The following is a 267,251-nucleotide window of genomic DNA, read 5'->3' as shown; positions in this document are numbered from 1 at the left end:
CAAGGCGAGGCTTCAAAAATATTGAGAGCCTAAAACAGCTGCAATCACCTACTCCACTATGTCAGCATATGTAACATACTTACTAAACAGATATCAAAGCCTGTGCACTCTGTTGCTGCCTTACTTCTAATGGCAAGATAGCCGCATAAGTGAGCACTTCCTTCCCTCCCGACAACTGGCCGTTTGTGAGAGCAAAATAGTCTGGCAAACACATGTGGGAAAGAATAGACTTTTGTATTACAATATTCCCATTCAGTTCTGCTGGACAAAAGAATTGAAAGTCAGACTTTGCTCATGTTGGACGTGTTCAAGAAACCCAGACAACAAAAACAAAGATTATTGGCTAGCTTACCATAGGTTCTCCCTCAATAGAAATCTTAGCCACATTATTCTTGGATAGTCAACCAAATTGGACTTAAGAGGGCTTGGCAATGTAATGTCAGTCTGGTTTGGGAGAAGCTGCACTCTGTGCTGTCAGTGAGGGATTTCAGCTCAACATAAAACTCATGTTGGACATGTTCTTATTATATGGGAGTGATGAAATGTGTCTTGTTTGTTTTTGGTTTCCTGCCAAATGAAATAAGACATAGATAGTCAGACAGATAGATAGATGAGCAGTATGTTATGCTATGTTTGGAAAAAGGAGCTATGCTTAAAATCACAAGCTAAATACAATTGGTTCATATGTCTCTGGTCTGTATTACGTTCATATTTCATTTGAACGTCACCAGACTTCTCAAGAGGTTTTAGTCTGCGGTGCGCACCAAGATTTGAATGATAGTGTTCACACTCCCTCGAATGCTCAGTAATAGAACGGAACAGTTTTATTTATTTATTTTGAGTCATGTTAATTGGACCCACATGTCAAGTGTGAACACAGCCTTGATAACTGAGTTCTGAGTAAACCCGTATGAGGCATGCTTCGCTTGAAAGGAACTAACGGGTAAAAGATCTCATGGAATTGATGACGTGAGGGGGGAATACAAAGTATGACTACTAAGTGCGGTGGAGGAAATGTCTGATTGGATGGATGGATGGATGGATGGATGGATGGATGGATGGATGGATGGATGGATGGATGGATGGATAAGTTTTTTATTAAAATGTTCACTAGTTGGTTCTTAGTTGATCAAAAACAGTTCATAGAGAAGGCCATCAGCATGAACATAGTGAGCTCACAGATTGAGCGGGGAGCAGAGGGAGGGGGAGACAGTTTTTGAGGAATCAAAACTGTATAAAATGGAACTTTTAATTGGTTAGTCGGTAGGTGAAGTCGCATAACGGCTCACACTTTAAATTGTAGGACCACTGATTTGGACCTAAAGTGAAAGATTCTTTCACAATGATCATTGTTCCTTTGCAACAGCCCACAGTCATTCAGAGCATAGCACTTGTACTCAAGTAATGCTCTAAGGTGACTTTATTTTCTTTCAAAGTCATTTTCTGGTAGGTTATGAGTACTTTTACTTACGTATTGTCTCATGTGACCTGTTATTAGGGGAGTAGGTATTATTGATCATTCTAAAGTGCCCTTCCCCATGATATAAGTGCCAAGATTTTAAATTAATTTTTGGAAAAATGTAGAGAAACAGCAGTGACACTGACCTTGTACAAACAAAAAGGACTAAAACGTCAAACGTGATGTCGTTCAGGGAGCTATAAAGATGCCTAACAATATTCTTATGCAAACCTTTGGGAGTAGTGAGCAGATCTGAAATTCCGCCCTGAAACTACGTGTGTCTGTTTTGTTAGAGCCAAGTCTGGAGGAGATGAGCACGTTCACAGCTATCTGTTTCACAGCTGGGGCGGCCATGTCTCAAAAGATCAATCCCCTCCCCTGCCACTTCTGGAAATGTTACTGGGCAGGACACTGAACACCTATATTAATATAACAAAGTGTGTGTGTGTGTGTGTGTGTGTGTGTGCGTGTGCGTGTGCGTGTGCGTGTGCGTGTGTGTGTGTGTGCTCGCGGGCACGTGTGTTTGACTGGGTGAATGAGAAACAGTGTAAAACTTTTTTGAAAAGAGACCAGGTTCAAAGATGCTACTGTATATAAGTGCAGATCATTTCTTATTCCTCCTTGTGGCTTTAGCTTCCATCATTTGACCAAGTGGTGGTTCTTTATAATATTTAAGCTTTCAAAGTGCAAGATGGTGTGCGGTATCTCATAAAGTAACTGTCAGGACCTAAGGGACCCTCTTATATCAACCTCCCTGTTATACCGGGCTGGAAAGGTCAAAGCTGAAAAAGCATGGGTTATCCCCTGTTAAACACATCCACGCTTGCCACCCCCAGACACATGTTCCTCATTACGTGTAACCCCACGTGATTAGACTTGGAAACATTTTCAACATGACGTCAGGATAATATGCGTTCGCTTCTGGTAACGATGCAACACTGTGAAGGAATGGGGGCTTTACTGGCCTGGGTGGGATAAAAAGCAAATGTGCTGAATAAATCCATACGTGAGCAGAGCATGTTTGACGACACACAGCTGGTGTGTCACCATCTCATCTCTTACAGTTCAGAGCAGGACAGAAGAAAAACACTGTTTTTAATTTTGTGTTTTGTAATAGAGGTTTTTTTTCCAACAGATCCCGACTATGGATGCGCTCCACACATGGTGGACCTCAGTTAGCTGCTTTGGCTGTTGTCCAGTTTTGAGCTCTTCTTGGGTGCTGGGACACGTTATCCATTTGTTGCTTTTGGCAGAGAAACACTCAAATCTCAATGCAGCAGTCAAGGAAATGGTTCAAAAGATTCAACCATTCTTCACAGCTGAATGTGTCTAAAGATCAAAGGGCACTGAAATTTTGTTTCATGTGTATTTTATTTGACTTAAAACTGATTTTCAATATTGATGCCAGGATAAGGGCTTTTCTCTATGCTACAATGTTCCTTTCTAATGTATGAATGTGATGGCGAATTCTCTTGATATTGAATGGTGGGATATAATAAATGCATTTACATTGGTAGATCTACTGTACTTCAGTGAAATTTTGTGTTACTTTACCTTCCACTCCTTTAAACCAGCATTCAGTCACATTTGTCAGCGGGGGTAAAATAAACACTCGCTCTAGAGCCACTGCAGTTATTCTTACAGGCTTGGAAGATGGTATTAAAGTGAAGGGGGTCCGGGGTTATTGAGTTCAGTCTTCAGTTTACATTGTATGTGTGACTACATCCCACACTGTGAACCTTTACAATAACGCAGTTTAAATTCTGCAGTTTTAAATGAATTCAGTCAGGCACTGAACAGACCACCCTCACAGAAATACACTGAAACTGGTACCAAGCCGACAAAATTATCTTCTACTTTCCTGGCTGCCAAGATAACAGGTCCTCCGCATGAGAACCCCTTTGTTCTCTGTATGAGGTCCTCCATGGAAATTGCTTGGAAAAAGGGTAGGTACTTTCAAAAAATGCTCAGGAAGAAGGATATGAACCAAACCTTTCAATGAAATCATTAATGAGTAGATGCCACTACTGTTGATTTCGGTCACTCCTAAAATCTCACCTGTAGCAACCACTACAGGTTGCTGATTGATCCTGGTTAGAACTTGGCAAGATGGACTTTGGTGCCTCAATCAAAACAAATTATTTTTACACTAAACCAAAAAACAAACAAACAAACAAAAAACTATGACCTAGGAAAAAGAAATACACAAAACCATAAAAAATGTTTCCACCCTTAGGTCTCTCTTAAAAGTTTTGTTTTCTAGTCAGTTGCCAACACCCCCCCTCTGTTGCCTAGGACTGAATTAATGAATTAATTGTGACTATAACCATTTTCTCACACGACCGAGGGAATCTGTGTTCTCGCCGCAGCCTGCCACTACTTGAGTTTGTCTTAGCTTTTTCTTCAGGTTGCTTTTCAGTCAGAACAACATATGAATTCAGCTTTGCAAATCTTCTCCAAAGACTTCAAACTCTTTTTTCAGAGCCCTTTTATTAGTTTCAGTCACCTCTTAAAAAATTGTGCTATACTATGTCTGGATGTAGTATATAGCACATCATCTTCCATGGGCAGTCAGGATGATGAAACTGTTTAAGCGATTGTGCTGTTGCAAACAAACATTTGTTTCTGCATCATACTGTGTTTTCCCCTGCCCCCAACTGATGGTTGGCCTTGGTCTTACACTTGGCTGCCAAGCTCTCAAAAGGAGGCATATGGGCGTAGAGTCCACGTTAGCCACAGCTGCATGGGACTGTGGGAGTCACCGCAGTAACACAACTTGAATAATCATACCAGTTATATCACCTCACAATATTAAATCTTGCGTTCGATGTTGGTTGTCACCATTGAGCCACAGGAGACTGGCAGTTTTACTGCCTGAACTCAGTTAAAACTTTTTTAAAAAGCTCATCAAATACATTCCTGGTATCAACGTGGTTAACTATTGAAAACATATGGGTTAATGTACAAAACTGTTGCTTTTTTAACCCATTCAGGCTTCATCTGACAAAGCCTTCTGAGAGTTTTCTTGAAAATAATAACATGAAATGAGAAAAAGATAAAAGTTTGAAACTGTTACGAGTGCATCACGCCAACGCTTAAAAGATAAAAGCACACATTGGTTGCATCAAGTCATAATTTGTTTTAAAAAAAGAGGAGAAAAAAAAATCCCCAAAAACTTTACATAAAACATCAACTTTTGTAAGAGCTTCCCAAAAGACACTGTCTGCCATGCATGTTTTCTCATTACTCTGGGTAATTGGAAGCTGCATCTGGATTCATTTGACCTGCATTTCAGAAGAGCGGCTGGGGTCTGAGTGCTAAATGTTGAGTAACAAGAGGAGACTCAAAGTTTAAAATAAAACTGATCCCCATTAAAGCAGAGCCAAGTAACTTCATAAATGTTTAGCTCTGAAGGTTCACCTAAAGTTGTGATGGTCAAATAGTTTTTATTTTCTGTTTTTCCGTCCCTTGATTTGTCATTCTCTTCCATAACTAAGAGTCTCTTAGTCACCTCTGCCAAGATGTCCAGGGTAGCTCTTTATGCCAGCTTCATTTTATAGTTAGGGCCCGAGCACTTACAGTGCGAAGATCCCTATTGTATCTGTAGAAATGTTTCTTTCTGTCTTTATTCTTCTGACAAAAGGAGGGCCTTTTTGCCCCCCTAAACATGCTCCAAAAGTCATCAAATTTTACATGCAAGCCAGGCCTGGCGAAAAATTTGATATTTAATGTTTTGCATTAATGGGCGTGGCAAAATGGCTCAACAGCGCCCCCTAGAAAACTTTGTGCCTCAAGCCCCACAATACGGTTTGACGTACATGCACAAAAATCGGTACACACCTGTATCATGTCACAACTTATAGAAACGTCTCTTGGCGCCATGACCGAAACCGAACAGGAAGTCGGCCATTTTGAATTAATCGTGTAATTTTGGCGCAATTTATGCCATTCCTTCGGCAGTTAATACGGCCCGAACCGTAATGTGCACCCAGGTGTGTTATACATCAAAATGTGCGTCTCCATCGTGCGACAACGCGCATTACTTTTCTCTTTCAAAAGCGTTACCGTGGCGACGCTAGATGCCAAAAAGAGCGCCCACCCTTCATCTGATTGGTTCATAATTGATAGTCCCCAAAAGTCACCAAATTTTGCATGCAAGCCAGGCCTGGCGATAAATTTTATACTTCATGGTTTGCATTATTGGCTCAACAGCGCCCCCTAGAAAACCTTTCTCTGCCATAATCATTTATCACTACCTCAAACTGCTGCACCTTAAAATGTTAAAATGTTAAAATGTTTATACTGTAGATAGTAATACCACATTTGTTTATTGTTTATTTGTTTATTGTTATTTTTTTACTACCAAAGAGCGAAATAACCGAATCAAATTCCTTGTTGGACAATGTTCGAACCTGGCCAATAAAGCTGATTCTGATTCTGATTCTGATTCTGATTCTGATAACTTTTGAACGGGTTGTGATAAAGACATGTGGGTGGTTTCATCAGACTCGGTATTGAGTCCTTGACCTTCATGGGCCTAAATTAGCCCCGCCCCTTCTTCTGATTGGTTGTCCCTATTTTCTGCTATATCTTTTGAATGGTTTGACATAAAGAGTCGTGGGTGGTGTCATCGGACTCGGTATTGAGTCCTTGACCTTCATTGGCCTGAATTAGCCCCGCCCCTTCTTCTGATTGGTTGTCCCTATTATCTGTTATAACTTTTGAATGGTTTGACATAGAGTTGTGGGTGGTGTCATCGAACTCGGTTTTTAGTACTTGACCTTCATTGGTGAAAATTAGCCCCGCCCCTTCTTCTGATTGGTCGAGATTTCATAGTCCCTATTTTCTGCCATAACTTTTGAATGATTTGACATAGAAAGTCGTGGGTGGTGTCATTTCTGATATGCTTATGGGGGGCGGTGGCCATGAGTGCGAGGGCCCGTTCATCGCTGCTTGCAGCTTTAATTATAGTTATAGTTATAGTTTTATTTGGATCCCCATTAGCTACAGCAAAACTGCACCTATTCTTCCTGGGGTCTGACACATAAAAAAGTGAAAAAAAAGAAAAAGAAAATTGTGTATTGTAAAACAATACACCATTTTCACACCAGGATGGGAGTTCAAAGTTACTTTGAATGGTTTTGGTTGACAGTAGGGACAGGAGCCAACTAGAGGAACATAACCCTTCTTAAGAGTAAGGGAATCTTCCTTCAACTCAATTTGAAAATTCAACATGAACGAAAGTCCTTCGTGCTGCTTTGAACTGTGTACTTATGCTCTGATATCACAATCAGCTGCATGTTTTATAGTCTCACATTAACTACAACATGGGTGATTGTCTCAGCTTTCAGGCGTGCAGACTGTTGCGTTTCAGTCATTCAGCAAATTAAGATACTGGTATCATGTCCCAATGAGCACCTTGTTGCTTGTTGTCTGGCTTCACAAACTGTCAAGCAAACAGTAGCAAAGATGGTCTCCTCAGATGACGTAAAACACACATTTTTTTTGAGCACATAAAAAGTAGTGCACAGAAGTGCATTTCAACCTTCATTTCAACCTTCATTTCAACCTTCAACCTTCAACACTGACTTCAATATGCTTATATGTGATAAAGTGATATTTTTGGCTGCTTCCATCTGCTGCAGCTGTCTTACTCAACCAGTGTGCTTGCGGTATGGTTGAATTATGAACTGCTATGCTGAAATGAGATGACACTGGGAGAAAAATGTGCCTACAGAGACTTTATTATATGCATTTGATTTACTGTCCGATATCATTTCCTTTTCAGAAGCGTGTCTGACTGAAACATGGGGAACAATTAACAGAATTACTGCATTACTCGATTACATTGAGTGATGAAACCATAAATGTCAAGGTTTGAAAAGGGCTTGTGTTATACAACTCACCAAATATGAGACTGAATGCTGAGAATCAATGTCCAAAAGGTCCACCTGGATAACATTAACAAAACACAAAGTTGTGTATACATATATTCAATGTGTATGTTTTTCAAAAATGTGGAAATAGTAGAGTATTCAAAATGTATCACATAAACTCAAAATGTTCCCACAGAGCATAACGAGTTTTTCACCTTATGAGCTTCTGCTTATTATAGATACATGGCCCAAAGAGCTTTTTAGTCATTAAAGCCTTTTATCTATTATAACAAGTAGTTTCCAAGAACACTGCTTGTCCTTAACTATGTAATCTCATTCATCTGTTTGTTTTTGTTGCTTTTTTTACACTTAGCTAGTGAATGAGAACCACCTTGAGGAGATTAGTTTGAGAACGTGCTTGAGACAGCAGTTTTGTTGTAGTAAGAGTCAAACACTGTCAAAGAATAAGGGCTGCAGTATCTTCTTTGAATGTGTGATTAAAATGAACATATATTAGGCACTGGAACATGTTGGCTTGAGCATTTATGTAAAATGGACTGTCTGGATTCGGTTCAAAATCTGTTTGTGTATACTGCAAATTTAATGGAGCTTATTAAAGCATGAGGGGGTAAAATTGTGCCATGTTTTGAATAAAATATTTGCAATCACATCTGTTAAAATGCTATAAATATCATTGCTGTGGTCCTTCAAAATGATAACAACACAGTGATTTGAATATTCTGAAATGAGAGCAGTGATTTCCACGCTGGTGAAGCTGTGTAAAGATAAACAAAAGGGAGCCATGGAAACCTAGATGTAATTACTGCATGTTGTCAAAGCCCTCAGATTTCTCTTTGGGTTTTCATGGATGCATTCACTGCCTACTGTGGCACAGACGGAGAATTTATAGCTGCTCTGTGAAATGAGTGCCCACAGTGGAGATCATTTATGGGAAATCACCCTGCACTGGATTTTCTTCTGGTAAAAGAGTAAAAACCTGTTAAGTTTATAAGTATTACACGCAATGTGTCATTCTTCCCTAGTGGTTCCTTGTCTTTTTACTGCCAAAGGCCACTTTTTTCACCATTACTCACCTGTACATTATACTTTCACTCTTAAATAAGTTTCTTTTTGTTGCTCTGCAATCACTGTTACTCAGTTTGTTGCATATAAATTGATTCACATCTGGAGTTTAGAAAAAAAACAGTCTCAAAAAATGTTGAAGCCCTTTATCCAGCCTGATTGTGGTGAGAGGGAAATATCAGGGTTGAATGACAACTGAGATATTAAGGTTGGGAGTATACGGAAATGCTTTGGCCGTACCACTTTTAAGGATTTTAAGCTTAGCTATTTAATGATTAACCCAGAAGCCAGCTTTAAGGTACATGTATATGTTTTTTATTCCCGATTGATTAAGGGAGCTGTAAAAAGTCATAGGATCTGCACACACTTTTATGTTCCAACCTTCTTCCAAGGACATGGGCGGGGTCCCTTGGCCACCTGGCATTGTGGCTATATGAAATCTGGTCAAGTCCGTCACAAACATGATGTTTGCATTTGGCTCAGAACTCAACATTATCATGCTTCTTTGTGAAGATGAAAAAGAGAAGCACAGACTTCAGAAAACTGATTCCAAATTTGAAAAAAAAGTAAGCTTTTACCATCCATTTGCAGATTAGAAACAGATGGAGTCCAAACTCAAAACATAGCACAAAGACCCATTCTTTTGAAAATATTACGGGGAAAAAAAGCAAGAGTATGACTTGAGGGAATCGCACACCTAACACATAATGAACTGGAAACTGTCTGTTGATGCGCAAATCTTTCATCATCGAGGTTTCTTCACAGCACAGTTGGAGAAGCCAGTGAAACTTCATGTGAATTACTGCAGATCCATCTCCCAAGCTGGTTGTCTGGTAAAATTATAGCAACTTCATTTTGTTGAAGGTTTATTGTGAAGGCGTCTGGGAGGCAAAAGACACTTAAGATTTCCTCCAAATGAAAAACTGATGTGGTAACCGCAAACAGAATGACACACAGCTTCAGGGTAAACTGAATGATTCATTTCTAGGCATGTGTTTAATAAATATTAGGATATACTCAAGAGCAGTTCCTTAATTGAAATCTGATCACACTTTATGCCCACTGAGTCAGTCAAACATTGTGGGAAACTAATGGTTTTGGTGTAAGTCTATATCTAATATTTAATTTTCTTGTGACTTAGGAATATCTGAAAAGTAAAAGTAAAGAAAAAACAACAACATATAGTACAGACCAAAAGTTTGGACACACTTTCCCATCTGTTTAAAGCAGCACTATGTAACTTTTCCACCTTAAAGGGGACATATTATGGCATTTAATGTATATTTTAAAAAGGCCTTGAATGCCTTAAAAACAATCTAAAGCTTGTTTTTTCAACATACATCAGAAATTCAGCCTGTGAGCCATGTCTATAGTTTTACCGCTTCTAACCCCTTTTTCTGGTCTCCATTCTAAGGGAAGGGGGGGGGTATGATAATGAGGCTCTGCGCTGATTGGCTCCCTGAATGACGTGTAGCAGGGGAGGAGCATAAGCCTGGCATTCAGTTACACGGATCTTAAAGCCTGATTTACGGTTCTGCGTTAAATCAACGCGTACCCTACGCCGTAGGCTCTGCGTTGGCGAAACGCAGAACCGTAAATCAGCCTTTAGTCAACTCGTCTTCCCACAGGACGACTTACAACCACACACACACACACACACACACACACACACACACACACACACACACACACACACACACACACACACACACACACGCATACAAGTGTGGTATTTCAAAAATAGAGCGGGAGCAAAACTTAGTTTGATTGTGCTTCATTTAAGTTATTACATTAATCAAACCCATAGAAATCTCCATCCTCCGTTTCTTCATTCATCCGAGCCTGATCAATCAGACCGGGAGAACTGCACCTGCGGGCAGAGCCGCGCTGGCCCAGTGCTTCAACAGTAAACGAGCGGCAGCCGACGCATCGGCTCCCGCGGCGGTTCCTCCCGGAGGAACCACCGCCCGGTCTTCGGGCAGAGACGGGTTTTCGGGCCCGCCTCTGCGGACCACGGAGCCTACGCCGTAGGCTCTGCGTTGGTGTAACGCGGAACCATAAATCAGCCTTTAGCTTGGAAGATCTGAAATTAACAGAAGAAAAAAAAAAAAAAAGGTCCGTGAGCGGCCCCGGAGCTCCGAGCTAAGCTAAATACTTAGCCCATGCAAAGATCATACTTGTAGACAAATACAAATAACATAAAAAAAATAACGTTCTTACCGCTGACTCGTGTGCTGTTGCCGGGTCCGTGCTGTTGGTACTGATCCTTTTATAAGGGTAAGTGTCGATGCAAAACCTCATCTTAACTGTCCCTCGCTGTGGAAACAGCCACCGCTGCTGAACACTGGCTGGAGCTCCAGCTGGCGTAGGTGGCTGGTTGTGGGCGTGGTTTCAGCAGCGGGGGCCGACCTATGGAAATGAGCGCCTAGGGTGACGTCACCCTAGGCGCAGATTCAGAATGGCTCAAAAAAAGGTCACGTGACACTGGAAGACTCAGTCAGGGGGGGGAGCAGACCCAGCAGAATTCCATGGTATTTTATCTTCCCTGTGCTGGCAGGGTGAGGGGAGACCACTTTATATATGTTAAAACAAGAAAAAACGTGTTTTTCATAATAGGTCCCCTTTAATATCATATTTCCAGAGTCATTGTGATGGTACATCAACTTCCAACAGGTTTAATGACACCTCTGTCATGGTCTGAGGGGGTCTGTATCACCTTCACTGGCACTATGTAACTTTGAGGTGCATGGTAGGAACCCTTCCACACTAAAAAACTACAAATTTTTATGGCTTTGACGGCTTTACGGCATACGTCACTTCCCCCTCCTTCCCGATTCGTAGTCGAGACGAAAATGGGCGGGGCGTGGAGTGCAGAGCTCAGGAGAAGCTGGTAACCCGTTGCTGTGTTGTAGCTGCAGCAGCTCCACACACAACAGACGTGGGGAAAAGATCGCTAATGGTTTAACTTTTCATCGCTTTCCTGCTTGGAGGCAGAAACACGGAGGCCAAGTATCTGAGATAACAAAGAGTCTTCGGCTGAGTTGGATAGCGGCTGTAACGACCAAACATAACCTTCCACAGTATAGCACAAACAAACACTCACACAGACCGGGGTCGGATCATTCATACAGGTTTTATTCCCCACTTCTCGAGCTAAACGCAGTTGCTGGCCAGCTCTCTATGCTGCCATTAACCCCGATCTTCAGATAAAACTAGTTTGTTGAGGAAAAAATATTAACTCTATTTGTAGCTGCAGAGGAAAAAAACAACCTCATGAGGAAAACTAAAATATTGCTCACGCCTCGGAGCCTCTTCAGCATAATATAGCGGTCAAAAAATAAAATAAAAGTAAGAGTAATACAAAACATGTACTGTATGTTGTACTATTATACTAATTTATTGAAACACATGGCGAGTCAAACATTTACCAAAGCAGCTGCCAAACACTCCTAAACAAGGTAGCCGAAGACGCTGGTTGTGCAGAACTGCGGCAGTAAGTCGTCATCGGAGCTCCACTCTTTGATAGGGATTTCATATGAACCCAAACCGTTAATAATCATTATTTTCTCCATATACCGCTCCCTGGCTTCCTTGTTTAAGGTATCCCGGTAAATTCCAGTTCCTTTCCAGCAGTTTAACATCTTTTTTTTTGCGTTCCGTCTGTTCACTTGGTGAAACAGAAAAGTAGTTTTGAAAGTCTGTCCCGTTTTCATTCGCTATCAAAACAAATGCACGCGACGGGGACAGGGGTTTTCTGGCAGTACGCGCTGGTGCTCATGGGAAATGTAGTGTCCTTTCTGGTAAAACACTACCACCTTTGTCCAAAGGAGCCGCCAAACTCAACAAAAGCTGAAAGTTACATTGTGCTGCTTTAAATGAGAAAGTGTGTCCAAACTTTGATCTGTACTGTATAATGTATATCATAAATGTACATTCTAGTTCTGATACCAGTCAATGCTGTAAATACCTGCCACAAAAGCCAAGTTTAGGTATTGTACCTTCAAGATTATCTGATGAGCTGCTGGAGTGACGCGAGTGGGAAAGGCTAAGATATACAGTAGATCTGCATGTGAGTAAGGTGCTGGACAGTGATATCTATATTGTGAATATAATGGCGTGTGACCGTGTGGTACAGACTATTTCACACGCTGACAACACCAGGCAGGCTGCATCAGCTTATTCTCAGACATAAACCATTGATTTCCAATGATACCCTGCAGTCTTGTGCATTTAATCAAACTGTCCTTACATCTTTACTCACACATAAACAACAAGCACCCCTGCTATTTTCTCATGCTGATTGATCTCATTGTGAAGTTTCCTCATTTCCGTGCCTGGATAAGTTTCAGCCACAAGTCTTTTTGAAGTTGTTGGCAGGCATTACTTACTTTTGGCCACACAATCATACTTTACCCATACAACCACGGGACTCTCTGTAAATGTCTCCCATTTGAGTTTCAGTCTTCATTAGAAAAACATTGCATTCTCGATGCTGCTCTCACTGTTTCTTAATTTCATTGTTGTTTACTGTGAATGATATAAGTGTCCAAACTATCCTCCTCATCACTACATAGTGCATTATTCCAGACTCAGTGAGTAGAAGAGCTCTGTGTAGGGAACGATAACATAAACTCAGACGGTAGTTTTTTTTTTTTTTTTGTCAACACGGTTCAATGCATCATTGCTGTCGCACCAATTAAATATTTTGGATCACCGGCGGCTGATGTAGCAACCATCGGTCATACATTGAATGCACCATAAGGACTATGATAATTCATAATAAATATCTAGACAGCAGTACAAAATGGTGGACCTTCTGTGCAGGTCATTATTTGGTGAGTAGGATGTGATTTCAGAGAGAGACTGAGAACTTGTGCCTGCGTTCCTGTTACCTGTGGAAACTCACAAAAGATTACTATGAAGTTGTTCAATGCCACAGTACAGCAGGTGTGGGTTCTCAAGTTTTTTTTTTCTTTTTTACCACTATCAAAACAATATCTGCTCTGTTAGCTATGTATTTATTTGCAGCAAATGACTGCCTTTCCACGGGGCAGAACAGTTACTGATAAATTGCATGTTCAGTGGTGCAACACGACACATCTGAATTTCTCCCAGACCAAACTCTTTGCCCAACCCCCAACCCCTGCCACAAACCATCTCTTCTCACAGAGGATGCTTTGTGCAAAGGATAAACATTGTGAAAAGAGAAAAGAAATGGGAGAAGAATGAATTGGTTCCATCCTCTCCCCAATCGTGCTGAAAAGACCCCTGTTTGACATGGAATAATCTTTAGATGGAGTGAGGGTTGTAAACTGCTTTAATTCCTCAGCATTGTCCTCGTTATCATTAACCCTCTCTCTATGCCACATGCTGATTTATATTCCCACACATGGTAACATACTCCTAAAGCTTCGCTTTCTTTACTTGTGCTTTCAGGGACATTGTAGAAACAAACACAAGACATACATGTCTGGGGGAAAAGAGTCATGAATGGCCTCTTCTTTTTAAAAGTTCACAAGAACAGGGAGCATTGATATGTTTAGAATATTAATTTGAAAATAACATACTTAATAATGATGTTTTCCTCTAAAAGTGGAAAGCAAAGTATTTGCTTAACAATAGTGACATTGTTGGTTAAAATTGATTAGAAAAATAAAAGAGGCTGTGATCACTCGTCAGGTTCATGCAAAATAGCTAAAAGGATTAGGTGAAGAAGACTGTGATCAATTCATCAATCCATACATTTCCTCTGAGCTTTAGCGTACATGTGTAAACCTCCCATTCAGAATGTAAACATTGTTTGAACTGCACTGTCCCAGTGCTGGGAACGGTGGTGAACTTTGGGGGGCGATGTTTTGAGACCACCCCAAATTTCTAAGGCGCCAGTGCAGCCTAGACAGGAAAGCAGCCCCCTCCCAAACCTCCAAAGGGGCTCTTGAGCTGTGTCATAGGACAGTGCCCAGCTGCTTCTGTTTTCAATGAGGTCCTGGGAGATATCAGCTCAAGAGACACTCGTCATTAGCTGCTCTCCTGTGTTCAGTACCGGTGACATAACCTGCTGCACAATGGTCCTTTTGTTTTCTTTTGTTTTTTCTTTTCAGAATGAAACAAAATCAGAATATATCACTAACATTTATTTTGACTGTATTTGCAGCCAGCTTGAGGCTGACATGAAGCCTCTTTTGAAATCTCAAGATTTATTCTTTCTGATGGGAAAGACCCTTTTTCCCAAAGAGAACCACATTTATTAAGTAGAATGCTGATCCAGGGTTTGTCCTGAATCCCAGGATTTGTCTCCTCCAAAAGAAAAATATTCAACTCATCTCTTTTAGCTCTGCTTTGAGCACAGCTTTTGGCTCCTGCAGGATCGTGAATTTAGAGTGAGCACTTTTCATCCTCTTTACTTCTTTTACAGAATGTTTCCCATCCACCCTACAACTTTTTGACATTTTATTTCTTTTTTGCTACCACATAGAATACTTTTAGGGTAAAAGGTCTGAAGTATAGGTCAGTCTAATGGGATCCTCAGACATTCTCACCCGAGGGAGATCTTTCTGGCCTGCAATAGGCAGCTACAGAGTATGTAATGACTGTCTTCTGACATTAGACATTAGACATTGAATACCATATAATTAAAACAAGTTAATACAAAAGAACAAACTACATCATATTTTTTAATCTTATATGTCCCCAAATAAAGTTCTCATTCTGAACACAACATATTTTGAGGATGACAAAGTTTCACTTGTTCCTCCTAAAAAAGGACAGAACAGGTTTTAAGATAACAGCAAACTGTCCATGATGGCCAACTGTCAGGTGGGAATATCAAAGGTGGTCTTTGTGTTTGTGTCAAGTTTTCATTTCATCTCAGAAGCTATGCTCAAACGTCAAGAAAGTGCTAAAAAGCCAAAGTGAGGACAACTAGCCAGTGACTATGTCTGCTGTCAATCAAAATACCACACCCCAAATTATATATACATTTGTCACTTTAGTTAATTGTACCTGATGTAGTACAAGATAATTATGCCTCTCTAAAATTGTCATGAAATCTAGCTATAGAGACTGAAATTGTTTTTTAAACCAGGCAGTAAATATGTTTATTTCTTCTGAAAAGTAGCAAAATGAGAGGACGTGGATAAGCATTTTGTGCCGGTCCCCAGTGGTCAGTTGAGGAACTGCAACTAGACTTGACGCTAATCTTGGAAGCTAAAATGTTGCACTTTGGGCATTGTGCTCATAGACTGTAAAAAGCAATGGACAAAGCATTGAGTCACGTGTCCCACTGGTTTCTGAAGCACGGTTTTAAAGGCCATTTTTCTTTATATTGAGCTCAGCCATGTTGTTTGGGAAGCCGACTGGAACACGTGCACCATATGTCAATCAAAGTTAGCTTAGGCTCCAAGCACTGTAGGCGGATCACTGCTAAAATATCTCCAGAGCTGCTGGCAGATGTTTACAGCAATTTATACCACTGAACATGTTGACTCAATGGTGAAATCAAAAATTACTGCCATGTTTAGCTGACGCAGGTTAATACAAACTTCTGGTTGCATCACTAAGTACGGTAGCATGATGATAACGGATGAGGAAACGGTAACGACTAGCCATTGGCTGAGCCAAATGTGATAAAATCATGCTAGAAACAAATTTAAAGCTTTAAATAAATGTTCCTTCTGTGGCACAAAAAAATTCATCTCCCTCAGCAACCTGATCTCACAAAAACAATATTTTCCGTGGCACCAACACGGAAATGGTATAATTCCGTGTGAGCACCACGGATATTGTACCTATGCGAAGTCAATGGGATCCGTTGTCGTGATATATACACGGATTATTACAGTATTATTATGTATATATTATTCTTTATTGTAGTGGCTAAGTTATGAGTTTTTGACATGCAAGTTACTGTTTGTTACTGTCAGTTTGAAAAAGCATGTTTTTAACGCTGTTTTAACAGTGTTTTAATGGTGTTTTAATGGTGTTTTGTTAACAGTATTTTGATGGCAAGTATTTAACCGTGTTTTCTAGTATTTAACGTAAATTCGAGTATTTAACCATGTTGTTTGCTGTCGCCATGACGACGGAGGTGGCGTAAGTGATGTGAAATTATTATTTTTAGCAAAAACCACAAGCGTTTCCTGCTTCTAACCAATCATAAGTGGTGCAATAACCTAACCAGACCTTAAAGCGACACTACGTAACTTTTCCACCTTAATATCATATTTCCAGAGTCATTGTGATGGTACATCAACTTCCAACAGGTTTAATGACACCTCTGTCATGGTCTGGGGGGATCTGTATCGCCTTCACTGGCACTATGTAACTTTGAGGAGCATGGTAGGAACCCTGCCACACTAAAAAACTACACATTTTTACGGCTTTGACTGCTTTACGGCATACGTCACTTCCCCCTCCTTCCCGATTCGTAGTCGAGACGAAAATGGGCGGGGCTTGGAGCGCAGCTCCGCAGAAGCTGGTAACCCGTTGCTGTGTTGTAGCTGCAGCAGCTCCACACATATCAGACGTGGGGAAAAGATCCTAATGGTTTAACTTTTCAACGGTTTCCTGCTCGGAGGCAGAACCACGGAGGTCGGCCAATAATCTGAGATAACAAATTAAAAGAGTAAAAGAGTTGTCGGCTCGGTTGGATCGCGGCTGTAACGAGTCCGACCAAACATAACGTTCCTCAGTAAACAAACAAACACGCACGCGTCGGATCAAAACACAAGTTTATTAAACCACAAAAAAACAATCACAGACCGGGGTCGGATCATTCAAACGGGTTTTATTCCCCACTTCTCCAGTTAAACGCAGTTGTTGGCCAGCTCTCTGCGGTGCGATTAATTTTGTTGAGGAAAAAATATTAACTATTTGATTTGTAGCTGCAGAGGAAAAAAATAATCTCACGAGGAAAAAAAAATATTGCTCACGCCTCGGAGCCTCTTCAAAGCAGTCAAAAAGAAAGAAAAGAAAAGTAAGAGTAATACAAAACATCGAGTCAAACATTTACCAAAGCAGCTGCCAAACACTCCTAAACAAGGTAGCCTAAGACGTGGGTTGTGCAGAACTGCGGCAGTAAATCCTTCTAAAGAGTGGCACTCCGACGAGGAGCTCCATTCTTTAGTAGGGATTTCATATGGATCCAGACCGTTATTAATCATTATTTTCTCCATATACCGCTCCCTGGCTTCCTTGTTTAAGGTATCCCGGTAAATTCCAGTTCCTATCCAGCAGTTTAACATCTTTTATTTTGCGTTCCGTCTGTTCACTTGGTGAAACAGAAAAGCGTCCTGTCTTCTCTCAAAACAAATGTACGCGACGGGACAGGAGTTTTCCGGCAGTACGCGCTGGTGCTCATGGGAAACGTAGTGTTCTTTCTGGTAAAGCACTGTGCTGCTTTAACCAGAGCGTCGTCCAGCCAAAAAATATCATTAGGGCCCGAGCATTTACAGTGCGAAGGCCCTATTGTATCTGTAGGAATTTTTCTTTCTCGTTTTTCTGACGAAAGGAGGACCTTTTTGCCACCCTAAACGTGCCCCAAAAGTCACAAAATTTTGCACGCAAGCCAGGCCTGGCGAAAAAGTTTTAATATTTAATGTTTTGCATTAATGGGCGTGGCAAAATGGCTCAACAGCGCCCCCTAGAAAACTTTGTGCTTCAAGCCCCACAATACGGTTTGACGTACATGCACGTAAATCAGGACACACTTGTATCATCTCTCAACTTAAAGAAAAGTCTCTTGGTGCCATGGCCGAAACCGAACAGGAAGTCGGCCATTTTATAATTAATCATGTAATTTTGGCGCAATTTTTGCCATTCCTTCGGGAGTTAATACGGCCCGAACCGTAACGTGCACCCAGGTGTGTTATACATCAAAATGTGCATCTCCATCCTGCGACGATGTGAATTACTTTTCTCAGTCAAAAGCGCTACCGTGGTGACGATAGACGCCAAAAAGCGCGCCCCCCCCCTTCATCTGATTGGTCCGTATTTGATAGTTCCTACTTTCTGCCATAACTTTTGAATGGTTTGATATATAGAGTCGTGGGTGGTGTCGTCAGACTCGGTTTTGAGTCCTTGAACATAATTGGTGCAAATTAGCCCCGCCCCTTCTTCTGATTGGTCAATATTTGATAGTCGCTATTCTCTGCCATAACTTTTGAAAGGGTTGTGATAAAGACATGTGGGTGGTGTCATCGTACTCGGTATTGCGTACTTGACCTTCATTGGCCTGAATTAGCCCTGCCCCTTCTTCTGATTGGTCGATATGTGATAGTTCCGATTTTCTGCAATAACTTTTGAACGGTTTGACATAAAGACTCGTGGGTGGTATCTGAGCCAACTTCTATTTGTCACGGTTTGGTTTCAGTTCCTGTTATATTTTGTGAAATATTTTGTTAAACCCGTGTCTATGTTTCAGTCTTGTCTTGACTTCCCTGGTTCCCGTTTGCCTTAAATGTCTGAACTTGTGTCTTGTCAACCCTTCTATGTAGCCTACTGTATATCTGGTCTTGTCTTTCCCTTGCTCCCTGCTGGTCCGTACTGTTTCCTCTCTCGATGTTTCCTGTCATGCTCGGGTTTTTTGCAATCCTGCTCAGAAGCGTTTTTGGTTTTGTTAAAGGAGCTTGAGGCTCCTTTTAAGAAATGAGACTCTAGCCCCTTTCACACAGAGATTCCGCAATATTGGTGTAAAGAAGTCCTGCCAATACGCCGCCTTTGTTGGTTCACACAGAACCATACAACGCCGGCATAACGCCGCTCCCGTCTGTAAATTCACACAGCATGCCGACGTTCCGCAATCAGAGGCGTGACGACAGCGTCAGTCCGACCGTCATGTCAGCGGCATGCCGGCTGTGTCATTCACACAGACCCCGTTTCGTCTCTGTGACGGCTCTGTGACTACCTCCGCTGCCGGCTTATTGGTGGGGCCACTTGGCCCCCCCATTCCGCCTCCGTGACTTTCACACAGAACAGCGAGGCGGCTTAAAGGCGCAACGTTCCCGCCTCGAACTGGCTGTGTGAAAGGGGCTTCTCTCGCGCCACCCTTCACCACGACCGCCGTTGGGGGTACTGCAGCCAACAGTGAAGCCGGCACGGGAGAACGGGGAGAACGCACATGCAGCGTCATGTGATGTCACATCCGCAGCCCAGCGCGGGAAATTCGGGACCGAATTGCAGCACATTTTGCAGCACACAGCTTGTTCAAGGCAAAGGAGAGATACGCTAGAGGGCTCATTCTTTTGGGTTTGGAACGCTTCATCTGACATTATTACTAGAAAACTTAAAATGTATACAAATTTTTTTCATAAATCTTGCCACAATCCGGCCTCAAGCTCCTTTAAGATAATAAATTTCCTTTTTGGAACTCCTGTCTCCTCGTCTCTCCTGCGTTTGGGTCCTAATCAACCACATTGTGACACCATTGGTCAGTCGAGGAAGTAGCAAAAAAATCTTAGTTCAGCATGAGACTCAACCAGGAAGTTAGATGGTTGGCGCTTGGCATTATGCCACAAGCTCCCCCTTCACTTGAAAATGTAACCCACCTCCAGCCCCCAACTGGCTCACCAACAGTGAAGTTTTACCCTGTCTGATACTGTTATAAATGAGCAATATATTGACTAGAAAACAGCTTTCGGAAGAGAAGCAGTTATCATTAGTCTAATGGCTTACAAATGGCATGTCATAAACAGAAGCCATTAAACTAATCATTTACAAACAAACCTCTATATAAGTGTTTATTTCTTTTTAAATATAAATGATGTCAAGTTTACAATATCATGCAAAAATGGAAATGAATGTATAGAGTTTGTTTTTTTAGAAATAAATATTTAAAGAAGTATTAACAAGGCAAGCTTATTTCTATAGCACAATTCAACAACAAGGTGCATCAAAGTGCTTTACAGAGACATTAAAACATCACATAATAGAAATAAAAAGCATGATTGAAAGTTTAAATAAAAAAGGAATAAAATAAAATTCAACAAAACAGAAACAAAATTTAACAGGAATATAATTGTGACAAAAACACAACATTGAGAGGAAAGCTAACTCTTGTTGCCAAGAACTGTCAGGGTTTGACACTTCCCCCCCAGTTTTTGACTTTCAGTTTCTGTCTTGCCCCGCCTGTGTCCCATCTGCCCTGATTGTGTCTGCACCTGTGTCTCGTCATGTCTCGTTATCCCTTCAGTATATCTTGTCTTGTCATTCCTTGGTTCCCTGTCGGTCCGTACTGGTTCTTCCTCCATGTCTCCTCGTCGTTTTTCCCTGTTCCTGGTTTTTGTTCATCCTGCTCTGCAGCGCCTTGTGTTTTGCCTTTTTTTTGGATTAAACCCTTTTTGTTGAGAACTCCTGCCTCCGGCCTCCCCCTCTCTCCTGCATTTGGGTCCTTAGAAAACCAAACCTTAACAAGAACCAGTGGAAGGAATTAAGTAATAACATACTGCACATGAGGATTTTTACAAGTGGAATATACAGTATCTTGTCAGTGATCCATAATACAGCATCTGATGAGACAGCCTAGTCTCAGCCTAGTGAAATCCCTTCACATGTGCTGTTGTGGGATCCAGCACAACTTTCAAAGTGAAGTATTTTTATGGACCCTTTTTTGTGTGCTTCAAAAGTCATCATGACCCCCAAGAAGTAGGGAGGAACTTGTCAGAATGGAAGGAAAGAAATGGGAGTATTTTAATGTGAAATAGATGTTTTGAGAAGCTCTTTTAATGCCACCATATCCCAACCAAGTACACATTAATAGCTAAATCTTTTGAATAAAAGGTTTTAAATCATAAATATAATTTACTTAAAAGTGAGCTAAAAGGTAATAATGATGGGAAGAAAAGTGTTTAAAGCAAAATGTAAAAAGGGGTGGTTGGGATGGGGAAACAAATATGATCGTATTCGCCTTTTGAAACTGTACACTCTCCTTTGGTGACAGTTTTGCAGGACTCCTGTGCTTATAATTGATATCATAAAAATGCTGCCTCATTAGTAAAAGCTGGCAGAAAACACTACAGACGTCATTCTGTGGTGCTTTTGATTTAACCAGTAAGTCGTACTTGCCTGGGGATTTGAGGAGGGACTGTCAAGGACCAATAAGCACATAATAAATGGAGGATGTACAAAAAAAGTCATGACTTTTTTAGTACATCCTCCATTTATTATGTGCTCTTGATTTGTGTTTCCTTCTTTTCATTCATTCATTTCATTACACTATTGTCAGTTATTAAAATTACTCCAGTCAGTCAACTCACAGTGCAATAATTAAATACATGTAATTGATGATGATGATGAATTTAACTTGTAACGCACTTTACATTCAATGAATCTCAAAGGTGCTACACTTAGACCATTATTCATTCATACAGATTTTCACCGGTGATGGCAAGCTACATTTTGAAGCCACCTGGGGCAGACTGACAGAAGCCTGGCTGCCATTGCGCGCCAAACGGCCCCTCCGACCACCACCAAACATTCAAACACATTCACACGGGGCAAGGTGGGTAAGGTGTCTTGCCCAAGGACACTACGACAGCAACTGGGACGGAGCGGGATTCGAACCGCCAACCTTCTGATCATTGGATGACCCGCTACTGCCACCTGAGCTACTGCCGCCCTGTAATTATCAGGATTATAACAAATATTTCTAGTTTTGTGTCTGTCACTCCCCACAGATATACCAACACTTAGAGATGAGTTAAACCATCCTTGGACTCGGATCTTAAAGGTAACTGATGTGGCGTTTCGATTTGTATTGATTTTTATGCACCGCAAGCTTGGCAGTTGTGTGTACGTTGGCAAGGCAGAGATGGGGACTGTTCTGCTCAATTAAATACATCAATGGACTAATGGGTTTGATACCATGTAGTGGGTTGAACAAGAGAGCCAATGGATGCTTGAGAAATGCAGAGGTTGTCACATTTTTTGAAAGTTAGACATGAACAATCAAGTTCAGGAAAATCTCATGGATTTGCATTAAAGCCACTATGCAGCAATACCAACTCTGACCAGATGGGGGCAACATATCGCAGGATATTTCTGGTGTCAGATTGGGATTTAAGACTAAATAAAGTGCTCTTTCATTTGGATGAAATTATATTACATGACGTGCTGGGGTTTTCCCCACCCATTAAAAAACTATTGTCAGCGGCGGAGCCCTGTGATAGACTGGCGACCTTTCCAGGGTGTACTCCTTCCTCTGCCGGGTAATGAGCTGGGATAGGCTCCGGCAGACCCCCGTGACCCTGTACAGGATTAAAATGGGTATAGAAAATGGATGGTTGGATGTCAGCGGCACAACAGCTCAATATACCCCCAGGTGGTCAGAGGAGTTTTTGCTAGTTTAAAGGGGACCTATTATGGCATGTAATATCTATTTTAAACATGCTTTGAATGTCTTAAAAACATGCTTTTAATTGTTTTTTCTAAATAAATTAGAAATTCAGCCTCTGAGGAATGTCTTTATCTTCCCATTCTCTAACCTCATTGTCTATGCGGGATTCTGAGTGGGCGGGGAGGCTATGATAATGAGGCACTGTGCTGATTGGCTTCCTGAATGACATGTAGCAGGGGAGGGCACAAAGCATCGCTCTGGGCAGAAGAGCAGCCGGCTGCGTACACTATTACACTGTGTTCTAACTGCATACGACGCGAGCGAGCGTCAGCGACCAAAACAATTCCATTGCTTTATTTTCTATTGCAGGGGTTCTTAACCTTTATGACCTTGGGGCCCAATTTTTTCAGTACAGAGTGGCCCGGGGCCCATTAAATATTAACACTGTATAGCAGGGGTATTCAACTAAAACTTTAAGGTCCATTTAGAAAAAAATGTACTCAAGCGAAGGTCCAGAACATCATAATATATACATATATATATATATATATATATATATATATATATATATATATATACTTAACATGTGTAACTTGAATTACACATATTTCTTTCTCTTAAAAATAAAATAGATTTTATTTCATTTTTCAAATGCTATCTTATTTTATTTCTCTACCAGCAGTTTGAATTTCCCCTTTTCTTTGTTAATTGTCTCAACACATTTTTATACTAAATGAATATAAACACATCTTAACAATTGAACAGTTTTGCCGTTTCTCTTTCTTCCCCTCTAATAATCTTATGCCCCCACTTTCTGTCGTTCAGTGAGAGAACTGAGCTCTAATTTCGCCTGTCAGGACTTTAAATCTGGGCTGGATGGTGTCAGGTTCTCATGCACATGAGAAGGTGCTCATTGTTGAGCCTGGAACGATACTTAGTTTTAATTATGTTCATTGTGGTGAAAGCTGCTTCACAGCTGTATCTGGACCCAAACATGGGCAGGATGTTTTAAGATGGTCAGCTTATTTTCTGTGACTTCAGTTCAGACTTGAGTGGATATGTTTGATGAAAAACTTTGTGTTTTGTTTCAGTGGCGTTTCACTTTTGCACTGTGAACGCCACGGTCTCTGAATGTATGAGACCCACTGGTTTTGTCCCAGTGTGAAGACTGAACAACGATTAATCTGTCCATTCCGGGTTGAACTTTCCTTTCCACCTGTTACGCTTCTCAACTCTGTATATAGTCAAGCTAATTACCGTATTTTGACGACAATACGGGCGCTGTGTGGAAAGGAGCACCCTCAGTGTGTCATTTCTGGATTTAAAACACACACAGCGCACCGTGTGGAAAGGCGCTATCAACACACACACAAGCATACAAGTGTGCATATTTAAAAATACAGCAGGAAAAAAACGTATTTTGATTTTACTTTAGGTTATTTACATTAATAAGTCAGGACTGCGCGTGTCAGGTTTCATCCGAGCCTGATCAGCTGCGACGAGCACGAGCCCGCCGCTCTCTGGCTGCTGAGCAGCAGAGTCACTTTCCGATGCTTTTGCTAGCCCGAACAACAGTCCAGGCCACACATCTACATCTACCATCCTTCAGCAGTAACGACGGAGCCGCCCGAGCGGCACCGACCTCCCTGACCGCGGGGACGCGTCGGGATAAATGATCACGCCGCGCTCGCTCCCCGTTGGTGGGCGCAGACCCAAGTAATCGATCCCTGATCCTGGCGGATCTAAACGTACTCTGTGCAAAATGAAGGATTTACTCTGTAAATACACACCATTTCTCTTACTATTACACGTAAAGCTAGCTGAGTGTCTTCTCCTCATTTGGTTGGGAGTTGCTATGCAGTCCCGCGGACCCCGCGGCCCAAACGTACAAAACTGATTTTTTTTTGCGACCCACTAGGTGGCGCTCGCGGCCCAAGTGTGGGCCGCGGCCCTATGGTTAAGAATCACTGTTCTATTGGACTGTCCAAACTGGCCGCGAGTGACGCAGTGCTGCGCAGCGCGACGCAGCGCGCCATTTTGAGCTGAACATTTGTCGGACGCCCTGCTTCTATTTTCTTCCTGTCGCTCGCGTTGAAAGCCGGTTGAAAGCGCTGTAGGAAGCGGTCATTTCAATACAAGAACCTCAATAAAGTGGCAGCTGGCTGGAGGGAGATCGCCAAGGAGCTGGAAGTTTCTGATAATAAGATATAATAATAAGATAATATATAATAATAATATAATAATAGGATAATATTTCTTTCTGCCACTTTATTGAGGTTTTTGTAGTGAAATGAGGAGGTATCATAGAGATAACTTCTCATTTCAACTAACTGGATCAGCCATTCCTCATCCATGACTGTTTCCTACAGCGCTTTCAACCGGCTTTCAATGCGAGCGGCAGGAAGAAAATAGAAGAACATTTAAATATCAGAATATCAAGCTTGTTTTCTGTTTAGAAAGTACAAACGTAGGAAGATTACAAGTACTCACCCATCTTTTACTTGTCTCTTTACTCTTTTAGGAGTTACTTTAGGAATTTCTTTCAGGAGCGCAAGGGCGGGTAGTGCGGTGAATAAAGGCGGATTTATGGTTCCGTGTAAAATCGACGGCATAGACTAGGGCGTAGGGTACGTGGCGACGCGCACCGTTCGGTGTGTGTCGCCGCGTACCCTGCGGCGTAGGCTCTGCGTTGGTGTAACGCGGAACCATAAATCAGCCTTTTAAAAAAACGAGTTTCAGCTGTCAATCAAAATAACGTGGGGGGCCCATAATGCTTTCAGTGTGGATAGAGAGCGTCCGATGCCACGCAGTGCGACGCGATAGTCGGACGCTCGCGTGCAGTTAGGACAGGCTGTTAAACCGTGTCCTAACTGCATGCGATGCGAGCGAGCGTCAGCGACAAAATCAATTCCATTGCTTTATTTTCTATTGGACTGTCCTAACTGGCCGCAGCGACGCAGGGACGCAGGGACGCAGCAACGCAGCGCGCCGTTTTGAGCTGAACATTTGTCAGACGCCCTGCTTCTATTTTCTTCCTGTAACTCGTGTTGAAAGCCGGTTGAAAGCGCTGTAGGAAACAGTCATGGATGAGGAACGGCTGATCCAGTTAGTTGAAATGAGAAGTTATCTCTATGATACCTCCTCATTTCACTACAAAAACCTCAATAAAGTGGCAGCTGGCTGGAGGGAGATGGACAGAGAGCGTCCGATGTCACGCAGTGCGCCGCGATAGTCGGACACTCACATGCAGTTAGGACACAGTGTTTAGTTGTGGGCGTGGTTTGCATTTTGGTTACGTAACCAAAGGAAGCATAATCTGAACGGCTGGTAGAAGCCACATCACACTGGATGGATCATCCGGGCGGCTGTACAGACACTGCAGAATTTGGTTGCTTTCCTCCTTCTCTGAGTTGGCAGGCTGAGGGGAGACCACTTTATATATGTTAAAGCAAGAAAAAACGTGTTTTTCATAATAGGGCCCCTTTAAAATACATTTTTTATTCAACAAAACTGAACATTTTTATAAGATGTAATGCAAATGCAAATTCTGCTAGAACTTTAACCATTTTTGTGTTTCTTTGTTTTATTTATTTATTGGAAACAGTGGAATAACACATTTAATACATTAAATACACATTTATTTCTTTAAGTGACAGCTATGTTTACTTTTATTTCTTTAATTTCTATTGAAACGAATTGGTGTGCGCAGGAAGAAAGATGGGTGGTGGTTAGTTTTGTGGTAAGGGAGGAAATTGGAAAAAAACAGAGACAAGGTTGCCTATCCCTTGTCAGTGAAGGTGCTCAAAGCCAAGGATGCAACACCCACAAACTGACTACAGAGCTGGCTGCCGGGTGGAGATTTCTGACAGAAAACGTTGGGTTCACAAAGAAAGCAAACTCTTTCTGTAATTGATCTCTCTTTTGGGTTTTCACTTTACAGAACATAATTCCCCAGGATTACACCATGTGCACACCGCGTTCCCTACTGGGGTATAACACTTACTGGTTTCAGAGCATCAGTCTGGTTCTAGTCTATTCCTCCGCTGTTCCCACCAGCAGTTGGTAATGTGACTAAAGCACCTTGTCTAGCCTTGATGTTAAACACATTATTGATGATGTTGTACAGGTGAAAGAAAGGGAGAAAGAAGGTCAAAATATCCTGGTCTAATGTTGCCAGCTGTCTGGTAAAATAGATTTCAAGTAGGAGGTTTCAGGGCCAGACGTAACAATGTGGAAACACTAAAGTCACTGATATTTTCCCTGTAGCAAGTAAAATAAAATGTATACTAATCTGTATAAAAGGCTTGAAAACTTTAAACGTGCTGTTTGCTTACTTTGGACTCAATTTAAGCACACTTTTTTCTGCTTTATTTCCCCTTTTTATATTCATAAATCAAAAGTCAGGAGTTGCAGAGTTGCCACAAACTGTGGTAAAATAACACTCACCATAGTGGTTAAAAATGTCGGATTGCTCGAGTACATGACACCACAGCAGAGGAAGCATGTCACAAATAGTAATGGAAGTGTAAAACTTTTCAGCATCAAAGGCAATTTTCTGCCTTAGCTCAGTACATTTACATAAAAATGTTGGTGGCATTAAAAATGGCAACATTTACTCATGCTGCTGTGGGTTGACAATGAGACAACAGGAGATGCATAAGTTTCTTTGTGTGTCCACAAGCAGACAGCTGCAGCCACCATGAATATGCAGCTGTTCTTATTATTCTGTTTTCTAGTCCACCTGGAGTCCACTTAGAGGATGTTTTCTATTGCTGCATAATCATCTGGCATATGTGGACTCAGTCCGGTAAGTTCTTCCATCAATATTTGCTCATTTGTTCGTTCCTACATCCCTGAAAGCCAGATTTTACAGATGTTAGCATGATGACGGTGGCAACTGACCTCCTTCTACAGCTTTTGTTTCCATTTCGAAGAGCCAGCTTATTTTGATATTGAAAAATACAGAGGCAGTTCAATTTATTTTACAAAGTAAAATAAATGTATCATAACCTCAGACATTTATGCAGAACTCAAACCCATTAAAGGAGACATATATGCCCTTTTTAAAAAGTTTATATAATTTGCTGAGGTCCTAATAGAATATTTATGACAAATATTCTGGTCAAAATACTCTGATATAATACAAAAATACACTTTTATAGCATATCTTTTTAGTTCTGTTCACAGCAGCTAATATTAGAGGGTGCCGTTAACTACTCAGCTCTACCAACTTATTCTGCTAAGCGTGCCTCTTTTGAAACTGGTGTTACAGCTTTAAACCACAAACCCCAAAGGTGCAGCAACTACAAAATTATGAGAAGTGGAGTGTATTTAACAATGGAGAAGCTGAATAATTTCATTCTGATCTGAATCCATGATGTCACATTACTCCGCAGATCTGAGGAGTTGAACAAATAATAAATCCACATCTAGAAGAAAAAGCCGGAGTGGTTCGGACATCTGGTTATGATGCCTCCTGGACATGTCCAGCCAGAATAAGGCCTGGAGGGAGATGCAGGACATGTTGGACTGATTATTTTTCTTGGCGGGCCTATGACTGCATCAGTACCCCTCCCAGAGGAACTGGAGGGGGTGGCTGGGGCGAGGGAGGTCTGAGCATCTCTGCTTAGGCTGCTGCTCCGACCAGCCAAATACAAATAAGTGAAGTTATCGGATGAAATGAGAAGACAAACAAGATCAAGAGAGCATTAAAAAGCATTGATAAGAAAACACAAATTAAACCAATTAAGATAAAAAAAGAAATAGAGCAGAAAATGAAAATAAAGTACAATGAGATTCCAAGATTATAACATAGTGCTGTTGCATTGTACATGTGCAGATGTGCTTCTCTCCCATCTCCCAGTCACGCACATTTCAGGCTAAATGAAACTTCTCACAGAGCTTTGCTGACAGCCTTTGGTGGCTACATTTCTGTTTTTCCAAGTCTTTGATCTTAAGTATTTAAAGATACAGCAAACATAAGACAAATCAAGGATTTCTTGGATCCAATTATTAGTGGCTCTTACTTTCTGTTTCAAACAAGTACACCAACCCGCACTTTCAAATCAGAAGAACTTGCCTTCGAAACTCACGTCAAGTTAAGCAGAGTCTACACATTGACTGTATGCGTGTTGTGACTGATTTCAGTCGTACTGCAGCGAAAAAAGGTGCTTGTTTTCACAGCAGGTGAGGATGGAATCTGGGTTGCCATCCTGTACTGTTTCACAGAGCTGATTCAGCAGAGACCGAGGTTACGTTTGTTCCAGCCTCTTCTGAATTATTCTTAGCATGAGCTGGTTCACTCTGACGAAGTGATGTGCTTTCAGAAACAGGAAGATCTCGGAGGAACTCAGCAGGATTATACAACTCAGTGGTCCTGCCAACTTCTGCACTCTCAGAGATATGATATGCATGTCATGTTTCCAGTAAAGAGATTTTATTCCCCCCCGGTAACGTCAAACACATGGTTAAAATGAGTGCAGGAGAGAAGAATCGTTTTGACAAATGAAACTGTGATATTAATTATTGATGAATATTTAAAAATGTGCAAAAGGCAGGGCATTAATATGTTTTATGTTTGTGTATTTGTTTTATGTAAAGCACTTTGTGCTGCATTTTATGCATGAAAGGTGCTCTAGAAATAAAGTTTGATTTGATTTGATAACACTTTCTGCATAATGTATCTTTTGCATATGTTTTCAGTTGTTTGAAAAGTCAGTTAAAAGACACCCAGGGCTGGTTAGGTTGATGAACTTTAGCAATGATTCAACTTCAGACAGGTCGTTTCAAAAAGTCAAGGAGAGAACCTTTGTTGACTCTTGCTGTTAAAAGGGACACGAGAGATTATAGTTCTGATATTAGTCAGGAAGAATATTTATCTGATAGGCCTTTGGGAGAGATCAGGATGAGGTTTAGTTTAGTTCCAAATTAACCATTTGCTCCAGATAATTTTCAAATCTGGAACATAGACAGTGGCCAATGATGTTCAGATGTTCAAATCTTACAAATCACCAGCATCTGGAGGTAACAACACAGACAATAACAGTTATTTCCATACGCGACTGCACCTACCTCCATCCACCCATTTTTCTACTACCTGTTTAATCCTGTACAGGCTCACGGAGGTCTGCCGGAGCCTATACCAGCTCATTACAGGCCAGAGGCAGGGTTACATCCTGGACAGGTCCCTGTATATCTTATCTTATTTATTCATTTCTTTCAGACTGTCAGACTGGCACAACCTACGCTAGAACAATAACTTCCAGCACATCACAATTACTGCAGTGAAGAGCTGACACTAGGATTTGCATGTTGCTGAAAATAGAAAAAGTGAGCGCAGTTCTCAGCAGAACACTTGTGAGCTGCTATTTTCATTCATGTACAGGAAACTGGTTCATACAGTGCTCATTTAATGGCAGTCTGGGAACAGTATGGGAGATGAAACCCTCGCTAGCTGACTGCCAGACACTATGGGTAACTGACAGATAATTATTTCATATTTTGCAATATAAAATATTTACAATTTAAAGGTTTTTCTTAAAAAAAGAAAAGAAAAAATGACATTAATTGTGTATCATCAGGAAATTTGCCCTGTGTAGGGGTCACAAGACAAAGGAGCTTGCCTAAACTCATGCATTTAACCCATCTCTAGTCAAACTAGGAGCAGTGGTTCAGGCTCATTTTCGTCTCCCTTGTGATTTTCATCTGATTTTTATTTTCCTTTTATAATTTTGATGGCTTTCAAATAAAGTTTTGCACAGAATGTGAAGTCATTCTAACGGTGGATTTGACTCACGATACAATTATAGCACAACATTTTTCAATGTTGTGAAGCGCAGACTGGCATCTCAGAACAAACTTGTATAAAACTAGCGACTCAAGGATATTTCTTTTAAGAGGTATACTCTGTTTACAGTACGTGATCACATGACTTAGTGATGTAGCTGTCCATCTCTCCTTTCATTCACATCTGAAGGTGCCGTAAAGCTAAATCCTTCCGACAGCCTGTCGTGGGAGTCTTCCGTTACATAATTGCAGTTACTCGAGCGTGTAAATTCCTTTTGAATTGTTTATTTTACTTAATTAACACCAAGGTTTACACGGTCGCTTTCTGAATGATCCACATAATCTAGGTTAATTTTACTGTCAAAGTGCCAAAAACTTTTCATCATTACACTACTAGCTACTGAAGTTGATTAATGCAAGCATAATCAGAAGCTTTTGCCTAAGTTGTTTGCTCAGTCTCTTTAACGTAATACGGACAAACTATGACGCTATGAGTCTTTAACCTAACATACATGTGTCATGCTGACTAAGAGCCTTACCATTACTGCACACCGTCAAAGGATACTGTACATAACTGATGACATGACACAAGTAGGTGGTGTAACATTACGCAGAGTAAATCAGGAGGAGCATGAGTGAACTTGATGACCCTCTGCAGGATGAAAAAGTAATGAAAAGGGAAGAATAGCAGCGAAATGTACGCCCTGCAGTGTTCTTGGTCAGTGGTCCCCACTGCATGTGCTGTCATAAAAGACACATCGCTTCACTGCAGAGTGCAGGCATCAAACATTATAGTCGGCAGCTCGACGCAGGCGGCTATATCAAGGTCTTCTATTGTTTCAGAGCTTGTGCAATTATGCCAGCAGCATATCTGAGCCAGGTGCCTTCCTCAGCGACACCATTTTTAGTAGCTGAATAATTAAGATGAATAAAGAATGTATATTTACATGATAAAGATAAATATAGATTGTAATTTTTGGGCATGAAAGGTAAACAGTTTTATTGCTTTGCATGGTGATAAAATGCACAAGTGACATTTTCTGTGTACCTGAGGTGTGAAGGCAGTGTGAGACATCATTCTCCCAGCTCTGGTGTAGAAACATACTGTAGTATGGAGCAGCGTTCACTGATCAATTACTCTCAACGCTTACCATGGAAATGATACAATGACTTCTCAAAGAGTTCATCTTTGTTGAGATGTGCTGATTCGGTCACAGCCTCACTCTCTATTGGATTTATATTTTTGTGAAATAGTGGGGAGGAGAATCTATCCTGTAATTCTGTGTAACGTTAAGTGTTTTTTTTATGTTCGCTTGGCACAAGTTCCAGCTACAAAATTAAGTGCTCAACAAAAATTGGATGATTATTAGGTTTCATAAATGTAAATCCCAGCGTAATTCCTTGGCCAAATTCCCCTTGTAGCTTTCAGCCTATCAGCAGCTGGATGAGGAGACGCCATGGATCGCTGGAGCAACAAAACACCCACAGGAAGCTTGTCAGGGCTCCATGACCGCACAGGCAGGCTGGGCAGGACTGCAGACATGCACACTGAGTCACGAAGCACTAGACAGCCTCATGCATGGCTTTAACATGTCTGCTCTTGACACACATGCGAACACACAAACGGTTGTGCATGTCACTGTAAATGAAATGGGCCTCTAAACCTGACAGTTCTTTAAATTATGTGAACCTCATCTGAACTTTAATCCTAATGTATGCTGGTCCTTATGTGAAAAACACACAGAAACTGAAAGCACGGAACACCTTACACAAGGGTTCAGAGAACAGTTTTCTGCCAAAGTAAAGTTGTCTTATGTACTATTTTATTGTTGTATTTTGGCAACTGTTGGGGCCGTGTTGGTTAGCATCTAACTAAACAGTTATGGTTCTGCGTCAAAACGATGCCGTGCCTACGGCGTGTGGTACGCGTCGACGCAGACCACACGCCGTCACTGACGCCGTCACTGACGCCGTCACTGACGCCGTCACTGACGCCGTCACTGTCGGGGCGACGCAGACCAAACGCAGACGAGAGGGCTGTGATTGGTTCGCTTGGAATGCATTTCCGGTTTCCGGTTTGAAGCAGTCGTGAACTTTCAGCGCTCTTTTCTTCGTGTATGTGTGATTTTTTTTTGTTTTGTTTTTTTTTGCACAATAGTTGTCCTTATCTCTTTGATTCACTGTGACCAGTAAAAGTCGGATAAACCATTCAGGAAAAGATCGCAAATTTGTGGTCACGGGGGGTACTGTACCGCAGTGAAATGGAGTGACGGAGAAGTCCGAAGGGTTCATGACGGCGTCACGGCGACGGCGTCACGGCGACGGCGTCACGGCGACGGCGTCACGGCGATGGCGGCGTCACGGCGACGGCGTAGGCACGGCGTTGGTTTGACGCAGAACCATAATTCAGGCTTAACTTTGCCATGGTTTAACAAAATATTTCCCACTTCTGAACCCAAAGGTGAATGTGATTGGAACGAGAACAGGTTTATGTGATCCATGGTTAATCTGGCTGGGGCCTGGAAATATCCTACCATGGAAACATTAACCCATCAGTGTCAAGAAATCAACTGCTTTATGTGCAAAAGAGATTTCATATCCACCGAAAAACAATATTTATCCACTGTCATAAATAAAAGACATCTGTTGAATCCTGTCATCAGTGAAGCATTTGAAGGGAGGTGACGTATTTTTTAATTAAAACCATCCAACCAAGCACTTACTCTGGCTTGTGCTGAAATCATAATGGCAGGGGCTGTACGGTATTCGAAAGCATGCATATTTGCAACATTTTGGGAGAAAATTGTGATGAGAATATGATACATATATATGATTTATATGTATTACGATATATAAACCAGTATTTCAGTGTATGATATTAATGTGTAGAATCAATGTCCCCTGACAGCTAAGAGCATAGCTATACAGACGCTAAAATGAAATAAATAAATAAAAACAATAAATGAAACAGATTATTTTTAATCCGGAAACAAACTACACCCTGCAACAAAAACAACACTCCATCTAAAGTGCAAGTAAGGTTCCATTTGATTGGCCAAATATAACATTGATTTTGGTATTGCCCATGACAATAGATTTAGACCAACTGTGCAGCCCTTTTATTGATGCACCAACAGTCTTCATTGACCAGATGAACACTGCGCTGAACCTCAATCCTGCTAGCCAGGAAGGGTCACTGCTCCTGACGACTCTCCTCACGGCAATAGAAGACACTCGGGTCAGAAACAGACCTTCCCCAGAAAACCATCAGGTACTGTCGATAATCTCATCATTTATGTGTTAGCATGCGTCATTCATGCTCTTTTCCAAACTGTTTTGTGATCATTCTGAATAAATAACACCAATATATATGATTCACTTGGTATTTAATTTAGTTGTAGTACCCTACAGTATGTAAGCCTAAATGAGGGTGAATGTAAGCAAAATTAGTGTGTAGGGTAAGATACGTGTCATCTTTTGTTAAAGAAATGACTGACTCTTCTTAAAACTTACCTGTATCGGGTTTAAGTAAAAAGAGGCCTCTAGTGGTTGTTGTGGAATGTATTTTAAGGACGATGCAGTTGAGCTAAACCTCAGCTGCAGGTTAAACCACATGTGCAAACAGCAGCGCGGTAGGGTTTGTCTTATGTCATGCAGAATTGAACACAGGGTTAAACTTTCAACCTCAGCTAAGTTAGCCACAATTTGCCCTTGTGATGTATGGCTTCTGTTGTTATGATTTGCACTCATTTCCAGTCAGCTCAGATATTTAAGGCTATGAATCTCAGTCATTGTGAAACGTGTGTAGTCTTCATTCCCACTCCCATCTTCAGCCAGGAATTCATTATTTACAGATTTAAAAAAAAAAAAAAAAAAACCCATTGTTTGCAACGTAACAAATTAGATATGACATTGAGTTCGACGAAAGTGCAGTCTGTTTAAATCTGAAACTGAGACACCTAATTAATCAATGAAAAAAGAAATCTGTTTTATTTGATGGTGTCCGTTCTGGCATGTGTCACCAAAAAAACTGCTTGTTGTAAAAGACCAAATCAATCATTTTAATAAATTCAGTGAAAAAAAATAAAACACAAGACAAAGCGCACACGACTCAAATAGCAGGATGGCATCAGGCATATCCAGTTCCTCACAGCCCAGGAACAGCCCTCAGAAGCCTAAAGCAACTCATAACTGGCATCATTACTTTCGACCACACAGCCAAAAAAATCTGGATCCACATTCCTTTCTTGAAGTTACATGAACAAGGTCCTCCAACACCACCTGAAACTGTAGAGCAATTACATAAGTGTGTTTATTAAAACTGTCATACTAATTCTGTGACAGTGCCTTTTATGCTTTAGTCAATTATTGTAACATATTTTCCTTCATTTCTACTTTCATTCTTTCACATCGGTCTCTCTTTCAACTTCACTCCATCAGGCTTAGATTTCTCCAAGAATGTGCGTACACATGGTCTAAGGAATGCATGAGGTCCACGGTACACACTCTTCCCCTGTAAATACCAGTTTGTGTGTAAGAAACCGTACATGCCTTAGTTAAACACATCTGGCTCTTTTCTGTCTAAGTTCTTGCTGAAGATCTGAACACTGACACACATTTGTCCCTAATTTCAGACTATTGGTTTCTTTTAAGTACCAACGATCAAAAACACCTGCAGAGATGTATTGTATAGCATTAAAAGAAGAAAACACTAAAATGCTTTGTGGTATTACTGGAAATGAGCACGTCCGACTCTACAGTAATGACACATCGTGCGCCAGTGGCATGATCTGAGCACGCACAGTCAGAGCTGTGAGGGTGACATTTTTGAGGAGGCTTGTAAAAACTACTCTCTGTGAAATGTTCAGTGTTCAATTATAAAGCTGAAAACCTTCTTTGAGATCTTTGGATGTAGAAAGTGCACATGCGGTTGTATGAAATTGTGCCCTGGTGTGGTTATAGTTCTTTGCTCCAAGAATATGAAGCCAATATTTACAAAAATCAGACAAGCAACATACTGCAAGAGAAAAGGGTTCTGTAGAGATGAGGAGCAGCTTTGAGAGTCTGTGATATGTTCACATTAAAGGAGCTTGAGGCCGGATTGTGGCAGGATTTATGAAAAAAATCCGTATACATTTTAAGTTTTCTAGTAATAATGTCAGATGAAGCGTTCCAAACCCAAAAGAATGAGCCCTCTAGTGTAACTCTCCTTTGCCTTGAACAGGCTGTGTGCTGCAAAATGTGCTGCAATTCCGGGCCCAAATTTCCCGCGCTGTCCTGCGGATGTGACGTCACATGACGCTGCATGCACGTTCTCCCTGTTCTCCCGTGCCGGCTTCGCTGTTGGCTGCAGTACCCCCAACGGCCGCCGTGGTGAAGGGTGGCGCTAGAGAGTCTCATTTCTTAAAAGGAGCCTCATGCTCCTTTAAAAACCAAATGTCGCAATGACAATTGGAAACAAACAGCAAGTAAAAAATGTAAAAAGAAAAAAAAGAATATGGGGGGTCTTTAATCAAGAGCATACTGTTTAGATTTGACAGCATTAGTCTGTGTTTTCACTTTCAGATATTATACTACCCTCCAGGGGTGGCTGACCCATAGTGGGCGAAAGTGCGTCGCCCTCCCTAAGCCACAAGGAGTTTATTTTGCGGTTCGTAGTCTTAATATTGTCCAATCAGCAACCTTCCTTCTGCTGATCCCACAACGGCATTCAGGCAGCCTGAATGTCGCTTTCCAACCAGAAGCCCCGCACCCTTGGGACGATTTCGGGCAGATTCCAAATCGTCGCAGGCGCTCTCATGGACTTGCATTTTGAGAGACTTATTTTCCAAATTTTGACCCTTCCATTCATTTCTATGAGGTACGGGAGGGCTTGCCCCAACGTGATGTACATATTGATGCGTACTCGGATGATATGAGCCGCGCTTGCGCATATCAAAAGACCAATGTCATCAGGATGCCAACGTGAGCAACTCAATCGTTTCTCGGAAGCAATTACCCCTCGTTCATAGAAATAATGTGGATAAATTACTATAAGAGAATCAGGACCCCCCTGACCAAATTGAAATATCAAAAAAGTGACAACAAAAGCAGGGAAAACGTACAATCGCGGATTTAACCGGATCTGGTACCAGCGGATGACGTGGCTAGCAGGGTGTGCGAAGTGGCTAACGCTCTTTTCTGATACCCCTGTGTGCTGATTCACCCCGACGCCAGCAAGAACACACTGTCAGATGTCACTGATATGTACCATCCCTCAGAAAAGGTGAAGAAACATGAGGATTTATTACCTACTGTAACAGTATTACTGTTCTGTAAATCTTTGAAAATGACAATGATATACTGTCTCACCTATAACACTTTTGACCTGTCTTCTTTCAGGGAACAAAGCTCCCTTCAACAACAGCAGCAAGAAGCACCAGGTGCCACAAGGTCTAGGAGAGCCTTAAGAGAACGACAACATCTGTTTTTACAGGGTTAGATTCAATAATGGATGGTAGTTATATTTTTACTCACCCATTACTTATTCTTTATACTCACAAAGATACAGTATAATAGCATGACTAACCAAATGCCAACTTTGGTGCTTTGAGACAGTAGATTCAGGAGTAGATCATGGCCAAATTCATGCCAGCACTGGTACAGTTTTTTTTTTTTTAATTTATAATTGTGTGACTATATATTTTTATAATTTTAACAGGTCTGTGACACAATCCTTGGCCATGCCAGATACAGTTTCTGCTTCAGTCACCGTCACCTGGTGAGTGCGGTGCTGTAAGATGGAGATCTGTTTGACCAGCATCAAACAACATTGTCCGAAGAGGCTCTGACTACCACTGTGCAGGAATACCAGGAGAAGCTTAGGACTGAAACTTCTCTCATCTATGAAAGTCCAGACTTCAGGGGCTGCTGTGGCGCACTGGCTCTGTACCAGGTTCTCCAGAGCTACAACCTCCAGGACACTCTGAGACTATGGTGCTGATGAACTTCAACATAACCACTCCAATGAAGACAACTGAAGCTGAGAGCGGTTTTTCCACCTTAAAGAGAATCAAGACATTCCTGAGAAATACAATAGGACAGGAACATCTGAATGCTCTGGCCACGCTGTCCATAGAGAAAGAACATGCCTGATTTCAATGAGAGGGTTATTGATCACTCCCCCTGCCTGAAAGAGTGGGGAGCAAAATTCCATTATAAGTAATGTGTTACTGTATAAATAGTCAGTTATGTTGTACTCTCCAAATGTTGAATTGTAAATAGTTGTATTGATTGCACATTGTTAGCCAATTATATACTTTCGATATGTTCTGGGAAGATTTGATCAGTTCCAACTTTTATGATAGTATAAATTGATTTGACTATCACTATGCCATCCATGAAAGGCCACCCATCAGCACATCAGTCAACTGTCTGAAGATGAAAATCCAGTGGATATCTGAGTCAAGTGCTTGGTTGGAACAAAAAACCTGCAGCCACACTGGCCCTTTGAGGAATCAGTGTGAGATGCCTGTTGTAGATAGACTGGGTTGACAGTGTTGTTGATGACCACGGTGGAAACGTTTTATTTTTGTTGAACCAAATTTACTGTCTTTTAGACATTTGATATGCTCTATTTTCAATCTTGTGGTTGAATAGGAAACCCAAATTAAACCGTGCAATGTAACACTGTAAGTTCGCTATCTGACTTTTATCTATTATTTCTTAACCCATTGAATGGGTCATCTTGTCCATCCTCGTTACCCCACTTGAAAAATTTGTCAGGACCCACCACTGCTACCCTCTCTCTCAAAACTCTGCGCTCAGACTCAAAAAGTACCCGCTTGCGTGCAGAAATGTTATTTTTGTTCTCAGAGCTGCTGTTCTGCTCTCAAATCCACAGCTGCTCACATAAACCTCCCCCTCTGCAGTCTCAGCCCCTCCCCTCTGGTCTCAGGATTTTTCTGCTCGCTCACGGAAGTTGTCTTCTCAGATTTGTCTCTTTGCTCTTGGACTGTGCGGAATAACGCTGTCAAAATTCCCAGAGCCAGTAGAAAACCACATTTGATCCTGACCAGTGAAATCACATCTGGTCACCAGTTCACCGGGGTTCGCTCGTTTTAGTCACTGACTCCCCCTACAGAAGGCTTAAATTATTCCTGACCATTTTTTCTTTTACTTTAAGAGTTGTTAAACAACTCATGAAATGAATTATCCTAGTAAAATAACAAATACGCTTTATAAAAACAAACATTGACCAAAGATTACCGACTTGCTGTTTCACGGATTGAGGAGGAATTTATTTATAGTTTTGCATTCAAATTATTTCCTTGACTTTAAAGCAACACTGCAGTTTTTTGTTTTTGAAGCACCCTACAGCTCAGTGGCGGTACAACACTGTTGCAAACTACAGAAGAAAAACAAATTGTCGACTGACAGGGTAGAATAATATTTTATAACCTCCACAAAAAAGCTAACAGAGGGATCAAAAATGGGTAAAGGTTTGTATTAGTAGTTTCTGTGTGTGTTTTTAGCAGCTGTACGCTAACCTTCATTGTAACACAATACAATTTGGATTATGGATGTTTATGGTTATTGAATCGTACACAAGTTACAAATTTCTATTACAATTTATGTTGTTTTTCAAAGTTTCTAAATTCCAACTCTTACGCTTGAGTTATGGTTCTGCGTCAAAACGACGGCGTGCCTACGGCGTGCCTACGGCGTGCCTACGGCGTGCCTACGGCGTGCCTGCGGCGTGTGGTTTGCGACGCAGACCACACACCGTCACTGACGCCGTAACTGACACGCACCTCCAGAAAATTGTAACTACGCGGCGAGGCGACGCAGACCAAACGCAGACGAGAGGGCTGTAATTGGTTCGCTTGGAATGCATTTCCGGTTTCCGGTTTGAAGCAGTCGTGAACTTTCAGCGCACTTTTCTTCGTGTATGTGTGATTTTTTTTGTTTAGTTTTTTTGCACAATAGTTGTCCTTATCTCTTTGATTCACTGTGACCGGAAAAAGTCGGATAAACCATTCAGGAAAAGATTGCGAATTAGCGGTCACGGGGGGTACTGCACCGCGACGAAATGGAGTGACGGAGAAGTCCGAAGGGTTCACGACGTAGGCTCTGCGTTGGTTTGACGCAGAACCATAATTCAGGCTTTATTTGAACAGATTTCAAACATTTACCAGCTGATGATACAACATGCAAATATTTACACCTAATCTGACGGGGATTACAAGGGGGTGAATAAGACTCCATAATGAGCGACAGATTCAAGTATTGCACACCAAATTAGCGGATCAGAGGAGTGGAGGAAGTGGAGGCAGGAAGACACCAGGTACAACCACAGCAGGGGGACGGAGAGGACCTGAGGAGGCTGCAGAAGCTGCAAGCGATATGGTAACGTACAAGTTTGTTTATTTATTTTTTTTATAAATACCGTCTCATAACTATGTATTGACTGCTTCAGGTCCAGGAGAGACTACCAAGCCTGATGTTTGAGCATGTTGTTGGTGCTTCCTCCAAGACCAGACTTCACTGAGACACGTCTGACATGCTTTAGGAAAAAAGTTAGTTTCCCAAACTACTGCTGTTTTGGCACTTTTCCACTAGTACCTACTCGGCTCTACTCATCTCAGCTCGGCTCGACTCGGTCGGGTTTCTTTTCCATAACAATTCAGCACCTGGAGCAGAAGTAGGCGGGTTGGAGCGAAGCTGCTGTGACGTATTTGATTGTGTGATCTAAACGAAGAAGACAACAACACTAAAGATGTAGATAATGTAGGAGATGATAGATCTGCTGCTAGGTCTGTGACTTGTGTTCGATATCAAGTTAAAAAATGAGAGTGAAAGAAGCTTCAAGCGGCGACGCTTTTTAATTTTTTTTAGTTTGTCTTGGCGCTGCTGAAGTCAGCTGAGAGCCGCGAGCAGCTATGGACTGACAGAGCTCCTGGTAGATCTTGTCGTTCCTTATCGCCGGTCTAGATCCCTTTTTAATTCTCTCCTCAGCCACCAGGTTTATGAACATCTGCACCTCAGAGTTAGATCATGAAACAGACTTTTGCGCTGCCATTGCCTGTCGAATAAAATGAACAAGAAGCCGCCATCAGAGTTGCTCTTCAGCTGATGTCACATCCTGACTCAGACGTCTGACTCCCAACCACCTGACCAATCAGTGGCATGTAGCGTGATGATGCCAGATACAGCCCCACTCAACCCGCTTAGAACTGGGCTGAGTAGGTACTAGTGGAAAAGTGCCATGTGGTAAAGAGTGAACATGTTTTTTAACCCTATGAATCAATACACTGGTTTCAGGTTGCACCAACTTATATTAAACAAACTCCCAGAAAGCCTCAGATCAGCTGAATCTGTTTATTTAAATCCAGGTCTCATGTCCCGAGACTGCCTACTCCTGGTTTCTAATTACATCTTAGACATCTTTACGTTTAACAGATGTACACCTCACAAGCAAACGTAGGGTCTCCGGAGGGGGGGGCACTGTCAAATGTGGCTACTGGCATAGCCACATGGTGGCCTGACCTCCCTCTCCCCATTTCGTTTTAACTGCATTAGTCACACCCACTCGTCCCTAGGGGGCAGGAGTGAGGTCTTCCTACACCCGCATTCGGCCTTGGGTGGGGGGACCAGTGGAGGTACTGATTGCTGGCTCACTTTGGGGGGGATGCTGGGCTGTGCCAGGCCTCTAGGGGGGGATGGGAAGTGTGACAGAATGATTGGCTATGTCTTTGGCAGTGTTGGCTGTCGGGGTTGGCCACGTCTCTCAGGGCGGGCAAGCAGGCCTTTCGCTGGGTGGGGGTGTGGCCCCAGAGGGTGTGGACCTCTTGGCCCTGCGATCGGCCTGTGGTGGGTGGCTGGTGTCCGGCGGGGGCCTGGTCCGTCACCGTAGGTTCCCTGGCTGCCTTCTTCTGCAGTCATGGGGGCTCCATCCAGGGTTCCACCAGGGGCTTCCTTCTGTTGCCTACTGGGCGGGGTTGGGCCTTGCTGGCGTGGGATTTCCTCCTTTCCCTCTTCTAGTCCCCTGAGTGGGCTGCTGGTTGCCTAGGTCCGGGCTTCTTCCTTGTCCGCTGTTGTCTGATGTTTGTCTGCCTGTTGTGTTTTCTTGTTTTTGATATTTGCAGCCGATGTAAAAATCAAAACTGGCTTTTAACAGAGCCTTCTAGATTCCTCCCATGTTTATGGGATCACATGAGACATCCCATAAACCAGATTACAAATACCTTGGTTTATCTACGGCTTAGGATCATCAGCCAGTGGTTCATCAGTTGTCCAGATGTGTTGGTAGCAGTCATGGAGCAGGAAGACCATGTCACTGCAGCTGAAGAAATAGAGCAAATTACTACAGACCAAAACATTTTTAATAACATCAATTATCAGAAATGATTGACAATATCTTTCATCCAAGGCAGGATACAGTCTGGTTCCTCACTGTACCAGTAAACAAGTTGTAACCATTTTAACAACAATCAATATGCCGCCGATATAGTTTCTTTCCTTGTCCAGACAGGTGAAAATCTAATCACTGATAACGGAAGTGATGTTGGTAACTATCATTCTGAGTCCCTGGATGACAACCAGTCACACAGGTCACATGGTTCCCCCTTGGCATAAATCACAGTCAGTGTCAGCCTGGTTCACACCAAGAGGAGGATGGAGATGAAGATGGAGGTTGCTCTGATGAGAATCCAAAGAAAAGTAAAAACTCTGTGTTTATGGTTTCCAGCCTCAAAGAATCCCACGTTTCTGTAACAGTTGTATGAAACGATCTAGTCAGCTGTGTGATAACTACTAACTAAGAGATCATTTAAAAAGAAAGAAACAAAAACACATAACAATATCTCAACTTGTTGCAAGCAAATTGACAAATTGACTGATGTTTGAGTGAGGAAGTAAACCACTGTAGTGCCTGTTAAATATTCAAGCAAGATATTGGTTCATCATCTTCTTGACTTGGTAAACTGTAGTGTAGGTCAGTCAGGAGCTAACTCCAGAGGTCAGATTCATTGATGGCTTAACTCAAGAAGACCAGTTGATTTAGAAATCATGAAAATCAATTATGATTATTTAGTGCTACTTTAAGGTCAATCTATAACCTAATCCAAACCATTACAAAATGTAATAATGCCAAGTAAGTTCTTGATACTACTGTTAAAATCTGACACGAGATAACGGGGACTCATATCACTGCAACAGGAAGTCAATAATCTTTGTTCGTTTTAATAAAATTTGATTGTTATTTTCTTAGAAAAATGTATTTAATGAGTTGTTTATCGACTCTAGTCAAATTAAAAAATGTTGCATGCAAAATTATAAGTAATTAAGAAGACAGAAATAACTGAAGACTTCTGTAGGGGGAGTGTGTGAATAAAACGAGCGCACCCTGGCACACTAACAAAAAGATGTGACGATTTCACTGGTCAGGATCAAATGTGTTTTTTTATTGACCGTGGGAATTTTGACAGCGTTATTCCACAGCAGTCCAAGCGCAAAGAGCCAAATCTGAGAAGACAACTTTCATGAGCGAGCAGAAAACTCCTGAGACCAGAGGGAAGGGGCTGAGACTACAGAGAGGGAGGTTTGTGAGCAGCTGTGGATTTGAGAGCAGAACAGCAGCTCTGAGGACGGAAATAACATTTCTGCATGCAAGCGGGGACTTTTTGAGTCTGAGTGCAGAGTTGTGAGAGAGAGGGTAGTATACTATCTAAACAGTATGCTCTTGATTAAAGACAGTAAACTGACAGAAACCTTCATCCTACTTCCTCCGTGGACATAATGGGCTGCCTTGGCATTCCTCGGGCACAATGTCAAATGTCACAATCAAAAAAATCCTTCACAAATGTCCTTCACAAAAACCTTTACACCATATGACTTTCTTCTCTATATGTCGGCCATCCAATACTGAAGTTTACAATACTGTTACATTGTTATGTGTAGCAAAACATTGAAATATCCAAAGTAATTATGTGCATATTGATCAAAACAAATTCGGTCACCTCAGGAATATAGAAAAAATAAAAAAACGGTGATGAATTGACATTGTTCTGGGACAACTGTCACAAGGTTGAGCAGAAGACCAACCTGTTCTCCCTCTCAGCCGCTCACATACCAGTGCTCGGTTTGAATGAATGAGGAGTGAGGACACCTCCAGAGCATGACTTTCGCATGTGCAGGATTTCCCAAGATGGTAATGTAACAGCTGTACAACGTATCACATTACTGCTATTTTTCATATTTTCATATGAAAAATGGCAGTAAGGTTTTCCTCAGTTGAATGAATTTTATTGTGCATTTTAACACCTAACCTTAATGTTTTGCTGACTTTAAGGTTTGATGTCTTACCCTGCCCTAACCAAGAACCTATATTGCCTTACATCTCCATGTTTTCTTTTATCGATGTCATCACCATAGAAGTTTTCCTGTTTCAGGTGCATCAGCAAAGAAGAGTGAAAGAAGGATAACAGGCAGCATACTGCTGTCGACCTGTTCCCTATGTGTACGACAGTGAGGGCAAAGGCGGTCATAATTGGCTCCAAGGCCCTTTACTTAGCATGACAAAGCTATGTGATGATTCAGGAGTGTGTTAAGAGAGATGTTTTCAGAACTGCTCACCTGTCAGTAGAAACTAAAAGTAATGTTTGAGCATCTTGGACAAAAAAAAACAACAACAAAACAACTCCAAAGGCTACAAGATTGTTTCTCAACATGACAACGGATAATAGTACAGGCTACAAGAGTTTATAGTGTGCCACAAAGGCAAGCTGCTGCAAAATGTCTGTAGGCTGTGGCTGGACTGTGCATTAGAGTCATGACGGATTAGGGGACATTGAGAGGAGTCCAGGTGACAATCTTTGGCTGACTGCTTTTTTCTCTGCCCGCCCAGGGGAGTAATTTCACACTGTTGAGAGGCTGCTGCGCACATCTTTCAAACTGAAGAAGGAAGCACAGCCGAATGTAGGGTAGCAGTTTATTTCCCATGAGCATACCTAATGATAGGTTTGGGTTTTGAGAACTTACATGAATTATAGAGCTTGAGAGTGTTCTGAAAACTACTTCACAATATGAGATGAACTCTGTGGGCAAAAAGAAAAGAGAAACTACATCTGGTATGTTAGTTTAAAATTAGTCTCTAAAGCTCTTGTCAATTGTCTTTTTCCCTTTTGGTTTTCTCCTCTACTTCCCTCTGCAGAGAACTGCTAATGGTGGAAAATGACTCAGCAGGAGTTGCAGATGGAGCTGCAGCAACAGCGCTGTATTTTTTCTGAATAAATTCTCCCAAGTATTATCCATGGATTAGCTTTTGTTTTTGAGAGATCATCTGAATGCCATTAGCTTGTTTCTATCGACATATCTAGCATCAAAGGCCTTAATTAGCCCCTGCCCAAACATATATAAACACTGACATTAAAAAAATCTAAGGCCAGAGGACTTCAGAAGAACGCAAGGGAAAAGAAATAGCCGAAAAAGAAGGTAAAATCACAATATCACAGCAAAATACTTTTACCACATATAGGCTACCTGAGAGATCATTAACTACATGGCCGCTATATGACGCCATATGATCAAAGCCACTGTGCAACCATATACAGTCCGTAGACTATAAAGCAGCTGCCTTACAGCCTATTTGGACATACCCCCTCCATCTTACAGAGAACTGCCCTGGGCATTTGGGATGCTATAAACATGCTCCATAATGTTGACTATGAGGCTTTGGCTCCTGTGCTAATATTTACTCCAACACGGGTTTACATCTGTCCCTGTTTGAGGTAACGAATAAGAAAAAAGAGAATGCCTGGGGCTATAATGGGGCACAAGTTCCATGAAAGAGCACAAATTGTTCTTCTTGTTACTACAGGTCAAATGTCAAACGCAAACATTTTGACGTTGGGGGCTGCACACAAGCAAAGTGGTTCGCAACAACTGAGAAATGACCATAAAACGTCAGGGACAAAAATGCACTCAGTCCTTCTAAATGAATATTCATTTGAAATTATTTTGAATTCCACGAATTGAGGAAATGCAAATGTGAAATAAGGTCACCTGTGTTAACAGCGGCCCATTTAATGGGAGGCATTTGTTTCTGCATGAAACATGCAATAAACAAAAGATAGAGCACAACTTACACAACTGTCTTGTGAGCAAATCTGCCTCCACACAAACACCTCCACAACTTCTAATTCTCAACTTAGTTTAATGTCAACCTTTCTCCGATACCTTACAATAAATACAGTTAAATATTACTTCATGCTCTCAGAGCAGTGTGAAACTCAGAGTGTGGAAATGTGTCAGACTGCTTTGCGATGCCCTGAGAATCAGAAAAGGACTTATTATTTTGTGCATCATATGAATGAAATTCTTAAATCGCTCATCTTACAACACCCTGTCTCATCATCTTCTGCTGCAGGGCGGCCCAGTCACGTACAGGGTTAGCGTTAAATTCCACACTTACCACAGTCTGTCACCCCTCACACACAGTGTAAGGCAGGTCAAAGGTCAAAGACAATTAGTATCATTCAGCAAATGTGACAAAGCTGCAGACCTGAGTCAATATTGACTTCCTCAGAGTTCCTACGTTTTTCCTCGTGGGAGATTTGAGGCCACAATAAAAGGACGGAAAACTCCGGACCTTTCATATTCCCTTTTGTTGCTAAGATTATTAACCCCTTCCCCCCGACGGACCTGGTACCGGGTCCAGCCGCTGTATGCACCAGTTCATGTCTGAAAAAGTTACTCAAGAGCTGTCAGGGTAATTCTCTTTCAACTGTTTCTCAAACAAGAAGCCCTAATGCCAATATGTCAAAACTCCAAGTATGTTTTGTCAACAAAGTATTTGATTTATAGTAACTTCAAAATACATATGCGACAAATGATGGCGCCCCCAACACGAGCAACACCTGTAATAAAATGCAACAGAACGCAAGATTAGTTTTCTCCACCCCAACGTAGTGGGTATCATATGAAACTAGAAAAAGCTACACTTTCAGATGATACCGAAGATAATCTTTTCTGGGCCGACCACTTCATGCCAATCTCGAAACAAACAGAAAACCAAAATTCACATTTCACAGCCAGCACATCAGATTGCGTGTTCATCACACTACGACAGCAAATCCCAAAACTATTCTCACCAAAAGTGGTTTTCCTTACTGTTTCGTTGTCATTTTCAGTCTATCCACACCATTCTTTGACCAAAATTCACGGCTTAATCATAGTAGTAGTAGTGAAACTGCTTCATCTGCCGTCATTTCATATCCTGCCGGTCGCAGCCATTTTGTTGACTTCTCGTGGCTTTTGGGAATTTACGTAAAGTTTATTGACATTTTACATGTCCCAAGCTTTCAAACGAGATATTACACTTGAACGAGACTTCATCTATCAGGCCTCTACCGTTGAGCGTAAACTGTGGAACGCGGCAGCCATCTTGGATGGATCATTGACGCACAGTTGCACAGCCCATAGAGACCCGCACAGAGCGCAGTGATCTTTGGATTAAGATTTTACATTTACAAAATCATGTATCATGAAATCATCAAAGTATTTTATAGCCATATTCCAGAGGTAAAAAACACATTTGGCAAATTTTGGCACAGTAGGCCTATAGGTATCCTTTATGCATATATGCATTGCTATCATGGTGTTTTCCTCTGTGCAAACTGAAAAAAAATTAGATGAGGATAAAAATGTAATTGTTTTCATGGATTATCACAATTTGCTCAGGAATGTGAACATTCACAATTTTTCTGACATTGGAAATGTATACTGTGAGGTCTTAGCTATCCATTGAGACCAAGATTATGAATATGGTCCCTATAATTGTGGAGATGTTGATTTAATTGGGATAGGCCTGTTCAGGTGAAATTCACCACCAAAATTCCTCGGGGTTAACAGGAGAAAGAAAAACTTTTTACAGTTAAGAAAAAAGGCAAAACTTAATGAAAGGATTCAGACAAGAGAGAATGAGTACTCCAGCTTCTCCTCCAGATAAGGGCCTTTTGTAAGAAAAAAAAATGCTTGTCACTTGCTGAAATTCTACTTTGAGGAGGTTTCCGCACTTTAGACATTTTTTTAGTGGCTCTGACAGGTGTATTTACATAAACTAATGACGAAAAAATCACTTGCATCCTCTGAGTTACGTGACAGATCCCAATAGGAAGGAGAAAACAGTTTCATGCCTTCCTCTGCTGATCCACTGTAGGCTTCAGTCTCCTGCAGATGTGACTCTACAGGCATCAAGATGACAGCTTTATTCCACTCGCTGCTTGTCCACGCGCAGAATTACGCTCACACAAATGAAGATCCTACACCTGGACAGACTCCCTTTTTTTCCACCCGCGCACCAACAGACTTGAAACATTCCTGCTTATTGTGAGCCTTATTGAGTTATGATTGGTTGGTCAAGTTGACCTCCAAACATCATCAATCACTTCCCCCTGAAGGTTTTTTTTTTTTCTCTTTCCTGTCTCTGAAGGGCCGGTGCTGTGATGTGTGTCGCCAGTGCAATAATGCCTCTTCTGTGGATGGTAATGAGGTGGGACCACCCCCACATTCAGAGACTGAGCCACAAGAGACCATAAAAACAGAAAGAAAACAAAAAGCATCGGGAGTCTAGTTAAACAATAGACCATGCAGCGCTGTATATGTAAGGAGCCATTACCCTCCACCGGGTAAGATGTTTCTCAGCCCACTCACAGACCTGCTCAAACTATTCCACACTGAGGATTACAGCACGCAGCTCCTTATCACCTAACAAAACTACATTGCACTTTTATCACTCCGGGTAAAGACAGATGCTGTAGATTCAGCTTCATTTTGCCCCATTTGGTATTCACTGTACAACTTATAAATAAAGTTTAAACAGCAGGTGGAGCTCTCTGTACGGTTAATGAGCCCAGAAGAAGACTCCCCCTCTTCACAGTCTATTCTGAAATAGATTGCCTTTTTGGTGAACTTACTGTATAATCTACAAATATTTATTCAGCGCCTTCAATTTGAGATTTGCTTGGCTTTTTAAAGCATCCCATGACAAAATATGATAAAAGTGTCATGATCCCTGTGTTGGGTGTTGGTAGATGTACTTTTACAATCGCATATGTTACAAATAGTGCCTGAAATCAGAAAGAATATTGTTTTAACATAGTAGCATCTGCATGGGTAGCTCTGGGCGGCTGTGTCCGTGCACACCCACATCTTGATCGAATTGTTAAACAGTGTTTTTCAGGCTCTGAATAATAGATTTGTTTCCCCTTCTCTCCACATGCATTTTAACATTCAGGCGCAGTGGGTAATTATGTGCAGTGCACGGATGTGAACAGCAGATAGCACCATTGGCCACATCATGCATCACTCTCCCCCGTCTGCATGCATATACAAATGTGGTCGAGTACAGAGGTGGACTGAAAGGTGTATGTGGATGCAATCAGTGCTCTCTGGATGCTCGTAATGTGCATGTACCGGTGTTTCTCTCCTGACCTTTTTAGTCCCCAGCACAGCATTTTCTGTTTAAAAGCTAGAGAATAGCAGATACATCATGTTCTGTACATTATGAAGAATTCAAACCACGCAGCTTGGTTCTCTTTCCACAGGAAAGCGAGTTACAGTACATCAAAGATGCACAAAAGAAAAAGGGCGCGTGGTGGGGAAGGGCGGCGTACACATATTCAGCATCCAAAAAGCATTGACGATTTGCTGCATTGCATAATGTTACACTAGAGAAAATCATTAGACAGATGCGTGCTGTAACAATGTGGCAAGAAAGCTCGGGTATGATGGCATGCTCTCAAGAACCAGCAGACCCTCAGATGTATGTGACTGTGTGTTTGTCTGTGATTTTTCTTTTGGTCGGGTTCAACTGAGGCTCAGTCTTTTGAGTGTACAGCTCAGAAATGCAGATTTTGGGTTTTTCCCAGCCAGGCTTTTTTTTTTTCTAACAAACACTGAAAAAATCTTCTCAAGTGCTGAACTTGCATGCCGTTTTAAGGTACTTTATTTTACTTGTATTTTTGTTACATGCTTCTTTCACAGTACTTTTACTAACCCTAACCCTTTTTTCTCAACTATATTTATTTATATGGATTATATGGAGTTGCATATATCTGTGTACTTTTACACGAGGTATATATATATATATATATATATAGAAATATGAGCCTAGCAGTTTGGAAATGTACAAATGTACAGGGTTGTGTGATTGACAGCAGCCGTGAGGTGAGCTCTGGCAGGAGGAGACAGTAAACAAGTAAACAAAGTTAACCCTATTCAGATAAGAGCATGTCAAATTTTCAGAAAAAAAAAGTTGAATATTTGGTTAGCCTATGAGTAAAAGAAAACACAACATTTTCTATATTCTGAGGTTTTACACATCAAAACCCAACACTGTAATATTAAGACATTACATTACAGGACATGTAGTGTCACTTTCTATTTATCAAAAACCACGACAAACTGTAGAGATAGTGATGTTAAAAAGAACTAAACCCCCATGACGCAATAGCTTGTAGAATCCACTTTACCAGGAAATCTTTAAGTAATCACGATGTGTATGATATTGTCTCTGGCATTGTTAAAATTTTGCATCAGAATATTAAGATTTTGTGGACGTTAATTTTTAAAAAGATTTGAGGTCAGGACTTTTACATTTTCAGACATTCATTTGTAGATTTCCTGGTGTGCTTGAAACAGTTCTGTTGCCTGACCCAAGAGTAAACCTGACATCTGACTCTAGATTAGTTAGTGGACAGTGGAATCGTAGCTGACTCAATGATTGCGAGGTTTCAAGGTCCTGTGACAGCAAAACAAGCCCCAATCAACACCCTTCCATCAGAGCGACTGGCAGCCGGACCAAGGTTATTGTGCTGACCTAGTGTGTTTGGTTTTCACCCAACATGGTGCTGTGCATGATAACCAAATATTTCCCCATTTTTCCATGTCCTGCAGTTTGCCATGTTCTTTTTAGAAATAAGAGCCTTTCTCCTAGCAACTCTTCTAAACACACTTGTTTAACCTTTTTGTAATTACAGTATAATGTCCATCCAGTCACCCATCCATCCATCTGTCCACTAACTTTCATTCATTCATGTTCAGGTCACTGGGACAGAAGCCTAAGCCTCTTCCAGCTTGTCCAGGGAAATAAAGAGGTGTTCCCCAACCAACCAAGATATATAATCACTTCAGTGTGTGGAAAGTTGATGTGGAAAGACTTTAATCCGGGTCCCTCCCAAATGACAGAACAATCTAGCATCCCTGCAAAGAAAACTTCTTGCAGCTGCTTGTATCCATGATCTTGTTCTTTTGGTCTTTGTCCACAAATTGAGACGATTGCAGGAGAGGAGAGAGAGTAACATACAGTAGATGTAACCAATAAACTTTGGCTCTGCTGTCTCTTCACTTACTGAAAGCAATACAGAGTCCACATTATTGCAGACGCCAAACCGATCCGCCCCACTCCCAACCAGTTTTGTTTGTTCTTTCTCATACTGTTCATGTCTTACCTGTTTATTATACATATTTGTCTAGCATACACGTGTAGCATGTGGTAGGAAGGTTTGGTAGCCTCTTGTTGCTGCTTTATATCTCTAGCCGTTAAAGACATGTTTATTGTTACTGATTGTTGCTGACTTTGTTTCTCTTTGGCATTATGATCACACACACACACCTGAAATCTCCAGACCTCCAAAGTGTCAAAGGTCTTTTATTGAGGTCTTCATCGCACTGCGCCTGCATTTTGACCAAGTTTTAATCAACTAAGTAACATCAAGTTATACTGCTAATGTGCTGATGCTCATGTGAGGTCCTGCTCCTTCTGGGACCTAATGAGGATGAGATGAATGTGTTACATAAAACATCATATTTATTGTCTCTGTTTCTGTGTAGTCCACTAGAAAAACTCAACTATAATAACGTCTACATTTTAGTTTCTTTTGACTTTTGAAAGTAGGATGTTTGTTCTGCTCAGTTCTCTTATAGATTCAAAGTAACTTTTTAATTAAACTGTAATTAAAAAAGTGAAAGTCCTTCTTATATCTGCACACTGTATTTGAAGAGAAATCTTTGTCTTCATCTCTCTACTATTGAATGACATACAGTACACCTGATGAGTAAAATCATTAAGGGATAATGGCTTTTGCCTTAATTTACTTCACTAATGTCATGAATCCAGAACCGAGAAGGTGACCTTAACGTTAAGTGCAGGAGAGGATCTTTGTCTTTTGAGAGGAAGGTTGCTGAATTGTGACTGTTCTAAGTGTATGGAAGAAGGGTGCTTTTTACTCTTCCATTTGATAACGTTGGTTATTCATTGAGTTGGGCTTGTGACACACCAGGGAGTCAAGTGTTATGATGTTGAGTTTGCAATTGTCAAAGTGATGCAGGGCTGTGAAGAACCATATCACTCCTTTTGTGTCCTCTGAATAAAGCACTCAACAATAGATGCAGTTAATGAGTTTATTTGAACAGGAAAAAAGAAATGTTGAAGGAAAATTGACTTGATAGCAAATGGAGGAAAACGTAAAGGGGCATGAATAGAGGCATTGGCTAGAAGTCATCAGTGTTTGAAAGTAAATGGAGCTTTAGATTGAATCCTGGACAGATTAAAAAAACTGAATTGAAACATCTAAAGTCATTTAAACTCTCCTGTGAGGTATCTAGCGGATGCACGAATCCATGGCGCAATGGGAAGTGAAATATTTGATGCCCCAAACAAGCTGTTTTATTGATATGAAAATGGATCAAAATAACCCCATTCAAACAAACTCGATTAGGCTGAAGCTGTTTCGCTGTATAAAACTGATTCAAATGTATCCAAAAGAGTGCATGTCTGTTGTTAGTGTTGTAGCTGCTGTTAAAACATTCTAACCATCCTTCTACTGTGAAAATCTGATGTACTGTAATGGTAGTGTTTAAGCCCAGTGGGTCTTTGGCCAGTACAGAAAACATCAGGGTATACTCAGCGCTCCTTACCCAAAAGTCACCCTGATGCTCAATCCTGCTTTGAGGTCAGGGGCTCCGGCTAAAGCCTCTGAACTGGTAACATGAAATTACTTCTTTTTTTTAACCACAATATTTAAAAGCTTACCTTGGGACTGCATTCAGTGGACCAGTAAAATGAAGAAAGTATGGTTTTGTTGATCTAAAGCAGCATTTTTCAAGTTTCTTGATATCATCCACATTTGGAGGTCAACATTTCCCTTGGGTTCTTGTTGTCTTGTCTTTTGACTCTGCATGTTCAGCCCCCTGGTTCCCATCCTGATCCCTTCAGCTTGTGCTCTTTTCTTTCCAGAAGGAGCAAAATGTTGTTGAGAAATACTCTTAATTCAGTTGCAAATTTCCTCCAGCACTACCACATCTGCTGCCTCCTAGCTCTGCATTATTGATCATGCAGCAGTGAGGCCAAAAGGCCAGACGCCATGTCAGAGTCAGAGAAGCATTGGACAAGCTATATTTAAATCAGGGTCGGCACTGTTGTGTGAGAAGAAGGCAGAACAGTTCTTTAAACATTATTAATGTTCAAGAACGCCAATCAATATCAGAAAAAATATTGGAAAGATTAGTTTTCTGCTAAGTGGAACAAATTAATAGTGCTTGCCCACTTATTACATGATTGCATGTGCCATGTTGTAGTACTGCTGAAGGTTTTACGGTACACTCAGGTATCATGTCATCAGGTTTTACAATGCTTCCCAATCAAATGTACTGAGTTGATACATTTTTTAAGTCTACGGATACTGGAGGAGAGAACAGATATGTAAAGAAAACACTGCATCCTTACTCAACAGCATCAAATAGCAAATTGAATATTTCCCCCTTCTTTATTAAATCATAAACACAGACAATATTAAAGAAACCTCATCCTCCTTTTCTCAAAAGATGAAAACATTTTCTGTTGTTTAGTAAAAATGCGTGACTTGCTTTGGTCAAAAACTCTACAAGAATAAATAATGGGCATTCATCCCAGGCAAATCCAGTACAATAACTTTGTACGCATACCCTCAAACAGTTTGGAGTTACTTTAGAATGATAAATAAAAATATCATGAGCATCATTAAATGAAATGATACTGTCTTAGGTGTTCTGATTCATTTAATGTCTGGATGTTCCTGAATTTTTTCAGATATGTTGATGTTTTACAATTTTTCCAAAAGGCAGACGGAAATCTTAAATCCTCATTCTGGTCAGGAATGGAACCCAGAACTACAAACTAAGCTGCAATAAACATGACTTTTAGAGATTACTTGTGTTTTCAACAACAGCAAGTGCAGAATTCCAGCTACACATGGTTGAGATTGGATTCAGCATTTAAAAGTTATCAACCGGTGGACCTGTAACAACAGTGATTACGCAACAATATTTCTATCTGGCAGTTGGGCAAAAGTTGAAAATGCTTCATGCTTCCTCCCAACTGAATACACAATTCTTCCAAGTCATTATGAAAACAAAAACTAAAACAGTTTGTATGAGGGAGAAGCTGAACGCTCCTTCCTTCATGTGCGGTCAAAAGCTTTTCAAAGTGGTTTGATGGTTCTCGTCTATATGCTGCTCTGGGCACCCATGACTAAAAGAAAATGAGCCAAAAAATAGTGAATAAAATGACCAAATTTGCACAAATCCTTTGCCGTACAAAATAATACTTTAACAGAACCTAGGAAAGACATTATGGCCAATCTGTGGTAAAGACTATTTCCAGTAAAGCTGTAAGCATGTTCTCGCCGTGACTTCAGCGCCCACACCCTGGGTGGGGTTGTAAAGGGCCTTTCTGTGTGGAGTTTGCATGTTCTCCCCGTGTTCCCTTGGGTAGCTACTGTGAGCTACCCTCACAAAAACGTGCTACAGTCCTGGGCTACACATGCCCCCTCTGGCCAACCGGGGCACCAGATGGAGTGGGGAGGATCTGGCCGGAATAACTTGATCCTTCCACGCGCTACGTCCGGCCGGAGAAACCCCACCCTGTCTGGTGAAAAGAAGAAACTCCTCAGGTTAAGGAGGAGACCTGAGCTCAGTGCAGGGCCCTCCCAGGGTTGGTAGAGGGTGCAATGCCCAGGACTGACTTAGGTAGGAGCACTGGGTGGTAAAAATGGGAAAAAATTGGGGATAAAAAAAAAAAAAAAAAAAAAAAAATGTGTTTAACATTTATGGACCTGCACAAATGCAGAATTTTTTTAATGTTATCAGATTTGCAGTCTAGAAATAAGTATTTTATGCATCACCCAGTCCCAATTGCCCTTTTCCCTGGAGGATATAATTGGAGTGATGAGCAAAGTAGTGATAAAAGAAATTGTCTTACTACTTTTTTCTTTTTTTTTTAACCTGTGCTTGTGCTGCCAGTGTTCAGATGCTGCCCATGTTTCCCAGACTGAAATCTGCCATTTCCGTATCTTATCAGCATATTGCCATATCCCACTGGCTGGACTGATGGCATCATGATGCATAGTCGGAAGCTGTCCATCTCTTGAATGCACAGGTACCATTTTGTCTGTGGTAGAAGCAAGGCAATCCCCACCTTATAATATAGTTAGTTGAAGCCCTAAAAGGTCCCACACCGTACAGTCCTGTAGAGTTTATGAGAGGTCTTTATTTAGCATAAAAACACAGCGGCTTGTATGTGTCAGCACTACTTTAGATAAGTCCAAAACACGGAAACCATGCACTTTTAATTAAAAAAATCAGGAACTCAGAATTTTAAACCTTCGACTAGGAAACCTCAAAGACAACGTCAACTAATTTGTCAGTAAAACTATAACTGCCTAAGGAAATTTGCTGTTAACACTAAGCATCACAAGAAAATCAAGAGTTCAGATTTTCCATCTTCAAAGTAGCTACTACAAATGCAGTGACTTTTGAGCAGAAATCAAAACGGGAGACTGAATAGACTGATGTGCATCGTTGCCATATGATAAATATATGCTTTATAGCAATCCAATCCTTCCATTTGTCATTCAGCTTGATTAGATATTGATCTAGATGCTTTTTTTCGCCTGCAATGTACACTGCTACCACACTTTTGGTCCCTAAAATTGACTATAAAAGCTTAATTATTATCCAAGTTTCATTAAATTTAATTTGCTGTGAATTTGAGAAATTGGATATAAAAGGTGATTTGGAAATACAAGTACTTCTACAACCCCTACAGCTCCCTCATGTCATCACACACATGCATGAAGTATTATATCTGCACTGCCCAGATAGTTAAAGTCATACTGAAACTTTCATGAAATCTAATTTCCTTTAAATTATTCTTCTATCTGTGTCTTTTATTCAAGGGCTTCAGTCTACTAAGACAATTCTTAAAGAACTTTAAGGTGCAGGAATGATTAACTCAAATGCTAGCACAATTAAACCCTGTAACCAGCGCCGGGTCAAAGAGGAACTCACTTGTGTAGAACTTTATCCCATAAATTGAAAATGTTTAAGGGCTAACAGGAAAAAAACAATGAAGGAAAGACTTCCACCCAGCTTTTGTTTTTCATTTACTCGTACAAGTAAAATTTCCCACCAGCTTGCTGTATTCTATGTAACTATGAGCAGTTGTACTGATAAAACCAAAACAGGAGAGCACCTTTTGAATTGTCAAATGCATATAGATGGAATCTGTAGGATGTTGTTCACCGCAGTGTTTTCAAGAACAGACAAAAAATGGTTTGCAGTGTGATACATCATCCTGGCAACTCTCACTCTAGGCAGCGCAACTTCTGCAGTACCGTCTGCAGCATGATGTGAAGAAAATCTCCAGCCAAAACATACAAGTATTTACATACTGTATGAGTCATCATTCCGTTACTGCCACACACCAGTTCACTAGATGATGGGGGGGGGGTTTAGCTCAGGAGACACTGAGCGGCAAAGTGAGCGTGATAAGTGTGTTTCTGTGCGCGGTGATACCGGCGGCAGCGACTGAGCTGTTCAGTGTGACTGGAAGACCAGATGGAGTCAGAGATAAGATCGGCTGTTTGATTCCCCCCTGTTTTCCCCTCCTCCAGGTGTTTTAACAGCATCCATGCACACGCTTTGACTCCACTTTTGACAGCCATGGTGTTTTTGCAGTCTGTCTCTTCGATTGACTGATAAAGAAAGAGTTTAAAACCAAAAGACGGGATTTAAAAAGCGAATTCACTCACTAAGTGAATTACAGAAGGCTGAGGATTTGAATAAACCATAAAGCAATAAGGTTTGCAGTGTAACAACTGGGCTGATGTTTTCACACCACCGGATATAGAGAGAGCTGTCGAGGCAGTGTCTTCAGAATCTCATTATGTGACATTCAGAATTCATGGCTGGAGGCTGCGAGAATTTACCAATTATGTGTGGGACATGGAGCAACACTGTTTGACTTGGATGCAATGCATATGCTTGGCTCCATGGCAGCACAAACAGAGAAGAAACTTAGCCAGCTGTACAGCTATCAGGGTACCAACCATTTAAAGCCCTATGTGACCAATTCTTCACTCCATCTTCACTTAAAAGCTTAATATTAATGTTTGGCTTATGCCTTATATCCAAGAAGTTGGAATTATAGTATGTGCAAAGATGTTTAAGCATTGCTCGTGTCCACACTAATGATGAACAGCATAGGCACCTCTTTAATTATTTAATGTGGGTTTTTACAGGAGAAAGCATAAAAGGAACAAAGATAAAGCACATGGCTTTATTTTGCATAAGAAAATATGCTTCAGAATTAATTGGAATTTATGTTTGAAGATAAAGGAAATATATGCTCAAGTGAGATTGGTTCAACGGAACTGGCATCAAGTATATGTATCATTCAGTATATGTATACGAGTGAATTACAGTTAGCCACTCTGGCAGACACTGTGTGTCACCATAAAACAAGGGTTGTCTGCAACACGGAAAAGACTGCCTGTTCAAAATCTGCCCTGTTATTCTCTTGTACATGATTTAATCCTACAGAAGAAGAAGAAAAAAACAACACAAAAGAGCTGGCAAGACTTAGCCCTGCAGAGCATATGTACTTAGTTATTCTCATGAGAAAAAGTGAGTCATTTTAATTTTGCTCAAGATTCAGAGCGAACTGACAGAAATGACTGCACTTCCATCCTTCTTGAGCCCGTGTCTTTGATCACTTCATCTATATCTTTGTTAAATGATGTGTTTTCTGAGCAGGAAATGCTGTGGTTTTGAAGTTGCTGGTTGGGTTTATGTGTGGAATTTGCATGTACTCCCAAAGACAAGCATGATAAGTTAGCTGATGGTTGTGAGACGGCCTACGGGCGTGAGTCTGTCTCCTCGTGTCAGCCCAGTGAGACTACAGCTCTCTCCGGATGTGTGTCGAGATGGGCTCCAGTGGTGGTGACCTTGTAGGATGAAGCAGATATGCAATGATAATGAACATTCATGGGGTTTTTTTTTTCCATAGTCCTTTTTCATAGTTAGTTATGTATTCACATGAAAAACACATTTTTATATGAAAAAAATTGCAATTAAGAAAACAAAAACATATGTTTTTAAGTGTTTATTTTGATTTTGTTTAAAGCTATGACCACTGGCATATAAATTTGTGGAACTGATCAAAAGTGTGCGTGCATTTTACAGAGACTGGTGCTCACCTGGTGCACATTTGAAAGTGCTCCTATTCTGAATTGTAGTGTATATTCACCATCTACTCGTTCCTACCGGCTTCATCCTGGAATAGCTTAAGTTGATTTGAGCTGTTTTATATTAGTCAGTAAGGCAAAAAAAAACATGAATACGAATCAGAAGATGTGTTCATATAAATAAACAAAATAGAAACAAAAGGATGTGCAGCCAGCAAAGGCAGCCTGGAGGCACCGTTAAAATCCTACTGAAGCTGAAATAAAAATAGATATTGCCAGAAAAAGAGGGGGTCACAAGCTATCAAACTATCACTGTGTGGGTATTCTCGTCTGTGCTTACTTGTGTGCCTGTTTTGGAGGGAAGTCTTCGACAGGTCAGAGAATTCTTTGATATAAAGACTTAGACGCTCAGACAGAGCACAGGTGACAGGTATGAATTATGCATGACAGCGGGAGGTAAGGCTGGATATAAAAAGAACACTAAGACATTCACACATACTGTACACACATAGTTTACAAAACCGTACAGTTTGGCTGCCGGTGCAACGAGTAAACAGGCAGACAAGCACAGTTTGCAAGCTGTGCCATTTAAAGGCGCATTAACATAAGAAAATACACGATTATGCATACAGAATACACATATTGGACACAAACATATTTGCGTGAGCTATTGTGCATGTACAAACAACCCAGAAGCCTCTCCTGCCACGGCGGACTGTCCTCCTTCTCCCACAGGCTCAGAGGGCAGTCTGAGGCTGCACTTCAGTGCCAAACAACAGCGAACAGTCTGTTGTTGTGGTCGGGGCCAGCTAGCAAGAGACGCAGTAAAATCGCTTCAGTGATCAAGAATTACAGACCTCAAATCAGCAGCAACATGGCATAGTTGAAGGAGTTCACATTTTCACTTGGTACAGGGGTTGAACATCTCAGTAATTAGCAGGAGAGATTTAATCATGCACATTAAAACTGAATTTGTGTCCATTCCTTGAATGCAAGTTAATTGTCTGGTATAATGGTGATTTGATGACTTTTACTTTACACTTAATTTTAATAAGTTCTACACTGGACCAAGCATTTAACTCTGTGAGTGCCAAACACCTTTAAGATCTCAGAGAAGGACCATCGCTACTATAATAAAAATATTATTTTGTCTTTAGGGTGATGAACTTGTTAACAAATTCTACGGCAGTATTTTCAGATCAATTTGATTTCAAATTTAAATCTGACCAGTTTACAGTTGTCATCAATTCACACTGTTCTCTTGATTTTGTATTTGTTGCACCTCTTCTTTTAGGTTAATTTATTTAAAGGGGACCTATTATGGCATCTAATACCTATTTTAAACAGGCCTTGAATGTCTTAAAAACAAGCTTTTGATTGTTTTTGCTAAATAAATTAGAAATTCAGCCTCTAAACCATGTCTTTATCATCTAATTCTCTAACCTCCTTCTCTATGCGGGATTCTGAGTGGGCGGGGCTATGATAATGAGGCACTGTGCTGATTGGCTGCCTGAATGACGCGATACACCGCTACGAAAAAAGGGCGGAAGCTCCGGCCGGCGGAGTTAGTTGTGGGCGCGGTTTCATGCATCGGAGGCCAACCGATGTAAATTGCTCCTGTCGTTACGTAACGACATGCGTAGAATCTGAACGGCTCGTAGAAGCCACATCACACTAGATGGCTCATCCGGGCGGCTGTACAGACACTGCAGAATTTGGTTGCTTTCCTCCTTCTCTGAGTTGGCAGGCTGAAGGGAGAGACCACTTTATATATGTTAAAGCAAGAAAAAACGTGTTTTTCATAATAGGTCCCCTTTAAGCCACGTTTATTCTCCACAGACATGTATCATACATTTGGCCAGACGTGTGAGCCTTTTTTTCACTAATTGACTTTCTTTAGGCATTCCTATGTGGACGGATGCAAATGAACGTTTTTTTAAGGTCAAAACTACCTCAGGTGCATGAAAAAAACTTTTTTTTCCGAAATGAAAATGAAATGAAAGTTCAGCCAGATAAAAGCACAAGCACAGACACAACACATTTTTTAATCAACCTCCTGATCTTAGGGCAGAATTTTGTTCATTGTTTGCTGTGTTTGTTACCAATGGCGTATGCAGATTTAAGAAAAAAGAAACAAAAATTGCTGGTGCATGTATTGATATTTCTTAATTTATCTCTTTTAGAATTACCTTAACACTAACAAAAGTCTGAACTTCAACTTCTTTGGACCTGCGGATTCAAACTGATGATGGCACCAAAAACATTCACTGACAGAAGCCAAGTGCAAAGCCTAAAACAACAGAACCAGCTGACATATGAGACCTATGAAGCCCCACTTCATCTCAAAAGGCTGAAGAGGATTAAAGAGGAAACAGAAGGAGCTGCAAGGGTGTGCACAAAAACAAGCGTACGGGACTCGGGGCTGCCTCTGTGAGCTGGTACCTAAAGAACTGCACAGAGTGCCTCATAATTAGCCTTTCAACAGGCTGGACACTTTTAATCTTAATCTGTCTCTTATCTCTGGCTCCAGACGAGGGAAATTAGTGGCCTTCAACCCACCACTTGGCTTCTCTTCGTGCCTTGGCCATTTTTCTTTATTACAGCGTTACAGGACCATGTGGCTCCATGTGATACCAGAGCAGACCATGGTGACTTTGCCAGCCTTCCTCTTATTTTGCCTGATGAATACGTTCCCCCCTGTGGACTTTGGGCTTCAGTCATATTGATTTTGCAACTTGAAAGGTTATTTAATCCCGTTAAACTTGTGACCACTTGCCTGTTGTGCTTCTTATGTGTGCTTGTATGAATGCATTCCCACATTCACATACATAATTAAGGCAGACATGTGATGCATATGTGCTTTCTAGGTCTCAAACACTTGTTTTAAAAAATGTGTTTCCACTTAGTATTTTCTATAAGAAATCTTAATCTTACATCTGGCCTTAATTAAATATAATTAATACATTGCATACACATGGATTTACTCCACTTATAACGATTTCCTGATTCACACTTCATAACTACCCTTCAGCAATTTAATGAAATCTCTCTGTGCATTAAATAGTTACAGAGCAGCTCATAGTCATTCCATTCACGGAACAGAAATCCCAGAACAGGCTAAGCCAAAAAACAAGAGATAAATAAGTAATGAAACAGTGAGAGTGGAAAAAAAATGGAAGACAATATGACAACATTGAGTGAAAGAAGAAAAAAAAAAGCATTTGTGCATCTTATCTATGAAACGTTTCACCCCCCCCCCCCCCCCCTTTTGTTTTCAATTAAAGATATAGTCTTGTTCTTGTCTCACGAGAACCACACTTTCCACTCAGCTCTGCTTGCACCATCTGATCGCTATTTCATTAATGTTATTTTTATGCAAATGTATGTTTTTGTCTTTCTTCATGTCCTGATGAAGCTTCTGCTACACTTGCATAACTGCCCACCTTGGTAACGTGCAGGAAAATAACAACAAAAAACCCCAGATAAATGGCTGAACAGTTGTGAATGCTCTCTTTACTTTCTAATAATATGTGAAAATAATGGCTTGTATTTTTTTCCTCCATCAGATCCCTCACTCATTTTTGTGGCGAAAGGAAATTCTAGGATTTCCTATCCCCATGAAGTATGTGACTTCCTGTTAGTAGGGTTGTGTATTGAAACTGTGAAAGAAACAAATAGCCGTTTGTTGCTTAAAGATAACAGCCAAATTGCTTGATTGGGAGGTAATTCATTTGCAGAAGCAGTAGCAGGAGTTTGTGTTCTGTTAGTTTTATTTATTTATTTATTTATTTATTTATTTATTTATTTATTTATCATTGATTAGACATGAAATTGTCCTTTCTTTTTATCAGCCTCAAAGGCAGATTCTTATTTTCACCTGGGAAGTGCCTTGTTCAACATTTGTCTCACTGCAGCCTGGCTGAATGCTTGATTCTGATTTGCTCCAGGGTAACCACGAGCTTCCAATAACAACTTTTTACTAAGTGTTTCGAGTGAAATTGCTTATTTTTTCTCTAAGTGCTCTGAATCAGACTTCATCATTAGGGCCCGAGCACTGATAGTGCGAAGGCCCTATTGTATCTGTAGGATTTTTTTTTTTTTTTTTTTTCTCGTTTTTACTTTTATTTTTCCGACGAAATGAGGGCCTTTTTGCCCCCCTAAATGTGCCCCAAAAGTCACCAAATTTTGCACGCAAGCCAGGCCTGGCGAAAAATTTGATATTTAATGGTTTGCATTAATGGGCGTGTCCTAATGGCTCAACAGCGCCCCCTAGAAAACTTCGTGCCTCAAGCCCCACAATATGGTTTGACATACATGCACGAAAATCGGTACACACCTCTGTATCATGTCGCAACTTAAAGAAAAGTCTCTTGGCGCCATGGCCGAAACCAAACAGGAAGTCGGCCATTTTGAATTAATCGTGTGATTTTGTCGCAATTTATGCCATTCCTTCGGCAGTTAATGCGGCCCGAACATAACGTGCACCCAGGTGTGTTATACCTGTACATCAAAATGTACGTCTCGATCCTGCGACAATGCGCATTACCTTTCTCAGTCAAAAGCGTTACCGTGGTGACGATAGATGCCAAAAAGCGCGCCCCCCCCCCCTTCATCTGATTGGTCCATATTTGATAGTTCCTACTGCCATAACTTTTGAATGGTTTCACATAAAGACTCGTGGGTGGTGTCATCTGACTCGGTTTTGAGTACTTGAACATAATTGGTGCAAATTAGCCCCGCCCCTTCTTCTGATTGAACAATATCTGATAGTTCCTACTGTCTGCCATAACTTTTGAATGGTTTGATATAGAGAGTCGTGGGTGGTATCATCCGCTAAATGTCCAGGCCTGAAGAATCTACATGCAAGTCAAACAAGCGCTTCCACTACAGCACGCCTGAACGTGCACAAGGGTTCGAGGGCCCGTTCATCGCTGCTTGCAGCTTTAATTGGCATTGGTATTGGGTGACTGCAAACCCCTGAATCATATTTAAAAAAAAAGGTTTAAAAAAGATCTGACTATCTAGTTCACTATTTAGCACTGAGCATAATCTTTCATTACCTCATCCTTCAACTGATACAACCGTCTATTTTTTGTAAATGTCTTTATATTAACTGAACCATGATTTGGACCACAAATTTATTAGCTGGCTGTCGAATTATATGGGTTTCCTGTTATCTGTACACAATATTACTGTGTACAGGTACTGCATGCAGCATTTTATTAGTGTTACACATAATTGAGCTGAAGGGTTATGTTACACGCACAAACACGTGACTTAATTTTATTTCAAATGAATCTACGGTGACAATTTCATGTGATGGACTTCCACGACCCCCTACAATTAATCAAGGCATGAATTCTACAAACAGCGAGAGCAAAATTGCATTTAAAGGGACAAAATAAAAAAAACAACATTGTCAACCAGAAGTAATTATATTTTCTTTTCATTCTAGAAGGCATGGAAGAGTTTCCGTGGAGATGACATATGAAAAAAAACAACCTGTGACTATTATGTTGTTAATATTAGAGCTGTGACTGTAACGAGGATTTTAAATTTGAACTACTAACCAAGCAGCTAACTGAGCAAATCAGGGTTATAGTGTGTTGTTGTTTATAATGTTTAGAAAAAAAAAAAACAAACAAGAGAACGACTTTACAGAGAACTTGCAGCCAGGCAGTTGTAAGAATACTGATTGGAAGACAAGTGTCTTTGTGTGATACAGGACTTATTTTCCATTTTTCTGGCAAATGTTTTCCTTTTGATTGATATTAACATGGTTTGTTAACAACATCCCCTGCGAAGATAGGGTGAGCCTAAGCATCCTAAAGGTTATTTTAGTGTCCTTGTTATAAAAAAGAACAAAGACAGAGAATCCAAATGACTCAGTAATTAAAATGTCATTAATTTGTGGTTTCTTATCAGACCTCACAGACAGCTCTTAATGCAGGCCTGCGAGGAAGATAGAGCTTCCTTGTTCCCGGACAGCGCTGCACGCTGCCACCACTTTCACATCACCTATCTCAATAATAGGATATATGGCTGCAACAGACTGCACGGACAGACTGCTAGGCAATTCTACAATTAGCAAACGCATTTCTTTCTATGGCATACCGGGATTGGTTTGCAGGAGTAGTCGTGTCATGCAGATATCTCATTAAAGAAGTAAATTAGGTTTCATGATCAATTGCTTTGATGATTCATGGCCCTTTTACTTCAGAACACAAACACATGTTCACACATGAACCTGGTGTTCAGTCTGCCTTGTGAAAACACGCAGTAATGTGCATACACATTAATCCCCTATCAGACACATATTAACTGGGAAAGGCCAGCTTATTTTCGGAGGGACATTTTCATTTCAGTGTTATAAATGAAACTGTGGGCAAATATGTTCAGTTACCTTCTCTGAATAATTGTACTCATGTTATATAAAATAGTAGATCATTTTCTCTTTCTTTATTTAGGGTTCCATTCCACTACACCCACCTAATGAACATTCGTAATAAAAATACAGTTGAGGTATCAAAGAAACAAGATTTCATGTCATGGAAGATGATATAAGACACAAAGGGTAAATATATATTAGTATTCTTGCCTGAATGCGGAGCATACAGTATCTGCATTAACCTGACATGATCATATGTTCTTCTCGTATTCTTTTCTGCCTTTGGTGAAGGAAATGAAAATACCTGAATGGGATCTTGACGGCAGATCATCGGCTCTTTTTATTTTAACGGTAACAAAAGGTTAGAATTATATAAATATAAAACCCATATAATCCCAATTCCAAAGAAATTTGGGCTCTTGTGTAACATGTAAATACAATGATTTGAATATCTCATAATCACATATTTTATTTACAATAAACTACAGAAAACATCAAATGAATTGACTGTTTCGTGACAGATATTGGCAGATTTTTTATTTGACACAGTAGCAAGTCTAGAAACCCCCAAGATCTGAGTTTAGAGAGGAAGAGTTTTTTTAAAAACCAAAGTGAAAGCATTTACTTATGATAAAAAAAAACTGAGTTTAGTTTTCCATAGCAATAAAAAAGTGATAAAACTAAATATTTTCTCTGCTACAGGATATAACATCATCAAAAGATTGGAATAATCTAGAGAACAATCTGCATGGGGGACACGGCTGTGGACACTGTTGGAGTCTCATGATCTCCAGGTCCTCAAGTGGCACAAAAACAAGCATGGCTCTTTAATTAAAGTCGCTGCATGTGCTCAGGAACACGTTTGCAATCTCCAAGAACACAATACATAGTTTTAAAGAAAATGAAACTGGCATATCCAGCAAAAGGAATGAGCAATGCTGAAGGCTGCATTCAGGTTTTAGAGCAACACATGCTCCCATGTAGACATGTATTTCAGAGAAGGACTTTCATCTTCCAGAAAAACAACAATAAACCTTATAATTGATCTCTTACCAAAGTAAAAGAGACTACAGTCTGGACTGTCCTGCCTACTAAAATGTATTGGTACGTCATTAAAGAGAAGACATGAGAAATGAGACCCAGGACTATTGAGCAGCTCAAATCCTACATGAAACACAAACCAACATTCCTCCCTGTAACTCCAGCAACTGGTCTCCTCTTAAAAAGAAATGAAGATGTTTCACATCAGCCTGTGCCAGCATTTTTTTAAATATGTGTTGCAGGCATTAAATTCAAAATTACTTTTTTTCTTAATATGGTTCATTTCCTCACTAAAAAGATTAAATATGATTTGCTAAATTCTGTTAGAAATGAGATATGGTTTTATGAGATTTGTGACTCATTGTATTCTGATTATCTACATCTACTGTGTTCCAATACTATCTTTAAATCACAATTATCATTACAGAAACTGCCAGATATGAAATATATTCCAGTAAACTGCAAGCAGAGGAGAAAAGCATACATCAGACTTTTGAAGGATAGTCTTCTCCTAACCAACTAACTAGCTAAGAAAAAATGATTAAAACCACACAAACAAACTAAAAAAAGCCAGACAAAAAAAGTTTTATCTTTTTAAATCCACCTGTTTTAACTCAATTTATCACATACTGACTCTGCATCGGCATTGCACAGGGTATCGCTGAGATGTATTTATTTTATTTTTTGTGGTAGGAAACGTTAGTATGTGATGAATTTCGAATAAGAATGTTTTGGACAAACCTGATATTTCTCTTGTATCTAATGTTGCCATCTGATGGACTCCGGAGTCCACATTCTTGAACTACAGCCGACTTCTGATCTGATCTGGCTGAATGTGCTGCATTGGACTCGAGGCTCATGATTCCATGAGATCAGACTGGCTGAGCTATAAGTGGACACAGCCAATGCAGTTCTCCCCCATCCTGGGAGCTGAATACTTGGCATGGTCATTCCTGGTGGAGTCTGAGCTCCCAGCCAGCCTGAAGAGGTCATGACAGGAGGCCTGGCCTGGGCAGATGAGAACACAATCGAGGACAGCTGCTCTGGACAGATGCCGCTATTTAAGAGGGAAGTTAGAGGCTTCAGCCATCCGTGCTATTAAGTTAGGTTGCCAATGCAGTCACTGCTTACAAAACTATCACATACTTGTTTAAAAACATTTTTCCCAAACACATACAAGTCAGACACAAACAGGCAGCTTTATTAAAAACTGCTATTGTAGGTCAGTTGATGATACCATCTCCAAGTGGCTTGTTTAAGAATCACAATTTGGCTACTATTTCAACAGAATTATAACAGGCTGTGATAGCATCACCTGACAAAAAAAAAAAAAAAAAAAAAAGATAATTAAAGGTCTGCCCCATTAAGAAGCATTACAATCAGCGGACAGACTAAGAATATCTTGAAAGTGAGTTGTCATGTTTGTCAAATAATGATCGGTGTCCTACCTGTCACAGTACCATGTTGTCTTTTTCTCAAATAACTCTTCAAATCAGAGTGACTTTTCAGCTCACTCACAAGGAGCTCTATGAGGGGTGATTATTGTATGCTTTCACTGCCATCTTTCACACTGCTGAATCTCCAGTCATGTCCCCTCATTTACAGTATGTTACAGAGCGCTCTGATTGCTGATTGACCCGTCTGAGATTGCAGGGGAAAGCTTATTTCCTTCCCCTACGCTTACTGTCTTCATCCTCCCATGTCTTTCAGGATTTAATGTTTTCTCAATTGGTGCTTAAGTTCACAATGACACGCAATACATCCTGCATCAGAATTAAAATGGTAAAAGAAAAATTGAGTATTTTTAATAAATCTACAGTAGAATTACAAAACACCATTTTTATTGGGGATTAAAAGATAGCACGGGTCTTCCCTGAGGCCTAGATATAGTTTTGATGTCAGAGTCATATTTCCTATTTCTGTGAACAATGTATCATCCCTGTTATGAGCATTAACCAGCAATCAGCTTTTATCCATAAAATATGGAGGATTCCTTTACAGTTTAAGTACAGAGATGAGGTTAGCACTTGTTTCTTTTTATTTCTATTTAATTTGTGTTTTTCTGTCCGGCTGTCAGCATCGAGTCTTTCATTTTTGTGTTTTAATGGCATTCAGCATTTAATGGCAAAGATGAGAGGGCGGTTGGTTTGAAAGGCTCACTAATGCCACACCCATATGGCTCATTGGGTGTTCACACCAATTAGACCTGGTCTCTGCCATCACAAATGGTAAATTAAAAAAAGGAAAAAAAGAAAAGTTTAAAAAAACACAACGTATGAAGATTAGGTTGATTTTACATTTCTACTAGGATTTGAATAGTTGTTTCTTCATATTACTTCCTTTGAGGACACAGTGTGTTCAGATGTTATGTGTTGCCAGAAAGAAAATACCATGATTATGTAAATGCTGGTATCTTAAAGCAGCACAATGTAACTTTCAGCTTTTCTGAGTTTGGCGGCATCTTTTGGACAAAAGCGGTAGTGCTTTACCAGAAAGAACACTACGTTTCCCATGAGCACCAGCGCGTACTGCCGGAAAACTCCTGTCCCGTCGCGTGCATTTGTTTTGAGAGAAGACGGGACGCTTTTCTGTTTCACCAAGTGAACAGACGGAACGCAAAAAAAAAGATGTTAAACTGCTGGAAAGGAACTGGAATTTACCGGGATACCTTAAACAAGGAAGCCAGGGAGCGGTATATGGAGAAAATAATGATTATTAACGGTCTGGATCCATATGAAATCCCTACTAAAGAATGAAGCTCCTCGTCGGAGCGGCACTCTTTATAAGGGATTACTGCCGCAGTTCTGCACAACCCACGTCTTACTACCTTGTTTAGGAGTGTTTGGCAGCTGCTTTGGTAAATGTTTGACTCGCCATGTGTTTCAATAAATTAGTATAATAGTACAACATACAGTACATGTTTTGTATTACTCTTACTTTTCTTTTCTTATTTTTTGACTGCTTTGAAGAGGCTCCGAGGCGTGAGCAATATTTTTTTTTCCTCGTGAGATTATTTTTTTCCTCTGCAGCTACAAATCAAATAGTTAATATTTTTTCCTCAACAAAATTAATCGCACCGCAGAGAGCTGGCCAACAACTGCGTTTAGCTGGAGAAGTGGGGAATAAAACCCGTTTGAATGATCCGACCCCGGTCTGTGAGTGTTTGTTTGTGGTTTAATAAACCCGTGTTTTGATCCAACGCCCATCTGTGTGCGTTTGTTTGTTTACTGAGGAACGTTATGTTTGGTCGGACTCGTTACAGCCGCGATCCAACCGAGCCGACGACTCTTTTACTTTTTGAATTTGATATCTCAGATAATTGGCCGGCCTCCGTGGTTCTGCCTCCGAGCAGGAAAGCAGTGAAAAGTTAAACCATTAGCGATCTTTTCCCCACGTCTGTTGTGTGTGGAGCTGCTGCAGCCACAACGCAGCAACGGGTTACCAGCTTCTGCGGAGCTGCGCTCCACGCCCCGCCCATTTTCGTCTCGACTACGAATCGGGAAGGAGGGGGAAGTGACGTATGCCGTAAAGCAGTCAAAGCCGTAAAAATGTGTATTTTTTTAGTGTGGCAGGGTTCCTACCATGCTCCTCAAAGTTACATAGTGCCAGTGAAGGTGATACAGACCCCCTCAGACCATGACAGAGGTGTCATTAAACCTGTTGGAAGTTGATGTACCATCACAATGACTCTGGAAATATGATATTAAGGTGGAAAAGTTACGTAGTGTCGCTTTAAAGTCAAGATTTAATATTTTGTCCATCCGTCCATCCATCTTCTTCCGCTTATCCATTCCCGGGTCGTGGGGGCAGCAGCCTCAACAGGGATGCCCAGACTTCCGTCACCCCAGACCCTCTTCCAAGGGGAGTCCGAGGCGTTCCCAAGCCAGCTGAAAGACATAGTCTCTCCAGCGTGTCCTGGGTCTTCCCCGGGGTCTCCTCCCGGTGGGACATGCCTGGAACACCTCCCTGGGGAGGCGTCCAGGAGGCATCCGATACAGATGCCCAAGCCACCTCAGCTGACTCTTCTCAATGTGAAGGAGCAGCAGCTCGACTCCGAGCTCCTCCCGGGTGACCAAACTCCTCACCCTATCTCTAAGGGAGCGTCCAGCCACCCTGCGGAGGAAACTCATTTCGGCCACTTTTATCCGCGATCTTGTCCTTTCGGTCACTACCCAAAGTTCATGACTGTAGCTGAGACTGAGGGTTCAGGGGTGATAGACGTCGCCAAGGGGTGTTTGACCAAACACGAGGGAGGCAGAACTTTCCTTTACCAGTTTATTAGGCTGGAGGAATTTGTGTGGTCTACACAAGAAACAAAATACAAACAATATTAACACCAAAAATTGTCTGAATAACGAAATTATAAACAGTTACATCTTGATTAGGAAAGACTAACTTAATACATGAAAATATGCAGCGAATCAACAAAAAATGCAGTCACTTAAAGGTAAGTACTGAAATGAGAGGCTTGAATGCATATAGCGGTCTGTGGCTCCATCTAGTGAGTGACGCATTAACAGCGATAGTAAGTAACACATAAGAGGCTAAGTAGGCTGCGTAAACATCACACTGCGAGAATAGCTGATTGCAATGTCAGGTTAACTACTAAAACTAACAGAGGTATTCAGCATGCACATAAAAACAGCATATTCAGGCAGTTTAACCAATAGGCAAGTTTAGGAACATAGTAATAACGCATATTACACTTACTTTTGCCTTTGCACGCACACAACAAGCTGGAACTAGTAATAAAACTGGTGCTAAGTTAACCAAACAACTCTTTCTGCTCCGGTCTCCTTCTCATCTCCTCCCAGGGACTTCCAACGCAGCAGGTTCACTGCGTGTGCAGTCAGCCCTGATTGGCTGCTGCCACTCAACGAGCACATGAGAGGGGGGGGTGCGATACACATGCACACCGCATGTCCACTCTCACCTCAGAGTCTCTTAAACAATGACCATAGGTGAGGGTAGGTGCGTAGATTGACCGGTAAATCGAGAGCTTCGCCTTCCGACTCAGCTCCTTCTTCACCACGACGGTCCAGTACATCGACCGCATAACTGCGGACGCTGCACCGATCTGTCTATCAATCTCACGCTCCATCGTTCCCTCACTCGTGAACAAGACCCCGAGATAGAAAAAGAGTCGACCAGGTGCTTGTTAGGGTGTGACCGGTGTAAAATGGTGCTCTTGGTTCGGACCCGGGAGACAATCTGGAACAATAGAAGCTGAAGATCCAGGCACTCGAGACGAGGTGGATAAAAAGATAAAAAAGCCTTTATTAGAAGAGGGCTGCCAACATGTTTCGGCCTATCTGGCCTTCATCAGGGCAAAAGCAATACAGAGGAAAGGAACCCATATAAATAACCACAGGTGTTGTAATGACCCTGAGATACTTGAACTCCTCCATCTGAGGCAGGACTTCTCCACCCACCCGGAGAAGGCACGCCACCCTTTCCCGATGGAGAATCATGGCCTCGGTTTGGAGGTGCTGATTCTCATCCCTGCCGCGTTGCACTCTGCCTCAAACCGCCCCAGCACATGCTGAAGGTCCCGGCCCGATGAAGCCAACAGGACAACATCATCCGCAAAAAGCAGAGACGAAATCCTGAGGTTCGCAAACCGGATCCCCTCCGGCCCCTGGCTACGCCTAGAAATCCTGTCCATAAAAATTATGAACAGGACCAGTGACAAGGGAGTCCAACATGCACCGGGAACAAGTCTGATCTACTGCCGGCAATGCGAACCAAACTCCTGCTCCGATCACATAGAGACCGGACAGCCCTTAATAGAGGGCCCTGGACTACATATTCACTGAGCGCCCCCCACAGAATGGCACGAGGGACACGGTCAAATGCCTTCTCCAGATCCACAAAACACATGTAGACTGGTTGGGCAAATTCCCATGAACCCTCGAGGACCCTGCGGAGGATATAGAGCTGGCCCAGTGTTCCACGACCGTGATGAAAACAGCATTGTTCCTCCTGAATCCGAGGTTCAACTATTGGCCGTATTCTCCTCCACAGTACCCTGGCGTAGACTTTCCCAGGGAGGCTGAGAAATGTGATCCCCCTATAGTTGGAACACACTCTCCGGTCCCCCTTTTTAAAAAGAGGGACCACCACCCCGGTTTGCCACTCCATCGGTACTGTCCCCTTCCTCCATGCAATGTCGCAGAGGCGTGACAACCAAGAAAGCCCTACGACATCCAGAGACTTGAGGTACTCAGGGCAGATCTCATCCACCCCCGGTGCCCTGCCACTGAGGAGCTTATGAACTACCTCAGTGACCTCGGCTTGGGTGATGGATGAGCATGTCCCCGGGTCCCCACCGTCTGCTTCAATGGAAAGCATGTCAGTCGGGTTGAGGAGATCCTCGAAGTATTCCTTCCACCGTCCGACGATGTCCCCAGTCGAGGTCAACAGCTCCCCACCCGCACCGTAAATGGTGCCGGCAGAGTACTGCTTGCCCCTTCTGAGGCGGCGAACGGTCCACCAGAATTTCTTCGAGGCCAACCGAAAGTCTTCCTCCATGGCCTCACCGGACTCCTCCCAGACCCGAGTTTTTGCCTCCAGGACTGCCCGAGCTGAGGTTTGCTTGGCCTGCCGGTACCTATCTACTGCGTCAGGAGTCCCACAGGCCAACATAGCCCGGTAGGATTCCTTCAGTCTGACGGCATCCTGTACTTCCAGTGTCCACAACTGGGTTCTAGGATTGCCGCCACGACAGGCACTGGAGACCTTGCGTCCACAACTTCGAGCCGCCGCGTCGACAATGGAGGCAGAGAACATGGTCCACTCGGACTCAATGTCCCCCGCCTCCCCCGGGATCTGAGTTCTCTCGGAGGTGAGAGTTGAAGAAGTCCCTGACAGAGGGCTCAGCCAGACGTTCCCAACAGACCCTCACAATCCGTTTGGGTCTGCCCGGTCTGTCCAACCTCCTCCTCCGCCAGCGCACCCAACTCACCACCAGGTGGTGATCAGTTGACAGCTAAGCCCCTCTCTTCACCCAAGTGTCCAAGACATGCGGCCGAAGGTCAGATGAAACGACAACAAAGTCGATCATTGACCTCCGGCCTAGGGTGTCCTTGTGCCACGTGCACTGATGGACACCCTTATGTTTTAACATGGTGTTCGTTATGCACAAACTGTGACTAGCAACAGAAGTCCAACAACAAAACACCGTTCGGGTTCAGATCGGGGAGGCCGTTCCTCCCAATCACGCCTCTCCAGGTATCACTGTCATTGCCCACGTGAGCGTTGAAGTCCCCCAGTAGAACAATGGAGTCCCCAGTTGGAGCAGTATCAAGTACTCCTCCCAGGGACCCCAAGAAGGCCGGGTACTCCGCACTGCTGTTCGGCCCGTAGGCACAAACAACAGTGAGAGACCTTTTCCCTACCCGAAGGCGCAGGGAAGCGACCCTCTCGTTCACCGGGGTGAACTCCAACACATGGCGACTGAGCTGAGGGGCTATAAACAAGCCCACACCAGCTCGCCGCCTCTCACAACTCCAGAGTAGTGGAGGGTCCAGCCCCTTTCAAGGAGCTGGGTTCCAGAGCCCAAGCTATGTGTGGACGTGAGCCCGACTATCTCTAGCCGGTATCTCTCAACCTCACGCACAAGCTCCAGCTCCTTCCCCCCCAGCGGGGTGACATTCCATGTCCCTACTGAGAGGGTTTTGGTCCAGGGATTGGGTCGTCGAGGCACCCTGCCACGACTGCTACCCAGTCCACATCTCTCTCACGGTCCCTCCTGCGGGTGGTGGGCCTACAGGAAGGCGGGCCCACGTCGCTGTTTCGGGCTGAGCCCGGCCGGGTCCCACAGGCAAAGGCCCGGGCACCAGGCGCTCGCCTACGAGCCCCAACCCCAGACCTGGCTCCAGGGAGGGGCCCAGGTGACGCCGATACGGGCAACGTAACGATCCTTTGGTTTTTCTCCTCCATGATTGGCTTATGAACCGCTCTTAGTCTGGCCCGTCACCTAGGACCTGTTTGCCATGGGAGACCCTACCAGGGGCGTAATGCCCCCGACAACATAGCTCCTAGGATCACTCGGGCAACACAAACCCCTCCACCACAATAAGGTTCAAGGAGGGGTTAATATTTTGTATCGATTATAAAATCAAAAGAAGCAGCAGATACACACTATGAAACCTTGCTCAGCATAAACAGATAGAGATTGTATTCTACAAAAACACATGAAAAGAGAAATTTCACATATCTGACTTTGTGCGGAAAAGTAAGAGCTACTTTATTTTAATATCACAAGTTTTTATTTGGTGAAAAGTTTTGTATTTTTATACCTGCATTTGATCCAGTTTGCCGCTGTGCTTATCAGCTGTACTGCAGACTACCCTTTGTTTCTTTCGCTCTCGACAACTCAAAAGCAGGAATTAATATTAAAAGGAAACAACACTAACTATTCCTGAAGCATGTCAATGAAACATGGTGTGTAGACTCACTTGTTCAGCTTTATAGACTCAATATAGAGGGCACAGCATCCATTTCAAACACCTACGGGGAAACTATCACCATCTAATAAAAATGTCCCTGAGGGTCTGATCATGAATAAGATAACTTCCTTCCCCTCTAGAAAAACCTTGAAATGCCTCTCAGCATCGCTCTGATGTTAGAAGACAGGCTCAATGTGGTACAGGCCCAAGAAAAGGCTTCCTGATCTAATTTGGCTTAGTTCTTACCTCCTGCAGCTCAGACAAGCTGCACTGACGTTTGAAAACATTTTTTTAAGAGAACAAAAACAACAAATTATTCTGTTTGAGTTACTGGACAGTGAAATGTCCAGCTCGAATGTCCACACCCCAAACCCAGAATCAGCAATGTGGATGGATGGATGGAACGATTAACAGAGCTGTACTATCATTTCTGTTCACATAACACTCCAAAAGCCTGTATCTTTATACGTAGCACTTTTCTCCTACATCATCCACACATTTACACCCATCAGAAATAACGCAGCATTCAGTGACTTGCTCAAGGATGCACTGAGACTGAACCACTGGCCATGAAATTTTCCAATGACCGCTTTAACCTCCTGAGGTAATTTATTATTTGTAATTACCTACAAATAATAAATGCCCACAGAGCAGCACAGGGTAGGGCAAGTCGACCCCATCTTAGAAATAACATAAGAAATTCAGTGATGTCAAAAGAGAGTATAGTAGAGGCACTGCTCCTCCACTAGTTGATATAGTTTAGGCAACTGGTTGTCTCCATGGGTTCTTTAGCCCTGGTCTTCAGGACCAACTGCCCTGCATGTTTTAGATGTTTCCTGCTCAAATACACCTGACTGGATCACCATTAGCTTGACATCAAGTACCACACTAGTCTCTTAACTGTCCACTAATTTGAGCCAGATGTGTTAGTGCAGGGAAACATCTAAAACCTGAGGACCAGGTTTAATAAAAATAATAATAATACATCTTTATTTCTAAAACCAACCCTCCAATAAACTCCCCCATAGAACTGATTAAAATGTCATCAGGCTGGGCATTGGGGGACCAGAGAGGAAGCACCATCACGTGGAGCCCTCTGCAACAGCAAGGGGATGCCACCCCAATCACCTCATCTATCACGATATCCTCCCTGGAGAGCTGGAGAGGGTAGCATGGATGGAAATCACAAACTGCAATAAAAACTTTAAAACAGTCTCTTTTTGGTTAAATTAATAAATTAGTTACTAAAAAATATAAATTGTGGCAGCTACACATGCATCTCACCAGATATCTGTCAGGAAGGTTGGAGTAGGACCCAGATGCAGGAGAGCAGGAGGCAGGAGTTCTCAAAAACTGATTTATTCACTCAAACAAACAGTGCTGCTGAGCAGGATCGAGAAAAACCAAAAACATGGACGTGACAAAAAACCTGACGTGGAAAACATGGAGGGAGCAAACAGTACGGACCAGCAGGGGAAAGACAAGACTAGATATACACAAGGGTTAACGAGACACAGGTGCAGACGATCAGGGCAGATGGGAAACAGGAATGTCAAACCAGAACTTAAACACGGCTGCGTCCGAAATTCTGTACTTCCACCCTAATGAGTAGCAAAAACAGTTTGAGATTTTTTAGTGCGTCCGAAACATTAGTACGTACACAATAGTATGCATACTCATTCCGGATAAATGTATTAGTATGGATTGATGGACACTAGCTAAGCAGAAACTTCCCTCAATGCAATGCAGCGGTGTTTGGTCGCCAAGTGCTGCGCAGAAACGTATACTGTATGTCATAAGTATAATATTAACTATAATAATATTAGTATAGGCCTACAATATTAATATTATAATATTCGTATACAATAATATTATATAATGTCATCTTGTTTCGGCCAGGATAAACGGGAAAGAGCGGAGCGGTGCTGCTACTGCTGCTGTGACAGGAGTTGTTACCATGGTAACAATTCCCCCTCCCAACGGCAGGAAGTGCCGTGTGCGCTCTGAGTAGTACGTCCGAATTAATGCATACGACTGATATTTACTCAAAAGTGTGCCGAACCTAAGTATACTTTTTGAGTATATACTGTTTAGTATGGCATTTCAGATGCACCGATGGGCTTCAAAATAAAGCAGGAAGTGACAAAGCTGTGACAGATATCGCTATAAAGCAATATGCTGTGCATTCACATCGAAGGCGTCACGGACGTGATAGGCGTCCAGCTGCCATTCCCTATGAAAGCTCGCTGCAAGAGGTGTCGGGAGCGGTGCGATGGAAGAGTCCAGAGCCACAATTTGAAGTTGAGAGAATCTCAACTTTATGCAAATGAGCAGCAGCGATGCTGAGGCAGCATCCAATCACAGACCGGGATTCCCAAAGCAAGAAGCCTCAATGCACATTGTACTTTTGTGTACACACAGACATACACCCATTGACATGCATACATGAGCATAGCTCTAAACACACAAACGTATTTTATCAGGAATTAACCTATTTCATCTAGCAAACTGATGTGTTTGCTGATTTGATCTATGTTTTTACCTGAACTCTGCTCATGTGAAACACTTAACTGATGGTTGAGGAGCTGTATGGTCTGAACAATTTTATTTTGCTACATCAATCCAATGCAAAGTCATTAAAAACAGTGCTTATTGATCACAAAACACAGTTTAAATAATCTGACCAAATTCGCTACTACCTGGTGAATAGGTCTGTGGTGCTCACCGCAGACAGACTGCCAGCCGTTCACCAGGACCAATGGCTCGCTGATGGTTGATGTCAATCCTGTTGATCCGGGGACCAACGTTGTTAAGGAGAACATCAAACTCACATGGTGAAACAGGAAACCGAAGATGTGCATGTGCTATATATAAAGATATACAGTACGTATACACTTTTTTCCCTCAAATTCTTCAGTGCAGCTTGAAAGCCCTGCCTACAACAAGCGTCTGCTGGCGTCGGCAGTCGTCGGCCAGTGGCACGATGCAAGTGTCCTGCGACCACAGGCGATTTTTGACTCTTTCGGTGTGAATCCCCGGTAATGAAACGCTTGAAATCACAGTGCACATGTCCAACACGGTCTCGGGAGATTGCTGTGGGGCACAATTGCGAGGGCCCCATGCTGAGACCATGCACATTAAACATTGTGATCACTTACGTCAGTACCTAATGTACATACGTTTTGGCGAATGGTAGGATGTGTAGCAAGCTGTTATCCGCCAAACCAAAATAGTACAGCGCAAAAGGGTCTACAAATATAGACTCTAAATTTATATGGATCCATTCATACAATATAATGTACAATTGTAACGTCTGAAAACAGCCCAACCATAATTCTGAAGGCACGGCTTTTATTTTGGCGTGGCGGCGTGCCACGATCATTTACATGGAGTGGAAACACTGCATTTAATACTGAGCAAATTTGGGTTGTAGGCAGCATCACAGAAAAATTAGAGGCTACATATGCCTGTGGAGTCTTTTGTGCCCCACTGGACTTTTCGTGCCAGATACGTAACTGGGCACCTATGTGCAAAAATAAATAAATAAATAAAATGAATGGTAATGAAGCATGTAATAAAACTGTCACTATTTGTTTTATAAAAGCAGATTAGGAGATCCAGATTAACACAAACTGTTGGGGTTGCTGTGTTTTGGGATCCAGAGATTTAAAAATGAATTCCCAAATCTCAAAGATACAATCCAGTCTACAGTCATGAAACAAAACACAAGAAAACTGACCCAGAACTCTTTTATATCAGTTCTGATGCAAATGTTCACACCACAATATCAATACCTTGAGGGAGCATGATTGTATTTATTAGATTTTAATTGGGTCCACAGAGAATCTGGAGAAACATACCAAATTGAAGCACTGACCAAAGAGATTGTTTAAACAAAGATTCACTAGCCTACAGGCCAGAAAAGATGAGGACCATCTCAAAATGTCTGGAATTTCTCGCATTTATTCAGATGTACAAAGCTTTCAAGTCACTGTTGGTAAAGTAATGCTTCACTTAAAAAAAAAAAAAGTGATGCCTCACTTTTTCTCACCGGGGCCACACATTACAAAGACAAAAAAAGATTATTAATTACTTTTTTTTATTACTACATTTTAACCATTTCAGAACATCACACCTTCAACCTTTATTAAATGCCACGCTCTGCTCTGATTAAATATTGAGTTATCTACAATGGCAGGAAAAGTAATTATGTTAAAACAAGCTGTTAAATCAGAATAGCTTGTAATAAGAAAACACATTAAAGTTGTATTCTATACTGCCTTAAAGCGTCACTCGGTTTTATTTGAGCAGAAGTGATTTTCGATTCTCTTCTATCCTGATAAATGCTTGAACAAGGTGAAAACTGAATTTACAGAGTAGTGTAAGATACTTAATTTTGAAAGCATTCAAGTTTTTAAAGACTACCTATCCAAATTCACTGCTGTGCTCAAACCTGTAATCATAGCTTTCAATACCGAATATTTTAAACTATATTTTTGCTCAAGCTTCATCCAAGTCATGACGGAGATGTCTCTCAGAAGCTCTGGATTCTCATCTCACATAGACATGAGGCTTACAGGAGCTTGCATTATATGTCCTTCATAACAAGGATCTCATCTCCATAAGAAATAGCATTTTTCTTTTCTTTCCCTCATCAACTCAAGCGCAAGCAATAATCTTCAGCTGTTAAATTCCACCCTTTTCTAACTTTACAGTACATAGCTGGTTACATCTAAAAAAAACACATGCTGGTCGTTACTTTAATCAGAAAGGGCAATCTAGAAATGTCAGTGCCAACGAAACCCACACTCCAGGATGACAGCTGATCTTTTACTAATGAAGTCAACAGCATGCAGTGGTATCCCTGTGAAGAGTTAGGATATACATTTCAGTTCATTATTCTAGTCCTCACCAGACGCTTTCCTTTAATTTAAATGTTGATAAAGATATGAGTGATTACTATTATTATCTGAGTCCAAACAAGCATACTATTGAAATATACCCTAACATAATTTCTTAGAGGTCAGCACTGTGGCTTCAGAGCAAGAAGGTTCCTGGTTCGACTCCTGATTCTCATGCTTGTACTGTATGGGTTTTCTGCGTGTACTCCAGTTTCCTTCCAAAGTCCAAGAACATGTAGGCTATGTTAGGTTGATTGATGATTTTAAATTGCTTGTGAGTGTTAGCCTGTATGGTTGCTTGTATGTGCACCGGGCGACCTGTCTAGGGTGTACCCCATCTTATTGCCTGTAGTGAGCACGGAGGCACCTACTATCGAAACGCTGCATAGGATTAGGCAGATATAAGGAAAAGAAAATGAATGAATGATGGTTCGGTGGTTATGACAGAGGTGTGACAGAGGAATCTAAGAGGGGCTGTTTTTGCAGTCCACCTCTGTCATCGTCAGTGAACAATTACTCAAAAGCTTTGTTTCCAGAAAATTAGAAAAATAGACTAGACTTACACTAATTTGCTAGTTTTAAGATAGAATTCTAAAAAGTATTAAAATAGTCTAATATAGGGCCGCTCGGTGGCGCTCGGTGGGTTAAGCGGCGGCTCATATACTGAGGCTACAGTCCTCCTGCAGCGGTCGCAGGTTCAAATCCCGGCCTGCGCACCTTTGCTGCATGTCATCCCCGATATCTGCAACTTGAATAAAGGGCAACTAGAGCCCAAAAAAATCTTTAAAAAAAAAACGTATTATTATATCATTATTCAATACTTAATCATAGTACTACTCCGACAGGTTGTTAAAGGAAAAATGTTAAAAATTTTTGCTTGCATATTAAAAGAGACATTTTTCAGAAATTATTTTATGTCCTTGCAATTATTTTCTGTGCATATTTTATATATTGGTGACACAAAATGAAGGTGAGAAAGACAAAGTCATATGTATACAGGGTAAACCAAAGAGCAATGTATCACAAAAACATAATTAATGTTCATTTTTTCAATTAAAGATTTGTAACGAATCACTTGCCAGTCTCTTTTGGTGCCAGTACGTACGGGTCGGGGGGGGCTGGCTGGTCTTAGACACAAGTAAGGGGGGCTCCAAGGAAAAAAGGTTGGGAACCACTGGTCTAAACCAGTATTTTCTTGAAACAAGGCTTTCTTTTAGTTTTTTAGAAATTAGTTTTTACAGTGTGCAGGAGGACAATGCAAAGTTAATATAGACAGGCCTATGTTTGACCATAACCCCCATTTAACATTTGATCATAATTTAACATATCGTAGTTTCAACTTTGAACCAACAAGAAAACAATGCACTTGGTGCATTGTTTAATTCAATTCAACTGAATTCAGTAATACTTTAATAATCCCCAAAGGGAAACTCTATTACCGATATATAGCCATAATAAAAAACTCATTGTTTCTTCATCCATTAACTTGCATGCAACCTTCATGATAAGCTTGTATTTTAGAGTGCATAATATATTTTAGAAGTATAGTCCCTTGGACTACAGATTGCGATCATGGTTTCTCTAAGATGTCCTTGTGATACTTATTTTCCCCTCAGCATATTTTGCTCTTGGTCTCTCCTTGAGAGTTGTTTTATCTGTCTCACTGAGACTTACTCATCTCACAATGCATGTTGAGTACATTGGGGAAGGACAAAGTACAGTTCAGTGCTTTCCAGTGCCAATGAGATGCAATTTCTGTCTTTCTTTAATGCTTGGGACTAAACTAATTAAAGCTGCAAGTAGCGATGAACGGGCTCTCGTACCCTTGTGCACGTTCAGGCGTGCTGCAGTGGAAGCGCTTGTATGACTTCATGTAGATTCTTCAGGCCTGGACATTTAGCGGATGACACCACCCACGACTCTCTATATCAAACCATTCAAAAGTTATGGCAGAAAGTAGGAACTATCAGATATCGACCAATCAGAAGAAGGGGCGGGGCTAATTCAGGCCAATGAATGTCAAGTACTCAAAACCGAGTCAGATGACACCACCCACGACTCTCTATATCAAACCATTCAAAAGTTATGGCAGAAAGTAGGAACTATCAAATATCGACCAATAAGAAGAAGGGGCGGGGCTAATTTGTACCAATTAAGGTGAAGGAGTTAAAAACGAGTCCGATGACACAACCCACGACTCTATGTCAAACCATTCAAAAGTTCTGGCAGAAAGTAGGAACTATACAAATATTGACCATTCAGATAAAGGGGGGGCGCGCTTTTTGGCGCTTTTAGGGGGGCAAAAAGGGGGGCAATTTCGTCGGAAAAATAAAACCGAGAAAAACGAGGGAAAAAAAACAACGACAGATACAATAGGGCCTTCGCACTGTACGGGCCCTAATAACTCACTTGTTAATTCAATTCAACTAAGTTCAGTAATACTATATTTATTTCCCAAAAGGATGTTGTATAACCAGGGCTGCACATAAGTGGGCCGCCAGAGCGCATACGCCGTCAAAATCCACAGTGCGCTGTCAATCTTGTGCTGCGAAGCGCTTTTGCGTACCAACAGCTGGGGCTCATATTATTGGTTGTGGCCAGACCAGAATACTAATATTAAAAAATCTATTGCGAGAGCTTTTCCCCAGAACTGCCACTCAAAGTTGGTACTGGCCAATCACAGCGCGTCCTTACTCCCCCTCCATACTCGTTGCGGCGGTGGGTTGGGCAGGAAGAGATGGAAGGATCTATCATCACAAGCAGCTTTACTGAACAAACCCCGACACGTCTCGTCAAAATGTCCAAGAAGCAAGCGCCATTAAGTAATTATTTTGGCGTTCCAGCACCACCAACTACAAAGAGACGCCAAACTGAACCACTGCCCGAATCGAACAGAAAACATGTGTTCGCCGAGAAGTGGCTGCATGATGTTACGCGGCGACGCGCACCGTACGTCACGTTCCCGCGTATCCTACCCCGTAAGCTTTGCGTTGGTGCAACGCGGAACCATAAATCAGCCAGTGTCCATCACTGTATGCAGCAGTTACCTGCACCAGCAAGACGCTGCTCTCTGATTATGGCTCAAAGTTTATGAAAACCCCAAATAAAAAATAAATTAGAGAATATTTTATGAAATCAATAAACAATTCCATCATCAAAATTATAACAAATAAAAGGTTCAACATATCTTGATTTGCATGTAATAAGACTAGGTAATATATTAGTTTCACCTTTTAAGTTGAATTATTGAAATAGATTAACTTTTACACCATATTCTAGTGGAATTATTGAAATAAATTAACTTTTACACCATATTCTAGTTGTTTATTGAAATAAGTTAACTTTTACACCATATTCTAGTTGAATTATTGAAATAAGTTAACTTTTGCACCAAATTCTAGTTGAATTATTGAAATAAGTTATCTTTTACACCATATTCTTCACCTGAAGCAATATTCTACACCTTGGCTGATGTGGACATACATAGCATAGGAGGCTATTTCAGCTGCTATATGGTTGTCTGTCTGTACAGTCATGCAAGTTCAATGCTATTAAAGAACATGTTTTTTTTATATAAAATAAACACATTTTTATGCACTTTAGAAGTTTTGGGGCTTTTTTTTGGCTCCTGCGCTGCTGAAATCGGGGCGTCCTTTATTTCTATTTCTGAAAGTTGGCAACCCTAGGTGCAAAATATGCCATGAGCATCCCAATCTGGCCGATAAAAACTGTAACTTGTAACTGTAACTGTATCTTTATAAGTGAATAAATATCGTTTTGCCTATAACTTATTTCTGCAGCCCTGTGTATAACCAATATATACCCAATATAAACATGTCATTCTTCTTCTGTCCATTAGCTTGCAGGCAGGTAATCTCCATGATGAGATTGTATTTTATTGTGTTAAAGATTTTTTACATGTAAAGTTTCATGACATGAAAATCATGATCAATGTTCCTTTAAGATGTCCTGGGGAGACTTATTTTCAACAAAGTTTTGCTCTTGGGGTCTTTCCTCAAATTGTATTAATTTGTAGATTACTCAAACTACTGTATTAATTTAAAACTACTTATTAATTTAATGATAACAGCAAATAACATACAGTTCACACACATCATGATTCAAATTGTGTACAATAAATACATAAACAAATAAATATGTAAATTTAAACTATTTGGTCAACCAGATAAGCAGTTTAATATGGCTTGTGTTGTGTTTGGCAAATAAAACATTATTATTGAGTGTTGTCATTGTGGTTCAAAAAAGATTTTGGTGAAAATGTGATTGTGTGGTTAAAGTTAGTTAAAGCTTAAAGGAGACCTATTATGAAAAACACGTTTTTTCTTGCTTTAACATAAAGTGGTCTCCCCTCAGCCTGCCAACTCAGAGAAGGAGGAAAGCAACCAAATTCTGCAGTGTCTGTACAGCCTGCACGGATGAGCCGTCCAGTGTGATGTGGCTTCTACGAGCCGTTCAGATTCTGCTCAATTTCGTTACTTAACCAAAATGCAAACCACGCCCACAACTAAACCGTGTCATAACTGCTCTGTCCATCTCCCTCCAGCCAGCTGCCACTTTATTGAGGTTTTTGTAGTGAAATAAGGAGGTATCATAGAGATATGTAAATTTCTTTTTTTTAAATATTTTTATCCCGGTTTTTTCCCATTTTTACCACCACGTGCTCCGTCCCCACCCCATCTGGCGCCCCGGTTGGCCAGAGGGGGCATGTGTAGCTCAGGACTGTGTACATGTTTTTGTGAGGGTAGCTCCCATTAGCTACCCAAGGGAACACGGGGAGAACATGCAAACTCCACACAGAAAGATCCTTTCGCCAAACCCACCCATGGTGTGGGCACTGAAGTCATGGGAGAACTAACACGCACTTCAGCACCCACAGCGTCCCCCGGCGGGAATCGAACCCAGGACCTTCTTGCTGTGAGACCACTGCACTACCAGCTGCGCCACCGTGCCCCCCTTCATAACTTCTCATTTCAACTAACTGGATCAGCCGTTCCTCATCCATGACCGTTTCCTACAGCGCTTTCAACCGGCTTTCAACGCGAGCGACAGGAAGAAAATAGAAGCAGCCGGTCGCTGCCTCAAAACGGCATGCCGCGTCGCGCTGTGCAGTGCTGCGTTGCTGTGGCCAGTTAGGACAGTCCAATAGAAAATAAAGCAATGGAATTGATTTTGTCGCTGACGCTCGCTCGCATCGCATACAGTTAGGACACGGTGTAACTCTGCCGGCCGTAGCTTCCGCCATTTTTTCGTAGCGGTGTATCACGTCATTCAGGCAGCCAATCAGCACAGTGCCTCATTATCATAGCCTCCCCGCCCACTCAGAATCCCGCATAGAGAAGGAGGTTAGAGAATCGGAAGATAAAGACATGGCTTAGAGGCTGAATTTCTAATTTATTTAGCAAAAACCAAACCAAATCAAAAGCTTGTTTTTAAGACATTCAAGGCCTGTTTAAAATAGTTATTAGATGCCATAATAGGTCCCCTTTAAAATCTACAATTTCTCATTAGAATGAGATTTTAAAACTGCTTGAAATTTAACATAATTGGTAACATGAATTACAGCTCATACCCCCATGCCGGATCATGCACTTTTCAACTTTTGTTCCTTTCCATTTGCAAGTTCAGGATCCGCCTGAATGTCCAGAATGTACCAAACCAATCAGGGGATGGAACCAAATGGAAAGTTGATGATAAAGGCAAGCAATTTCAAGAGAAGTGGGAAACTGCAGGAGTTTTTCTTTAATATATTGAAAAAGAAACATGTCTTGTGTGCCCTGAGAAATCGTCAGTTTTCAAAGATTTTCATTTATATAAATATATCAACAATGATATGGAGCCATGGATTGTAGAGCCCTCTGAAAGCTGCTGAACTCAAACATTGCATGCAGCTACAGCAACATATGTTTTTCAAAGCTAATCGCAAATCGATGGAACTGCAAAGTCAAACATCATCATAAGAGCAGAAGCAGGGATATCGCTGAGGGCAATTTTCTGAAAAAAATGTATCATAAAAGTTTTTGATATAGCATGACAAGACAAAAAAATTTTGGTTTCATCATTTCACTTTAAAAACCATGAATGCCAGTTGAACTGGAAGCGAATTTACAGTCAGGGCTCAAAGATGAAGCACAAACATGAAGCACTGTTCCTGTGAATAAAATAACAGAGAGAACAGACAGTGCACAGCTTGTGATTTTCCTTCATAGACTGGACACCCTGTTGTTTGCCAATGAGGACCTTTTAGATTTAAAATCTAAGAGGAATAGGGGTTAGCGAAACAGGGTTATTGCGGGATGAACTTGTGGGTTATAAAACAATGCATGTATTATGTGCAGAGAAGTGTTGGTCTACCTCCTGGTGTTGAACAAAGAAAGGCCTAAGATCAATTGTAAGGGCTTACCACATGGTTTGAAACAAAGAGGCCGTCATCATGACTCAAAACCTTAGCAAGCTTTGCTCCATTTATGATACTTAAGCCCCTCATTGGGCATGGACCCCAAAACCAAGCAGGGGTCCGCTGATGCACAGCAGCACAGGCTCGACTATAAAGAGCGACTCAGACCGACCTGGAGCTGCGGTACTCACGCTACATCCCCTCATCTACACGGAGACGAGGAGAACAAGAGAGAGAGAGAGAGACACTTCTCTGTTCACCAAACCGAGTGGAACGCTGGTCTTCAAACCATCATTTCCATCGCCTACAAAGCACTCCACGTAAGAGGCTGTTTCTGTGTCTGGGCAGAGAAACTTAGTTAACATATTTAACTACTTCTGTGTTACTATGTCGCACACGCTGTGAGCCGGACCACGGATCCCGTCACAACTGTGTTTATTAGCTACAGCTGCTGAGGTGTGTTTGTTTATTTTATAGTTTGTGTATTGTTGCATCCACGTTGCCGGATCTCGTTGACGCGTTCTTCCACAGAAAACTAAGCTTTTCCTCATTTCCCAGTTGAATGACCAGAAGGCACACGTGAAGTTATTCTTATATTTTGGGTTTTACGCTCTGCTCTTCTTTCTCTCATCCTTTACTAACCCCACGCATGTACTTTTATCTTGGGCACAAAGCCTCTGATTTCCTTTGTTCTCACTGCCACTTTGAATCACGCGAGAATCAGTCACTACATGACTTCATCCGCCATTTCTACAATTGACACAGTGTGTATGAACAATGGTCACACACACACACACACACACACACACACACACACACACACACACACACACACACACACACACACACACACACACACACACACACACACACACACACACACACACACACACACACACACACACATCATGTATATACTGTAGACTGCCCAGGAAGTTTCTGTTTCATGTTCAGTTAGTTTTTTGCTTAAGTGTACTTTAGTTATCAGAATTTTCCACTGTATTCCAAGTGTTTCACCATCTTTAATCTAATCTTATTTAATCTAATTATTAATAGGTAAACAAGCACCCCCTTTGCTCAACAGAAAGAAGGGGAATGGCTGGTCATGGGAGGGAACAGGGACGTGCAGAGACCTTTGGAGGGGCAGGTGCTGAAATTTAAAAAGGGACACATGGAACATGACTTTAACACTTTCCGACAATAAGTTTGTTACATTTATTATTTTGTTACATTACAATAAAAAACTCCATTGTGTTTTGTGTTGTAATACCTGCTCTGAACTTCTTAAACCTTACCCACAACAAATACCCCGTATTATAATAACAAACTAAAACTAATACTGAAACTAATGGAAAAATACAAAGCTATAATAATAAGTCTAGATACCCACTAATCAAAACTAAAGAAATGACAGAAAAACATTACAGATCTGAATCATAACAAACATATCATCCATACAACATAAATAACTGGTATACATGTGCTACCTGCTGTGCTCTGTTATCCAGCTGGTGATGGATCCACTGTCTTTAGCACCTCACTCCACTCCTTTTCCCTCTCTCAACCTCCTCTGCTTACGAGGCATGTCTGCACAATTAAATATCCTGATAAATAAAATAAAAATGAACTATCACCTAGTCAGAGGAGTTTAAGTGGTGGAGAATTCTGATATGAGGATCTACCATTTCAAACACAGCTTTTATCCATGTGAAACTGTGGAGGATATTTATAGAGACATTTACCTGAATCAGAAGGTGAAGGACCTTGTTGAGCTTGAGGATGAGAAGACAATATGCTTTTACAGTATGTGTCTTTTAACTAAGCATCTCAGCACGCTGAAGCATGGTCCCCTGTGGAGATCCAGTGCTGTTGACCACAGTGTCAGACGTGATGTCCTTCAGCCTGACATACTGTGATCTGTCAGTGAGGTAGCTGGATATCCAAGCAACCAGGCCAGGGGCCTGTACTACGAAGCAAGTTCAACATACCCAGGATATCTTTTCCTTATCCAGATTCACTAACCCGGACAATTGCAATCACGCTAAGCGGTCACACGACGGTGGTTCAACTCGGTATATCAACCCAGGTTTCTCCAATCTGGATATGAGCGCGTGCACATAAAAGGGGCGGTGTTTTCAGCGCATGACCAATCGCAAGCATGGAGAAGTCCGCTGTCAGAGCAGCGAAGAGCAAACAATAATTTTACGGAAATATGATGAGTATAGGCATATAATACAGGCAAAAAGCAACACAGTTGCAGCTGCAAAATGCAGGAAAGACAGCTGGCAAAAGATCGCTGACTGTATAAATGCGTAAATTCATAGGGATATAAACATATATTTGAATATTCTGGGAATCTTAATCTTAAACTGTAAACCACGATCAGCAATATTAAAATAATAAAAGGCTTGCAATATTTCAGTTGATTTGTAATGAATCCAGAATGTATGACATTTTTTTGTTTTTGTAATTGCATTACAGAAAATCACAATATTCTAATTTTCTGAGACAGTCCTGTATATATTGGTTCTATAACTATTGTTGTTGACCGATAACTTGTGCTGATGCTGTACCAAAGAATTGGGTTTTTTTATTTATTTTATTTAATTTTTTATTTTTTCAGGAGGGGGGTATTTAGTATTTTAAAGTGACTTCTCAGAATGTTTGAGGGACGAAATTGAAAATCCCTTTTTTGCTATCCCCTTACAAATGCATCTTCTTTTTGATTTCTTCTTGATTTATTTATTTAATTGGTATTAGTTTTGGATTGACAGTACATCGGATTTTGGGTGATGCTTTGTTTTATTTATTCATTGATTGATTTATTTTTTATTTTCTCCTCCACCTCTTTTTTCTTTTTTTCCTTTTTTTTTGGATCGTTCATACAGGTACTCATCAGGGAAAGCAAAGGGGTTTTGGCGGTCCCTGAATACGCGTTCTCTTCGGAGGGATCCTCTCAGGATCCGCGCACCGAGCTCCACTGGATTCTCTTCGAAAGGGCATGCCATTTTCCAAGAGAGCTGATTGGTGAGTGGGCGGTGCTTTTATACCCGGCGATCTGTATCTCGAACATAACCTGCTCCGGAGCAGGTTAGCTGTTCAGCATAAGTTACCATGGCGATGTACCCCGGTGAGAAGTGAACCACCGTCGTAGTCCTAAAAACCCAGGGTTAAACCTGAAGTTACCTCACTAACCCCAAATCCCGCTTCGTAGTACAGGCCCCAGGTCCACTCTCATCCTGGGGAGTTTCTCCTGGAGTGCAAGGGGTTGGATTGTCTTAAAGGCACTCGAAAAGTCCAGGAACATCACATTAGCATCACTAATCTTAGCTTGGGTAATGACTACACAGACAGGCAGAGCCAGACCAGGGACAAAAGAAACATGATGAGAGACAAATCCAATCCAGACTCAGATCTTTACTCACTACAGAAAGCGATTGTGGCAGGGTGCAGGATTGGGGCATGGTCTGCAGGGGAGAGAGGGAGTGCGGGGGAGTGGCGCACAGGTGACGCGGCTGGAACAGCTGATGGTGCATAGGTGTGTCTAATCACTCTCTGTGTATTTCAGTAGTGTGCAGGCCGTGGAGACGGGAGAGGAAGGACGCAGAGCAGAGCTCTGCTGCGAGGACAGAGCTACTGAAGGTGCTGTGTGCAGATCTGTGCCTGGCTGAGTCCTAGTTCACGCCTGTGTGCTTGAAATAAAAGAATTAAGAATTCCTCATCGAAACCGTGTGTCTGCTGTCCTGTCTGGTGACCCCCGTAGCACGAGCATTGCTACAGCGATGATAATCAGCAAAAAGCTCTGAAGTCACATGCCTACATGAGCCAGAGCCAGCTGAGATGAAGCAGGAGGGAACGGCAGCGGCACAAGTACAAATATGCTTGATATTATTATGGAGCAACCAAACTTTAGCACAATTGTTAGTCAAGATTTGCCCACATGAGCAAACTGGCAAAGATGGATAACAACATAAAGCAGTTGGTCATAAAGCTGAGTTGCATGTGTAATAGTTTTGCATTTTAAGTTTAACACCTACAAATCTGAATTTCGTTGGTTAGTTTTGAGACCTTAAAGATCAAAGTAAAGGATCTTTTTATAATTTAAAGTGTGCACTTAATTTTCCTTTATCCTGTCATCCAAACTGATAGACATAATTTTATGTGTAATAGCTGCGGTGAGACAAGTTATTCATAAAGTAGATCCTTATTCAGATTCATTTTGATTAATGTGTCAATTGACAGTTAAAAGGCCTGACAACAAATAACAGGCACACAAAATGAAAATAGTTTACCAAGGAGAAGCAAAAATATACAGTACAGACCAAAAGTTTGGACACCATTCCCCATTTGTTTGAATGAGAAGGTGTCCAAACCCCCCCCTCCACACACACACACACACACACACACACACAAGCACACTACAGTTCACACAAGTTACACTCATAGACACACACGCAGTCACACGCATCTATATAAATAGAGGATCCAGGTGAGGAAACGGTATCAGGGAGCCATCCACGCCAGGATGTCTCATAACTCGCAACCACAAGGGGGGGCCTCCACAGAGACCACCCTGGCCCGGACGGATAGAGGAGTCCACATCACAGCGGTAAAGCCTTGGTGCAGAGCTCCACAACCATCCAGGCTAGTACCACCCCCAGGACGACCCCCAGGACGACACCCTGCAGGCCAGAGTCACTCCCAGCATGGAGGCTCCCCATGAGGAAACACTGGAGCCAAAAGCTAAAAGAAAGCAGGATAAGATAGGCTATGAAGTTTTAGCATGTCTTGTTTTAGCAAGACATGCTAAAACAAGCATAAGAACAACTTAGAACCATAAAACCTGGGTTAAAACAACAAGAACAGCTAGTTAAAACAAGGGTATACAAGAAAGACTAAAAGAAATCAGCTAGAAGCCAAATTAAAAAGGTGGTCTTGAGCCTGCTTTTAAAAGCATCAGCAGTCTCTGCGGCCCTGAGGTTCTCCGGCAGGCTATTCCACAGACGTGGGCTGTAGTAATGAAATCATGCCTCACCGTTGGTTATGGTTCTAACTTTGGGAATGATTAAAAGACCGGTGCCGGAGGGCCTCAGGATATTTAGGGTAAAAGCAGATCAGACAGATAAGAAGGCCAGAGACCGTTAAGAGATTTAAAAACTAATAAGATAACCTTAAAATCGATCCTGAAGCACACAGGGAGCCAATGCAGCGATTTTAAAACTGGTGTAATGTGATCCAGCCTTCTTGTCTTCATCAGCACACATGCAGTTTTGTAATAATTGGAGACTAGAAATGCTCTTTTTGGGAAGACCAGAAAGCAGGGCGTTACAATAATCAATACGACTGGAGATAAAAGCATGCATCAACACCGTGTTTGCCCGAGAGAGAAATGGGCAGACTCTGGCCATGTTCTCATTCTCAAGGTGATAAAAACCTATTTTTGTTGTGTTTTTGATATGAGGAATAAAATTCAGCTCATAGTCAAAGATAACACCCAGATTCTTTACACAATTATGGTTTAAAATCTTGTAGTTTTGGTAAAAGTTTCTATCTCTTGGCTTCAGGACAATACATAATTAAAAATTCTGTTTTGTCCTGGTTGAGCTGTAGAAAGTTATCTGCCATCCATGACTCCATCCATGATTAATGTACACTCAGCACCCCAGAAATGTAAAAAAAAAGTTTGCAAATGTATTAAAAAAGAAAAACTGAAATATCACGTGGTCATAAGTATTAATATTAATTCTCATCTACTTTGTTTACAATAGTACATTCATGATTTAGTGATTATTATTATTCTTAAGGCTTAGTGGTTAGCGTTGTTGCCTCACAGCAAGAAGGTCCCCGGTTCGACTCCCAGGCCCAGCAGGGGCCTTTCTGTGTGGAGTTTGCATGTTCTCCCCGTGCTTGCGTGGGTTCTCTTCGGGTACTCCGGCTTCCTCCCACAGTCCAAAAACATGCGTAGTAGGTTTATTGATTAATCTAAATTGCCCGTAGGTGTGAGTGTGCATGGTTTGTGTGTTTATATGTGGCCCTGAGATAGACTGGTGACCTGTCCAGGGTGTAACCCCTGCCTCTCACCTGAAATGAGCTGGGATAGGCTCCAGCAGACCCCCGTGACCCTGAAGGATAAAGCGGGTATAGATAATGGATGGATGGATATTATTCTTTTTTTTATTTTATTGATTTAATGTTCTGCTGTTTTATTTTTTGTCCTTATGTTCAAAATAAAATATATCAATCAGTCATAATCACACAGACATGAGAGAATCCACGATTTTAATCATCACAACATTTAAAATATTCCAACATTTACAATGTCATCTATTACTTCCCCATAATGCTATCCAACAAGGGTCAGTGCAGTGAATTTTAACATTAAATGGTTACTGCACTGACTAACAAACCGTAACACATACTGACCAGAGTAACGCATACAGGCTTTTAAGAATATGGTTACAGTCAGGCGACATACAGTGATACGAACAGCGATAATTTGAATCTTGCAAACCTTCTCACAGCTGTATTGATAGAAGATGATGGAAGGGAAGGGATGGAAGGGAAAGAGGAAGTCATTTGGTATAAATAGAAAATATGGGACCAGGGTAAAAGAACCATTAGACAAAAATACTGTCCTTACATTTCAGACTGTTTATTAATGAATGATTGAAGTCTTTGGAGTCTGGGTTCCTGCAGATGCCACACTAGTCGTCCTGTTGATTTCCCACTCCATTCTTGGTCCACTCTTGAACAAGACCACAAGACACTCCTCCATTTGAGGCAGCACCTTGCCAACAACTTTGCACTTTATACTTGTATCGTCTGAGAACCACAGGCTCACATTTCAAGGACCTGATTGACAGACAGCTGCAGATAACACGGATAGGACCACATCATCTGCAAAAAGAGAGATGAAATCCTGTGGCTACCAAACTGGTTCCCTTCCACCTCGGCTGCAGCAAGAGAAATTTTGTCAATAAAGTTATGAACAGAATAGTGATGAAGGTCAGCTCTAACGAAGTTCAACTCCCACACAGAATAAATCTAACTTTCTGCGGTCAACCCTGACTATATTTGTGTTGTCTTCTAACAGTAAGATACTTGGTTCAACTAATGTCACTAGTTTTTGAACCATTTAACTGTAAATGAGTTACCCTACATGACAAGTCAGTGAAGACAGTGTGAAATTGTTTAAGACTGAGAAAATGGAACTTGAGGTGATGCCATTTTGTAAAAAAAAAACATTTTTTTTTGTCTTGGACAAACTGAAGTAATAAGAAACACAGACCATATTGTTTTGGTTTATGTGTGGGATTTTTCCACTCTGCAGGAGGCAGCTCCTTTTCCTTTGGTCCCCTGTGCTTTTGCTGTTACATCGTTCCCTGTCTGTTATATGTGGGAACAGCAGGAGAGCATTTGATATGATCCAAACTCTGTTATTTTTCCTCACTCAGTAATGTAATGTTCTACATCCCATTTTGCACAAGATCCTGATGGGAACAAGTTGTTATAGCCACTGTTGTCAAGACAGCTTTTGTCACATTTAAATAGCATGGACTCAGGCGACACTCCTGGTTACACATTAATTCAGTCTGTTTTTTTTTTTGTTTTTTTTAATCAAATATAGACTTCTGAATTATCTGATGCTTTCACTAATATGTTTTTTACACCCAGTACAGTGCCGGAAAATTACTTAAAAAAATCAGTTATTATTCAAATTAAATTAACACTATTCAAAAAATTATATACAATCAAGATTGATTACATTTTTACAATTACATTTACATTGCAAGAGTTGAAGACCATTTATTTCAATGGGTTGGGTATCAATTACGTACTTCAAATGAAACAGTACAGTCTTTTTGAAATCATCATTCATACACAATTGCACTCATATTCAGAAATTAAGTAATATTATATTTTTTCCAATAAAAATCCACTTGGAAGAGTGTCTGTTCATGTGAAGTGGCTCAATTTAGTTCTTTCCTCAGGTCTCAGTTCTTTGTTTTGGCAACACAACACAAAATAATCTCTCAGTCGTACAATTAGTATGGGCACCTTTAAGAAAAATGGTGAGCAATTAAATTCTCCACTTTTTAAAAAAAATCTTGGTGAAACAAAATCCTTTTTATGCACCAGTCTTTTGTTTTGAGTGTGATTCTCTTCACCCCGAGTTTGCAGTGTGGTGAAAGCTTTAATCTCTCGACCCATTTAATCTGTTTGCAAAGCTAAATTTAATCGCCAGAGTAAATATGTCTAGCATTTTGATCGCAGTAATAGAATCACGGTCCTTGAATGAGAAGAGATAAATGAAGTGAGACTGAATGGGAAATTAAAGGACAAGAAAAAGACCCCCAAGAATAAAAAAATGCTGAAAATAAAAAATGTGTGGCTGCTTCGTTATGCTTTTGAGCTCTCTAAAACAACAGTCTTGAAATCAGAGGAAGAAGGAATACATTGCTGGGATATATGCGTAATGTAAAATATAATGAAGTTAGAGATGTTTGATGTAATACTTTGAATAAAAGAAATAGCATAATAATACAGTAACAGATGGCAAAAATGCATTCATGATATGAATCGATATTAAATGACATTTTCTAAACTAATGATTTAAGTGTTAATATTCAACTGTCTAGAATATGAAATGTTTATTTTTAAAAATCTGCTCCGCCATCTGCCCCAATGATCATCAAACCAATAAACACAAACGATAAGATTGTTTTTCTAAATTAAATAACTGCAATTAGAGGGGAAAAATGCAACACCTTATTTGAAACCTGGTATCATGATGTTAGAGAGAAAACTTAAAGGGAAATCTCGAGCTCTATATTGATTTAAAGATAAAAGAGCAAATAGAGACATCCATTTAAGAGGGTGGTGCTTCCTCAGAGAAATGGGTTGGTTTTTACTGATCTCACTCTAATTGAAAGGACAACCTACTGATTGGTTTTTAATCAGCTTTTTATTGCCAAGTCGCTCCACTCAGCAAGCATATTACCTGCCCCTGTTCCGACACTTGGACATCACAATTTTCACCGGACAGTTCGACTTTGAACGCCGTATGTCAGCGCTGTGACTCGGACTCGGAAATCCGGCCAGAACTGTGAGATCTCACCTCAGGGTCACACAGAAACTGGCAATGCCAGACCACAGGGTAGCATAAAGCCAAGAAACATTTACGCAAACATTTTTAGCAATTAAATTTCAAACCGAAGGTACAGTAAATGTAATACAACAGTAAACTGTGCAAACCATTGTACTTTATGGCTTTATGAGTGTAGAGATGAACAAGCATAAATCAACTTTTTAATGTGAAAGTGGGTTGGCAGTCTCTTTGGGGTGCTTGGTGTGAAAATAGCATTAAAGTAACTATAAAACCAAAAAGTACCTCCAAAACCAAGGTTAACACCCAGTTAAATTCATCTGAGGATGTTACCTTGATATCTAAGTACTTGTGGGCCGTAACATCTGATAGCTCTGACAGTTTAACATTGACAATCAGGAAGATGAAACAGAATACATCCTATGGGTAGATGCTTTTTGGATGAAGGAACTTCAGATTAAATAAGACAAAGAAAACACACCATTTTCACATATATGTTTTTATTTGTCAAACTGAAAGAGTTTTTGTTTGAAGCATTATCTTTTTTTTTTTCACTGTACATTTCTCACCCTCCTCTGCAGGCTTGAACTTAGCCAGTATTATATGAGCTGTGTTTCCTAGATGGTGGTTGACACGGAGACAGGAAGCAAGAAATATGCGAACAACAGACACAGAAATACAAAGACACCATGGCTTTCCCCATTGCTTCCCTTTCTGGGAGTTTTACAATGCACAAGACAACGGATGGTGCGTATAAATCAAATGTTATTAGATCTTTATGATATGCAAGAACAGAATGTGCCTGTGGACATCTTTGCCGTACTGTACTGCTCACGCTCATACATCATGCAAACTTCCTCAGAGCTCTGTAGCTGGCCTGCACCATGATATGTGCTCACAGGGAGCCAACTACAGAGCTCAATCAGGGTGGATGCTGGCCAACATACAACCGTTTGGCTGTAAAGCTAGAGTCAAAATCTAAAAAGACAAAAAAAAAAAAATCTGTGAGACATAATATATTTATGCTTATTCTGTGCCCATGAACCCACATAGTGAAAGCCACTGATTCACATAGAGAACAATTTTGCACAAAATGAAAAGCTTGAGCAAAGGCTTTCAGTGCAACATACACAAGTGAGATATTTCTGTCTTAAAACACTCCAGGACCATTATAATCTACAAATACACCATATATAACAATATAACTTATACTGTTTATCCCAACGCAGTTTTATCAAAAGCAGAAATCTATTGGATGTGGTCACTGCCAGTTCCCCCAGGAAATTGAGATTTCATGTGATAACAGGAGAAAACACCCAGACACACAAGAATATTGAGTAATATTATATTTCTAAAGGTTTTCTTGCTCTGCTCCCTAATATTTGGAAGAGTCAGACATATTTGTGATGCCAGTTTTGATTTGTGAGTATTTGTGATCTTCAGAGATCAAAGCTGTCGAAAAAGGCTGATGCTTTAAATGATCATTGTTTTCCTGTAAATGTCTTACTTTTTTCTGTAATCTCAAAGAAGTTATGATTTAAACATATATAATTATTCATTTTTTGAGATAAGATGAAACCTGGTGAGTTTATAAAAAAAAAAAACATGCATTAAAGTGGATGTGGCCCCTTTCAGGTCTTATTGTGGCACTAAAGAGCTTTGGAATAACTCGTCAAAAAGGGAACCCACTCGAGAAATTCCTGTCTGTTTTTATGCACGGAAGAACAGCCTGTGAGGTTTGACACTGCGATTAAACCTCAGGATTTGTTTACTTCTTTTTCTATACCCAGCCAAGCAGCGCTGTTCATTTATAGCAGAATGCAGCCAACAGTCGTATGAATAAAGGGAAAACTGCATAAACACCAGGTCTTAAACTTTTAATTACTTTACTATTTTCAGCCACACTGTTAATAGAGCTTGAGATCCCCTGAAGAAAATGCTAGTTTAGAGCTTTATTTTGTCGGCATGGCAATTATCACTGTAGATATGAAAGAATGCTGTTCATGTACTGGTATCTTGGACATTTGCTCTCGTTTAAACATAAGGAAATGTAAATAAAATGATTTATTGTGTTAACAAAATGTCTTCAAGAATGCAACGCTGCATGTAGTATTATTTAAATAATTGCTGTCCCTTGTCCCACATTGTCTCCCCATAGTTACTCTATAAAGGTGCCTGAACATTAAACATTGTGGGTTTTTATGAATGCTATCATCCTGAGGGTTATTTTGCCCTTTCTTTCTTTTTCTTTCTTAGCCGATTCAACTTCGATCTTTTAGACATTATGAGAACACTAAATGCAAATTAGATTTTTTTTTTAAACTAAACAAAAACAAAAAAAAAAAAAAAAAAAATAAATATAAAGAACTCCAGACAGTAATATTTTATAAAACATCCTGCAACAATCAGAAGGTTACAAATAAAAATTGAAGATCCTTGTACGAGCAATAAAACATTGTAACTACAGCTCATAAGTTTCGGTGCCGCAGTACAGCTGTTAACGGCAGCTTTCTTTTACCGTCCCACATGTCGGCCATCTTTTAAGTAAGCGTTTACATTGCGTTGTGACGTTTTTTGGACAAATTTAAAAAACGCACATTAAAAATAGGATGCTAAATAAAAGCCGTTTGCTCTGAGGCCTGAACATTTTAAATGATTTGTCATAATATACATTTATAATTCACACACCATGCAGTTTCTTAGTCTTTTACATATAATACAAGAGCATTTATATTGTTTTGATTGATGTAGCGATGCAAGTGTCTTTTAGGGTAAAAGCATGGCTCGAGGAGGTGCTGAAATCAATTAAAAATCATATTTAGGAATGTGCTAATATGTCATCTTTACATGGTACCTGCGACAGTTTAATTATGATATGAAGTTGGTTAATTATGTGCAGTGAAGCACGACAGACAGATTTCACATCTTTGTTAAAAAGTGACACTGTACAATAGCTTCCATGACAACAAGTTAAAACCACAGTGAGAACCCCTCTCTGACTCCACCCCAACTCCTCCCCACCCATATATATATATTTATATATATATTATAGAAGTTCATTCCAAACAGGATGGCAAATCTTGAGTACAATAAAAAGACAAAGATCACACCTTAAATAGGAAACTGAAGAACAAAAGTGGAACAGGGGCAGGTTGTAAATCATTGTACAAAAGAACAAACAGTAACCCACCACAACTAAACACTTATTCTTGAAAAATCCATCGGAAATTGATTTCTTTTTACAGGCTGAAAAGTTTGTATCTGAAGTACTGGATGATATACTTCAGTATGCCAAGGGACAGGGGATCATGGCCAAAAAGATGAAAGAGAGGACATCACTCTTGCTCTGTGCATCCCAGTATTTCTACACGCAAAGTGATCCTGCCGTACCACGACCACGGGAGGAGCCGGACGAGCCGAGCGTAGATCGGTGGTTCTATCACGTTCTTTCTGTGTGTGTCGTTGTCAAAGTTGCCCTGGAACACCTGGAAAAGATGTCAGCATGGAAAGAAGTTGTGAGATTTTCAACAGAATAATCTAAAAAACAAAACAAAAAAAAAAACGTATTTGATAATTGATGGTCTATTAATCTGAAACTCCTGCAGGAAAATCAAAGGGCTTTAATATTTGAGCAATCCAAATGTTTTGAAAAGTATGTGAAGTGACAAGAGACAGCAACTCAGATGGCCGAGTTGAATTCTGGTTGAGTTGTGGTTGGGTTTCTTTGTTCCCCTGAAGACCTCTTGCCTGAGGAGATACCAAAGAATGAGGCACAGCCAATAAGGGCTTCAATTAAAACACGGCCTGTTTGAGAACATTCAGTGAACTCAGCCCTATTCTTTGTGCTTTTCTTTCATCCGTCACACGACTGTACATCAACAATTTAGCTCCTGATAGAATTCCACATTTTTGAAGTGGCACAGCTGGAAGCATTGCCTTTCAGAGTTTGTGAAATACATCAACTGCTATTTCTCCCACTTAAACAACTGCATTAATTACATGCTCCTTTGTTGTTTGGCGCCTTAGTTTGTTTTTTTTTGGGGGGGGTTGATAATAAATGGAAAAAAAGGCTTCCTGGAGTTTGTCGTAAAATAAAAGCCCTGTTTCTCTGGTACAGACTGCATAAAACCAAACATGTTGTGCAGCAGACTGATATATATTCTGAATTAACGCACACAAATTCTGATTTAATGTTCCCAATCATATCTGACACAAGAGATTCAACCTTGAAGTTGCACAGATTTCAGTGCATGCACTGCATATTCATATCAATTCACGAGACATTAAGATCCTTTAGATGAACCCTGAAACAACAGTTTGTGACTCAACCGACCGCCAAAGACAGAGCAAAATAGCATAATCACTGCGCTGGGACAAATGCTCCATTGCTGAATATTAGAAGGTTTGCTGTGTGCTTAATAGAGAGTAGAATGAAGCATATTAGAAATAAATGTATCCTCAGGGAGTGCTCCACTGAAGGATCCAATCACTTCAATTAAACAGTTATCATCATGCCTTTGAAATTGGGATACAGTGGGAATCAGTATGGTGTAGAATGGAAAATCAGCAGTGTAAATCCAAACACAATATCATCGTATATTGACAATAAATATTTAAAGATTGATATAACTTTGCATAAGAAAGTTTGTTTAATTTAATTTAATAAATAAAAGCACCTATTGCATCATACATTTGGATTTAATCAAGCAATTCTAAACCATATATATATATATATATATATATATATATATATATATATAGCTGTGACATACTACACTCATTGAGCAATTGTTTGTCCGGTAGCAGAATAATATCTTATAATTAAATATTCCCAAGCAAAAATGCAATGATGCATCAATCTATTAAAGCCACTCTCTTGCAAGGACGTGTGTGATTTTCCTATCAATATGGCTGTGGCGGTACACACTTATTCTTAATGCAGCACTTTTGGCCCAGCCATTTAAAATTTTATTTTTTTTTAAGTTTTCAGGGCTTTCGCATCTTTCTCTCACTGAATGCGGCAGGTGGATGCTTTTAGCAGTTTTCCTTCTCACGTCTATTGCAAACATATGCAGGTCACCTTCTCATCGTGCATTCTTTTTCATCATGTTCCTCCTGCAGTGAAACCCACCCTGTTCCGTTGTTCTCATCTGCACTGTGGTGCAGAGCTTAGTCTGTTTTCAAAGTTAGTATGGACTGACAAGCAAACAGCACATCATCACATGACATCCTGCTCTTTGTCATTACTCCCCCTTTTTCTTACGTACACGATTTCATCCTTTATTGCATGTTTTTAGTAACTTTCAGCATGATATTGTATCTAATGTCCCTTCAAAAATCTTCTATTCATCCTTGCCTTTTTGTGCCTGTCTTTTACATAGAAGAGTTTGGATGAAAGCTTAACTTGGAGCCATGTGTGTTTTTGAACTGCCGTATGTAATGATATGGTCTTTGTTACCCACCAGGTGGATCCCGATTAAGCACGTATCTTTCAGGATACTAGCTCTATTGTTCCCCTGTATAACTACCTCATCATAACTGGCAACACAAAAGACTCCAGGATCTTGAACATGCAGTTAGGGGGCTCATGAGATAGCGGCCTAACCTCATTACTGCTGACTGAACTGGACATGATCCCTTTGTTACGGAGAAGCCCTGGGAAACAACTTCCGTCTTCCCAGGATGTTTGGCGTGACATTTAGTGCCATTTTCTTTGATTAGTCAACACGTCAAATAATGAAATGCCACACGCTCCAAATATAAAACAGCCTTGATAAGAAATGTGTCCCACAGGAAGTGTGTGCAGCACCTTATCCTGTTTTGCAAAAGTTTTTAAGCATTAGGTGTATATTTGTTACATGTCGATATGTGTTTTATTGGTCTTTATATTGTCTCATGCTTCAACATTGATTATACTGATGAGAACTATAATAAATGTAGACTGAAGGCAGTCATCAGAGAGCATCTTTTTTTCCAAACATTTGACAGTGGTAGATGGGAAATGCGTTACATGCTGTCATGACAGCAGTGTCACACCTGATAATATCACATGTAGCTGATTTGACAAGGTGACGTGCACGGTGTAGGAAGAGGAAATATAGAAGAAATGTCTTTGAAATAGACTTCATTGAACTGGATATACAGTAGGGTATATTGGATAAAATTAAATGCAGCACCAGCAACATATTTGAGAAACAACTTGGACTTGCTGTGCAGAAAATAATTGAGACAGGGTAAAGATAAAAGACTGATGGATTTGGTTCCCTGGATTAGTAATCAACCACACTGAAGTCTGAGGGAGCGTACTGTTAAGAACGCATAAAAAGCATCACGAACTCTGCATGACTTTTTTTATTTTAGACAAAGGTTTTGCTTATCCCACAAATATGGAATCTACAGTCTTAAGAGTATTTCCAACCCTGTGAAGAAAATGTATTCATTACTTGACAGTACTCCTAGAATTCCTTCTTCCATATTCCAGCAACAATTGATCAGTTGTGTTCCAGCTTTGGAAATTAGCTTTCTTCGAAGTTACTGTCATATGGGATTCTTAAAAACATCAGTCATCGAAGCAGCCCGAATGTAATTGCTCTTAAACCAAAACAGACTTCTAACCTGACCTTTGTCAGTTTTGGGGGATTTATTGTTTTCAAAGGTCTTTCTACAAACCCTTAATGCTATTGACTGAATGTTTTGAATGGATGTTCATATGCTTGTAGCTGAGTTTGAGCAGTAGCAGGACTTTAATGCCGATAGAACGAGCCAAATGCTAATATTCAGTTAATTCCTTCATACAACTGTAAACAATATGATAGTGTTTCATTATTAATGAATTCTTGCAAGCATCCCTGCTGGTAATTCATAAGAAGATAGTTGAATAAAAAATAAAATAAAAAACATAATCCTTCTAGCAGCTAACCTACCTAGTCCAAAAAAGAGGGAATTACAAATGCGTCATTAGTGTGAAATGTGAAATATTAAAACAAACCAGCAGCGTAAAAGCTAAGAGGTGTTTGTTTATCTACTATTACATGCTTTCTGAAGTTTTTGACTTTGCCATTTAGCTGCATAAGAGCCCCTTCAAACAGCAGCGGGCAAGCGTGAGCGCTGCCCTCTGTGCTGCATAAAGCAGAATTTAAAAGTGCTTTATGAAAAATACTTTACAAGCAGTGCTTGGAGCTGAGTCAATAAATGCTGCCCAGGGTTCTTATTTTGCCAGCTTGCACTTGCAGATATATGTACATTACATTTTGAATGGGGTTTATACATGCAAAACAACTGTTTTAATGAGTGCTGAGGAGGATTCATGGATATTCAAAATGGAAGTTCAAAAATGCAACAGCATGCTATGCTGGGTCGTGGTAAGTAGAGTCCTGTGTAAAATTGTGTAGTGACAATCCCACAGCAGACAGCGACACAGACAGTGACAGCAGTTTACAAAGACAAAAGTGGTCTTCAGAAGTCTGCTATAAAAGAGATTAATAAAAGAGAACACAAAGTGAGCTGAATATGGAGCATTAAATAGACGACTGTGCAGCCAAAAGACAGAGGAGAGCACTTTTAATGCCCTTGGACTTTTGTTGTGGCTCTGTGAAGACAGCTGTAGTTTCACTGTGTTCTCATCTGTGTCAGGCCAAGCCATCAGATGTGGTGCTCCCACTCCAGATTTTGTCATGCATAGCTGCAGTCACTTTCTCTTAGATCTTTTCTTTTAGGCGTCTGATGTCAGTGGAACTTTGCAGTTGCTGGTTGTTTTCAAAGTGCATGCTTTCACCCTCTACTTAATAGACTTGTGGTGTCTGCAGAGAGGCTGGGTCTGAGAAATGTAACATAGAAAACACTAAACCACTAAATTAGGCAATACGGTGAGCTACTGTAGGTACAGTATTTGGTGCGCACGCAAAACTTGTATACTAACTAGAATATCTTAAATACTTTGCTCTTCTGTCATTTCAAATGCAGTCTACTCTTGAGATCAACCCTTGGCTTGTGCAACCTTCCAACAGCTTGTAGGTCATTAGTTTACAACATTTGGGCAGCGACTTACATCAGATATGCAGGCGAGATTCCATATTTGAGTTTCTGAGTAAACCAAAAGGGTTGTTGTAGTTCCAAGTAGATCTCATGTGTATCAAAACAACTGAATTTATTCTAAGCCAACGCAAAGATTAAACTACAATCAGCAACCAAAACAGGTCCACAAACCGATCCAGAAAGTTACATCGCCATTTCTAACTATTGATTCTCGTGGCTGGTGGAGTCAGGAGTGCAGGCTCCGGGAGCTCCACTGCTGTCCAGTCGCTATTATTTAAGGTTACTGCACAGTTTATGTCAAAGGAGCATGTCTGTTTGCTCTCTGCCATCATGTTACTTAGTTTTGGCTGCGATGAGTTAGCTTTGACTTCAGTGAAGATGAGGCTACCAACTAAGCCTATTCTCTAATCCTGTGCTGGACTCTCAGCTAATATCTTTTAGAATCACAGAAAAACTAAATACAGTCATTTTACAAGGAATGTATTTATAGCTGTCACCCTCTGCCTTAAAAAAAACTGAAAGTTTACCTGGGTAATTAACCCCATACCCCCTGTGAAACGTTAAACAAATCAACTACTTTCCCACTACATTGTCCCTTTCAGCTTACTGTACGAACATGAAGGAGCGGTGCTGCACAACCAGCGTGGTGACCTTGGTGTGGAAAGTATGTAGATGGACAGTTATTACAGCAAAGCCATTACGAGCAATGATGCATCGTCAAACATGTTTCGCTTTCAACTGAGCCTATTTGGGATTTGTGTAGAAACAGATGGCAAACAAGGAAATCTAACTAGATTTGGAATCTATAGACGTGGACGATGGACTGTTGTGTTTTTGGTCTGCTTTGACAACATATGTATTCTGATAGAGCCTTCTCTCGATCTAGATATAACTGCCTGCAGGTTCTGCCTCACAGGAGCTGGAGGGGGAAGCTGAGAAGAATACTTACAAGCCTCTGCCACTGTGCTCGAGCTACACACACACACACACACACACACACACACACACACACACACACACACACACACACACACACACACACACACACACACACACACACACACACACACACACACACACACACACACACACACACACACACACACACACACACACACACACAAGTATATGCTAGCCAAGTGAAGCATTGTGGTTTGGCAGGAGGAGTCTTGGGAGTCCAACAGCCAAATGTGTCCTGTAGCACTAAGGGCTGCTTCAGCTGACTGAAGGAGGAAAACACCTCCAAGAATCACACATTTAACAGCCACTTGGCTATTAGAGGTCCTGCTGAACATGCTTCCTTTCTAATACAGAGCAGACTTTATCACAATGTCTGGGTGTTGTTCTGAAGAATATGACACAAAGATGAGCATAGATGTTTGTATGGTTATTGAAAGGGAATGTACGTACAGTAGTTTACAGCAGCAGATTTGTGAAAATGTGGGTAAGAAATAAATATACCGTTTTCCTGTCTCAGCCGCTACTTTCCACTTCTGCTATGTCAAGTGAGGCTTTTTCAGGTGTGTAGTAGGTGCTCAGTACTTAAATTACTTGACTGAAAATCATGCTGAGCACGCACTGGCCCATAGCCAAATATTCTCACGGGAGCCCTAAACTCATGAAGCAACAAATCTGAACTTTAGAGGTGAAAAAAAAAGAAGAAAGTTCTGGGCATCGTCTACAGAGCTGCAGCCCCTACAAGGATAACTACATAAACTGACGGAAGCTTTTAGTCTTAATAAATCAATGCTTTGAAACTATCATGCTATGTTAAATAATCGTTCTTTAAGAAAGCCTAAGTTTGAATTAGAAATTGTATTTATAATTTAACAAATAATTCTGACAAAGGCAGCAAATCATATCTGCAGCTTCTGTTAGGGACATCATCAAGGATGAAAAAAGGATGGTTACTGGTAGACATTAAGGCATTAGAAGCACCCAACCAAGCTTTTAAGTATTTAAGTATTATTCATAATCAACTAGAATGTATTAATAATTAAAAGACAAATTGAAAAAGGCAAGACCAAAGAAAACTTGCATTCATGTAACTTTTACTTGTACTAATAGTTTTGGGTGCTTCTTTGTCCTCATAAAAGAAGTTGCTAAGCCTCAGAATGGGCTGCATTCATGCATGAAGTCTTTCCTGCTGCATATGAATATCTTATAAGTATTAAGATTTGAATTTTCTGTGCAAACTTTCCAGGTTGTCAAAATATATCATGCATGAAGACAAGTCTCTCAGTGAAATGGAGCGACATTTACTCCACCAAACAGTTTCATTAAAGCCCAGTCTTCATACAGTATATTTGTTTATCCACAAGTTTACAAAATCATTTATTACTTACAAGATATGTTTACTCTATGATCTTAAAGTCTTAGAAAGAACAATTTATAATTAAAGTGAAAACTGAAATGAAGCTATAATATAAAACACCAAAATCAGTGAATAAAGGTCATGTGACAAAAAACAAACTCTGTTTCAGGCTTTATGTATCATGTCATAATCAAAAATAGTCTAGAACTTATCAGATCTTATAATTAAGTAAACACAACTATGACATATCACATTGTGCCATCATTAATTTAACAAAAACTCCCAGACCTCCCAGCAATTTCAACCCAAGCCAGACCATGCAATGCTTAGAGATGTTACATAAACACCCAGGAGCTATATCTCTTTTCAAGTCTGAATTGCAGCTCAGGTTCGGTTTGCAAGTTGCATTTCAACAAGTACAATGTCCTTGAGAAGTGGAAGTGTTTGGCAATGATGCACATCACATCAATGTCAGTCGAAACCCCTCGTACCAACTGTCAAGCATGGTAGTGGAGGGGCATTGATTTAGGCTTGTTTTTGCAGCACCTGGGAACCTTGATGAAGTTATTGAGTTGACCACAAATGACTTTATCGTAATTTTGAGTCACATGTTAGGTTCTCTGTTCTACATCTAAAGTTTGGCTGAAATTGGATTATGTAACAGGACAATGAACACGCCTGCAAAACCTCAACATGCTGGTTGAAATAGGATAAAAGCTCAGACTTCAGTCTGATTTAAATGCTGCATGCCGTGCACAAACCTGCAAACCTCGAGGAACTGAAGCAAAACGGCAAAGTCGCATGATCCAAATATTCCTTATGAAAGCTAATGAATCATCCGGTATACTTAGTTCTTTTTCACAAACTGCTTTAGGATTAAGCCTTGATGTTTCTTAGATACATTAATGACCCAATGTATTTGGTCATGTGCTGTTGTACATCCAAATTAAGATCTGGTCTGGGCCAAATGTAGTAAAATCTTAGATTTGAATAGAGGGCGTTTTTCTCTCTTTTTCACAATTGCTTGCGTGTGCATTTTGCTTATCAATATCTGCAATCAATACATTAGCATTACATGACAAGGAAGGTGGGCTTATCTTTCAATAGCACAGCAGAATAAAACAGAAAAACAAACCCAACCTCTTATACCATCAGCCTCTGAAAGACAAGAGGGTCTAGTGTTCGACACAACCCTGTGCCTGCAGCTGTCCTGATATCAGCAGCTAGGCTTCTGCAGCTCTGCACTGTCTGTTGTTGAGAGCAATTGTGATGGACATGTGAACTCTGTTGAAGGGCCGTAAACTAGATTTTCAGTGTAGCACTGACCAAGTCAGGCTGACAGAAGGGTTTTATCTTATCCCAAGCCAGGCAGAGGCAATATAGACCAGGCAGGCTGAGCTATAGATAGGACAATGTCAAAGGGAAGTGGAGAGAGGAACAGTACAGTTTCCAAAATGGATATCTTTATAGTTAATATTCGTCTTTTTGTCTTCTGCCTCAGGTTTACTTCCTGTCTATGTATTTTTAGACCCAATGACTGTTTTTGGTTAAAATCATAATGGGCTATGAAAGCAACCTACCTTGTCCTTCCCTTGTTTCTCATCTTGGTATACAGTCCACCGCTCCCCATCATTGCTGTAAGCAAGCTTGTATGAACCAACAAACTGGACGTGCCCAAAGTCTTTAGCTCCTTGGGTGATGATGCCCGTAATCTTGGTTGGCATAAGCAAGTCCACCTGCGAGAAGCAAAGGCAAAAGAGCAGAATTTAGAGAAATTAGATTGCTTGAGAAACTTGGCAAATTAAAGTGTCCTCACTTTCAACAATCAAACCTGCATTCTTCTATTTTACATTTTGATGTCATCAGTTGATTTACTGTATAAAGACACTGGAAGAAAGTCAAGTCAGTTTCAATAATTCACAGAATATTGAACAACAAGCCTAACTCCACAACTGCACCTCAGCAAAAAAGAAAATGCACGCTGCAGCAGCTTCTGAGAGCCATACTGCTCCATTTGGGTTAATTTTTAATAGCATCTCATTTGTTGGAAACAATTTACTGTGCAAAGGCTGTTGGTACTAAACCCCCCAAAACTTAAACATTTATTGACCCTTTAGCAAACATTTTTCAATATATATTTTTTTTATTTTAGAGAGTAAGTACTCAAAGCTTGTGGTTTGATACCAAAAACAGTTTAGGCTCCGCCCTAAAAATCATATCAACGCTTCAGCGAGAAGAAAGGGCCTTGCTATTATGACTACATAGGTTCAAGTTTTTTTTTTTCTTTCCTCCAAGTAAAATGTTCCCACTATGTTAATTATGCTGGGTGAATAATGTATGGGAACAGTCCAAAGTAGAAGTTAAGTGACAAGCTTTGCCTGCTAACAGCCAATCTGGTGGAGTGCATTTCTTATATCATAATGGTAAAGGGAAGAATTATGAAACACATCACTCTAACTTATTGTTCTTCAGGATTTGGCACTGATAATGTAATTTTCATGCCTATTCCACACAGTGAGAACTGCCAAAGTACTTTTACATTTGTGGAGCACTTTAAAAACAAGGCTTGTTGTTGGTTTTCTTATTCAACAACAAACATTTCCTACTTCAAACATTAAACATTTGCGACATGAAAGGTATGAAAACTCTGTGGCTTCCCATGAGATAAACAGTCTTTGAAGGCACTTTTTTATTTTTATTTTATAAAAATGTCAGAAGATAAACTGTGAATTATTAATAGCGTTGCCTGACGATATTAATAGCTTAGATGTCACTGTAAAACTGACTTACTCATCACACACATCAGTTGGGCACCAATTTACCATCAACACGGGATGACTTAACTGGGCTGTGCTTACCATTTGTCTGTGACATGGACTGTGGCAAAAAAAATAAAATAAAATTAGGAGCACAGATAGAGCATGTGAGACTAAAAGATTTATTTATGTATTTTTTGCTGAATTGCCTGCACAGAACGCAGAGACAACCATTCATCACATTAACTGGCCTGGTCAGAGGCCAAAATACACTATGTCATGCTGCTCTGACAAAACCAAAACCGGGCCGTCCCCTTGCAGATTAAATAAGTCAAAATATCAATTCATGAGCTATGCATGGTCTCAGCTTTGCTCTTGAGGAATGGCAGAACACTGCAGTGTATCTTGCACAACATCTTTGTCGTGCAACTTGGTGGACTCAGGTTACTCCCTGGGTATTGTAGCTTCTCTTAAACATTAACTTATAGTTATGCTTATAAAAAAAAACTCTTTTAAAAAAAAAAGTCTTGTAAAACCTTTGATTGAGTTAATGGAAGTAGAACAAAAGATTGCATGTGGACAGTGGTAATACATCTGTGGGTACAGGTATCCTTCGCAGTGCAACTGCACACATGTTCTGTTTGTCGCTATGAAATAAACTCTGCACATGCATCCACTTGTCTGTAACAGACAGCGCGTTGCCATTTCAGCTGTGGCAGCTGTGGAGAATATTTTTCTGGGATAAGAATACATTACAACAACAGCTCTCTTTTAGTGACAATAATGTCTCCACAAACCCCTTGAACAAAGGGGCTAGGAGGAAATGGTGGCAGGTGCTGCTTGGTTGATTCAGAGGGGCATGACACCTCGCATTGGGAGGCTTTGATTATGCTCCAGTTGCAGAACATTGAAGTAATCTCATTCCACCCTAGCAGTCAAGTCTGCCACCAAAACAAAGGCATGCTTGAAGCGAAACCTGTAATTGCTGTCACAGGTAGCGGTCAAAAAATACGACCGCCCCTAGCGACGCCAGCCCTCAACACTTTGATGGCCCAAACTGAATTAGAGAGCGAGATAAGCTTGTTAAAGCAAGGTCTCTACTCCAGCTCCCACCTTCTATTCTTTCTTCTATCAAGCTCTCAACCCCAATCGCTCCTCCGTGAGGTTTTTAACTCACACAGCCTGGGAGTGTGTAACGTGTTTGTAGCAACCTTTAAATGCTTGTGGCCTAAATGTTCCAAAGAAATAAAACAAGAATCGATTTCAGGATTTTGCTCTCTGTATCAGAGATGACAAAATGTGATTCATTTAGCTCAAATCTGAGCTCATCTTCCTACTTAAAACAAATTAACACATCCATAACATAGATAGGGGTCAATCACTTATCTGTATTTCTCTTTGATGACAGCGTGCAACATTTGTGCACTTCTGCCAGACAAACACTTCTGGCGTCTATCCTGCTCATTAAAATGAGACTTGGAGTGTAAATCTTATGTTCCTATTTGAAGTGGCTTTGCCATTGCAGGATAAAAGATTAATGCAGCAAGACGCAGCACTAAAAAGAGCTGAATGAGGCCTGGTTTGCCTTTTTAATGAACACACTACATGCATGCATTGCAACCTGCTAACATTATCCCACCAGCTGTGCATATTTTCCCAGAAGTGATGAATATTCATTTAATCTTCAGTCTCATAGGAATGTGCGAGTGTAATGTATATTTTCTCTATATTCTCGTAGCTCCCAGAGGAGAATTTGGCAATGTATGCACACAACTGACAGGAAAGAGAAGGCTGACGCTACGGTCCATCAACACCACACCACTGCAACGATCATTACAGCATAAAGCCAAAGTGAGATCATAAAAACACAACATTCCAGTGCTCGTCTCGCTTTGTTATGGCATGCCAGTTTAACACTTAAACTCTGCATGGCCATGCAAGGCCAAGGGAAGACTAACATGCAGCCACACAAGAGTAATAGGACAAGCCTTCTGGCTCTAACTTAAAGTTTGCAAACACAGTAGCCTACTGTCCACCTCTGGGATATCATTTAAAAGATATTAATAAAAAATGGAACATGTACAGCTGTGGAATGTCTCCATGCAGCTGATAATGTCAAAAAAATGTTAGACGCAAGAAGAATCTCCCCCCTCGTACACTTTACTCCCACCGGCGTAGGCTAAATGCATTCATGCGCAGCCACGACATCAGCTACATCAAGTGCAAAACTTAAAAAAAAGAAAATTAATGAATAAAATAAAATGCTTGTTTTCAGAAAATGAAAAACAATCGGTATAATCAACACAATATGCAGGGATCTGTTTGAATAATTCCCTTTGCAAACTGTGCCGTTTGAAAGGGAAACTCCTGTAAATACACATGCAGCATCAGGGCAGGTGCAAAAATCCCTGAGTCTGTGCCTTTCAAACACCAGTTTACCACTGTGCTAGAATAGCAGATATCATAAGTATATTATTTTTTTAAACACCAAATCAGTGTTTGAACCAACCACAAAACCATAGTAAATCCTCCCTCCAGTCATTCTCATGCTACCCAAGCAGAGGTCTAATGAAGGCTCCACAGAGAACCAGCACCACACTGATGAAAAATGAAAATCACGATGAAAAGTACCGAGTTCAGGCTGGATTACCTCCCGAAACATTAGACATGCAATATCATTCAGAATGAATCAAGAACTTCATTTCAAATGCCGAGCACAGAGGCGGCACACAGGAGCCAACTGTCTGTAGCCTGTCAATACTTTCAGTTTATTAATTCTATGATACGGCTTACGTTGTCAAGCAATTATACAAACCTAAGAGTTCAGGGTTCTGCAGCTTTTCTAAACTGAATTCAACCTGACAGGTTCTAACTCCCAGCGACAGGAAAATAATTTGTTTAACACATATTAAAGAGGGTGATTTGCCTAACTTGCTCTCATTTACCGTTACCTATCTATGCGGTATCAGATCTGCCTGCGCTGTGAATGTGTCAGAAAAAACACGATGTGCTTCTACAAACCAAACAACTTTGTAAATGCTTCTTGTACATCTAAAAGTGCTAACATAATGAAGGAAAAGGCTGCAGGCAGACAGTCTCCAGACAGATGGATGTCTGAGTGCAGCACTCTCGAGTGTAAAGAAAAGCTCATTTATGTCACGATACCTCTCTGAGTGAAAAAAAAAAAAGAAAAAAAAGAGACAACTCAGTATATAATAGCATAACAACAGAGACGACACCTTGGACTTTGCCATTATTAGCATTTATATTTTGGAGAATATGCGTCACAGACCACCTGCACTGCCCTTTTACAGGCGTTTAGTCATAGCATAAAAACTCCACTACTGTGATTTTATTGTCTCTTTGCTGTTGAAACTCAAACGATGGTAATGGAAACACCAGCTACTCAAGGTGAATCCAGTAACATCACCGTGTTCATCCTTGGTCAGAAAGCCACTTACCTGCGACACAGGAACGAGGGACGATGTCATGGCCGATGGGGTGTAAAATCATGAACCAGAGGGAAAATGAGGACACAGTGGCTGGATTACATTTGCATTAATGGGAAACCAGATACAGCCTATTACACAGATAACACCTGTTATATTTTACATTTTTGTCTCTTAAACTCTTGTCGTTTTGCAAAACAATATGCATTAACGCCATGATGAGTATGTTGTGTACACACTGCACGCCAAAGGGCCCAATCACAGCTCCTGTGGTCTTCTAAACACATTTCTGGGGAGGTGCACATCAGGCCATGGAATAGGAAACGATTTGGAAAAGTATCAATCAAACTTTACCTAACAATCATAATGACCAAAATACATTCGATCAAAACTCAAATTCATTAAATGTGTTTGTTTTGTTATCACCAAAGAAAACAGCCTGCAGCTCGTCACAAACTGCTGCAGCCCTGTGGGACAAATACATATGACAACTTATTAAATTGCCAAAAGAGGAGGGGGGATCACAAATAAATGCTGGTTACTATGAATAAAAAAAGAACGGAGTCTCATGGCCAAGTTAATAACATGCCTTTACGCCTTCAGGCAACATGTAACATCAGGTAGTAAAACATATTTAACAACCATGACAAGGTTTTACTATGAACCCGCACACATTAACCATATGGTCGACCCAACAGATAAAGAAAATGTTCTCATGTCTGCAAGTTCAAGTAGTTTAAAAACAAACAATGATTTGAACATATGCAAGTGTCAGTGGTTGCAGTTAACATTATTTCCTTTTTTCAATTTGAACACAACATAAACATACACACACAGTCAATGTCCTTCATAGCATCTTATGTGATCTGTGTTTTTCCACATGAGTTATTGGGATGTCAGAGGATATGAACGCCCGCTGAGCCCTCACGCAGGGATGAGAAGTTCTGTAGGCAGTCTCCGAAGTTGCCGTGGAGATTCCGCATCACAATGGGAAACCGTCAAAGGTCACAAACACCACTCCAGACAGAATTTAAACTGTATGTACTGATCTCCAGTGTGAACTATAAATCAGAAGCAGCTTTCTCAAAGTCTCGTCTTCACGTGACATGCGGCCTGATGTCAGGGATACGAACGCCTTAGTCACGGATCAAAGTGACTTGTTTTTGCAGGGCATGATGAGACTCAGCTGGCCAGTGCACGTCTGAGGCTCAAAGTACAGGGGTTATGAATGAGGGTAAAGCACAAGGCAGCGACTCAGTGAACTGCAAAACATTTGCAAACACACACAACTTTGAGATCCAGATAATCACACATGGATCGAACATTGCAATGCATTAAACATCTTCCAACCACCTCCCTCTTTCTCTATGCTTTTATATTCAAGCCAGCACACTTGAATGAAGCATTAAGGATCAGGATCAGGATGATCAGGATGTTATTGAGTGCAAATTCTTACAAACTCTCTCTTAAAAAGCAGCACAAAGGCCTTTCAGTCGTGTTGAAATAGTTGCCTCCTGTCCCTGCTATCAGCAAAAACCAGCCGACATAACTTTGGAAAGCTGCGACGTTGTGACAACTGCAAATCGTTTTACATCACCATGCCACACATCAACATCAGGGAAACAAGCTCACAGTCAGTCAATAAAGACAGAGGCGACTGATTTAAAAAAAAAAAAAAATTATGGGAGAGAAGACAAGCAAATTAATTTTATCAAAAAAAGGGGGGAATAAATCTGTAATGGCAAATCTGATCACGCAAAAGCACAAAAAAATCACGCAAAAATCTGATCTCTTACTACAGGAGAACTACACTGTGTGATTTTTCAGCCCTTTTTACATGAGAAAAAAGAATAACCATTTTACTCAAACCTATAAACATCCACTGTTCATCTGGAGATGGGAATGGCTACCGCCAGCATTCAGTCCTGCGCCGCTGGTGTCTGTCACCTCCGATCAGCAGTAATGACATCATGAAACCCGAAGGACGTGCTAATTTTCAATGAATCTGCTTCACTCACGGCTGCAAGAGTCGGCGAGGCTTTGAGACCATCAACTTACAGGCAAAAACAGACATGATGGATTGATTTTTCTCTTATGGACAGCAGCTGGTAACTCACCCTTAGCCCTGCTGTGATGATAAGTTGTGCCATCTCATCAAAAATAACTGAATATTTCTTTTTTTAAATATTGGGCATGATATGAGGCTACATTTTCCTTTTCTATATCTTAAAATATTCCTTAGCTGTTGTCTTTAAGTTACGTGGATGGTGATTTTATCAAATGATACCTAATATGATTAACAGGATACTGTGACATCACAGACTCAGAGCAAAGAATTATCCATCTTCCTCTTTACTAAACTTCACATACTGCATTTGATGTACTTTGGAAGCCGAGACCAATTTTAAAAGAAGATTCATTCCATTTGTGTTGGGGGTGGGTGGGGGGGGGTCTCTTGGTAAAAAAGGAGAGACAATAACCTCTTGTGATGATACTGTGGTGCATAATATACAGCAAACGGATGGCGCAAACGTCAACCTTTTTGCTTGTGACACAAATACACATGTAGCCATTTCTTTTTCAGACCAGTTTTTCCCTATTTATATCTCAACATAATAAAACAACAGTTTTCAAATCAAAAGGGCATATTTGGACTATAAAGATTGCTTTTAATTTATTTCTCACCTTTTTGGCGCAAAGCAAACGTGACATTTCATCACAGCCAGCTGATAAAACACAGGCACTAACACCTGGACGGGCCTCCACCAGGCTACTCAGAACACAACGCTATGAAATAGATGAAGCCTTACTTCAGCATGCCGAGTTACGTCCAAGGGTTGCAGGAACCATTTAAAAGAATTGATCATGGCAAAAGGAACAGGAAGGAAATCAACCTTAGTGCTCTGGATCATTTAAAGCCACTACAGCAAGTAATACAGCATCCACAGAATCAGTCGGGCGCTTCCGATGTCAGTATGAGTGAAGCGAGGGAGTATGATCCGATTGCATAAAAAATGGCTTTGACGGGCACTCGACAGCACACTTGGGGGAATTTCACACTCTGCTTAATGCTCACTGTGGCTAGACGTGTGACGGACCCTTGCTGATGAAGTCTAAAGCAGTCTGTCCCCATGTGTGATCTTGATTAAAAGTCCCATTTTTAAATAACCCTGAAGGAAAGACAACAGCTTTCTGCTGAAACAGTAAATACTGCAAGTTTAATATTAAAGTATGGTTTTCACATTCTTAAAGTGATGACAAAGGTTTTGAAGGTATTGCAAGAGAGACAGGACTTCAAAATAAAACTGCCTATGAATCAGCCACCAAATTTGTATTGAAACTTTATATCTCCTGAGTAAATAAGAGAATAATTCTTTTTGAACTGTATAGATGTGGGTGGGGGTTAGCCGGCTTGTCATGAGATGCAGCATATACACTATGAAACCAAAGATACACATGCACGAAGCATTGGACCCATTCTCTGCTACACTGATTTAACATCTGCCGCATTCACTTCTGACAGTTCCTGCAGATCTTGTGATTAAAGCAGGCGCTGCTGCAGACTCATGAATCAATCATCCTAAGATAAAACAGATAAATGCAACCGGCGCTAGCCGACAGGGAGTGAGGAGGACAGAGGCAGGAAGAGAGAGATGAGGATCAAGTTATAGTGTTCAGAGATAAGATTGCTTCCGAGGATAATGAAAACAAAAGAGTTGCATTACACGGATTCCAGACCTGCACATTTAAGAGCACATGTGGAGGGAGGGAACACTAAAACCACACACTTAAAGCCGAGAACAAGATGGAATTATTGCTCCTTTTGAAACTCTATTTTCAGGCTAATTGAATTTGCATACGGGTTGTGGGGGAACTGCATAAATTGGAGTAAAGAAAAAGCCATACAGGGTACGACTAAAATTAGAAATGTGGTACGTTTTCAGATTAGTGTGGATTCTTCTGAGATTGTTATATTATGCTCTTTAGAATGATTTATGAACATCAGTAATATACAGTTTCATAGATATACAGTATCAGAGTAGTGCCATCTAACATCCGTCTCTACAGAAGTCTGACAACAGCGCACAATAATCCTCCTTCATATGGTGCCCCATATTCAAAACTTGCCAAGTCTTACAATACTCTCCAGACTGGTTGTGGCTGTGTAAATGCTGCAAATTTAATCCAGTCTGTCTGAAACTAAGCTGCCGCATCTGCCCAAGTTAGTGCTGGCAGAGGGGTTTGCAGTCATGTTGACCGTTATCCCGGTTTACAAGAGAAGTATCGCCAGATCTTTTGACATTGAAAGAAAACAATTGGGAAGAAAATAGATAACAAGATGTGAACCAGTTAATACATTTCAATTGGATATTGTATATGTACTGCAAATAACTGAGTGTTATTGCTTGCCATGTTGTCAGAAAATCTTAGTTGTCTTTGAGAAAAGAAAAACCCATATAGGGTATAACTAAAATTAAATATATGTGGTACTTTTTCAGATGAAATTACTGTCAAATAAGTACAGATGAGTGCTTGAGTCCTGAATCAATACAAATTCTTCTACCGGTAGTTTTTTCAAATGCAGAATCTATGTTCCAAATGCTAACTTTCATTACTAAGGTTTGAAATATAAGGTATTAAAGAATAAAACCTAAACTATCTGGTCCCTACCACATCAGAAAATTAAGTAAACACAACCTCAGCTGAGGTCCAGCAGAGGGCACATTACATCCTTTAATTGTTTATCTAATAAAGTCAAGAGGAAGAAGCAGAGCGTGGAAAAATGAAGTACACTCTTGCTGCTTACACAGGAATTAAGAAGTGAATAAGCAGCCAGGTACGGTTAATCAAATATATTTGATTAAATGATCATCAAGAAATGTTAAGACGCAGAAGCTTTGGCAATTTGTTGGGCAGGTGTGCTAACAAAATGCCAATAAAAAAAAATGTTGGCTGTTTTCGTAGAGAAGCAAGTGTTGCTGTTCATCTTGGGAGCTTATTGCACTAGTCAACATTTGAAGTGGATAAAAAGCAGTTCATCATGATGCCTCATGACAAGACCGGATATTGTACAACATTCTTAAACAACATGCAAGTGTGTTTTTGATCCACTTCAAATGTTGACTGCTATATTTGGAATTCATCGTTATACTGGGAGAAAGGGTATTTACAAGTAGTAAATGCTGAAGAAAGGCCCAGCCTTTCCCAAAATGGATGTTAGAGGTATTTCACTCCAAGATCCGACCCTGCAAATGCTCTGAGAAAGTCCCAAAAACTTAAAAACTACATCTTGGATTGCAGAGACGTACGTTAACATGTTAAATCATGAAGGTCATAATAGCAAAATCAGAAAAAGACTGAAAACATGACATTTTGTTTGTAAAAGGCATCAGGTGAAAGCTCTTTTCTCTGAAAAGATGATACTGTGCCATAAGTTTGCAAAGTTGTATCTGAACCACTTCGGAACAACGTCTTTTGAAAATATACCTGAGTGGGGTTATTTAACCATAATGCTCAGAACCAAGTTTAGTGAAAACCAAGTGCCGTGTTGGAGGGCGCAGGAGTTTTGGTTTGTTTTGCACATGCAAGACCTGGGTCCCCTGAAGTCATTAAGTTAACCACAAACATATCTTTAATAAAAATGAATTCTAACCCTTACATGTTATGCACTGTAGGACAGATTTATACATATTCTTTCAAAAATCTAGTTCTTGCAGCTTGAAAAATGTTCTCACCTCATTAGCCTTGTGTTCTTCAATTTATTAGTTTAGTGGTATTATCAGTTTCCATGTGTAGCCCAGTAAGTAAGACAAATAATGATAAAAAGCTGTGCAGCCAGTACAAGAAAGAGTAATTAATGAGGAGAAAAGTGCCTTTATTTAGAGTTGGCAAGATCCACTTATTATAGCCTACTATTTAAACAAATAAGTACACAAATAAAAGCAAATACTAGATTTAGAAGATACTTTCTGTATGTTTCTTGGGTGGATGGGTGAGTCCATTTTTCCATGCAATTAATTTCAGAATAGTACTTGTCTTTTGTCCCTGAAATAAAGCCATTATCTTGTTATTCTAGATAATCAACCTCCCTCTTAAGTCCCTCCACGCTACAATGCCTTTACTCTCTGTGGGAACTTTTCTGTTTTTAGAGAGGACACACTTTATCTTTGCTGAATAAACACTTAAAATGAGACCAGAATTTAAACGGCACACATTAAAGCTATACTCTTCCGTGAATGTGAAGGGATAAAACAAATGCCAAGCTAATTCTATTTATCAAAAGAAATAGACTTTGGAGGTAGCAATTTGTTTAGTAAGCTGTGCTCAGCAAAATTCATGAAATGATACCCGGTTTGATTACATCAGATGTATGCTCACAGGCACTGAGCGGGAATCAATCTAGCATCACATCCACTTACTGATGCTTTGAGCATTTGATCTGCAGGGGACAATGCTTGAAGTGAAGTGTCAACATGCACCGATGCTTAAGGAGCCATTAGCAGACAGCTACGGTACTTCACTTTGCTAATATATTAATTCAGTCATGTGCAAATGTCAAGGACTTTTTCAATTCAAATATTTGAAGGCTAATAAATTGACTTCAAGGTAATAAGCACAACTTCCAAATTCGATATAATGTAAAGCATTTTGAAACACAACAGACGTTTTAATGATACTGAAGCTAATTCACTCTTCAGTCCACAGAACAATTTATTTTACCTCTGACTTCAGGCTACTACCAGTTAGAATAATCTCATCCTTTTGCTTAAATGATTTTAATTTCTTTATTATATGTATAGATTATGGACTTATAATGAGGTTTTCTCCATATTTAAAATAACCAGTGATTCTGAACTATATGTATTTATGAGTGCACGTTTCTATCCAAGTGACCTATCCATGACCTTGAAAGAAGTTAAGCTTGCATGGAAAAAATGATGGATTGATAAAAAAAAAACATGATAAATATGAACACGTCATGTTTGAAATTGTCCCCAGGTAAACATAGTATTTCACACACGTTTTGTATCAATGCAAAACTAACTTCAGCTATCAGGACTGTTTTTACAAAAACTGATATTTCCCCCTCTACATTTTGAAAAATACCATCATTTACATGACCCTGCATAAATACGCTGTTAAGGGGTGCTATGAGCAGCCAAACCTACAGGCGGCAGTGTAACGAGAAGCATAAAGTCAATCGGAATCCTGGAAAAAAACATAACTACAGAGTAACTACAGTGGCCAAACAAATTGTAAACACAGGTCCCACACATGACGCTGGTGACGATTCTGTCGCATAATGTGATGTTCTGAAGCCTAAATGTCTGTTTCCCTCTGTTTACAAGCAGACGTGAAGACAGAGTTTTGCAAATCTCCAACTTTGGCCGGGGTTTTCAGAAATGATTGTTTTTGGTGACTTTGAGCTTCGTTTTCATGTAAACGAACGGCCAAAATGCATGAAAACACCACAGTTTTTGCTACGCGTAAATGGGGCCTTACTTTGCCTTTGAGGCCCATCAATGTGTCATTGTGTTAGCAGTGGTCATTTTCTGACTCACCAAAGTGAACTGGTGCCTTCTTCAAAGTATTTTTTGTCTTGAGCAACACGTTTTGGAAACAGACATGTTTCATATTAAGTAAGCCAAGAAAAACGTGAATCTTTTTCACTAATCCAAGCCAAATCAACCAGTTTTTGGTTGCCATGAGCAACTAATGATAGGATTAACGATACAAACAGCGTTCTTGTGACCAACAAGACAAGGATGAAAGGAGAAGGACAGGGTGATGCAAACAGACCATTTTAGTTTATAATGGGTTGTATTAATCTATGATACTGTGCACAGCCTGAATTTGACAGAGTTATTCACACTTGGCCTGCTCACAGTCTCAGTTGGTGTGACCCTAGCCAAATTGGACCCATGAGAAGTTTAATTTTTAGAGCTTTTATCTCGTGAATTAAACATTTTCATTTGCCTCGGATGAACAATGTGTGGTGACTTTTTCACTTCTCAATTTAGGATTCTAAGTTGGTTAAATCATTAATGCTAAACTAAAGGAAATCACCCATCCAGATGTAAGTTGTTTTTTTGTTTTGTTTTGTTTTTAAACCTTTCCAACACCAGAGTGATTTCTGATGTCCAAAAATAAAGTAATTAATTCATTAATTAAAAAAAACATACTATAACGTACAACACAGTCTTGTTCCAGGTCATAATGGGTGAGGTGTGTTTAGAAGCAATCACAGTGATGACCACAGTGATATTATGTACATAAATGAGGCTCCAGACATAGTGTTCATCCCTCTATCCTGAAGGTTGTGCATCTGTAGGTGGTGTAGGTCGTCCTCCAACCAGTGTCAGCAGTTTGAGCTCTAGGCTGCTCATGTGTCTAAAATGTCCTTGCGCAAGATTCTGAACCCCTGTGTTCCTGTCATCTAGTCAAAGCTGAGCATATTGAGGCTCAGTTAACCCAGCTGCTTTCCCATTGTCACTTCCAGAGCTTAATAGAGTCAATCAAACCCGCCCTGGCCCCTGATTTCAGGCCATAGTCTTTCATGGGCTGAAGGCGGTGTCAAGGCAGGAGGGGGATTTTACAATTCAGAATTTCTCCAGCTTGTTTAATGACTTTATGGCTACCTATGTGACATATTTGCTTTACTTAAAACTATCATCAACATTTGTCACAGAAACAATAGATCCAGTCTATTATAGATCCGCAACGAAATGCCTAGGTCAGAGGGGCAGCACGGTGGGCTATCAACCCCAAAATAGGAATAGTAAGAATTATTTAGCGTATGAACGGAGGTCAGGGCGAATGGCAGGTTTCACCCTCTGCCAGATGTGGTTTGATAGTGGAAAACTGGCTAATATGTTCAACATGTTCACACAAGATTAATAATATTTATAAGTGTGAACCATTTCACATTGACTCCCTCTTTGCATGCCGACAGCGTGTTAATTCAAGGACAGTTCTTTGAATTGATGCATCATTATAAGAGATATGCACTCTGCAATATAAACATCTGAGCAGGTATGAACTATATGGAACCTTTCATATCCACAGCATTGAGCTTCTTCTGGCAATAATGTTCACAAAGCCTGACCTGTCCAATCAACTTAAGGTCAATTATGTACCTCTTAATACCACATAATGCTGGATTCCTTGTTTTCTTGCTGTGCTCAAAACAGTGAATATTGTTTTCGATTCAAATTCAAAAGTTTTCTCCCTTTCGGCCTTAAGGCTGAATTATGGTTCTGCGTCACACCAACGCAGAGCACACGCCGCAGCCGTGACGCCGTCGTGAACCCTTCGGACTTCTCCGTCACTCCATTTCGCAGCGGTGCAGTACCCCCCGCGGCCGCTAGTTAGCAATCTTTTTCTGAATGGTTTATCCGACTTTTTCCAGGCACAGTAAATCAAAGAGATAAGGACAACTATTGTGCAAAAAAACAAAACAAAAAAAAAATCAAATATAAACGAAGAAAAGAGCCCTAAAAGTTCACTACTGCTTCAAACCGGAAACCGGAAATGCGTTGCTTCCAAGCGAACCAATCACAGCCCTCTCTGTCTGCGTGTGGTCTGCGTCGCCTCGACGCGTAGTTACAATTTTCGGGAGGTGCACGTCAGTGACGGCGCAGGTGACGGCGTGTGGTCTGCGTCGACGAAAACCACACGCCGTAGGCACGGCGTCGTTTTGACGCAGAACCATATTTCAGCCTTTACAATTGTGTGCAAACTGAATTTAGAAAGTCTGAAAAACAAAAACTACTCAAATTTCAGCCAGACCTGAACCACAGTAGGAGGTGTTTTGGAAAGAAATGCAGATCAGATTTCTAAAATTCCTCAGTCTGGACACTATGATCACTTATAATGTATTTTAAAGTGTCTCTTGCATTAGTTGTAGCAAATCAATGCCAAGGTTTTCCAATGAGGGAGAGTGTCTAAAGGCAGTTTGACAGATGGTCTATTAACCACAGTGGAGGGCACGCCTGGCTGGAAAACAGGAACACTTTTTTGTCATGAACGCAGTAATCCATGCTAAAATAGGCTATTTATGTTTGCACACGCAATTCACGTCCTTTATATGGACAGATTATCCTCAAGATCTGATTTCACAAACAAATTAGATATGTCTGAAATATGAACATGGGATCAAGTCCGTTGGTTTATGCCAAAATTTTTTTAGACAAAGCTAAAAAGTATTCATGTTGGGAATCATCATCTCAACCGACTAAACCCTTCACAGACAGATTTAACCAGAGCCAGGAAACAAATGGCTCTAACCTAATTCTGTCATACAGTGGTAGTATGCTCTGAGGATTTCTAACTTCTGCCACAAAAAAAGGCAAAGAGCAGTGCAATTTGTTGTCCTTACACCCTTTCTACAGTATATCATTTATCTGATTTCCTGGGGCTAATACAATGTGTTTTGGGAACTTTGACAACGTTTCATTTCTGTACCAGTCAACGTGATGCACAATGGCCTTCGTGTTCATTTGACATGTAAAATAACAGAAACATGTGAAGAACCATTCAACCTTATTCCTAAGTACTGGTGGAAAGAAAAAAATAGGAATCCACAATAGAAGAAGAATAATGAATGCTGACAAACTCGTGCTGGATTGATCACACCAGCAGCAGGTGCCCGTTGGGCCCTTTGGTAAAAAATCCCAGCTTTATCTGTGACAGGTCACTTTTCTTGTGTTTCTTCACGTTGTTTCCCTGTCTTTCTTGATAATCCCCCACTGTGCTTTCTCTTTGCTTGTGTTTGCTCCTGCAGAGAAACGCTTTTCTTCTCCATGTGCATGCATTAATTATTTTCTAAACAACCCTTACTTACCTCTTATGCATCTGTCTTAGAAAACATCCACACCCACTTTAAGCTTTAACTGTGTGCACTCTAGGAATGCTAGGATACATTTTCAAAAATCTCTAGGGTTTTAGTAAAAATCTATTAGCCATCGTTCAGTCATGGTGCCACCAACTGAATAGCACTAAGTATATTTTGGGAAAATCTATTTTATAAAGAGACATAATTATTTAATTTTTTTTTTCTTCAATTTTGTAGAACAGAAAAATGCATGTTTATCATTTTAACTTCCTAATACCTGGTGCAATTTTCTTTGGGGGGGCCCCATTGGATATCATGGCATACACAACAAAACACAGGCCAGGTCTTCGGAGGTTTGACATAGGAAATTAACCACCACCGCCCTGCTTTGTGGGCTGCAAATTAAGTGATTGTTTTCTTATCTTTAGGAAGACACAGCCATGCCTAACAGACCATATACCGTGCATTATGATGCATAACGGGTTCACATGTCATTACACCCTTTCTTTATTTACTGTAAAGATATGTTACAGCACTTTATGAATAAAGTCTTTTTAAGAAATCTACTCTGTGAATAATGTGGGTTAGACTCAGATTAATGTAAACTTAAATGACACAAGAAAATAAACACGTATTTCTGATATGTTCATCAATATTGCCATGTGCATGGTTTTAATGGCTCTTCATCAGTCGAAAGAACAAATTTAATGTTTTTCTGTCAGTGGATGTAGCTTCTTAGAAACTGTTTCCTACCGCTTAACACACAAGATGTATTTCATAATTCAGCATCATAACTAAAGAAATTATATCTTCGCCAAGTAATTTATTAAAGCAACATAATTATGAGATTCGACTTGAGGGGATGCAATCTCTGGATTCCAACCTTGCCTGTTTCCCTGAGGTATGTTTATCAGAATCCACCAAACACTTCCACAGTCTCGAACGCTTCTTGTTAGAACATTTGTAGCAGGAGACGCTGCATAAACAGGAATGCTGTGAAACTAAAAAGTAGCGCCTGTCTCTTTTTGCAATTTGGACATGTTAAGGCGCCTAATTAAGTAATAAGTTTATGACATCTGGACCGTTCGGCGGCTCAGTCTGACAGCTTCATCTTGACTTGAGAAAACATCTTGAAAGATTCTATGTCAGTCTCCCGCTGTGTAATGTTATTTCCTGCCAGGCCACAAAAACCTTTGCTTGGACGGTACCCAAAAGCTCCAGTTCATTGTGTTTTTGTTTGTTTTAACCAAAAGTGCCCTGTGATGAAATAATAACTTAAAAAAAAACAACTAACTTTTACATTTCATCCAACATCTGAGATTTTGTTTTTACTCAACTTGTGACGTACTTTTCAACTCCTTAAACGTTTGTACTGTTTCATTCCTTAAAATTATCTAGCTGTCGCTCTACACCTTTGCAAAATTTTTAAGTTGATCTCCATCCAATTTTCTTTCTATTGCCTGCAGCTGAACAAATCTGTTCACCTTCAACTTGGCTCAAGTACTGTGAAACTACTCCACACTAACAGTGATGAATTATGTGGACAAGTCAAGAATGTGTCGATGCATCAGTGGTATTGAATTTTATGACATTCTCTATGATGTAAGACAAGTCGCATTCATAGAGAATGTGAGTCTTTGGCTTGAGCACTAGTTCTTTTCATGTTTTTGTAATGTTAATGATTAAACCTGCTCCAACCTGCAAGTTGACCTGGTTTGCTCCTTTTTGGAATGAAATGCTCAGCCATTATAGGTATGACAGCTCATTTTCTTCGCATCTTCAGCATGTATAGTGTTTGCAAAGATCCTTCCTCCCACTCCACAACAGAGCAGCTGTCTTGAGTAATAGGAATACCTATCTCATCATTAAGGCTGATTAATTCCATTAGGCTGTGAGGTATTAAGTCATTCACTAATGGCACTGAAATTCAATTACTCGCCATGGGAACCAGTAAAAAGAAGATGCCGATTGTGATACATTAACAAATGCACATACGACGATAATAAACTATACAATCTACTCAGTTCCAGCAGCTGTACCAATATAAACCTGCAGCAGTGTGATATATGACTGTATATGATTATTGTTTAGAGTACAGATATCATGGTAGCCTACTTGAGATGGAAGCCATTGATTTTCTATACAGACAGCATCTGTATAGCATCTCTTCTTTCCTGCCAGTACAGCACGTAATATGAGAACGCAAGTTTTCCTTTACCCGCAACAATCAATTTCTCTCAGGCCAGCTCCATTGCATGGACGGAGCTTGCTAAAGTACCTCTCTGCCCCAACGTGCATTACTGCATACTGCATCATCCTCTGCAGAAAAGAAGCTTTGAACTTACTACAAAAAAACATGTCTGAATCAATACCTAACCAATTTAATAACAACTAGACAAGTCAGAAAGATTATAAAGTGTTAACCGTGTCACTGCTAGCGAGGTTTCATTTGTGGAGCGAGCGCTTGAGAAAGACAAAAATCAAAGAAATCACTCTGATCTTCAATCCCCTGAGAAGGTGATACGTCTGACCATTTCTTCTTTGCTATCACTTTTACAGCTTAAAGTAAGATTAGAAGTCTCACACTAAAAGCAAAGAGCATTTACTGCCTTTTATCAGGAAAAAAATCCAATATATGTGGTTGTATGTGAGGGCATATTGGGCACCGTGGAGTCTGGTCTGGATTGATATCTAGTCTAAACTCCATCAACTCACGTCAAGTTTGCATATTGTTAAACAGAAAATTGAACACTCACCGAGACACGCACCTTGCCCTTTTTAAAAAACATGTTTCAGCTATCAGTTACTGTAGTGATAACAAATATATTTGCTGGTTTCATAGAGATAGATGGCTTGGATTCAGCCAGAGATAAGAGGTCCTTATTCGACAGCTGTAAAAGGGAATGTGGGTGTTCGATTTTAAAAGTCTGGTATGGAGATAAACTGAGATCAACACCGAGTGTTGACTGTAACTAGGAACAACACTAAGAGCTGGTTAAAAGACATAGAATTTAAGATATACTTTAAGATATAATACTACTAATTTACCCAAAAATCTAATATTTTCTCACGTTCTCATACACACACATTCAGTTTGTGGGTCAGGGAATTATGAGCTACAACTTCAGCAGAATGAAAGTCAGTTATCTGTAAGAACTTGGCTATTAAACTCCAAGCGGATATTGATTTCTCTCTACGGCAGATAACATCAGATTAAGCTCAGATTATAACTTACTTGAAGCCACTGTGACTGGTCACTGTGTCCAGCTGTCCAAGCGTTGACCTTGCCCTGTTTGTCTAAACGGGCCTTTCCTGGCTCCCAGGTGAACATGTCCATGTTGAGTGTCCTGAAGATGCTGGAGGCTGTGACCTGGTAGTCCTGGATATGGCCTGACTTCATGCCCAGTGGTTCAGAACAGCCTAAAAAACAACATGAATACAGAGACTTGGTTGTTACCTTTTTAACCCCACGCCAATGCCCTTCCAGGTTGTTACTAACATTAAATATGTAAGTAACATCCAGGAGAGGAGTTTCATATCATCCATTATTCATTTTTGAGGAAGATCAGAGTATTCAGCCCGATGAATAAAGCTCCCTCACCTGTTAGCTCACAACCAAGTAGCTCCATCCGTAAGGTGCAGTGCCGTCTGCAGACTTGGGGGTAAATGCGCACATACTGGGCTTCAATCGGGGGTGTGAAAGAGTTGGCTGATGGAGTATTGTTATCAATATTTCCTCTGAAGATCTGTCGTAAGGGATGGGACACCATAAAGAGATGGGGAGGATGGGGAAACCGATCAGTTTGCTATGATGTTACAATCTATCTGCCGCTGTCTCTTGTGTCTACTCCACACGCTTTAAATTGCTGTCATTCAAGGTCAATGAGCAAGAATTACAAGGAAAAATCGACAATTTCTCACATCATTTGATCCCACTAATTCATAAAGGGAGTGGTGCATTTTCATTTGGTACCCCAATTATATTGCTATACCTTCTGGAGAATGTGACTCTAATGATTGGAGATAGTGTGATACAAATTTTGATTAGAGCTCAAGTTACGCACAGAATCATAATTATGCATCCTGTGTGAATGACAAGAGAAAAAAAAGGATGTTAGAATTTTGGAGAAGAGGGAGTTTTGTAGCAAATGGAGAACAGTCATGGATTGTTGTATACAATAGAAGAATGCTTTTTGTCTTATTTGATGGCTGTTCATCCCAGAAATGGTATAAAAATTTAATCTAAAAGTCGTACAATTGAAGAGGGGGAAGGGGCAGCAGGGTGGGCCCAGTCTGTCCTAGCTAATTAAAAAGCCATCACTTAATGTCTTCCACTGTGTCTTTGAACGAGTGTAGAGTTTGAGTGTGCATATTGTGTATATAAATATATATGTGAAGAAAGTATTAGATACCAGTGCACTAGAGTGCATCTCACCGTGTCCTCATCTTTGCCCTTGACTTTGTATGTTCTCCATGTCTTCCCGTCATCACTGTAGGCTACTTTGTAAGACTTGACATACTCCGGGCTACCGATGCGCTTTGCACCCTGGGTAATGACTCCTGTGACCCTCATTCTCCTCTGGAGGTTTATCTGTGGAGCCCAAAAAGAAAAGGCAAAATCCGGAAATTATAGCTTAATTTCTTTGGCACACATACGCAGTAAATGCGCGTCCATGGGCACCAGAAGTTTGATCATGCTTGTCATGGGAGTAAATTCACCCCATTGAATACTTTCTGTCAGGCCCATCCATCTTATTCAGAAAGTCTGATATCAAATGGAACATTTAATCAATCCCCATACACCACATCCAGCACAACAGCTTGTGCAAACTGCTAATATGGTGCCAATGATAAGCAACTTGATGAACCAAGAGGAAAAGAGGGGAGCAAGGAAAGAGGGATATTAATGGTAATCATAAAATCTAAGTAACACCTCTGAATCTAAGTGCACCTCTGAAAAATTGTCACTTTTGTATCTGATTTTCCCGTCATACTAATAACATAGTGGCTACCATTCAGTATATACACAACAGAAGAATAAAATACTGCATGTCTCATAATTTGCATTTTTACAAGTAAGGCAGAGTCATAAACATTGCAGAAGATGGATATTTGTATTCATGATCACTGACACATAAGTTCAATGCCCTGTAATCACTGAAAGAAAATGTATGGGATAAGTTCACTTCTTCGATATGACCTGCAAATACCAGAACTTCCGTAGTATCTGACCTGTGGGGTAGTCTATTTGCACATCTGTATCCACATATAACACAAAACAAAATCAACAAAATAAAAATAATTGAATACATAGATTACCTGAAACTATGTTTAAAGACAGCTGGAGTAATAATTACTAAACATAGATCAACAAACAAGTCAATTAATCAGAAAAGCAGTGTCCTTGTCTCTAAAATGACACCTGATTAAGTTTCTGTGAGAATACAAAAACCATTGTTTGACATTTAGACTCTGTGATTGGCATCCAAGAAAATAAAACCCTCTCTTTCTTCTCAGGCCTTATCCTGGATAAAGAACATGAAATGTGTGACAGATACTAGGAAAGCAATGTTTGACCTGATGACACCATGGTAATTTTGTGCAGGTAGGGTCCAGTGGGAGCAGTATGAGAACCTATAGAAGACCACCACATGTGGAATCATGAAAATTAAGCACATGATATGGTGGAAGTGTCATGATATGGGAGTGTGTTAGTGGAAAATATGTTAAGGCAAAGATATTTATAGATGGCACATGAGTGACTGTGAATATGCCATAACATTGGTTGAGCTTTCTCTCTTCACCTGTCATGGCTTCATTGCTTTGCACTTTTGACATGCAAACCTGAATTATTAATACACATACTAAATATTTCATAAGACACAAAGAAATACAAAGATAGTACTGTGGAGGAGGTGTGGTTTTTGTGTGGGGTTTCTCCAGGTCCCCTGGTTTCCTCCTACTGTCCAGATTCATTCATGTCAGGTAAAATGGCCATTGTAAATTCTACAATTGTACATGGTTGTCTGTCTCTATGTCAAAGCCCTGTGATCAGCTGTCAACCTGTCCGGGGGGCACGCCGCTTCTCTCCTAGGCATTCTTGATTGACTGACATAAGCTTATCACAGTCTGGCTCCTGGCTCCTTCTTCCATCCATATGGGCTTAAACAAAAGCCAACTTCCAATTACACAAGTTGGAGCAGGTTTCAAAATCTTCATGTATTGTTAGAGTACATTTACCAAATCTATGTGCACACAAAACAATCTGTTATGGTTGACAATAGCGTTACTCTTACTGCAATTCTGGTTAGCTTGTGTAAAATACTATATAAGAAAGCTGATGGCACCTAACGACAGCTTACCTCGTTTTGACGAAAATATAGAGGTGTTTGGAAACTTAAGGACCAGTGCTATTATAGGTTAAAAAAAGGCTTTCAACAATAGTCATCTTCATGAACTACGTCTATAATTACGATTAAGTGCAGTGGTTTGTGTTACCATGTCTTATTCACACTAAGCTCTCCAGACAACAACATTCTCAAGTAATTAGGACACCAGAAACGTATGATTTGTTAGAGTAGACTTTTTAGCACTGTGTTTTCTATGTATACCTTTCCATCTACAGTACTGTCTGTATGTTTGTGAGTCCTAAATCTAATTTAAAGTCTTACAGATCCAGCGTAAGAAAAGAGCTGCTTGTGTTCACCAACCTAAATTAGGAATGTTTATTAATTCAGCTGTATTCCAACCTAAATTCCACTTACATAAGCAAACCTTAATTACAGTGTTTTTATTGTACATGCTCAAACCAACATATTTTGTTAATTTCACACGAAGAGCTCACTTAAAACCTCAAATCTCCATTGACCCTCACTTTCACATTCATTACATTTCTTTGCTCTTCTCCAGTCTTATCCAGAGATAAGTACTTCTTGCATGAATTAGAAACCATGTCACTAAAAGGCCACTGCTGGGGTAATTGGGGGTGATCCCTCACATTTTTAATGACCACTCAGAAATGCACCTCTGTCACTTCAGCTCTAATAGAGATGCATTTCCATGTTTAAGTGAAGCATCACTGGAAGCAGCTTACTTTTGAGGACCTCTATTTGGAGGCATATGTTTGCCATTTAAATGGTATACGCCAATTAGGTAATTACTTCAAATGCATTCAGAGGATTACAGATAAAAATGAAAAACACAGGTGAGTGGATATAGCAGATTTACTACTTTCAGAACCCAAAAAGGTTCTTATATATCTATGTCTGCTGGGGCATGACCAGGCCCAGAACATAACCAGACTTTCCATATATATATATATATATATATATATATATATATATATATATATATATATATATATATGTGTGTGTGTGTGTGTGTGTGTGCGTGTGTATGTGTGTGTCGCGTGTGTGTTTGTGTGTGTGTGTGTGTGTGTTTGTGTTGTTTTAAAGTTTAACATGTATTTATTTTTTCACTTTTTTACTTTGTAACCAAGCATTTGCAGATAATGACTCTGAAAATGCAGCATTTTTATCTCAACAATTTAATAACAGCTAATAGCTAACTTGTCAAATATTAATATTGATAAATAATAATAATAATAATGATAGAATTAAAGTGGAAAAAGTGCAATATCCAGGGTAGAATAAACAGGTATATGTATGTACAGGTATACAACTGAAGAGTGTAAATATTTCAAATGTGTACCTTTTAGTTTAAGATGATATGGAAAAAATAAACCAAAGCAATCTTCATATTCTTTTGAGATGCACTCTCTAGCCAACGTTATCACGTCACTTCCTCTGAGCCTTTTTACAGCAGGAATGGCATCACCCTGATAACACATCTACATTAGATAATGAGGCATTACTATGAATTAATTCATTACTAGCGAGGAAAATACTATACTTTGAAACCTTTTCACCTCAGTGTCAGAGTATGATGTTGGGATTAAAGGAACAGCTCTAGGTTGGCTTAAATAAAATATATCTGACAGATTCCAGTTTGTTTATGTTTATTAGATTTCTTCAGTGAAGACCAGGGTTTGCTACAGTGTCCCGCAGGGTTCATGGGTAGGGCCAATCTTACATGCAGCTCTAGGGAAGTATTATCCAGAATTACAGCATTAATTTTCATTACTATGCTGATGATACGTGGCTGTATTTGTCTATGAAGCCGGATGAAACGGACAGGCATGTCTTAAGGACATAATGGAATGGATCTCCACCATCGTTTTGTTTCTAAATGCCAATAAAACTGAGGGATTTAATTAATAATATAGCTTGTCTTTTGTATCTTTGACAATATATCTGCCTCGCCTCTCTCTAATCTTCATTGTCTCTTTCTGATCTTGCTTTCCCTGCTCTACCCGGCTGGCCTTATGAGCTGGGTCCTGCTAAAGGTTTCTTGAGTTTTTCCTGCCACTGTTTGCCATAATGTTGGAGGGGTACCTCACTGTAGCTTCTTCTCTTAACAATGGGAATGGTTAAAAGGGGCCGGAGGACCTGACGGTCCGCGAGGGTTCATATGGACAAGAGCGGGCTGGGGCTAAATTGAATGGCTTACACTGTCCCTACAGCTGAGGCATAAACATATGACTCAAAATTGATCTTTTGAATACTTTAATGAATCCATGATGTAAGGGTGTGACAGACATGTCATTAAAGTCTCAATAGATTGTATCAACCTCTGAAAAAATAAAGATAATCCATCTATGGTCACTAACAAATATGTACTAAGATTGAACTGATAGTTTTGAAGAACAAAGACACAAAATCATTAGGTTTAAGGGGACCTGATCCATAGACAATTCTGCTATGTCTGCATTTATTTTGTCAGCTAGATTTATAGCACTGTGCCTTAATAAATTCTTGTCAGAAGAAAATTGATTTATACATAATGACTGGAACTGAAATATTTAGTCAATAAAAGGCATTTCGGCTCATAGGAATTATAGGGGTTATTTTTCACTGCTTCTTCCCTTGACATTTCAGATAAAGAATGGATAAACAATTAATAAAAACATTTATCAACATTTCAATCAATGGGAATTTAAGTGTGTAAACACACAAACACACACACACACACACACACACACACACACACACACACACACACACACACACACACACACACACACACACACACACACACACACACACACACACACACACACACACACACACACACACACACACATATATGTGTATATATTTGTGTCATCTATTCGTTATCTAGCTGTCGTATGGCAAACCACCCATCGTTTATCAAGGTAAATCATCAGAAGAAACCATGAAATGTGTTAAACAATTAGGAGCAGCATGAACAAAACGTTCTGTGTGCTTCTCTGGTATTTCTTCATATTATCTATTAAGAGTTTCTGAGCTCCCTCAGACTGTTACTAACAGGCAAAAACATGTATTTACAGAAACAGCCACAATTTAATTTATTTACACCAACAACTACAAGTGGAACTGACTGCAGTGGCTAGCTTCCAGCAATCTGCATTGTTAAGAACAGGAATTAAGACCATGCACAGTATAATCATAGAAAGAAGCAATACCTCGCATACACTAAAAGGCAGGCTTAAAGAAACCCATAATGTTAAAAAAAACAAGGAAACTGTAATATTAATATAGCAGTAACACTGTCCTTGAAAGTACTGACATCACCATTGATACTGCTGATAAAAATGCAGCAGAGCACATACAAAAACTCAAACATAGAGGCCACAAATCTCATTTTAACAATAGGACATCATAGCGCTCTCAATTTTCATAAGAAGATATAAAGACCAAATAAAAAAAATAAATAATGTAAACTGTCTATGCTACGATTCCACTTTTCACTATGGATAAAGAAACAGACAATTAACAAGCATCACATGTGCTTTGCGTTTTTGACTTCGGCTGTACTCAAAGCCTCTACCTGCATTTCTCAAGCACTAATTCATAACCCTTTTTGGTACGTGTAATCACAATGAAGCTGAATCTGATGTAATTATTATTATTTCGTTTATTTCGGCATGTTTATATAGACACATTTCATCTCCAGAACATTATACATTGCATACTCAGCACATGACGAAAAGGGTACGGGAGAAGCTGACGCTTATCAAAGTCCCGCCCCGTTCTATGTAAGATTCATGATCACATCAACAACAGAATTCAGTAAGATACATAGTTTACCACATAGCAATTTGTCTAATTTCATCCTTCACAGTCCAGATAGCATGTATGTTTGTACACGTGTCCAGTCCACTCATCCTGATCACCGTTCCTGTGATTTACTACTGTGTCCACTGTTCAGTTATTTTTATGTCCAAGCCTCTTTTTGCATGCAATCCACTTTGCAATGGAGGTGCGTGTGTCAATGCAGATCTTGTCAATAGCATTTACTGACCAGTTCAGAATCTCCATTCTTGATTTTATGTTCTGCTTGGTCGTGATATCTGCTGTGCTGTGATAGAGCTCAATGTCACACACACACATTTTATAGTGACTTTGTTTTGTTTCCATGTTTTGTTTCCATGCCAGGTGTTCCAGTGCTGAATTTCCCACATTGCCATTGTTTTGTACACATAGCCAGACATTGCCTTCCTGTACCTAGTTTCGATATTCCTTCAATAACAGCTTCTTTAACTCATGTTTGAAGACAGTTACATTTCTTGCTAACTTTAATTCATTGTTTAGGCTATTCCACATTTTCACACCAGCTACTGACAAACTATGGCTTCCCATCGTTGTCCTTATCTTTTTCTGTTTAAACTGCAGCAAGCTGCGCATGCTGTGAGGACCTTGACTAAGAGTGAACAATTTCTGAACATTTACTGGTAATGCCGCCTGTGTTGCTTTGTAAATTGTTTGTAGCATCTGAAAATGAAGTATCTCTCTCAGTTTTAGATATTTCGTCTTTATGAACAGTTCGTTCGTATGTGCCCTGGCTGGGACAGAATGAATGATGCGAAGCGCTTTTTTTTGCAATTTAAATATTGGTTCTGTAATGCCCTTGTAAGTGAAACCCCAATTTTCTACACAGTACCTCATATGTGGGACTATTAGTGCCGAATATATGGTCTTAAGCGAGTTTAAATTGAGAGATTTCTGCAATTTCCACAGAATAGACACACTCCTTGCCATCTTATTTTGAATTATTTTTACATGTGGTCGCCATGTCAAGAGGTCATCCACTAATATACCCAGAACCTTATGTTCCCTCACTCTTTCTATATTGTTTCCATTAACTTGCAAGTTTATGCTTTTCTTTACATTATTTCTCCCAAATAACATGAATTTGGTCTTTGCCAGATTTAGTGATAATTTGTTTATATTAAACCATGTATTTAGTTTTGTCATTTCTCTGTTAATCGCTTTTTCCAGTATATTCAAGTCGTTTCCTGAGCAGAAAATATTTGTATCATCAGCAAATAAAATAAGTTTTAATACATCAGATGTTTTGATTATGTCATTGATATATAGAGTAAATAGCTTAGGGCCTAAGACTGACCCCTGTGGGACCCCACAGACGACATCCAGGCATGTAGACGTATTTGTTCCCATCTGGACATATTGGACTCTACCAGATAGATAGCTTTTGATCCATCTTAAAGCTGTATCTCTGATACCGTAATCATATAATTTTTCAATCAAAATATCGTGATTTATAGTGTCAAAAGCTTTTTTGAGGTCAATAAAGATGCCTACTATATATAATTTGTGGTCAAGCGCATCTTTAATCAGTTCTAAGGACTCTGTGAGGACTCTGTAATCAGATTACTGCTCTCAGGGTTGTGTGTGCTGCAGTTTATTTAGCTACTGTCATGCTATGATTATAAAATACACTATGATAGTAAAGCTTTCAACCAGGTCATCTTCAGATAGAATAAACCACAGACCATTTTAATATCGAAGGTTACACTAGAGTTAGAAAGGAAAAACTTGCCTGAGAGTGAAAGAAAAGAAGATTCCATAACAAGGTTATATGCTTGAGGTATGATGAACATTATTTCTCTTTTCCTGTTTTTGGTGTTACAAGCATAAAGGCCAGTCAGCAGTCGCTTGAGACTATCAGTATTAATGTGTTCTGCATGACAATAAAACATTGCAGTTCTACAACACCATCTCTGTGTTCAGGGATCTGTAAATTGTTAGAAGAACTACTGCACAACTTTTATCTCACATCTGCACTTTTTCAGGATTGTGCCTGTCTTATTTAGCCGGCCATATGGATACAGACGCCACCAAAGATCAACCCACCAATGCATATCCACATTTGGACATTGTGGGATCAACTGTGTGGCTTCACACTAAGATACAAAGACATTTTTGAAAATAAGTAGAATATGTAACAGATGCATTCAGCCTTCGCAAGGAATTTTTATTGTTTTTTTTTTTTTAACACACCTGGCTGAGGCTACATCATGCTGATATTGGTGAGAGCGGCAGCATATTTCCCTCAAGTGTTCAAATGTAATTTTATGTGCGAAGTAGATGTGGTGAGGGTGTGGAAAACTTCTGTATTCTCACAGCTATCTTGCACACGCCCCAATCACCAAACAATTTAAACCCAAACACACATGAAGTGTTTGCATGTTTTTTCTACAACTCTATGATGTATTATTTAAAAACTGTTGGTCTTTGTTCATGACTGATCCATTTGTTGAGGTTAAGGGGAAGAAGCTACAACTGGCTGACATCTAACAGATTAATGTACTGTGCCAGGGGAAACCACTCAAGCAACCAGACAGATCTTGACCCTTTGGAACTAGATAGAGTTGTTACCTGTCAGTATTAACATGTTTTGCATGACAGACCTGCAAACAGTGACGGCACATCACCCCACAATACAAACGTACACTATCAACTGTATAGCTTAACCCCAAAACATTGCCTGTACACCGCTGTACTTAGGTCCCAATTATAAAGACCCTCTGTAGAAACACACAATGCCTGCAGCCTCCCACGCAACATCCCACGTGGCATCATTAGTCAAACACATTGCCTCAGTGTTGTATTTGTCGCTCTCTTTACTCTCTCCACGTGTCATGCTTCTTACGTTTCTCTTGTATTTTTCCAGTATATTTTGTTGTTGCTATACGTAGCCTCTGCATATAGCGTTTTCTTCTGTATTTCTTTCATATCATTCATCTGAAAACAGCTTTTTTCAAAGTTTGGTCTATTTCAATACAGAGCTGACGATGAAGATGGAGAAAAAAAAAATTGATTACGCTCAAAATTAAAAGGTGACCTACAGTATTTCGAAATTTTTTCATTCAGAACAAGGCTTCCAATTTCAGCCAAAGCAACTGGTTGTATTGGCTTTTAGGGACTATCTCAACTTCACTCAGTCCCTTTGCTCTGCCGTGTGCCTCTATTGAAACTTGCGTTATATTTTTCCTCTACACACTTCTGAGATACGGTTAACACAGAAAACTGTGAAATTAGTTAGAAATAAAGATGGAATAATGGGAAGGATAGATACATTGATCTGGGTCTGTGATGTCACCGAACCCTGCAAATCTGAACCTTCACAATTTGTTTGGATTTGTAGACACTTAAGACTTTTCTTTTAGGCAATATGTCCCCTTTAACTAGTTAGCAAATAATGTATAGTATTTTTGATGATAATACTTTTTTTTTTTTTGGACTAAGTTGCTATTTAGGTGCATTGCTAAAAGTGTCATATACCCCGTTCTTTTAAGTATTTTGTTTTATGCACACTCATTGAGTGGGTCATCTATGCATATCGTCTACCCCACACCATCACTCTACACATCCTCGCTGCTTCACTTCCAGCACTATGCAGTGTATGTGGCGACGGCCATTTTCTCGCCAAACATTCTGGAGTCCATCACACCAAGAAACTTCTATTGTTTTATACATTTGAGTATGTTTTCTTCTCTGCTTTGTTTGTCTTTAGGTGGCCCTGTTATGGCGTTGTGACCTGTCTCAGCACTGCTTCTGGTCTTATGACTGATGTAGTTGGCTACACCTCCCACTCACCCCTGGCGACAACCCTAAATAGGATGAAGCAGGTATAGCAAATGAATGGACGTCATTGTTAGAAAATGATATTTTGTAGCGAACATGCCTGCACAGAAATTCTGATTTTAATCGATAACCTCTATGTGAAGTCCTGAGAACCATTAGGGATTTATCGATTGACAAATGTCTCCTGTATTATTGTTGCAGCTGTGCTCTGACTGTGTTGTAGTACGGATAATCCTCTATCCATTGTTGTGAAGACTCATGATCAGCTTGTTTCACTTCTTCTTTTGTTTCTTTTCATATGGAAGCATGATCAAAACATCTAAACAGACATAACCCATATATCTATCATTTAAAAAACTCCTCATGTTGTTTTTCTATCATGTCAAACCAGTCTGAATCACAGGTGTTTGCAGTTTAGCTTCAGTGATAACAGATATTCTAACAGTATATTCTAGTGCTTGATATTCTAACATTAGAACTTGTATTTTCAAATATCGTCAACTCTAGTATAATGTAACAATTGAGAGATGATGCAGTTCTAAATTATTGGACCTTGAAATCTTCGACTGTATACAATGATTAGATGTCCTCTGATTTGACGTCCCAGCTGCTTCAGCTCCATGTTCTTGTAAGTGAACATTTGCTGTACATACATCAAAAATAAACAAATACCACATGGATCTGTGAGCTCCCGCGGGTAGGAGAGTGTCGTTAAACCATTGTCTTGCAGTGAAATCTATTACACAGGTTCCAAGGCCTACAGTTTAGTTATAGTAGAAATTAGAAGCAACTGGGTCAGAGCAGGGCAGAATAGAACAGAAACAGGGGATGTGATGTGCAGGTAATCTATTTTATTGATCTGTTTATGTCACTCTTTGAAAATAAGCACCGTCTAATAGTATGGCAGGAAGGTTAACAGAGCCTGAAAGAAGAGAGTTTCATGTATCGATGCTTTGTTGCTGCAAATATCAGCTATTTTTTTTCCATTTTGCAATTATATGGTTGCTCTTGATAAATGCCCTGTGGGCAGTTACAGAAACACTCCAGGGTACAAAAGGCAAAACGAGACTGCAAATTGAACATGAAAATTACTGTTACTATCACAGTTGAGAGTAAAACTAAACATCACGTCTCTCTTGATAGCCCAGTAATTTTCAGGTCAGAATTCACACATAACAAAATGAAATCATAAATACAGTGCTGTAGTTGGTTTTTATGTGCCGTAGTTTTGTTGCTAGGAAACCTCTCAAAAATCAGGCTTGATACAGAATACATTGCCATCGCAGCAATGACTGTGACATCCCACAATGAAAATTGTGTCAGAAATGCAATGTTTTTTATTTTATGTTTTAAAGATTAACCTTAGTGTGATCCACAGCACAAAGTGGGCACTTAACATTACAAGGACTTATATTTCCCAAAATGGAATGCAGTAAGGACTGAGGTGAAAGGGTTTCAAAGTATAGTATTTTCCTCGCTAGGAATGAATTAATTCATAGTAATGCCTCATTATCTAATGTAGATGTGTTATCAGGGTGTTGCCATTCCTGCTGTAAAAAGGCTCAGAGGAAGTGACGTGATAACGTTGGCTAGAGAGTGCATCTCAAAAGAATATGAAGATTGCTTTGGTTTATTTTTTCCATATCATCTTAAACTAAAAGGTACACATTTGGAGAACTATCAGCATCTTGATGAAATATTTACACTCTTCAGTTGTATACCTGTACATACCTATACCTGTTTATTCTACCCTGGATATTGCACTTTTTCCACTTTAATTCTATCATTATTATTATTATTTATCAATATTAATATTTGACAAGTTAGCTATTAGCTGTTATTAAATTGTTGAGATAAAAATGCTGCATTTTCAGATTCATTATCTGCAAATGCTTGGTTACAAAGTAAAAAAGTGAAAAAATAAATACATGTTAAACCTTAAAACAACACACACACACACACACACACACACACACACACACACACACACACACACACACACACACACACACACACACACACACACACACACACACACACACACACACACACACACACACACACACACACACACACACACACACACACACACACACACACACACACACACACACACTCTATAATTGAGACAGCACCTGCATCTTAAATCGTTCCTCTCTGGCCCTGGCACCACTTTACGTGCAGCCTGTCCTGTTACAGTACTTTACCTGGATCCAAGGCCATCTGTCATTTTCGGCTGCAGTCCAGGCATTGACCAGGCCCTTCTTGTTGAGGCGCGCAAAGTACGGATACCACTTCTGCAAGCCAAATAGAGCGCGGTGGGTGGAGGAGGCTGTTATCTGTTGGTTGGAGATTATCCCGCCCTCCATGCCCAGTGGTCCAGAACATTCTGAGTGAAGAGAAGGTATAAGAGAGAGAGAGATGAACACTTCAGCGTATGTGCAGTCTATGGAATGCATATAGATTTCCCAAAAATAACACAGAAGACTGCGTCGTTAAGGTCACCGATTTTTTTCCCACTCTATGTCACCAGTTACATTCTTTGTTTCTACTCGTTTGTTTGACATCAAGTGATGGAAAACTCTTTTAAAGACAATTCTGTCAATTTCTTTTTTTTCCCTATCTTCAATTTTGACCACATTTGAATAAGCCTTTTGGTACTGTATTCATCTCCTTAATCAAAAACATATCTTTTATCCTTCCTCCATAAGAACTAAGGCCAATTCACCATCACCAAAGTCAGCAGCTTTGTAACACATTTTAATAGCTTAACAATTTCAGAAATTGTAATAAGGATGTAAGGCAGCAATATCTTCAGACAAAGGCCCTGCCAGTATTCTAGGTGGTTTACCTTCCCACTTAATCCAAATGGACAAATCCAGGCATAACAAAAGTATTTTAATGAATATGTCTGTGGTAAGAGGCATTGTAGCAAGGTTGAAGCAGTTTTTCAAAAAATATGCAAGTGAAACGTATAGATATACAGTACCACACTCCATTGTGCAATATTATTATTTAATCTGAATATTTATAATAATTGCAACTGTTCATTTACACACAATATGAAAGATTTATTTTGTAATACAGATTTTCTGAGACTCTGCTCTAGACATATTCATTGCCTCGCTCTGTCTAGGTCTAGACATACTGTGAAATATATTCTATTCAAGTATTGTACATTTCTCCACAGGTATAAGAGGACTGAACCTGTGCAGAAGCATCATGATTGAGGAATTCTGATGTGCAGAGATAATACCTAAACAGTTCATCTGTGGCTGAAGTATTGTTTGAAACAGCTGTAGCACATATCCATCAAAAATTAATGAGGTATGTCTAAAGTTCTTCAAAACCCTTCAGCTTGAACAAACCGTGCTACAGAGCTGTGCATCTGTAATGAAATTGTCCCCACTCAACTCATCATGCACACATTTACTTGGAATATGCAACTTAGCCACTTAAAACTGGTTGAGAATTGCTATCAACTTTGTAATGTCGAGGAAATTAGATTCATAGTTGTGATGCAAAAAATGTAGCATCATTACACCTCTTCCAGCCTACAACCCACCTGTCATAAACAGACTTGAAGGCAAAGATGTGATGTACTTATTTTAATTGGTCCTTAAGAAAGGCAAATAGTTATAAAATGCTGTTAGAAAAATGTCAAAAATGCCAGATAATTATAGCAGAAGAAATAATGTGTTCAATTATTTTATTGAATATGACTACAGTTATGGGGGAAAAAAGTATAACAGCACACACTCTCTTCTTAACAATACTGCCATTTTCAATGCTGATTAAGTGTGGGCATTATTTCAGGTTAACCAGTGCTCCTTTCAGTCAGAGTTGACTCGACTAATTTAGTACTATAGTGGATCCATCTGAATTGTCCAAAATGCTCAAGTGCACACAGTTCACAGCTAAGCCTCCTTGTATTCATCATGGTAACCCTTTGAAATGTATTGACTCTGAATCACAGTGGAGCATTTGAGGTTCAATTATGATGTAGTAACTTAAATAGAGAATAAAAGTTGCAATGTGTGTATCACAAATAGCCTAATCACCATAATTCATTAGAGCGCTCAACCAGGAACCAGCTCATTTGGAAAAAGAGGTGAAAGGAAACTGGAATGACAATGACACCAAGGAGCTGTCGGCTGCTTATGCCGAGGAAAACATTTCTCTACAGATTAGTGATGCTGATGCAGTCATCTACTATAAAATTGTTGAAACGCTCCGTGGAGACATCTACTGAAGTAAATCGCAAGTGTTAAATGAATTGAAATCACTTAGAACAAAAAGAAAGAACATGACATCGGTGATCATAATCGCTCAAGCAGCAACGGGCGAGGGAGTTTCATAAGGAACAACGGCTGTCAGGAAGTTCATTGCTGGAAGAGTCACCAACCCCTGGGACCTGCACCCGCTGGAGTGGGTCAGTCAACGCTGCTGACTCTTACAAGCGGTTCCACTGACAATTATGGAAGAAAAGGGATTCTGTCTCAGCCTCTCCTGATGTAGTGTTAGGATAGAAGTGGGTGAGAGAGCTGGGCATATTTTAATATGTGCAGTTCCATATCAACGAGGACTTGCTCGCAGTACTGCAGGACTGAATAAGGAATGAAGAGACAGGTGACAGCAGCAGCTAGTCAGCTTCAGAATGAAGACGAGTCTAGACGTTCTTAATTATCCAGGTCAGCACAAATTAGTCTGAATATTGGCTAGTGTTAATTTATGGTATCTAAAAGGACTGAAAGGTTGTATTTCACCCCCTGCTGTGTTGCAAAAGTGTTAACTAAATAGGTTTTCTTTCTGAAAGAATCACTGGTAGAGGTAGATTACTGGATATTATGATGTTTTCCTTGTGGCTGTACTCCATCTGTTTCCACCATGTGGAATTTACTAAAAGTGATGAGGGTCAAACTGGAATAAAAAATAAATAAAAAATAAAAAATAAATAAATAAATATAAATATAATAAATATATATATATATATATATATATATATATATATATATATATATATATAATAATAAAGAAATAAATCAACGGAGTACAATCAATATTTCACACATTCTTTGAAGTATTTGTTTTGTATTTCAATAAAATGTAATGCTCTCACTACACTGCCATTAGTGCGTCCTCAGTTACAGACGATCAAATAACTGTGAGTAAAACTATGAAGCAGGAAAAGGGACACTTTTGGGACACTTTCAAGTGTCCCAAAAGAATGAAAACATGTCAAGAACAGACTTCAGTCACAGCTACAGCCAGCTCGTGCTGACTGAAGTGCAAACTGCGGTGGGACTTTGTTTGGCATACCAGCCTTTAGGGGAATCCTGGAGCGGTGGGCACCTGAAAGCCACGATGCAGCCTGCACTATTTAGACAAAACACCCAAGCATTTCAAACCGAGTGCTGACACACAGACAGGAAAGCCACACACATAGCAGAAGATAGCGAATATGGCAGGGCTGAGAGCTGTCAGAACACTTCTACCACCCAAGAAAGCAAGGTGTCAGGAAAGAAAAAAAGGAATAATAAAAATAACCCAAACACCACTTATCCAACTGCTAAAACAGCGAGCCTCAAGTCAGCAGGGAAGGAGGGAGCAATGAGTAATATCTATGGTCTGTTCGGGGTGGGTCGACCGCAGAAAAGAGAAAGAGCAATGACAAGATCTTTGTGAACTTTTAGATATGCACTTACATTGTATTTTCCAATATAGTAAATCATGCTCTATAACATTGTTATATACGACTCACCCTTTCCAGATTGAAGTAGGTGGTTAAACTCCTTCTGGTGCTCATTCAAGTTTGTCATTTCCAAATAATAGGTAGATGGCTTTATATATTTTATCATTATAAAGTCTATAAAAGGATTCATTGATTTTACTTTCACACAAAATAGTCCAGTTGAAACTAAAATGCTTGAACCGAGATGTGATTTTTTGAAGGACTCCGCAAAGCCCTATTTCCAAAGTACAGCATTTCAAATAAAAAAAAAAATATTTGAAGTCTAGGCTAAATACTTTATAGTTAATTAATTTGATTCATAAATCAGATGTAATCTGTTTAAAATATTCTGTACCACAGATCATAGATTTAAAAGTTTTTTTAATTTATTTATTGAATGATTAAATTGAGTGGATTTGCTGCAAACTCAAAACTTACATCTGCTGCTTAGAGAACAACTCAACATTAATCTTCATTCTATCCTATTTAATATAATGTAAAATTCCATCATTTCTTTAATTATAATACTAGCCATTTACTATTAATTGTAAGCCTTAAGGCTTACATATCAGTGTTTCGAATAACTACTTTAACATCTTTAACCCCAATGCCTCGTTTCCATTTGCTTCTGAGCATTTGTGATTGGTCCATTTATTCTCAGATGCAAAACTACTTCTTTCAGCATTGCGTGCATGTTGAAAAATGTCAAATGCATGGTGGATTTCAGAGAGAATGTAAACAGTATGCTAGCATCCAGTGCTAGCTTGTACGATACGAATAATTTGTAGGGTTTTAATCCAAACCTCTTTAAGTTGATTGACTATGCGGTAAAATTGCATAGACTACAACTGTGTGCCATTAGTTGGAAACAAGAAATTATGTTTCTTTTCATATTACAGCAAAGAGTGGTGTAGCAATGTTGGCATTGGTTTTTTTACAAGGAAGACAAGTGGAAATGAGGCAGAACAGTCACAACTGTCCATTAGACATATTTTTGTTCCAGGTCATAAAAAGACAATGACAACAGCTCAGTAACGCTGGACTGAGATGGAGCTACAGAAAAACAAAATGTTTAATCCGAATATTTTGCTCACATCCCTGTATAATCTCAAACAAATCCCAAACATTCTCGATAATGTCTGAATTCTGTGACAGTCAATCCATGTGTCAAGATGATGTCTCATGCTCCCTGACAACTTGCTCACAATTTGGGCCCAATAACATTCTGGCATTTTCATTGTGGAATGTTCTTATAAAGAAAGAGAAAAGGGATATTTTACAAATCCCAGTGCCATTCACTCCAATGTTGGTTTGTAATCTGCCAGTAAAATTAAAGAAGAAGAATCAGGAGAAAAATCAAATGCAGGTGATGAGTTAAGCTTTAGTGGTATCTTTTAAGAAACATATCACTTTAAAAATTGGCAGAGCTCTGGATTATGACATTCTGACAAATAATTATGTGTGACCAGTGGGAATTACCTCTTTGGCTGTAAAGTTTTACAAAAATTTTACTTTTGGAACAAGCCTTTATGCACGCTTTTCTGATATGAATATGAAATATTATATCATCCAAAGTCAATGAAAATGAAATAATATGTACCAGAGCTTTCCTGAGTCGGACTGGATGTCGAAGATCGAGGGGCAAGGTTGCATCAGCATAATATGATATTTGTTGAGATATTTTACCTCTAGGGCAGTATTCTTGTACGATACTCTATGTGGATGTTGTGACAAGACTCTGCTGCAAAGCCACGGCCCTTTTCACCTCGTGGCAGTGATGGGTCTCTCCTAACGAGCTGCCTGCCAGTCGTCCGTCAGAGCAGCGGTGGCAGCCAGCCCTCGAGCCCTGCCCCGCTGGCCTCTGAGCATACATCAGCCCTGCGACAGCACACATCGCCAAAACCAACACTACCACGCAGTGACAGCTGAATCCATCTCCCACAAGCCCTACCTACACCCAAAACAAATTACTGCCCCACTGAAATTAATACCAACACACCAATACTAATGAGCATGCAGCAGAGAGACAGGATAAGAAAAGAATAATAAACAGACAAAACAGATGTCAGCCATATAGCAGAGGTTCCACAGGTGACTAATGAGATTAGATGAAATACAGCTGTGCACACACACTTTTGTGCTGTTAAGTATTTTGGTTTAAGAAAGACAGGAATTTACATTCAAGTAAAAATGATAATCACATATTTCAAAAAGGGAAAGGAAAACAATCATGAATGCATGATGTTCTGAGGCAGAAATGTATATTCTAGTAGACCATTATTTATTTCTTTTTTTCATCCATACATCAATTTCCACTTATCTGGTTTCAGGTTGCGGGGTCAGACCCAAGTCTCCCTCCCAGCTACATTCTCTATTCTTCCAGGAAGACACCAAGATGTTCCCTGGGCAGCTAGGAAAGCCTCTGGATTTGATCACATTAGTACATGCCAGAAACACCTCCCCAGAGAGGCATCCGAGAGACAGTGTTAGCGGCTGCCTGAAACTCTTCAATTGGCTCCTCTTCATGTGTAGGAGCTGTGGCTCTCCTCCATGGTAGGGTCTTCCAAGGAAAATTGGTCATGAGGAATGGGCCAGCCTAGATTCAAGTCCATTGCTTTGTATGGAGAAAGAGTATTAAAAGCTAAGTAAGTGAGGTTGTGTGTGAGCTTGAAAGGTATTGACAAGATGTAGTCATGTTTAGGGGTGGGCAAAAATATAGATATGGCAATATATCGCGATACTTTTCCAGCCGATTCAATATCGATATTAAAAATTTGAATATCGATTTTTTTTTTTTTAATTTTTAATTTTTTTTTTTTTTTTTATCCCCGATTTTTTTCCCATTATATCACCCAGTGCTCTTACCTAAGTGACAGTCCTGGGCATTACCACTCTCTACCAACCCTGGGAGGGCCCTGCACTGAGCTCAGGTTTTATTTCACGTTTTATTTCATTTTATAATTTATTTTTTATATAACACAATTACCTGTCCTTAAAAAATGAAAAATAATGGACAGATGTTTATTTATTTATGGATTTATATCTATACTGACTGATCACTGTGCCTGTCCTTGGTTTTAGTACCCATCTTTCTTGTGTTATTATCATTTGCCACATAATTAAAGCAACCTCATACTAAATTTAATGTTAATTTCATATGATGTAAATAATATGAAAAACATATACAAATATGTTGTAACTTTAGCTTGTATAGTTATAATAAAACATTGTTTTGACTCAGTTTGTCCCATGAATTGTCACTATAATCTGATGAACGTGCAACTTGGATTTTAAGATCCATCACTATCATCTGATGTACATATATACAACTTGGATTTTAAGATGTGTAATGCATTTTTAAATTTTTCGGTGAACTATGTAGAATATAATAATCGGGATATCGCATAATCGGGATATCGCAATGTGTATTGTATCGTGGCTCAAGTATCGTGATGCGTATCGTATCGTGAGGTCCTTCCCAATACCCACCCCTAGTCATGTTCACCTCAACACACAGCATGTGCTCTGGATTTCTTGAGTTGGGCTCAACCCTGTTCCACTCTGGAGGTGCTTATAGCCCACCACCTTGGACCTCGTGCATTGCTGTTTCAAATTGAAATTGAAATTGAAAATGTATTTATCCACGGAAGGAAATTCATTTGTTTTTCCCAGTAGATGAGGCGGCAGCTTCCTCCGCCTTCAGGTTGGTTAATCTTATTATCGTCAAGGCCATGCATTGAATGAAAGTTCAGAGTATCCAGCTGTCTTAAAGTTATTAGTGGGGGTGCTGGAAGACGCCCGTAATGGGGACAACATCATTCTATGGAAGGCTGGGATCATTGAGTCCAATAGGGGCATGTTGCTTTGTTGTTGAGGAAGTCAACCAGAGCTGTGATTGCAAGGTTGACGATGTCTGTAAACTTGATCCCCGAACCTGATGGACCCCACAGGTGAGAGAGACATTTAAAGTTGGTTAGCTTGTGGGATTCTACAAGCAGCTGGTAAGTATTTGTAAGCCAAGTGTGCTGCAGCCTAAGCGTTTACTTAGGCAAACATTTAGGAGTGGGAGGAATTGAGACCACAGAAAGAAAAAAAATACTTTCAGTCTGCTCCTAATCTTATCAGAAGGTGGAAGTAACCCTAAGAAATTATTTTTAATCCCACAATCTGTATCATATATTCACTCAAATATTACATGTTGCAATAAAGAGTGAAATGCTCCAGTTTCATTCTACGTATGTATATCTCACTGTACATGTGTAAAAACAATAAAAGGCATTATATTCTATCCATTCTATTCATATTATTTTTGTTTAAGTTTTCCTTACATTTTTAGAAAATAAACAACTATGATAATAATTATATAAAAAAATTATAGAATAAGTATAATAATATAAATATTATTATAAACCCAAAGCTAAATGGAAGCTATTATTTAGACTTTTATTTATTTAATTTTCCAGTATATTTTATATGTATATATAGATATAATACTATATTACTCTTTTAGAAAAATGTTGTTAAGAGAAAAGGGGTACCTATCTTAGCAACTCTTATCTGATCACCCCATATTTCTTTTGGTTAAACCATTTCTTTGATTTGGGTGTTTACTTTTCACTGTTTTCATGCTAAAGAGCAGCATTCTTTTTTATCCTTTGCTCCCCTAAAAACACCTGTTGGTTCTGGGCTAAATGGAGGTGCTTTATTAAAGCCACAGTTCCAGCTTACAAAGAAAAGGCATTTTTCCCCTACCATCATGCTTCTCAATAGGTATGGTTAATTTTAGTTATATGCTGTGTGATTTTCATGCCATCCAGGTATTTTGAAATTATGGCCAAATTCAACATTTGTGTCATTGGATCATGAGACACTTTTAACAGTTTTGGATTTGAGCAAAATTGCATTGGGCTTAATCTTTTTCTTTTTATGAAAAAAAAGCTCCAACAACTAATCACCAGGCATCGTTGTCACACGTGTTGAGTATCCACTGTTTGGCAGAAAGTCCTGTAGCTCCTTTGATATTCCACATCGTATTCACTTTTAACATTTGTCTTAATCTGTCCATAAGAATATCTCTTACGGAGTGGATGCTATTTTATTCTGATTTTGAGATACAGTACCTTTCAATGGGGAGGTCATTGGTTCTGCAATCAGTGGCAGGAAAGAGGTAATCACATAGAAGCAGTTGAATTTATGTGGAGTCACTTAAATTGATCAAATAAAAACTATTGAAATGATAGATAGATAGATAGATAGATAGATAGATAGATAGATAGATAGATAGATAGATAGATAGATAGATAGATAGATAGACATTTTTTTCTTTCATTTTCAAAAGTTAATACCATTTTCTTACTAAAGTCTTACTAAAAGGTCTGTTACATGCTTATAGGGGAAAACACCCCAGTATTTAAGTATAACAGCATCCTTTATAACCATGTCTTTACAATTCTGACTGTAGTTTAAGGGGCTGGACTGACTCCACTCAAGTCCAGTCCTCTGTTCAGAGAATGTGCCTTATTTCAGATTGGTTTCACATCTTTGTACTTCAATGGAAATATACATTTGCACAAACATTTTACTCAAAAATCATTTAAGCATAATGTTACCTTAATAAAGAGCATACAGTACTTAGCCTGAGAGGTCAGATTAGCACAAACCCAACTCAAAAGAAATATAGGGGCCTCATTTCTCTGTCAAACATTGTTGCAAGCATTCCTTTTTTGGTGAAGTGTAATACATTTCAGTCTCAAGGTGTTCAAATATTGTATGTAATTTTAGAATAAAGCAAAAAGTAAAACTCCTTTCCTTTTTTTTCCTCAAGTTAATAGACGGTAGACGTGTCCTCAGAGAGAAGCTGCTGCCTTTTCATCACAGTATAGTTAACTTAATCCCTGTGACATATAAAATCGATACGTTTTGTTTAACTTTTAATAGCTATTGATTGCAAAAGTTCGCTTTACTAATAAATTAAATAAGGCTTTACTTATGTCACTTGTTTCCCTGATAGCAGTTTTAAATTTTTGTACTTGAGATGTTGCAGTTACTTGGAAATGGGACTTGGAAATGATCAAAAACAAGGAAGAAAAAAAAGGAATCGTGTTTGTTCACAATCCTTGTCAATCATCCCTAATATTCTGCTATGGACTCAAGTAGGGTAATTAATTTTAGTGAAACAATTACTTTCCTATCATTATAAATATGTGAATGCATACACGCACACACGTAGCCACATGTAAATTCACATGTGCATACACCAGGTGTTTGTGGGTTTTTTTTCTCTGTCATATACAATTCTGTTACCACACATTAAGAATGTGCAGACCTTCTTTTTATGTAGGCTGATACAGTGGTATACTGAATCTGCGTTGAGTAAATAATTGATGATTTACTGGCCTGGTCGACACGCGTTTTACATAAGTGCAACGTGTTGGAACTCTTGGCAGTAAAAGCCATATTGTGTAATCAGTGCAACCACATTCTCCAACATTAGAATCATAAAAGTTGGAAATAATTCAGACTACAGTACATGAAGAGATTTTCCAGCAATGTGTTATTTGGTGTTTATGTTGGAAGTGCTACAATTATCTAAGAATAAAGATGTTTCTAGAAAGTAAGGTTTTGAAAAGTCATAACCTGAAACTGTATTATCATCTTAAATTGTCTCTGGATTAGTACAGCAGCAACAATCATTGAGGCTGAGACAGCTTATGCAATGTGTTATGTCACTAGCTTTATACAATACTTTCCTCGATATTTTGTAAGGATTTACTTTGACAAATAATGAATGTGATTCTTCTTCATCCTCCCTTACTATTAGCTCATGAGAATACAGTTTGAAATCACTGTAATCATTGAAAAGACAAGCAACAGTTTAAACGGCACTCTGATTTCACATAATAATCCCAGCCTTGTCATACCAAACTACAGCGAGGAAAAGTAATGCTGTTAATGCACATTAGACAGAAGACAGAATGTGCAGGATCTGCTTACACAAAGACCTCCTCTGCTATTTTCACTCAAAGCAGTAGATGTCAAATTTTTATCTGACTGTTTCTGACACCTGAGCTTTCCTCCCTTTGAGGAGAAATCCCACACATGATAAAAAAAAGTCATCATTATACCAAAGATAAACAGAACCGTATCTGCCCTTTTCAGCTCTGAATGGAATAGAATTTAAATAACCAAGTGCCTTGTAACTTAAGAAAAATAAATTATAGTCTAGTTCATAGAAGAATAGCATGTGGTTCCAGTTCTTCTATAATACAAAGTGAAAAATGACAAAAGTGTTTTTATTCTAGACAAGAATTAGGTTAGATAAATTCTAGACTATGATTGTCCAGAGCTTGTAAGTTTTCCAGTTCTTAAAAAGTTATTATAAGTATAAAAAAAGTGATTTATTAATAAAAACAAGCAGAAAGTTCAGAGCAATAACTGTACTTCCTAAATACCACTACTACTACTACTACTATTACTACTACTACTACTGTCATTTAGCAGACATTTTTATCCAAAGCGACTTACATCTGAGAGAAAAAACGCACCATTTCGCCTGGGGAGCAATTGGGGATAAGGGCCTTGCTCAGGGGTTCATCTTGGCTGCTTGGTCCTTCAGACCCAAGCCCACCTCTGTAGCCACTAGACTGTTGTCAGGAGTTATGCTGTAGATCAAAGGCTATAGCTTCCCCTGCTTTGAATACAATTCTTTAGACAATGAGTGTTAACAAGTGTTAATGAAGCTACTATGTCTACTTTTGACAAAAGCTAGTTTCAGCCGGATGCTTTTACTTTGGCATTTATTACAAAGGTTATAATTAAACTACATTTATTCTGTACTGATCATAGATTTTAGCTGAAAAAATACTTTTACCTGTCCTTTCTTTACAAATTTGAGATTAGTGACAGAATACTCTACAGTTTTTGATCTGGCAACTGATTATCTGAGCAAACAAAATCCATATTGATTAAGTTTCTGATAGATGGAGGTTACCATTTCAATGAGTACTTATTACATTCTTTATTAATTTACAGAAAGATGGAGTGTTCTGAAAGTAACAGCACTCCATGCTTAGCTTTATCGCACTGGCTAGGAGCTTTAGGGGTGTTTGGAGTTGTTGACATTTATCATTTATATTAGCTAAAGAGTGAAGGGCTCATGGCCCCAGTTACAGCACCTCTGGGTGATTTTCATAAATGGGACACAATTTTCTATACAGTTAATTTTCTGAAAGTATGAAACCCACCCAATTACAGCTGAGAGTCAGCACTTTCACCTTGTGGTTATTGCTTCACGTCAAATTTAATGTGTTCAAGCACACGGGCAAAATAAACAATCCTAATATTCAGACTGCACAACAAATTAAAAGTAAAAGGCTGAGTTTATCATTGTATAATACAATGTGCACGTTTTGAATTTAAAAGTGGTAATGAAACTCGTGAGTTTGAAACAAAAATGGATGTTGGCATATGTTCAATCAGCAAGACTGCTTCACTGTCGGTGTTTTGCTCTCTAATCCAAACTAATTGTTTAGGTCATGCATTTTGACTTCCCTCTGTCTCTGTCTTCCACACAGTTTATAAAAACTACCATTAACATTCTGTTCAATTCAGTTCAATTACACGTTAATCATAGATACTACATACATACATACTAAAACAATAAGGAGAATAAAAGGTAATACTAAAAAATATACAGTCAAATGATAATGAAGAGGTCCATTCTGCCACACTAATGATAACTACAAAAAGACAGTTGGAGACACTGCATTGTTCCATCAGCAAGTTCTGTATGCTCCGTGTCGTCCATCATCTTTAGTTGCTGATGCAACACTATTTTTGCAGTCAGATCCAGAGAAGTCCCCACCACTTACAGGAGTTATGCAGTATCTTGCAATCCCCAAACCAGTCATTGTCCTTGAGCAGGGCACTGAACCCCACATTGACCTGCCAAACCCAGCCACTGAGGGACTACTGAGTGACTAGGGGGAAAAGCCAATAGAAGTTGCTTTACTCATAAAGAACTACTGAAGTCTGATCTGTCCGGGCTTGTAAAAACCTTCACTTAGCCTTGAAAGAAGAAGAAACAAAGAACTCTTCATTTGCAATGAAGATTAATCTTTAAAATTGTTGACTTCACTCCTCTAGCCTGATATCTGTAAACTACAAACAACTGTGGCTTGCCCAAGTTAGATATCTAAGAAATGTATTTGTGAGTATCCATACAGGGACAGTGGCTTAGGGGTGCAAATCTGTTCATATAATATTGCTAATATGCTCCTAGACTACAGGTAATTTCCACATAATAGCATTATAAATGCACGAAGGCTTGAGAAACTCCTGGGTGTCTTGCAAAAAGAGCACTGCTTTTGATAAGACAGACGCTCGGTCTTTTCACAGTCCCAGGGAGAGAAAAACAAATGAGAGCTTACAAACGCAATTGTGGTTAAGCTTTTAGAGTTTATTTTAACGCAAAGTATTTCATTTTACACACACACACACACACACACACACACACACACACACACACACACACACACACACACACACACACACACACACACACACACACACACACACACACACACACACACACACACACACACACACACACACACACACACACACACACACACACACACACACACACACACACACACACTTTTACATCAAGTACCAGTAAGTTGGTAAAAGAAACCAGCAACATTGAACACCGTTAGCTGGATCTAACCAAAGTAAAAAGTTATAAAAGAGTAAAAAATCCAAACAGGACTTACTGTATTGACAGTTCCTCCCCATGTACTCCCCTGGACATTCACAGGAATAGTTGGCGACCAGATCAGTACAAATTCCTCCATTCTTACATGGGTCTCTTTCGCATTCGTTAATATCTGGAAGGAAAAAGAAACAAAAAAAGAGTCCCATTTTACTCGATGCGTGCATGTGGGCAATTAAAAAGCCTTCATCCTCATTAAAATGCATTGTGAGTGAGCATATATTGAACTTTCTCAGTATATTACTTGATCCTGTGTTCCCATGGAAGCACCCACTAAGACGCTGGTTTGCTGAAACTAATAAATCAAATGACTTCTGGGTAGAATATTAATGCATGAACAAGTCACAGGCTTTTTATGTTAAGAGCAATTAATGGTTTTCTTTGTTTATACTTTAAAAGAAAAAGAAAAAAAATACATAATTTTTCCAAACTTCAGAAAAAATGGGAACAGCAACATTTTTGGTAAAGTTGTAAAAAAAAGAAAAAGCTTGTTAAATTCATCATCAATGGTGTATTGAAAGCAGAAGAATGCCTTTGATAACATGTCTATTATTCAAAACTCCTTTGAATTAGGACTTTGCTGTGTTTGGCAGTAATTATATTTCCTCATATACACACTTTGCCTTGTGGGAAAATTTGGTTCCATCATCTGAAATTCAGATACAAAGAAAACATTTGGTGTAAACAATTGCTGTCCAGATATACATAAGTTGAAGGGTGCTTTCATTTCTTTTCTTTTTTCCCTGAAATCGCATATTGAGTACGTGAACACTGTATTTTCTCATTGCGTTGGCTGCTTTTGACACAAAGAAAAATCTAAGTGTATCCCATTGAGCCTAAAACCATGGATGAACGTGCTCTTATTATTCACTTATGTTTGCCATGGAAACAGGAAAATATAAATACAAGGGGAAGATTCTGTGCTGTAGAGTATAATGGTGTACTGGTTATTCCATGACACAGAGATCTTTATATATATATATATATATATATATATATATATATATATATATATATATATATATATATATATATATATATATATATATATATATATTGCTTATACTGCTTGTAATTTTCCCTCTTGCCAAATAATACAGTTTGAAATTGAAGTGTGGCTTCAGTTGAAGAGGAATGTTGTGATGCACTGGAGATGCCGAAGGCGAATACCAACACTCTGCGGGAGGCTGTGTGCATTAATCATACGAAATACTGATGTGCTCATCTGCCTGTACCATAATCCAACAAATCATATCATGTGATTTTAGGCTTTTGATCCTGTTTGGGTCAGTATGTCATCTCACCAGGAGGAGCGCATAAGATTTCACCAGACGATTCAGACCAAGACAACCTTTTTTAAAAGGGTCTTGGTGAAGTTATTCTTACAGTATATGTACCAGAGTGTGATTACTGTGATAAATAATAATAATAATAATAATAATCCGAGCTGTATTTTTAATCTGAGCTGCATTTTGTTCACATCTGATGCACCTGGACTCATTTACGCCTTAAGTGTTTGGAAATGCAGACAATTTTTTTAATTTTTTTTTATTTACTTGTCCATTAAAGAAAGAAAGACTCACAATGGTCACTGAAATAACTTGAAACTGACAGAAGCAAAAATAAAAATGACCCATATCAGACATTGCTTTGAAATTGGGGTTCAACAGGAAAATAATAATGAAAAAAAAAACTACAGGATTAATTAAAATGGCCGTGGTAAATTAGTTGGTACTCTTAATTTGATATTTTGTTCCACAACTAATCACTTCAGTCAAGTGACTTTTAGACTTCTTCAACTGTAAACCGGTATTTTGGTCATGAGCAAACTGCTCCAGAAGTCTCGGGATTAGAGGGTTTCCCCTCCAGATGGCATGTTTCAGCTCTTTGTACCAATTTTCAACAGGAATTAGGTTAGAGCTTATAGAAAGGCACTTCAGAATAGTTCAATGTTGTGTTCTTAGTCATTGGATTTTTTTAGTTGTGCATTTTGGGTCATAATCCTGTTATAAGATCCATGACCTGGAACTGAGACCAAGCTTTCTGCTAATGGGCAATGCATTTCACTCAAGAATGTCAGAATCAGAATCAGAATCAGCTTTATTGGCCAGGTTCGAACATTGTCCAACAAGGAATTTGACTCCGGTAGTTTCGCTCTCTGTGGTATGAAAGGTGAACAATAAACAATAGACAAATGTGGAATTTCTATGTACAAAAATTATAAACATAAACATTTTAAGGTGCAGCAGTTTGAGGTAGTGAGAATAAATATGATCTATTTACAATTTCAGTCTATGTCTTGATAGTCTTGGGATTTCATTGTACCTGCACAGATTCAAGACACTGTGTACGAGAGACAGCAATCAACCCCAGAAAATAAAGCCTCCCCAAGGTTTCATAGTAGTTACTGTGTCATTTATTGATCTATTTTTTGCATATGAGTTGTTCTGACTTGCCAAAAAGCTCCAGTTTTGTCTCATCTCGCCAAAGGAAATCTTCCTGAAGCTTTGTGGCTTGTCAATATGCATTTCAATTCTAGTCTCCCTTAGAATTTGCATTCAGCTGTTCCGTCTTTCACTAACACATTCATTTCACAAATTATTTCCAATCTTTTCCAGGGATACCAAGAAATTTGTTCAGGCCACTCTCATTAGTTAATTTTTTTTAAATGATCCTGTTTGTCAGGGTTTGACACTTGCCCCCTGAGTCCTGAGTTTCTGTTTTGCCCCGCCTGTGTCCCATCTGCCCTGATTGTCTGCACCTGTGTCTCGTCGTGTCTCGTTATCCCCTGAGTATATCTGGTCTTGTCATTCCCTTGTTCCCTGTCGGTCTGTACTGTTCTTCCCTCCATGTTTCGTGCCACGGTTTTCCTCCAGGTTTTTGATCCCTGTTTCTTTGAGTTTTTGATCCTGCTAAGCAGCGCTTTTTTTTTTATTCTTGCCTTCTTTGGAATAAATCCTTTTTTTTTTGAGAACTCCTGCTTCCGGCCTCCCTCTCTCTCCTGTATCTGGGTCCTCACCACACCAGCCTGAGAAAGGCTTGACAGAACGGACCGACCAGCATGGACCCAGCAGGAGAGACTCTGGACTGGTGGAAATTCTTCCTCCAGGAAGCCAGAAAGACTAGGCCCTGTTGGCAGGAACCTGGTTCACCCTTCAGGGGAACACGCCTGGCTCTAGGTGGGCCCCGGAGCATCCAGGCTCTGGAGCAACGACGGCGTCGATGCCAGCCCCAGCTAGCTGCTGTTCCAGCGGTGGTCTGGGGCGCGTCGTCGGTGGTGGTCCTGGGCGCATCAGCCCCTGCTCCGGTGATGGTCCCGGTCCCTTTTGAAGATTGTTTCTTGTTTTATATTGTTTTGTGCTTTGCATCGTTTCTCTATTTGCAGCACGTTTGATGATGCTGCATTTGTCTTTGTTTTTTGCAGCACGTTTTTTTTCATTTGCACCACGTTCCTCTTTTTGTACCTCGTTTTGAGTTTGTGAATTTGAATCGTTTCTGTACTTGAAGCCGTTTTCCTTAACTGAGACGCATTAGGCCGTTGCAGTGCGTTTGGCCCCTTGTCAGCCACCATGGACCCCTTTCTGCAAAAGAAACAGACGTGTAGCCCGCAAGAGGCGACTGCCCTCACTGAGTCAATACTGCAGCTGATCTGTGATATGAGCAGCTCTCCATGGTTGATGGTGACGGGTTTCAACAAATGATACACCAGTTCAACCCAGAGTACGTCCTGCCATCCAGAACCCATTTCAACCACTTGATGGAGAAAAAATACGAGATGTTTTATTTTTTATATAACACAATTGCCTGTCCTTAAAGAAATGAAAAATAATTGACAGAGGTTGATTTATTTATGGATTTATGTCTATACTGACTGATCACTGTGCCTGTCCTTGGTTTTAGATAGGACATTTTATTTACTTTTTGTATGAACAGCAGCAAAGTTGAATAAAATATCTATATTTCATTGAAGTACCCATTTTTCTTGTGTTATCATTTGGCACATAATTAAAGCAACCTCATACTAAATTTAAGAAAAAATTACTAATTATCCGATTAGTCGACTAATCGTTTCAATAGTCGGTGACTAGTCGACGATTAAAACAGTCGTAGTTGCAGCCCAAGTATTAAGCCCAAAAAGGTTGGAGATGTCCAAAACATCTCGAATTAAGAAGACATTGTCCACCATCGATCTACTGGGTACACAGTAGATCTGGTCATATTGGATGACCTCCTCCAGCGCCTACCCCAGCCTGGTAGCCAGCACTTTTGATAAAATCTTTTTTAGCTCATTCTAACCATAACCTGAGCTGTGTATGATCCAAAGGTACATATTGGCTTCATAAATATGTAACAACGTTTAAGATTTGGGAAGCTTAAGAAAGTGAAACATGACTAAAGTTAGTTTTGAATAATGTTTCACCTGTGTGAAATTGTATCCATCTATAACAGACGCTAGTTATTTTGCAGTCAAGGCCGCTGCGCATGGTCACTCGGGTGCTTTGACTCAAAGCAGTAGCATCTTTAATCTCCACAGGAGAATAATGAAATGTAAATTACTGGGGTGAAATAAAATAGAGTAAGAGAGGCATAAAGAGAGAGGAAAATGATAAATGTTTTTGACCTGCATAACAAGTGCATTTGGCTGAAAAGATCTTTGATTAAACTGAGCTGTTGAAAGCTTTTCTAAAAGATGGAAAAGGGTGTTCAAGCTGAACTCATAACACACATCTGCTGTTTTATAGTGAGAATGCAACAAGCACATCCTCACACAAAGCTTTAAATAAGTATGAAGTTAATAGTTTTACAGGCCAACGTGTCATCTTGTGCCTTAGAGACCACAACAGAATCCACAACGAAAGAGTCAATTTGGTTGTGAAGACAGCAGCTGCATTAACAAAGAGCTACGTTAGAATGCAAATTACAGGGTTTTCTCATCTTAGATGAAAATGTCAAATCTAAATCTTAATGGAGGACAATAAAACATTTTTTTTCAGGAAGCAGTGTAGTTTTGTAATTTTGTCTTTACAGAGATGGTTTGTTTGTTGTCAACTGCCAGTCTTTTCTTGCCATAGCCATCCCACTTCAGTAGGATTCCTATAGATGGTCTGTTTCTGCATGTTTGTCCAGTTTGCCAAGACATCTTGAAGACATTTAGTACAACATCAAGTAAAGCATCTAGTCACAGTTAGTGCACAGAACATATCTTTCAAAAATCACATCGCGATAACATTGTTTTCATTGTCCACCCGGTTCCATGGAGCGGAGGTTAGAATTATAAAAGGTTAACTGAGGGAAGTTCTGTTTTCTAGGGGACTATGGGTTAAAGCTTAAGAACAGAGAAGGGCAAAATCAGTTTACTCAAATCAGCGCTATAACACCTTCATAGTGACAGAAAACAAGACTATGTTAGAGAACACAAGTTTAAAGAAATGAATAAACACATTGGTTTTTCTGCTTGAGAATGAACTTAGGAAAACGAAACAAAACAATGGAAGAAAGGAAAAGAAATAAAAGGTTGCTGGGAGTCACCTGCAGGTGGTCAGAGACATGATTTGTGTGTGAGCCACGGGTTTTGGAGTGAATTTTCCTACTCTTAAAAAGTTTCCCAATAAATCCGGGCCAAAGCTCAGATACGAGTAGTTGTTCATTTCTTTATTAAAAAGTGTGCATCTTGTTCTCATTGTGTGGGAAGTTGTTTTGTGTGTGGATGAGATGTGCAATTCAACACTCGCCACAATCTAACACACACACACACTGAACCAGTCAAATACTAAAGCCTGATCGGCATGGGTTGGAGGTTTGGTCTGGGAAGGGTGTTTGAAAACTATGTTTGTTATACTGAGATGCAAACAACACAGTAAATGCTAAATGTAATTCTCCAATGAGGATGATGACTAATCGCCAATAATTTCATATTTTAGACAAGGATCAGAGAGAGCAACTGAAAGCCAATTTGTGTACATTTGTCTCTTTGTTAAATTACATTTTTTGTTGCATCAGAGCAAGGCCAGTGTGGTAATGATAAATCTGAATTTAAGCAACATTACGCATACAGAAAACAAACCTCTTACTGCTACTCAGTATTACCTTAGAGACGAACAACACACTTGTCATGAGGGAAAATACTAATTAAATGAAGTGCGGTCAAGGGGGACAAAGTAGGTCTTGAAATAATGCCGAGCATTTTATAATAACTGCCCCTTTAACTATATAGGCCCTCCAGAAAAACGTGATTACGCGATCGCATAATTCATTGCATAATCAACCAAATGGCGCAGATTACGCGGGGATACATTTATTCCTAAAAGGGCGCATATTTCCCGCGATGATCGCATATGTCCGCGCTGAATATGCAAATTATGCGGGGCTCGCTTGATTTCACAATAGCCGCACATTTTCGCATAAAGTTTGGAAAAAGGGGGAAGTGTTGTGAGTGACATGTCGGGACGCCCGGTCGCGACGTGCGGGACCCGCCCGGGGACCCGCCCGGGGACCTCCGCACCCCTCGCAGAAACCGCCAACCCCCAAACAGTAGCTCTCACCGCGGGGGTGAGAGGAAAAAGGGAGTGCCGTCTCCGCCGCGCGGCTGCGGCTGCCGGTGGACTCAGGTCTCCGCGCTGACCGCGTACCACTGCGCCTGCGAAGGCCGGCGGAGGCGGACACACGCTCCCATCCGCTTGGGGATCTTGGCGGCGGACGCGTGGGGTGACGGAGCTCGGCTCCGTCCCGTCGCCGCGCCGGCGCGCCCGGCAATCACACGAGCACTGAGCCGCGGGCTGGAGGGAGAGAGACGGCCGGTGTTGTGCCGGATTCAGCACCCCTGCCGTGAAAAGCACCCCCTCGTCGTACACACTGTTTAGCGTCCAGTTCTGTGTTAATGATTCATGTTTAAATGCGCTCATGGATTCCACAATAGTCATACTTTCCCACAATCACAGTCACAGATAACAAAAATCGGGTAAATGGTTATTGATGTCATTAATTAATAGCCTGCTTACTGTGTTGTCTTCCATAATATTTGTAAATATATATAATATAAACTCCTAAGTATGTGTTTGTGTGAGTGTGTATATATAAATATATTGAAGTGTCAGTGTGTTGTTTTTTTTCTTGGTCTACTTATCATTGAACATAAACTCCTAAGTATGTGTTCATGTGAGTGTGTGGAATGAGAATATAATTTTTGTCATTGTGTGTACGACGAGAGGGGGTGCTTTTCACGGCAGGGGTGCTGAATCCGGCACAACACCGGCCTCCGGGCCGCCACCGCCCCTTCTCCTCTCCACCCGCTCTCCTTTTTTTTTTCGTCTATGACCTCAGATCAGACGAGACAGCCCGCTGAATTAAGCATATTACTAAGCGGAGGACAAGAAACTAAGAGGGAAGAGCTCAGCGCCGAATCCGCAACTTCCTGCATATTTCGCATATTTTGCAACTTTCCGCATATTCCACGACTTCCCGCATATTCCGCAATTTCACAGCATAAAAGCACATAAAAAACCTGCACATGTAATTGCATAATCAATGATTTTAGCCCGCAAAATCAAGGATTTTAGCCCGCAGAATCAAGGATTTTTGACTGTATAACAACAGAAAAAAGGCAATTGTAATTAAATAATTCAGCTTTTTGTGTGTTGTATCGCCTGTAATCTTTAAGGGCCTCTAACTGTTAACAGTTATGACAATAAAAATAAAACACTGTGTTAAATCAAGGCCAGTGTGAGGAAGCCCTTGTGAACCAGCAGTAATGTATTTCACATCAGAATTGTTTCCACATGTACTGTGATATCTGCTCTTTTCAAATCCCTTTGGAGAAACACTGAAAAGGGAAATCTGTTTTAACAGCCACTTGCTGACATAAAACTGATTCACTTTATTCAATTAATTTCAAAGGCACCTGTAGAATCATACTACAGCCCTCTATAAACACATGCTGCTGTAAACATCGCTTGAATAGTTCATGGATTTCTGGAGTTAAAACACAATATAGATGAAAATAGGGCTCCAAATGCACAAGGCACTATTATTTCACTGCTGTCACAATGCCCTTTATGTTCATATGTTTTGGAGATACCGTTAGGTTCAAATATGGATGAAAGCCAAATGGCAAAGGCACTCAGAGAGCCCGGAGCACAACAACCCACAGACAGAGGAAAACACAGCTATCCTGTCTTGATTCACTTTCATGAGAAGCTGTGGGCCTCTGGGAGATCAGTGTGGGGAAAGTAATACTTGCTGGTAAATTAGGTGAGAGAAAAGCGATTCCTTTAGGGAATGCAGCTAAGCCATCTGGTAAAATTTAGAGAAGAGATGACAAGCAAGGAATATAAGGAACAGACAGAAACCATGATAGAGAGTATAGGGTTGAGAAAAAAATAAAGAGAGGAAGAAAGTTATCAGGCTCAGCGGTCAGCTAACTCAGTTTGCTTGAACTTCTTTGACACAGTCAATGGCGCGCCCCCAAGGAGGCTTCCTCCCTGTAGTCCAAGTCCGCTGTACCATTATTAGTTTAAATGTTTCATAAAAGCTTTAAACACAGTAAAAAAAAAACAACATTTCAGCAAATTATGCCTTCAATTTAATGAGTTGGGTCATATCAATTTAACAGTCTGGCTCAAATAAAGATTTCTACGGTGGTTGGAAACACTAAAACACTGGACAAATTGCATTCAACAGATCGGTTGTCCCATAATACCAGTGAAGCATGCAAATGTTTAAGTTGAATCTTTTTCAGAAACACAATCATTCGGGGAATTCAATTAAAAGCTGGGTCTGCTCAACAGAAACAAATAAAAGCTGGCCCCCCAATACAGGCCGGCCAGGGAGAAAAGGAAAACGCTTTATGAAATAAAGTTTTATGAAACAACCCTTCTGTTTTCTTGTACAGCACTAAACATTTTCAGAGTGACGGATTATATATGGTACTGTTTGACTACTGTCTAGGTTGTTTGTTGCAATGTTTGCCTGCTCAAATGTTGAAAGTGAAAGGAGTTTCATAGCATTATTCGTCTCTACATGCGCTATTTTCCTTTGGGTATTACCTAAAGCCCTAAACCCATACAACTGAAGACTATTACATTTTTCAATTTGTTCTCCAAATCCATAAAACAGTAGGGGCTTTTTGTAAAGCAATTATAATGTAGAATAGTTGGCATTGTCTTTGGAAAAATGTCTATATGGATTTTGAATGTTTATGGAATTTTATCCGATATGCACCATCTGTATCCAATTATTTTATCATTGCATGTGCTCTTATCTCTTAATCCTGTACGTGCCATTAACCTGTAAGTGACTGCATGACTAAATCTGGCACGTTTATGTGATGGACCAAAGCACTCAAATTAATGTATGTGTGCTCTCTCTGTTTTTTTCTTTTTTTTTTAACTAAATATTTCCATGAGATTCAGAAATAAAGGCCTGTTTTAATAAAGATGTGTTATGAGTAGCAGCTGGACTAAATAGAAGCCTTTTCCATTAAGGTTACATACTGTGTCATGGGCAAAATGCAATTCAATACAACATTACTGGCAGCTACAGGTCGAAATTAATAGATTTCAAACACATGGCTGCTCTTTAATATTAAGATTGGTGGAAGCATGTAGAAATCCCTGGACTTGTTATTATCGGTTTCTTCATCAGTATCGACCCTGGGAAAAAAAAGCTTTCAAACAAGAATTTATTTATTTATTTTTTGGTTTCTGGTCAGACTCTGATCACGCTCTTACAAGTCCACTGGATTTTCTTGCTCCCTGGATTTACTCCTATAGTCTTCCTTTTAAAAAAAGTGTCTCAGAGCGTAATGCGAGCAATGAATAGTGTATGTCAGGAAGTAACTCTCACTGTGAGTGCTAAATTGGCTATATTATGGTGAGAGAGTTGCAAGCCTGCAAACCAAGGGGTCACATGTGCTCTGGGCTGCACTGACCTCTACAGCACCTGCTACCGCCACAAAACACAGACCAATGATTCTAATTTCCACTTCATTCAGCTGTAAAGGGTACTGTGTCCAATCCTGCAAAATGAGGGCCTCTAAAGGTTAGTTAGTTAGTCTGAAGTACCACAGAGACTCTCCATACATGTTAGGCCCATGGTGTGGTCTGTGGACAAAGAAAATTGAATCTGCAGACAGGTTAAACCAGAAAATACATTTTAATTGGTAGATATGTAGATGGTTGCAACAGCATCAGAGGATTTAAAAATCATCTAAAAACAATCACATGAATCATAAAAGTAACAGAAATAAATACCAGCTAACAGCTTGTAATCTTCTTACAAAGCCCACAAACTTAATTACCAGAATGAAAGGTAGTTTCTCTGCAGTACTGCCCCTTTATCTCACCCACTTCCTTTATCAAATTATAATCAGATGTTGGAGAAGTTTTCTCTCTCTCTCTTTCTCTCTCTGTCAAAACAATGTAAGCCACACAACTGGAGGTTAGTCATGACTTTGTTTTCATGAGGGGTTGTCTCGTCATGTTTCATCTCTACATCTGGACTTAGTTTGGTTCACATGCACAATTTCCCCTGGGCAAGTGTCATCTTATCTAATCCCATTTTTCATCCCAGAACAAGCCTGTGTACAAATGTTTGGTAAGCATGTTGAACCTCTTCAATGTTTCATCCAGGCAGGGAACAGTGGTTTGACCCATATGGTCTGTTACCAGCAGACAGGAAGTGGACAACCAGTTATTTATGTCTACCACATAATTAACTCCTGACCTCAAACGGTCTTATTTGTCATGCATGTAATCATCCTATTTGTCCATAGTAGTGGGGTTTCCCCTTCGAGACAGGCAGCTGCCAATGCTGCTGGGGCATTATGATCCTGCAAATGTTGCTTTTGATACTGAAAAAGAAATAAGAATAAAAGAATAAAGAATAAAACAAGAATAAAACATACCATCAAGACCAAAGTATAAAAAAGTGTCGCCACACTACTGGGTATTAAAAGCCACCCTGAATAAATACGTTTTCAGTTTAGATTTAAAAAGGCCCAGGTCAGAGATCGCACGTAAATCACAGTCAACATGTAGCCCTTTCTCGGACTGGCAACCTGTGTAGGGTCTCATCTTAGTCTCAATCTAAGGAGGAAGAGGGTATAAACCATGGATAGATTGTCAGTGATGTGGGATATTCAGGGATACTATTTGAAATAGGACATATCTTTCTATCATTTCAAGTCTGCACATGACTCAAATGTACTTACTTAGATGAATGAAATCAGATCTTAATCTAATTAAGACAACGCCCAATGCCCCAAAGAGGAAAATACCTTTGAACACCAACCATAATGTAAACAAGGTACTGTAATCATCTAAGTAAGAAATAATAACTAAGACATTTGGAGAATGCCAATCATAAGCATGGCTGAAGCTTTTGTATAATCAGGAACAAATCGTAATGGTAGGCAGACTGGTATCGTAATGTTGATGATTTGTAGGATTACATTCTTGTGAGAACGGGTGTTCTGCTGAGCTTTGGATGCCTGCCGATACATTTTTGTGGTCATGCTTTTTCTATTTTGAATACGGTGTTACTAGTTGTGGGAATTTTAGTCGGATATAAAGCTACTGCACTTTGAGAAGTTCTGACCACAGTGTTACATCCGTGTGTACGGGCATCAGCTTTTGATGTGTTTGACATGCAGGCCCCGCTGCTGTGAAAAGTGTCTAATCTTCACTATACAAGGCCAAGTCATGCACTGTCTCTACAAGTTGTGTCAGACAGAGTGGATAGAACAAGGAAGTGCCTGTCTCCACTGTCAGCCTGTCAACTGTCAGTCTTTTCTTGCCATAGCCATCCCACTTCAGTAGGATTCCTATAGATTGGCTCTGAAGGAGTCACACACTGCTTCAAAGAAAAATGTAAAAAAAAACACCCACTGTATCCTTTAAATGTGTTTTTTTACTGATATATTTGAACATTTATCATATGCATCTAGGCTTAGTATGAGTATTGATTTTAGTCAAGTCTTTTGCAAAAATTCTCATCTCAAATGCAGGTCAGTCTTCACAGTGGAACATGCTGTATGTTTCAGGGGAGATGAGGATGCATGAAGCTGTGAATGCAGGATTAAGAATGGTGGATTTCAAGGACAAGCTTTCTGAAGTGGGATTAGCTTACCGAGAAGTTATTCACAGCAGCACTTCTGAAGCCCTTGAAAAGGTATGTTAGGATGCATTGCAGAGAGGTTTGAGTATCAGAGTAGCAATACACTTATCATGCAGACTGGGGGGATCTGCCAAAGCTGGGTTGCACAGAATAGGAAGAACCCTCAGCTTGGAGGCACAATGACATTCAGTGGAAAGCCTTAAGAGATGGAGGCTCCACAGCAGGTGTGTGAGGGGAATACTGATCAAACTTGGAACAACAAAGCCTAATCCACAAGCCTCTTAACGTCACTGAGGTACACTTAATAGAATGTTTAAATCATGGGCAAAAAGCAAGACATCTGCTCCCATGAGGCTACTTCTGCTCTTATCACTGACAGACACTGTGACTACATTGACTACACTGACTACCATCAAAATGACAAATGTCCCTGACCCTAAGGTTGTAGGAACATTTATTAGTTTGAGCATGGCATTCATCATTATAGTGTTTATTAATTCCCAGACACATGCACATACTGTATAAACCAGGCACTTAAGCTGTTTACAAGCTGCAGAAGGTTTTTTTTTTATCTACAGTAACCGCAGAGAGATGTCCTCACGAGGGAACAATTCTGTGTTATGAGTGTACAGATTAGTTTCCTCTTGAGGTAACCTTTCTCCTGTGAGTGTTCTGATGCCATCCTTCTGGGCTCTGATGAGTGCCTCCCTATGACACTCGACCCATGAAATGTGTTCAACACTGCAGACTCACAACTGCACTGACTTTCAAGACGTTGAAGAGAAGGACAGTGAATGATGTCACCTCTCCTATGAATTGTCATCCTTACATGAAGTCATTTTACAAATCTTCCGAGGAGAAGTTCAGTTAAGCTATAGTTCATTTTGTTTTTTTCTGTGAAAATATAATGCAAGATAACTGTTTCTGATGGAGAAAAAAGGAAGCAGTACTGTAGTTAATGCCAACATTTTTTGCAGTGTTGAAACCCATATTTTAACAATAGCTGTGATTACAGCTCCTAATATTACTGCTGCTTAATACCATGGCAACCACTAATCAAAGTATTTGTGAAATTTGTACTGCAATACCTGAACCAAGACTTACAAAGGCAACGACCACATAATCCAAGTTCAAAATAAAATACATTAAAACAATATCAATCTGCATCCATATTGTGTCAACTCTCAGTCTGAAAAGGTCTTGATCAGCATCGAGCCAACGTAAATATGAACCACACAGCCATCCATGATACACAGACTTTGGCTGCACAAGTGACTCCAAGGACAACAAAGTCAGTGGTGCTTACTGTTGCCTTTCTGTGGTCTTGTTTACACTGTCAGTATGATGGATCTGTGTGTTATCTTCCAGTTTTTGTCATGTGATAGGCTTGGTGGATCAGGAAGGATATCATGAGGTCATCAGTGGATCAACGAAGCATATAAGGTCATCAAACACAAAATTGTTTTTGGTTACATTTATTCACATTACACTGCAACTGTTATGTTTAAAAACTGAAATGGGGTCTGCAAAAAAGCTCAGTTTTCAAGGGTCAAATTTCTTGGATCGTTTAGATGGAGGTATATATAAATGTAACAAAAGTTTAACATTTCAAAATGAAAACATGAACATTAGGGCTATTACAGTGGTTCCCAATTATGTTTCTGGTTGGCACCCCCTTTGGGTTATACGAAGATTTTTACAAAATGTACATATTCATTTCAAAATAAATACCACCCATGGCACACAACGCACAATTATTTCCATCCAGGCACCTTAGTAGCACATTTTCCAATTTTTTTCCAAGATAGCTATTTCATTTTTAGCCTGCTAGCTGAGTAAAAGCAAGTCAATTGCAGGTGTCTTTAATGTGACACCCAAAATTAGCAGGACGAACTGAGCTGCTACTAGCTAAATTAGCTTATGTATTATCTTCACTAGGGGGTGCAACGATTAGTCGCCAAAAATCGATAAACTAATTTAATTGTCGACTCTTGTCTGCAAAAGAACAGAGAAGAAAAGTCAACAGAGTGAGGCATCTTCTTCCTTCCAATTCTCTGCTGAGAATTGCTTATGCACAATAGCGTTCGATCGTCACCACATTTTTTTTTCAACAAAGTGAGGCGTATTCCTCCCTTCCTATATATACTGAGAGTTGTACATGTGCAGAGAGTAAAGCGCCCGGTAAACAATATAGCAACAGTTGTATTTTTTATCAAATTTATACAATATGAAGAAAAGCACATCATTTATACTGTAACACCTTGTGAAAAATGTAAAAGTTGACAGCTAAATAAGAGCGATTTAATGATTATGAGTCATTAGTTGACTAATCGTTTCAATCAGAACCATCCTTAGTTGCAGCCTTAATCTGCACTACTTATCACTTTCTTGATTTTTTTTTTGTTCCTCCTGTTTGTTTTTTTCCTTTCATTTCTCACTGTTAGATGGATAGTTTCCCTTCATTTTTATAGACCCGCTTTCATCAGGTTTGTTTACGTAAGATGCAGCGAGAGCAAGAGGAAGAAGCGAGGCCTCTTAAGGGTGTTCCTTGCCGGCCACTGTCATTGCAAATTCTCCTCATTGTCACTGCTCTGTTGCAATTCAAAGTTGGTGGGCCCTTGGGGTCCCCCTTCTGGCTTGGGGCCCCAAGCATTTGCCTTGTATGCCTGTTGGCAAGCAGCGCCTCTAATTATATTAACACTGTCCAAGTATCCATTTTTTCATTTATTCAACAATAATCTACCTGGCCAAGGAATGATTTGACTGCCGTGTTCTGTACAGTTTTTGAAGATAAATTCTGAGTCTTTAACAATGAATGCTAAAGCTGATTCAAATGGTCGCTATTTCTTAGCTGCAGCCATTCAAACTGCTTACATTGAGATTATGTCTGATTGTTTTGATTGGTTCCCCAAGACTTTTGGGCACATGTAATGAGCTTAAACGGATGGTAGCTAGATGTACCTGCAAAGCAAATTTAAATTTGATAGCATTAAGTCTAGACTTCTAGGATACTGGGATGGAGGTTCAAACATAGTTTTGCTGGTTTTGGTTGATAATTGGGAAAAGAAGGTCACGACAGCTAGCCTTCCTGAAAGTAATCAAATATTCTTTCAAATTACACTGAAATGGATATTTTAGAATGAAATAAAGTTTTTTATTCACTTTAAAAGAAAAGAGACATGTACGCTATGTACCAAAAGGACCAAAATTATTCCCCTTTGTTAACTTGCCATCTGTTACAAATGACAACCTCAATTGATTGATGAGTCCTCTCTATAAACTACCTGTGTTCAGTCACTACTGAACTTAAAATTACACAAATGGTAGAGTAAAAAAAAAAAAAATGACACTGAAACCATTCATCTATATACTTTCCTTCATGTTGAGACATATGTGATCAAATTAGATTCATTATAATATGCTAATATAATAATTCCCTGCCAGAAAAGAGGGAAAACACTCACAATCTCATTTTATAGTTTTATCATGACCATCGACCTCTATTTCTATTATTCGTCACACAAAATGAATTTTATCTGTCGTGAAACCACATTGTTATTTATTTGGTTCGCATTGACCATCCTGAAAAACTACAGCTCTGTGTAGTCAAGCTGAACAACTTTTCGGACTCCTGTTTTGCATGGCAGTGGCCGCCAAAATCCCCGGGAAGGGCTGAGTGTGACTCTTTTCTCCCATCTGGGATTTGGAGCTGCATCTCTATTTAAGCTTTGGCCCTCTGCCAAGAGGACCATCCATGCATCCTTGCAGCTCAAGTGACCAAGTAGGACCTTACACAATCATGGCAGTGTAACAGCTCGTTCCCTACACCTACTCCCCACAAGAGATAAAGCAGGTGAATGGGTGCCCAGCAGTTGGAAGCAAGGGAGGGTAAAATAAAGTAAATACATAAAGGTTGATACTTTTTTTTTCTCCTTTCCTTTTCTTACCACGCAAAATCCCAAACACACATACCCCAAACTTTATCTTTTGTCATAAGTATATTTCATGATTTAAATAAATGTGTCAAGAGGAAAATAACATTTCTCTTAAAAGAGCAACACATTCTCTTTTTTCAAACGTGACCTTTTACAAGATTTAATTTTAAACTACAGGCCTGACCATTTCTTACAGCTTCAACTTCCTCTATTTAGTTGGTGACATATTTTGTTTGTAAATCAAAGCTTCATGGTAAATAACTATTTTTTTTCCCTTTTTTGTTTTGCCAGCAATGCAAGGTCGTTTTACACAATGTATATTTCTACAGCAGCTTTTATTTGTCAGCCTTGCTTACGGAAGATGTATGTAAAAGGTGAAATACTATTGTTATCGAATGAAAAAGAGCCAAAGTGCTGGCAGATGAGAGTGAGGAAATGTACAAGACTAACACTGACAAGATTTGGCTTCTAAGAAATGTGCCATTTGATTCAATTAAATTGAGTAAAAAAAACTGCTGTCAGTCTTGATCTGCCAAGAAAAACTCCTGTGTCACTTGGCAGAAAAGGTTCCTTAACACCCTTATTCTAGTTCATTTCCAACCTGTCCTTCAACAACATGGAAACGGGCAAAAAACACCAGTGGAAAAATACATTTGATGCGCAACACTATTCTTTCACACACACTGAAAACACACAAACAAGCATTGAAGGGTGATATGACTGTTGGGAACACATGATTTTTGTAACTACATTCCACATTATGACGACTTTTCACAATTTCCCTTTACTGTGGTCCAGTGAGCCAGGCAAGTATTTTACTGAAATGTTTCCTTACATCTTAGTTAAATCAAATACATGCTAAGCGAAAAAGGGCAAAAAAAACAACAACACACATTTGAGAACCAATGATATTTTTCTTTGCACCTTATCTGTGGAATTACCACAAAAGAAAGTATGCTGATGATATCTTAATACAGATACACAGTAAAGAAATCTATTTACTCAATTGCTCAGAATTGTAGCTCTATTGTTTCAAGACCATCTTTCCACCACGTTGCCTCTTTCATTTATATGGAGGTGCTTTGAGATACAGTACAGGGACACACTAACAGTATTAACCTTTAATGCAGTGTAGCATGTGAGAACTGAGCTCTCCAAACGAAACAGCAGCACTGATGCACCGACAAAAAGGCGAAAAACTTTTTCTTGATGCCACAGAATACAACAATTTCCATGTTAACTGGGATGTAGCCCATTGGACAGAAACTATTTATAAATGTATGCTGCATTTATATCTATAATATTCTTGCAAGTATTGTCAGATAGAATGTGCTGGGTGCTAAGAATGAATCATCCAAACCCAAATAATGGTTTTTAATGAAAAATGGATGTCATCATGTAAAACCACAGATTTACTGAGCTCTCCCAATAATAATTTAGTGGAGCAGAGCAGATACGTGCAATTAGAATAGGAAAGCATTTATTTAGATGTGGCAGTGATGTATATCTCAGTAAGAAACAACACAATCTTTCTGTTACTGAAAAAAATAGAGATGTATTTAAAATATACTTTGGAGGATGATCCCTTAGTTTCAAATATTTGTTCACCTATTCCTCTACAATGGCTTATATGCAAGGTACATGAAGCAGCCATCTGATACACACGGAGGAATCAATAAAAAGCAAATATATGTATAGTCTTCACTAAGTTAAAATGTTCTGTGCTTGAAATGTGTGACTTTACTGAATCAAAACAACACATGGACCCTTTGAGCCTCTCAGCCATTAAAACAAAAAAAAAACTTATGAAAAGAAGCTGGTGTGGATGAGAGCTTTCCCAGCACTGGATTTAACTAAAGCCACCTTACATGCAGAACGCATCCCTATTTACAAAATAATACACCAAGCAACTTCACTAACCCCACAATGGATATAACAAAGCATCTGTCAAGTAAACCAGTTCTTTGTGCAGAAACGAGAGATCTGCTTCTAGTTGACCATATTCACAAAAGCCCGAGAGTAGTCAGCTTACTGAGAGGGATTCAGAGTCCGTGACAGCTCTCCCAAATATACACCTGCAGTCACATTTCTAATACTTCAATGTGTACTAGTATATATTAGTCAGATTAGCCCTATTCTTAACTGTAACTACAACTTGCCTTATCTTAACTCCAACTTTTGATTAGGAGCCAGCCTAATACTAAAATGTAACAATTTTCATGTATGTTAGGAGTCCTGTGGACATTGATTACATATCCAGGGTGCCTCCCTCTCCTCACTCACCGACAGCCAGAACAAGATCCAACGCTGAAAAGACTGCAGCAGTTAAAGGAAATGGTTGGATGATGAGGACTTACCATTTGTCCTCAACATGGAGGTGGGTAACAGAATGCAACGGTGTACACAGATTTATGTCCCCACACGCAAGCATGCATGTCACAATAAAAAACCATATTCCAATCTTATTCATTCTTTCCTTTACTGCAGTTTTCCATCTCTGATATACACTGCTGAACATTTAGTTGCATAACATAAACTTGTATAATCATGTAAAATAAGTAAAACCATACCATTTGGTCTTTACTGACAGTAACACACCATGAAAAGGAGTTCTGCTCTTTGCAATGACATGAATGGGTGATGCTTTGAACAACGACAGACCAAATATGAGAACGACATGACTGCTGGCCTGCAGGCATACCCGACTTTGCCACTCAGTCTGCAGATACATTCACTGTTTCTCACACAAGTTGGTGGTCATCGGTTTGGCTGCTCACTTGTGGTCAATTCTTTGGATGCTTGGCGGACTACCGATCCCTTCTCCCGGGGATTCTCCACACTCATTTCTTCTTGTAAATGCAGTCTGCTTGCCGCAGACTGTGAGCAGTGGGTGGTCTGTGTGCTTGTGAATGCAACATTCAGATGCTGTCAGCCAGGAAATGGCTATGTTCTAATGGTGGGCCTTTAGGCTGCCACCATGGCGCCGACCCGCGTCATGGCAGTGGGACACTTTTTTAGATGACAAAACCCAATAGTGTCAAGCACTGGAGACTTCTCATTGTGTTGCCCAAGGATAAACCAGGAAAGAGGGCTGGATTGCCATGTAGCAACAGAAAAATATTATGTGTGTTTAATTTTTGACCTCATTTGAGTGTAGGAGCAGGTTATTCAGAGAGAAATGCCTGCTGCTAAAAATTCAAACTTCATGCTAATTTATACACAAAAAATGAGACTGGTGTGCAGATCAGCATATTTTCAGTTGAAAGTCTCAACTTTTGTAACCCAGAGGCTGTTAAAGAGAGACAGATTTATAGCTACAAGTGCAAACCTCAGGCACCATGACTAAACCAACACCTCTGTTTATCTTTAGAACAGATTAACCGTCTATGGTTAAAGTGCTAAAGTTTTCCTTAAACTTTTCCACCAACCTGACTTGTTCTTAAATATATCTTAATCCATTTAGCTAAGCCTGCCCTGAAACTGTTTTTTCTTCTTCTTTTATATAAACTTTAAGTGAAAATTTGCCCCTAAAGAAAATTTAGCTATACTGCTTATATGATCTGAGACATTTACTGGATTTCAGTAAATGAGAAACATTCGCCTTGAGTTACACACTAAAACACACAAGCAGTTTCTGATGCTTCGCAGCAGAGGTGAACAGGAACCAGATTTTGTGGGCTCAGTAGCAATCTGCAACATCATATGGGCCCATTTACAGGCACAGTGTGGAAGAACCTGATGTTTACCATGATTTTACCTCTTAAATTGATTTGTAATGCCCAGTTAGATTCCATTAACATTTAAAAACAGCAGCAGCAGGAGAGGAAAGTGTTCATGCTTTTCGGTGATCTTTGAGGCTGTGACTTTAACAGCGCAACAGCAAAGTCTGAAGGGAAGAACTATATCCATCATGGGCAAAACCTACAAGTCTCCCCATCTCTCTGCTCCTCTCCCTGCTGTATTCTGATGTTGCCCTCCGCGGGAAGAGTGATAGATGTGCTCCTAAACAAAAGCTCCTTCCCTTCCAAGTACTGCCATCAAATAATACTGTAGCATTCCAGATAGGACACGGCAGCGAATGCTGTTAGTTTTGGCAGGCTAGTGAAGGGCAACCCCCCCCCCCAGAACAGGTGGAGGTAGCCACTTGGTATGCTAGTTGGTTGGAGCAGTGGGTGAGATGAAGGGGTTTGGGGAAATATTTTCATATGCATTGTGCCTGACCAGCAGGCAGCGTCACTGCGTGAATGTTTCACTGTTAAGATGTTCGCTGCTGTTTCCGTACTCATTGGAGCTGCTCCACACTGTAGTGCAGTTGTGTATTTCATCTTCTCTTTGAAAGTCAGTTTAGCACAGAAACATGGTTAAGGGCAGAAAAGCCCAAAGCTCAATTTCTCATGCTCGCTTTGCGTGAAAAATCCATGTGAAGGCAGTGATTACAAGAGCAGAAGAAGTAAATAAAAACAGGCAAGCAAAGAAAATTAAATCACAGTTGGACACCTCTTTACCAGGTGGAAGGGACATTAAAACTGGTCACTAATGCAGCTCTAAAGGGGCTGCCGAAGAGTAAGCAACAAAGCGAGTCTTTATGGGGTATCTTCCTTTCTTTTTGAGCAGATGAAAGGTAGTCAGTGATCTGCCCCAGGTGAATTGAATATCAGTAATGGCTCCTCACGGTTTTACATCAGGCCACAGCCATAAACACCAGCTAATTATCCAGTGCCAAGAAGCTGTGCGAGCAGCACGACTGATACGACTAATACGCCATGATGGTGACTGTCAATATGGGATCAAATACGGGGGCCAGATTAAGAAAAAAGAAAAAGAAAGACAAATCATTTCACACATCCCACATTTAGCCTCGATCAATCCTGCCCTGCTGTTTTGTTTCGAGACACATATTGATCAGTGAGCCAGATGAAATCTGTTCAAAGGACTTGAAAGAAAAGAAAGGTTAAAATACTGAGTTAGAGCCTGGATGCCAGTCATCTGAAAGGCAATCAAGCAACATTAAGCTTTTAATTTCTTTTCTATTTTTTTCTATCACAGAGATCAAATCAGGCTGTTTGTGCATAAACACCCCAAAGGGTTCATAGTATGTCATAACAGTTTCCCTCTTAATTTAATTTTTGCTGTGATTTCCAGCTGGTGCCCCTAACAGCATATCTGATCAGGAGTTAAAGTAACTAGAGAAAAACCAGGCACTGCTTTACACATCTACTAACATTATTCATAACAACCAAAGATCAAACTTTCAGTTGAGACGCTGAAGCAAGTTTCTCGCTCAGAAAAATCTAACTCCACCAGTATCTTCTACAATTGTCCTTGATAGACTGACAAAGTGTGTCCGAATAGTGATCTACGACCTCATGACGTCTGAGGCAATCAGTCCCAATCTTCACACTGTGACAGCTCATTACAGCGTTTGGCTATTCGCCCAATAAGGCCGCACTTGTTCTCCTGTCACTGAAGGGACATGACGCCACGCTATTTGAAAGATAAATGACTTGATGATAATGATTCAAGCAGTCACACTAACCCAAATGTAATCCCGTTCTTCTCAAAAGTGCTTGATCTGAAATATCCATCTCTTTTCTCCAGATCAATAGAGTATGGAGTAAAAACTCATCACAAGCATACGTTTAATACTAAAGTTATGCGCATCACAAGGCATTCCACATTTTGGTGATCTTCAATTAGTTTAAAATAAGATACTGTGAGATTTAGTGGTGTATGCAGTAGCTGAGTTCAATGATTTAAACAAACTTTCTCTTAAATGTGTGTGGGCTGCTCCGACACACTGTCATCTTGCTCAAGTTGTTTAAGTTCTACCATCAATGAAGCGGTGCTTAAAAGTAAGTCTATAAATAAATAACATTAAAAATGTATTGTCACCTATTGAGGAAGTTTAAAATAGCCCTTGGGTCATCTCATCGTCCATGTGTGTCCTCCTTCCTGGCTGCACTTCATAAAACCAGTTTAACAAGGAGAATATACAGTACATGTAAGAAAGACACTTAAAGGTGTGAAATTGGATTTGGCTCCGACAGAGCAAGGAGATATTAAGAGGGACAGTAAAAAGCCATTTGTGGTGTACACAGATAGTGCTGTGCAAGTCTTGCCACCGCATTGTTTTGCTGTTTCAACAGTGTTTTAATGTCATTCATTTTCTTCTTGCCGCCTCTTTATTAAGATACGGTGAGAATATGTAAAGAAGATGAAACCACAAAAAAAAAAAACTCCCAAGACGATAAAACAACACTACAAGCAAAAGTCGTATGTAGCGTGACCTCTCTCAGAACCAAGCATGTAGTATTACTCATTATTTATATTTTAGATAGAGATCCCCAGGACTTCGGTAAAAGATTATTCGCTGGAATGACGATTCTGTTGGGAAAAGAAAGAGCCTCTCCAAAATCCACATTCAAAACAAGTCACCGTATCTCTTTCAGCTAAAGCCGGATTTACGGCATTACGTAGCAACTAGGCTACCCTACTCATGATGGTAGTTTCTGATTAGGCTACAAAACCAATTTTTATTCACAAAATAATGTCTGCGTGGTAACCCTCCCCACCTTGCCTGGACATCGTAGATCTAACAGTTGTGTCAGCGGACTTTTTTTTTTCTCTCTGCGGGGATCCGGATCAGAGTCGGAGTGTTTCATATCAATCCTCATCACTGAAGTCTGATACTTCTCCTCCATCAATCCACTTCACTAATTTCTTGCAAAGGTTGCAAAGTTTCTTCTAGAGCAGGGATATTCAATTGGCGGCCCGCGGGCCACATGCGGCCCGCCAGGAGCTTTTATGTGGCCCCTGGTCATAATTAAAAAAAGGGGGTGTTTGTTGAATTTTTTTTTTTTTTTTTTTTTTTTATAATATTTTTATAACTGGCTACTATGGACTAAAATGGTTGTGCTCAATGCTTAATATAATATTCAAATAAGGAAATCTTGGTGGAAAGTGGTGCTTTGTCATTATGGCGTGTTTTATTAAAAGTAGGTCAATATCAATTTCATTAAGTTTGCACAATGCATGGTTTCCAAATTAACTTACATTCAAAATAATATTTCTTTATGTGAATATTATATTTAACATTCACAATTACTAAATCTGGAGACAATTAATACATAATTCATATGTAAACTAGATATATTCAAATGTATAATAGAAATGTATTATATTTACATAAGCCTTCGTCTTTGAGTGCAAAATACATTTTGAAAACCCCCACATTTTCAAATTGTGCGGCCCTCTCCATACAGTCCTTTTGCAGATGTGGCCCCCGGCCGAATCTAGTTGAATACCCCTGTTCTAGAGTGTACAGTCTTTTCTTTTTTCCTCTGTCCACATATGTTTTTGAGAGTGTTTGCTAGCTTTCAAAATACAATCAATAAAATAGCAATTGGGAATTCTTCTAGGTTCTCTCTCTTCCCCTCTCCAAGTCATGATATACAGCGTAATATAAGGAAAACAAGGATACACTGACCTGGGAAAACATCCTGCAAAAATGAAATGCAACGATCTCAAATGTAGCTGGACCACGGCGGCCTACATGACGGCGGTCTACAGGACTGCTTCGGCTCAGAACTTTGTGTCTTCCATCTTAATATGTTCAAAACTTCAGAAAATATAAAACGCAAATATTTAGGAAAAGTCAGGGATCAACAGACCTGTAGATTTTGTTTCGACAAAATTATTCAAATTATAAAACCCCTGACCGTCCGTGAGATCGCCTCGTGGTTCCAGTGTTAAAAGACTTAGCTTTGATGTCCTATAACACCTTAAGACTATACAGCAAGAGGATCAAGTTAAGATTTTATGACGTCAAAAGGCGGATTTCCATTACCCTCTTGCCCTAAATTGGACTATCTACAGATCTGAAAAACCTCCTCATAAAAAGCTTTTTTAGACATTTGTGACACTTCTGTGTGTTCAATTTCAGGTTTTTCTTTCTTTTTTTAGGTTTTGGGCAATTCTAGTGGTAATGAAAACTCACTAGTTAGTATTTACATGACTATAAACCAGCTCCTTTGTGAATCATATGACAACAGCACTCCTAATTGGCTGCTGACACAAAATAAATCGTGTACAAACTCCTATGCATGAGGCAAGATTAACATTATGTAATAATAAATATATTGGAATTTGTCCTAACACCAAGACATGGAAAACACTGCCTCTGATTTCATCTGCTTGTTACCTCACACCTAATGACTGAGATCACGGGAACCCACCCCAACTTAAGCAAGACTCCTCTTGATTTTCTTACAACTGTGTAAATTTGTCTGTGACCTTCCGCTTGTAAAATCGTTCAATGTAAGGTCGGCTTATGTGGTTCTAAATCACTTTAGAAATATCAGAGTCTGTGCCGTGATGGGTAGTTAAAGTGGAAACTAGCTTCTCTTCTTCTACATTTCTAACTATGTAACTGTTTCCTAGTACTGTTACTGAAAAGTACTGGACGTGTTCATTATAGCAATCCCTGCACTGCAGCAGACACCTGAGTTACAGATGCATTATCTAAGTTTATGTTTGAAGCCAAACTAATGCTGAGCCTTAGATACTTCAGCTGTACATACACTCTAACATATGGTGGTAAATGGTAGATTCCACCTGCACAGAAAATGTTAGCCACAGAAAACTGCACAGCTTGAATGAGTAAATAACAGCATCAAAATAACTAACACAACAGCTGTTGTGGTCCCGTCAAGAAATTAAATCTACTTTCACCCTTATAAGAGAAGTCCTGGATAAGAGCCTTAAACTCAGGTTGCCTGCAGCAGAATCAAATTTGCTGTGGATATGCAAAGTAAACCATTTAAAAAAGTTAAATAGGTTTCCTTTGTTAAGAGTCAAGGTATTTAAGAGTTAACATATTTTTAGTTAATGTATGTTTTTGCCAATGTAAAGAGCCATGGGTCTACCTACTCTACCTACCCAGTGTGGCTCTTGAAGGAGTTCGGGTAGAAAATGCCATCATTTTGATGTCCTGTAGGTTTGGGTAAGTCACATCATTTGCAAAACAGCATCACGTATGTATCACAACTTATGCCACCAAAAGACAGAAGCAATAACAGATGCAGTGCATATCTGGCCATTAAACTGATATTCATTAACCAGCACATCATTTTCTCATCACTGCTCAACAGGACCAAGAAGCACCTGATATTGTCTTGTTTCTTGCCTCCTGCTGAATTCAGAAACTTTGCTTTTCTCATTTTTATCCTTTGCATTCATCTCATCATTCACTGAAAGTCACACGACAACAAAGCCAGCTGAGCTGTCACCCAACAGGAAAAATATTCATTTACTTTTATAATTTAATTGAAGGAATTATCCAGGCACGGATGTATTCATGTCTTCAGATATATTCACTTGCATTCAAATGTAATGACCACAAGGGAAATTGGCAGACATCATTATGTTTTCAGCCCATATCGAATCCATTTTTCAGCACCCTTAGGGCTTAATAGGAAACAATAGCTGAAATATGACATGCTAGTCAATTTCTCACAATTCTGCGTGTAAACAAACACAATAACATGCAGCAGACAGAGTGAATTGCTCCATTTTCTACCATGTTTGTGCCTTCTAACAGAATGCAATGGATAACAGTGACGTGAAACGTAAGTATTGAATGATTGAATGACATCACAAGACTTTTTTTTGTTTTTCCTTTTTGGTGCACATACATTATTATGCCAAGAGTAAACATCTCTACAATCTCCTTCCACCTTTTAGATCTATGCTTATCCTTTGTTCTCCATCAAACCAATAAGGATTTAACTCATATTTTCTCACAAGGATGCTTGAAATCCATCTCCATGTGAACCTCCAATGAGGCACAGCTGTGATATGTGGGTTAATGCAATGCTCAACCGAGCACACACAGACAGTGAAACCACAGAACCCGGACTGTTTATCATGCTGAAGGATATTGCAAGATTTAGTGCTTTCCAACAAAGCCAAAGCAATTTCCTTATTCATGGATACATTCAAAGCGCAAGATGTGCATGTGTAGTTTTGGTACTGTGTATTGATTTATAATGCAGACCACTCGATGTTGCTTGAATTAATATGAATATCTTTCATTTTCATGAGCAGTTATATTTACTATTTTGGAGATTTTGTTGAGTTTTGTTGATGCACCTTAAATGATGTGAAGACAATTTCACAACTGCTGATATCAATAAGTCATGAAAATCGACTTGGATGTATGATTTTAGAGGTGTTCCAGGCATGTCCCACCGGGAGGAGACCCCGGGGAAGACTCAGGACACGCTGGAGAGACGATGTCTCTCGGTTGGCCTGGGGACATCTAGGACTCCCCTGGAAGAGCTGGAGGAAGTGTCTGGGGTGAAGAAAGTCTGGGCATCTCTGTTAAGGCTGCTGCCCCCACGACCCGGGAACGGATAAGCGGTGGAAAAAAAATGGATGGATGGATGGATGGATGATTTTACCATAAATTTCATACCAGCCGTTTCCTCTATGTGTCATGTAGAGCTAACAAATGTAGGCAAAAGCTTGTGTAGGAGCCATTGTTTGTTTGAATTTACACATTGGGTTGTTTCCAGGCATCGCTTTTTGAGCTTGCGTAATCACCACGCCACCAACATCAATACACATATACACATAGGAACAGGTGTGTGTGAGCCCAGTAGAATAGCTTTTCAACCGCTAAACATTGGATATATGTGCTCAGACACTCTTTTTGTGACACAAGTGATTTATTGCTTGAAGAAACATTACTTTTCGTATTGAATTTTGAAAAATGTAATGAAACACAACCATAACCAAGTCTGTTGAGCCTGTACCCCGTGGACTTTACTGATTCTGCTTGTTGCACAGATTTAGTTTTAAAGGTTCAGAGAAGCAGCTTTAAGTCAGTGTAAACTGCAACGGGAGTGAGAAAAGTGACTTCTCATATCCTGTTTTATCACATAAGGAGTACAAAAGAAAACAACAAAAAAACCTCTGACTCTATCTTTTATTAAAAGCCTGCTCAACAAAAGAAAGCAAGCTCAGCTCTTCCTTTTTTCCACCAAACTCGCTCTCATTTTGCTGAACTTGTCTTTTCAACAATAATTCCTTTTTTTCAGTTGCTCAACATTTATTCCCTGCACAAGGTCACTGTGTTGAAATATTTCTGATCAGAGAAGTTTCTGAGGACAATCATGCTTCTGTTTGAGAAGAGACAGATATTTCCAAACCTTTACAAGAACATTTATTTTATATATGGTGATATCTAATGCATGTATATGTCATGTTAAAAGAGCGGTCCTACTTACTGTGTTGGCAGTGAATGCCACTGAAGCCTTGTGGACACTTGCACACGTAACCAATAAAGGTATCACCCCTGTAGGTCTCACTGATCTCACACATCCCTCTGTTGTGGCAAGGGTTGGGATGGCAAGGGCCTACAGACGAGAAGAAAAAAAAACACATAACGGGATACATCTTTTACCTTCTCATTTACTGTGTATACAAGAACATATTGCTCCTAAAGTAGGTGATATATTGACTCTGGTGTAGCTTTTTTCACTGCGTGCATGAATAATACAGTGACAGCTCAACAGTGATAATTATATAGTCAGACAACCTCACACAGGCGGTGATTTAAGAAACCACACAAACCAAAAGTTTCAGTGACTGCATTCTGAAGGAACATTTAAATGGGAAAAAGTTGGATGCATAATTTAAAACTGGAGAATCAGGGACACGGTGTACAAGTAACAACTGTTTGACAGGGAAAAACTGAGGATGACAGGAGAATGGGAAGAGTTTGGAATTCAATTCCCTCTGCTAGGGAGGGGAAGCGGGCATGGGATCAAATAGAAATCAATGAATATATCTCCTCTTAGCAGGCCACACCGTCATCTGGCAGTGGAGAGAAACGAGTAGCTGCACAGAACAGTAACGCAGCAGCATCTACAGTCATCTAAAAGTCATCTCCATTTCTAAAGTATCACTACATAATTAAAAAAATCCTGTATATTAAAATGTCTATGAAATTATATTAAATGTATATTAAAAGGTCTAAATGATGTAAAAAAAAAAAATAACCACAGATAAAATGAATAAAAACACACATATAGTATGAATATATTTAACAAAAAAAGAATCCAAGATACAGATGCAAAAAAAAAGCCCTTAATTTTTCCAAAGAAATTAAAATGGTAAGAGCCAGTTGTTGTGAATCAGATTCGCTTGATTAACAGATCAACAGCGAGTGTGAGCCGCTCTATGAAGTCAGAAGTTTTGGAAGTTTGCTGTGTTGGAACATTCAGATGTTTGTTAACACAATGCCAACAAGGAAAAACTAAGAGAAACTAACAAAATGGAGTGAAACATTTCACAGTGAGAACAATTATTTAGACATTGTACATTGAAGACAGTTTCAAATAGGAATGAATGTCACCGCAAAGTCATCACGTAAGACTATGCAATACTCACAAAAATTGCACACACAAAAAAAATAAAAACTCTGACAGACCCTACATCAATACCCCGTAATTCTGGTCGTTGAGGACCATTGTCCCGTAAGACTACAATGTTTTCTGCTCCAAAAGGCCTTGTTCTGATGAATGGGTCATTGACAGACCTGTGCATACCTTGATGACAAGACCAGATGTTTTTTATCATATCTTTATGAGTAAAGCAGAGTACTGTCTCCCAAACTCTCTCCAACCCCACAACTGTACACACACACACACACACACACACACACACACACACACACACACACACACACACACACACACACACACACACACACACACACACACACACACACACACACACACACACACGGATCTTCACATTTTAAACTGATAAAAAAAGTCTATATTACTTGTTTTTTTTGGCATCCCCAATCTGGCTAATTATCAAGGGTGGACCTTATTTGTATTCCACAGTGTAAAACAGCCCTCTCTGAATTAGTGATTACTTAAGTGATTGGAGTCGTGAGAATTCAGTCTCTCCCCTGGATGCCCAAGTTGGCTGGATGATTAATAACTGTCCTTCTACCATTGGTGTGTCAATGATTTGATTAACTGAGGGTGAAACATACAGCAACGCCGAGCTGCAAAACACACAACACAGCAGAGAAGAGTATCAATATCTTACATTTTCCAACTGATAAATGTTCAAGTTAATGCATATTCAAAACAGTTTTTTTAAACTGACCAAGAAACAAACCAAAACAACACACTATTGACCTTGAATTAATTATGACTGATCTCAAGAGTTCCTTTGTGGGTTAACATGGAGTTTAATAGGAAGACAACAATTGGTGCATTATATTAATTTAGTGGACACTTACCTAAAGAGACCTCCGAGAAAAACACAAAACATGGGGTTTAGTATTTTGCAAGGATATATTAGCAAAGCAACTTGGAAAGTTGGGAGGTAATCAAGGACGTTTCCAAAGAAAGAACGACCACTTTACCTTCTGAGACACAACTGAACAGTGCAGCACCCAGTAGATCTGTTAGATGCCATTCTACGCTCAAAGGAACATGAGGCACATGGGAAACTGACAAAAGGTACCTGAATGACACTGAGAGCATGAGATGCAAAATCATCTTAACTAGAATAAAAACCAACATGGAAAATCATCTAATCAAGACCACCAACATAGTAAAACTATGTCAAGATAAAGGGAAAGAGAGAGGCAGAAGAAAAATAGTGTGATGAGTGAAAACACTGCCAAATTGCACAGGGCCTCCATCAAGAGAATGGAAAGTGGAGTCGAGCTCCAATACATTGCACGATGTCTACAGCCGTGGAAGATCATTACATCTCACACTATGGCTTGCATCTGCTTAATATTAAATACAACAAAGGCTTATATGAGTAGACGTTACGCTATAGGCGTCAAAGGATGTAGAACCACATCAACAGCACACACTGACGCTGAAGCAAAAAATAAATTACACTTTAGAGGTAGCTTTTATGTGTGCAGAAAATAACTGGTAGTGCAGCCGTCTCACAGCTAGAAGGTCCTGGGTACGATTCACGCCGGACGCTGTGGGTTCTCCCCGTGCTCCCTTGGGTAGCTAATGTTAGCTACCCTCACAAAAACATGCAGCAGTCCTGGGCTGTACATGCCCCCTCTGGCCCTCCCAGGGTTGGTAGAGGATGAGCAACCTCCTTAGGTAGGAGCACTGGGTAGTAACAAAATCGGGGATAAAAATTTGAAGAAAAAAAAGAGGCGAGTCAAATTCATCAGATGCCTTTTAATTGGCCAGTTAGTAGATGAAGTTGTAGGATTCCCGACACCATCAGAAATTTATCCTAGACTGTCTTTGGTGTCGAGACAGCTGGTGTCATACCACTCACACTACATGACGCAGGATTGCCGGTGCTGATTAACTAGTCGAACTAGTCATGCCCAGCAACAGCCATGGATAAAGATCTAAAGGTGCATCTTTATCCTGAATGTTTACCTGGCGACATGTTGCACATTTTGAAAAAAAAAAGGGGGATAAATGACTTTTTTCTTTTGCTACGATAAGGGGATTGTTAACTGAAGTGGAGCAAAAAAGAAAAGAAAAAAAAAATCTTATTTTGCTGCGACGGGGACCAGCAAGTCACGGGTCTGGAAGGGTGATTTATGGTGGGGTGATTTCACAGACGAATATTTACAAGCACTCATTTACAGCTCCACATGTGGTTGAAGGCAGGAGTAGATTTTGTTCACACCTACAACAAAAATTCGTAACAATTCACATTTTCATGAACGCTGCAACAGGATGAATGAGGCCCAGAGCCTTTTTATGTTGTTCCTGGCTGAGGGTCGGTACAGCTCGGCAAACAAATATCTAGCTCTTGTAAGCTCAAATTTGCAAGTAAATTCATATTCACGGCCATCCAACACTTCCATTCTAGCTGCTTACTGTATACGCCACCTTGTTTATAAATACCATTAATTTCTCTTAAATGTTGTAGAAGACACTGGGAAGCTACAAATAAATCCATGTCTTTGATGTATAGTTGGTCAGAGCATAAACAAAGATAATACAATAACAACCCTCTCAAATAACTTATTTTCCTCTGAGTCTATTTATGTCTATTCCCTTTTTTTAATAATTTTTTTATCTTCATAATAGGGACAAATGATAAAAAAGTAAAGCATAGAATCAAGATGATTACAAGTACATGTAGCGTGTGACAGCAAACTGGCAGTGCCTCCTACAGTCGGCCATTTAACTGCTCTTTTTCCAACCTGCAGTGTTTGGCAAAAAATGTTGACCTGCTCTTGTATGTGACCTATACGTTTTATAAATCAAAGATATGCCAAAAGATGTCTTATCTTTTGTAGGCCGAGCTGTGCGACCATGTCTAGTCTGTAAAAACTTTGAAGATTAAGGTTGGAAGGCAAAACTCTCTGCATCATGTTGGATGTTAGCTAGGCAAATATTGAACACTAAACACTGAAAGATTTATAAGGGAACAAACTCCAGCTGCCTAAACTCTAGCTTATGTTCAGCTCAAAACTTGTAAATGTCTCATGACAGATGAAGCAAAACCACTTTTTTCCCATGAGTATGTCCTCTTGTGAACGTCCTATCTTTTCGTGCAATTTCTTTTCTGGTCTTTTTATAGGCATACTTTATTCTTGACAGGTAAATTGCGCTTTGACAGGCCCCTTCTTTTATTGTTAGTGATAAAAAACAAGCTGAAGTCTCAAGGGTGAGAATATAATGCACTCTTAAGTCAGTTTGACCCATTATCAGCCATGAGCACAACATTTGACAAAGTCACACAAACTGGTGCAGCCTTGAATTGAATACTACATCATCTGGCCAACCATTTAAGCTAAGCCCAAACATGGAACATGTATATCGTGTGTTGAAAATGAGCCCAGGAGAGAAAATAAATAACAAGCCTTACTACCAGGGTTATTATTGTTCTTTCAGTAAAACTATTGGGTCTCTAGATGTCATGTACAAATGAGGTAATCCTACTGAAGTCATGCCATTTCTAAGCCAGACCCTGTATCAGTAATAATGAGAATGGTGGCTAATCAGTTGAACAAAGAAATATATAATAGCTTTTGCCGAGGCCCTGCTCTCCGAGGGAAGGCAGTTTGACAGGTTTCGGGGCTGTTTGGATATGACAATCTATAGCTGCGCCATGCTCTACTGACAGCCTTCTTAATGGAGTTCAAAAAGCAGGAGGGGTTGGTTTGGGTGGTGGGGGGGGGGTTAAAGGGAGAGAGTCAAAATGAGTGTATGAAAAATGTAGTGGGAATTTGCTTTCAATCATGTTGTTTAATTCCAAAAATTTTGAATTAAACATGGTTGATTCACTTTGACATATGAAGCTGCATAGCAATGTCAAACCAAAGAATATGTGAAGGGGGAATTACCAAATCTGTTGAACAAACATGACACTTATAAAAAGACACGTAGTTGATCATATTAAAACAACTGCTGAGACGATGCAAAAATGCCTCATCTCTGATAGGGAAAAACCATATACTCCGTTACGTATGAATCCAGGGCAGAACTTTAATGCACACCAGACCTGTCTGATTTACAGGGATGAGAGTTTTGTCTGCTCAAGAAGTCCGGTTCGTTTCGGGAGGTCTGAATGTGCAATCATACTTTGATGTGGATCGAAGAAGCAGACTCTGGTCGACCTACAAACCTAGGTCTTGGTCCACGTAATCAGACCAAAGGCAGGAAGTGGACTACAATGCAGGGCATAGTGGGTAAACGCAACCTTAAATACACATGTACAGTAGGGTGATCTCTGAAAGAAATGCCTTTTCTTCAGATCTAGAGTGAGGATGAGGTAAACGCTCTGACATAAGCATGGTCAGAAGATACAGTATGTCAAAATCGCTGGTAAGCACTCACAAGAGGAATGATTGTGCCAACTCGCCATGAATCTCTAAAGCAGCTTTATGTCCAACGACACACAAAAGCTTCTTAAAAGATCTTTTTTGAAGGATTTTGTGCTTTATTGCTGAAATTCTCTTTAGAGCCCAATAAACAATTATCAAAACAATATCACATTTCAACAAAAAAGATTAAATCACCTGTGAAAGCAATAGGGCACTAAAGAAATCCTCCAGTCATTGTGGTCATCCAGATGAAGTCACTGGACTGTTGGCTTGTCTGTCAAACTCTTTATCTTCAGTAAAGAGGGATCGTGCACTTGTGTGCTGTTGAGGTGTGGTTTGTGAGGCAGGTGTGAAGGCAACAGATGGTATGAGTTACAAATAAAAATATAGTTAACTTTGTCTGGATTTTCCCACATTTCCTATTCATTTGTAGGCTCAGAAGTGGCAAAACATTTACGGTCTAAGCATGATCAAAGTTAATTCAGTCTGCAATTACAACCAGTACGTTTGCATAAACTAACAGAACGTCGAATTGTTGCCTTAATCCGACCGATATTGAATTTTTAAAAGCCATGTATGCACCTTAGTAGGGCTGTAGTCGAACCGAACTGAAGCTCTTGAGATCGAGCTTTTAGTGGCAGTCAATGCAGTTATTCCTGCATGTATACGCAACCCACGCTTAGCTGAGCAAGTGATTGCCTCGGGACTGCCACAGGACTGCCCCGGGAATCCTCTGTGACGACACTGCGAAAGCCAGAATATCAACACAGTAGGAGAAGAAGTAGACGAACAACAAAGAAGGAACTGGAAGAACGCCAACGCAAAAGTGTGTGTGGCATCACCTAGCATCGCAGAGTCGAACGCACTTCACTCAATAATCGATTGTCTTCTCGCGCATGTATACTTGGATTTCTCTGAAACTCCAGTTTAATCTTTAGCTAGATTGTTGCCAATAGCTTGATTGAGATGTGCATGTAACCGCACTAAATATAGCCTAAGTAGCATAAGATTGGAACAGCTTTGACAAAAATACATTTAAACACACTCAACAACTATTTCTACTGCCTGAACACCAAGGATTTACTGATGCAAATACAAAAACATTCATAGGAATTGATCTTTCACCTAACTAATCCACTGCTTCAATTTCCATGAACCACTGATGCATAGAGCGACTGCAGCCATTATGGAAGCAGTTGGGAGGAAAGAATTGAAAGCAATAAAACTAAGGAAGAAAAAGCAACCATCTTTCCTGAAGAAGTGACCAAAGAAATTGGACACTGCATGCCATCAGTGATTGCTATATTTACTGTTGCATGTTGCGCGATGCATGACCGTGTGATGCATGTCCAGAGGAACCGTTAGCAGGTTTCTTTTGTTAATGTCAACAGCCGCTCTGCTGTACAAGCCAACGCTCACTCAGTGATTGATGTGAGCCTGTGCTGTGTCTGACGTGGGCTCCTGGATTTTGTTTCTGGCTGCAAATAGTAGCCAATCAATCAGCTGTGAAAACCTGACCATTGGTTAAACACGGGAAGGAATCTTTTGTTTCCTAAGAAATCAATCACAAAAGACCTGATATTTTCAGGTTTAAGGCCATCTTAACTGAAAGCTGTCACAAACATCTGGCCATTGTAAATGTCCAACGAATACTGATTTCAAAAGGGTGAAGGAAAAATGTTAGCTTGACACCTTATATGTTCATTGTTATAAACTCAAAACTACATTTTTCTTTAAAGCAAAGATGTTTTTTCAGACTTATGAAGTCTCTGGTCATGTCTTTGTTTGTTAATTGACATGGGTTGTCTTAATTTCCTTTTCTAAAACAGCAGAGTTAAAAATGTTTTTTTACAAACAGAATGAACAATATATTAGTATATTACAGCTGCTCTTTCTTACAGATTTCTGCTGATCCCAGTGAAGTGGTCGAGATTGTGCAGACTGGCGAGCATTTACAGTGACAACAGCATGTGCACCCAAGGTTTGATCTACTTGACAGCTGCACTGAAGAATACTTCAATGCCATTTCACTGAAAAACTTTTACTTAACATTGATATTTGACAGATGAGAAGAATTTCGATGAAAAACCACTTAAAATAAAAGTGTTAACTATAGATTTAAGTCACTGTTTTTTGTCCTACATACCAAATTGAAAGTTTAATTGGCCCATCAACCACACTGTTAACATTTTATGTCATGATGTAGAAAAAGAAGGAAAGTCAAAGACATGTGGTCACACATACATTTCACCTGCCTCAAGAGTTTGGAATTTGCATTTAAGCTCCTCAGCTCTGGATGTGCACTCAACCACTTCACAGAGAAATCTTACATGGCCTAATTGTGTCAAATCTATTTTAACCCAACCTCTTTTTTTCCCTCTATGATGGCTTCACTGGTCCATGGGCTCACCGTGATTGCATCCATCCTGCACCTCCACTGATGTAAACTGGCACTGCACCACTTACATTACATCAAGGATGAGTCGTCGTATGATTAGACTTTCTTAGACAGTCCTTGGCTTCCCATTCTCGGGTGCCCTTTCTTCGCCGGGTTTTAGCCTGACAGTATTTGACAGTGTGAGACAAATGCACTTAGAGGCGACAATGGTAAGAAACATGCAGAAACAAAATGGTTTTGAATATATCAAATAAATATCCAAAAGAAGAGGTCACACTGGAGAGCAGCAGTTTAGGGGGATCCAGAGAAAAGCAGAAAATGAGGATTTCTTGGTGGAGATGAAATGCCACACAAAAAGGTCAAAACTATGTCCTGGCTCCCCGGGGCATCCAGTGCATGAATGAATGAATGAATGAATGAATGAATGAATGAATGAATGAATGAATGAATGAATGAATGAATGAATGAAAACAAAGGATAGAGAGTCATTTTAATTTTTGAAAGCTATAGGAAATTGTATATGAAATACATTCTAAAACCTATACACATATTAAAAAAAGAAAAGAGTTTACATATGAAGACTATCAGTTTGTTCAAATCAGTAACTTGAAATATCAGTCCTTTTCATTTTTGAGGTGCAGTTTTAGTTCTTTTCTTCACAATGATGCTTCAGATCAGTTATGTTTCCAATCATTATTGTAGTCACAGATATATTAAAGTCTTGCTGCCAAGTTTAAATTTGGCTAAGGTTTGGACTTTGATTGCACCACTGCAAGACCATAATTCTTTCTTTTGGAATCGAAACAAATGCATATTTATTTCTGGTAAACAGAAAAAAAGAGATAAATGGAACACAATAAAATAAAGAACAATTCCCTTTCAGAATAATATTAATAATAATAAAAAGTATAAAAAAATAAATATTTGCAGACAGTGAAAGACACATTCTTGTATAAATTGTTTACTTTTTATTAAAAGTAATCAATTTATACAATTATATACACATTTGAAAAAGCGTGAGAAATATAAACTAAATCTTATCTCACGTTCTCTCCCTTAGTCATTAATAATAATTGATTAAAAAGCAATGTATTATGTTAACTATGAACTAACTATAAATTATACAGACTACAGAAACACACATGTACAGTATACACATACATATACATCCAATTCCAAATTCAATTATTTATCCTGCATATGCATGTTTTTTATATCTTTTTTAAACTACCTTATGTGTTATGATGGACATTGCTTTAAATCAGTATCTATACTGTTCCCTACCATTCTGTTGAAGAGTTGCTAGTGTGCTTAGGACAACTGTCACTAGGGATGCTCCATACTGTATATTGAAAATATATCATCACTGCAAAATCAACATAGCAAAAGACAAATATATCCTATAGTGCCAGGAATTCACAGTCTGAATGTCAAAATATGCTCGGTCAATCAGATGGACTTTTCAGATCAGACTTTTCACAGTTTTTTCTTTTTTTTTTCTCCCTTTTTGGTTAGCTTTACTAACTTCAAAAGATGTCTTCAAGGAAGATGAAGATGTTTCACTGTGTTTTCATGCAACTAAATTGGTTTCATTGCAGCTGGTGCCAGTTGCAATTTTCAATCTATCCCGATCCCTACCTGAATGGGTAGGGGTCATATGTGCCTTTTAATACTCTAGGGCAGGGATATTAGTCTAGATGGAAAGTGGGGTCCACGCGCACCCCCCGGATTTTTTTATGCCACCTGATTTTTTTTAATCCTTTAAATGTCTAGTTTCAGAATTTGGTCAGTGCCAAGATCAACTAATGTCTGAAAGGCTTCGTTTTCACACTTAATTGCATCTAACTCCAGACCAGAAAATTGAAATTTGAGATTGGCAAAGTAGCATATCCTATCATACATACAAGCCACAGAGACTAATAAACACATTTATTTTTGCTGCAACCACCGAGCAACAACCAAAACAACCTAGCAACCACCTAGCAACCACTTTTAAGACCCTAACTACCCTAGCAACCACCCTAGCAACCACCCTAGCAACCACACCTAAAAGAACTTAAAACCTCCTTGGTCTAGAAGGAAAATGGGTTTCAAGGGTAACCCCTATTATTTATGTCATCTACTTTTTGTTATCATCAAAGTGTCTTCTTTCAGAATTTGTCAGGTGCCAACCTGAAATCATCTCCCAAAGGCTTTATTTTTTATCTTTATACTGCGAACCCCGACCAGAAAACTCTAAACACCGACATAGTATGTGGTGCAACTTTTGTCCTAAACAACTTACAGAGACAAATTAATACATTTTCCAAGCTAACTCTGATAGGCCATCACGTAGCAACCACCTTTAAGACCCTAGCAACCACCCTAGCAACCACCCTAGCAACCGCCTCTGTAAGTTGTTTAGGACAAAAGTTACACCACATTGTAGAGACAAATGAATATATTTACCCAGGCAACTCTGTTAAAATGAACACAATAAAATAATTGTTTATTACATTTGACTACACACTGACTGTTTAAAACAAAAATCGTAAATAAAAAGGCAAAAAATGTGTGTAGGATGCAGTTAACTTGTGACTAATCGTCAAATTCGCCATCACTGAGGAGATCTTCTATCTCTATTTCTTCCATTTCTAAGTCTTCATCATTCTTATACTCGTCGTCCTCTTCATCACCAGATATTTTATTGTTGACAGCATCGGCTCCCATGTCAAGAGCCGCCTGCTCTTCCACCTCAGCTCTTTGAGCCAGTAACTCGACAAGAGTAGGAAGGAGGATGGGTCCCATTGTCCATATGGGTTCCAGTACCTCTTCGTCTGTTTTCTCCCCGCCCATGCCCGGGTCATATGCTTTTGGGCTTTCCATTATTGCCTCGGCTGCTCTCTTATAGCATGCTATAAGAGAGGCTGCTCTCTTATAGCATGCTATAAGAGAGCAGTTAGTAGTAGTTAGCCTGTTGCACATGGGGGATGAGACAGGCTTTGGGAGGAGGCAGGCGTTCGAGGTCTACTTTCGACCTAGAGTCCAGGACCTTCTCGCTACCAACCATCTTCCTCAGCATCTTCGCTCGTGCTGCATCAACCGATGTTATTCGTGGTTGGCCATACATAATGCAGGGGAATTTTTCCATCTCATTTTGCAGCTCATCTGTGACGAGCCAGTCTTCACCAAGCTGTGTGAAGGCACTCTGGAGTTTTGGATTCTGCTGTAGCTTCTTAGGGGATTTACCTTTCCCTTGCCTTTGAAGGCACTGGTACAGTCCTCCCCGGTGAAGACATAGAATCCCAGCAGCGTGCTGCAGTACTCAGGGCCCAATGTGTCAGGTTTAGGAGTGAGGGATCCTTCAGAGTGGTGTCAAGGTACTCTGAAGAGCAGCAGTGGATGAGGTTGATTAGGGTCTCATGTGGGATGTCTGGCTTCTCGCCATCTAGGAAGACATCGAAGAGCAGCCGTTCAAGTGCTTCTGTGACTGCCTTCAGACTAAAGAGAGCCTTGGCATATGATTTCCCACTTAGGATGTGTTTCAGGCAACCACTGGTTGCGAGGCCTGCCTCAATGAGGATCTCTGCATAGCCAGCTCCAAGACACTTATGGCCAGTGAGCCTGCCCATGTAATTCATGGCTGTATGGAACTTGCCAATAAGGACAACATGCCTACTGAATTCCTCCTCATATTTCCATACTATAGGACAGGCCTTCATCACCACTCCTAGGTCAAATGTGTTGATCGTGTATGGCTGTCCAACCTCCTCGGTTGCTGCCTCAGACCTCTTGAGGATGTCATACACCACTGCGTTGTCTGTTATAGGCTCGTCGATGGGCGTGTAGAAGTCGATAGTAGATTTCCTCGGAGGCACTTTCCCTGTGCTCGAGATAAAACCACCAAACCCAGGCACCTGTTGCTTGCCCTGGCTGCTCAACCATCTGCAGAGAAGATGAATGTTGTATTGCAACATTGAGGAATGAAACGCAATTTGGTTTTCAGCAGGAGGGGTAAACTTGGCATTCTTGGGGAAGCTGGGATGCTGCATTATGTATGGCCAACCACGAATAACATCGGTTGATGCAGCACGAGCGAAGATGCTGAGGGAGATGGTTGGTAGCGAGAAGGTCCTGGACTCTAGGTCGAAAGTAGACCTCGAACGCCTGCCTCCTCCCAAAGCCTGTCTCATCCCCCATGTGCAACAGGCTAACTACTACTAACTGCTCTCTTATAGCATGCTATAAGAGAGCGGCCTCTCTTATAGCATGCTATAAGAGAGCAGCCGAGGCAATAATGGAAAGCCCAAAAGCATATGACCCGGGCATGGGCTGGGAGAAAATAGACGAAGAGGTACTGGAACCCATATGGACAATGGGACCCATCCTCCCTCCTACTCTTGTCGAGTTACTGGCTCAAAGAGCTGAGGTGGAAGAGCAGGCGGCTCTTGACATGGGAGCCGATGCTGTCAACAACAACATATCTGGTGATGAAGAGGACAACGAGTATAAGAATGATGAAGACTTAGAAATGGAAGAAATAGAGATAGAAGATCTCCTCAGTGATGGCGAATTTGACGATTAGTCACAAGTTAACTGCATCCTACACACATTTTTTGCCTTTTTATTTACGGTTTTGGTTTTAAACAGTCAGTGTGTAGTCAAATGTAATAAACAATTATTTTATTGTGTTCATTTTAACAGAGTTGCCTGGGTAAATATATTCATTTGTCTCTACAATGTGGTGTAACTTTTGTCCTAAACAACTTACAGAGGCGGTTGCTAGGGTGGTTGCTAGGGTGGTTGCTAGGGTAGTTAGGGTCTTAAAAGTGGTTGCTAGGTTGTTTTGGTTGTTGCTCGGTGGTTGCAGCAAAAATAAATGTGTTTATTAGTCTCTGTGGCTTGTATGTATGATAGGATATGCTACTTTGCCAATCTCAAATTTCAATTTTCTGGTCTGGAGTTAGATGCAATTAAGTGTGAAAACGAAGCCTTTCAGACATTAGTTGATCTTGGCACTGACCAAATTCTGAAACTAGACATTTAAAGGATTAAAAAAAATCAGGTGGCATAAAAAAATCCGGGGGGTGCGCGTGGACCCCACTTTCCATCTAGACTATATTCAATTGGCGGCCCGCGGGCCACATGCGGCCCGCCAGGAGCTTTTATGTGGCCCCTGGTCATATTTCAAAAAAGGGGTTGTTTGTTGAATTTTTTTTTTTTTTTTTTTTTTTTTTTTTTTTAAATAATAGTGATGCATCGAATGTTCAGCCGAAAATAGCAAAAAAAACACTTTCGGTGTTCGGTGGAATAAGTGGGGAAAAAACCGAACAGTTAATAACGGCGTGTGATGACACAATCAAACAGCTAACAGCTGGAGTGAGGGAGCGAGCGGTGTTAAACCCAGCAAACATGTCAGCATGTCAGGTCATTACTTGGATGTGGGGAAAAGCAGAGGACACGAGAAATGATCCAGGCTGAGTTGGATTTCGAAAAGCCGCTTGGTGATGGAGACGGTGATGGGACGCACAGCGCAGGAGATCGGGGAGAGAGCGCAGAGAGAAGGGCCGATGCGGTGGAGAACCCTCACTATATGTTTGACGAGATCCTCCAAGAAAATAACCCAGATTTTTACTATTATTATACAAGCCTTCAAATTGCGGAGATCAGCCCCACCGCGACCCGATTAACTGGATTTGAATGGGAGATAATGACAAAGGATTATGAGAAAAAAAATAAAAAATACAATACAAAAATACAATAAGTACAGTAAGACCAATTGTGACTGGCGGGTATTTCACTGCACATTTATTTGATTTATGCAATGGTGAAAAAATTGGCAAAATAAATAAAAATTAATTAATAAATAAATTGCGAAGAACCATTGTTAGGAATTATTATTCGGTATTCGGCCAAGTGTTTATTATCATTTTCGGTTTCGGCCATAAATTTTCATTTCGGTGCTTAAATAATAAATGTTCATTATTGTGTTATCAGAATTAAATCTACTGAAGCGTATTGCATTCACTTCAGAAAAAATCAGAAAAGAATTAACAACATATATGTTGTTAATTCAGAAAATTATAATTATAATTATCTCAGAATTACGAGAAACGTTTAAATGAAAAAAAATAATGCTCTGTTTTTCTTTTTATTAACACTTGCAAAAGCTGTCATTCACTTGAGAGCTGGATTTCAAGCAAACATGTTCCTGTCCAGTTTAATCCAGTTTTATTTTAGATACTCTTGTCTTTAAGTTTTATAGATGGTATTGTTATTAGTTTATTATTAGTTTATTTATTATTAGTTTGTCGACTTTGCGCTTCAGAAACCTCAGGACTTGCGCTTGTTCAGACTGAAACCCATTCTGATCTGCTGGACATTATCTCGTTAATTCAGAAAAACAGCAGATTTTCTTTTATTCAAATTTTATCTTGTTAATTCAGATAAACAGAGCAGATTTTTTTAAATTAAAATTTCATCTCGTTAATTAAAAAAAACAGAGCAGAATTTTTTTCTCAAGTGAATGCAATACGCGTCCGTATAAATCAGCACAGATTCATTATTCAGTAAAAGTTTTTGCAAGAATCTTTCATCGGACTTTAACCTCGTCATTATCATAACATCCAGGACACTCCGGAAGGTGTCAACTTGTGTTTACTGCCCGCCAAGTGTGAGTTTTTACCTCCACAACACCACAAAATGAGTGGAGAAAAACGGCGGAAAGTTGCTGACGAAAACCGTCAGTTCAACCCGAAATGGACAGAGGACTACTTATTTATTTTACCGTCGCATGCCAAAGCCAAGCCTTTGTGTTTAAAATGCCAAGAAACCGTGTCAGGCTGCAAGGTTGCCAATATCAGGCGTCACTTTGACACCAAGCATGCTGCTAAATTCAACGCAGATTTTCCACCTGGGAGCACAGCAAGACGCAGTGAGATAGACACTCTAAAAATGTCATATGCTGGATCAACCAAGATTCTTACAGCTGCTGCTACAGCCCAAGAAAAGGCACCCCGCCGCCTACGGGTGATGTTCACTTTGGGCAAAAAAAGAAAGTCCTTTATGGATGCTGAGATGGTAAAGGAGGGCGCCATAGAGATGGTGACAGAACTTTTTGCGGGAGATAAAATCAAAGAAGAAATAATTACCCGTATGAAACAAGTACCACTCTCTGACACATCGGGAGGCCGAAAGGTGGAGGTACTGTTTGATGACTGTTTTTCTGCATTACTTGCCAAACTCAAAAAAGCAGATTACATGTCACTGGCTATTGATGAGTATATTTAACATTCACAATGACTAAATCTGGAGACAATTAATACATAATTCAAAGGTAAACTAGATATATTCAAATGTATAATACAAATGTATTATATATACATAAGTCTTCGTCTTTGAGTGCAAAATACATTTTGAAAACCCCCAAATTTTCAAATTGTGCGGCCCTCTCCATACAGTCCTTTTGCAGATGTGGCCCCCGGCCGAATCTAGTTGAATACCCCTGCTCTAGGGAAAGTGACTGGTGTGCTTTATTTGGTTTTCAGTAAATGTATTGCCATGCATCATGGTTAAACTCTATGGTCTTTCCTATCCAAAGAACTTACTTCCAGATATCTTGTGGGTTGTTCAAAAACAAATTTGAAAATTTCGGTCATGCTGCAACTTTCTCTTTAATGAAAACAGGAAAGTGTTCCAAATACACCATCATGTATGTGGTCAGTCTATTTGTAACTTTAAACTGATAACCGATGCCTGCACAGTCTCTGAAGTCACTTGTTTCCTTTTTTTCCCCCCTCTGCCAAATTATCTAAGTGCAGCGCAGTCTGACTTTGGGGAAACTTGCTGGGACTTCCACTTCTCAAAAGTCTGCAACTGTCTTTCATGCTTTCCACCTGTGAATAATCTTTGTAGAATGAAATGAAAACTGTTTAGAAATGACCCTCTAACACTTGCAATATTGATGGCCAGCAACAATAGCCTGCTAATATGAATGCTAATTTCTTTCCTCAAACAAAACAACTCAACGGTCAGGGTCTGTCAGGATCTGTCAGGGTATAAATGTAGCACATTGAGCAGGTATTCCTTTGTTACATAAGACTTTTATATTCAACAGTTCAGCTTCAAATGACAAATCTGCACAGAGCCACATAAATACAGGTCAGACAAACTGAATAATGCCCCCCCTTTTTGTGCGTCCAGACAAAGCTTCAGATTATGCAGATTACAGACATGAAGGTTGTGAAAGAACAGCTGATACGCTAAATTCTTCAAACCCATCAGAAGTAATTTGGCCATCCATATCATCCTGCCCTATTTTCTCCAACAGTCCAGTTCCAGGTCAGCGGTCGCAAGCCGCACCCAATTCAGGTCACTTTTAAATCTGATAGTTATCACTTGAGCACTTTGTCATGTTCTATCTCTTGTGATCTAAAATAGGTACAGAAAATAGAAAAAGAAAAAAAGATGGAGGTGGTTTTGGGGCCAATTGTAGTCCATTGATGTTATGACAGTGTATTGACAATTTAAAAAAAAAACTACAGTCAACAATAACATTATTGTAGGAACAGGAAAAAATAATTATGCCAAATAATTACAAATGATGAATATAAATGATACAGTCTCATTCTCCCATTCGCTGAACCTATTCTCAGTAATTTAAGTCAATCTGTTTCACGCCACATTTGTTTTTCTAAACAAAAAAAGAAAAAAATAAACAAATGTCTGACGTTGGTGACAAAGTACACATATGAATTGAAATGTGAATTGTTCAGATGACTTTTCTTATTGTGTTTATTAGGGGTGTAACGGTTCACAAAAATCACGGTTCGGTACGTAAATCGGTTTTGAGGTCACAGTACGGTTCATTTTCGCTACAGTAAGGAAAAAAACGTAAAACACTGCTTTTCGTTTAATTTTCAACTTTTGCAAATAACAGTTTATACATTTTCTTATGAAAATGAAACATTGAAAAATAAAAATAATAATAATAATAATAATAATAATAATAATAATAATAATTAAAGCTGCAAGCAGCGATGAACGGGCCCTCGCACTCACGTCCACCGCCCCCCATAAGCATATCAGAAATGACACCACCCACGACTCTCTATGTCAAACCATTCAAAAGTTATAGCAGAAAAAAGGAACAACCAATCAGAGGAAGGGGCGGGGCTAATTCAGGCCAATGAAGGTGAAGGACTCATTACAGAGTCCCATGACACCACCCACAACTTCCTATGTCAAACCATTCAAAAGTTATGGCAGAGAAAAGTATTCTAGGGGGCGCTGTTGAGCCGTTAGGCCACGCCCATTAATGCAAACCATGAAATATCAAATTTATCGCCAAGCCTGCCTTGCATGCAAAATTTGGTGACTTTTGGAGAACTATCAAATATGGACCAATCAGATGAAGGGGACGAGCGCTTTTTCACGTCTAGCGTCGCCACGGTAACACTTTTGAAAGAGAAAAGTAATGTGCGTCGTCGCAGGAAAGAGACGCACATCTTGATAAAAAAAAACACAAAAATTTGCTTACAACATTTTCGGCATACAGCCTTGAAAGAGAAAAGTAATGTGCGTCGTCGCAGGAAAGAGACGCACATCTTGATGTAAAAAAAAACACAAAATTTGCTTACAAAAATTTCAGCATCCTGCCAGGCTCGAACTCCCAACCACCGGCACCAAAGACCGCAATGATCTGGTTGAGCTATATCTCAGCTGATACCTCACATTGACTTACTGGGTTAGGACAGACCAAGATAGCGATATAATATCTGGAACCTTTTTTTCTTAATTTTTTAAATATTTGTAAAGTATAAATATTAGTAAAACACTACTATTTTATTATTACTTTTTCTGTAACAATTCTACCGCGGTTCTAACCGGGCTGAGCACGGGACTATTTCTAACGTCACCACATTACAACAGCTGATTGGTCGGGGGGCGGGGCCGTCATCACCCTACTCGCCACTGATTGGTCGGGGGGCAGGGTCGTCATCACCCTACTCGCCACTGATTGGTCGGGGGGCGGGGCCGGCAGACGTTTGAATCAGGAAGCGGGAGTCAAACCATTAAAAAGTTATAGCAGAAAAAAGGGACAACCAATCAGAAGAAGGGGCGGGGCTAATTAAGGCCAACGAAGCTTAAGGACTCATTACTGAGTCCCATGACACCACCCACAACCACCATTCAAAAGTTATGGCAGATAAAAGTATTCTAGGGGGCGCTGTTGAGCCGTTAGGCCACGCCCATTAATGCAAACCATGAAATATCAAATGTATCGCCAAGTCTGACTTGCATGCAAAATTTGATTACTTTTGGAGAACTATCAAATATGGACCAATCACATGAAGGGGGGGCGCGCCTTTTGGCGTCTAGCGTCGCCACGGTAACACTTTTGAAAGAGAAAAGCAATGCGTGTAGTCCCAGGATGGAGACGCACATTTTGATGTATAACACTGGGTGCACATTACGGTTCGGGCCGTATTAATTGCCGAAGGAATGGCATAAATTGCGCCAAAATTACACAATTAATTCAAAATGGCCGACTTCCTGTTCGGTTTCGGCCATGGCTCCAAGAGACTTTTCTTGAAGTTGTGCCATGATACAGGTGTGTAGCGATTTTCGTGCATGTACGTCAAACCGTATCGTGGGGCTTGAGGCACAAAGGTTTCCGGGGGGCGCTGTTGAGCCATTTTGGCACGCCCATTAATGTAAACCATAAAATATCAAATTTACCGCCAGGCCTGGCTTGCATGCCAAATTTGGTGCCTTTTGGGGAACTATCAAATATGGACCAATCAGATGAAGGGGGGGTGCGCTTGTTGGCGTCTAGCGTCGCCACGGTAACACTTTTGAAAGAGAAAAGTAATGCGTGTAGTCGCAGGATGGAGACGCACATTTTGTTGTATAACACATCTGGGTGCACGATACGGTTCGGGCCGTATTAATCCTCGAAGGAATGGCATATATTGCTCCAAAATTATGCGATTAATTCAGAATGTTCAAAATGGCCGACTTCCTGTTCGGTTTCGGCCATGGCGCCAAGAGACTTTTCTTTAAGTTGCGACATGATACAGGTGTGTACCGATTTTCGTTCATGTACGTCAAAGCGTATTATGGGGCTTGAGGCGCAAAGTTTTTTCGGTCTGAACCAATCAGATGAAGGGTGGGCGCGCTTTTTGTCGTCTAGCGTCGCCACGGTAACACTTTTGAAAGAGAAAAGTAATGCGTGGTGTCGGAGGATGGAGACGCACATTTTGATGTATAACACACTTGGGGGCACGTTACGGTTCGGGCCGTATTAACTGCCGAAGGAAGGGCATAAATTGCGCCAAAATTACACAATTAATTCAAAATGGCCGACTTCCTGTTCGGTTTCGGGCATGGCTCCAAGAGACTTTTCTTGAAGTTGTGCCATGATACAGGTGTGTAGCGATTTTCGTGCATGTACGTCAAACCGTATCGTGGGGCTTGAGGCACAAAGTTTTCAAGGGGGCGCTGTTGAGCCATTTTGCCACGCCCATTAATGCAAACCATTAAATATCAAATTTTTCGCCAGGCCTGCCTTGCATGCAAAATTTGGTGACTTTTTGGGCACGTTTAGGGGGGCAAAAAGGCCCTCCTTTCGTCAGAAAAATAATAATAATAATTAAAGCTGCAAGCAGCGATGAACGGGCCCTCGCACTCACGGCCACCGCCCCCATAAGCATATCAGAAATGACACCACCCACGACTTCCTATGTCAAACCATTCAAAAGTTATAGCAGAAAAAAGGAACAACCAATCAGAAGAAGGGGCGGGGCTAAATCAGGCCAATGAAGGTCAATGACTCCATACAGAGTCTGATGACACCACCCACGACTCTCTATGTCAAACCATTCAAAAGTTATAGCAGAAAATCGGGACAGCCAATCAGAAGAAGGGGCGGGGCTAATTCAGGCCAATGAAAGTCAAGGACTCCATACAGAATCTTATGACACCACCCAGGACTCTATGTCAAACCATTCCAAAGTTATAGCAGAAAATCGGGACAACCAATCAGAAGAAGGGGCGGGGTTAATTTTCACCAATTATGGTCAAGGACTCTATACAGAGTCCCATGACACCACCCACGACTCTTTATGTCAAACCTTTCAAAAGTTATAGCAGGAAATAGGGACAACCAATCAGAAGAAGGGGCGGGGCTAATTCAGGCCAATGAAGGTCAAGGACTCAATACAGAGTCCCATGACACCACCCACGACTGTTTATGTCAAACCTTTCAAAAGTTATGGCAGAGAAAAGTATTCTAGGGGGCGCTGTTGAGCCGTTAGGCCACGCCCATTAATGCACACCATGAAACATCAAATTTATCGCCAGGCCTGCCTTGCATGCAAAATTCGGTGACTTTTGGGGAACTATCAAATATGGACCAATCAGATGAAGGGGGGCGCACTTTTTGGCGTCGAGTGTTGCCACGGTAACACTTTTGAATGAGAAAAGTAATGCGCGTCGTCGCAAGATGGAGACGCATATTTTGATGTTAAAAAAAAACACAAAAATTTCTGACAATAAACTTTGCATTGTGCTGGGATCGAACCCGCGACCTCTCACATGAAAGACGGTGACGTTACCCCTGTGCCATATAATCTGAATCCTGAATTGTTTTTTCGTAATTTTTAAAATATTTGTAAGATATAAATATTAGTAAAACCCCACTATTTGTGCTTTTGTGAATAGCATGTTCCAGTCTTTACTTCCTAGACACACACATTGCATGGAAGGGAGCGTTTGATTTATTGTTCACATAACATTACTTTTATTTTTTCACAACCAAACCACGCACTTTATTTATGTCATTTGCACCGGGCAAGGACAAAAAATAAATGATTCCACCAAAATTGCAGAGATTTTTGTGGTTGGCTGACACATTACCAGCATATTTCAAATATGTCAAACCATTCAAAAGTTATAGTCAGAAAATATGGACAACCAATCAGAAGAAGGGGCGGGGCTAATTAAGGCCAACGAAGCTTAAGGACTCTTTACAGAGTCCCATGACACCACCCACGACTCTCTATGTTAAACCATTCCAAAGTTATAGCAGAAAATCGGGACAACCAATCAGAAGAAGGGGCGGGGCTAATTAAGGCCAACGAAGCTTAAGGACTCATCACAGAGTCCCATGACACCACCCACAACTCTCTATGTCAAACCATTCAAAAGTTATGGCAGAGAAAAGTTTTCTAGGGGGCGCTGTTGAGCCATTAGGCCACGCCCATTAAGACCAACATAGCGATAAAATGTCTGGAACTTTTTTTTCCTAATTTTTTAAATATTTGTAAGGTATAAATATTAGTAAAACACTACTATTTTTATTACTTTTTCTGTAACCATTTACCGAGGTTCTAACCGGGCTGAGCACGGGTCTATTTCTGACGTCACCATATTACAGGCAGCTGATTGGTCGGGGAGCGGGGCCGTCACCTACTCGCCACTGATTGGTCGGGGGGCGGGGCCGTCATCACCCTACTCGCCACTGATTGGTCGGGGGGCGGGGCCGTCATCACCCTACTCGCCACTGATTGGTCGGGGGGCGGGGCCGTCATCACCCTACTCGCCACTGATTGGTCGGGGGGCGGGGCCGGCATACGTTTGAATCAGGAAGCGGGACTCTCTATGTCAAACCATTCCAAAGTTATAGCAGAAAATCGGGACAACCAATCAGAAGAAGGGGCGGGGCTAATTAAGCCCAACGAAGCTTACAGAGTCCCATGACACCAACCACGACTTCCTATGTCAAACCATTCAAAAGTTATGGCAGATAAAAGTATTCTAGGGGGCGCTGTTGAGCCGTTAGGCCACGCCCATTAATGCAAACCATGAAATATCAAAGTTATCACCAAGTCTGGCTTGCATGCAAAATTTGGTGACTTTTGGAGAACTATCAAATATGGACCAATCACATGAAGGGGGGGCGCGCCTTTTGGCGTCTAGCGTCGCCACGGTAACACTTTTGAAAGAGAAAAGTAATGCGTGGTGTCGCAGGATGTAGACGCACATTTTGATGTATAACACCCCTGGGTGCACGTTACGGTTCGGGCTGAATTAACTGCCGAAGGAATGGCATAAATTTCGCCAAAATGATACAATTTATTCAAAATGGCCGACATCCTGTTCGGTTTCGGCCATGGCTCCAAGAGACTTTTCTTTAAGTTGTGCCATGATACAGGTGTGTAGCGATTTTCGTGCATGTACGTCAAACCGTATTGTGGGGCTTGAGGCACAAAGTTTTCCGGGGGGCGCTGTTGAGCCATTTTGCCACGCCCATTAATGCAAACCATGAAATATCAAATTTATCGCCAGGCCTGGCTTGCATGCCAAATTTGGTGCCTTTTGGGGAACTATCAAATATGGACCAATCAGATGAAGGGGGGGTGCGCTTGTTGGCGTCTAGCGTCGCCACGGTAACACTTTTCAAAGAGAAAAGTAATGCGTGTAGTCGCAGGATGGAGACGCACATTTTGATGTATAACACATCTGGGTTCACGATACGGTTCGGGCTGAATTAACTCTCGAAGGAATGGCATATATTGCTCCAAAATTACGCGATTAATTCAGAATGTTCAAAATGGCCGACTTCCTGTTCGGTTTCGGCCATGGCGCCAAGAGACTTTTCTTTTAGTTGCGAGATGATACAGGAGTGTACCGATTTTCGTTCAGGTACGTCAAACCGTATTATGGGGCTTGAGGCGCAAAGTTTTTTCTGTCTGAAGCAACGAGATGAAGGGTGGGCGCGCTTTTTGCCGTCTAGCGTCGCCACGGTAACGCTTTTGAAAGAGAAAAGTAATGCGTGTGGTCGCAGGAGGGAGACGCACATTTTGATGTATAACACACCTGGGGGCACGTTACGGTTCGGGCTGAATTAACTTTCGAAGGAATGGCATAAATTTCGCCAAAATGACACGATTAATTCAAAATGGCCGACTTCCTGTTCGGTTTCGGCCATGTCGCCAAGAGACTTTTGTTTAAGTTGTCCCATGATACAGGTGTGTACCGATTTTCGTGCATGTACGTCAAACCGTATCGTGGGGCTTGAGGCACAAAGTTTTCAAGGGGGCGCTGTTGAGCCATTTTACCACGCCCATTAATGCAAACAATTAAATATCAAATTTTTCGCCAGGCCTGACTTGGGTGCAAAATTTGGTGACTTTTTGGGCATGTTAAGGGGGGCAAAAGGGCCATCACTTTGTCAGAAGAAAAATAATAATAATATTAATAATAAAAATTCCTGCAAATACAATAGGGCCTTCGCACTGCAAGTGCTCGGGCCCTAATTAAAGCTGCAAGCAGCGATGAACGGGCCCTCGCACTCACGGCCACCGCCCCCCATAAGCATATCAGAAACGACACCAGCCACGACTTCCTATGTCAAACCATTCAAAAGTTATAGCAGAAAAAAGGGACAACCAATCAGAAGAAGGGGGGGGCTAATTCAGGCCAATGAAGGTCAAGGACTCCATACAGAATCTGATGACACCACCCACGACTCTCTATGTCAAACCATTCCAAAGTTATAGCAGAAAATCGGGACAACCAATCAGAAGAAGGGGTGGGGCTAATTCAGGCCAATGAAGGTCAAGGACTCCATACAGAATCTGATGACACCACCCACGACTCTTTATGTCAAACCATTCAAAAGTTATGGCAGAGAAAAGTTTTCTAGGGGGCGCTGTTGAGCCGTTAGGCCACGCCCATTAATGTAAACCATGAAATATCCAATTTATCACCAAGTCTGGCTTGCATGCAAAATTTGGTGACTTTTTGAGCACTATCAAATATGGACCAATCAGATGAAGGGGACGAGCGCTTTTTCGCGTCTAGCGTCATCACCCTACTCGCCACCGATTGGTCGGGGGGCGGGGCCGTCATCACCCTACTCGCCACTGATTGGTAGGGGGGCGGGGCCGTCATCACCCTACTCGCCACTGATTGGTCGGGGGGCGGGGCCGGCAGACGTTTGAATCAGGAAGCGGGAGTCAGCGCGAGAGCGACTGGCGGCTCGCGGCGATTTTATCATTAAAAAAAGGACAACCAATCAGAAGAAGGGGCGGGGCTAATTAAGGCCAACGAAGCTTGAGGACTCATTACAGAGTCCCATGACATCACCCACAACTTCCTATGTCAAACCATTCAAAAGTTATGGCAGATAAAAGTATTCTAGGGGGCGCTGTTGAGCCGTTAGGCCACGCCCATTAATGCAAACCATGAAATATCAAATTTATCGCCAAGTCTGGCTTGCATGCAAAAAATGGTGACTTTTGGAGAACTATCAAATATGGACCAATCAGATGAAGCACACGCTTTTTCACGTCTAGCGTCGCCACGGTAACACTTTTGAAAGAGAAAAGTAATGCGTGTAGTCGCAAGATGGAGACGCACATTTTGAGGTATAACACACCTGGGTGCACGTTACGGTTCGGGCCGTATTAATTGCCGAAGGAATGGCATAAATTGCGCCAAAATTACACAATTAATTCAAAATAGCTGACTTCCTGTTCGGTTTCGGCCATGGCTCCAAGAGACTTTTCTTTAAGTTGCGACATGATCCAGGTGTGTACCGATTTTCGTGCATGTACGTCAAACCGTATTGTGGGGCTTGAGGCACAAAGTTTTCCGGGGGGCGCTGTTGAGCCGTTTTGCCACGCCCATTAATACAAACCATGAAATATCAAATTTATCGCCAGGCCTGCCTTGCATGCAAAATTTGGTGACTTTTGGGGAACTATCAAATATGGATCAATCAGATGAAGGGGGGGCGCCCCTTATGGCATCTAGCGTCGCCACGGTAACACTTTTGAAAGAGAAAAGTAATGCGCGTAGTCGCAGGATAGAGACGCACATTTTGATGTATAACACACCTGGGTACACGTTACGGTTCGGGCCGTATTAATTCTCAAAGGAATGGCTCATATTGCTCCAAAATTACGCGATTCATTCAGAATGTTCAAAATGGCCGACTTCTTGTTCGGTTTCGGCCATGGCGCCAAGAGACTTTTCTTTAAGTAGCAACATGATAAAGATGTGTACCGATTTTCGTGCATGTACGTCAAACCGTATTGTGGGGCTTGAGGCGCAAAGTTTTTTCTGTCTGAACCAATCAGATCAAGGGGGGGTGCGCTTTTTGGCATCTAGCGTCGCCACGGTAACGCTTTTGAAAGAGAAAAGTAATGCGTGGTGTCGGAGGATGGAGACGCACATTTTGATGTATAACACACCTGGGTGCACGTTAAGGTTCGGGCCGTATTAACTGCCGAAGGAATGGCATAAATTGCGCCAAAATGACACAACTAATTCAAAATGGCCGACATCCTGTTCGGTTTCGGGCATGACGCCAAGAGACTTTTCTTTAAGTTGTGCCATGATACAGGTGTGTACCAATTTTCGTGCATGTACGTCAAATCGTATCGTGGGGCTTGAGGCACAAAGTTTTCCGGGGGGCGCTGTTGAGCCATTTTGCCACGCCCATTAATGCAAACCATGAAATATCAAATTTTTCGCCAGGCCTGACTTGCATGCAAAATTTGGTGACTTTTTGGGCATGTTTAGGGGGGCAAAAAGGCCTTCCTTTTGTCAGAAAAATAATAATAATAAAAAAAAAAAAAATAATACAAAGAATTCCTGCAAATACAATAGGGCCTTCGCACTGCAAGTGCTCGGGCCCTAATAATAACGCGAAGAATTCCTACAGATACAATAGGGCCTTCGCACTGCAAGTGCTCGGGCCCTAATAATAATAATAATAGGAATAAAAAATAGAATACTGCTTCAATATAAAAAACCTGTGTTCTCAACAACTGAGTATGGTCACAGATCTGCCACTGTAAAAACAGCAATGTTATTATATCTGAATTATTGGAAAAAGACTGTTTAAATGCAAAAGGTAGCTGCGTTGACCTGGTGCTGGTTTCTCTCTTTGCAGCAGTGATATTCACATTTGTGTGGTACCGTTTCAAATGCTTTATGAGGTTTGACGTGTTGCCAGAATCATGCCCGATTGCTGGTGAACAACGTCAGCACACTGCTCTCATCTGATCTACTTGTCTTTGCCTGTTGCTGTTTTTCACTGGGAAACTGAAGAGTTCCCAAACAGGAGACCTTAAAAATAAGGGAGAGTCTTCAAGCTCCGGCTTCTATTTTGCATCAGCCATTGACGTCTGCTAGCTGGGGAAAAAAAAACTTCACATAGGAGTCCGATGCCGACTACAAACTTCCAGTGCGCCACTTAAGAAATCCGTGTGGGAACTCGTATTTAGAGTATGCTCTGCACGCAAAACAAGTCTGTTAACTAGCAACTGTTAAACATTATATTCGGATCGGTACACATCTGTGAATGTGTGTACCGTTACACCCCTAGTGTTTATGCACATGTATAAACATATTTGTGTTTCATTCCTTTAAATGGTTACAGTGAGCGCAAACAAAAATCTGCAAATTCATGGGGCATTTCCTTTGCTAATCTAAAATAAATCATACTTGTTTTAACCTCCTTGATATCAAATAAACCAGCATAATTAATATTAATGAAACTGCAGACAAAGACAATTATGCTGAGGATCCAGTGAGAACGAGTGCGTTTGTATTCCGGTGCTGTACTTGTGAAGGGATGCTGGATTACAGTGGTCATGGAGGTAAATAAGGTTTTTGTTTACTGTCGTTTTCTTAAGTGCTGCTTCTGTCACCAAACTGCCGCACATGTATTCAGTCTTTCAATAAGCACATTCTCCGAATGTAAAATAAAGTATCTGAAGAAAAATATTTTCAAAGGAAGCATCTGTATAAGGTCTGTACTTTGCAAAACATTTCAAACATTTCAGACAGCACAAAACAGACCCGATGGTGTCCTTTGAAAGTGCATTTAACATCGAAGTTGCTGTAGATGCTGTTATCACTTTGACTCTAAAGTTAGCACTCACACACTTGAAACACTTTCCTAAAAGTCCTAAAATGGTGCTAAATATTCAAGTTTAAGGATAATTTACATGTGGTGAAAAACTATCAAGAAAAAGCAACCACTGTTCCTAACTTAACTAGGAGCATCTGAATAATAAAACCTATCATCTTAAATTCAAATAATACTGCTAGATCATCTGCTTTCAAGATTAAGAAAGCAAATGACCTTTCTGCCTCCCTTTCTTTGCCATTTACACACACACACACACACACACACACACACACACACACACACACACACACACACACACACACACACACACACACACACACACACACACACACACACACACACACACACACACACACACACACACACACACACACACACACACACACACACACACACACACACACACACACACACACACACACACACACACACACACACACACACACAAAAACAAATGAAAAGAGATCATGTTACCAAACTTAAAAGAAGAAAATCCCACCTGCTGAAGTTGTTTCCTCACCATCTGCTGCTGTGGAGACACAGGGAAGGAAAAGGAGAGGGGAGGGAAAGAGGGAGAAAAAAAATGATCAGCTTCATCACAACTATGTCACAGCATTTGGGGCTGCAGCTGTATGTAACGCTGCTGATTCCACTTCACTATTAACCGCTCCGCGCCGCCATATGGGCAGTAGCATTTGACATGTAATTCACTCCGGTGTGCAGTATGTAAAACCAGACCCACCTGCTACCTGCAGGCCACTGCTTCCTGCCAAATGAAAAACTCCCCACTGCTGCCATGAAACGAAAGCTGGCACTGTGTTGGAGCCCATCCCCCGTTTAAATGCTTTGTCCTGGTCAGTTGGCTTTGACTAATACATGCTCATCACGTATGTTTATTGTCATTCTCGAATCTCGACCGCTTTAGGATTACATCGTAATGGATGCAGTCACAGGAAAAAATCTTGTGCTCTTCCTTTAGTTGTAGTTTTACATATCAGGACAAAATTATTCAAAAGAAACATCCTCTGAATTACCTTCATCACTTAAAAGGAGCATGAGGCAGGATTGAGGCAAGATTTATGAAAAGAATTCGTATACGTTTTAAGTTTTCTAGTAATAATGTCAGATGAAGCGTTCCAAACCAAAAAGAATGAGCCCTCTAGTGTATCTCTCCGTTGCCTTGAACAGGCTGTGTGCTGCAAAATGTGCTGCAATTCCGGGCCCTAATTTCCCGCGCTGTCCTGCGGATGTGACGTCAAATGACTCTGCATGTGCGTTCTCCCCATTCTCCCGTGCCGGCTTCGCTGTTGGCTGCAGTACCCCCGACGGCCGTTGTGGCGGAGGTGGCGCTAATGAGTCTCATTTCTTAAAGGAGCCTCATGCTCCTTTAAAGTAGAAATAGTAGTTTTCAGTATGATATCACTAACAGGTTCAAAGTAGACCAAGGAGGATGAAGATGAAACAGCTCTCAATGGCATGCAGGAAAAAGAGATCAAACTTTATGGAGATGAATGAAGTTCTCATTTAGGGTTGTTGGATATTTTATAGATTTTCATAGTCTGTTAACAGATTAAGATGATGATTTTTTTGTTAGTTCTCATTTGAGTCTAGTAACATGGTTTTCTATGCCACAATCAATGTTATTAATTATTATGCTAATAAAGATCTGTTGATTTTCTGCATTCAGTTCAAGCTCAGAAACAAGACAGAAGTGTTATAGAGGAGATAAAACGGTTTAACTGCTGTACAGAGCCAGAATACACGCAGGTGACTGTCAAAATCAACAAATATACATGACTCACATTATACATTGAGTTGAAACGTACATTATGTGCAAAATGTTTGTTTATTTATTTCCATTGGGTTATTAGTCTCTTGCTTTGGAGAGTTGTGACCGCTTCTCTTTACAACACTGTTTTTTTTGCACTGCTTTCCTAAAGGTCTCACAAATATGTTTCATTCAAGTTGAGGTCTTAACGTCTTATAATTGCTCTATCATCCATTCATACATTCATTCATTCTAATAATGAAACTGAATATGCCATATGTTGTTCATCTCTGGGGATTTTTGAGAAACAAAAAGACTTGGTAAGGACTAGACTGTATCTTTTATTATGTCTGGATTTGTACAACCATACAACTGAAAGACGTTTTCAAATGAATTTTAAAAACGTCCTGCCAACATCCTCAGCCTCAGTCCAGCTGCATTTCTGAGATTTGGTCTGTCTACCATCATTACTGCCATCCTGAACTTCCATTATTACTCATGAAATTGCTCCAAAAATGTGCCTGAAAGCCGCACACAGTGAGAGCCTAAAAAGGGCATTTGCTGCAGGGAATGACAGAAAGGCTGCCATTATCGGGACTATCATGCATGCATGCATGATTGTCCCATGCATGATCCATCCATCCATCCTTCCATCCATGATGTGATCCTTTATAAAAACAAACTAAAAGTGCACATCTGTTGTTTCAGGTAGAGTTAATGTGTTTGCCTTATTAAAGTAAATGCTAATCATCTATTAGCATTAAAAAGAGTTACGGCCAGAGAAACCACCTAGAGGACAGGCTGCTATACAGTATATTGGCTGCATTTCAAATAGCTAAAAATAAAACTAAATCCATCTTAAAAAGAAGTAAAACGTGTAGAGAATATTTATTTTTCCTTCTAAACAGTCCACACGTGTTTAAAGTTACATCACCAAGTGGTTTGAAGGGATTGAAAAAGCATGTTCAATGTTACTTATCTTATTTCACATAGTACCTTCATTTCTGCGGCGGGTGTCTGTATTATTTATTTTTTTACACAACCATCTAGGATCTACACTAAATATAGCCTGACAGTTTTGTGAAATTTTCCACTGATCTTGTGATTTGAATGCATGCAGCATCTTGAAACTAAAGGAGAGAATGACACATTTCAACGAAACTGCGATAAACAGATATAATTACTGAGTGAAAGATGGTCTTTCGCTTTGCTTTACTTGTGAAAGAGGACTTCAATTGAAATCACACAAAGCCAAGGCCAAGCACTCCTTCAGCCTCTCATATGTCTGGCAGCAGAAGCTCCCCTTAGTCTTTTTTTTTTCAGTGCACTTGGGCCACTGTAATCCCCAACCAAGCACATTCCACGCTTCACTTAGTGTGGTTTTCTTTCTGCTTTCCTTCTTGGTTCTTACCACGAGGGTCAAGGCACGCACTTGCCAGTCGTCAGATGTGCACTGTATACAGCAACACGTACACACCAACTAGGGGAAAAGCAATAAAATACACCTCCGAGTGCAGACAACAACTCACTCCCACGCATAAATATACATGCTGAGAAGATAGAGAAACAAAAGAAAAAAAATATGAAGGCTTTTTTACAGCTTTGTTTATCCAAGTGTTGAAGTGATGAATCACAAGACTAAGTGCACAAAGCACCCAGTCAGTGTTCCCTATAGATGAGTGGAAACCCACCATGTTAGCAGTCTCACAATAGCTTATCTCCCGTGGACATAAGCATCAATTTTGTATGTACCACCTGACACTGTAATGCAGTTATTTTAATACATGATGAAATACATCAGAAGCAGCATCATTATAAATAAATGCCTACTCTTGTGATAAAACTGTTTGTTGTCACAACTGGAAATCTGCTCCAAGGGTCCAAACTAAGACATGTGTTTATGTTACATTGTATAGATGTGCTCCATATTGGTTTGGCTGTACAATCAATTGTATATAAGTGCACCAAACAACTACACAGTATGTGACAAGCCTAAATCCTGCTGTCATCATATATGTGATCTGTATTACTTGACAATTTGATTAGAGACAGATCTGCATCGCTACTGCCAGAGAGCTTGTTACTATCAGAGGTAGAAAAGAAAAATCGGATGTTGCCCCAGTATTATTAGTGGCGTTAACAGCAGTAGCACCAAAGCTGGATATATGAAATAAATATTCTCAGTGTATGAAGACAAGGCTGTAATGCCTTCTTTTTTGTCATTTATGCAAATTGTCCTGCAGCCCAAGGAAACTCAGACTGACTCAGAGAGGAAGTCAATTTCAAATAAAACTTCTCCCCACATGCTACTGTACTTTATTTTTATTTGTTCTGACTTTTTTTTTTACCAGTTTTGGCAGAAGAAAACCCACTGCAGCTTTTAGTGAACAGTCCATAAGTGGATTTAAAGCTACTTAAAGTCAAAGTCTGTACCCACAGTTCTATCTGAATCACTTCTCTGCCCAACTAAGCACACTCTAGGAAGGAAGCAGTTTTGGCTTCAGAGACAAGCGAAACCGCAGAAATGTTTTTGTGAGGAAAGCGCTGCTCTGAATTTGTAATAGAGTTAATGGAGATTGCCAAAGGTAGCAGCACCATTGTAGTTGTTTTGTCAAAATATCATAATTTTCATAAACGGCTGGAAATCAAGTTGTACAGACCCATAAAAAGTAACCTGACATGGCAAATGTCAGGTTATACCTACTGTATCCCAACAATCTCTACACGAGAAAAACTTTACCATCATTCAGGCACTTTAACACAGAAACCTTTGTGATTGTTGTGAAAGCTCAGCTGCCTTTTATGGTAGAGCGGCAAGCTCTTAAAAGAAGACGTAATTCCATTTCATACAATAAACACTTGGAGCATTGATACATATTGAGACTGGACTACTACATTTGTAAAACAAGGACAGTTCTGGGAATTACTTATTTAAATTGTCCCTCCTCCTTCCTAGACAAAGGTCCTCCATATAGCATGATAAGCCTCCATCCTGGGATGTATTGGTTGAATCTGACAGACAGCCAGGAGGCAGTAATGACCATCCATAATCTTAATAAGAAACAGTCAGTCTGGCCATTGCAGGGCTGATATAACTTCAAGGTGTTCAGTGGAGATAGAACAGTGGCTGTACAGGAAGTACAAGCTTACAAATCAAACCAAGCATGGCTGCAACACATACACACTCACATGACAATGAAGACATACATAGAGAATTGTGGTCTTCATATAAATAACATGGGACTGAAGTGTGAGCATAATCTCTTTTGCTATTCATCGTTATATTGAGTTTTGTGTTCTTATTTAGATTTATACAAAACATGTAAAAATCAAGAATAGAAATCAAGCTATTTAGTTTAACCTATGGTACAGTTTATTATGGATAGCTTTAATAGACCTTAATGATTAGTTTTACTTGCACATGGCATCAGAGGCAGGACATGGATCTGTAATTTTAAAAACACATTAACATCTAGCATCTACGTGCGCTCTTTTATCAACCAGCCCTGGCTCTCAATTGAAAAAAACAAAAAAACAAAATATCTTTCAACCTTTGGTACAAACTGACATCCTAACATTTAACACAGCCTTTTGGAAGAACTAGTCTTTTTTTGAAAAGCAAAATAAAGTCCACTTGGTACCTGAACAAAATGAAAGATCAAAAGGCATATAGACCGCCCCCAGAAAATCACATTATTATATTTTCACAAGCAACCAGATGACCTAAAAACAGAATTAAAGAAGGTGCAAGTGAATGAGAAAAATGATATATAGTACAAATCACTGTATAAGTCAACATAACCTTGATGCTAGTGGGGAACGGGTAGTGTAGATGATTTATTCTTCCCTCCATCCATGCAGTCTCTGCCTCTTATTGGACATCAGGTCACGGAACAACAGCATGAGCTGAACTTGTCTGTCTCCAGTAATCTCCTCTAGCTCTTCAGGGGGACAATCAAGGTGTTCCCAAGCCAGCCTTGAGACATTATGGTCTGCCCTTAGGCCTCAGTCTGAAAGGAAAGTCCTAAATACCTCCCATGAGAGGCATCGAGAAGGCATCCCGACCACATGCTTAAACAACCACCACTGGCTTTTTTCTATGCAGAAGAGCAATGAATCTACTCCCACCTCCACCAAGATGACTGAGCTACACAACCTCCAGCTTTTGGAGGAATCTCATTTTGGAAACGTCTATTTGCTTCTCAGCCACAGTTCATGTATTGGTGAGGGTTGGAATATACTGGCTGGTAAATTGGGGGCTTTTACTTTTGGCTCAACTCTGTATCCATGGCAGTATAACAGTACGGTGTCCATATCTCTATATGAACACATACATAACCCCATAAGGTCCTGAGATAGTTAAACTCCACTACTCAGGGCAGCAACTCTTTTCTTGCCCAATGTGAGCAAACCATCCGTTTCCAATTGAAGAACACGGCCTCAGACCTGTCGATGCCAAATTCTCCTAATTGTCCTCCTGGCTGGTTCACACTTGGCTGTAAAACCTCCCCAGTACCTGTTGGAGGTCTCTGATCAATGAAATTAACAGGTCCACATCGTTTTCCAAAAAAAAATAATGCAAGCTGACCAAAATGGAAACCCTTCGACTACTGGTAGTGCCAAGAAATTCTTTCAATCATCATTATGAGCAGAAAGGTGAGGACCTGCAGTGCTGGACTTATTTCCAGTATTGAATACCGAGCTCTAAATCGATACAGTTATACAGGGTCTGGAATGGAGGCCAAGCCCTCTGTCTCAAACAGCAGGAATAAAGAATTAGTTTGAGTGAAAATAAATGGTGAAAATAGGCACTGTGTGCCATATTACATTCATAAATGAACTACATTAAATTATGAATGTAGTAAAACATGGATAGTTCTGGGAATTACTTATTTAAATGGCCTTAAAGTTCTTACTATTAAGTTATGTGCAGCACTTAAAGTGATTTATAAATAAAGTTGGTATGGTATAGGGGCATTTTTTAGTTTTATCTGGTGTTGGATTATGTTCACTTTTTTTTCCCTCGACATGGCCATCATCAATGCCACAAAAAGGCTTAAGCTTTGTTGCATAGTTTCCTAATAGTATTACAATTCTTAAACGCATGCTTGACCGTATACACTCAATGTTATTCAAATTTTTAAGGGTTTTAACAAATGTCTGTATTTTCAGAAGAGAAATGTCAGATTTTACAAAATATTTTTGTCCATAATGTTCTATATGAAGGCATCAATACACGTGTATTATTATTATGCATGGTAAATATGTTTTAAAAAAAAAAAAATAAAATATATATATATATATATATATATATATATATATTTTATTTTTTTTATATATACGTATACGGTACAGACCAAAAGTTTGGACACACCTTCTCATTCAAACAAACAAGTGTCCAAACTTTTGGTCTGTACTGTATATATCATTAGGATAAGCCCATGAGTGTTTTATGTGTCCGTCTACATTAGTGTGCCCAGAGCCCAGATATACTTGCTGTTTGTGTTTGCGTTCGCGTCACCGTTCACGTCTGTTCACGTGCACCACCAACTGCAACGTCGCTTGCATAGTACGCGAGGAGAGCGCGTCGTACCGGCGGTAACCGATTGGGGGCAGTAAGTTCTCAAAAAATACACTGGACACGTACGCGACCTGCAGTTCTCACTCTGCCCGCGAGTGGCGCTGCGCTGCGCTGCGCTGCGCTGCGCTGCGCTGCACTGCACTGCGCTGCACTGCGTGACCATTATGTCGGCGCTCGTCAGAAGATGCAGGGCAAACGCAGCGGCGATGGTGATGTTTTGTCCACTGGCTGCAGAAGTTCGTCAGTCATCGTTTGACCGACAACAACTTTTGTCCACTTTTATATTATATATTATAGCAGGATTTTTCACCTAACCACCGATAAAAGTTGCACAAAGAGAGTTGAATGGAAACAAGTTTATTCAAATGGGGTCAACACAAGGATGACAGTAACTAATTATGACAACAGAGTCACAGTTACAGGAGCCCAGATCTGCTTCTTGATATCATTTTTAATGGGACTGACCCGATGATTGTTTGGTTTCCAGAGAACACAGAGGAGAGATTTGAGTATAATGTTAGTTATTCACCAGAGCTGGATATTTGATGTTCTGCAGGTGTTGTTTCAGTGGCTTCCCCCCAGATATATACAATTACTCCTTACCATTAGCCAGACAGAAGAATGACAGTTTAACTTAAAATGACAGCTTGGTAAAAAAAAGAAATCAATTTAATAGGTCACATTACCATTTTGCAGTGTAGTGTTAAGAATGACAAACATCTGTTGCTGTTTATAACCAGACATAACCAGACATCACTGGCTGAGGGATACAAATTCCTTTCATATCTGTGAAGTGTCTTTAGTTATGAATCTTTGGATACAAAATTGTTCTTGGGGTTTTCATGTTTCATTCCAGTGGCAGCAAGTAGGAGACTGTTTTAATCAGAATACATTGAGAGAGAGTTCATAAAATGATCACACATACCAGAAATTTGCCACAGATCTCCCTTTAATTTGACTCAAGATGCTGTTTAAAATGCTCAATACGTTTTCAGCAATAAATGAGCAGTATTAATTATCACAATTGACTTGTAAAAGCAGCAGCTGTAAAAGCCATAAATAGTTACAACATACCAGATAAAATAATTAATCTAAGTTAAAGTATTAATTTATGTGAATACATTCAATAGATTTTTTTTAAGTGTTTTTACTTTTTAAGCAAATTATTAAACAACATAACCTCTAAAAAGGAGTCTACTGGAAATAAGGATTAAATTAGTCTCATCGTAGCACATATGGCTGTGCTAAACTTCCACGTTAGCACTCAAGATATCACCTTTCTTTGTACCTCCTTCACACATGTGCACACACACCCATATGAACTCTCATATGGGTGTGTGAATTCTCTCCTAAAGCAGATGCTTGGTGCACATCTATCTCCCACATACCATCATCTTTTAAAGTGTTGCTCCATCACACCAGTGCTTATTAACATTAAATCAACTTGCTATGGAGTGGATGGGTATCTGTGAAATGGCTCACTGACACAATAGCAACAATAATTAGGATGGCATTTTTGAGGCACTTCCTTACTATTAGCCGTCTTTCAAATAATAAAAAAGGAAGTGCAATAAAGCACGCCCCTTTAAGTCAAATGAAGTAGTAAACGCCATCTATTTGTGAGTAAATAAGCCATCCATCCTCATTTTGTTTTTTGTCAAGGGGAGCAAGAGAGTAGGGGAAAGTCCATTAATGAGTGGTTCTTTGGCAAGTAGATTCAAAAAGGCGAAAATATTCACCCATCCCTATGCCCGGGGATAATTTTCCTCTATTTTTCAACTCATCTGGGTTCAAGGAATATTTAGTCTCCTCTAAGCAGGTAAGTAAAGAGGTGTGGAATCATGACTACAGAAAAAATCATTTGTTATACTTAAACTTACACTTACAATAATCTTGCTTTTCAGCTGAATATCTTGCTTTTCAGCTTCTGCTTTTCTGAGGGATTAAGGGTAAAAACTACCAAACTGCACGATTATATAAAACCAATATCAATGGAGCATTTTTCAAAGAGAAATTCTAATACAAAATAATGAAATATTGACAGTAGTAGAGTCAGGCAAATCAAATAGAATATACTGAAGGTCATGTTATGTAAAAGTAGCTCAGTGAACAACTGTTTATTCCTTTTTTGAAGATGTTGAAAATTACATAAAGAAAAAAAATAATAACCTGCAGCATATATTTGGCATTCAACTGTATTTCTAATTATACACAATATTCCGAAGCTTTACATTATATATGTTATATAGGTCTGTGTTTAGCCCGTCAGACGTGGTCCAGATTTAACCCTAAAAAAGACATTTAGAGGTCTAAGGATGTATTGATTTAAACGACATTTCTATGTTGGGAAAAGACGACTTCTCACCTTTCACTTTTCAACCAAAATGAAACAGGGTTTAGATGACTGAAATAGTTGTCATGTAATCGTCTTTTCATTGTAACTTTGCTGGGTGGGATATGTCAAAAACATAACCTGAAAGTCTGGAGAGAGCCAAATTTGGCCCAAAATTGATGTTGATTTTTTTTTTTTTTTTTTTTTTTTTTTTAAATTTTGTCCCCCAGCCCATCCGAGTAGCCCCCCGCAGACCCGCCCCCCGAACCTGGCCCCCCCTTCCCACACAGCAGACACCCCAGAAGCCCCACTGACGCCGGGGCACGCGCTCCCTTCCCCCCACGACGACCGCCCGAGGCCTCGATGCCCCCCCAGCGCAGGCAGCCACCCCGAACCCAGGCTAGTGGCCGTAGTAACACCTCCCATAGACCACCAAAGCCCCCACCAGGCCAGGGACAGAGCTCCACCGCGACGACCCCACGCCCCCACTCCCCACCTCCAAGGGCCACTAGAAGTCTGTATCCCAGCGCCCCAAGTCAACCCCTAAGAGTTACCCACCTGACCCCACTAGATGATGAAGCCCATAAACGGGGACCAGAGAGAATGCAGTTCTCAACACACCAGATTCTAATTAATGGTCCTCATTAGATTGTTATCAAGGTGTGGACAGTTCTGTTGATGACACAGCTACTTGTATCACGGTGTGCTGAAACAGGGTAGCATCCAAGACATGCAGGACAGTAGATCTCGAGGACCAGGATTGGGAAACACTGCTCTAAACCAATCACTTTTACAATAGACATTTCATGCACATTACTGTGTAAGAGTGTCCATGTATACCAGAAATTGAACAGCTGACAAGTTTCCCTCCATATTGTCTTCCGAGAGAACTCACCAATGTTTATTACCGAAGATGCATATGACGTCATCAGCTCCATACCCCCATGAATTTATCATAATCTTTGCAGATTTCAATGATGACTCTTTCTCTTCCCCTTCTCTTACTTCCCACTCTCAAATAGACGTTCTTCTGTTTTTTTAATCTATTATTTATCAAATGTAATACAATATTTGGAATCATTTAATGTACAACACAATACCTGGGGGTTAGTTAAATATGATTCACTTCAGTATAGTCAGCAAATAATGCTAATGTGTAACAGCAAATATACAAATTCATCCTTGTTTTTTGTTGGGTTTTTTTTTTTGCTTGCAAAAAACAAAATAACATAGGGGAAAGGCATATTTTTGGATCTGAAGTGCCACAAAGAGGATGAAGGGAAAGAAGAAGAATCTACCCTCTGCAGTTTAAACACAAGCAACTTCTTATTAAAGCCTCAATAAGAGACAATCACACCCAAAAGAAACTATTTCTCCACGTTCATGTGTGCAGGTCAAATTCAGCCAGACTGAGTACAACCAATAAACAAAGGGAAATATGCTCCCCGAGAACTCAAGCACATGGACCCTATTATGCAGCACAAGCTGTTCCCAGAAATGTTATGGTAATTTTCCACCCATTTTGTATCACACACTAGCGTTGACTACAGTTATCATACATAGGGCTCTAAAGGTTAACTCCTTTTTAGATTTCAAAAACATCTAGAAAGCGAGACTGGCATGCCAATGGTTGCGTTTTATTTTTGGTCCACTTGGCTTTTCGTATATTTCTGTTCATCTTTATAGTTTTACCGAGAAATACAATGACTGAAGGTTTTGCTTCCTTTCTTTTTTTTTTCTGACCGGCTTAAACTTTGCAAGAAAGAAAACATCACTGTGAATGCTTTTCTTTATGCTGCGCTGGTTTATATTCAGATGGGCTTCTGGATGTGCACAGATTTGGCCCATGCCAGACCTGCTGAAGGAAAAACTATCATGGCAAACCACATCCGAGAAAGTCAACATAACTGACGTGAATACTATCAAAACAGCTGATACTCTTCATGGAAAGAGAGAGAAGCTTTAAGTCAAAATTACTGCATACACACATTTATTTGTATTGCTGTTAATTTTAGCTATTTTTGGATAAATGGATAAATAAATAAATAAATCCACACCAAAGGATTCCTTCTTTCACTGTGTGTCATGTTGTTCACAAAATGACAAAGGAGCCTAACTTGAAAGAGTAAACTGGATCTTTGTTTCCTTTCCAAGTGTGTATATGAAGTGTAATTTGTACACATCAAAGAAGAGAGGAGAAAGCCCCGACTCATTCTGCTGTATTCCACCGTGTTAGTTGCAGTGAGAATGAGGGGCGAAACCCTCACTCCTCTTAATTGGATGTAATCGCTAGAGGGAATAAACTCGCTTTGGCCTCAAGGAGAGGGAAGTGAGAAGAGAAAGATGTTTAGAGAGGGCTGAAAATGCTAAATATCCCTAGAAGAATAAAGAGAGACAGTGTGGTCTTAGCAGGCTAAACACAAACACTGACTACTGTTCAGAAGCAGCTCCTAAGATGAGGGCACAAACAGGAAAAAATAAAACAAGAAATTAAGTCATCTGTTATAAGAACAATTTAATCTTTTAGAATTCTATATCGATGCCAAAATGTTTTCTTACATGCTTTTTAAAAAAAATTATTTCTCATGATGTGTTTGGGAAAGTGCCATTAGTTAGACACAATCTGAAATGAATGCTCCATTCATTTACAATCAAAATATGAGGATGTTTTGATAAATGTTCTTTAAATTAACAGTCTTTTTTATTTTACATCCAGTACATACAGTAGATCCTCATTTTTCTAAACGTGCTTTTCCATTCATTTTATCCCCCAAAATTGCAGTGATTTTCATCTTTTCCTGCAACTCAGCAAGACGGAAGTTAATTACATATTCCAAAATGTCAAACCGTTTTTTTTCAATTTCCAGTTGGTAACTGCATGTTAGCACAAATGTCACCAAGGTTCTAGCTCCACGTGTCTGCCTGGAAGCACTAAATAAATGCGACCACTCTCCTCTGAATTTTAACACTGAATAACATGGTCACACATGACTTCTTCTGGAATGACATACAACACTTTTCTTATCTTATTCAACTGTTGTCAGACATGAAAACCTATGTGTTCACTGTATTACCAATTCTCATCACCATGCCATATGCCTACATTAATACTGCCTGCTTAATTATCAAATTTTTCCCGCTGATATAACCCATATTTGGCTTTTCCAACACTAAGTGGACACAAAAATCCAGCTATTAATTCTGATTTTTGAATCTGAATTTTTTGTCACTTCAGCATGTGATTACAGCTTGATAAGATATCCTTTCGTGTTACTAATGATGGTGATGGATCGCAATTCTGTAAGTCATGAACATTTTGAGCATTAATAAGAACAAATGGGGAAAATTTTGGATAAAAGTGTATTTCAAACCATATCAAGAGGTTGGAAAAGCATTTTACATTTCTGAAATGATGTTTCAAGGTCGCGTACACGTTCCTGAAGAGCCAGGGTTACATTTCTCAGCAGGTGTGCAACACTCAAAAAAAAATCAATCTTCTTTTGCTTGATCCTTTCACATATAGCTGCATTCTTATCACCTCCTCTGGAGCTAAATATCACCAATAAAAGATATGATTGCTTCCACTCTGAACCATTTGTGTCCTGCATCCATAATAGTCATATTTGCTCACAAATATGATGTTTCCGGCTGTTGTTGATTCAAATGACATGCGCTGTCACATTCACAAGAAAGTCTGATACAAAGACAAAGCTGGACAATGTGTGTCGTCATGTCAGGGTAGTGCATGACTTGAGCTCTGAGCAGATCTTACCAAAAAAAAAACAACAACAAAACGTTTATGACCAAAAATGAGCATCCATAATCAGTATTATGTGATAAAACTCACTTTGACTCTTCAACAAATGGTATCACCATCTCAAAAGGCCTGAACACGCAAAGTTTCCTCTTTGTAGTCTTTATAAAAACAAATTATGTTGCCACAAAAGCCTCAGAGCAGAGAGCTTTAAGGGGGTTTTCTTTCACAGCCAGAGGCATATTACCCCCTTATGTTTGGGTGAGCATCCCTGAGAAACGATTCCAGTCGTTTAAGGCCACCTTCACTGATACTCCGACTTCATAGTGGGAGTAAACCAATATTCAGCCTTTACCAAGTTCCATTCCCACAGGAGCCCAGGATTCCAGATAAGACCATCAAAGCTAGAGTGCATGGTGTGGTTAAGATGTGAATATGTTCAAAGAAAAAAAAGAACAGAATAGCTTGAGGTAGCTTGAGGGGAGGAGTTAGAAATGCCCAGCTAGCACCTTTCTTTTCTTTAGTATCCTTTTTTTTCTTAGTGTAAAGGTCTCCACCCTTGTTAGGCGTAAGCTTGTGCCCGTTCTGCCCTCTACTGTTGTCATTACTGTGCATCCTGTCTCAGCCAACTCTAAGCTCTGGAAAGGTGCACAGAGGGCTTTCGTCTCAGGATAAGATCAATACTTCTCCTCATCACGGGCCAGCGGCAGTAATAACGCACACAGCCCAGGGCCTGCAGCATTCGCAAGATTTTCCAGCAACTTGGGAGCTCTCCTGAGGTAACAGTACAGCACCAAGCATGAAATCACAGATCGTAATAATATTTTGCAATAACTCCCAAACTACTGTGACATTTTAGATGCGAGGATTTTAAGACATTACATTTCCTCAAAAGAACAGAAAAATGATATCTTCTCATGCTGACATTGCAAATAAGAATAACATTTCCAACTACTGGAAATGTCACTGAATCACAAAATTATTCTCCAATGCGTGCAACCTGCACCTGTCATAAAAGGCCTGTTTCATCACAAAAATTGAATTCAGAACCTTTAAATATTAAACATCCATGGGGTGAAGTTTAGGTAGTTTAAATCCCACGTCTAATATAAGCCTTTGTGTAAAATGATTTATTTTCATATGAAACATGAAATACACAACACTATTATCCAAGTCTCTGGACACAACAAGGAACGGCTGTTGTCCTTCAATCAGAAGATTCTTGGTTCCTTCTCCAAATAACGTATTCTTATGTAAGATACTGAATCCTACATTGAGGTTATCCTACACAGTGTTCTCATTTATATCCTCAACAGGAAATAAAATAGGCCAGGGTTATTTGGGGATCAACCCCAGCACATGTGCCTTAAAACATGCAGGGCTTCATTTAAAGTCTGAATACATTCTTCCATCCATTAATCCATCATCCATACCTGCCCTATCCTGATCAATGGCCACAGGGGAGCTGGCGCTCATCCAAATAGTCACTAAAAGTGGGGCAGGTTTGCCAAACAGACAAGAGGAACACATGATGATGCACATAAACATCTACAGTAATTTTAGGCTCATCATTGAATGTTTTTAGACTGTAGAAAAGAATCAAATCATCCAAAGAAAACCCATGCCGGGAGAACATGCAAACTACGCATAGCAATGCCTCTGGGCAGGAACTGAACTAGAAACCTTCCTGCTGTGAGGCTCCTCAAATATCTCCAATGATATATAGGTATACGCTTTTACTTTTCTCACGTTTTAAGCCATGCAGAGCAAGTATTTACCATGATGGCTTGCAGACACAACTATCCAACTATTCCCAGACTCTGAAAGTTTGAGCGGAGCTGTGTTTACAGATCTCACATTGCAAGCGACTGAAGAATGATGTATAAAATAAAAGTAGTAAAAACCGAAAAACAAGCCTATATTTCCACATAGATTTCCAGTGGTTGTATTTTAAAGCACATAAGACAACCTCCCCTCTCCACACATCCACACAATCCCTAAGCAGCTTCAGAGAAAACAGCAGCTTCGGTCACTAGTCATTCAGTCAGACGTGAGGGACAGACAGCTGGATAGCTGAGTGACAAGTGGATGGACAGCCAGGGATCAGAAACCCCATCTAATAAAAGAACTGCTGCTCTATGTCGTAACCATCTAGGCCGTACAAAATCATACTCTACCTTCAAAGCAAAATTTAAAGAACTAAGCTAGCAGCTCTGAGGGGTATTCCAGAAAGCAGGTTCAACAAACTCTGAGTCTAAACCTGAACTCTGAGTTGACTTACCCTGAGATAGGAAACTCAGAGTTTTCGGTTCCAGAACAGCGGATATGAGTTAGTTCAATCAACTCCGAGTTTGTTAACCTTGAGTTAAGCGCGTGCAAGAAGAAAATAAAAAGCCATCATCAATGGAGCCCTGATACAACGATTCACCATGGCAACCGGCGACAACAAAAGGTCCAAATACTTTTTTTTTTTTTAACTTTATTTAAAATTTCAATTTACAAAATCCGTTTGATGAAACATTAGTTTGCATCTGAAGATCCACATACTTCACGCCACTGGAGTTAGAAGTGTTAATATGTGCGTATGGCGAGTATGAGAGCATATTTCGGAAAAAAAAAAAACACAGCTGCAGCAGCAAAGGAGAGACAATTGGCGTGGGAGAAAGTTGCTGCAGTCAATGCATAAATTTGAATGCAGTATTCATTTAACATTTAAGCACACTGTCTTATAATATTACAGATGAAAACAGTGGTGGAATGGTATTGAATGAAATTGTAAGAGCTAACTTCTCCATCTTTCTTCGTCGGGTCTGATTGGATCAATTCCAAGTTCCACGTGAACTAATTAACTCGATCAGATTTTGACTCAGCCTCATATTGTCGTATTATTGATAAATTATATGAAAAAAGTGTCCTCTCGTCATTGTCTTAGTCACCTTGAAATATGTAAACATTATGAGGAAAGCAATGGTGTGAGCACAATATCACACCATGGCTAGGAGTCAGGCTTGTAGTGCTCGAGTCAAGGACTTGGACCCCAGTCTGATTTGAGCCCTCATTTTAAAACAACTGTATCACTTCAACACGACTTGACTTGGACTCAACTAGATTCAATAATACCCTTGACATGGACTTGACTCGGACTCAAATTATGGGGACTAGAGGCTGAATTCAGACTTAAAGTCTGGTGAATCCGCTATTACTGCGAGGTGTGATTGCCAACCAGCCCAGCATCCATTATCCCCAAATGTTCAGGATGACGGGGGTCTGCTGGGGCTCATCTCAGCTGTGCAACAGCATCAGCTAAAGAAATTATTTAGGTTTTGTTTTGTTTTTTTTAATTCAAGATCTTTTTTATTGAAGTTTTCACAACATAACAAAGATGTAATGCTGAATGCTAATTACAAAGATTTTGAATAGGCATGGGCATGTTAATCACCGGTGTACAAAATGTAAAAAATAAATTAAACGGTATGAAAAGTAATAAAATAATAACAAAATAGGTTTCGTTTTTAGCCCTAAATACAAAAAAAAAAAACAAATACAAACAAAACTTAATTTAATTAAAGTAGGCAGTTGTCATTGTTTCTAAAATCTCAATTTACTATACTGTATGTTAAGAAAAATCTATCTTCACCTTGTAAAGTTTTAAGTGAAGAACTGATGAAAAATGAACAGACTTGTTCTGAATGTACATCAGACACGCTAAATGCATGTATCGCTACATTTTCAAGACTTTTTTTCAAGGTTTTGATGAAATAGTCACTGCAATTATATGGGAATTTGAAAAAGGTGTTTGTCCATGTCATTTTTAAAAAACTGTTTAGGTATAACTCAATTCCAGTTTAGAGTTTATTACCATCAGCTTTGCAGTCTAGAATGACTGATTGGTGCCGACTCGAGGGATGTGTCACCTTGTTTTTTACTTACAGCTCATCAAATGCTGTCATCTGGATTTACACAGTAGCAGTACATCCCATCGCAACCCTGAAATCCCAAAGCTTCCCCTCATGATAAATCCCAACTTATCCCCCTTCACCTAAACATGCACTGTAACTGATGCAAACTGTCAAGTGGTAGGTTAAAGAGGTTGTATTTTCCGTTCCTTTAGGCCAACAGTGAAGCATAACTAATGGAGATTATGACACAGATTGGCTCTGTGCTGATGTAAGCTTATAAACTTTGGCTGGAATCTTGAATTTACATTTTCCACAGTCAAATCAAGCCAAAATGATGAAAGATGTACCAAACTATGATCAAAACTACAGTAGGGGAACTTAAATCATCAACCTTAAAAACATAGACAGAGTAATCATCTGTGGTCATTTTTGTCAACCAATGCCTGAGAATGTCTAGCCCATTAACAGACAGGCATGTGCAGGCAGCCCTGAGACATTGCTCCTTGCTTTATTTAATAGTTGTAATTTCAGAACATATTTAATAATAATGTTTTAAGTAAAGCTTTTTAAATTTGTGACTTTGATACCGTTATATCAAATTTTATGGAGATAAAAAGAAAATTGGCCCAACATCAGCCATTTTACTCATGTATTTTATTTTTAATACATACGTGTATGATTAAAGTAAAAAACCTGCACAAATAAACAGTCTTGAAATATCTTCTCTGTAGTAAAATCACAAACTGGCAGGGAAACAGAACACTCTTTGATGATTGTGCTAATTAACTTCATTCCCAAGAATTCTATATCAGGTTCTTCCTAATTAATTAGAGCTAAACTAATTTAGTTTCAAAAATCTTTTACTGGATTCACAACATCTCGTCACTGTGACAATGTGATGCTTAATGTGAAACGGCTGCAGATTTGCCCTCAAAAAAATATCTTTCTAATGTTTTGTAATACCATTTGTTTGTTCCACTGCTGATAAGCACTTCCATCCATTTCAAATTTCTGCAAAACTACATCCTTTTAAAAGTCAAGCTAGATTAGTTTCTAGCAAAACACCCTTAAAGAATGACGGGAGATGTAATTCCCTAATGTGTTCTCTAAAGCATCTCCTGTTGAGTGAGAGCTAAAGTATGATTGACACCTCCGTCCTCCTAGCACTCATTGGATGGCCGACGTTACGTCTTGTGGCAAAACGCAGAGCTGCCGCCTTCCTCTCTTTCTGTCCCCATCCCCTCATCACCGCACGCTCGTTACAGATGCCCTAGTTTGCTTGTAAGTCAGGAGAGCCTCGCTAGCCTCATTACAAACTTGGACACCTCGTATCGTTTGTACTTTTTTTCCCAGACAAGATCTCCCACATCCTTGCTTTCATCCCAGGAGCAGCCTAAAAAGATTCATGTATAAAGAAGTGGAGCTCTGATCTCATCTGAATTCCCATTGTGAAGAAGACCGTGTCTGCGGTGGAAAGTGCTACTGCAGATTAGCAGGCGAGCCAAGTTAAACAGGCAAAGGAAACATGCGTTTTATTTGAAAAGTGTGTCACTTTCCAAGATTAATACATATTCAACAGCACATTGAGGCACTCTTTTGACCCTGCTAGTTAAATGTTTTCCTCATTAGCTCTCTTGTTGCCGTGATGTTTTTTCCATTTGGCATTTTGGATGAGAGGGGAATTATGCCGCACAAATGTATTCCATGACAGAGCAATGCTCTGATTAAAAATTCACAAAGGATTCACTTGCCTTGCAAATTCAAATGTTTAGTCTTTGTGCAATGTTTTCAAGACTTTTTCTTTTCTTCCAAGAGACAGGATGGCACAGATAGTTTCAAAGAACCATTCACAGGTTTAATAATCCCGAAATATTCAGCTGAGCATTTCTGTTTTATTTCACCTGTTTGTTTTTTTTCTCGTGAAGACCCTATTAAGAAACGTGGCTTGTCTGCTGCTCTTCTCGGTGTCAATGATTTGATGAATTAATCAAAAAAAAATGTTGCACTATTTTATTCTGTAATTGATGAAGAAAATAAGAATGGGACAGCTGTCTGCTGCAGACTTAAACCACTTCTATTAAAAAAACAAAGAAAAAAAAGCAGCACTCAAAATAAGAATTACTATTAATGTTTATTCATGGCCTACTGGTTTTAAATCATTATATCTGAACACATTATTCTAATGCGTGAACATCCTTTCAGAGTCAGGTGGGACATTTGTGTGTTTCTCCAATTTCGAGCAGGATGGGATGTAGCCACATCTCCTTAAAGACGTCTCATACCAACTGTACTCTATTTGTTCAGGTTAAAAACAGCCATTTTCTTCAACATTTCTATGGAAAAAATATTTTGCAATGCACTTCCGAAAAAAAAAGTAGGAGAAATAAAGCTTGCATGATTTGTTGCACCAAAAGTGACAGTGCACCACTTCTGACAATCTCACTGCACAGCAGGTCTTTAACTTTGGTGAATAGCTTGTTTGCGTGTGAAACTCTTAAGAGTACAAAAACTGTTGAGATGCTCTGTGTGACGTTTTTCTGCAACAGCAAAAGCATGTTGGGACTGCATAGAGAGTCGGAGAATGCCTCCTAATACTTTTGCCCTCATACATCACATTTTCTGTCCTAAGCTGTGCATTGTGTGCTCTGAAAAGGGCAGGCTTGACAAATTGAATTTTTTCCATCCTGCTTACCCGTCGGTCAGCGGGTTTCATACAGCAGGCACGACTTACTCAAAGAGCAAGTGTGTGAAGCAAGAAAAGGCTATGAATACAGTAGTTTTACAAGCGACTATGCGCCGTCAAGGGGGATTACCGAACCAACATTTAGTGTCTCATTTAATATGCACATACTTTAGAACTTAATCTTCATATACACACCCATGAAAATAGGGCTGATTTACTGTATACTCTGAACAGCATGGGTCAAAAAAAAGAAAAAAAGAGAAAAAAAGAGAATGAAAATGACGGAGCAAGCACATGCCCAACACTCAAACACAAGCGGCTTATTGGAAGGTGCTGGCGAAACCTAGTCTGTAGTTTTATTTGTAACATCAAAGCAGATTTTCACTAAGCTTCCACTGGTGTGATGAGTGACAATTACATATAGGATGTGTGTGTGAAAGAATGAGAAAACAAGACCGAAGGTAAGACATCCCACAAAGATTTCTCTTCCGCGCAATGAAGCTGGCTATTTAAAACGTATGAAATTATTCAGACCCTTAACGGTTTCAACATTATACACAGCACAAGACTGACTCCGTACCGTGTGACTGATCATACCTTACTGCCGGCATTCGAGCACGCCTAGCTAGGATAACAGAGGCAGGTTAGAAAGATCGCACTAGTAAATATTTAATGTACTTCAAACACTGGTGAATAATACAGAGACTAAACTGCAAACAGACTCGGTTTTGCAAAGAAACAGACAAAATAACGACATCGGCGTGATTATATTTGGTGAACAGTACAGAAAATAAACAGGTCAGGCATTCACAAGAAGATGTCACAGTTCACAGGGTCCCTGCTCGCCCCCTAAAGAAGCTTCAATGTAGGCTCTGACAAACGCAGACCTGCGCCTCCATACAGTAGAGTAAATGACGCATCCTGCAATCTGTAGTTATTTAGAGCACAGCCGTGGCCACAAATATAAACAATTTGATCATCTTGAACTAGACAGGCAGGAGCAGAACAAGTAAATAGGAGCTTAACCAAATATTACGATGAACACAAACAAAGACTAATGTATATTTAACTGCATTCCATTTAACCTGAAGCATATCAATGCCGCGCTACACACCCAGACTAGCTGCTTCTTTAAAGGGGTTTTTGATTCTGGCTCTCGGCTCTTTGAACGTGGGACAATACATCCCAGGAGTAATGTAAAACATCTGAGTTGAGGATGTTTCATTTAAAAACGACACTTCATACCACTACCTAAAAAAAACGCCCAGTGAAGTTGGATTACTGAGGCAGAAACAGAAATTTAACTTGTGCATGTTGAGCAAATCAAAGAAAAATATTTTACTTCATTTTAGCAGGTGCCCCTTACTCTCAATTTGCTGTTCAGCAAACATCCTCCTTGTCAGCATTCAGCGTGGAAGCAGGCATAATAAATAAAGGGATCTTTTTTTCTTTTTTCCACAGATTTTGAAAAATGAAGCGTGGATGTACACTGTGCAAAAGAAGCAGAAATGCTACGTAGACTTTGTGTGATGACATTTCTGGGTTACCGCTCCGAACTTTGCAAGCACACACAGACTTTATACAGGTAAAAAAGAAATAATAATAATTTGAAAAAAAGATAAGATAAGCTGAACAAGTGTAAACCATAACTGAAGAGCCTCAGAATAGAATTAAATGCACAAACAAATCCTCAAATAGGGCTTACATCTTCTACACATTAAAAAAAAGGAAAAAATGGATCACAAACAAAACAAATACAAAAGCTTTTTTTTTTTTTAGATTGGGGCATTAGCTGTCACCCATCAAGTATAAGAATGAGTAACCCACGTCTCTTTTGTGCTGAGTAGACATAAGAACTTAAGCCACTTGCACCCATTTGATCTCAAATAAGTAGATTGGGTTTAGAGGAAATGCACTGGTGCGGCAGAATCCACAAAACAAACTAAAGCTCATTTTTGTAACTCCTCAATCTCACGTTGACAAAGGCTGGCCCAACTTTAGTCTGCAACGGCTGAGTCTCCCCTTTGATAAACATAACTGTTGCAAACTCTGGTCTGATTTGAAAAAAAATAAAATAAATAAAAGTCTGTTCACCCCTGAGAGGACTTTAAAATCAAAGCATTGTATCGAATGAATATTAAGGGGTTGAAAAAGAAATTACAGACAGATACTTAAAAAAAATATTAAAGTATTTTACATCCTCACAAAGGAGTACATCACAGACATGTGCCAGGAGTTGGCTTTCTGTCTAAACATGTATTATTCAAAAAGGTCTTTGCATCATTCATCCATCCTTGTACATGCTTTAAACTCTGAAAATCACGTTGCAGTTTTAATTTCGGTGTTTCAAAGCGCCGCCAAACTTAAAGATGCTAAAATTCCTCACATCTTCTTAAACTTGTAGACTTCTGCACTTAATCCAAAATCATTTATTCTGCTTACTGATCTGCAGCAGAAAGATAGGCTGTTCCAGGAATGCCCACCGCTGATAAAGAAGGGCTGAGAGCGGCGTGGCAACACCCCGGAAAATCAGGCAGGTTCAGAGTGCTGAGCAGTCACGTCAACTACAGACTGTGGAATGCAGTCAATATCCAACTGGATGTGCTGTATCAGGTTGCTGCCCTGCTACCAAACTCCCATCTGAGACACATACAAACATCTGCAATACGTAGCAACATCTCAACACTAACTGTGAACGTGCAAAAGAAGACGTTCAGAAGCAGTGAGAACATAAGGCATACACAGAATTATTACGAGGATAAACAAGAAACAACTTCTATCAAAAAAAGCACACACTTTCTCTTTTCTCCATCCATTTGCAGCATTTTTTAGATTCCCAACGGGAAAACTAGGTTGCAATGTAATTACCATATTTTCTGGACTATAAGCCGCTACTTTTTTCATAGGTTTTCAACCATGCGGCTTATACAAAGGTGCAGCTATTCTGTGGATTTTTCTTCCACCGCTCGGGGTGCTCTAACCGGAATTAGAATCAAAACTAAGACAAAATAAATGCAAAGAAGAATACGCTACTTCTTCTTTAGCAGATAGAAGTAGAAGCAGATTTCAAACAGATAAATAGATAAATAAATACTGGTTATTTTCTCTTGGTTCTGTCCCGTTTTAATCAGCAAAGTAGCTGCCGTGTTAAAAGACACTGTTAGGAAAGGATCTATTTAGGTACAAACATGTACATCATTTACAGTTCAAAATCCTTCTGTACATGTAGTAAATATCTAATCTAACAACATCAATATCTGCGGCTTGCATATCTTTTATTTTAAATAGAGCGGATGCGGCTTATATATCTTTTTTTTATTATTTTTTAAAAAATAGAGCGGGTGAGGCTTATATACAGGTGCGGCTTATAGTCCAGAAAATACGGTATGCCTTTTTAAGTTAACCGGAACAGAAAATGATGAAATGTGTTTAGATTTCACATGGAAGTAAAAGACTTTGGAATGGGGACATTCTAAAAGTCTTTTTTTAATAGTTAATTCAAAATATAACATGATACCAGTCTACTGGGTTTTTAGGTTGACCAGAACTTCAAAATAAACACGATAATCTAATGCTGTTTAAAAAAGCATTATGAAAGTTTTACACAGCTAAAAATTGAACCGAACATGGAAAAAGGTTTTGTTCTTAAGTGAACTCTTTGTTTACAGACTACGAGCCCCTGTGTCAAGCAGAAAAAAAAAAACACAAAATGTACATCATTTAGATTACATATGAACAATTTTGAAACGCAGGATATTAAAAATTCTAATTTATGCTAATAAGTGAAAAAACTTCTACAGATAACTAATAACCTCATATTTTTCTACTAAATATATCTTTTTTTTATCTAAGATGCAGTACTGAAAAACTAACATTTTGGTTGCTTTGGGCAAACTATAAGAGTAAGTCATGGCTCCTCAAATGATGTTTTTTAAAAAAAAATATATTTTGTGTTAGTGAAACACCAAATAACCAATTAACAACTTTTAGATACACTCTGAATAGCGAAGTGATTAGTTAAGTGATTGAAACACTTACACTTGAATTTGTGCACATTTAGTAAACAAGGTTTTACAAACGTTAGCTTTCAGCCCCGTGGTCAGTCGCTGTACATGAAAACGTAAAAGACTTTAGTAAACAATATGCACCGATCAGTAAATCACATGTCAAATCAAACAAAACCAAAAGTGCCTCCATCGAAACTTGTTGAGCAAACAACAAAACTGATTTTCAAGTATTTTAAGCAAAGCAAATGGATGTATTCAACCTTTAGTGTGTGTGGATCAGGAAGGGAGTTTGTATAAAAGTCGAATGTTTTTCAAATATATAATAAATGTATTGACATATGACACGTAAAAAACAAAGCCTCCTCAACTAAAGGTTAAAGCGCTATGAATATATCACTAAGTCATTTATAGCTTCAGCATTTCTTCGGTCTCTAGAGAAACTTTTACAGTTTTCACGGAAACATGAAGAGCGGGAGCCGCTCTTATTGTTTTGAGATGCAGCTTCATATTATTTTAACACGGATGACGACCTTTCAGAAGAAATGTAAAACTGGTTGAGTCTAACTCTGCCGCTTTCTTTCCTCATTTCTGAATCCTTATTGAACATATTCTGCCAACAGCACAGAGAACAAAATAACCGGACTCTTGTGTTAGCTCCAGAATTGTGCTGTTAGCTCTCGTTTCCAGTCAGGCAGACACCGGGCCACGCCAGGCCCTGCCAGCAAAGTGACGCACGCCATCTGTGCTTGTTGGTGTTGAAGATTTTGGAAGCCAGGTAGACTCTAAATCAAAACTTGGTAAACAACACAACAATCCTTGGATGAGATTAGTAATGATTCTTAAGGTGTGGGAGAACACAAGGATCACTGGACTGGACATTGGACTAAAAGTTGTTTCCACCAATGACCATCAAGGTTAGTAGTTTTGGTAGTTAACTAGGCTGGTAATAAATGCATTCATAGAGAGAGAGAGAGAGAGAGAGAGAGAGAGAGAAGTGGCCTACAAAAGTTTGGATTTAATCATGTTTTGCCATTTGTATGGCTTTAAAAGCACCCATCCACCATCCATCCATCCATCCATCCATCCACTTCCGCTAATGTATGTTAGAGTCACGGATTCAAAAACACTGTTTAAAAATGTATAATAATGTAATTAATTATCTTCAAGGAGTAAATAAACATTTTTTTTTCAACCGCACAAACTCAAGCCTAAATTTGTCACTGATTCAAAAAAGTCCCAGAAGCTGTCCTCCAACTTAATTTCTAATGGAAATATTTTTTCACAAAGCACTCAACCACAAAATCGAGGTAAATTGTCTTCAAAACTTTGATAGATTAATCTGGTAAACTGCACCCATAATTTATTTTAATTGTGGGCAAGGCGGTGGCTTGGTGGTTAGCACTGTTACCTCACAGCAAGAGGGTTCCTGGTTCGACTCCAGGGCCTGGCAGGAGTGTTTCTGTATGAAGTTTGCATGTTCTCCCCCGTGCTTGCATAGGTTCCCTCCGGGTTTCCTCCCACAGTCCAAAACACGCATACTAGGTTAATTGATGATTCTAAATTGCCCGTAGGTGTGAGCGTGAATATGTCTGGTTGTTTGTCTCTATATGTGGCCCTGCGATAGACTGGCAACCTGTGGCTCACCTGTAATGAGCTGGGATAGGCTCCGGCAGACAAAAGGATAAAGCAGGTATAGAAAATGGATGGATGGATAGTATACTTTGAGATAATGCATTAGTTATTTAAACTCCAGAACAGAACACATGGCTAACAGAGCAGCAACACAGAAGACTCAACAGCTCAAAATAAAGCTAGTGAGAACTCAAGCCTATAAACCATCCCTATTACCGATTTTCAATGACAAAGACAGAAGTCCTGTAGCATCTCGGACTTTTCACAAAATGCAAAACTTGTTTACAGTTGATGATTTATTACAATCACGATTGAATGTTAAAAAAATTAAAAGTTATCCACATCCAATTTGTTCCTCCTGTCTTCAGACACAGGTTGATCTTAGTTTCATCTGTCCAAGGAATGCTGGTCCAGAAAGTACAAAGTCCATCCATCCATTTTCTATGCCCATCTTATCCTTTGCAGGTTAGCGGGGGTCTGCTGGAGCCTATCCCAGCTCATTACAAGCAAGAGGCAGGGGCTAGGCAGGTCGCCAGTCCATCACAGGGCAAATACAAAGTCTGTTTGCCTTTATATCTTGAAACTCTTGCAAATCCTTCTCTCCGTTGTATAGACCTGCTTGGATAACGATGTGCCTTCCTGCCGAGTCTTCTGCACTTGGCTGGATGATAATGTTGAGGTTTTCCACCACTGTTGTCTACAGCTCCGTTTTATGTTGATAATTTCACTTCCTATATTCCTTTTAACACTTTGTCCACTTTTCAGTCATACTTTCGACAGCTTTGTTAGGATTGTTAAGAAACATTGTCAACATCCAATAAGTCAACTGAAGATCTTATACCTGCTCACTTGCAGAACAGATAATAAAGAAATAGCTACCACCAGATGATGAAAATCTCCATCAAAAACCTCCTCTAAAATAAAAAAAGTGGTCTGCATAATACACCATTCAAATGCCTAAAAATCAGTGCCTTTCAGTCCATATTCATCAAATAATTACAACAGAAAATGTATTTAAGTAAACAGACACATTATTCTGCTTAAAATGTTCCCAACTTTCCTCAGCAGTCATTAAACTGCACTTTTGTCACTTTACTGCTGAAACATTGAACAGTGTGTTTTACATTAGAACATCAATGTAAAATATTCTTGCTACATGCACTATCCATCCAACTATGTAACAAAATCTGGACCATAAAAGTTATCAATATAAAAATTACCTATTTGGACTAAATACTGGCTGTATTTATTTTTGGCTTATCCAAGTATAATATTCTCCTTTAGACAAGTAAATAGTGACTCTTATCAAAGCCATAAAGAATTTCAGACATACAGTGTATATGCACAAATCTCAGACGGGCCATCATGAAACTTTATCTGCTATTTTTTGCCACACACACACACTCTGTGAGCTCCCAGCTGAGTCATTAATCACGATCCAGTGGGATTAGTTAAAACCAGTGTGTGGTCTCCTCAAATCTCTCACTACGAGATGATAAGCTGCTCCGCGTTTAGAGCCGAAACACTAATGTACACTGAACATGAACTGACACTTCAAATGAAACATTTGTAAAATCTTTTTACAAGATCCTATTTTTTCCTGGCAGAGCAACAGTCAGAATTTTGAACCGGCTTTATTAGGATGCAAGAAAATCACTGCTTATACCAGACATCATAACGCTGCACGCTACTCTCAGCAAACGAAAGACTTTTAACATGTCTGAGAACATTGAAAATCAATGTTTCCAGTGTTTTGTGTGTGAAAGACATTGATTTGAAGGATTAGAATATGAGAAAAAAAACCACAGACACACGAGCCATTAAAGCTGCGTGTGAAAGGAGGCTATTTTTACCACTGATCAGTCTTGTCTTTTTTCTGAGGTGATTTTTTTTCCACCTTTTTTTTTCCCCTTTCACGCTCAGAAGTACAATTGCAATATGAGAAGTCACCTTGTGAATCTACATCTGGGCCTGAAGCACAGCACATTATCTTAGTAGAATGAGACACTTTGGACCACTTATATGATTATTCAGTTACAAAAGGTGAGAATCAGACTCGACGACATGGAAAAAAACAAGACCGCCACATTCATTTTGCCTCCGCCGAAAAATCTTACGCGAGCTGTTGTCTCCCTAAAGAGCATTTCTTTTCTCCTCCGTCTGCCATCCTCATTTCATCGCTTTAATAAAGTTCTGCGGTAAGCGCTTCCTCAACGTGTGTCCTTGCAACCTTTATGGCCGTCCCTCCTGTGCCCTTCCATTAAGCCGAGCATGAAATGTGGGCAGGACTACCGAGGTACGACCACAGCACAAGACAAATAGCACTTTATCTATTAACGTGTCACCAGCAAAGACAAATGATCTCTCAGTCAAATATTAAGGTGATTAAAGAGCATCTGTGCTGACGATGAATGGCCCAATTAAGGTGCACAACTGTGGTAAAAGGAATTTTTTTTTTTTAAAAGAAAGAAAAAAATCCAACGTCTCGTAATATCACTCCAACACTATTTCCAGTGAATTTCTTTATTCATGGTGCGTTGTCCATTGAGTCATTTTGATTCCTTTGGCTATCGTGGCTGGCGATCTGACAGAAGTCCGACCTCTCTCCACCGATTGAAGGTTGTGCCATTTAAAACCTGAGTGAAGGGCACTGTAAAGGTAGGTCACAAGTCATTGTCTCTTAAAAGTCACCCGCACATCAGCCACAACCTTCAGCACATCTAATGAGTTTTTAAATAAATCACTATCGTCCACCTGCATCTTCCATTAACAGCCTTTCAATTCTCTGCAAACAGAAGCGCTGTCTCTCTCGCTGTTTGGCAAAGTGGCAACATGTGAATTTCAAGTTGCTTCAATTAAAATCAATTAATTAGACGCAAGCAATTAATTTTATCCCTCATCTTTGTTCCACGGGTAAATAAAGCATTAATTTGTTAATATCAGCTCTGCATTTCCATACAAACTTATTGTTATTCCAAATGGACCAGAAATCATAGGAGCCGCCTTCTGTCACTTTTCCTCCGTGATAATAAATCAGGACAATCTAAATCCACAAATATTCCAGCAATCTCACTGTGTCGACATCGACAGATTGCCTTTGACAAACTTCTTCAGACTTGTTGCTCAGAAAATCTTTGCCCAGAACAAACAATATCAACACAGAGCGTGATCCACCAATAGCACGCAATCACGCTCACACTCCAGATGGTTGTGCATTTGCCTAAAAAGGATTTAATTGTGCAGTCATTATGGTAAGACTGAAGCTGAAATTGAGATGCATTAAATTCATTATAAGCGATTCTCTTTACCGGCACAAAAGCATCTTACATTTCCATGCGCCGCGTGCAGTCATGTGCTCAGACTCCCAAACAATGTGTGCGAGTCAGCACCAGCAACCGAGCAGAGGATGTGATGTATTGCACACTGACTTGGAACAATGCAGTCTGTTTTACCTGAAGGCGAATGTTTCTACCACATCAGTTTGTTCCAGTGGCACTCCACGACAGCCCCGATAGGGTTTATTTGTGGCCTTTTCTGTCTTCAGACACTCGTTAAACTAACAGTAGAGGACCTCCGTATAATACTCTTAATGAAAAGTACAGATTATTTCTTTGTGTCATGAATCCAGTCATGGATCACACTGTATGGAACATCATCCATCTTCTTGTTAAACGTAGTCTGGATGGAGTTACAGCTGCACCCAGCGAAGAAAGAAATAGAACAAATCCTTTTACAAAAGAAATACATTTAACTTGGACATGTTTAATTGAAGGACTATTGGAGCATATTTTTAACTCAATGATCCTTAAAAAAATAGAAAAGTCAACCCAGGACTCCCGACTTTTTCCCTGCGTCCATTACTGAACTGACTCTAAGTTGACACTGTGGCTTTGGAAGGCTTGGAAATGATGCTTCAGGCACACTTCTTGTACGGAGACAGGTCTGTCTGACATGTGTGACTCCTGAGGCAAGTGTGTTGTTAAATGGATAAAGACAAGGAGAACGGCATGACCCACTTCCATCAGGCTACTATGCTGAATATCCCACAGGTGTTGTACTGGACTCTCCGAGGACGACATAAAGCGGGGGAAAGCTTTAAACATTTCTGTAACCCGGAGAACCAGCAGCAAAAAGAGGGAGGGATGGTGGAATGATCTGCACTGATCCAGGTCTACAGGTCAATCTATAAGCTTTCAACAATTTCCTTTCTGCACGAGGCATTCTGACAGCTAATGGTAAGACCCTTAAATTAGACTTGCAATGCCCAATTGACCTTTATGTGATGTCATCCACGTCAATAATGGTCCAGCTAATAAAGGAGGCTCTATCTCCTCTCAGTGATAGCATCTGCCTCTATCTATAACCCAGGAAAGCTTTCCATTTCTCTTTTTTTTTCCCTCCTCCTAATTCAGTTTGTCACAAAGGAGGAAGAGACACCATGAGTGTATTAGTGGAGCGAGTCAAACCTAGACGCTCAGCTTTTTTTTTTTTATCCTCTTAATCATCGCAGAGGAGCGAGGCACGCAGTTGTTGGTGATCAGTGTTAGGGCGTGCAGAAAATACCGGAGCAGTGCCCACATGCCCGTCGCTACTGTGCGCCCTTAACGCGCGCACCCGTTTGGCCCACATCAAAATAAAATTACGCACGAATGAAAAATTATTCTACCCTGTTTGTGGACTCAAACAAGTGTCCTATCCGCTACAAGTAACTACGGTGTCTGGAAATAAACGTATGACTGAAATATGTTAACATGCTGCTCATTTTCCGCCAACACAGACTCACTAGGACGCACATTAGATAATAATGGCTTCATCACTCCCGACCACTGTTGATCGCTCCGGAATACTTTCATGGTAGTCGCGTGGGGGAGAGAAAATAAACAGAAATGTGACAACTGTGGTGACAGCCTTGTCACTTTTCTTTTCCAACTCACCGTCGACGCGGTGTGGGACAGCGGCGCTCAGGCACAGCGCGGTGAGCAGCCCGAGCAGCGGTCCCATCCTCGCACAGCGGGCAGGTAAGACTTCCAAGGTTAGGAAAAGGGATGTGGTGAAAAATCACCAAAAAGTTCTCCTTCCCCCGGCTCTCTCCCGGCTGTGGGGTCGCCCTGGGAGAAGATGCTGCTGGAAGTCCTCTCCTGGTGAAGTAACCTCCTAAGTGACAGGGACGCAAACAGTCCTCTTGGATTTGGTCGCGCAGGAACAAGTGAAGTGGAGCTGCCGCTCCGCCGCTCCGCCGCTGCCTTGCCTTTCTTTCCTACCGCAGTGGTGCGATGGAGCGGAGAGACGGACATCTGCGGTCAAGCTTCCCCGCAGACGCAGCAGCTCCCACTTCCAGTTGTACCTACAAAATAAAACTAGATTATCAGATTGCTTTTATTTTGAAAATAACTATATCGCATAGAATAGAATATAATGGAATAAACTTTATTGATCCCCCACTTGTGCAGCAGCAAACATACACACGCTCAACAGTTTTTACTAAATATAGTAGTAATATAGTAAAGTACGACGGAGTATTAGGGCCAAACCAAGACAAAAAAAAAGGAAATTACGAGAATAAAGTCATAATATTACGAGAATAAAGTCGTAATATTAAATATATAAATATAACTTCACAAGATGCTCAATATTCCTAATTTTAACACAGGGAGAGACTGCTCTTCCTGTTAAGAGTTCTCATAAATTATATTTTCATAATATTACGACTTTATTCTCATAAATTACGACTTTATTCTCGTAATGTTACGACTTTATTTTCGTAATGTTACGACTTTATTCTCGTAATATTACGATTTTATTCTCGTTATATTACGACTTTATTCTCGTAATATTACGACTTTATTCTCATAAATTACGACTTTATTCTCATAAATTACGACTTTATTCTCGTAATGTTACGACTTTATTCTCGTAATGTTACGACTTTATTCTCGTAATGTTACGACTTTATTCTCGTAATGTTACGACTTTATTCTCGTAATGTTACGACTTTATTCTCGTAATATTACGACTTTATTCTCGTAATATTACGACTTTATTCTATTACGACTTTATTCTCGCAACATTATGACTTTATTCTCCTAATTTTACGACTTTATTCTCATTATATTATGACTTTATTCTCGTAATTTCCCATCTTTTTTTGTCTTAGTTTGGCCCTAATACTCCGTCGTAGTAAAGTATGAAAAAGTACAAAAAAAAGTATATCCTAAAAAAAAAACAATAAATAGCTAAATAATTAAAAAAGAGCAATATAAAAAATGAGCAATGTACAAAAGAAATACTAAACCCGAAAAACGAATATATACATGTGCAGGTTATTGCACTTATTGCACTTGTTGCAGGTTATTGCACTTTCAGAAAAACAGGTTATTGCACTTGAATGACTAGAGTTGGTTGTTGTAGAGTCTGATGGCTGTGTGGATGTATGTGTGTTATCAAATGGTGTGAAGATAGCTCCCTCGACCTAAATGTAGCAAAAACCAAAGAAATTATCATAGATTTCAGGAAATCCAGTGTTGACCCCAAACCGAGCACTATTCACAATGAAGAGTTACAAATAGTACAAACGTACAAATACTTGGGCACTGTGTTCGACTCGCAATTGAAATTCAATGAAAACACTGACGGCATTGTAAAGCGAGCAAACCAAAGGATCTATCTGCTGAGGTAACTCAACTCTTTTGGTATCAGCAGAAACATCTTGTGTACCTTTTATCAAACTTTTATTGAGAGTATTTTAACATTTTCTTTTATATGTTGGTTTGGTGGTCTATCCATGAAAGACAAGAAGTGTCTGAAGAGGGTTTGCTCTAAAATTACTGGAGTCCAGCTGAAAGACCTCTGCTCTCTTTGGAAAGCACGGGTGGTGCAGAAAGCAGACAGGATACTCTCCCACCCTGATCATGCTCTGGCCAACCACTTTGTAATTATGCCCTCAGGTCGGCGGTATTATGTGCCGGTGCGGAAAACAAACCGCTATGCGGATTCCTTTGTTCCGTCTGCCATAAGGCTGCTAAATGCAAAATGAAACTTGAAGTTCAAATCAAATCAAACTTTATTTATATAGCACTTCTCATACAAATAATGCAACACAAAGTGCTTAACAAAAAAAACAAATAAACATAAAACGTATTAATGCCCTGCCCCCCTCCCCCTCCCCCCCTCCCCGCACACAAGCACACTACAATTCACCGGAGGACCTCAGGGTCCGTGAGGGTCGATAGGGTAAAAGTAGTGCAGACAAATAAGAAGGCCCAAGACAATTAAGACACTTAAAAACTAGTAAAATAACCTTAAAATCGATCCTGAAGTGCACGGGGAGCCAATGCAGCGATTTTAAAACAGGTGTAATGTGCTCCCGCCCTCTGGTCCTCGTCAGCACGCGTGCGACTGAATTCTGTAATAATTGTAGGTTGTGCATGTTCTTTTTGGGAAGACCAGAGAGCAGGGCGTTACAATAATCTAAACGACATGAGATAAAAGCATGCATTAGCACCTCCGTACTAGCCTGAGAGAGAAACGGGCGGACTCTGGCTATGTTCTTAAGTTGGTAAAAACCTATCTTTGTTATGTTTTTAATATGTGGAATAAAAGTGAGCTCAGAGTCAAAAATCACGCCCAGATTTTTAACTGATTTTGAGGGTTTAAAATCCTGTAACTTTGGTAAAAGTTTCTCCCTCTGGCCTTCGGGGCCGATGAGTAAAACCTCTCTTTTGCCCTGGTTGAGCTGTAGGAAGTTTGCTGCCATCCATGACTTGATGTCTAAAATACAGTTAAAAAGGGCATCGATTGGCCCATCTGTCATCAGGAGACACGGCGATGTACAGTTGTGTATCGTCAGCGTAACTATGGAAGCTGATGCCGTGTCTCCTGATGACGTCCCCAAGGGGCAGCATGTACAGATTAAAAAGAGTTGGACCTAAAATTAACCCTTTGGGAACCCCACACCTTATCTTATAGGTTCCTGAGGAACATGTATCCATACTTACGAAGAAACTTCGCTCAGTGAGGTAGGACGTGAACCATTTAAGAACCGTACCAGAGAGGCCGACCAGGTGCCTTAGTCTATTTAATAAAATGTGATGGTCTACTGTACCGAAGGAGGCGGTTAGATCCAGCAGAACCAAGAGTTTTTGGTTATCTAAATTGCACCTGATGTCATTTAAAATCTTTAAAAGTGCTGTCTCTGTACTGTGGTTCATCCTAAAACCGGACTGATGAGCCTCTAAAATGTGTGTTGAGTTTAAAAATTCATTCACTTGATTAAAAACAAGTTTTTCTAAAATTTTACTTAAAAACGGTAAGTTGGATACAGGCCGGTAGTTATTTAAAACATTGGGGTCCAACCCACTCTTCTTCAGAAGGGGCTTCACCACCGCCGTTTTAAAGGCGGTGGGGAAGACACCCGTCTGAAGAGAACAGTTGACCAAATACAAAAGCTGTTCCTCAAAGAATTCATAGAGTGTTTTAAAAAACGGTGTGGGAATGGGGTCTAAAATGCAGGTTGTGGGCTTTACCTTGGAGAAAACTCTACAAAGTGTCCCCGCATCAACCAAGGTAAAACTCTCCAGTGTTTCCTCAGATAAAAGCACTGATCCAGGTGTGTTAAGAGTTAAAATCTGTTGAGATAAAAGACTGGATCTAATGTCATCAATTTTACCCCTGAAGTGGTCTGCAAAATCCTCACAGTAATGGTCTGTTGCTGTCTTATGGGATCTGTTCAGGTTTCCATTTGTTAAAAAATCTATTGTGGAGAACAGGAATTTGGAATAGTTTTTGTTATTTAAAATTAGGTTTTTGAAATGGGCGGTTCTTGCTTTTTTAATACTGTTATTGTAATACTTAAGGTGTTGGCAAAAAATGTCATGATGAACTGTTAATTTTGATTTCCTCCATCTTCTTTCGGCACTCCTGCAGTTTCTTTTTAGTTTCTTTATTTCCTCAGTTCTCCATGGGGGTGTAGGTTTTATGCTAATTATTTTAGTTAAAATCGGAGCCACTGAGTCCAGCGTTGTTTTGAGTATTTTGTTAAAATTGTCAACGATAAAATCACAGGGTGCTGGTAAAATCTCTGCAGGAGTGTTCTGTAAAAGATCTGGATAAGTTTTCTTGCCATGAACTACTGTGAACCATGAGGGTTTGCATTCTGCTCTGCTGTGCTGTCACTGGTTGTGGTTGTTGTTGCTGATGTGGTCGTGGATGTTGGCCGTTTTGTGTATTGTGTGTTGTTGCTATGGACAGGCCGACTGTAAAAATGAATTGCCCTTTGGGATTAATAAAGTATTCTGATTCTGGATGAAGGACCTGCGGTAGCGTTCCTTCTTGCAGCGCGGGTGGAGCAGTCTTTGGCTGAAGGAGCTGCTGAGGGCTCCAGCGATGTCATGTAGGGGGTGAGAGGGGTTGTTCATGATGGAGTTCAGCTTGACCAGCATCCTCCTCTCACCCACCTCCTCGGCAGAGTCCAGAGCACAACCAAGAACCGAGCCAGCAGGGGCGTCAATTGGGTATGGCAAGGTCTGGCAGCCGCCACACCTTGGCTTCAAGGGAAAATGTAAATGTTTGTTTTTTAAATACATTTATGGAATTACTCTGTGTCTATTTGTATTGATTATTCTATTAATACATATAGAATAACTACAAATGCAAATCAGAACAACATGATCGATTTCACTAGTTATTATACACTGCAAAAACTCAAAATCTTAACAAGAATATTTGTCTTATTTCTAGTGAAAATGTCAAATTTTTTGTTTTTAGTTTTTAAATCTCATTACATTTAAGACAAGACTCAAAAACAAACATTTTCACCTGTTTCAAGTAGATTTTCACTTAAAATAAGTGGAAAAATCTGCCAGTGGAACAAGATTGTTTTGCTTGTAATGAGAAGATAAATATTGTCCCACCGGCAGATTTTTCTACTTATTTCAAGTGAAAATTTACTTGAAACAGGTGAAAATGGTCAAATAACAAGTTATTTTTCTGGTGATGACTCTTGTTTTAAGTGTAATGAGATTTTTTTGACTAAAAATGAGACATTTTAACTAGAAATAAGACAAATATTCCTGGTAAGATTTTGAGTTTTTGCAGTGAGCGAGACTGCATTTGGAAAAGTTCCAATTTTCTTGACCACACAGATCAGCTACATAGCAGACTTCTGTGATGAGTATTTGCTGGACGTGTTGATTGATACTCTAGTTAAAGCAGCACAACGGAACTTTCAGCTTTTCTGAGTTTGGCGGCATCTTTTGGACAAAAGCGGTAGTGCTTTACCAGAAAGAACACTACGTTTCCCATGAGCACCAGCGCGTACTGCCGGAAAACTCCTGTCCCCGTCGCGTGCATTTGTTTTGATGAGAGGAGACGGGACACTTTCCTGTTTCACCAAGTGAACAGACAGAACGCAAAAAAAAGATTTTAAACTGCTGGAAAGGAACTGGAATTTACCGGGATACCTTAAACAAGGAAGCCAGGGAGCGGTATATGGAGAAAATAATGATTATGAATTATTATTAATTATAATAATATTTAATCCCTACTGAAGAGCCATGTGTTTCAATAAATTTGTATAATAGTACAACATACAGTACATGTTTTGTATCCTTCTTACTTCTCTTTTCTTTTTTTTTGACTGTTATATTATGACAGAGGCGTGATTATTTTTATTTTCCTCGTGAGATTATTTTTTTCCTCTGCAGCTACAAATAAGAGTTAATATTTTTTCCTCAACAAACTAGTTTTATCTGAAGATTGGGGTTAATTGCACCGCAGAGAGCTGGCCAGCAACTGCATTTAGCTGGCGAAGTGGGGAATAAAACCCGTGTTTTGATCCGACCCCGGTCTGCGTGAGTGTTTGTGGTTTAAGGCTGATTTATGGTTCTGCGTTAAATCGACGCAGAGCATACGGCGTAGGTTACGCGGCGACACGCACCGTACGTTGCGTGTCGCCACGTACCCTACGCCGTAGGTGTGCGTCGATTTAACGCAGAACCATAATTCAGGCTTTACTGTGTGGAAGCCGGTGTTTGGTCGTTACAGCCGCGATCCAAAGCGAGCCGACGACTCTTTCACTCTTTTACTTTGTTATATCAGATACTTGGTCTCCGTGGTTCTGCCTCCGAGCAGGAAACCGTTGAAAAGTTAAACCATTAGGATCTTTTCCCCACGTCTGTTGTGTGTGGAGCTGCTGCAGCAGCAACGGGTTACCAGCTTCTGCGGAGCTCTGCGCTCCACGCCCCGCCCATTTTCGTCTCGACTGCGAATCGGGAAGGAGGGGGAAGTGACGTATGCCGTAAAGCAGTCAAAGTCGTAACGATTTGTAGTTTTTTAGTGTGGCAGGGTTCCTACCATGCTCCTCAAAGTTACATAGTGCCAGTGAAGGTGATACAGACCCCCTCAGACCATGACAGAGGTGTCATTAAACCTGTTGGAAGTTGATGTACCATCACAATGACTCTGGAAATATGATATTAAGGTGGAAAAGTTACGTAGTGTCGCTTTAAGTTCTGTGACTTGTTAACCTTGCCATACCTTAGCTTTGACTGAATTGACGCCACTGCGAGCCAGCCCTCCTCACCAGTCGGTTCAGTCTCTTCCTCCCTCACTCATATCATTTTGTGTATTGCAATTGCAATTGTTTATTTATTTGCGTTAGTTTGGCAAAATTAATGAGATTTGCACGCCATACTTTGGCAAAAACAAGCTTACCTCATCAGGCGGGGGCAGAATGGGCGGCTGCCCCGGACCCACTGCTGCGTGGGGGCTCACGCCGAAGAGGAAAGTTGGACTGTACTATAACACTTGCGTTCATAAGGATAAAGTTGTTTAAAAAAATAAAATAAATAGTCCATTCTCCCCGTGTGTCTGCCTGTCATGCACGGGTTCGTTCGCGCGCATTTTGTCTGTTTACTTTTAGCCAGTTGTCGCATCAGAGCAGGAAAGTCATGCTGAGTTTCAGCAGCTGAAGTTGATTAAAAATTGATTGATGAAAGTTGATGAGAGCAAAGTAATTGTGACCAAAAAGACGATTCATTAAGAAATCCAGTGCTGAGGTTGAGGTTGCCAGATCTGACAGGTTCCAGCCCATATGCAACGTAAAACCCACCGAAATAATGAAAAACCAGCCCAAATCTTACATTCTCTGTTAAAACCATAAATTATTAAATGCGTAATACATTTCATCTTCACATTACTAAATAGCCCAAAAAGAGTTCAGGCTCCAAACAAAAACTACAATAACATTGAGTAGATTAAAGCAAATATATTATCAGTGAGTTTATTGTGTAAGTTTCTACTTTTCTCTGCCATAATGGAAACTTTTTTGTTAATAATTTCTCCTACATATTTGGTAAAAACCAGGAAAAGCAGCCCAAATATATATTTTTCAGCCCAATTGGGCTGAAACCTGCCCAACCTGGCAACACAGAAAATCCGCAGGAGATTCTCCTCAAAACGATGAAAAAAAAACAAAACTGTTTAATTAATAAAATGAAGACCCTTGGATTGAGATTTTAGACAAATTAAGACATTTAAATGCCTTATTTGAGCAAAAATTGAATTTGAGATTTATGAAGCATGAGGCAGCATGGATTAGGCCAGACTATCAAACATCATTGCTCTCAATCGAGAGGGATTTCGCCGTTGATAAAACCAAAGCGATTATGGTTTGCGGTGATGAAGAACGATGGTTCGGAAATAGTTCAGATTTGAAAAAGTTTTAAAATTAAAGTTTTTTGCATTTTGGATCGTTCAATGTGCTGCTACCCCCCCTGGATGGAAATATTTTTTCTTGTGGTTTTCTGCCCATCACTGGATGAAAACATCATTGGTAAGCTGTCATAATATTAATTATTTCTGATAACATTGTCATAATGCTGGATATATGGCCTTTCCTATATTGTTTGTTGCTGTTTGACCGCCGTGTCTGATTGTGTTAAATGCATGTCGTCGCACATTGTAGTCTGTTGTCGTGTATGTTGAACACGTGTGTCTGAATTGTGCTACTCGGCTGAATCCGACATCACTGGATGTCATTTGATGTAAATCTCCAGGTTGATACATCTTAAAGTCTGCATTAGGCTTTTGTTTTTTAGCAATTATGTTTTAACGGGGATGTTTAGGCCACAAGGGCACATCTAGAATGCCTCGCCCCCCCTGGGCTGGGACCTCGATCTGCTCCCACCCTGCTCATAATAGCCTGCAAAAGTTCAACTACTACACCCAACTTCTTAGTAACAGGGTTTGGGGGGAGGGAGTCAGACACTCGTGTTTCCATGTTTATTTTTTTTTTTGTTTTGTTTTGTTTTGTTTTTTCAGTTAGTGTTACATTTTTTTATTCGCCAAATGAGGTGTTGAGTAAATATGTAGAATAAAAAACAGCATTATGGAAAATTAAAAGGATCTGTGATGTCACAGTACCTTGACATAGGGACCACAGTGTCCCCCATCAGAATAACAAGGTTATATTATCTGATCTCTTAGTTTCTCAGCTGTTAAGTACTTTAGTTACCCATACATATGCTTTCAAACACTTTTTTTGGTCTCTATAATGTGTGATACCAGTAGGGTTTTAATTGAATCTATAATTGTTTTTAGTTGCATGAATTGAAATTTAAATGGGAAACAAAACTGTGACCACACTTCATTTTATTCCAGGTGCAGTCTGCATCCCCTGTCTCATTGTAATACACTATTCTCTTTTAAATGAAAGGAATAAACTAATAATAATTATGATAATAATTACAATAATGAAGTTGAAATAACATTTTTGTTTGGATTTCCTTCCAATACTTCAACATGTTAAGATTTCTAATTTTGGGCCATTCCTTTGTTTACATGTGAAGTTCCATCTGGCACTTAGGATGTCTTTTGTCTACAGGGACTTTACTACTAATCTTTGTCTGCACACACTGCAGGACTAGCCTGCAAAATCACTTTTCAGTCCATCTTGACTCAGCATAACACAAAAAGTTAAATGTGTCTGGCCATGCTGCAAGTAAATAAATAAATAAATAAAAGACTAACAAAATGAAATAAATTATTTTCGATTGTGAAGGTAAACTAGTGAGTATTGACAACAGAGGCCCTCTGGTTTAACATGGTTAGAACAGGTTTTATTGCCAAAATCCTATTGTAAGGGTGAGAAACTGAAACAACAGCGAGTCCCAGAGAAACCCAATCTATATTTATTACATCACTATTATTTCACAGATTTATACTGCCATCAGAACACCTTCTCTGTCAGGGAAATGCAGTCCATGTAGCACTCTCTTCAAAGCCACCATATCCTTTTGACAAAACATACATTTTAACATCTAAGTGACTTTTGTTTTGTTCACTGTAAAAGTGTTGCTTTTTTATCATTATAACCTGGCTGCATTTTACTGTATACATGAATATTTCACTGCCTGTTCAGCTTTACCAATTAACATACAGTCATTCAAAAAAGAATGACTTCAGTATTGCTTCAGTTCAGTAAAGTATTGGTTTGCAAGTATTAGTTAATGCACAGCTCTCCTGAGGTTCTGCAGCAGCATTTCAGTTTGAATGAGGTCCGGACCCTGATTGTGGCATTGAAACACCCATACATTACTTTCTTTTTCAGCCTTCATGTTGCAGTTTTGCTGCTGTGCGTATGATCATTGTTCTGCTGCATGACCCAGGAAGCCAAAAAACAGTATATGAAAAAGGCTACCCTCACCACACCACAGGAATTAAGAGGCTAAGCCACAGTAAGCATGGCTGGGTGCACAGGCTCATTTTATAACCAAAGGAATGAGACTCTTCCATCGCTTCACTTGCCAATTATTCTTTTTGGAAAAGGAGAGAATTGTTGGATTACAACCTCTATGGGATAAAACCAATCAAAAAATATATATATTCGGAATTATTGTTCTGACATTGCAATATATCGCTCATTAACACTCAACCAACGCAAGGATAATTACTGTAGGCTGTAACAGGATAATGTGGATTGCTCTGAGTATTGAATTTATTGCCTGCCGTTTTTGTTGATTATCTGGAATTACTCCTAAAATATGATGGACTAGGCCAGAAATGTTTAAACACAGGACTGGGCCTAATGACACTATTCATAGAATATTAAAATAAGATAACAGTCTCTTTGTTGTGATTTGCTGCTGTTCTGATGTATAGTACCACACTGTATCTCATTATGACAGAAATACCCTTTCTTTGTTTGTTGTGACATTGCTTTATTATTTTGCACTTACAAAATCCAGAGGAACTCTTAAACAAGTTACAAACAAAGCTGATTTCAAGGTTACAAAAGGAAAGTGTGAGACCATTCTTCATCATGGTAGGTATCACTCCACAAATAACCTTGTTGCCATATAAAAAGGTCAGAACGGTTTCAGAGTTGAAAAGTATTTTATGGCACGAGGAGGTGCCGGCACATTGTCTGATGATCTTTTCTAAAACATTTGCCTCAATGATCATCTTGGGATTTCGTATTCATTCACTGTGATCGCAGTGACAACATACTAATGAGACTTTACTGCTGTAGGTATCTCACTGAGCTGTGACATTTTCAAAATTGCATTATCTTTAACCAGGATGGCACCACACTGACATCTGTGATTTTTGTCCCATGTGTGATATTTAAGCCACTTCTGATTGGATTTTGATTAATCCAGGTGCTTTGAATTAATCTGACAATTGTACTTTGGAAGCATGTAATCCATGCTGATGTGTAGGATCTAGGTTATCGGCCAAATCAAGCCAAAGCTTCATTTATCTGTGTGTTTTTGCATATATATTGCACCTCCGGAACTGGTCATTTGGAGGACAGTTTTGATTTAGGCGACATAACACATCCTATATAAAACTGTTTTATGTTCTTCTACTTCTTCACATTTTATAGAGAATTTACAACGACGGAAAAAAAAACAAGAAAATTGTGTATAGCTTTGACTTTAAGAGAATGTCTTCATCCACTATCCCAAAGTTATCAGTCTGACCTTGAGATATGTCCAAACTCCCCATCATGAATCATACAAGATATCAAGTGTCCTATGGTTTATATAAAGAGATCTATAACTTTATGCTCTTGGTCAAGACTAATAAATCATCTGTCGCCACCACAGAAGAGTCTGCTATAAAGTTAATGAGATGCTGCTCACAATCTCCACAATTAAAGCACATCTCTCTGTGTATTTACCTAGAATCTGACTTCCCAGCAAGTAAAAAGGCTTTTTTCTTGAAGAAAAAAAGTGCTGTTACCAAGAAAGATTAATTAAATGTCCTTCACAGCACTGGTTACCGCTAGGAAATCAAATGATAATAGTCTGTGTCATGCTCGCATATCATAACATTATGCAAATTATGTTATTTTATGTACAATAGGTTTTACATCGATTTGGATGTAGAAATTGCTCCGACAAGAGGACATCATTTGGCAAAAGAGTGTGCAGTCACAATCTTATTTGATAAAAATGTGGCAGGGTAGGTAAACTATCAAAGAGGTGTTTTATTTCAGTTCCTTAGTGTCGTGATTTACAGCTCCATCCAAATCCTAAAAATGAACAGGATGAATTTGAAAATTGGATAAACTAACAAACTAAATTAAGAGTGACAGCATGAACACAATGTCTCACATTTTTGTTTTCTTAATGTGCAATTATCCCTGCTCTTTCACGAGAACGTACTTTCCAAAGATAGTTTTTAAAGTGGCATTTTAGGGCTCGTACTGAGGGGGGGGTGGCTTTAAAAACATCCATCCATCCACTTCCGCTAATGTATGTTAGAGTCACGGATTCAAAAACACTGTTATAAAATATATAATAATGTAATTCATTATCTTCAAGGAGTAAATAAAAATGAGACGTGTGTGTGTTGTTTCAACAATTAATGTCGAAATATAATGTATTTTGGGGCAAAAACCAGAATTCATGAAGGCCTGAATCTTTGAGTTTGTCGACAAGTGCATAAGGAAGCCAGTGAAACATCTAAAAAGAATATTTCTCAAATAACTAGTCTGAAAATATACTTCTCAGACAAATCCATACCACAGATGTTTGTTTTTTTTATAGGGCCATACAGATTGTCTATAGAGTCCATAAAAGAGTCCATAAACCAAGATCTGTGATGGTGAGGTTCAAAAGGGTTTTTACACATCTGTGATGAAATCATTCATCCAGAAAAGTGCATTGTTCTCCAGTCTAGGTTCTCAAGATCCACTGCATGTTTGAGATGTTTCCGTGATACAACACATCCTATTCAGCTGAATGTGTCAAAACCAGCTTGACAATGAGGTCTAAACTACTGTAGTCTGTTAATGACCCATTCATTTGAATCAAGTGTGTTGGTGGGAAGTATCTCAGGCATGCAGATCAGTGGGTCTCCAAGACCTGGATCAAAGAAACCTGTTTATGCTGCCTTCAAGAAGAAAATATTTTGGGGCCCTCCGTTGTCGGGCCCGCGCGGGTGTCGCCTTGTTGGGGGGGTTCCCTCTCTCCGGGCCCGTCTCCGGTCCCCCCCGCTGCCTCTGCGGCGGGGCGCTCCTTTGGTCCTGGGGGGGCGCTTTTGTGGGGGCGGGTGAGCATCGGCGGCCGGGCCAGCCTCTCGCCGGGTGGGGGTCGTTGGCCTGGGGGTTGAGGGCCTCCTGGCCGCATGTCCGGCCCGGACCGGGTGGCCGGGGTTCGCCTGGGTCGTGGTCCGCCACCGCGGGATCCCTGGCTGCCTCTTCCCGTAGCCGTGGGGGCCCCGCCCACGGGTCTCCTCGGCTGCCGCTGGGGGGGGGGGGGGGGGGGGCGGGCCTCGATGGCATTGGGTTTCCTCCCACCCTCTTCTCGCTCTCTGTGGGGTTGCTGGTGGCCTGGGTTCCGGGTTCTTCCTTGTCGGCCTTCCTTGTCGCGGATGGCAGGGTTGCCTCCCCCCCCACTATAGATACACTTCAGGTAGGGCTTTGACAGGACTATTACACACACACACACACACACACACACACACACACACACACACACACACACACACACATACACCCACACACATATAGCCACACAGACATATACATACACGTGCACACACGCATAGACATACACATTGGCTTGTTCACCTGCATGCTTGCTCTGTAGTTTTTGGGGTTAGTTAATCGCGGTAGCTTAGCTCAGATTGTGATTGGACCTCGAGATTTGGGACAGTTGCTGCTAGTGTTCTGCACGTGGTTTCGTGTTTCGTTTGTGGTTTTTGTTGCAGATTTCCAGTGCACGACGTGTGCCTCCATGTGTTCTTGCTTCCTGGTTTAGCAGCAGATATCACCTATGTATATGTATGTGTATGCATATGCGTATGCATATGCGTATGCGTATGCGTATGCGTATGTATATGTATATGTATATGTATATGTATATGTATATGTATATATATTAAAAATATTAACAATGTACATATACAGTGCTTTGTGAAAGTATTTGGCCCCTTGAACTTTGTGACCGTTTACCACATTTCAGGCTTCAAACATAAAGATATAAAACTGCCATTTTTTGTGAAGAATCAACAACAAGTGGGACACAATCATGGAGTGGAACAAAATGTATTGGATATTTCAAACATTTTTAACAAATAAAAAACTGAAAAAGTGGGCGTGCAAAATTATTCAGCCCCTTTACTTTCAGTGCAGCAAACTCTGTCCAGAAGTTCAGTGAGGATCTCTGAATGATCCAGTGTTGACCTAAATGACTAATGATGATAAATGGAATCCACCAGTGTGTAATCACGTCTCCGTATAAATGGACCTGCACTGTGATAGTCTCTGTTTAAAGCGCAGAGAGCATCATGAAGAACAAGGACCACACCAGGCAGGTCCGAGATACTGTTGTGGAGAAGTTTAAAGCTGGATTTGGATACAAAAAGGTTTCCCAAGCTTTAAACATCTCAAGGAGCACTGTGCAAGCGATAATATTGAAATGGAAGGAGTATCAGAGCACTGCAAATCTACCAAGACCTGGCCGTCCCTCTATACTTTCAGCTCATACAAGGAGAAGACTGATCAGAGATGCAGCCAAGAGGCCCATGATCACTCTGGATGAACTGCAGAGGTCTACAGCTGAGGTGAGAGACTCTGACCATATGACAACAATCAGTCGTATGCTGCACAATTCTGGCCTTTATGGAAGAGTGGCAAGAAGAAAGCCATTTCTTAAAAATATCCATATAAATTGTCGTTTAAAGTTTGCCACAAGCCACCTGGGAGACACACCAAACATGTGGAAGAAGGTGCTCTGGTCAGATCAGGCCAAAATCGAACTTTTTGGCAACAATGCAAGACGTTATGTTTGGCGTAAAAGCAACACAGCTCATCACCCTCAAGCACCATCCCCACTGTTAAACATGGTGGTGGCAGCATCATGGTTTGGGCCTGCTTTTCTTCAACAGGGACAGGGAAGATGTTTAAAATTGATGGGAAGATGGATGGAGCCAAATACAGGACCATTCTGGAAGAAAACCTGATGGAGTCTGCAAAAGACCTGAGACTGGGACGGAGTTTTGTCTTCCAACAAGACAATGATCCAAAACATAAAGTAAAATCTACAATGGAATGGTTCACAAAAACATATCCAGGTGTTAGAATGGCCAAGTCAAAGTCCAGACCTGAATCCAATCGAGAATTTGTGGAAAGAACTGAAAACTGCTGTTCACAAACGCTCTCAATTCAATTCAATTCAATTCAATTCAATTCAGTTTATTTGGGAAGGGACAGTGTACATTCATATACATTTAGAATTAAAAATGCAAATGCACCCAATTTTAGCTACAGAGCTAGTTTCCATTGGCAGTCCCCCGGCTAAAAATATAAAAGAGAGACAAGTTAAACAACAAATTAAAACAAATACAAATAAAGCGTGCAAAAAGTTTCTGTTCTTGTTATTTTGCTTCTATTTAAGATAGAAGGAACAGGAGAACAACCTGACACATCAATATTCATACTAACACGATCTTACAGACATTTACGTATATTACAAAAGTGAATACATTACACACATAGTTTCATATTTAGCAGTTAAAAGTTTAGGCGGTAAAGTGCCAGAGTAAATTAAAGTGCTGGTTACGATTAAAGTGCTGAGGGTTTAAAGTTAAAGTGCTATAATGGGGGAAAGTGAAGGAGGATGGGAGGGGAGGGGAGAGTGAAGATGGAATGGGCTGCAGCAATGCAAAACCAGATCATATGTATTGTTCGGTTGTGAAATTTAAGGTTCTATGCCAGTTGTAGGGTAAACAGATTGTGGAGATGGGGCCGGAAGGAGAAGAGAAAGGAAAAAAAGGGACATGAAGTACAACATAACTGGGGACGGGTGAGAGGGTAGAAAAAAAAAGGAAAAAGTAAGAAGAGGTAGATAATTACTAGTCAGCTGAGTAATCATTTACATAAAAAAAATAGCAAACCAAGAGGTGATAGCATGAAGCATCACCTCTTGTTTACAATCAGATTATCAGTGTTTAAATAAAGTGACAAAGTGCATTATTAACACTATAATCTTATTATGCAGTAAAGTGACAAGGTGACAAATTAATCTTTACCGAGGGTCATGGTTACAGTCCTGTTTACTTAATAGCCATTTCTTTAAGCTGTTCTTGAATGTGGCAAATGTGTTGCAGTCCCTTACTACGACAGGTAATGAGTTCCAGATGCGGCTACCCTCGACTGACAGTACGGTCTGCCCCTGTGCAGTGCGTCTGAATGGGATTATGCAATCACCTCTGGAGGTTGCCCTGGTTGTATGGCTGACGTTGTATGGCTGTATGGCTGGCGTTATGTAGACAGACAGTGGGGGTGGTGCTAAACCTTTTAGGATGAATTGAATGTAGCACAGGCATATTTAAAGGTAGTGAGGTTGTCAAAACTAAGGAGTTGATATTTTTTAAGTATCTGACAGTGATGATGTGTTACTGGTTTTTTGTCCAGTATTTTTATCGCTCTCTTATACAAAGATTCCACCTGGTTGAGCATGGTTTTGTTGGTAAAAGTGAAGCCATATTCAATATGGGATAACACCATTGTGTGCATAAAGACTCTGGCTGCCTCAGTTGTTAATGAGGGTCTAATTGATTTAAAATTTGCGAGGTTAAATTTCACCGTTTTTTTTATTTTGTTTACGTGACTCTTGAAGGAGAGGGTAGAGTCTAGGATGACTCCTAGATACTTGAACTCCTTTACGACTTCAAGCTCCTCTCCTCCTAAGAAAATACCAGAGTGGGATATGACCTTCGGTGTTTTTGAGAAGTACATGCAGACGGTTTTCTTGGTCTTTAGGGTGCGACATGATTTCTTAAGCCAACTATAGATGTGGGATAATTCTGTTGATAAAATATTGGCGGCCTCTTGGATAGATTTCGAAGATGTTAATATCACTGCATCGTCTGCATAAAGTTGTAGATCAGTATTTTTGCACGCAAGTGGCATATCATTGATATAGAGCGAAAAGAGCAGTGGCCCTAGTATCGACCCTTGTGAGACCCCCATTTTAAACTTAAGGTGTGGGGATTTAGTCCCTTCCACTGCCACAGACTGTTTTCTGTCCTCTAAGTAAGATTTTACCCACATGGTGGCCTTTTCTGAGAAGTTAAAAGAAGAAAGTTTGTCCATTCAACCTTACTGAGCTCAAGCTGTTTTGCAAGGAGGAATGGGCAAAAATTTCAGTCTCTCGATGTGCAAAACTGATAGAGACAAACCCTAAAGTGACTTACAACTATAATCGCAGCAAAAGGTGGCGCTACAAAGTATTAACTTAAGGGGGCTGAATAATTTTGCACGCCCAATTTTTCAGTTTTTTATTTGTTAAAGTTTGAAATATCCAATACATTTCGTTCCACTTCATGATTGTGTCCCACTTGTTGTTGATTCTTCACAAAAAATTACAGTTTTATATCTTTTATGTTCGAAGCCTGAAATGTGGCAAAAGGTCACAAAGTTCAAGGGGGCCAAACACTTTCGCAAGGCACTGTATGCCTTAGGTTTTTACCAGCATGGTATTAACCATTAATATGTGTGCAGACAAGGTAAAAAAAATAAATAAAATAAAATATTTTCCATCGACTTCCAAGCATTTTCTTCAAAGGGGACCTATTATGGCATCTAATACCTATTTTAAACAGGCATTGAATGTCTTAAAAACAAGCTTTTGATATTTTTTGCTAAATAAATTAGAAATCCAGCCTCTGAGCCATGTCTTTATCTTCCCATTCTCTAACCTCATTATCTATGCGGGATTCTGAGTGGGCGGGGAGGCTATGATAATGAGGCTCTGTGCTGATTGGCTGCCGGCCAGGCAGAGTTAGTTGTGGGTGTGGTTTCACGCATCGGAGGCCAACCGATGCAAATTGCATTTTGGTTACGTAACGAGCAGAATCTGAACGGCTCGTAGAAGTCACATCACACTGGATAGCTCATCCGGGCGGCTGTACAGACACTGCAGAATTTTTGGTTGCTTTCCTCCTTCTCTGTGTTGGCAAGCTGAGGGGAGACCACTTTATATATGTTAAAGCAAGAAAAAACCTGTTTTCATAATAGGTCCCCTTTAAGTATACATCGCAAAGCTGTATTCCATTTAGATTAAAATGGCATGACTGAGGAAAAAGAGGGTACTTGAGCTGGACTTGTCTGCCTGCAGTCCCTACCTGTCCCTAAGAGAGAATATGTGAAGGATTTTGAAACAAACAATCCTAATGCAATCGCTTACTGTTATAATACACCTTAAGTGGTGGTTAAAGGAGCATGAGGCTCCTTTTAAGAAATGAGACTCTCTAGCGCCACCCTTCACCACGACGGCCGTCGGGGGTACTGCAGCCAACAGCGAAGCCGGCACGGGAGAACGGGGAGAACGCGCATGCAGTTCATGCATGTGACGTCACATCCGCAGCCCAGCGCGGGAAATTTGGGCCCGAATTGCAGCACATTTTGCAGCACACAGCCTGTTCAAGGCAATGGAGAGATACACTAGAGGGCTCATTCGTTTTGGTTTGGAAGGCTTCATCTGACATTATTACTAGAAAACTTAAAACGTATACAAATTTTTTTCATAAATCCTGCCTCAATCCTGTCTCAAGCTCCTTTAAAGGAAGGATGGGAAAAACCACAAGAAAAAAAAAAAGTGGGACTTCACTGCATGGTATCCTCAAAGACAGTGCACCTTTTACACTAATGGAATGGGAACATTACAGAAGTTGTTCAAGCTTTTCTGTCTTAACATTTTGAAATATGATGCAGGACTGAAATACCAGAAAAAAAAAGAATACATGTAAATTGACAAATTAAATTCTGAGTTCATATCTGCCATAAAACCGAAATGTATTAAATGTTACTCCAAGTACTTTTTTTTCCTAACTCATCCCATCTTTCTGAAACAAAACACCTCATTAGTTTCATCTGTGATAGAGAAAAGCAGGACACAACTAGAAGATGAGAGGAGACTGCCTGTGGTAGCAGGCAGCGAGTAAATCTGTAGAAAACTACAGGCTTCTGGGCCTCCTCCCACAGTCTTTGCTGCCACCTTCCACATGCAGTACAGCAGCTGTGAGTGGGCTCTGCAAAGCCTGACTACAGCCATCTCTTTATTCCTCTTGTCCTTCCCATTGCCAAGTTGTTCAGCTCAGACCACAGGATCCCTCACAGTCACTCTCATTTAAACCATGGGGATCCGTTTACGCTGAGCACCAGTCTGTCCTCTCATTTTTGTGAAAACAGACTGACTTTTCATTCACCTGTGATTTTTGTCTTTGCTATGGTTTTATTTCTGGCAAAAGTTTTAGTTGAGGAACAGTTGCAGTTGCTTTCTACCCACAATCATTTTTTCTCTCATTTAAACACAAAATATTTCCAACCGTTATCCACACTGATGGGACCCTATAGCACCTTCAGAAAACACAGAGATAAAGTCAGATTGCGGCATTATAGAGAAAGAGTCTATGAATTTAGAGTTAGCATGTATGATAAACTTGAGGACTGCATACGTAACAAGCCCCTTGAATTCTCACAGCTTCAATTTCCATGAGGACAGATGCCTTAAAAGTGGATATAGGGATTTCTGCTTTTTTTCTTCCTTGGCTGTGTGTGTGTTCCTAACAGTATGCTCCTTCTTCTTTCCCTTTTCCTCAGCCTCTCAGGGGGGTAAGAGCTTTTTCATATCCACTAACTCCCTCTCTCATCTCCCATGTCTCCAGGTTCTCGTGCTCTCCTTCCTAATCAGGCTGCTTGAGTTGTGTTCAAGGGTTTCCGTTTCTCTTTTCTCTCTTGCCCAAATGACAGTCTAACAAAAGCCCTAGGTAGAGAAGAAAAGACTGTGAAGCAAAAGAGGTGGTGGTGTTTGGGAGCTGGCGGTATCATAGAACAGGAGAAGCAGAGATAGTAAAGTAGATAGATGGAGAAAGCGGAAGAAATATGGAGAGAGAGGCGGGTATGTTGAGCCAGAGAGGAAGGCAAGCAGCTCTAAATTAGATGCTCTTGGAGAAAAGACAGCGAATTAATTCCAAAGAGAATATTGCATTGTATCTTCTTTCCCTCTCCTCTGTCAGCATTGGGACGCTGAGTGGAGTTATGTTGCTCCAGTATAACTCCCTTGTTTCTCTCCTCTGTTTTCTGTTAGTCCCAGACTGCTGATAGTGCTGCCATCAGCACCTTTTTTCCCCCTCTCTTTGTCCTTCCACTTAGAAATATCATTTCTCAGTAGCAAATGCACTGAGTGCAGCACCATTGCACTGAAAATGAAAAAAAAAAGTGATTTGACTATTGGGAATTTGCTATAATTGTGATGTTCGACATAAAAGCAAGTTAAATATTTCGGCATGACTGAGGCTCTGAAAAACAGCGCAACTTCTGTTGCAGCACTAAGTATCTCAACTCCAAACAAAAAAAAGAAATGAAAAACCAAAGCTCAAGACAGTACATTCGCATCAGATGTATTCATACTTTTTGTAACCTACTTTTGCAATGTTATCCGTTTGTTTTCAGTTTTTGAGTGTGAATGGAAATTGACATTATGCTGCAACCATGTGCCCTATCCAATCAGTTTCCACTACAAAAATCTCCACAACAATAAACGTGTGCCTGTCTGAAACCCTGGCCTGATTCTCCACATCCAGAAATGTTATTTAAAAAATAAAAACAACTATAGATGGAATTTATAATCAACTATATTCAACTGATGTTCCATTCGACTGACTGTGTCAGTTTCTGCTGATATAATAAGACGGTGATCTATGTTAGCCTCTGCTGAATAAAGGACATGGTCTACGCTTTCCTTCTAACAATTCATTCCCACACTTCTTCTACAGTACACATCGTGGTATCCCTTCAATCACACACTAAGCAGTTACGGTGTGCAAAGGCTGCATTCAAATATAAGCCACCACACAACCGCCACAAAGCTAAGTGTGAAAATGAGTCATCAACTGTTATGTGAAAAGTCCCTGCTCTGTTAGTGGAGCCTGAATGTATATTTCCACATACATCTATACTGAGACCAGAAAACCAAAGGAGATGATGGTTAAGTTTTTCTATTCCTCACATTAGCTGGATTTGGTGTATCTACACACCCTTTGCTCAGAGGCTGCAGGCAAAAAATGGCCCATGAAAAATAAAAAGAAGAAACAAGGGATTTACAAATTGGTCACAGGACATGACTCAGAGGGACGATCTAATTTCCTTTTGGGTTTAATAATGCATCATCAGTTAGATGAAATAACTTTTGCATGAATCTCTACATGACTAAACACTAGTAAAGCATATTGTCCGATGTACAGAGAATATGCTATACAATTATATATCAAAAAAGAGCATTTATTAGGATTTTTTGGCACACACATTTGATATCTACATTACTCTACCATACTGCATACTCATAAACACGTGCCGTAAAATCAATAGACATACACAGCACATTAAGATGTTGCAAGTGTAGTGTTTGGGTGCACTTGCATTTCCTTGTCCCCAGTGTTTTTATGTACATGCATTTTGGTCACACTAATATAACAAATAAGTTTCTGACTGGTGATTGTGAAATTATTACTGATTAATTAATTTAACTGATTACGTTAAAATTTGGTATGCTTTGGTATTTCTATGATATTGCACAATAACCAATAAAACTATCAAACCCCTTAAACAGGTTTACTATTGGGAGGCAATACATTTACCTTAAACTTCAGTTGATATGGTCCAACCTTATGTAATAACAGGATCATTGTATTTCCTTAATCACTTGTTGCAACCATACCAGCTGTGGGAGACAAAAAACAACATTTGTGTGATTCCTCACCCTTTACTGGAAACCTGTTTGGTGTTTAAATTTGGTCTTGGAGGCCCAATTATTTCACTACTAGTTTTTCTTTATTATCATGCAGACTGAAGGGAAGCTCAGTTGCTGCCAGCAGCAGCCATAATGACTCTGAAAGTGACGTTGACTGCTAGACCAACGTTACATATGACTATGGGTGAGCCCTCTGGTAACCCATATAAATTGCACTGTGCCTGAAATGTGAAGAAAAAAAATAAAAGAAAATGATAATACATAAGAGTCTTCTGGGGTGACTTTGAACCTGGCTGAAATCCCCCCAGAAGAGGCGGGACCACTTGTGGCCATGGCTTTATGCTGATTGGACAGAACATACAGAGGTAGCTCCAACTCTCAAGTCAGTCACTACCAAGGCAACCATAATATATATATATGCAGACAGTTGTAGGAAAAAGAAAAGTCACGTCAGTCACGACTGTACCAGAGAGAACAAACAAACGAAAGAACGAACAAACGAACGGACACTTTTACTAGTGGTGCTGTGTTGCCTAAATCGCCCTTATGTGAACAAACCGCCCCCTTTCAAGAGTGAGAGCCATGAATAGTGAAGTGGGACAGGACTGTTTATTCACTGCCACTCAGCAAATCAAATCTGTCTTCTTGGCCCCAAGCTGCTTCTCCACCCTCTAAGCCATGAGTCTCCCCCTAATCCTTTCAGCAACCCCCCTGATACAGCCAACACATGATCTATAACTCCACAAAGGCCCCAACTCAAAGGGAGCATGGTAATATACTAACAGGCTTCATTTTTTTTGATGGATGATGGATTGATGGATGATTATTGATTGGTTCGCTGTTTCAGCCTTTCATGATTTAGTTTTGAGTGTGCTTTGTTTGAAATACGTCCCAGGCTTTCCAGAAATCAAGGATAGTATTTGACCATGCTGCAGATAACAGACTTGTAGATTTCATTTAGGAATTAAGCAAACTGAGTTTCCATACCACAAGAAACCCTGTTCACTCACAAGCCAAATATGAGCAACATGCTAGCATAGTGATCCTCTGCTAGCATGTTGCTCATATTTGGCACCATTGGTGAGCTGTGTCAGCTTGAAGGGTAGGTTTTCAAAGATTTGTTTTGGTCACATATGTTTTGGAACCACGCTGATCCAAGTCACAAGTAGCTAAGAGCCAAAACCAATGAAAAGAGTGGAAAGCAAAGGTAAATCAAAGGGGAGCTGCAGGTGTAGCAGTGAAAAAGGCTGAGATGAGATGTGAGGATGAGATGTGAGCCGTCTTCATGAAGAAAGAAAAGAAGTCCAGTTGCCTTCTAGTCAAGCTTTTAAAGGATCCCAGCTGAGGTGTTGTGTAAACTGCACAGGAGGCTATCTTGATTTTGAAAAATGCAAATGTTGAACAATAGACTTGATACATTGTGTCAACAAAGTTAAAGGAATATCTTGCACAGACAGCCGCTGATGTGACATGCATCATTAGATTTTCACATCCCAACATTCGTTAACCTGCCATCTGCCAAGATACTTTATTATTCAGCTTGTCACAGAGACTCTACACTCTGCACAACTGTACTTTTATATTTATTTTTCTGCAAGGATTCTTGTGTGATTCTTTATTTTATTTTGATTGTTGGGTTATTATCACAGGACATTTTCCTTTCCATTGATCTCAAGTCTAAAATTAGTCTAATATTTAAAGTAATAATACATGTTTTTTTGTTGTTGTTGTTGTGTTCCCCCCAGATTGCTGTTTTTTATAGTTAGTGAGTGTGGTATTCCTCCTGTAGACTTCTGCAACTCGTTTCCAATGCTGGATCGCCACAAGGAAAGGCATGTGGCTGGGAAGGGACTATATTCTTTACGTAAAGATCAATAAGCTGTTCACCAGTATGAAGCAGAGGGATTTATAACTCAACAGCCTGAGTTCTAATCAAATACTCTCATTCTGCTTCTCCAACACCAAATACTTGAGTAACACTTCATAAAGGTGTGCACATACTTGTTTTGCAGGTATCTTGAGTTAATCGAGATAATCTCCATATAATCTCCAAGGACTGATTTGATTAGTAGTTCCATCAGTTAGTCTATACTGTTGAAATTCTGATGAAATCAACCTCCAAGATATTATATAAAATCTTCTAGAGGGGATATAAAGACAACTTTGATATATTATTAACTAAAGAGTGATGTCAGTAGTTACAATTAGAGCTATGTTTAATGACAGATGTGTGATAGCAGGGTGTTCATGGGTGTTCAATGTTCATGCCATTTAAATATTATTTTTTTAAGTGACATGGTAAATGTACTTATAAATAATAAGCAGAAATGGCAAGAAAAACTAAAAAAAGGTACTGTCCCAGCAATGATGAGAAATCTTGCTTGAAGTTTGCTTTTTTTTTTTTTTTTTTAATATATTTTTATCCCGGTTTTTTCCCCATTTTATCACCCAGTGCTCCTACCTAAGCTACAGTCCTGGGCACTCCCTGCACTGAGCTCAGGTCTCCTCCTTAACCTGAGGAGTGAGCAGGCCGCATCTTTTCACCAGACAGGGTGGGGTTTCTCTGGCCGGACGTAGCCAGCCAGCCAGAGCGTGGAAGGATCACGTTATTCCATCTGGCGCCCCGGTTGGCCAGAGGGGGCATGTATAGCCCAGGACTGTGTGCATGTTTTTTGTGAAGGTAGCTCCCATTAGCTACCCAGGGGAACACGGGGAGAACATGCAAACTCCACACAGAAAGATCCTTTCGCCAACCCCACCCAGGGTGTGGGCACTGAAGTCATGGGGGAACTAACACGCACTTCAGCGCCCACAGCGTCCCCGGCGGGAATCGAACCCAGGACCTTCTTGCTGTGAGACGGCTGCACTACCTGCTGCGCCACCGTGCCCCCTGAAGTTTGCTTTTTAACTGCACAGCTGACCATTGTTTCCCTCTGCTCTGACGTCTAGAGAAAACCTTCAAACTTTACTTCGCCAAAACCAAACCAAACTTAAAGGGACACGAGTCATGAAGAAATTCAGCCTCAATTTAGATGAAAGCCTTCCTAGAGTATGCCTTTAAATGTCTCAAGGACATAGAGACATATGGATGACTCATTCTCTCTGAGAGTGCGAGACTTTTAGCCTAAGCAGTAGAATCAAATGAGGGAATCACTGGTCTGTGCCACAAGTGTTGAAAAGTAAATTGTATCAGCGTTAATGTGTGGGATTGTGGTAAAAAGGGTTTGAAGTGAAAAGACCTCATGCTTCGGTGAACTGCTATTAAACTATTTACTGGGCCTCCGTTCCAAAGAAACCATAGAAAGTATTTATTTATCCTAGTAATGAAAGAAAAAGGCCATTGGAAATTTAGCAGTTATTTTTATATTTTCCCTTTTGTGTGGTTTATTTTGTTGTGACAAAAAAAAGTTTTCATTCTTGCTGTTTTATAGAGTAGTCATCCCTAGGTGGATTTTAAACTCATTATCCACAATAAAAACAAAGAAAACTGGCCATGTGTTCCATTAATTTCACTCTGAATTTTCACACAGTAGCCGATCATAATGAAATTTACTGGAAAAGGGGCATTATACTTGTGCAGTTTTTTTTTTTTATTATTATTATTATTATTATTATTATTATTATTCAGTTAAAAGAAATGGAAAAAAATCCACTACTGCAGATTACTACACATTTCCAGTAAATATTAATCTTCTAAGAATATTTCCTATTCTGTAATGTTGATGGATTTACTCACATAAACTGCTCACATTAGGCCAACATTTCTGCTCGATAAGGACCAGGGACTTTCATGTGATTGCTCCACAACATTACCATCCTTCTTCCCCAACAACCTGGGCTTTCTTCAGAATCTCTTGAGAATGGCTTTGCTAATATAAGCTAACTGAACCTGACCTAAAACTGCATCATGTAGCCAAGGATTACAAAGTATAGAAATTGTTGTGAAATGACATGCAAGTTCTAAATTGCCAACTCTCCTCTCCATTGATTGTAGTGGTGAGACGTTTTAGTCATTTCATACATATTCATCAATCCAACCTGCTTGGTTGCTAGGGTGATACTACCACCACCATGTGTAACAGAAGGGGAGAAGATTCTCATTCAAAAATGTTCAAAAATGTCTTCTTTCTCCAAGCATAATGAATCATTTAAACCAAAAGAATTCATCTTACACAAGCTTCACAAGCTTATTATGGTAAACAAAACACCAAGGACCGTTACGTCGCCCGGATTGGCGTCACCGGGGCCCCTCCCTGGAGCCAGGCCTGGGGTTGGGGCTCAAAGGCGAGTACCTGGTGGCCGGGTTTTTGCCCGTGGGACCCTGCCGGGCTCAGCCCGAAATGGCGACGTGGGACCGCCTTCCCGTAGGGCAGGCCCACCACCCGCAGGAAGGACCGTGATGAGCTGGTGCCATGTGGCTGGGTAGCAGTCGTGGTGGGGTGCCTCGATGACCCGATCCCTGGACCAAAACCCTCTCAGTCAGGACATGAAATGTCACCTCGCTGGGGGGGAAGGAGCCAGAGCTTGTGCGTGAGGTTGAGAGATACCAGCTAGAGATAGTCGGGCTCACCTCCACACATAGCTTGGGCTCTGGAACACAGCGCCTTGAAAGGGCTGGAACCTCCACTACTCTGGAGTTGCCCAGGGTGAAAGGCGGTGGGCTGGTGTGGGCTTGTTTATAGCCCCTCAGCTCAGTCGCCATGTGTTGGAGTTTACCCCCGTGAATGAGAGGGTCGCTTCCGGAGTACCCGGCCTTCTTGGAGTCCCTGGGAGGAGTACTGGATAGTGCTCCAACTGGAGACTCCATTGTTCTATTGGGGGACTTCAACGCTCACATGGGCAATGACAGTGATACCTGAAGAGGCGTGATTGGGAGGAACGACCTCCCCGATCTGAATCCGAACGGTGCTTTGCTGTTGGACTTCTGTGCTAGTCACAGTTTGTCCATAACGAACACCATGTTCAAGCATAAGGGTGTCCATCAGTGCACGTGGCACCAGGACACCCTAGGCCGGAGGTCAATGATCGACTTTGTTGTCGTTTCATCTGACCTTCGGCCGCATGTCTTGGACACTCGGGTGAAGAGAGGGGCTGAGCTGTCAACTGATCACCACCTGGTGGTGAGTTGGATGCACTGGCGGAAGAGTAGGTTGGACAGACTGGGCAGACCCAAATGGATTGTGAGGGTCTGTTGGGAACGTCTGGCTGAGCCCTCTGTCAGGGACATCTTCAACTCTCACCTCCGAGAAAACTTCTCTCAGATCCCGGGGGAGGCGGGGGACATTGAGTCCGAGTGGACCATGTTTTCTGCCTCCATTGCCAACGCAGCGGCTCGAAGTTGTGGACGCAAGGTCTCCGGTGCCTGTCGTGGCGGCAATCCTAGAACCCGGTGGTGAACACCAGAAGTAAAGGATGCCGTCAGACTGAAGAAGGAGTCCTACCGGGGCTATGTTGGCCTGTGGGACTCCTGATGCAGTAGATAGGTACCGGCAGGCCAAGCAGGTCCCGCCTCGGGCAGTCCTGGAGGCAAAAATTGGGGTCTTTGAGGATCTCCTCAACCCGACTGACATGCTTTCCACTGAGGAAGCAGAGGGTGAGGACTCGGGGACGTGCTCATCCATCACGCGAACCGAGGTCACTGACGTAGTTCGTAAGTTCCTCAGTGGCAGGTCACCGGGGGTGGATGAGATTCGCCCTGAGTACCTCAAATCTCTGGATGTCGTACAGCTGTCTTGGTTGACACTCGCATTGCCGGCAGTAGATCAGACTTGTTCCCGGTGCATGTTGGACTCCGGCAGGGCTGCCCTTGGTCACCAGTCCTGTTCATAATTTTTTTGGACAGGATTTCTAGGCGCAGCCAGGGGCCGGAGGGGATCCAGTTTGGGAACCACAGGATTTCGTCTCTGCTTTTTGCAGATGACGTTGTTCTGTTGGCTTCATCGGACCGGGACCTTCAGCATGTGCTTGGGCGGTTTGAGGCCGATTGCGACGCGGCAGGGATGAGAATCAGCACCTCCAAAACCGAGGCCATGGTTTTTCACCGGGAAAGGGTGGCGTGCCTTCTCCGGGTGCGTGGAGAAGTCCTGCCTCAGGTGGAGGGGTTCAAGTATCTCGGAGTCTTGTTCACGAGTGAGGGAACGATGGAGCGGGAGATTGACAGATGGATCGGTGCAGCGTCCGCAGTTATGCGGTCGATGTACCGGACCGTCGTGGTGAAGAAGGAGCTGAGTCGAAAGGCAAAGCTCTTGATTTACCGGTCAATCTACTCACCTACCCTCACCTATGGTCATGAACTTTGGGTAGTGACCGAAAGGTCAAGATCGCGGATATATGCGGCCGAGATGTGTTTCCTCCGCAGGGTGGCTGGACGCTCCCTTAGAGATAGGGTGAGGAGTTCGGTCACCCGGGAGGAGCTCAGAGTCGAGCCGCTGCTCCTTCACATTGAGAGGAGTAAGCTGAGGAGGCAAAATCTTGCTATCAGTGCAAAGCCACAGTAATATTTTTCTAAAAGCCTGAATGTTCTTTTAAAATAGCAGTTTTTATAAATTATTACAGGTCAGCAATTGATAAATTAACCCAAAAAAATACTTTTTTTAAAACCTGCTATCTCAGGAAGACATTTTGCATATCAGCTAAAAGTGGTCATATTGCGCCTCAAGGACTTTCAACAATCAGCAATGCTAAAATAAATAAATAAACAACTGTAGTAATAATAGGCAAAATATTAGTGGTTCCAAAACAAAGCAAAAAATGAAGGATGCATCAAGTGAGTTTTATATTGGGTAAATCAAATTGTAAGTACACACCTTTGGCCTGATGAGAATTTCCTCATTATATTATTATCTCCAACCATATGAGACATGATGATGCATTTTGAGTCAAAGCTCACTCTGTCACATTGTGGGTGGAAAAAGCATGAAATGAAAGGGGGAAATTAAGTGGGTGACAGTTCACATTAAGAGTCCATTTATACAAAGTAAACAAAGTATTATCTCGTTCACTTACTCACATGGGAGAAAACCAATTTTCTGAGGAGACTTATTGAAGAATCTGAGGAAGATGTCAAACTAAAATGTCAGCAGATGTCAGGGATTCTCTCAAGTCTGTTGCTAAATTAATTATATTGTTATATTATTTGTGAAGGAACAGAACAAAAATGAACACTTGCTTTGGAGTTCTCGCAGCTTGCTCTGACTTCCCGGTTGATGCTCATGCGAAACAAAAAAATGATTGCAGTTTCTCAACAGGCCACTGGAGGCTCTAACAGCAAGTCAATCTCCTGGAGCCAGGAGAAATATTTTTGGTAAAGTTATGTTAAAAAACTGGAGGTTGTTATAGGTTTTTTGGGGCTTGTTTTTCAGGGATTAACATCTCTTTGTAGAATCTTACATGAAACCCTACATGATCCCGCTCCAAATGTTACCAAACTTTAAATATCCATTATGGCAAGAAATTATTCTCGCTCACTCCTGTCACCCCTTCCCTGACGCATTTTGACTTTTGCAATAATGTTTTAATCTCCACTGATTCATACTTGCCCATACTCTTTTCATGATATGTAACCACATGATTTATCCACACCAGTGTTTTCACTGATATGACTGTCACTTATTTTTCTCACGTGATCTGGTAACCCTGTTCGTGCTGCAGTGGGATGGGCCTGTGAGGATTTCCAGGAGTTCTGCACTTTAGTTTCTCATCAGGTATGAACTGTCCCGGCGAGAACAAGCCTTGTACTTTTTCTTGCTACCTATAGAACAAGTACATATTTCTCTGTTCATGTAGAGTATGAATCAGCTTTTACAGGTATAAACATGGGATTTGAAGACATACTTCAGCAAAATATAATATTAAAAGATTATCTAGGTTGAATCCCAGAATCAGATGGAACGACCCTGATCTTGGAACACTGAACCAGCTCTGATCCTGTGTGCTGCAATTCCGGACCGGAATTTCCCGCGCTGTCCTGCGGATGTGACGTCACATGACGCTGCATGCCCGTTCTCGGCGGCGCACGAGTAAACATTGGATACGCGTTTGAGTCATGGAGGCAGCTTCAACTTGAATTGGGACTGAAATAGATGCTGACATGGCTCATTTCCTACTGACCAGGTAAGATAACATTGTAAGTCATATTTAGAGCTTGATTTGAACGGCGCTCCCGTGCCGGCTTCGCTGTTGGCTACAGGAACCCCGAAGGTCATCGTGGCGCTAATGAGTCTCATTTCGTATTCTTGCCTCATGCTCCTTTAACTGTAAAGAAATTACAACACTGAATGTTCACAAATGGCAACTTTATTGTTAAAAAAAATAAAATAACATTTGCAAATATTATATACACCATACACTGTTTATATACACCATGTTGTATATAAATAACATTTATGCACATTGATGCTGGCTCAAGGAAGGACCATGCATGTCTTCTGAAGGTGTCGTACATGAACAGCTTCAGGTGCATTGCTTGGAAGATCTGAAATCATAGACAGAAGAAAATGTATTACTAATAGAGCTCCAGTGTTACCTAACGGGTAACACCGGAGTAACACCGAAGCTCCTAAAAAAATCCTTTAAAAATAAAAAAAAAAACGAGAAAATTCATACAGATACAATAGGGCCTTCGCACTGTCAGTGCTCGGGCCCTAATTAAAGCTGCAAGCAGCGATGAACGGGCCCTCGCACCCTTGTGCACGTTCAGGCATGCTGCAGTGGAAGCGCTTGTATGACTTGCATGTAGATGTCTTCAGGCCTGGACATTTAGTGGATGACACCACCCACGATTCTCTATATCAAACCATTCAAAAGTTATGGCAGAAAATAGGGACTATCAAATGTTGACCAATCAGAAGAAGGGGCGGGGCTAATTCTGGCCAATGAAGGTCAAGTACTCAATACCGAGTCCGATGACACCACCCACATGTCTTTATCACAAACCATTCAAAAGTTATGGCAGAAAGTAGGAACTATCAAATATGGACCAATCAGATGAAGGGGGGGTGCGCTTTTTGGTGTCTATCGGCGCCACAGTAACGCTTTTGACTGAGAAAAGTAATGCGCGTCGTCGCAGGATTGAGACGCACATTTTGATGTATAACACACTTGGGTGCACGTTACGGTTCGGGCCGCATTAACTGCCGAAGGAATGGCATAAATTTCGTCAAAATTACACGATTCATTCAAATGGCCGACTTTTTGTTCGATTTCGGCCATTGCGCCAAGAGACTTTTCTTTAAGTTGCGACATAATACAGGTGTGTACCGATTTTCGTGCATGTACGTCAAACCGTATTGTGGGGGTGCTGTTGAGTCATTAGGCCACGCCCAATAATGCAAACCATTACATGTATATTTTTTCGCCAGGCCTGGCTTGCGTGCAAACTTTGGTGACTTTTGGGGCACGTTTAGGGGGGCAAAAAGGCCCTCATTTCATCGGAAGAAGAAAAATAAAAACGAGGAAAAAAAGAATTTCCTACAGATACAATAGGGCCTTCTCACTGTCAGTGCTCGGGCCCTAAAAATTAAAAAGCATTGCCGCTTGAAGCTTCTCTCACTCTCATTTTTTAACTGGATATCAAACACAAGCCACAGACCCAGCAGCACATATATCATCTCCTCCATGTTCTACATCTTTAGTGTTGTTGTCTTCTTTGTTTTAGATCACACAATCAAATACGTCACAGCAGCTTCGCTCCAACCCGCCTACTTCTGCTCCAGGTGCTGAATTGTTATGGAAAAGAAACTAAGCTGAGTTGAATCGAGCCAAGCTGAGATGAGTAGAGCTGAGTAGGTACTAGTGGAAAAGTGCCATATTATTACAGATAATATTACTTATTTTTCCCTCCCAACATTTGAGGT

The 267,251-nt window shown here is 40.2% G+C and overlaps 1 protein-coding gene across 2 annotated transcripts; it reads right to left on the bottom strand.

Annotated features, from left to right (window-relative positions):
• Positions 1-95,182: 95,182 nt before the first annotated feature.
• LOC133450403 (EGF-like repeat and discoidin I-like domain-containing protein 3) lies at positions 95,183-236,387 on the bottom strand. 2 transcript variants are annotated; one of them, XM_061729016.1, is made up of 10 exons: positions 236,071-236,387; positions 205,980-206,009; positions 178,591-178,719; positions 151,258-151,371; positions 137,961-138,142; positions 126,198-126,353; positions 125,364-125,508; positions 124,998-125,182; positions 106,304-106,459; positions 95,183-97,860 (listed from the first exon to the last, which is right to left on the bottom strand). In XM_061729016.1, exons 1-10 carry the CDS (start codon positions 236,135-236,137, stop codon positions 97,711-97,713), a joined length of 1,314 nt encoding a protein of 437 aa, XP_061585000.1. In that variant the 5' UTR covers positions 236,138-236,387; the 3' UTR covers positions 95,183-97,710. The 2 variants fall into 2 exon arrangements, with proteins under 2 accessions (XP_061585000.1, XP_061585001.1); XM_061729017.1 differs by having other exon boundaries at positions 205,980-206,006.
• Positions 236,388-267,251: the final 30,864 nt, after the last annotated feature.

Source organism: Cololabis saira, chromosome 9 (assembly GCF_033807715.1).
Source record: "Cololabis saira isolate AMF1-May2022 chromosome 9, fColSai1.1, whole genome shotgun sequence".
NCBI classification, from domain to species: Eukaryota; Metazoa; Chordata; class Actinopteri; order Beloniformes; family Belonidae; genus Cololabis; species Cololabis saira.
This window is presented reverse-complemented; position numbering and strand designations above follow the sequence as displayed.

Excerpts from the sequence above, each read along its gene's own strand:
- LOC133450403 (XM_061729016.1), bottom strand. The coding sequence starts at position 236,137 with ATGGGACCGCTGCTCGGGCTGCTCACCGCGCTGTGCCTGAGCGCCGCT. Across the intron at positions 106,460-124,997 it reads ACCAGTCACAGTGGCTTCAA|GTGGACTTGCTTATGCCAAC; the intron begins GTAAGTTATAAT and ends TGCTTCTCGCAG. Across the intron at positions 97,861-106,303 it reads AGAAACAAGGGAAGGACAAG|GTGTTCCAGGGCAACTTTGA; the intron begins GTAGGTTGCTTT and ends CATCTTTTCCAG.